Raw genomic sequence first — 228030 nt, 5'->3', positions numbered from 1 at the left:
GAATTTAGCAGTAGGAAGTCTCAAAAGGAAGGAAAGTTAGTTACCTGCCAACTTATTTGTGATCTTGGGCTGAAGGCCATTTGCTAGATCTAACATGTCCCAATGGTGTGTGATAAGATATCACTTGAATTCAGAAATTCAAGAAAGTGATGGTAGACTTCTCCATCAAAAAAATGTAATAAAAATAACTCTAAAAGATATGTGTTGCCAAAGTGAACATCCCATCAGCTATCAAGAAATTCCATTTCCATTTTGTGGATTTGGAAAGTAATTGAAGTCCTTTTGCAATGACTCATCCCAATAAGGAGGGGGGACCCTAGGTTCCTGAAGTCTATGCTAGCAAAGTTGATAAGTATAATCCTCACAAGAGATTGCTTTCCCAGAACTATACTAGCTGAGTACAGAGAGGGACACCATCCATTGGTTGGACATTTGTAAATTAGGGATAATAATAGTACCTATTTCCCAACAATGTTGTGAAGATAAAATGAAATCATAATTATAAAGTAATTATAAACCTTAAAACACTAAATGAATGCTTTCTATTGCCATTTTTCAGTCATGTCTGACTCTTTCTGACCTTATCTGGGGTTTTGTTGACAAAAATACTGGAGCATTTTGCCATTTCCTTCTCCAGCTCATTTTACAGTTGAGGAAACTGAGGCAAACAGAGTTAAGTGACTTGCCTAAGGTCACATAACTAGTCAGTTCTGCAGTCAGATTTGACCTCTTCCTGCGTCTTCCTGACTGCAGGTCCAACACTCTATTCACTGATTCACCTAGCTGCCTCCTGATTATTAGCTAGCTATTATTATCCTGTCCCAAAACAACAAAAAATAGCCTTTTGGGGGGCACTTGATTATGCTGCACTATAATGCTCATGATAAGTATTTACAAAAAAGATCACCAAGAAAATAATTGTATTTATGCTTCAGCATCTGTTTCAAAAGATGCAAAGGCAGAGAATTACACATCAATATATACTTTATATAATAACTGGCGAGTTTGATGCAAAGAAGAGCATAGGAGCAATGGTGAAAGAAATGTTGGAAAATAAGATTCCCCAGTGGATTGAGAGCCAGACCTACAGACAACCTGGCTTCAAATCTGGCCTCTGACACTGCATGACCCTGGGCAAGTCACTTAACCCCAACCTAGCCCTTACTGCTCTTCTGCCTTAGAAGCAACACATAGTATTAATTCAAAGGTGGAAGGTAAGGATATTTAAAAAAGAAAGAAAATATATAATTCCTGCATAAGAAATGAGAAGACAAAGGCTTGTAGACTAACCAGAAGTTGTTGAACATTTTCTTTGAGAAAAGTGTCAGGAAGCACTGGGCACAGCAAGCACCAAATAACGTCCCCCCCAAAACTTAATGGTCTTTTGGCAAGAAGTGACTGACCAATATCATAATAGTCGATATCAAATTGAATCTGTGTATACAGGCAAAATACCAACCAGTTAAAACAGAAATCAAAATCAATACCAAATCAGATGAATAAATAAGGGGGAAAAGATATAGCAGGCACATGAGGCAATTCCAACCTGATTTATTTGAATTTATAAAAATGAATTTTTTAGTAAGACATCAACACAAATTGCCATGATTCCTTAAGAACAATTGGATTATGTAAATCAATCACCACAATTAGGAGACCTAAAGAGCTTAGAAATCGCCTCAGACAATAAACATTTAATTTTCCCCATTTGGAGAAAGCTGGAAGTTGGAGGCAAAACTGTTTTAGAGCATAAACTCACTTACAGAATATTGCAGAGGGTGGTAGAAGATTGTGATCTTGTAATCTCATTAAATAGCAAGAAGCGGTGAAGTGAAAAATAAACTCATAAAAAACCTGGAATTCATTCAATGTCAAGAGGTTTAGAGGAATTTGAAGAAATACCCAGAATGCTTTGGGTACACTCACTTTGGAAAATTTAGATTGGGGCATAGAGAAACACCATCAAGGAACAAAACATATGAATGGATTGAAATCTACAGTATTTGAGAGAGTAGCAACATGGATGAGATCAAAGATTTAGCAAAGTAATGAAGAATTTTAGAGCTAGAGAGAACCTTCAATTTATTACTGAGGAAATGGAGTCCCAGAAAAGTTAGCAACCATTAGTTATTAACTTTTTAGTCACAGAGCTAGCTAGCAGTGTTAAGAGTTAGATTCAAGTCTGTCTAGCCTCAAGTTCAGTTTATCATGCTCATAGGGAAATAACCAAGCTAAACTATCCAGGATACAATTGTGGACAATTCCTTCCTAGAGAGGAGACTGCCTTCTATTTATTGAGGGGATAGCACTGTGTTCTTTCCACCCTTTCTTGTAATTTTATGGACTTGTTTTAGTCCTTTCTGATTGGCTCCCTCTCCTTCTCCTCCCCCATCCACATATATGGCAAGTAATCCAGTAGTGTTCTGGTAAATGTTTAACAATCAGCTGAAAGAACACCCAACACACTTTTCCATTTAATCTACATTATTGCCTTTCACTCTATCATTTTCTTAAGTCTAGACATAAACAAAGCAATAAATCAAACCCTCATTTCTAGCTTTTGATGATTTTTGCAATATAAATGCTCACACTGAAAAATTAACAATCACCTCTCACCAGCAGGTATAAATTGTCTCCTGTATACCACTGAAGTAAGAGAATCCTTAAATAAATTAGTGTGATTCCTCTCTTCAGAAACCTCCATAAAACAAGTTTTATAAAGTGAATGTTTTCCTCTATAACAAGACATTTCAAAGTGGCCCATGGACTCATGAGGGTCACTAAGACCCTTTCATTAAGATAAAAAAATTTTCAGAATAATCCTAAAGCTATTAAGATACTACCTGCCCAACCCAACAAAATAGAAAAAGAGAAATTAGTGAAATGCATTTTTAAAAATTAGAAAGTCAAGAAATAAATGAACCTAAAATAAGCACAAGAGAAAGGATATTAAAAATGAGAGGGGGAAGAAACAAACTGGATATATATGATAAGTAAAATGGAAAGTCGTTTTTTTGGGGAAAGTAATAAAATTGATCAACCTTTAGTTAGTTTGTTTAAAGAGGGCAGAAAATCAAATCAACAAAATGCTAAATGAAAAAAATGAAATCAAAACAAAACCAGAAGAAATAAAAGGAATTATCAGAACCTACTATACAGAGTTAAAGGCTAACAAAACTGAGGGAAAAAAAGAAATTGGAAAATTCTTTTAAAAATATAAGATATTCAAACTAAGAAAAGATGCAAAAGGAAATCTTAAATAATTCAGTCTCAAAAAAGGAAACAGAATTAGTTATAAAGGGACTGCCAAAGGAAAAAATTCCTAGTCCTGATGAATTCACAGGAGAATTCTACCAAATTCTGAACCAATAATTGGTACAAATACATTGCAAATTATTCTCAAAAATTGAGAAAGAAAGCACTCAATTAGATTCCTTATATTAGACAGTCCTAATACCTACACTAATTATGGGTAATTCACAAAAGGAAAAATATAGACCAATGTCATTAATGAACATTAATTCAAAATTTTTAAATAAAATTCTGTTAGACTGCATCAATAATTCACCATGATGAATTGAGATTTATACTACAGATATAAGGATAATTTTACATTAAGAAAATAACCAACATACTTAATCATATTTTTAAAAACATTCAAAATCACATGATTATTCAATAAATACAGAATAAAGCCTCAGACAAAATACAATATTCACTTTTGCCAAAAACTCTACAAATTAGAGGCACAGAAAGGCACCTTTATTTAAACTATCATAAGTATCTGTCTAAAACTGAGCTATACAGATACCAAAATAAAGTAACAGACATGTCTGATCTCTTGATTCTATAAAATCTTTTTCAGAATGTTGTTTTATATAGGCAACAAGGGTATCTTCAATGAAAACCCCCAAATCTCACAAACTATTTTGTACAGCAGACCGTATCTTTATGGTCACAAAGTAAGAGAGATGTTTAAAATATAAGAATACACTCTGACCATTACTTGTTATTAAAAACACAAATATACACTCACTCATTTGATGTGATAGCATAAAATGCAGACTTAAAGATTGTCCTTAAATAATGTATCTCCTACTTAAATTTCAAAATTATGCAAGACTATAACACATAAGGCACATTAAGGAGACTGAACTTTGTTCAGTGATCTGCTGAATATTGACTTCAAACCACATGCAAAACAAGAAAATGTATGTGTCAGCATCTTAGAATATCTTGTAGAGTAGTGGGAGGGAGAGAGTGAACATGGATTGCAAAATGTCAGAAAATGATTATTAAGAATTATATCAACATAACGTAGAAAAAAAATTTTTAAGAAGCCAATTAAGCTGAAAGCTATAAGGTTCAGGAAGATAAGAAAATTAATTAACAAGTTTGCTTTTTTTACAGGCTGAGATTAACATATAGAGTATTCTTTAAAAGCAGATTTTGAAACTTTGATAGCCTAAAACTGAAGTAAGACTTTTAGGACACTGTAAATTTTTTAAATTATACTCAATTCAAAACTATCCCAATATGACATCCATTACATAGATGGGACTGTTTACATATTATTTACTTGGAATGTGGGGATATTGTAGGGAGGGAGTGCTTTGTACCAAAATACAGACTCCCAGAAGATCACTACCATTGACAACAAAATATTTTTAGCAGCATCTTTTACAGTAACAGAGAACCAGAAATGAAGCAGAATCCACCAATTAGGGAATAAATAAGACATTATGTTAGTTAATATGATTGAATATTTCTGTATTATGAGAAATAATAAATGTGAAGATATGAGGAAGTGTTGAAGACTTGTATGAACTGATGCAAAGCAAAATAAGCAGAATGAACAAAATAATATCCCCAAGAGCTATCACAGTTTAAATGGAAAAAACAATGTCAAAAACTAAATTGAATTTTATGCAATTATTGTTGTGTAATTGAAATCAATTGTAATTGATGCTGTATAACTGGGCATTAAGCCAAGCTTGAGACAGAAGAAGAGATTACAAGAATATAATTCTCCCCCTTCTATGCAGAGGTAGAGTATTGTGGATGTGGAAAACTGCTGATAATGTTGGACTTGATTGAAGAGATGGTTTTGCTGAAATTCTTGTCTTCCTTCTCTTTTTTATTTTTTGTTATAAAGGATGGATCTCTGGGTAGGAAGAGGGATATATTTGGAAATGAAGGTGACATATAGGTAAAAGATATCCCTTTAAAAGTTTTGAAAAGGTAGAAGGGAAAAATGTTTTTTTAATTTCATCTCTGTGTGCCAACTACACTGGGTAAGATGGTTGTTTCTCCTTTCCTTATTCATTTTATGTGTTGCTATGGTCAAAATGCTAATCATCTGGTAGCTGGTTTTCTGGTGTTAAGCATCTTTCCACTTGGCTAGGCTGCCTCTAGGATGATAGACATAGAATCTATTACCAGGTCTGAACTTGAAACCTTTCCAGTTTGACAAGACTTGCAAAAGTTTGAATTCTGCTGACATAGCCCCTGAGAATCCAGAATCTCTTCTGTGCAACACTGAAACATCAGAGTGATACTTATTTTTGTTGGAGGAAAAAAGAAAAGTATTATCTTACTATTGTAAATGTCTCTCTTGGTTTTATTATAACATGCTTAGTCCTAACAGTATGGATTTCACTGTCATCCTCCAGTATCACTAGGATTTAGGACTGTTTATGTTCATTTTACAGATAAGAAAACTAAGGCTAAGAGATTATTTGAATTAACATTCTCAGCTGCATTATTAAAAGCAGAGAGTCCAGAACAGAGAAGTTTCATATTTTGCCCTAGTCAGACAATCTCTGGACTATATTGTTCCAAAAGGAAAAATACTCCAGTAAGTGTTGAATTTCTTGACTTCGGAAATTCATAAGATTTAAAATCAAAAGGAATCATTCATGCCATCTGATCTAACGCCCTTATTTTACAAATAAGAAAATGGAACCCAGAGATTTTAAGTGTCCTTAAGTTGCAAAAACAGTAAATGGCAGAATTGGGACTCAAAAGCAAATCTCCTGTATCCAGGTCTACTGCATTTACCACTTCATAATGCTTTTAATATCCTTCCCATCTCTAAGAAGTAAATCTCAATGATTGTTTGCAAGTTTCCTTAAGCCAAAGGTTCTGAAATGGTGTTGTCAAGGCTACTGAAACAGCTAACTAAGTCACTCAAATCATAAGTTAATGTATTCAAACAATCATTTCTATGTCTCTCCCAACCTTAAGATTTTGGAACCAAAGTCACTTAGCAAGTTACTAGAAGAGCTGGGACTTGGACCCAGATCGCCTGGCCAGTCCTGTTCACCCAGCCCAGGAAGAAAAGGTAAAACCAATGCCCAGTGCCTCTGGCCTTTGCCCCAAAACACCACTGTGTGCAAATATTGAGACGTACAATTCATCTGGTACACACTATTATGCCTAGAGATAGAAAACCCCCACCATCTTTTACTATTCCTCTCCCTGTATTATTTGTAACTAACTAGGAGTAAACTCTTTCTCAACCCTCCCATTCTCTCATGTCTGTCCCCTTCAACTCTACCCCAGCCACATTCAACCCCAATTCTACTCATCCCTTCCACCATATTCTCAAGAATTCCCATTTCCATAATGAACAAAGCTCCCTTCATTCTGAACCTTTTTTCTTTCATTCTCCCTCCACCTACCTTCCCTTCTTTAGACCTGACTTCCCCAGATGACCCTGAATCAATCCCTGACTATTAGCTCCAACATTAGCTATACATGTTACCCTTCCCTACAACTTACTGCTCATTTCTTGTGACATGTCTTTTGGGTGATGGGAGGGATATTTGGAAATGAAGGTGATATAAAAATAAGATTATATATATACATATATATATATTTGTTTCTTAAAGGAAGAAGGGGAAAACATCTATTAATTTCATAACAGTCTATACCCACTCCATTGAGAAGATAGCTGTTTCTCCATTCTTATTCATTTCATGAGTTGCTGTGGCCAAAATATAGCAGTCAGAGAGTGCTGTAAAAATGGAGATTTGAACCCCAGACTTCAATCCCCAGAAGTCCTTGATACTTCCCAGAATTCCCTATAATCTCACCTGAGTCGTCACCTGAGTGTGAGAACACAATTTAGTATTTAAAGGGCTCTCTGCCTCCCAAGAGCCTCTCTTCTTCGGCTTCTAAGCATATGCATCTCTCTTCCTGTACTCAGAGATTGCAAGGATGTAGTGAGTAAACTAAGTTGGGGGGGGGGGGTCTGAATTTGGCTAAATCAGCCATAGCACATGGTTAATTAATTTGTATCCTTGATTTCTAATAATCTTTAATAAACCTCATAAAAATATAATACATTTATTAGAGAAACTAATTTAATTGTTACAGTGCAGAGGACATAGAGCTAAACCTGGAATCTGGAAGATCTGAATTCAAATCTTGCCTTAGGTACTTAACTAATTGTGTGACTCTGGGTAAGTCATATAATCCTGTTTGCCTATTTTTCTGTAAAACAAAAGGAGTTGGAGAAGGAAATAGCAAACAGCAAACCACTAGAGTATCTTTGCTAAGAAAACCCCAAATGGGGTCATGAAGACTCAAACACAATGAACAACAACAAAGATAACAATGGCCAAAATATTAATCACCCGGTATGCAACTTCCTGACATTAAGCATTTTCACACTTGGCTATTATTATGACTATTTTTCGGAGCTGAAATAACTGAGTCAAAGACAGATTAAGTAAATCAACTAGCAAGTATCTGAGGCTGGATTTGAACTGAGGTCTTCCTAACTTGCACTCTCTTATGATCACCACTTCATAGACTCCTTTATGTCTTTCAAGGTATAACTCAAACTCCACTTTCAATAAGAAGGCTTTTCCTGATCTTCCCAATTGCTAATGCCTTCCTTTTCAAATTACTTTGTATTCAACTACTTTTTATTTATTTCATATTTATTCTTGATAAATAATAGCTATATGACAGATAAAATATAGATAAATAAATAGATTATATATTGATAAAGCATTTATGAAGTGCTTACTATGTACCAATGTGATAAATGGTGAAAATATATATATTAGTAAAAAGAAAAACAATCCCAGTCTTCACGGAGCTTACATTCTAATGGAGGAACACAGTATATTAAAGGAAGCTGAAAATGGTGGATTGGTAGGAGCAAGCTCCAAAAGGGAGTCTGAAGATTTGTGTGCTGTACCAGGCTGAAAGTTAAATGTGGCTGGTACAGGTGTCCCTCAAATAGTTTTAAGGATAAATTCAACAATCAAAGAAAAGACTAAAGAAATGAAGGCACTGCCAGAATGAAGAAGACCACTGGGGCCATTTTGTATACACTTATACAGGTATACTCTACCTCTCCTGACAGAAGGTAACTTCTTTTTTTGCCTTTTTTTATTAATGTTTTTTAATTAATTGTTTTCATCCAGTCTCTCCTTCCATTCCCCGAACCATAGAAGGCCTCATTGGCAAAATATATAGATATTTTTCGTGTTTCCACTTCTCAGTTCACAGAATATAACTTATTGAGGATATTGATTGTTTCACTTTTACAAATTTGTGTTTGCTAGCTCTTGCCTCGTATTAATAAAAAGCTTAATGAGTGCTTTTTGATCACACTGATTAAACTGATTTTATCCCACGTGTCTTCCATTATTCTATATCATTTCCCAGGGCTCTCCATTCCACCCACCAGATTGTCTCTTCCCCTCCTCCCTTCCACGCAAAACAGGCGTTAACAGGGAGTCACACAGTTTATTGCTTTCTTACCTTCATTACCCAAAATTTCAACATGGAAGAAGCCATTAGCCTGATGATCTTGGCCTGCGTGACAGGCATTTAACCCCATGGATTGCCCCTATTTTCTGGAAGGCTTGCTGGTTTTCTGCACCCATGCAAAAGCTCTCCCATATTTGTCAAAGCGGGGGTTATGTTTTTTTCCTATCAGCCTATTACTATAATGCCCGAGGGGCCGGCTTGGGCGAGAGCAGGGCCTAAGTCGATGGCAGGTTTCAGCAATTTCTGCCTTGCCATGTGTGTCAGGGAGCGGAGATAAAAGTCGCCCTTCCTTTTCATTTCACAGGACTCTTGATGAAGCATAAATATGCATGTTCCTTTTATCCTTCCTTCCCCCACACCTCTGCTCCTATTCCGCTGAACGCATTCAACTGTGTCTGCCTTTTTTAGGCCCGTCTTTAACATCATCTCCCGGCTTCTAATTACCTTTTATACGGAGCCTGATCCTTTCTCTCCTTTCAGCGCCGACTTCAGGTTCATCAGCCGTTTTACCTCGGCAATAATCTATTCGCATTAGTGGTTATAGCCTAAGAACTGGGGGTTAACGGCGCCTCGCAAATGCTTTCCCTAATGGATAAGGAGGGAAGGGCATGATTTTATCTACCAGACGTTCATAAGAAAGGCTTGACTAGAACCGGTCTGATCTGTCCGGGACAACTTGTCCGGGAGCTTTGATCCCTTTTTCTTGGCTCTTTCTTCCTTACTCCTGGACCGCGCTGATTATGAAATGACGTCTCTCCGTTCTGTTTAGCTCCGCGTTGGGGCCAGCAATCTCCATTTCGCTAACACCTGTCTGTTCCACCCTCACAGACGCCTGCTAGGATCCGAGGCGGTTTCCAAGAAAAAGAGACCTTCCTAAAGGAATAGGGCCAATGGGAGTGCTGGATGGTAACTAGAAAGCCATTTAAGAGGTGGAAAAGTCAGATTCTCTGAAGAAAGGAGGCTAAAGAAGGAGCCCGTCCTATTGTTTATTGATCATAGACAGAGCCAGAACTAGCTAGGGGAGGAAAGGAGGACTTTTACCCATGTGCCAAAGTGAGACGGAGCACTATTTCTTCTCCCAGCCTATGATTTAGCTATTAGCTTCAGATATAATAACAATGCTATCCAGCAATGCAATGATCCAGGACAATTCTGAGGGACTTCAGAGAAAGAATGCTATCCACATTCAGAGGAAGAACTGTGGGAGTAGAAACACAGAAGAAAAACAACTGCCTGATCACATGGGTCGATGGGGATAGGATTGGGGATAGAGACTCTAAGTGATCACCCTAGCCCAATTATTATCAATAATGTAGAAATGGGTCTTGATCAAGGACATATGTAAAACCCAGTGGAATTGTGCACCCACTATGGGAGGGAAGTAGGGAAGGGGACGGAAAGAATATGAATCTTGAAACCATGAAAAAATAAATATTAAAATTTTTTTAAAATGCTATTACCACGTTGGGTTGCAAGGATCACAAGTCAAACTCCTAGGAGGAGGGGAAGAGGAAAGGAGTCAATATCCCTCTCCTAGTGTGACTGCATTCAATCCCAAACAGTCCACAGGAAATCCTAAATGAGGCCTAGGCATTCCAGAGTTGGGGAGGACTTCTGGTACTCGAAGGAAATTCATCTACAGTCCCCACCTCACCCTCTTTTCCATTCTTCCTTCCCACCACTGTCCTCATCATCTCTTCCAGTGTCACCTCTCACCATGCCACCCTTTATGAGGCCAAGAACCAAATTCCAGGCCTTGGAACTGGTTGTTAGGCATGGAGCATTCACTAAAGTAATGAATGAAGGGAAGACCACATTTTTAAATAGAAGTCTTCAGAGAAAGAAACTGTTGTCCTGACTTTCAACTTGGAAAATGAATGTATCATTGGCCCTGTGCTTTTTAACATTTTTATCCATGACTTAGAGATATCAAAAGCATACTTGTCAAATTTGTAAAGGACAAAACTTGGAAGGATAATTAATATAAGGAATAATAGGTTCAAAAATAGATTGAAAGGTGACACATGTAAAAACCCAATGGAATTAGGCATTGGCTGCCGGGGGGGTGGGGAGGGAAGAATATGAATCTTGTAACCATGGGAAAATATTCTAAATTAATTAATTTAATTAAATTTTCCAAATTAACATATATATATATATGTATATATATATATATATATTGAAAGGTTAGATCATTTTGGTGACATTTAGTGGGAATAAATATAAAGTTGTACACTTAGGTATAAAAAAATTTAGTCACAGGCTAAAGATGGGTAAGGTGTTGCAAGCTAGATAACAATATGAAAAAGAGTAAAAATTTTAGTGACATTTAAGGTCAATATAATTCTACAGTCACAGTGCAAAATTAGATAATATAATATTAAGCTACATTAAGAGAAGTGTATTCAGGATGAGCTTTGCATAATTACATTCAAATTCTGCCTAGTCAAGAAGTTGGATAGTTCAGTACCTAGAGTCAAGAAGATTCATCTTCCTGAGTTCAAATCTGGCCTTAAACCCACACTAGCTTTGTGACTTTGGGCAAGTCACTTAACCCTGTTTGACTCAGTTTGCTCATCTGTAAAGTGAGCTAGAGAAGGGGATGCAAACCACTCCACTATTTCTGCCAAGAAAATCCCAAATAGGGTCACAAAGAGTGAGTCACTACTAAAAACATCTGAACAACAAGAAAAAAAGTCAGCCTATCTATGAATTATTTTATAAAGTTCTGATCCCACATGTTAGGAGGGAAATAAATGTACAGAGGAAGATAGCCAGGGTGCCAAAGGATCTTAAGAGTTTGAACCATATAGGGAGCATTTGGAGAAATTGAGGATATTTCACCTGAAGATCAGAACACAAAGAAGGGATGTGATCATTGTTTTATCCCAAGTAATAGAGATTAGACTTGTTTTCTTTGTTATTTTGGTTTCTTTGTTTATTTGCCCGAGAGGAAAGAACTGAGAGAAATGGATGGAAATCCCAAGGAGGAAAATTTAAACCAGATATGAGAAAAAGCTTGCTTAAAATTGGAGCTAATGGAATAGCAATAATGGAATGGCATACTTGAGGCCTTAAAAAAAATGAATGGACTTTTGTTGAGTATGTCATAGAAGAGATTTTTCTTCCAATGGTGATTGAACAAGGCATGCCCTGAGATCTCTTTCAACTCAGAGATGGGTTGATTCTAGACTTGCAAGATGCTGGCCCCCTCTTATATAATGAAAGGTACAAATCAAACAATAGCTGACAGCTGACAAGCTCTCTTTTTTTTTTAACCTAATATTCCCTCTCAACTAGGAAAATGTGATCTAGAGTAGACTGTTCTTCATTCTCAGAGGACTGTATTTTAAAACTATCATAGTTTGGCACTGTGGGGGATGCATAATAAAAGGTCGTCTCCAGGGCTCTCATCTAGAGAGAGAACAGTCGCGTTTTACATTTTCATCAGTAATCTGGACAAGGAAATAGAGAATATGACTGTGAAAGTTTTTTTGAATGACAGTGAGTGGGCAGAGGTAGCTAGAACTCTGTAAGGCAATGCCTATCAAACGTGGAATATTCAAAGACACAGTGAATATTACTTGATAATCTGTGCCTTGCTACCTCTGTGACCCTGAGGAAGGTCACTTAACTGGACCAGGATGCACCACATCAAGATGGGGATAGAGTAGATTCTCTCTAAAATCTCTACGAACTCTACCATTATATGAGTCTGTGAAAAATCATTGGGGAGAAAAAGATCCCCAAAGTCTGAGTGCAATGAGATTAGCCAGGATTAGAAAAAAACTACCTCAACAGTTACATGAAGTGATTTCAGTGTAGCATTAGCTCTTTTCAGTCATTTCCTGAACAAGTGTGTAGAAATCTTCACCAGAAATATAAGCTTCTAAGTCAACACAGACTTGTTACCTTTCCCCTCTGAAGAAGTTTTTCAGGGGAAAATATATCGCAACATGGAAGAACTTAGAAACTTAGAAAGAAAGAAGAACCATAAAGTCAGAGAGTCTTTAAGAGTGGCAACCTCATTTACCTCCTCCTGTCTCCCTACTAAGCTGTTTGATTTGGGGTGCATCACTTAATTTTCCCAGGCTTCAGTTTCCTCACCATTAAGATAACAGAATTGATCTAGAAAACCTCTGCTATCCCTTCCAGCCCCAAGTCTATGGTGTATATACTTATCATCTATTCATATGATTAATCTGACAATATATTGCCAAGTCATGACAATTCTACTTCTATATTCCTTGCATCAGTCCCCTTCTCTCAACTCACACAACCACTACTCTCATCATTTTTTTTCACTTAATTGCCTTTCCCATACTTGGCATTCCAATCAAAATGTACCATTAGGTATTTCACAGACTTAGTATCCTATCACTCATCTCTAAGGATCATAGACCAAGTCCTTTTAAAGAGCCTCAGAGACCAACATGTTTAACCACTTTATTTTACAAATGAGGATATGATGGAAAGAAAAGTTAAATGACTTGCCCAGGGTCAGCCACAGAAACAGTACATATTTGAGACAGATTCCAAACCAAGGTCTTCCTGACTGATTTCAAAATCATCTCTCTTTCTATGATGCCATGCTACCTCTCTGTTCATTCTTGAAGACTGGCCATTCCTCTGCCTGGTGTGCACTCAGTCCTTTATTCACCCAGCTATTAATGTTCTTTCACTCTTCTTTTAATTTACTCATCTATTTACATGTAGAGATATACAAGATTCACCTACTATGGGAACAATAGTAGAATGGAAGCTTTTTGAAGGCAAGAATCACTTCATTTTTGTCTTTGTATTCCTAGCACAGTTTTTTTAAACACATGATATAAATTTAATAAATATTTGTTGAACCGAACCAATTTTTAGTCAGAAAATGTCACACATTTTCTTTCACTAATACAAATCATTCAAACATCTTCCCCCTAGTAATGTAGGGAATATTATATAGTTAAAATATGATTTTATATATATATATATATGCACATTGTTTTTTCTTTCACAAATGAGAAGAGGAAAGAATTATTGAGAGTTTTTATTAATTTCTCCTTTTTCATATTGAAGAGGAAAAGGAGTAATATTTTTTTTAGAAAATACTCCCTGCTGTGTAGTTTGGCAGTTAGAAATCCCATGCTGACCCACTTGGCAGTTGGTGACAGTTAGAAGGGTGTGGCTGAGTGTGGTTTGTAAGTTGCAGATCATTGAAAAGGGATTTAGTCTCTGGGTCTCCTAAGGAGAGGTTGTACTTCTAGTAAACTCTCTGGTTGAGGACAGAGAACTGAATTAAGGCCTTAATAGCCTTGTTGATTATCAATAAATGGGGAGATAAGGTAGGTAGATAGTTGTTATATTATCAGACAGGGAGAGTAGTGAGAGTAGGTGAGGGCTTCAGCCTAGCAGAAGATACTGCCCTCCGAGGCAGATAGATATAGGGTTTTCTAGAGAAATTTAGTTAGGATTGGGATCTTGGGTATAATTATAATTTTTATTATAAGATTACTTCCACTTTCCTCTTTTTTATTTCCTAATAATAAACTAAGTGTTTTGTGTTTAAAAAACTGCGCACTGGCTTTGATTAAACTCCTGCCTCAAAAATGTTAACCCTTCACAGCTGGGAAGGAAAGAAAAGAAAAGAAAAAGATAGGCCATGTTCTATCAGGAAGTGGACTTGAAATAGAGTTCTTAGGTTACTTGAATTTTGTATTCTTTTTAAAACACTTGAAATAATAAAGATTTCCTATACTTCTTGTTTTCCCATTTCTTTGAGCCCAATTTGAAGAGTAGAATAGATCTAAAATTTATATGGCAAGTTATCCAAAGAAGAACAAAAGGACAAGACCAATGGCACAAGTCAGTTTATAGGTCTTTTCATAATCACATGTTGCTAATATCTATGCTTGTTAGCTTAGTTTGTTAGATCATAACAGCAAACAAGATTATGAGTTTCATCCTCTTATGGTCCAGTTAGCATTGATATTTCATAGCCAGAAACCAAGTTTAATGAGTTGTCCCACTTCACTCCCAATTTTCTTTTCTTTTTTTCTGTTGTTTTTTTTTTGGTTTGTTTTTTGCTGGCTACACATGAGTGGACTATTGTAAATCCATTGCCCAGTACTGGGGGTGAGTGATAAAGATCATAAAGGAGGAGTCAGTGTCATCATCTTTGTGTGTATTAGCCAGCATATTCTGACTGGTACTGGTGAATACCATCATTTTTTTTAACCCCCTTAGAATCAATACTAAGTATTGGTTGCAAGGGAGAAGAGTGGTAAGGGTTAGGTGACTTGCCCTAGGTTATATAGCTAGAAAATGTATGAGGCCACATTTGAACCCCAGACCTCCCATCTCCAGGTCTGGCTCTCTATCCACTGAGTCATCCACCTACCTTCATCATTTCTTAATAATAACTAATATTTATATATGTTTTTAAAATTTGCAAAATTCTTTTGCATGAATTTTTTTCAATCTGTATAATAACCCTGTGAGATATGTGCTATATTATCCCCATTTTACAGATGAGGAAATTGAAGTTCTAAGAGGTTCATTGGTATGCCCAGGGTCACACAATTATTAAGTGTCTAAAGCTCTCAGGTTTGCCTGACTCACAATTCAGAACATTATCTACTCTGCTACCAGTGTTCCATCAAAGACTATAATGATATCTGGCTCATAACTTTTATTTTCCATCTGTCACTTGAAGAAGTGAAGGGAGTTTTCCATTTTGAAATTTGAAGGGAATTAAAAACTAGATATCTTAATCAAGGTTTTATAAGTACTGTCTTCATTCAGAATGCTATCCTGATCAATGGTCCAAAGTGGACAATTTCACTGACTTCAACAATTCAATGCATTAAATGTTTACTAAATGTCTCCTGTGTACCAGGCAATGGGAATACAAAATCCAAAATGAAATATCACCTCCCTTCAGAGAGCTTACATTTTTATAGGATTACATAAATCTGACAAGTAAAGTAATTTCAAGAGGCTTCATGTAGAAGTTGGTATTCAAGTTGTACTTGAAGGAAGCTAGGAATAATATAGGTAATAATAGAGTCAAAGGTGAGAAGACAATGACTTCTCCCCGGACACTGGAGAGAGATAGGCAGGAGACCTTGACTTCCCTCAATTAAACAACAGTATACAGTTCTCCTGCTCAAATGGATATTTCTCTTAGACAAAAATGTAATTTGGAAATAATTCATTAGCTGTTGTTTATTCTGAACCTAAACAGAGGAGGGTGACTACCTAAGTACTCCTAATTGCTTCACATCTTCCATTAAGACTCCTGGGATATGGCATCCACAGCATAATAATCTGCTTTCAAGTGCCTAAAATTGAGCTGATACTCTATACATGTCAATGCCTAGCCCAGTTCTGCCCAACACAGGACAGGGAATACTTGATCATTCAATCAGCAATCATGTATTAAGCAAAGGAGATGATATACATACATAAAAGTATATTCATATTTTATAGGGTCCTAAAATATCTATATTGCCAGCTAAAGAAAAAAAATAAGAATTACCTTGAATTGATGGAAATTTTAAAGAAAATAATTGATATTTCCCCATCATCTGCTTCGTGCACTTCCATCTTTCCTCCTGGAAAAGGATAAGAGCAAGTTTGTTGCACATTAGTAATACCTTTGACTTTGGATATGAAATGGGGGAAGGAAAGAAAAAAAGCATTTATTAACTATATGCTAGGTGTTGCTAAGCACTTTAACAACCATTTCATTTGAGCCTCACAATAATCCTAAAAGGTGAATAACATGTCCCCTTTGTATAGCCAAGGAAACTGAGGCAGACAGAGGTTAAGAGATTTGCCTAGAGTCACACAGTCAGTCAGTATATGACTGGATTTGAATTCAGTACTCTCTGACTCCAGGCCCAGTGCTCAACCCAGTACTGCCCAACTGCCTCAGAGAGTGAACATCACTTCCTGCAAGGGACAAAACTTAGTGGGATTTTCATATTTCTTCCCATAGAGTTCCTGTCCTTTCTCTAACTCATAGGTCCTCTACAAGAGGATGGAAAGAAAAACTGCTTTTTAATTAAGTAATGAAAACAAGAACAACTCCAAAGTGCTTGTGTTTTCCCATAAAACTAAGCAAATTAGGAGGTCCTATACAAGTTGCAGTGGGATGCTAAGTCTTCCAAGATGGGTTCTAGAGTACTCTATAGGCATTTAGAAATGCAATCATTTCCCTCTTTTTAAAGAATTCATATATTCAGAATCATGAGTTCCTTTTTATTAAAAAAAATTAAACCTTTATCTTCTATATTAAAATCAATACTGGATTTTGGTTCCAAGGCAGAAGAGCAGTCAGGGCTAGGCAATGTGGGTTAAGTGACTTGTCCAGAGTCACATAATAGGTAGTGTCTGAGGCCAGTTTGAACCCAGGACCCCCATCTGGCTCTCAATCCATTGAGTCATCTAACTTCCCCCATGAATTCCTTTTTTAAAATATTTTCTTATAAAAGTTAAAAAAAAAACCATATCCAGTCTATTGAGATAAGAAATCACTATTTGGTAAAAATTACTGGGAAAACTGAAAAGTAGTTTGGCAGAAACTAGGTATAGATCAATATCTTATACCATTCCCTAAGATAAGATCAAAATGGATGCATGATCTAGACATTGAAGGAGATATTGTAAGGAAATTAGAAAAACAGGAACAAAAAAAGTGGGAGCACTAATACAGTGTTGACAGAACTGTGAACTAATCCAATCATTTTGGAGAGCAATTTGGAATTATGCCCATCAAGATATAAAACTGTGTATATGCTTAGACCCAAAAAGGAGATCAGGGAAAAAGGAAAAGAACGTATATGTTCCAAAATATTTAAAATATTTTTCTTTGTGGTGGCAAGGAAGTGGAAACTGATGGAATGTACACCAAATGGGGAATGGCTAAATAAATTGTGATATATGATTCTGATGGAATACTACTGCACTCTAAGAAAAGATGAGCAGATTAATTTTTTTAACTTGGAAAGAACTACTTGAGATGATGAAGATTGAAATGAGTAAAATCAAAAGAATAGTATACACAGCTTCTGATTTAATATCTGAAGAATAACTTGTGAATGTTCACCTCCAGAGAATAAACTGATAAGTGGAAACACAAAATAATAATTTTTATTTTTTGTTTTCTTTGGTGTGGGAAGGTGTGGAAGAGGCTAAATAAAATAATTAACTAATCAATTAATTAATTTTTAGGGCAATGAAGTACTCTTCATTCTATTTGCATTTATTTGGCCCAATATTTGGAATACTATACCTGGAGTCAGGAAGACTTGAGTCTGAGTCCTCCTTCTAACACTTATTAGCTATAGGATCCTGGGAAAGTCATTTAACCTGTCTGTCTCAGTTTCCTCAACTATAAAATGAAAAAATACCACTCACAGTTGTTGTGAGGAAAAAATAATATTTGTAAAGTGTTTTGCAAACCTTAAAGTACTATATAAATGCAAGCTATTATTATTCTTCATAACTCTTGTGGTGCCCAAGAGGCAAATGTTACTAGTAACAACTATAATATTCAACTACACAAACCTTTGTTTTCCCCTTTTAGAAAAATTTATTGATGCTGTCTCTGTTTTTACAATGGTTTTTCATTCTGTCCCTTGGTTGTTCTTAAGTGCACCAAACCTCAGGGCCTCAAGCAGAATTTTTTAAACCACAACTGACTTCCCTGACCAACAAACCTTTCTTTTCTTCCTTCTCTTTTTCCTCTTTCCTGCTTATGAGTTTGAGGGTGTGGAGAATAAAAAGAATACAAAACTGAGAGAATAACACTATATTTTCAAGAACAGGCAGAATACAAAATATCTTTGCCTACAGCTTCTATTTGTCCTGACATAAATAAAGAAAATTCTCGAAGCAAGGGAAAGATTATGAGATAAGAGTACTTTGTCTCTCCAGTCTTGAAAATCTGCTTCCTACTATTCTAGAAAGTATTCCCTCTTGCTTTCTAATCCCTTTCTTCTACAAAAGCCAAAAACAGTTTAATACCCCTATGTACACTTGGACTAAAACTCACTCCTACCAATCTACTAATTCTCCCCAACTGTTGCATTTTAAAGCCTTTTCTGTTCGGATGTGCTGATGAGGGAGTGAAGAAAATTTTGCCTCAGTTTCAAGGATTTTAAGGTTAGCAAACAGATAAGGAAAGTTTCAGGGCAAGCAGAGTGATCTTTTCCTTATCCTTTAAATCTGACTTTGCCCAACACTGTCAGTGAAGGTAAATTGCTTTAATGGGAGAATGGGGAATGGGAAAAACAAAACACTCAGCTGCATCCTCCTATCTCTTATTCTTAAAATCAAATTCCAAAATGCCTATAATGCTGTTTCCCTTCCTTTTTCAGTACCACCATCCCTGTCCCTGAAGCATCCCTGAAGCAAACCTCCCATCATTTAATTCTACAAAATGTTTTTTAAGTACCAATCATGTGCCAATCCATTTGTTAAGCCCCAGAGATGCCCACACCAAAAAAAGAAATAGTCCCTGGCCTCAGGCAGCGTATATCTTTGATAGCTGAGGAAGAGACTATAACAGGTAGCACAGATATGTAAAGACAATGTCATTTATTTGAGAAGGGAGAAAGCACAGACCACTTGAGGGATCAGCAGAGGCTGAACATTGGAGATGGCGTTGGAGCCAATCCTTAAAGGAAACTCAGAATGGCAACAGATTGCTTTTTTTGGCAAGAAGGACAAAGGCACAGAGATAAGAGGGAATGTTGAACCCAAGAAACAGTGGTAGGTCAATTTACATGGAGTACATAAAGGGGGATAAGGTGAAATAAACAGAGTAATAAGGACAGAATCACTAGGACTTTTCCTCAAAATGTCAAATCCATTGACTTCCTTCCATGGAGAGCCACTTTGCCTAATGGTCCTCTACTAGCCTGAATTTCTCTATCGTGAGCCTGTCTGAGAACATTCCTCCTTCCTATTCCCTCTGGTACAAAGGGGTATGAGTAGGACTCTCTTGGGGTTCAGCTGCCTTCTCTCCTGATACAATGGCTACCTTGACCCTTGCCAACCATAACTCCCTACAATAGTTCAATAGAAACCACCCAAGTGGGCCAGCTAGGTGGCTTAGTGGATAGAATGTCAGACTTGGAGCGAGGAGAATCTGAGTTCGCATGTGATTTCAGATACTTCCTTGCTGTGTGGCCCTGGTCACATCATTTAACACAAACTGTCTAGCTCTTACCACTTTTCTGATTCTAAGACTGAAGATAAGAGTTTGGGAAAGGAAGGAAGGAAGGAAAGAAGGAAGGAAGAAAGGAAGGAAGGAAGGAAGGAAGGAAGGAAGGAAGGAAGGAAGGAAGGAAGGAAGGAAGGAAGGAAGGAAGGAAGGAAGGAAGGAAGGAAGGAAGGAAGGAAGGAAGGAAGGAAGGAACAAGCAAACAAAGAAAAAGAAACTACCTAGGCATGAGGATTTTTAGTTAGGCTATAAAGTCCAAGCTTGGTCTGAAAGAAAAGATGGAAAATTACCTATATTTCCTTTCTTTGCAGAGATATGGGACTATGGCTAGGGGGTAGTATATAAACTCTCACAGGTTTTTTGGTTTGTTTTTTTTTTGCTTTCTGAGTAAAAGGAGGAAAGGCAAAAAGGAAAGAAAGTGGAACTTCACTTAAAAGTAAAATAAGATTTAATTTTTTTAATGATAAAGGGAAAGAACATATATGTGATCAATATTTACAACCACACCTTTTGTTACTATAGCAAAAAACTGAAAACAAAATAGATGGCCATCAACAGGGGAATGACTAAAACTGTGGTATGTAAATATAATTGTACCACAAAGAACTATGAATATGAAAGATTCAGAGAAATGAAAATGAATAAATAAATAAACATTTCCAAGAAGATTATAGGAACATTGATTTAGACCTAGAAGGGACCTTCGAAATCACCTAATCCTACTTCCTCATTTTGTGATGAAGAAACTGATCTCCAGAGGGGTTGTATAGTTTACCTAAGTCCATATATATATAAAACTACCTAAGTCCATAAAAACGAGCTGAGATTTGAACCCATATCTCTGGAGTACAAATCCAGGTTTCTTTTCTGTTAAGGTCCATAACTACCACTTCTCTTATTTCCTAGTCTGTTACTTTATTTCATCTTCTAGCACAGAACTTTGTCCTTAAATAGACCCTAGACAGATATCTATTGTATTCAATTAATTTCCTTGGCATCTTGAGTACTATGTCCTGAATTTGAGGCTATTTATATGCATTTCCCCCTGTAATATCTCCCCTCCACTTCCTCAATGCTGCATTAATCTTTTTCCCTAGATAGAACTCTTTCCTTGTGTGCTCTCCAACTGGAAGACAGTTTCTAGAATTAGGAGACAGTAAGAGCTAGTGAAAAGAGGAGTCAACTAGGCAGCATAGTAGATAGAAACAGTGGGTTTAGCAGCAGAAAGATTTGAATTCAAATTCAGTCTCTGATATTACTACCTGTGTGATCCTGAGCAAGTCACTTAGTCCTATTTGTCTCAATTTCCTCATCTGAAAAATGAGTTGAAGAAGGAAATGGCAAACTAGTATCTTTGCCAAGGAAACCCCAAAATGGGGTCACAAAGAGTCAGACATAAATAATCAACTAAACAAAAATATATAATATGGTAATATTTACTATGTCATTTAAGTATGTGTGAGAGTTTTACATAAATCTGTTTGAAAATACATTTTAGTCTCATCCCCTACCCTATGATTGGGTTAAGAATCAGGCTTGACCCACTCCTTAATTGATAAATGGTTGAGTGACATGAATAGGCAGTTTTCAGATAAAGAAACCAAAACTATCAATAAGCACATGAAAAAGTGTTCTAAAACTCTCACAGAGAAATGCAAATCAAAATACCTCTTAGATACCACCTCACATCTAGCAAACAGTAAAGAAAAGTAATGAATGTTGGAGGAGATATGGCAAAATTGGGACACTAATTCATTGCAGGTAGAGTTAAGAATTGGTCCAACCATTCTGGAGGACAATTTGGAATTATGTCCAAAGGGCTTTTTTTTTTAATTTAGTCAATTTCGAACATTATTCCTTGGTTAAAAGAATCATATACTTTCCTTCCCTTCCCTCCACCACCCTTCCTGCAGCCAACATGCAATTTCACCAGGTATCACATGTGTCCTTGATTAGAACCTATTTCCATGTTGTTGATATTTGCACTAGGATATTCACCCAGAGTCTACATCCCCAATCATATCCCCCTCAACCCATGTAATCAAGCAGTTGTTTTTCTTCAGTGTTTTTACTCCCACAGTTTTTCCTCTGAATATGGATACTGTTCTTTCTCATCCATCCCTCCCGGTTGTTCAGGGTCACTGCATTGCCATTAATGGAAAAGTCCATTAAATTCAATTATGCCAGTGTATCAGTCTTTGTGTACAATGTTCTCCTGGTTCTGCTCCTCTCACTCTGCATCAATGCCTAGAGGTCATTCAGTTCTCATGAAATTCCTTCAGTTTATTATTCCTTTGAGCACAATAGTATTACATCACCAACAGATATCTCAAGTTGTTCAGCCATTCCCCAATTGAAGGGCATCCCCTCATTTCTATTTTTTTTTTTTGCTACCACAAGGAGTGCAGCTATGAATATTCTTGTACAAGTCTTTTTTCCTTATTATCTCTTTGGGATTCAAACCCAGCAGTGCTATGGCTGGATCAAAGGGCAAACAGTCTTTTAGTGCCCTTTGGACATAGTTCCAAATTGCTCTCCAAAATGGTTGGATCAATTCACAACTCCACCAGCAATGCATTAATGTCCCAACTTTGCCACATACCCTCCAACATTCATTACTTTCCTTTGCTGTCATGTTAGTCAATCTGCTAGTTGCTTTGATTTGCATCTCTCTAATTATTAGAGATTTAGAACACTTTTTCATGTGCTTATTAATAGTTTTGATTTCTTTAACTGAAAATTGCCTATTCATATCCCTTGCCCATTTATCAATAGGAGAATGGCTTGATTTTTTGTACAATTGATTTAGCTCTTTATAAATTTGAGTAATTACACCTTTGTCAGAGGTTTTTGTTATGAAGATTATTTCCCAATTTGTTGCTTGCCTTCTAATTTTGGTTGCATTGGATTTGTTTGTACAAAAACATTTTAATTTGATGTAATCAAAATTATTTATTTTATATTTTGTGATTTTTTTCCAACTGTTGCTTGGTCTTAAAGTCTTTCCTTGCCCAAAGATCTGACATGTATACTATACTGTGTTCACCTAATTTACTTATAGTTTCCTTCTTTATATTCAAGCCATTCACCCATGCTGAGTTTATCTTGGTGCAAGGTGTGAGATGTTGATGCAAACCTAATCTCTCCCATACGGTTTTCCAATTTTCCCAGCAGTTTTTATCAAATAGTGGATTTTTGTCCCAAAATCTAGGGTCTTTGGGATTATCATAGACTGTCTTGCTGAGGTTACCTTCCCCGAGTCGTTCCACTGATCCTCCTTTCTGTCTCTTAGCCAGTACCATATTGTTTTGATGACCACTGCTTTATAGTATAGTTTGAGATCTGGGACTGCAAGGCTACCTTCCTTCACATTTTTTTTTCATGATTTCCCTGGATATCCTTGAACTTTTGTTCTTCCAAATGAACTTTGTTATGTTTTTTTTTCTAATTCAGTAAAAAACTTTTTGGTATTTCAATGGGTATGACACTAAATAAGTAAATTAATTTGGGTGGGATTGTCAATTTTTATTATGTTAGCTCGTCCTACCCATGAGCAATCAATGTTTTTCCAATTGTTTAGGTCTAGTTTTAATTATGTGGAGAGTGTTTTGTAGTTGTGTTCATATAGTTCCTGTGTTTGTCTCAGTAGATAGATTCCTAAGTATTTTATATTGTCTAGGGGTATTTTAAATGGAACTTCTCTTTCTAATTCTAGCTGCTGAGATGTGTTGGAAGTATATCAAAATACTGATGACTTATGTGGGTTAATTTTGTATCCTGCAACTTTGCTAAAGTTGTTGATTATTTCGATTAGCTTTTTAGTTGATTCTCTAGGATTCTTTAAGTAGACCATCATTGCATCTGCAAAGAGTGATAGCTTGGTCTCCTCATTGCCTATTTTAATGCCTTCAATTTCTTTTTCTTCTCTAATTGCAACTGCTAGTGTTTCTAGTACAATGTTAAATAATAGAGGTGATCATGGGCATCCTTGTTTCACTCCTGATCTTATTGGCAAGGCTTCTAGCTTATCCCCATTGCAGATGATGTTTGCTGATGGTTTTAGATATATACTGTTTATTATTTTTAGGAAAGGCCCTTCTATTCCTATGCTTTCTAGTGTTTTCAATAGGAATGTGTTGTATTTTGTCAAAGGCTTTTTCTGCATCTATTGAGATAATATGTGATTTTTGTCAGTTTGCTTGTTAATATGGTCAATTATGTGGATAGTTTTCCTAATATTGAACCATCCTTCCATTCATGGTGTAAATCCTACCTCGTCATAATGAATAACCCTCGTGTTCACTTGCTGGAGTCTTTTTGTTAGTATCCTATTTAAGATTTTTGCATCTATGTCCATTAAGGAGATTGGTCTGTAGTTTTCTTTCTCTGTTTTTGAACTGCCTGGCTTTGGAATCAGTACCATATTTGTGTCGTAAAAGGAATTTGATAGAACTACCTTCTTTGCTTAGTCTGTCAAATAGTTTGTATAATATTGGGATTATATGTTCTTTGAATGTTTGATAAAATTCATTTGTGAATTCATCTAGTCCTGGGATATTTTTCTTAGGGAGTTCTTTGATGGCTTGTTCAATTTCTTTTTCTGATATGGAGTTGTTTAGGTATTCTATTTCTTCCTCTGTTAGTCTAGGCAATTTATATTTTTGTAAATAATAATCCATGTCACCTAGATTGCCATATTTATTGCTGTATAATTGGACATAATAATTTTTAATGATTGCATTAATTTCCTCTTAATTAGAGGTGAGGTCTCCCTTTTCATCTTGGATACTGTCAATTTGGTTTTCTTCTTTCCTTTCTTTAATTAGATTGACCAGTACTTTGTCTATTTTATTTGTTTTTTTCAAAGTACCAGCTTCTAGTCTTATTTATTAAATCAATAGTTCTTTGACTTTCAATTTAATTAATTTCTCCTTCGATTTTTAGGATCTCAAATTTAGTCTTCATCTGAGGATTTTTAATTTGCTCGCTTTCTAGTTTTTTTTTCATTTGAATGCCCAATTCATTGACCTCTGCCCTCCCTAATTTGTTAATATATGAACTCAAGGATATGAATTTCTCCCTGAGTACTGCTTTGGCTGCATCCCATAGGTTTTGAAAGGATGTCTCATCATTGTCATTTTCTTCAAGGAAATTATTAATTGTTTCTATGATTTGTTCTATAACTAACAGATTTTGGAGAATTGTATTGTTAAATTTCCAATTAATTTTTTATTTGGCTCTCCATGTACCCTTAGTAATTATTATTTTCATAGCATTATGGTCTGAGAAGGTTGCATTTATTATTTCTGCTCTTCTGCACTTGTTTGCAATGTCTTTATGCCCTAATACATGGTCAATCTCTGTGAATGTACCATATGCTGCTGAAAAGAAGGTGTATTCCTTTTTGTCCCTATTTATTTTTCTCCACATATCTACTAACTCTAATTTTTCTAAGATTTCATTCACTTCTCTTACCTCTTTCTTATTTGTTTTTTGATGGTTCAGGTCTCCCACTAGTATAGTTTTTTCTATCTATTTCATCCTTGAGCTCAACTGGCTTCTCCTTTAGAAATCTGGATTCTATGCCATTTGGTGCATAAATGTTGAGTACTGATATTTCCTCATTGTCTATACTGACTTTTATCAGGATGTAATTACCTTCCCTATCTCTTTTGACTAGATCTATTTTTACTATGGTTTAGTCAGATATCATGATTGTGACTCCTGCCTTCTTTTTATCCATTGATGCCCAATAGATTTGACTTTGTCCTCTTACTTTTACCCTATGTGTGTCTGTTGTTTTCTCATATGTGCCCCCTTCTTTTCCCCCTAAAGATGTCTGCACTCTTGCTCCTCTCATTGTGTGCTGAATGGTGTGCTGGATCTGTAGATTTGGGCTTTTCTGTCAGCCTTCACCTTTGGAGCTAAACAAGGCACTCAGAGCAGTTTATGGGGAAGGGGTGTGGAAGCTTGAGCTTCCCAGCCCTCATAAGGCTTGGTGAGATTAAGCCCAGCTTAGTTGAACTTAGAAAAATTGGAAAATGATGGGGTGTCCTTCAATTGGGAAATGGCTGAACAAATTGTGGTATATGTTGGTGATGGAATACTATTGTGTCCAAAGGAATAATGAACTGGAGGAATTCCATGTTAACTGGAAAGACCTCCATGAACTGATGCAGAGTGAAAGGAACAGAACCAGGAGAACATTGTACACAGAAACTGATACACTGTGGCACAAACAAATGTAATGGACTTCTCTACTAGCAGAAATGCAAATATCCATGACAATTCTGTGGGACTAATGAGAAAGAATACTATCCAAATCCAGAGAAAGAACTGTGGGTGTAGAAACATAGAAGAAAAACATGATAAATCACATGGTTCAATGGGAATATAATTGTGGATGTTGACTTTAAATGATCCCTCTATTGCAAATATTAATAATATGGAAATAGGCTTTGAACAATGGTACATGTAAAACCCAGTAGAATTGCTTGTTAACTCTGGGAGGGGGAAATGTAGGAGGGAAGGGAAAGAACATGACTCATGTAACCATGGAAAAATATTCTAAATTAATTAATTATATTTTTAAATTTAAATAAAATAAAATAAAAAAGAATAAGCCTTGAGGCTTATCTCTAAAAGGAGCCACCTCATGGCTCCCACACTTGCCCCTTGTCCCACATGACTCCTGGAATCTAGAAAACTGGCCTCTGGCCCAGGCTGAGGTCAAGTCTGTCCAACCAGAGAGACCCAGTGAAGGGTTTCAGTTATAACAAATCATGAAGATATTAAAGATGTATTCAAAAGCTGACTCTCATGAGAAAAATATTCATGGGCCAGATTTATGGATATATTTCTAATAGTTCATATGATTGATTTCTGAATCCTCAAACTGGATGGGACTTAAATTTTGTGGAACTTAAAAAAATCTAACTTCTACTATTATCTGCAATCTGGGAGACTAGCATGCAATTTCTAGAGCCCTTTGTTATGTCAAAGAATTACATTTAACATCTGGATAACTAGGTGCCAGTTTTCTGGAGGAAGTAGATTTGATCAGTCAGGAAGTACCTTCCAAGGATCTTCTTTCCTGGCCACCCTGCTGTTGCTATCCTTCTTTTATCTTGCAATTGGTTGTCAAAATTAGGTTAATACTTCTGTTGTTTCACTTATTTGATTGACATCCCTCAAACTCCCCATCCTTGAAATCTATAATAAACAGTGCAGCTTGCTAAGCCTGCTCTCTTGGACTACATCTGATTCCAGAGTGCTGGCCTGCTCACAGCATGCTAAAGTTTTATCCCTGTGTTCCTTCTCTCTCTGCTCCTTCTATGGCTCACTCTCTCTAGTTCTTAATTTTCACCCATTACTTCCCTAGACTTCTGCTTCCCTCCACAGGTGATTCAAACCCACACAAGAAATCCATGTAAGAGCTGAACTCTGCACCCAAAAAAAGTGCCATCTCTGGGCAGCATGTTGTCTTTTTCCTAGGAAGCAGCACTCTTCTGACTAAGCAGCTCTCTCTCTCTTTCCTAATGAATGGACATATGAGGTAAGGAGTGAGCCTGGGTTAGCTAGTTAACCAGCCCTTGAGAGTATTTGCCTTTACTCTCTGCAACCTCTTTTCACTATTTAATAAATAATTATAAATTCACATACAGCCTCCAGAGAGAATATTACTCTTAACCATTGCATAAAATAAAGGGCAACCAAGTGGTATAGTAGATAAAGTACAGAGAATTCAGATTTGATCTTGGATATTTATTAGCTATATGACCCTTTTTGCCTTAATTTCTTGTGTTAAGCACTTGGCAAATATTATTTCAGCTGATTCTCACAACAACCCTGAGAGGTAGATATTATCCTCATTTTTATAGTTGAGGAAGCTGAGGCAACAGGGATTAAACATAGGATTGGCATGGGATCTTGGGTTGTCCTTGGATACCCTAAACCCTAGAAGTGTTTCAGGTCAAACATAAAGCAGGAAAATTCCTTCCCTTCCTTAAATTCTTGTAATCCTGAGGAAAATGTGACTCTGGGCATCAGAGACTCTCCATAAGGAAAGACCCCTAAGAGAAATACTCCCCTTGGATTCTTTCCTAGATTTTTGAGATGGACACAGATATGCATCTTCCAGTTATGCTCTGATATCATCGAGTTATAATCTAGGACATCTACTTGTCCCCTAAACTATGCCTGGCCACCCCCTGTATCTTAGGGACACAAAACATTACTCTAGCCCCAGTCAGGTGACAAACATCCCCCAGTTTGTCCAACTTCATTCCATTCCCTCATCTTTGGTTGCACAACCCCACTGTCAAATGGGTATAAGAAGCCCAGAATCCATCTCCTCTAGAAGGCAGTGTCCACTCTTGTGTCTGTCTCCCCAACCTTTCAACATTACTATCAAATTGATAAATTTCTCTTTTTGTTTTTAAGATAAGTTTTGGAGTTTTGCATTCTTGCAAAGGGTACCTGTCCTGAACCTGGGATTCACCTAAAGTCCTCCCCACAACAGTTAAGTGTCTGTAGCTGGATTAGAATTCATGTTTTTCTTGATACCTTTAAAAACAAAAGATGAAGTAGGAAGGACATTGGATTTTGAAACCAAAGATCCAAGTTCAAATTCTGTTTGATTCTTCTTACCTATATAATCCTGACCAAGATACAGCTACTTCAAGGATTTTTCCTCAGAATTAAAATGTAAATGTAATGGAGGTGGGAACTGATTAATGATCTCTAAGTCCCCTTCCAAATCTAGTTTCAAATTTCATAATGAGAAATGACTTGGTTTAGGTCAAAGAATGAATTATTTGAAGATAAAAGACTTAGAACCAAGGCCTCCTGACATCCAATCTAGAATTATTTTCACCGTTCCATTCTATCTAATTTGTGGTTTCTTTCAAGGACCTCTGTTTGGGGGACGAATCCAGGCTGGCCATCCTTCATTTCTATCCCAGTTCTGTTTGTGACCCACATGTGACTGCCCCTTCTGCTTTTCAGCTCTTTCATAAATTGTCTTCCTGGTGGAATGTTAGCTTCTTGAGATAGAGATTTTTTTGTGTGTGTATATATATATATATATATGTATATATATATATATACTAGTATATTGTACATGCTTACTAAACATTTGTTGTTTGCTTGCTTATCTTGAACTCAAATGATGTTCCACTAATATTTGTTTCATAAAAGAAACTTTTAGAAATATGGTAGGATTTTTTTTCTGAGTCAACATAAAAGGAAATTTTTCTACATAAAAGATGAATGAAGGACCACATCCAAAGCTCATATTTCCCTTGTACTTCCCAGGATGGGTTATCTCAAATGCTTTTCATATTTGGCAATAACTGCCACAAGGAAGGACTTGCTTATCAGTAGTAAAAAGAAAACATTGTCTCAACCACTGGGATCATGCAAACTGATTGGACGTTTTACAAAACTGAGGAGTCGCTGATGCTTTGGCACAACTTAAGAAGGCAATACTTCTGGACATTTGCCACAACAGCAAGAGATTTCAATCCCAACAAGAGACTCTTCATTTTCTTAAGTTAGGACTAGATTCATCATAGCCATAAAAATAAATTAATATTTATTATGAAGAAATGCAGTACAGTCCATTGAATCTATGGACAACTTCAGTTTGCTTTAAGTAATACCTGGCTTAGAGAGATTATCTGTGGTAGGAAATTTTGAAGAAAATAGTTGGTGAAATTGAAGCATTCAATGCAAAATGCACTCTTTTGCCCTCAAAAAGTTTAGAGCCTATTAGACAGAATAATACAGGATAATATTGATGGATAAAACTGCTATAAGACAGGAATAAACAAAAGGCTTTATTGTGTCAGACTCTTTTTGACCCCATTTGGAGTTTTCTTGGCAAAGATACTGGAGAAATTTGTCACATCCTTCTCCAACTCATTTTATAGACGAGGAACTGAGACAAAGTGTTAAGTGACTGGCCCAGGGTCACGTAGATAGTAAATGTCTGAGACTAGATTTGAACTTACAAAGATTAATCATCCTGATTCCAAGTCCTGTGAACTGTCATTCTGCCACCCATTTGCCCCTAAATAATGGACTACAGGAGAAAAAATCCTAATAATTAGGACTATTATGAAAAGGAATGGCATACTTTGGAAAGAACTGTAGTCCTTCTCTATAGTGGTCTTCAACAAAAAGATATTACCACATTTCTGGTACATCAGAGAGGAGATTCTTGTTCAGGTATGGGTTAGATTAGAAATCCTCTGAGGGCCCTTAAAACCCTGAAATTCCATGAGTGACAGAATCATAGGTTGAGAATTAGAAAGGACCTAGGTCCTAGGTCCTAGGAGGTCCTCAAGTTCAACCTCCTCATTTTAAAGATGAGGAACAGAGAACTTAAGTGACTTGAGCAGAGTCATAAACTACTAGGCATCTGTGGCAAGATTTTTAGCCAGGGCTTCCTGACCAAGCTATCTCCCAATGGTCAAGAACCTGGGCATTCCCAGATTTGAACCAGGTTCCCCTTGACCCAGAGGCTATGAAAATTAACACTAGCCTTTACCTTTTTCTTTGGTACCCCAAGATTAACTTTGGACTTTAAAAGGGGAGAGCTTTTTTATTAACTTTGAAATTACAATCTACCTCACTCTCTGATTGAATTAAGAACATACAGAAGCAAGTGATCAGAAGAGTCATTCACCGTGATCAAGTAGGATTTATACCAGGGATGCAGGGCTGGTTCAATATTAGGAAAACCATCCACATAATTGACCACATCAACAAGCAAACCAACAAAAATCACATGATTATTTCAATAGATACAGAAAAAGCCTTTGATAAAATACAACACCCATTCCTATTAAAAACACTAGAAAGCATAGGAATAGAAGGGTCATTCCTAAAAATAATAAACAGTATATATCTAAAACCATCAACTAATATCATCTGCAATGGGGATAAACTAGATGCATTCCCAATAAGATCAGGAGTGAAACAAGGATGTCCATTATCACCTCTATTATTTAACATTGTACTAGAAACACTAACAGTAGCAATTAGAGAAGAAAAAGAAATTGAAGGCATTAAAATAGGCAATGAGGAGACCAAATTATCGCTCTTTGCAGATGACATGATGGTCTACTTAAAGAATCCTAGAGAATCAACCAAAAAGCTAATTGAAATAATCAACAACTTTAGCAAAGTTGCAGGATACAAAATAAACCCACATAAGTCATCAGCATTTCTATATATTTCCAACACAGCTCAGCAGCAAGAACTAGAAAGAGAAATCCCATTCAAAATCACCTTAGACAAAATAAAATACCTAGGAATCTATCTCCCGAGACAAACACAGGAACTATATGAACACAACTTCAAAACACTCTCCACACACCTAAAACTAGACTTGAACAATTGGAAGAACATTAACTGCTCATGGGTAGGATGAGCCAAAGAACAAAAATGACCATCCTACCCAAATTCATCTATCTATTTAGTGCCATACCCATTGAACTTCCAAAAAAAATTTTTTTACTGATTTGGAAAAAACCATAACAAAGTTCATTTGGAAGAGCAAAGGATTGATCCTTGAGGATATCCAGGGAAACAATGAAAAAAAATACAAAGGACCTTGCAGTCCCAGATCTCAAGCTACTATAAAACAGTAGTCATCAAAACAATTTTGTACTGGCTAAGAGACAGAAAGGAGGATCAGTGGAATAGACTCAGGGTAAGTGACCTCAGCAGGACAGTATACGACAAACCCAGAGAACCCAGCTTTTGGGATAAAAATACACTATTTCATAAAAACTGCTGGGAAAATTGGAGGACAGTGTGAGAAAGATTAGGTTTAGATCAACACCTCACAACCTACACCAAGATCAATTCAAAATGGGTGAATGACTTGAACATAAAGAAGGAAACCATAATAAAATTAGGCGAACGTAGAATAATATACATGTCAGACCTTTGGGAAGGGAAAGATTTTAAAACCAAGCAAGACTTAGAAAGAGTCACAAAAAGCAAAATAAATAATTTGGAATACATCAAATTAAAAAGGTTTTGTACAAACAAAACCAATGTAACTAAAATCAGACGGAAAGCAATAAATTGGGAAACAATCTTCATAAAAACCTCTGACAAAGGTTTAATTACTCAAATTTACAAAGAGCTAAATCAATTGTACAAAAAATCAAGCCATTCTCCTATTGATAAATGGGCAAGGGACATGAACAGGCAGTTCTCCGCCAAAGAAATCAAAACTATTAATAAACACATAAAAAAGTGCTCTACATCTCTTATAATCAGAGAGATGCAAATCAAAGCAACTCTGAGGTATCACCTCACACCTAGCAGATTGGCTAACATGACAGCTATGGAAAGTAATGAATGCTGGAGGGGATGTGGCAAAGTAGGGACACTAATTCATTGTTGGTGGAGTTGTGAATTGATCCAACCATTCTGGAGGGCAATTTGGAACTATGCCCAAATGGTGATAAAAGACTGTCTGCCCTTTGATCCAGCCATAGCTTTGCTGGGTTTGTATCCCAAAGAGATAACAAGGAAAAAGACTTGTACAAGAATATTCATAGCTGCACTCTTTGTGGTGGCCAAAAATTGGAAAATGAGGGGATGCCCTTCAATTGGGGAATGGCTGAACAAATTGTGGTATATGTTGGTGATGGAATACTATTGTGCTAAAAGGAATAATAAAGTGGAGGAATTCCATGGAATCTGGAACAACCTTCAGAAAGTTATGCAGAGCGAAAGGAGCAGAACCAGGAAATCATTATACACAGAGACTGATACACTGTGGTACAATCAAAGGTGATGGACTTCTCCATTAGGGACAATGCAATGTCCCTGAACAATCTGCAGAGATCTAAAAAACACTATCCACAAGCAGAGGATAAACTGTGAGAGTAAAAACACCGAGGAAAAGCAATTGCTTGACTACAGGGGGGAGAAGGGGATATGACTGAGGAGAGATTCTAAATGAATACTCTTATGCAAATACCAACAACACGGAAATGGGTTCGAGTCAAGAACCCAAGAACCCAAGTGGGGGTGGGGGAAGAAAATGATTTTTTCCCCAATGAATAATGTTTGGAAATGACCAAATAAAATAATGTTTAAAAAAAGGGGAAAAAAGTGATTGGAAAATGGGGTAAATGAAGTCAGGCAGAAAGTTTTTGGAGGCAGTAATGAATAGAGTACAAGGTCTGAAGTCAGGAAGACCTGAGGTAAATTAAATCTGTTCTCAGATATTTCCTAGCTCTGTGACACTGGATAAGTCACTTAAATTCTGTTTACCTCAATTTCCCCTACTGCAAAATAAAAATAATAGCACCTACTTCCTAAGATTGTTGGGAGGATCAAATGGAAAAAAAAAGAACATACAGAGCCTATTGCTTAATTATAAACAAATGACTTAAAATAGTGGGATAAAGGAAAGATTATGGTGCATATGCACACTCTGCAGTCACCTTAAAGGTCCTGGGACTCCTGGCTTCAGAAGACCTTTGGCCCTTGCCCTAAGTGACTCCCTGGTGTCCAGAAGACCCATCCTTTGCCCAGAGTGAGGTCAGAATCTTCCAATCAGAGGAGCTTTGGAAAGGGACATCAATAAGAGCATAAATTTGAGTCCTGAGAAGAAGAAAGGGATTTTCTTAGGCTGGGAATCCAGAGGGAAAAGATTTGTATAGGCTCTAGGCTTTTTAGCCAAGCTCTGGGGGGAGTCTTGCTAAAGGAAGGGCCAGCCAAATGTGGCTAGAGACCTGTTCTTTCTCTGACTTGCTTCTTATTGTTTAGCATATAGTTATAAATTAAGATACAGTCTACATAGAATTTAATCTTAACAAGGCAAGTCTACTAGTCTACTCCTGAGCTGAGAAGGGAGATTACACATATGATTGAGAAAAGACCTCTTGAAGGAGGCTGTATAGGTAAGATTTCAGTAGACAGCTGTGAAAGGATTGTGATTAGTGAGGATGAGTAGAAGCATTTCATACTGAAAGAACAAAACAACCAAGATCATGGAGAGAAGAAACTTCTGGCATTCTCAAGGAAAAGTAAGTATTCTGTTTTGATGATGCACATGATATATGTAGAAGAGTATCAAATAAGGCTAGAAGAGTAGATTAAAGGCTGACTGTTGAGGGTCTTGAATACCAGACTGAGGACTTTCATCCTTTATTTCAAAGTCGCTAAGAAGCTGATTTTTCTTCCTTTGGTAGCTAATTTATTTCAATAAATATTTATTGAACATCTGTCATGTTCAACTAGGAGATAGAAACATGAATGACATGACCCCAGCTCTCTAAAAGCTTACATTCTAATGAGGGACATAAAAAGGTACCTAAACCCCATAAAATGTAGGAAAATTATCACCAAAAAAACCCTCAGAACTACAATTTTCACTCTCACATCTCTTCAATCACTGATGAGCTATTAAAGAATTTTGAGCTGGGGAATGATGAAAGATAAATCTGCCACCATTTATCATATGGTGAGTTGGGAAGCCCTCTCTGGATCCCAAGGGGAATGGACCATTCTACTCTCTATTGATTTTCTTGCTTTTGTTGAAGTGCTCCCCACTTCAGCTTTGATTGCTGATCCCAAGTATAGTAAGACCAAGACAGATTGATGAATGATTGCTGTTTACTCTTCAAATCTAATCTTCTTTAAAAAGTTGCCTCTCTTTGTTACTCAAAACATGTACCCAGGTCTCCAAGGGGAGGAAAAGTTGTTTGTTTCTTAAAGTTTTGGCTGTTGGCTTATTGCATGTTGTGGGATATTTATGTCTCATCTCCTTGGATGTAAGGGTACAGCCAGCAGGCCTCTAAGGGTCGAGCAAAAGTCATGCCTAGTTTCCTTGGTGGTTTGATGTTTGTGGCTGCTGAGCTAGTTTATTTATTACAACATACACAGGCTTTAGGATGCTGGGAGATTTGGTTCCCACTGTGGGATTTAATTGGGTGTGTTACCAAAAAACCCAGCTTACAAAAGGTAAAGTATATTAACGTCCCTTGGGGTAGCAGGTCCCCTGCACTCAGAGATAAATGATTATATTAGGGAACCCATCTCTCTATGTAACTCCTCATTCTCCTGCCAGAGGCAAAAAGTCAGAAAAAAATGGGAGGAGGGAGAGGAAGTCGAGGTTGACAATTAACTAGTCGGATGCCCACGAAAGGAGAGCAATTAAATTAGAAGCACATAGTTTGCCACAGCGGGTAATTTACTACCTGTACATCCCTAATGAGAGCAAGTCAGAATTTAAAGTACCACTCTGAGATAAAAGCAGGGTATCATTTGGACAAAAACAGCAGAAAGCTGTGATACAGCACAAAGTCAATATCAACACTGAAAATAATAGCCAAGATTTTTTTCTCTTCCACATATAGTAGACACAGGGCCAGCTCCTACTTTTAGGGGTATCAAAAGGACCCATGCCAAAAAGTAGCCCTTCCATAGACCTCTGACTATTCCTATAGAAATCTGGCCATATCCTCAATACCTAGCAAGGTGTCTGGCCTACAGCAGGTGCTTCATAAATGCTTCTTGATCTTAAATGAAAGCCACACTATTGAAATGCATTTATTTGGTTTTAAGCATTTTCCCCTGTTAATGCAGAACTACTCTCAGAAAAGTGAGCAATCTGAGAGAAAAGTGGTAGACCCAATGTCCCAGATTTCAGCAATTATTTTGATGAAAGCTTTGAAAATATGACTTGGATAAAATGGAAATGCGTGGTGTGGTAATATAGATGGTAGGATTATGGCTGGTTAAAAGATCATATCAAAAAGTACCAATTTATGGACTTTAGTCCACCCAGAAAGAGATCTGTAATAGGAAGCTGCAAAATTCTGTTCTTGGCCCCATCACTGTCTTGGATGAAGACGATAGATGACATGTTTATCTAATTGGAGGGTAAATGGGGCTCATTGATTGAAAAGTGAGCTTAAAAATGTGCCATAAACATTGTAAAAATTAAAATTAAATCTTAATAATATTTTAGAGTTTATTAAATGATCATTAGAAATCAAGTAATAAAAAGGATACAAAATAAAGACCACATGCCCATGGCTGATCAGCCAGTTCAAATGCCCACCTTACCACCACCAAACTCAGAAAAGGAAGTAAAGAGCTGGGACCTTCCATGTCCCCTCCTAATATCCCCTATCTACAGGAAGTATGTAATGACAGGAAGTCAGTGGGCTCCTAGGAAATAGGCTCTTTTTTAGGGTAACATATTTTCAATTATACAATATAAGGGCATGTTATTTTTCAGTAAGAAATTATAAATATGAGGAATTCAGAAACTCCTACTGCATCAGAAAATATACAATTAATACAACACTTTACCTTGACAAAAACCTGAAGTTTGTTTATAGAATTGGCATCAGAAAGGTGGCAGTTTGTGAGCTGTTATGAAGTGGTTAGGTGTTCCGAATCCTTGACGTTTCTCACAGAAGAAACTGAAATGAGCAAATTCAAAACTCAAAACTCAAATCATGTTCAAAATAATCCCTAATATATCCTATGTGTTGCAAAATATTAATGTGCTCAAAACACACATTATAGCAGGACTGACCTAACTAATAGCAGTTTGGTTCAACAAATCAATTCAATATAAAGGCAAAGCCAGCACAAAAATGAGATGATGCTATTGTTTTTCATCAATTGAAAGAACATTTTTGGAGCCTGATACATTATAGATAAGGCCCTCGTTTTATATGTATAGAGACTAAAGACCAGAAATCCAAAACAATATACTTAGGTACATCATTTCACATAGGAAGGAAGAAAATAAGCATTTACTAAGTGACTACTCTGTGCCAACCACTATGATTATCCCCATTAGACAATTGGGCAAACCAAGGCAGAGGTTAAGCAACTTACCCAGGATCACATAGCTACTACATGTCTGAATCCAGATTTGAACTCAAATCTTCCCTGACTCCAAGCCCAGTACTTTCTCCAGTGGGCCACCTAGCTTCTAGACTAGGTTCCCTATTTCTTAACTCTCTGCCCAGCACTTCTCTGTTTTACCCCTACAGAGCTTTGGAATAGGGGATGTTCTAGAAACACTACCTTAAAATCTAAAGAACTTCAGTTCAACCAATATTTCTTGAGCCTATTTACTATGATCAAACAAGACAATATGCTAAGCATTAGGAAGGAAGCTAATAACAGGAATTTCAACAGGGGGAACATTTTGGCACCTGAGGTTGACTTGGCCTAAGAAAAAGATCACATGAAGTCTGAGATCATAGGATCATAGGTTTTAAGTTGGGACTTTTCATTTTCTTTTTAATTTCCTTTCAGGATCTTACAGTGCTGGGGGGTTTTCTGTTCCCTTCCTCCCATAAACACTGTTGTGTTGACCACTAAGAAACCATTTCCTATTTCTCATTTAAAACCAACAGTGCAATTCTAACAATTTACATGGGCTGATCTCTGCTTCTTAAACTCTAAATTATTTTATTTGCTGCTCTGGCCACAGAAAAAGGAAGATTCCATAAATGATGATAATATCAGGCACTGGAGCAAGACATCAGTGTTGTTTCAGACAGACATCTCATTAAGGCTCTGAATTGACAAAATATCATAATATCCCCATAGACTTCAGTTAGAAGATTAAATAAAATGTAATGCTTTCCCCTCCTTAGAACCTCAGTTTCCTGCCTTTCCCCTGATGCAACTATCCCCTCATCCCTCTTACCTTAGCCTCTGCAGAAGAAATCTTGGAGATGCCTCTTACTTTGGGTGAATGATATGCTCCCTAACACAAAATATCACTCCCAATTCTTTATCATCCTGTCAACCAAATTTCATTTCTTTGTCTGACAATCTTCAAAAAGCCCTTCCTAAGAAGGAAAAGGTCTCACCTTAAGTTCTTATAATAGAATCACAAATTTAGAACCAGAAGGAATCTTGTTTGATATGATATCTCTTCAAACACTCTATACATTAGCCAAAACCAACTTGTGGTTGCCTAAACTAAATATTTCAGTCTCCTATCTCCATATGTGTATATCCTATACCCATTGTCTAAAAAGCAGTCCCTCCCTATTTCCCCCTTTCAGAATCTTTATTTTTATTAAAGTTTCAGCTCAGACCCAATTTTGCCTTCTCTTATTCCCCCAAGTGATAGTATTCTTTCTCCTCAAATTTATTTCATTGACTTAAATGTATTCCTGGAATTACAAAGAATGATGGATTTCAGAGTAGGAAGGGATCTCAGCAGCAATTTAATCTATCCCATACTGGACTATGGAGTATGCTTTGAAAAGGTATTAGTCACATAGACAAATGATTTAAATGACTGAGGTGAGTGGTGTGTTGTGAAGTTTCCACATAGAGTTTTCCTCCTATTTACTTTCAATGAAGACCAAATTTTCAGACATAGAGATTCCTTTGTGTTTTGTTTAAAGAATAATCCCTAATATTATGCTGAATGGATCCTATTTGTCAATTGAAAATTAGACAAAGATTTTTAAAAACTTTCTGACTCTAAGTCAGAGAGAAGCTTGGGGATATCCTTAATGAACATGAAGCTATTATTCAAAAAATAGACAAAGCCCAATAGCCCAAATGACAGACTGAATAGTATTCCAAGGGCTTGGAGCATCTGGAAGCAAGGAGAAAAGAAAATAGCTAAGAGTTCCTTCTCTACTCTCTACTTTGCTAAGTATGTGGGGGCCCTGTCTTTCAAAGAGACAGGAAACATAAACCTGTGTACTTTAAGCTAAAAGAGAGATGACAGAGCCCATTCTTCTTCTTCCTTTGGGAAAGAGGTAGTGCCTTCACTGAAGAATTCACTGAAGCCAGATACTGGAAATAGAAGTTAAACAACATCATACTGAGCAGAATCATTCATCCCTGGCATGAATCATCAGTGACCAGGGGACTAACAAAGGAGTGGCCATCAGTGGCTAGGCAAATTTAGCTAGAGGCAATGGCAATATATCACTTATGTGTACACATGCCCCCCCACACACACACACACCTGACTGATGCTATCCACTAAAAGACACCCCCACAAGACCAATGAGAAGCAGGCCTGCTGTATCTGAAGCCCCTCTACCCCTGGTCATATGTATTCTTTTTGTATGGGTCCTTTCATGCAGGATTAACATTAACATCTTCCCAATGATGGCACATATTCTTGAAAGTACATTTTGATTTATTGGTACATTTCTTACTATGCTATCTCATTAAATGTCCTTATTTTGAATTAATTGTCTTCTATGGAAGACTAATAAAAGTAAGCACATTTGGCACTTATAATACAGGCAATCCCTCATTTTATTGTGTTTTATTTGGTGTTTCAAAGTTATTGGGGTTTGGTGGATTTTTCTTTGTTTGTTTACAAATTGAAGATTTGTGGCAACCCTACTTCAAGCAAATCCATCAACCCCATTTTTCCAATAGCAGGTGCTCACATCATGTCACTGTGCCATATTTTGGTAAATCTCACAATATTTCAAACTTTTTCATTACTATTATTATATCTGTTGTAGTGATCTATGATCAGTGATCACAGATTCCCTGAGACACAACATTGAAGATCATTATGTGGTTGATAAAGCAGCTGTAGAGTTTGAAGGGATTGACTCCAATTTTGAGAAAAGTTTTACTGTATGTAAAATGCTATCAAACATGTTACAAAGATATCTAATCCCTTTCTTAGTCAAACATCTTTTAAAAATTCTCTGTTAGCTTCTTTTATTCCCTCTCCTCTTGCTTACTTTTCAGACTTCTGCAATATGACTTTCAACCTTATCACTCAACTGAAAATGCTCTCTTCAGAGTTACCAATAACTTCTTAAATGAAAAATTGAATGGTCTTTTCTTAAACCTAATTTTCCTCAACCTATCTCTTGTATTTGACACTATTATTGGTCTTGTCTTTGGATATTCTCTTGTCTTTAAATTTTCATGATACTACTCTATACTGGTTCATCTTCTTCCCCTATAACCAATCCTCAGTTTCCTCTGTTAATCCATGGTCCACATTATATTCCTAACTGTGGATATTTCCCAGAGTTATATCCCAAGTCTACTTCTATTATCCCATTATACCAGTGGCTCTTAATCTGGGGTAAACAAACTTTTTTAAAATGTCTTGTAACTACAGAGTTATTCAAAGTAATGGTTTCCTTTGTAATACTACATGTTTTATGTATTTAGAATGATTACTCTGAGAGGGTTCATACACATTACCAGATTGCCAAATGGGCACATAAACAATACAGAAGTGAAGAACCATTACCTTAGACTATCCCAGTAATTTTATCAATAACTATAAAACTATATATCTCACAAATTACTCCTAGATCTATATAGTCAATCTCAGTTTCTCCCCTGAAATTAAGTCCTGAATCATTAGTTATAAATTGGACATTTCAAAGTGGATGTCCTAGAGCAGTGATAGTGAAACTTTAAGAGACCAAATGCCCAAATTACAACCCTCATGTTGCATTGCAGTCTCCCTCCTTACCTCAGACAGGAGAGGGAGAAAGTGCTCCCATTGGGTAGGTGGGCAGAGGAGTGAGTTGTGTGAGGAATCTCCTCAGGTGTAATGAAAAGGGGTAGGAGAGCAGCCCCCTCTGGCACACTCTAGCATTTACAATATAGGTTTACCAACATGGTCCTAGAGTCATCTCAAATTCAAATATCCAAAACCAGAATTACTATCTTTTCCTGGAAATTTTACCTTCTTCCAAACTTCTGTATTCTACTAAAAAGCACCATTATATTTCCAGGGTCTTGGGTTCATAATAGAAGTACCATTCTGGACTTTTCATTCTCCTCCATCCCTGTAAAAATTAAATTAATCTCAGTAATAAAAATATTATATTTTAAGAGGTCTACTAATGATCATTAGGAATAAAAGGGATACAAAATCAAATTTAAAAAAAAACATGCCCATGGCTAATCAGTGTGTTAAAAATTCACACTCTTACAACCACCATGCCACCATGCTACCATGCACAAGACAGGACGCCCAAAGAGGGAAAAGAGGCTGAAGGCCGGAACTCCCACTGCCTAATATCTCCTGCCTACAGGAAGTACATAATGACAGGAAGTCAGTGGGCTCCCAAGAAATGTAGTTTTTAGGGTAACAGATTTTCAATTATATATTTCCTCCAGGAGATCTGTGGAATACTGGTCTCTCCAATGAATCTTGTAAACATAATCAACTTACTTTTAAATTACAATAATTTGAGAATAAAAAGGAAAAATAACAAAACCAGTGATTGCTAGGCTCATTGACAAAAAGCCAATTAGGGGGTAGTCCCCTTTGGCATGAGAGTATACATACACAAACAAATGCCTCAACACCACACAGGTCAAATCACCACATCCCAAAGTTCACTCTAGATCTCCTGGTGCAGTGTATGGTCTGGGCAGGGATCTTCATGGTGCTTTCTCCAAACAGTTCATCTTCTGGATTTGGAGAGGTAGCATGTTTCTTATCCTAAAATTACTCTCAAAACAATTTAAACTTTTCATTTTAGAATAATACATTCTCCCCTGAAGAGGTTGTTGAAAAACAAAAACAGGGATCACTTAAGGATGCATGACTGAGTTATGAGGTATATGAATCAATTGGCAGGAGAAATAAGAAACATCAAAAAAATCCAAATAAAAGAGAAAAAATAACTTCTGCATGAAATATAGACTATCAAAGCCTTGTGTGTGAAAATTCTAAGTAAAGGAAAATAAACCTATAACAAGTCCTTGAATGAGGGCCTAAATAAAGTGATTTATGCTGTTATGTACTTACCCAATCAGTAGCCAGGACTACAGGATGTTTGCATACTATGAAAGACAGAAAAGGGACTAGATTTTAGCAGCAAATGGGAGCCAGAATGGAGCCAGAGTAATGGATGTTATGTACTTGATATAGAATGTGTGTTACAAGGAAGTCCTGCATTTAACACATGTTAAACAGTGGCATACTCAAGTCTCACACATGATCAAGTCCTTACACTCTTTGCACAAAATGTCATAAATCCACGTAGGATTGGTTTGGTCTCTGACCTTGTGCTCAATTGACACTATGCAAGTAGTTTTGTGCTTCTTTGGCACTGTGCAATGGTTCTTTTTGTATTCTCTTCTCCTGGAATCAGACACAACCATTAAGCAAAGTCTCATAATTTTTAAACAATCAATGGCATCATTTTTAGAGTCTAAGGCTTTTGGGGTGTGCATTGACATTAGGGCAAATGTATATTTTAACTTATATTACTGTGCAAAATAAAAAAAGAAAGAAAGAAAATCTTCTCAGTACTGCTGACATGTGCTTCAAATACAAAAAGGAGAGAAAAAATAAAATTGAAATACTATATTGCACATGTAAGCAAAAACAATAATTAAAAAGTTTTAAAAATAAAAAATATAAAGCTTACAATCACTGGCACACTGTGTCAGCTAAGAAAATGTAGAATAGGGGCAGCTGGTTAGCTCAGTGGATTGAGATCCAGGCCTAGAGACAGGAGGTCCTAGGTTCAAATCTGGCCTCAGACACTTCCAACTGTGTGACCCTGGGCAAGTCACTTAACCCCCATTGCCTAGCCCTTACCACTCTTCTGCCTTGGAGCCAATACATAATATTGATTCTAAGACAGAAGGTAAGGGTTTGTTTTAAAAAATAATAATAAAGGTAGAAGACAAAGGTTTCTCTCCCCAAAAATGAGATCTATTTCCTTTTTAACTTGGCCATGATCCATAGTATGACTGCAAATGATTTTTACAAAGTAACAGCTTTTTATAAAGTACAATAGTACAATAGGTAATGCACATTCAAAAAGTATCAAATTCCCCAAAGTTATATCAGCCCATTTAATGACAACAGCAAACAAACCCACTATCATATTTTACGAGATGCTGTATGACATTTTAAAAAAAACTTTAGAGGCTAATGGATTCTTGTCACAAGTTTTTCCGGTATATTAATCTTTCAACCTTGGCTGAAATATTCTTAAAAACCTGCCATCATTACAAAAATGTGGCAGAGGAGTCTAGAAAAGACACAAACCTCTGTACCATTGTGTTGGGTCTAAAAAAGGTCACCAAGAATCTAGATCATTCTAGTGGAAGGGTAGAGTAAGCTGAAGAGTTACAAATGGTAGATGCTCCCTCTTTGGAGCCATCCAGGGGTACCACACAACTTCCCAGCTCCTCTTGTTTGAGACTGTGATATGTGCCAATCATTTACATTTTTACAAACGTGGAGGTGGGGATTATAATAATGCCATCACACTTCACCTCAGCTACTAAATGGACCCTTTACCTCTTGATACAAATAACTCAGAGGCAGGCAAATGATTAGTCAGAGCTGTTTATTAAAAAATCTAAAATTCAATTTGAGATGAGATTTAGCTCATTAAATTTTCCAAAAGGTGCTAACCAGATTGAATCCATCCATCATCTTGTGACAATTAACAAAGCCAAAATAGAAGAAAAAGCTGTTTATGAGCTTTTATAATATTTTGTTCAGTAGTCATAGGGGAAAGGTAACAGAATATATCTAAAAGCTAAATCCAGTAGATTAAAATGATTAAAATGTAATAGAATAGTATTGATCAGATTAATATATGAACTTAAAACAACAAAATTAAATCTTAAAGCAGATAATCAGCAAAATACAATAAGATACAGAGACTTTCATAAAACAATAGACTCTGAAAAGGTTTAAAAATTTTCACCTCCAAACACTTTAAAGTTCCTTTCTCTATCCATTCAGATTCCTTTTGTCACATTTCTGGGATGTCCTGTCCTAAGGGAGAGCAAGTCAGTCTTTATCACTCACCACAAGATCGTCTCCAAGCAAGCTCTAGTCCTCACTTCAACTCCGAATTCCAACTCACTCCAACTAACTCCAACTAATTTCAAATCCCCACTGAATTACCTGAACTGCCTTCTCCTTTTAAAGAAATTTTCTCTTATTTCACCTCCCCTAAATTTTCACAACTACCAATCATAGTAGACACTTTTTCCAAGGACTGCCCATTCTTAGTTCTCATCTTCTTTTGTTCTCACTTTCTCTGGTTAGATAAAATCTACTGAGTACTTCACACCTTTTTTGTTAAGCTTGCCTTTTGTAAGTTTCTTGACCTTTTAGGTACTAATTTAACCTTTATAGGTACTAAGCACCTTTTTGTATTAGATCTAAAAATAGACCTAGCTTAAGGTTTTAGCTTCACTATAAGTATGAGTTAGGGACTTTTCATTGTTCAATCAGAAGTTTTCAACTTTCTCTTCCCCTAAGGCATTGTCTGAGTAGGGTGGAGTAATTTTAAAAGTTCTCAATACATTCCTGACCAAGTACCTCCATTGTTACAATAGGGGAAAAACTTAACCAAATCTTCTAAGATACAGTCTGAGCAGTTTTTAAGATTCACAATCCCATAGTGAGGGAGAGCATAGTGTGGAGATTGGATGTATTATAGAGGTTGGGCAGGCCCAATGGCAAAGGGTTGTAGAGAGATGAATTTCTCCCCTGAATTTCAGACAAGATAATTGAAAGAACCAATGTACCAAGGAATGGTAGGAAGAAAAAACATCCTAAAACTGGGAGCTGTTTGAGATAAGTAATCAATGCTCTTTCATAGAGTGTGCCAAGTTTGCAATTTTACTTCCTGTTTCAAGGAGTAACCTTCCTTTCCCTTCCCCTAGAGGTAAAATTGCCACATGGACAGGGAGTTTGGAGGCTAATTGTTGCCTAAGGAAAACACAACCTGGTTTTTACCTGCTGCCCAGAGCTCCAAGGACTCCCAGTTTGTGAGTTCCAAAGATACAGTGGCAGCTACCAGCAACTCAGCAGGATCAACAACAGCAGTTGGGGCCGGTGCTGGGGCCAGGGATGGGGCCAGAGTAAGCAGTATCAGGAATACAGAAGAAGGATGCTTGGAGTTAACAGAAGGAGAGTGGGATCAGGAGTAAGAGGGATCAGGAAGATCAAGAGTGGATGGCTGGAACAATCCAGGAGATTGGATTGGCAGCAGTAACACAAGTAGCAACAAGGAATGCTACTCAAGCAGATGGGTGAGAGAAGCAGCTTATCCCTTCTCCTTCAAGTCCTTCAAACTAAAATAGTCAGGCCAATAGGGCAGGCAACCAGAAAAAAGTGGGGAGTGAAAGGGCAGAAGTAGGGCAGCAGCTCTGGAAGAGAGTTTGGAGTTCTCTCAAAGTTTATGAGGCAAGCGGGGGGCTGGGGGGGGAGCTTGGAGGGGAGGGGAAAAAGCCATGGCAGGAGAAATGTGGCTTAAAATTTTATCTAGGCTATCTTAAAAAATTGAGAACCCCTTCTCCAACTTCTGGTCACCAAATAATGTAAAAATTAAATTTAATCCCAAATAATAAAAATATTATATTTTAAGAGATTTATTAATGATCATTAGAAGTAAAGGAAAAAAAGCTAACAATTTTTTTAAAACCAACCACATGCCCATGGCTAATCAGCTTATTAAAAATCCCTGTGCTTGCCTCCACCATACTTGCCAGGAAGTCAATGAGCAAGAAAGCAGGAAAGCCCACTGAATTTATCCCCTGTCTACAGGAAGTACATAATGACAGCAAGTCAGTGGCTCCTGGGAAATGTAGGCTTTTTTAAGGTTAACAGATTATCAATTATACACCCCACAAATCCATTCACTTGCCACTTCCTGTTTCTACCATTACAAGATTTCTTATAGCCAGCCCTTCTGAATAATCATATAACCTTTGCTCATCAGCTCTTTCCTAAATTTTTGAAAAATCTTCTGATGGGTCTCCCTTCCTGAAGTCTCTTACCACTCCAATCCATTCTATACAATGAGACCAAAAAAATTTTCTATAAGTGAATATCTGACCATGTGAATGTCTGGCTCTACCAACTCCAACAATCTCCTATTGTCTCTAAGATAAAATAGAAACTCTTCCATTTACATTTTAAAATCCTGTACAATCTGGTCCCAACCTATTTTCCAGTATTATTGGATATGATTTCTTTATTTGCACTTTGGGATCCAACCAAATGGCCTCCCAGTTTCTCATTCTCAAAACTTTGCCTTCTATTTCCATTGATTTGCACTAGCCATTCTCCAGACCTGAACCAAATATCTTCCCTCCTTACTTCTGCTTTTAAGAATCTGCCTTTTCCTTTAAGATACAGCTCAGACATCATCTTCTACATGGTCCCACCTGATCCCACTCCTAGCTTCTAGTGCCTTCTACCCCAAACTATCTTGTATTTAATGTATTTTTATATATACATATATGCAAGTGTTTCTTAATTTTACATCATGTATAATTTTTTTCTCTACTTGTCACTTTCCTCATTAGATTATGAATTTATTTTAAGTAGGCTATTTCATTCTTTGGATTTCTTTCTTCATTTCCCAGTAAAGTGTCTGGAGCACTAGAGGTATTTAATAAATGCTGATTGATGATTGATACAATCTTCTTTTATCTCCCACTTTCATTTATGATAAGAATGTCATGGTTAACACAATTCAGTTCCTCTAGTAGTATGCTGATTCACAGAATAATAGAATTTTATAATTGGGAGGGAACTCAAAGGCCATCTAGCCCAATCTAAACCAACAAGCAGAGGTCCAGCTTCTGCTTGAAAATCTACAAGGAGTGAAACCCACTATATCTCAAAGTAGTCTATTTCACTTTTTGTTTTACCTCTTACTTTCTGTCTTAGAATCAATACTGTATATTGGTTCCAAGACAAAAGAGTGGTAAGGGCTAGACAATGAGGGTTAAATGACTTGCTCAGAGTCACACAGCTAAAAAATGTCTGAGGCTAGATTTGACCCCAGGACATCTTATCTCTAGGCCTGACTCTCATTCTACCTAGTTACCCCCTCCATTCCACTTTTTAACAAATTCTGGAAGACAACAATCTTATTCCCCTTGAATCTTCTTTTTTCCAGAGTTCCCAATTACTTCTATGGCAAGGACTCAGGAATTTTTACCATCTTTGTTGTTCTCCTGTGGACATTCTCAAGTTTATCATTAATTTTTGCATAATAATCTTAGATTTTTACTACAAACAGTTAATTTACTATTTATAGACAGCCTGGAACTCTGTGGTTCTTTTCAAAATCTCTTCCTTCCTGCCAAGATTACTGCAAAAGTGGAAGAAGAACTGAGGGCCATTTTATACTTTCTCTACCATCTTGTAACCAGCTTGCTGATCATGAATGTCTCCATTCTTGACTTGGTCTCTGGGTAACCTACACAATAGGTTCTTAATAAATGCTTATTCACTGGTTGATTGATTGATTAATTGAATATAAGGACCAGAGTTTTTCTGTGGTGGTAAAAAATTGCTGAAATTTGTACTTCACTGGCATACCCTTCCAGAATCCAGGGTTACCTCCACATCTTGTTGACTCATTGTAGGAAAAGACTTTAATAGGGAATGATTTTATTGATACCATTAAATTAATTTGTCCTTTATTAATCAAAACACCAAAATAAATTCTTAAAATTAACTATGGGTACAAATGAAGTGTTGATAATAGAAAACCATCAAATTAGTCTATTATTCACATTAAGAGGAATGAATTAATAAAACATTTATTAAGCTCTCAGTATTTGCAAAACATTGTGCCAATATATTAGGGATACAAATAGAAAAGCAGAGATAGATCCTGCTCTCAAGGACCTCATAATCTAATATGGGAAGATAACACATAAAAGGTTTCAATTGCAAATCAGATGGAAAGGTTCCATTATGCTCAGAATGCAATGGCAAAATAAGTGGTAACATTTCTTCTTTAATTTCATTTCCACTGATAAAATCATATCGGTTTCTTATGTTGAATCATTTAATAGTTCTTGGGACTTTGAAGACAGGAATTTTCTTTTCAAGATCTTCAAAAGCTGAGGCTGGAGCATCTCTGGAGCATTTTTGAGACTATATCTCCACAGGGATTGCTTTCCACAATGATTGCTATAGTTGCTGGAAGTCAATGCTAGCAGCATTACTTTTGCAGAGATTCTTGGGTCCAAGATCCTCAGTCATCCCCATCAGGGACAGAGGGGAGAAGCTAGTCAAAGTGAGGGTGGTAGTGCTTCAGCTTGCCTGGCAAATTCTATTTCCCATCTCTCCTTCATGGTGCCTTGTTACTTCATGAAGTTAACCATATGTGTGGATCTCACTCTAAGATGACAAGATAGATGGAAAACTCAAATAATTAAGTGCAAAATTTAAAGAGAAATGATTCATTTTGAAGAAACATCATGGTTTGATGGAGAGGGAATTGGTTTGAGCCTGAAAAACTTTGATTTAAGTCCTGCCTCTAATACATCTACCTGTAAAATCTGGGATACATTCTAGTACTCTAGTCGCCTTTCCTACAGTGTGTGTTATATAGTGTCAACTTGATAAAGGGAGTTCGTTCAACTGCATGGTTCCCTATGTCATTAAAACTGCAGGTTTAATTCCTATCTCTAGCTGTGTTCTCTTTACAAAGGGATTTGCCATCAGAAATTCTTTAGATTGTGCTTTACAAAAGAAAAGATATTGGTGTCATAACTAATAGAAGTTTATGGGCAAACTGTACATAATTTAAATTTTAAGAATGAAAAATATAAAGGCATTTATTTCATTTTGTTTAAAACTTAGAATACAGTAATATTTTTTTTATTATACCTAGGAATCTATCTCCCAAGACAAACACAGGAACTATATGAACACAACTACAAAACACTCGCCACACAACTAAAACTAGACCTGAACAATTGGAAAAACATTAACTGCTCATGGATAGGACGAGCCAATATAATAAAAATGACCATCCTACCCAAACTTATTTATCTATTTAGTGCCATACCCATTGAACTACCAAAATACTTCTTCACTGATTTAGAAAAAACCATAACAAAGTTCATTTGGAAGAACAAAAGATCAAGGATATCCAGGGAAATAATGAAAAAAAACACATATGATGGGGGCCTTGCAGTCCCAGAACTCAAACTATATTACAAAGCAGCAGTCATCAAAACAATTTGGTACTGGCTAAGAAACAGAAAGGAAGATCAGTGGAATAGACTGGGGGAAAACGACCTCAGCAAGACAGTATACGATAAACCCAAAGATCCCAGCTTTTGGGACAAAAATCCACTATTCGATAAAAACTGCTGGGAAAATTGGAAGACAGTGTGGGAGAGACTAGGAATAGATCAACACCTCACACCCTACAACAAGATAAATTCAAAATGGGTGAGTGACTTAAACATAAAGAAGGAAACCATAAGTAAATTGGGTAAACACAGAATAGTATACATGTCAGACCTTTGGGAGGGGAAAGGCTTTAAAACCAAGCAAGATATAGAAAGAATCACAAAATGTAAAATAAATAATTTTGACTACATCAAACTAAAAAGCTTTTGTACAAACAAAACCAATATAACTAAAATCAGAAGGGAAACAACAAATTGGGAAAAAATCTTCATAGAAACCTCTGACAAAGGTTTAATTACTCATATTTATAATGAGCTAAATCAATTGTACAAAAAATCAAGCCATTCTCCAATTGATAAATGGGCAAGGGAAATGGAAAGGCAGTTCTCAGATAAAGAAATCAAAACTATTAACAAGCACATGAAGAAGTGTTCTACATCTCTTATAATCAGAGAGATGCAAATCAAAACAACTCTGAGGTATCACCTCACACCTAGCAGATTGGCTAACATAACAGCAAAGGAAAGTAATGAATGCTGGAGGGGATGTGGCAAAGTAGGGACATTAATTCATTGCTGGTGGAGTTGTGAACTGATCCAACCATTCTGGAGGGCAATTTGGAACTATGCCCAAAGGGCGACAAAAGAATATCTACCCTTTGACCCAGCCATAGCACTGCTGGGTCTGTACCCCAAAGAGATAATGGACACAAAGACTTGTACAAAAATATTCATAGCTGCACTCTTTGTGGTGGCCCAAAACTGGAAAACGAGGGGATGCCCATCAATTGGGGAATGGCTGAACAAACTGTGGTATATGTTGGTGATGGAATACTATTGTGCTCAAAGGAATAATAAAGTGGAGAAGTTCCATGGAGACTGGAACAACCTCCAGGAAGTGATGCAGAGCGAGAGGAGCAGAACCAGGAGAACATTGTACACAGAGACAAACACACTGTGGTATCATCGAACGTAATGGACTTCTCCATTGGTGGTGGTGTAATGTCCCTGAACAACTTTCAGGGATCCAGGAGAAAAAAAAACACCATTCATAAGCAAAGGATAAACTATGGGAGTGGAAACACCGAGAAAAAGCAACTGCCTGAATACAGAGGTTGAGGGGACATGACAGAGGATAGACTTTAAATGAACACTCTAATGCAAATACTATCAACAAAGCAATGGGTTCAAATCAAGAAAACATCTAATGCCCAGTGGACTTACGCGTCGGCTATGGGGGGTGGGGGGGAGGAAAAGAAAATGATCTATGTCTTTAACGAATAATGCTTGGAAATGATCAAATAAAATATATTTAAAAAAATAAAAAAAAAATAAATAAATAAAAAAAATAAAAAAAAAGAATACAGTAATATTTTTTTATTTTAAACTCCTCCAGAAAATATCAGCTTTAGAAATTAGTGTAAAATAGGATTCAATTTACTGAAATGCACTTGACACAAAAATATTCAAGGACACATCTAATATGAAAAGCTAAGTACAAATCCACATAGGTCTCAGTCATCCTCATTAAGCCTCACAACTCTAAAACAAAAGGGCAGAATGTACTGAATCTTTCCAAATTGTATTGAGAGACTTTCAAAATTCCTAAATTCAGCCAAGTAGATAACTTTCATCCTTAGTTAGCTTCTGTCTTGTTCCTTAAAGTTTCTTTTTCACATTCAGGGCCATCCTTATAGCCTATTAGGGAGAGGAAAAAAAGACAAAATGATATTGTGTGCTTACCTTTCCCTTCCCTCCCCCAGTTCTCCTATTTATCCAGGTAAAATCAGGTTAAGATGAGCATCAAGGGCAGCCTTGAAGGGAAAAAGTCATAAAGAGGCAATCTGTGGGAGAGTGGAAAAGGCAGTCTCAGCTTTCTGTCTGGATGTTTGGGGGTAAGGGCATGGACTGAATATAATTCTTAGGTCTTGTTTTAAATAAGCTGACTACATCCAGCATGCCTCTTGGTCCAGAAGTGCCATAGACAAAAAGCTGCCCAAGATATAGGTTCTGTATCATAGACATGGGTCCTCTCACATGAAATAGAATTTTAAAAAGTAACTTCTATAAACATCTAAAAGGCTTTATGGCAGACTAGCCCTGTATTATACCAATGTAGCCAAAAAAAAATCATTCTATGTTCTCAGATCAGTGCTTCCATTATTCTCTGTATTGACAGTCTTCAGAAAGGCCTGAGTACTTTGTCACATAAATAAGGAACTTCTAATTCAATAATATATCTTTCAAATTCCATCCAAGATGGCTACCTGAATAGTGGCAGATTGCCCAGTTTTCACATAACTAATCCAACAAATATCTAAACTTTACACCAGGCTGAATAATGATCAAGAAATTCATTTTTTAAAAATACATCTATAATTTTTTTTTAATCCCTGAACTACAGAAAAGGTTAGTGAAAAGCTCATGAACAATAGAAAAGGGAGCTATCAGTAAAGACAGTACAAATTCAGGTAAATAAATCAGTATCCTTCCAGCACGAACAGAAATCAGCAAAATATATGTAGCCTACAGGGTTTTATGTAGACAGGGAAAATCTGAGAGTTCCCCTAAAAAAGTTCCAATGAAAACAGAAAGGCCCAAGGATGTCAAAGTGATAAAAGGAATCTTGGAAGCCCCAAGAGTGGCACAGCGCAGTTTAGGTGCCCAGGGACTCCAAGCTGAGATTACAGAAAAAAACTCTAGTATTCCAGGGTTCTGGACCCCAAAATTCCAAGGATTTTTAACCCCAAGAAGTTAATGTTAGCACTGGACCTCCAACAATCCAGAATGAGACCAAGCAGTGACCACTTCACCCAAAAGCACAGAAGGAAACAGAATCTGACCCTGCCACAAAATTCCAATTGGGACCTAAAGGAAGAAAGATGAATAAGCCAAAGAAAAAAACTTTTTTAAGATCTAGAAATACCCCAAAACCGAGCCTAACAAGAGAAAATAATTCCATAACAAATGCAGAGGCTAAAGGAAAACTATATATAATCTATAAGAACTATATGAATCCTAAAACTGTGTTGGTGAAGTGTGGCATGTATGTCCCAGAGTGCCAGAGGGGGTTGCTCCATTCCCCTTCTCCACCTCACCTGAGGACAATTTTCACATGCCCCACTCCTCTGCCCAGCAGCCTAATGGGAACATTTCCTTCATCCCCTGTCTAAGGTAATGTGTGGGACTTACAGTCAGCTTGAGGGTGCAGATTGGGCTCGTGATCTCTAAAAAGTTCACTCAGCTAGAGCAAATAAAACAAGAAGAACAAAACAAAATAAAACTCTGGAGGAAAGAATTGGAAGAAGAGTAAATAGAAAAGGAAAAGCTAGAGAGCACAGTGGATAGAGCATCAAGCATACAATTGGGAGAACGTAGGTTCTAATCTAGCATCAGACACTTCCTAGTTGTGTGACCTTGGGCAGTTCAATTGCCTAGTCCTTGCCACTCTTCTGCCTTTGTCAATTCTAAGACAAAAGGCAAGGGATTTTTTTTAAAGAATAAATAGTATAATGGAATTCTCCATTAGTGTTAATGCAATGTCCCTAAACAATCTGCAGGGATCTAGGATAAAAAATACTATCCACAAGCAAAGGACAAACTGTGGGAGTAAAAACACCGAGGAAAAGCAACTGCTTGACTACAGGGGTTGAGGGGATATGATTGAGGAGAGACTCTAAATGAACATTCTAATGTAAATACCAACAACAAGGAAATGGGTTCAGATCAAGGACACATGCGATACCCAGTGGAATCAGTGGAATCATGCATCGGCTATGGGAGAGGTGGGGGGGGGGGGGAGAAAATGATCTTTGTCTCCAATGAATAATGTTTGGAAATGACCAAATAAAATAATGTTTAAAAAAGAAGAAATAGTATAAGAAGAAAAAGTAGTAGACCTTACCCAAGAAATGGAATCCCTGAAAATCAGAGAATAGAAGAAATTCCATGAGTCAAAAAAAGGATATTGAAATGAAATTAAAGAATTGAAGAAATATAAGAAAAGAGAAAACATTCAATATCAAAAACAACAGACCTGGAAAATAGATAAAGGAAAGATAATTTAAGGATTATTTGGGTCTCCCTGCAAACCCTGACTTTTTAAAAAATAGTCTAGATGCTATATTTCAAATAATCATATAATAAAATTGCTCAGATCTCTTAGAACCAAAAACAAAGTAAAAATAGAAAGAACACCTCAATGACCTCCTGAAAGAAACACCAAGAGAAAAAGTCAAATGTCATAGCCAAAATTCAAAATACTATAAGCATCAGGAAAAAAGGAGTCCAAATACCAAGAAACTACATTCAGGATCACATAAGACCTAAAAATGAGAGGAAATTTTGTAATGCAACATTCTAAAACAAAACATATAGGTTTAAAACAAAGAATCATTTACCCTAAAAATCTGAATATAATCCTTTATGGAGAAAAATGGAACTTTAATGGAATAAAAGAACTTATAAGCATTTCTGATAACAAAAACAGAGTTGAGAAGGAAATTTAATTCAAGCCTGAGTCAATAGGAACCTAGAAATATTTTCTTTTAAATGAGTCATTGGAATGAACAACATAATGGCTTAGTATCCATATTCTAATATAGAGAGGGGGGAAAAGTATCTTTTCAAGACCTGAATATCCTCAAAGGGCATAAGAAAAACAGAGTGGTATTGTTCTGTTCTGACAGTGCTATAAAGGAAAAGAGAAAGAAGTATAAAAAGAATACATTGAAGTAGAAAGGATTAAGGAAATAGAAAATACTATTTTTCATCACACAAGTGTATGAGAAGAATACACAAACAGAAGGGAAGGGCAGGAATCAGATGAACCTCACTCTTATCTGAAACAAGGAGATAACAAACCAATACACATTCAGTTTTGTGTAGAAGTACATCAAATACAACAAGGAAACAAGCAGGGTTCAGAAGGGTAGGGTTAAGAGAAAGAAGAGTCAAAAACAAAACAAACTTCCTGATCTTGAAGGAGAGAGGATTAAAAAATAGAAAAACAAGGAAATGGAACTTAAGAATGCCTCCATCAATTTTGAGAATTGTCTGAGCAAATTGTGGCATGTGAATATAATGAAAGATTAATGTTCTATAAGATGATGGAAGAGATCATTTTAGAGAATCCTGAGTAGTATGAACTATATCCATAGTGAAGTGAGCAGAACCTCAAGAATGATTTATTCAAGGACAATATTTTAAAGAAAAATAATTTTGAAAGAATTCAACATTTTTCACTTTAATCAACAACCATGTTTCCAAAAACTTATGATAAAGCATGTTACCTGAGAGATGATAGACTCAAGTTATTGAAAAAGAAATATATTTTTGGAGATGGCCAGTGTGTGAATTTTATTTGTATGATTATATTTATTTGCCCTATCCCTGTTTCTCATTGAAAGGGTTTTCAGGAGACAAGATAGAGATTATCAATAAAATGTTTTGTTTAAAAAAAGATTACCACTGAAATATTTTTTAAATGCACAGAAGACCAGAAGGAAGTTCAGAAGGAAGCACAGATAAGCATAAAGCAGACAAAGAACAATTTTAAATGTATTTTATATTTTATCTTTTTTCTTTTCTTTTTTAAAAAATCTTTACCTTGAATTGATATCAATATACTGATATAATCCTTAGAATTGATACAAAGTATCAGTTCCAGGAACAACCTACATGAACTGATGCAGAGTGAAATAACAGAACCAGGAGAACTTTATACACAGTAACTACAATATTGTGGAATGACTAAATGTGATAGACTTTGCTACTAACAGCAATACAATGATCCAGAACAATTCTGAGGGACTTATGAAAAAGAATGCCATCCACCTCTAAAGAAAAAACTGTTGGGGTATAAATATAGATGAAAAATATGATTTATCACTTGTTTATTTAGGTATATGATTTGTGGTTTTTATTTTATAAGATTATTCACTTATAAAAATGAATAATATGGAAATAGGAAAATTAAGATAAAACTAATTTTTTTGAAAGTATCAGTTCCAAGTCAGAAGAGCAGTGAGGGTTGGGGATTAAGTGGCTTGCCCAGGGTCCCACAGCTTGGAAGTGTCTGAAGACAGATTTGAACCTAGGACCTCTCACCTACCTACTCCCAAACATCCTGTTTTACCTAAGTATTCTTGACAACTAAATGCTAAGTTCTGTTGTTTCTACAGTGCTCAAGAACTATAATAAAGTGCCCTCTAAATATGGCACCCGTAGACAAAGTTCTAGTCACTCCACCCTAGTTACAACTCTAATATCAGGATGCTTGTCAGTCTCCCATATTTTTTGTTTTCCTACATGGATCCAACTCAAATCAGCTCAATGTCTAAGACTATGGAATCTAAAGCACCAAATTGGAAGTTATTAAGTTATTGGGTACTTGAGTGGTATGTGTTATTTGGTAAGTATAGATTCTATGAACTCTCAGAAATCTCACATCCTTAGCCCTAAAGGCCTGCTAATTAGGCCTTCAGTAGGTATTCTGATACTTGAAACAGAGACTTTCAGGGAGTACAAAAGATCAGAGAGAGCAAGTCAGATCTTGAGAATAAAGCCAAGAGCTAAAAAACTAAATTTGGAATTTTGCTCTGATAGGGTCAGCTAACCCTACAGCAAAGCTTTCATCCTTTGATATGTGTGTAAATGCAGCAAGTCTTAGAGGTTTTGAAATATTTGTTTAACTTTAAACATTTAAAAGACTTCAGTATGCATTGGTAGAAGGAATTTCCTTACTATCCCAAGGAAATCACAGATCTAAAAAAATAAAGCAAATAAAACTGTCTGAACAAAGTGCTCAGCTAGAGTTTAAGACAATCCCATCATCAGGGCTGTTACAGACCAAAAGTCCACTTGTCATTAACTGCAAAGATAGTTTGCAACTGCCACCTAGGGAAAGAAGGTTGGGAGGCAGGTGGAAGAGATCTGTAATTCACAAACCTGAAGTTATGGGAGAACCATTAAATTAAAATGCACTCAGGAGGCACTCTGTATAAGATTCTGCAGCTTTAAATCAGGCCCACTTTTAAGACTACTTTAAACATATTTAGAATAGCAAACATTTAAAAAACACTAACCCTCAAAAGAAGACCTCAAAAGAAAGGAACCTGATTGAGATAAAATGACCTGACTTAGGACAGAATTATATAAATAAAGGTATCCTTCACTGAACACAGCAAATTAAATTGCTGTATAGAAGCCAAATCCTATTTTCTCACTAATTTGTTTTCCAGTTCTAACTGCATTTAAATTAGAAGTGGCTCCTGACATTTTGGTGAAGTTTTTTCATCTTAACTTCCACTAATTCCTCTCTCAGGATTATAAAATAACATAGTAACTGTCATGGTGGCCACTATTTAAAGGAAAGTTAATAATGTTTTAACTGAATCATCATTCTCAACTTCATCAGTTTTATGTGAAACTCTGGGTTCCAATCCTTCCTAACAAAAGAACATCACTACGAAGATGGAAGATTCAAGTTGATGCTAACCCAGAATTCACATTTTGGTGAATTCTGAATTCTCTGAATCTAGCTTTGGAGGCTTCTGGGGGGAAATGAAAAGAAGAGTTTATCCATCTCAAATCAGAGAGAATGGTGCTATTGGCAAACTGTATCTGATATCTAGACTTTGACTCCTTCAACATCTCCTTTCCTGCTTTCCAAGACACTGGCAAGATGTGGTAAGACAATGGCATTCAGAACTAATGACTTACCCGGGTCTCAACCTTCTTCCTGCCCAGTTAGAGAAGTGGGCTATAGTCAAAAGCTTGCTGAGATTTACAGTCTAAGGACCTTGGACAAGACCAAACTTTTCTTGGCTTCAGTTTCTCATCTATAAAATGAGGTATCTGGACTAGATGGCCTTCTAGGTCTCTTCTGGTTTTAAACCTATGATCCTTTGAGAGATAGACTTCTGGCCCATTCTACCTGCAGCCATAGTGGTCAGAGATTGCTTACTTATGTCATTTTTCTTCCAATGAGAGTGTAGAGATGTCCAGGAAGGACTGGTGCCTCTGATCTGAGGGCTCGCTGAGCCCTTTTCAGGGATGTTCATCCACCTCTGGTGTCTACCTGACACTCATCTCTCACATGTGGCTCCAAGAAGCTGTAGCATGTGCAGCAGCCACAACACACTTCAGTAAATCATCTCAACAGATGAGTTAAACTAGGTTATGGGTAACCAAGGGACCTCAGACCCATGAATGAGTTAGGTACATGCCTACCCAAAGCATATGAGGACTTCTCTGTCAGAATAGGGGTTTGAGAACAATTTTAACCTGGTTCTGGCCTCACTGGAATTTTGTAGTGGCCTATAGGTCTCAAGTTTGACTTCTCCTCTCTATAAACAAGATCACTGCTTCAACAAATGAAAAGGTACAAAGATGAAGAGTGGCCACTGATCCCATTTTGAAAACTCTCAAAATCAAGGAAGACAAATTAATATCACACCTCTTAAAAACTCAAGCTTCCAATATGGAGAAAGTTTATAAGCAAAGTCATAACTTAAATGTATGAATGAAAAATAATTTATTTAGTGCTTACTATTTGCAAAAACTGTGCTAAAGGCTAGGCATACATGTAGAAAAGCCTAGGCTTTCTAAAAGACTTTCTAAAAAACTTATATTTGAATGGGAGAAAAACCATATAGAAAGAAGTTTCACCTGCAAGTCATACAAATAGATCCTATGATCCTTAGGGTGCTGTAGCATAGTAAATGGTCTCCTTTAATGTCATTTCCACTGACAAAATCATCTCTTCCTAATATTGAATTTTTTTCATAGGACTCAAGGACTTTAATGGAGAAAACTTTCTTTTCCAAGTCTACAGTAGCTGTTGAGGTCAAAGAGGTAGGGGTTACAGCACCCTCTGAAGCAGTTGTAAGATCTTTTCTCTATTTGGGTTGCTTCCTGGGTGATGGTTTGGGGATCTGGGCTAGAAGCAGGATCAGTGGTGAGGGAAGAGGCATTGTCTCTCCCTAGACTCTCAGGCTTTTTATTATCTTCTCCTTGGTAACTGGACTTCAGTTTGTGGTGACAAGAAAGGTGGACCCCTTTCACAGTAACTGTTCCCACCAATGATGGCCACAGGGCTTGGACTGGAAGCAGGCTCAGTGGTCTGTGAGACACTATGATCCTTGGGGCTCTTGGCTTCAGAGCCCTGACCTGTCTCCACTAAAGCCTGTAAGTGTCCCTGGTGGTACTGGTGGTTGTTTTGACTCTCCTGGCAGGTGCTGCCTCCTGTGTATCCCTCAGAGTGCCCTGCTGCTTCAACTAGACTGGCTTGTCCACCCCAGAGGTGAAAGTTGGTAGGCAGTTCATGAAGGTAATTGGCCCCTTCTCCATAAGGACTGTTTCAACCAATCTGTAAGTCATTCAGCGTCTACTTTTTGAGGTTCAGATTCTTTGGCAAGTATGGCTTATACAAGATTGTTGTTGAGATCTTTTACTATAAAATTCTATGAATATGATTCTATAATAAAATGAAGTCAAGAACCGCCAGGTTGCCTTTTAAAACACAACTAAAAACTGCAAATGAACTGGCTTGAACTAGAGACTATAAAAACCTAAGTGAGACCTTGCTCTGCTAAGGGGAAAATGTCACTTCACAGACCCACCGATCTCTGAGAACATGCTGACATCCTGCTCAAAAGAGGAGATAAGCATTCTCTTTTCCTTGAGGGATTAAAGATGAAGATGACAAACTTTAATTGGAAATAGGAGTCAGTCTATGCACAGAATTCATAGGATCATAGATTTAGACCTGGAAGGGACCATAAAAATCATCCAGTCGAACTCTTTATTTTTAAATGAGGGGTGAAATAGTGAAAAGACTTCCAAAATCACATAAAGAAAAGGAAGATTCCGGAGTTGAGGCCAAGCCGGATGATTGTAAAACAAGCATACTTTCCCCTGGATCCCTGTGCCTTGCTAACCAGAGAGATATTTACAAATCATTTTTCCTACCTTAAGATCTCCCATTAAAGCCAGTCCGGAGGCAGTGAAGTTGATCCCTGGATAGAGTAGACCTGGAGGGAGAGGTCCTGATTTTGAATCTTGCCTCAGATACTTCCTAGTTGAGTGACCCTGGACAAGTCCCCAATTACCTAGACCTTACTACTCTTCTGCATTGGAACCAATACTTAGTAACAATTCTAAAAATGTAAGGGGTTTTTTTTAACCCTTATATATTAAAATATATATTATATAGGTTATATAATAGGCATATAAAACCCATACAAGGACTATTATATATATTTAAAATTCTATATATACACATATATAATCATACATAATTTATATATGTACAAATATATCCATACACATATTATATATGTGGGTATGTGTATATATACATATATTATTCACCATATCTTAGCTTATATTTCTTTTTATTTATATGTGGGTTTAGATATGGATGTGGCCTGAAGAACCTAAAAAGAGTAAGAAAGAGTCGCTATGTGCCCAGAAATGTTCAGTTACAGCAAAGTCTCATTAATTTGAGTCCCATTGACGGAATTGTTTAAACTAAGTTCTACAATTGCACCGTGATTTTTAAAAAGTTTCTTAAGCAAAGAATATGAAGATCCAAAGAATCTACTTAAAGAAGAAAAAATACTTGCAAGCAATTTAGCAGCTAGGTGGTGTAGTACATAGAGAATATTAATCTTCCTGGGTTCAAATCTAGCCTTAGACATTTACTAGCTGTGTAACTCTGGGCAAGTCATTTAACCCTATTTGCCTCCTTTTCCTCATCTGTCAAATGAGCTGGAAAAGGAAATGGAAACCACTGCAGTATCTTTGCCAAGAAAACCACAAATGGAGTCACAAAGAGTCAGACACAACTGAAACAATTGAAGAACAAGTTTTATTTATTTTTCACATTAGAGTTGGAAGGGTCTTTAAACATAATACAGTTCAATTTTATCTTTTAAATTAATTTTTATTTGTATTTATTTTACATCACTCATTTATCAATGTATCACTCTTTCCTTCTTCTAAATAGGTAGCCACCCCTTTTTTCTTTTCAAATTTTTATTTAATTAGTCAATTTAGAACATTTTTCCTTGATTACAAGAATCATGTTCTTTCCCTTCCCTTCCCCGACCCACTCCTATAGCTGATAAGCAATTCCACTGGGTTTTACATGTGTCCTTGATCAAAGCCTATTTCCATATTATTGATGTTTGCACTAGAATTCCTCCAGTTTATTATTCCTTTGAGCACAATAGTATTCCATTTCCAACATATACCACAATTTGTTCAGCCATTCCCCAATTGAAGGGCATCCCCTCATTTTCCAATTTTTGGCCACCATAAAGAGCGCAGCTATGAATATTTTTATACAAGTCTTTTTCCTTATTATCTCTTTGGGGTATAAACCCAGCAGTGCTATGGCTGGATCAAAAGGCAGACAGGCTTTTAGCTCCCTTTGGGCATAGTTCCAAATTGTCCTCCAGAATGGTTGGATCAATTCACAACTCCACCAGCAGTGCATTAATGTACCAACTTTGCCACATCCCCTCCAGCATTCATTACTTTCCTTTGCTGTCATGTTGGCCAATCTGCTAGATGTGAGGTGATACCTCAGAGTTGCTTTGATTTGCATCTCTCTGGGATTATAAGAGATTTAGAACACTTTTTCATGTGTTTATTAATAGTTTTGGTTTCTTCAACTGAAAATTGCCTATTCATGTCCCTTGCCCATTTTTCAATTGGAGAATGGCTTGATTTTTTTGTACAATTGATTAAGCTCTTTATAAATTTGAATAGTTAGACCTTTGTCAGAGGTTTTTGTTATGAAGATTGTTTCCCAATTGGTTGCTTCCCTTCCAATTTTGGTTGCATTAGGTTTTGTTTGTACAAAACCTTTTTAATTTGATGTAATCAAATTATTTATTTTACATTTTGTCATTTTTTCTAGCTCTTGCTTGATTTTAAAATATTTCCTCTCCCAAAGATCTGAAATGTATACTATTCCGTGTTCACCTAATTTACTTACAGTTTCCTTCTTCATATTCAAGTCATTCACCCATTCTGAGTTTATCTTGGTGTAGGGTGTAAGATGTTGATCCAATCTCAATCTATCTCATTCTGTCTTCCAATTTTTCCCAGAATTTTTGTCAAATAGTGGATTTTTGTCCCAAAAGCTAGGATCTTTGGGTTTATCATAGACTGTCTTGCTGAGGTCCTTTCCCCTGAGTCTATTTCACTGATCCTTCTTTCTGTCTCTTAACCAGTACCATATTGTTTTGATTACCACTGCTTTATAGTATAGTTTGGTGTCTGGTACTGCTAGGCCACCTTCCTTCACATTTTTTTCATTATTTCCCTTGATAACCTTGATCTTTTGTTCTTCCAAATGAACTTTGTTGTGTTTTTTTCTAATTCAGTAGAAAAATCTCTTGGTAATTTGATGGGTATGGCACTAAATAAGTAAATAAGTTTGGGTAGGATTATCATTTTTATTATATTAGCTCATCCTACCCATGAGCAATTAATGTTTTTCCAGTTGTTCATATCTAGTATTAATTGTGTGGAAAGTGTTTTGTAGTTGTGCTCATATAGTTCCTGTGTTTGTCTTGGCAGATAGATTCCTAAGTATTTTATATTATATATGGTGATTTTAAATTGAATTTCTCTGTCTAATTCTTGCTGCTGATATGTTTCATCTCTAATTGCTACTGCTAGTGTTACTAGTACAATGTTAAATAATAGAGGTGATAATGAGCATCCTTGTTTCACTTCTGATCACATTGGGAATGCTTCTACTTTATTCCCATTGCAGATGATGTTTGCTGATGGTTTTAGATATATACTGTTTATTATTTTTAGGAAAGGTCCTTCTATTCCTATCTTTATTGTGTTTTCCATAGGAATGAGTGTCGTATTTTGTCAAAGGCTTTTTCTGTGTCTATTGAGATAAACATGTTATATTTGTTGGTTGGCTTGTTGATGTGGTCAATTATGTGGATGGTTTTCCTAATATTGAACCATCCTTGCTTTCCTGGTATAAATCCCACCTGATCATAATGAATAACCTTTGTTATCACTTGCTGGTGTCTTTTTCCTAATATTCTATTAAAGATTTTTGCATCCATGTTCATTAGGGAGATTGGCCTATAGTTTTCTTTCTCCATTTTTGACCTGCCTGGCTTCGGAATCAGTACCATATTTGTGTCATAAAAGGAATCTGGTAGAACTCCTGCTTTGCTTATTCTGTCAGTTTGTATAGAATGTTTGATAAAATGTATTTGTGAATCCAGTTGGTCCTGGGAATTTTTTCTTAGGGAGTTCTTTGATTGATTGTTCAATTTCTTTTTCTGATATGGAGTTATTTAGGTATTCTATTTCTTCTGTTAATCTAGGCTATTTATATTTTTGTATTTATTCATCCATATCACCTAGATTGCCATATTTATTGCCATATAATTGGACATCATAGTTTTTAATGATTGACTCAATTTTCTCTTCATTAAAGGTGAGGTCTCCCTTTTCATCTTGAATACTGTCAATTTGGTTTTCTTCTTTACTTTTTTAAATTAGATTGACCAGTACTTTCTCTATTTTATTTGTTTCTTTTCAAAGTACCAGCTTCTACTCTTATTTATTAATTCAAAAGTTCTTTTACTTTTGATTTTGTTAATTTCTCCTTTGATTTTTAGGATCTCTAATTTAGTCTTCATCTGAGGATTTTTAATTTGTTCACTTTCTAGTTTTTTAATTTGCATGCCCAATTCATTGATCTCTGCCCTCCCTAATTCATGAATATATGAACTCAAGGATATAAATTTTCCCAAGTACTGCTTTGGCTGCATTCCATAGATTTTGAAAGAATGTCTAATCATTGCCGTTTTCTTCAAGGAAATTATTAATTGTATCTATAATTTGTTCTTTAACCAATTTTGGAGAAACATATTATTTAATTTTCAATTAATTTTTGATTTACCTCTCCATCTATCCTTACTAATTATTATTTTTATTGCATTATAATCTGAAAAGATTGCATTTATTATTTCTGCTCTTTTGCACTTGTTAGCCATGCTTTTATGCCCTAATACATGGTCAATCTTTGTGAATGTACCATGTCCTGCTGAAAAGGTGTATTCCTTTTTGTCCCTATTTATTTTTCTCCACATATCTACTAACTCTAATTTTTCTAAGATTTCATTCACTTCTCTTACCTCTTTCTTATTTATTTTTTTGGTTTGATTTATCTAGTTCTAATAGAGGAAGGTTCAGGTCTCCCACTAGTATAGTTTTTCCAGCTATTTCATCCTTGAGCTCCACTAGCTTCTCCTTTAGAAATTTGGATGCTATGCCATTTGGTGCATACATGTTGAGTACTGATATTTCCTCATTGTCTATACTGCCTTTTATCACCCAGCGTGTGAAGACTGCTTTGGCCAAACAGATGGAAGAAACCAATAAGAAGGTTCAACAGCTGAGAAGGCGATGCAGCAAAGCACTGTGGAGTGCTTAGGGCATGTTGGAGCACAAAAGACAACACAGCCATCCAATGCGGCTGAGGAAGTCTCCAGGTGTAACGATTTTTCGTGCCAATGGACCCAGGCTTCCAATGCTGAGAGAGTGGGACTGTCTCTGTGCATCGACTTTTCCACTTAAATCTCCTTCATGCACAAGTGTCTTTGTGCACACTCATCTACATCACAGATGAAAGCGCACAAAGACAATTGTCATCCTCAGTTACTGAGAGACTACTACTACTACTACTACTACTACTACTACTACTACTACTACTACTACTAATTTTCTTCCCTCTCTCTTTTGACTAGATCTATTTTTACTAATTCTTAATTGATGCCCAATAGATTTTGCTCCATCCACTTACCTTTACCCTGTGCATGTCTACCTTCCTCATGTGTGTTTCTTGTAGACAACATATGGTAGGATTTTGGTTTCTAATCTGCTCTGCTATTTGCTTGTGTTTTATGGGTTTCATTCATTCACATTCAGAGTTATGATTACCAGCTGTGTATTTCCCAACATGTGATTTCCACTCCTAGTCCTATCCTTTCTTCTTTCACTATTTCCTTCTACACCAGTGTTTTGTTTTTAATCAGTCCCCCTAATTCCCTTATTTTGCTTCCCTTCACCCCCTCCCTAGCCACCCCTCTTTAACTAAGAATAAAAAAAGAAGTAGGGAAAAGCACCTTAGCAAAACTAATTAGCACATCAAACAAATTCAAATCCAGTAGTTGTTCTATTCCCATGGTAACCTATCTTTGCAAAGAAGTACTTTATCAACACATTTTTATTTTCCCCCTCTCTTCTTTAGCACCAATTTTTCAGTGTTTCTCTGTATTCTTCATACTCATTATTTCTTATATTGCAATAATATTACATTGCATTCATATGCCACAACATGTTTATCCATTCCCTAATCAACATGCATCTACTTTGTCTCCAGTTCTTGACTATTACAAAGAGTATTGCTATAAATATTCTCACATATCCTGAGCCTTTCTTTCTATTTTTTAGTGTACTGCGGTCTATGCTTGGCAGCTGGATTTTTGAATCAAAAGACATGGACATTTCTGTCACTTTCTTACCATAATTCTAAATTGCTTTCCAGAATGACTAGTCCAGTTTACATCTTGACAAACAGTGCATTGGTGTGCCTTTCTCCCAAATGGATTATTCCTATCATTTGTCATCTTTGCTAAATTTTTGTTGCAAAGTGAAACTTAAAATTTGTTTTGATTTCCGTTTCTCTTATTATTAGTGATTTAAAATAAATTTTCATATGGTTGTTAGTAGTTTGGAATTCTTTTGAGAATAAATTGTTTATATTCTTTGACTCACATCCATTGAACAACCTTTTCCTCTTACAGACAATTTGTACATAAATGCCTTGTAGACTAATTAAGAACAATTCTAAACTATCCAAAGGGCAAGTTTAGAGGACTTTTCCTGGGAAGTATCTTGTTTCCTAGGTACCTGATGTACTTGAAGCAACACAGCTACATTTCTTTTTAAAAGCTAGTTTATAATTATTTCACCAATTCAGACTAGCCTTCCCTTTCAATAAGTCTGCATCAGTGAAGTTTTGTCAGAGCTGTGATTATTAGTTTTGATAGCTGGGGCAAATCATAAATTATATCATCTTAAGTAGGCGGGAAGACAAATGCAGTTGTTAGAGAGATAGAAGAGAGACCTCTGGAGGAGACTTCTACAGACCTCAAGTCATAAAAGCCTGTGGAGAAAGAAAATCCAAAACCAAGTATTATATGTAAGAAGTCATCCCTTATGGGAAGAATTCCTGGGACATTATGAAACACAGAACTTCATGGATACATAACTCTCCTGGGTTGAGGACCAATAGTAAGGGCTTATGTAGAGAAGATGTCATCTAATAGTTTCTTTATTTAACTAATTTTTCTTTCAAGTTATTCTACTAAATTGTTCATAGCTGCTGAAAGGAGGCAAGTACTGACAAAATACCTCTAAAACTTCAGAGCCCTAGGCCAAAGTCTTAGTCATCCCACCTTTCTTAAGGTGGGATATTTTTGTTTGGGAGTTTTGTTTTATTGTGATGAAGGGAATGAAATATATTTTGGTTTGTAAATATAATAGGGAATTGGAGAACCAGTTAGATATAGAAGAAAAGCCCTTTGTTATGTAACATATTTTGGCTGAGTTGGCTTGATGCACTGTCTGCTTTGTGGCACTTAAAGACTCTCACCCCTACTGGTGTTCTACCATTTTCTACTTTATTTTTGCTAGCCAGAGCATGCATCTTCTTTGACTGATGTGTATTGGTTGTGATATTCTTATGCACAAAAAAAGTAACTTAAGTAACTACAGTAGCATATACTGTCCTTCCTAATGCCTTTCTCCTTTATAAACCGTGTCAGTGGCAGCTTTATTTGCATTTATTTCATGGTGCTGGTATAGTTCCCCTTGGGATTTTTCTGTTTCTTTCCACTAACTTTCAATGTCTGTGGCTTAGTTTAAATTATGTCAGCCAATTCTTCTGAAAATCTTAATCAAGAAGTTATTGGAATCTGAAGATTAAAAGTAATGTGTGTTTGTTAAATATACTATTTGAAGTGGGAGGGTGGGGAAAGCAATTAGGAAAGGAATAATATAACTTGGTGTTGCTAGTAGGAACTGCAGTAGCCTTCCTACTCCATTTCTAATACTCAACAACCCTGACCATCCTGCACTGACAACACTACCTACCAGTTATTGATTTTAGAAGGAGAGAATTTGAGATGAAAAGATGTGGGGCAAAGGGAAAAAATGTGCCATGTATTTCTTGCATGTATCTTGTCATATGATATTGGATTTCTGAATACTTTAGGACTACTAAAGATGATTTGGTGGGATAAACTAAAGAAATATTATTAAATTTAATTTTTAAAACCAAATGGATCATAAAAACTTACCTCGATCCATTCACTTTTAAAATAAAAAAAACTAGGTTCCTGGAGAATATCATATAATTTAATTTTAATTTAATAATAATTTAGAATTTTAGAATTGGAAAGGAATTCAGTGGTCACCTATTCCAATCTCTACTCCAAAAAAATCACCCCCACCGTAAAATTCTTCAAAAGTGGCCATTTCACTGCTTTTTTGAAGATTTCCAATGAGGTGAAATCAATGAAGTAATCCATTTTACTTTTGAATAGTCTTAATTTTTAGGGAATTTTACCTGGTATCAATCCTAAATTTACCCCTTTTTCTCTTTTATTCATTGATCCTGGCTACATTCTCTGAGGTCAGATGATATTAATATAACTTCTCTTCCACATGAAAGTTCTTCAAATACTTGAATAGTTATCATATATCCACTTCCTTTCCCTGAGCCTTCTCTTCTCCAGGCTAAATATCATCAGTTCTTTCAATGAATCCTCATGTGACTTTTTAAAATTCTAATAAGCTAAACTGGGAACAATGCTCCAAAAGCAATTGCCTAGCTAGTGAGTAGCAGGGTCCATATTAGAATCCAGACCTCTTAACTCCCAGGCTATTTGCTTTCCATATCATTCCCATCACACACACAATCCAATATCTCAGATATTGGATTAGTGTTAAGTTTGACACTTCAGATCCTCATTTTCTAAATTCCTAGTTTGAAAAGATACAACCAGACAAAGAGAGGCCATCATAACCAGAAAGTATATGGAATTTGCAACCCTCATAAACCCCCTAAATATAAGAAAGCAGACAGGACCCATGTGAAAGGGGCCTGATTGAAGTGGGTAAGTGGAAAGAGAATTCCTTGTGGGAAATAGGAACCTCCAAAGATTTCCCTAAGAAAAACTTCACCCTTTCTTAGATTGCTTTTTCAGGTATCATTGACAAGTCTCTTCTATTTACTCTATTACCATTCAAAGTGACACAGGAGAGACACTGGAAACAGAATTCCCAATTATATTATGGTAAGATATCCTTGATTTTTTCTCTCCCTTCTCTTATGAAATCCAAATATCCTGATTAGTATATTTCCCACCTTGGGCTCATCTATAAAGAAAACTATACTTTGTTTTTTTTCAGTTGCTCTAGTAAGAGTGATCTACTTTGTAGAGGATCTGCATTTTTTGATTATACTTAGATTTCACCTTAATAACTTGTTCATTTTTTGGCCACTTGCCAACATTTTTACATTTCCCAAATTAATATTAAAAACTATGCATTAAGTATAAAATAAAAAGGAAATGTTTGTAGAAACACTTTTTGTAACAGAAAAGAACTAGAAACAAAGTGGACATCTGTCAATTGAAGAGTAACTAAATTTGCTTTCATACAAACATGTAATGAATTATTATTTCACCATAAGAAACAATTAACAAAGAATAGAGAGGTATGGGAAGATTTATATTAACTGATGCAAAGTGAAGTAAATAGAACCAGGAAAACACAAAGAAAATGCATAATTTATTAGTATATGTTGATACTTATGGAAGCACATTCCTCTTCATTACAATACTTTACTGAACCATTTTAATCAAAATGTATCCTATAAGGCTTCTGCCAAAATATCTGAGCAATCTAAGTCTACGTAAAAGAGTAGATACCATTTTTATATTCTTCTTTATGAAAGTCTTAATTGTAGCATTACCTTGATAGTGCCACTTACTACACAGTTCTGTAGGGTCTTTCAAAAACATTGAACTTTCCTCACAAAGTTCCAATAAACAATGCTTGTTCACAACAAGGTAGATTTTTTTCATTATCATTTAAAAATAGATTTTGGAAAAAAGCAGATTTTTGAATTGAATTTGTTATCCAAAAAATTGTGAAATGTTTTTTGAATTTGGCTTTGTGGTTTTGACTATATAAAGATATTTAAATTTAAGCTGTTAAACTTTAAGAAATAGGACAACTATGTACATCATTTTACAAAGGGCTGGACTGAAACTTTACCATGATGTTAAGATGAAAATGGATTCTTGAAAACAATCAGCTTCTTCAATGCTAGAAAAACTTCAGGTATGGTTGTGGCCACAGAATAGGTTTGTCTTCTAAGAACAAGCACAAGTATTTATACTAATCACTAAACCTCTTTAATCGACACCTCTCTCTTAACCTCTAGTCTATCATTTCCAAATGCCTCTTCAGCACCTCAAAGTGGATTTCCATTGACATCTTAAACTCAACATGACTAAAAAGTGAATTCATATTTCCCCTAATCCCACTTCTTTTGAACTTTCCTTTTACTATTGAAGGCATCATCATCTTTTCAGTTATAAAGAGTCACAACTTCAATGTCATCCTCAACTGCTCACTCTCTCTTGTTTACTCTCTATCAACACCTATATCCAATCAGTTAAGAAATCCTATCAATTCTAACATCTCCTATATGTTCTTCTCTCTCTTTTCTTCTCTGATGATGCCACCACCTTAGTTCAGGCTCTCATCACCTTATGCTTAGACTATTGCAGTATTTAATCTCTTTGCCTTAAATCACTTTTTACTCTAGTCCATCCTCCACTATGATGCCAAATCAGTTTTCCTTAAGCACAGGACCAACCATGTCACCACCAATCCCTTCAATATACTATAGGATCCCTACTATCTCCAAGGTCAAATATAAAATCCTCTGCTTAATTTTCTTTTTTAAACCCTTACCTTCCATCTTGGAATCAATATTGTGTGTAGGCAATGGGAGGTTAAATGGTTTGCCCAGGATCATACAGTTAGGAAATGTCTGAGGCCAGATTTGAACCTAGGACCTCCTGTTTCTAGACTTTGCTCTCAATCCACTGAGTCACCTAGCTTCCCTCCACCCCCTTAGCTTTTACAGACTTTTATAACTCTTCCTACCTTTCAGTCTTCTGATACTTTATTCCTCTCCACACATTCTGCTCAGTGACACTGGCTTCTTTGCTGTTCCTTACACAAGGAGTTATATCATCTGGCTCTAATTATTGTCAATAGCTATCCCCCTATAACTGAAATTCGCTCCCTCCTCATCTCCTTTTCCTGGCTGCTTTTTTTTCCCCTTCAAATCCCAGCTGTACTGATTTCCCTTAATGCTAACATTACAGCCTTCATTCTATGATTACTTCTCATTTTTCTTGTACATATCTTGTTCGCACATAGTGATTTGCATATAGCTCCTCTCCCCTGGTTAACCTATGATGAGCTCCTTGAGATCATGGACTGGCTTTTGTTTGTTTCATGCCTTTCTTTGTATTCCAAGCACTTAGTACAGGAATTACCATAATCACTTTATAAGTGCTTGTTGACACATTCATTTGCTAACAAATTCTTTCACCATGGAAACTCATGAAACAAAAGAAAATATTCATTGGACCTCAGTGTTGGGTGGTCTCCTTTTTTCCAGTGATGGTGGGAGAGTAGCAGAAAAGAATTGATAAAAGCATTAATAATCACCATTTTTAGTCCATCAATACACTCTAACTTGGAACTCAACATGTAAGAGTCATGTCCAATGATCAAGGAAAAGATATACTATTAAAGGAACTTAATTATATCAATGTTTACATTATCATTAAAAATAACAGCAGAAGAAAGAAGGGTTTTGCACATAAATGGAAGAGCAGTTCACAGGCTCTTCTGGGAGAAATAAATAAATTGGTAAATTTGCTTTAATCATGCCTTCAAAGACAACCAGAAATATCATTTCATGAAATATTTTTCCATCTCATATTGAAGTTTTCATGATAAGTGTTCGGAAAAAGACCACCCTGGTGGCAATTTAAGTTTATGCACCAATTTTTGTGGTAGCGGATTAAGAGTTAGAGGAATTCTTTGAAGAACTCTATAAGACCCCCCCCCCAAGTATATGTTGGCACTTGGTGATTTCAGTGTACAAATGGCAATATGAAAGAATGTCAAGAAATATATTGGAAAATATGGATAAGGGATTACATGAATATGGGAATAAGAGAGCAAAGACTTGTAGACTATACAGAAGCTTCCCACCTCTATATCATGAATAATTTCTTCAAGGAATTATTAGGTAAGAATTGAAAATTGAGAATAAAAGTAAAATCAATTCTATTTTTGCAAACAGGAAACAATTTCTTCCTAATATAGGAATCATTCATGAATAATCTATGTGTATACAGTCAAGTTGCTAATTCTTTAAAGATCAAAATTAGAACAAAGCTTAAAGAAAAGAATGAAAATAAGAGGGGATGGTGCTATTGAAACAATTCAATCTTGATCTGTTCAAACACATTATTAATGATGAAAAATTGGGTGTGGATAGAAGAAAGCATATAGAAAAAGACAAAAATAATTTCACATTGTTTTAATCAAAACAAATCTAGTGCCATAACAAAGAGACCAGCTGTGCCTCAAAAGCATTCTAGCCTTATTTCAATGGCTTTACAGAAATGTAGTAATGAAAGGCAATATTAGTTTAAAATACAAATGCTTTTGAAAAATCTTATAAATAAGACATGTGGAAGATTACGAGGAATATTGACTCATAAAACAAAGGAAAACAACAGAGGGTAAAAGTAGTTTAAATAAAGTTTGCCAAACAAGAAAGCTAAAAATATAAGGAAGACAACAAAAAGAAGAAATATGGAAATGATCTTCAAAGATTTATTTTATTTAAAAAATTTATCATTGTTGACAGTAGAGCCACCACACTTGGACTCTTAATGGCACTAAAGAAACAAGAAAAGGGAAAAGAACTTAAATAAGATCAAGTAGATCAGTTCTGGAAGCAACATAATTGTAAGAACTTCAAGGTATCTTCAGGTAACTTCAAGAATCACAAGATATCTTAAGGAAGAGAAGACACCAAAAGTTTAGGGAAAAAATATTAGGCCATATTAAGTCCAGAAAAGGCACTCAAGAGAATATAGATGGGGAAAAGAGACATCTCCTTTCCTTGAGAGATGTAACAGAGATGATCTTATTGATTAACCTATTTATAAACATCAAGAAGAATAACTGGCAAATGGCCCAAGTATTCCATTTTTATTTCCATGAGGTCAGGAGCAATCCAAGAAAGCCCACAGCATGTACCATTAGTCCCTTGTAATGACTTATCAGAAGATGTGAACAAGATTCACATAAGATATATGGCATGAATGAGTCTCTAGAAGAACAGACAAAACAATGAGATCATAGATGTATTTGATTTAGTATACAGATCTGGAGAGCCATTTATAATAGTATAGACAATAAACAATCAAGTCCTGAACTAGAGCAACTGAGATAGGAAAAAATATAGCAAAATGGGTGTTGGAGCTTTCAAATCTCTTCCTAAAATGGCCCCTTCTTACTCTTCCATTCTTCTTCCATCTTACTCTCCTCTACATATCCTATTATTCAATCACGGTGGCCTCCTTCCAGTTCTTCAAACAAGACATATCATCTCTTGATTCTGAGTGTTTTAAATGGCTGTCCTCCATTCCTGGAGCACTTTCCTTTATTATCTCTGCCTCTTGGCTTCCCCAGCTTCCTTTAAGTTTCAGTTAAAGTCCCATTTTCAACAAGGAACCTTTCCCAGTCCTCCCTTGTCTTAGTGTTCACCTGCTAAGATTATCTTCCATATATCTCATATATATGTTGTTTGTACATAATCATCTATGTGTTGTCTCCCTCATTAAATTCTGAATTCCTTGGTGTCAGGGATTGGTTTTTGTCTTTATTTATATCTCTAGAATTTAACCTGGCATATACCTGGTACTTAGTAAATGCTAGTTATTTGAGACTGGGAAGGATTTCTGAAATACAATCTTGTCACAGGACTTGGCTCCTGATTGAGTTTAGATGGTAAGGGAGAAGAAAAAGTTTTAAAAAATGACTTTAGGAGGAGCAGATAGGTGGCTCAGAGGATAGAGAGCCAGGTTTAGAGACAGAATTTCCTGGATTCAAAACTGACCCTGGGCAAGTCACTTAACTCCAATACCACTCTTCTTCCTTGAAACCAATACTTAGTATTAATTCTAAGATAGAAAGTAAGAGGTTTTTAAAAAAAAGATGATTCTGCAAGTTAGCGAACTTGGAGGATAACAGTACAACAAACAAGAATAGAAAATTAAATAGAAGGGAAGTGCTGATGTCTGAACCAGAATGAATTTAGCTGAACTAACCTGAAATGATGTGAAACAGAATGAGTCAATGTGAAAAAGTCTATTCAGAGCCAGTCTGAATTGGTCTGACAGTGGAAAGTGGAACCCAAGTCTTTTGTATTTGGAACCCAACTCAGCCACTAATTACCTCTGCTTTTTCAACTATAAAATGGCGGAGTAGAAGTAGAAGGACAGTAGACTGGATAACCTACAAAGTCCCTTCCATCTCTTTAACTATGATCCTATAACATCTGAGATTTGGAGAGCCAACTCAAAGGAGAAGTAGATAATTATTACTAAATAAGGATTTATTTTAAAGAGTCGCTTAAAACTCTAGTGGAGAAAGATATAACTGTTCCAAAACTGGAAAGGCCTCGTCCTCTAGAAACAGTTGTCCTCACATTCCATTTGCATGATTGCTGAAAGAAATATTCACTAGGACAGCAAGTAATGATTCAGCTGAGGTACTCAAGTTGATTTATTTTTATTGTATTTACGAGCATAATTGCTGCAATTTTTATCCCTTTTTTCAAACACAGATGCAGTGCCCACTGATGTGCTTTACATCTAACCAGTTTAAATTTTGTAATTCAAAAGTGAAGGCTTCACAGTTCTGTAATGGTGACTATAACATAAATAACCCTAAGTATTTGGGGCGATAAAACTAAACCTTGGCTTAGCCTGAAGATCAATATTTTAAGGAAACTTTTAAATCATCTCTATACTGAAGCCATATGAGATAGTGCATAAAGAGTAGTTTTCAGAGTTAAAAAGACATGGGTTCCAATCCTACCTCTGATACATGCTGATTGTGTGACCCTAGATGAATCAAGTTTTGTTTCTTCTGCCTGCCCCAAAATTATTAGTTGCAGATCTGTATTGATAGAGTGTATTTTCTGACAAGATATTTCCAACACCAGTGAAAGCACCAGTCCAGATATGACTCTCCCAAGGGAAAAAAAAATGTTTAGAAGCAGAATGGTATATAATGGATAGAGCACTGGATCTGGAGTCAGAAAGACTCAGGTTCATATCCTGCTTCTGACACTTTCCTTGATTTTTCAAGACTTTAGAAACCCAACTGTGTCATTCTTTATGGCAACAAGTCCCTTAATAAAGCTTCTTTGCAATGTCGAAAGTGACAGGCATGCATAGCATTTGACTTTTGCAAAAAAAAAAATCATACTTCAGAAGGCTGGAGCAAGGATGAAATCAAGCTGTCATCTCTTGGCAGCTAGTCCTTTATTTTGGCTTTAAAAGAAGTTTGGTTTATTGGAGTTTGATTTTTGAAGTTTGTTTTGGAAGAGTTGATCAAGGAAATGATCTCTTCCTGAACTCTAACCATAAAAGAATGACACAAAAGAATGGAAAAAAAAGAGATTCAATTTGATAAACATTTATAGATCATCTATTTAAGGCATTTATTGCAGGGAGCTGGATACCCACTTTCAAAAAACTTTGGAAGATCACAAATTTCAGTGTACATAGTCAATTTCATTCCTTATTATGCCTACTGAAATTTGTGGCAAGGAATTTCCCTAAACTAAACCTGTAATAATCCTAGAAAATATTTCTTTCAGTGATCATGCAGAAGGAATGTGAGGATGACTGTTTATGGAAGACGAAAACTTTTGGAACAGTTATATCTTTCTCCACTAGGGTTTTAAATGACTGCTGGCTCTCCAAATCTCAGATGTTACCTCATCACAGGTAAAGAGATAGATGTATAATATTGTATATAACTGTAATATGTGGCATCATATAACTTGGATCTGTGTATGATCTATGGGTTTGTATATTTATATACTACAATAATATGATGCTATAGAGTAGTAGTTCTCAGATTTTTCTTTCCAAGACAAGAACTCCTAAAAATTCCTGCAGATTCTTCCCAAGAACTTTTATTGTATGTGTTATGTCTATTGATATTTATCATATTAGGAATGAAGATGTCTTAGTACAATTATAAAAATAGTTTTGACCTCAAAGCCCCCTAAAAATGTCTGAGAATCTTGTATGGATCCTCAGACCACACTTTGAAAATTGCTGATATTGAGAGGCAGTGATATACAGTAAAGGGAGCAAAGGTTTTAGAGTCAGGACATGGGTTCATATCCTGCTCCTCTCATTGTCTCTGTGACTTTCAGTAAGTCACTTAAGCTCAAAAGGATTCAGCTTCCTCATGTGAAAAATGAGGTTGTATTAAATAACGTTTAAGAACCCTTCCAGCTATGAACTTGCATGTATCTGCACAATTTATATACACAGCATAATTTTTGTGCAGTTTTGTTCTATACAATTTGATGAGTCCAATATGATGCATACCTACAGATTAAACAGATGCACCCAAAGTTTTTGGAACAAATTTATTAACTGGAAAAAATAGGATTAGCAGGCATTGGAACCTTTCTCACTTTTTTAGATTTCCTCTTCCAGATTTGAAGGACTGGTGAGGGAGGGAGTAAGAATTAGCGGCAGAAAAATAAGTTATAACAGACATGGTACTGATTGGGGGGGGGGGGGGAAAGGCCCTTACTTTCCAAAAATACTTGTGTCCATGATAAGAATCTCTGAAAAAGAGTTGATTAGATGAAAATAAATAGGAAAAATCTTCAATTAACCATCAATTTCATAGGGAAATGAATCCCTTTTGTTAGCCCAAGATCAATAATGTCACATTTATATTGTGCTCTAAGGTTTATGAGCCTGTGTACAACGACCTGGAGGTAGATAGTACAAGTATTATCCCTTTTATATATGAAAGAAGTTAAGTAACTTGCCCAGATTCATAGAGTTGATAATGTAGGGAATGTGTTAGAACAACGCAGTTATCTCCTAACTCTAGGTTCAGCATTCTTTCCATTATACACAGGAGGTCCCAAAAGCCTTAGTGCTATTTTAAGATATAAGCTTAGGTGCACTGGATAGAGAACCAGGCCTGGAGTCAAGAGATCTTGGGTTCAAATTTGACCTCCAACACTTCATAATTGTGTGACCCTGGGCAAGTCACTTGACCCCAATTGTCTAGCCCTTGATACTCTTCTTAGAATTGATACTAAGAAAGAAGGTAAGAATTTAAAGGGGGTAAAAATATGTATATAAGCCTAAAAGTCCTTTTGGGACCCCTGTGTTAGATTGATTCTCTAAACAATCTATTAATCAGTCAACTATTGAGCAGACAGTACTATGGAGAAACAAAAGAAGTCTGGTAAGTCCCTCCTGGATGCCTATTTAGTATCTCTTAAACAAAGTGAGATTCCTTTGACAAGGTTAACAACTTTTCAAGGTTACCTCCTTGTTAATGGATGAGACTTTTTTCTGGCATTGATGATGTCTCATTGGAAAGTATGAACTTGCCTTACCCTGGTTACTCATTTGCCACTGACATCATATTAAGCATGGTTGATTGAGTCATGTCTAGAGCTTTGCCCTTGGATAAGACCTTTCAAATTAGAGCTGTAGAGCGGGAAAGAGAGGCAGATGAAGAGAATCATAACTAAGAGAAACAGAAAGTTAGTATATAACAAACAGAAATTCAATTTCCATGGAAGAAATCTTGGATCGCCACATGACCCTGTGGCCTTCCAAGGAGACATGTGCAAAGGAGAATATTCATCACTCTGGGAAAGGAAGAGCCATGTGATCCCAGAAATGTCAAAAACTGAGGCAGTGTGGAAAAACCAAAGGTTTCCCGAGACTTGGATCTATATCTCAGCGTTTCACACAGGGGCTCAATGGGGGGTTTGGGCAGGGGAGAGAGACCTCTCATAGTTCTGGCTCAGGTCCCCACTAATGTTTCTCCTAGTAAATCGGAATTTGTCATCTGACTAGGTCTCTAAAAAGGAGGGAAAAGGACATTCCTACCACATGCAAGTACTCAAGCTAATAGTACAACTATATTGGACAAGTTTTATTTAATCTGTGCAAAATCCACAAAGGCCTCATGCTATAGTCAATCAACTGTCAAGACAAATCTCCTTACATATTCAAGGAGCTTCAAGCCTAGGAAAAACAAAGAAGAGTTGAATAAATGAAAAAGATTGTATACTTCCCATGAGGAGGTACATCTCACTGGAGAAATAAGGAAAGACGCCTGGAATGTTTAATAATAATAATAATAATAATAATAATAATAATAATAATAATAGGGGGCAGCTAGGTGACTCAGTGAATTGAGAGCCAGACCTAGAGATGGGAGATCCTAGGTTCAAATCTGGCCTCAGACACTTCCTAGTTGTGTGACACTGGGAGAGTCACTTAACCCCCACTGCCTAGCCCTTACCACTCTTTTTGCCTTGGAACCAATACACAGTATTGACTCTAAGGTGGAAGGTAAGGGTTATAATAATAATAATAATAACTAACATTTATATAGAGCTCACTATGTGTCAGCAACTGATAAATGCTTTACAATTATAATCTCATTCGATCTTCCCAATAATCTTCAAGGTAGATGCTATTACCATCCTCATTTTACAGATAAGGAAATTGAGGTAAACCAAAGTTAAATGACTTGCCCAGAATCACTAAACTAGTAAATTTCTGAGGCCAGATTTGAACTCAGGAATTCGTGACTCTAGGCCCAGCACTCTACTACTCCACATGTATAAGCTTGAATATGGGTTGGATTTTTGTTGGATTAAACAAAGCCTGTCCTACATTTGATATATTGTTAGCCTAAGTGCTTGCCCTGGAGCTGAGTATTCTTTTCCATTTTTTTCTAGAAAACTAAATACAAGTCAAATAATTCCCAGGGAAAACCCCAAGTGGGATAAAACAAGGCTAATTGCGATGCTCCCAGGATAAACTTCAGGTTTCACTATACATGAAGGGGAAATAAACAGGTGATTGTTGAGAGACCCTGAAGCTGAACTCAATCTGTTTAAATTCAGAGCTAGGATTTGGGGTCAAGGATTAAAGAAGTTTTGAATGTGATTTCTCCCCTTCTTAAAGAGTTTACAAACCACTCGGGAAGCACACTATATCAAAACTAAAAGAGACTTCCTTGTATTTTATAAGCTAGCAATTCCCAATCTCCAGCAGGGAGAAGATCACAGGGTTTTGATCTCACCCCTATTCCTGATCCATAAAAATACACTAGCTTCTTTGGATTTGAAAGAGGGTTTGCCATGAGGCCATGCACAAAAGTTTAGGGATCAGGACATGAGGGTGACCCCGAAAGCTATGCTAGTGAAATACAAGCTCTAGAAGCTCCTGCCAAGAAAGTTATGAATTCAAGTTTGACAATAGATCACATGACTTGTTGTCCAAGGACTAGCCAACTAAATTATAATGGGCTAGAGAGGTCTATTACCAATTTGTCCATAAGATTACTTTCTCATCTATAGTGTCGACAAAGTCACAGATGGGTTCTGTAACAATAGTGGATGGATTTGTTGTTTGGTCATTTTCAGTTGTGTCGGGCTCTTTGTGACCCTTTTTGGGGTTTTCTGGGCAAAGATACTGGAGTGGTCTTACCATTTCCTTCTCCAGCTCATTTTACAGATGAGGAAACCGAAGCCAACAAGGTTAAGTGATTACCCATGGTTATACAAGCAGTATAAAGTGTCTAAGACCAAATTTGAACCCAGGAGAATGAGTCTTGTGTGTGTATGTGTATGTGTATGTGTGATATTTCAAATTTTCATGATTCTATGTCTGGCTCTCGGTCCACTGAACCACCTAGTTGTCCCTAGTGGATGAATATCCAAAGACAAAATCAAAGATTACTGAAATATTGAATTATTAGCAAGAAGCACATCTAAAGACTATACTGGGAGGAGTGGGAGGTTAATCTCCCTCAGTTTACAAAGTTTAAGCCTCATAGCCCTCTACTAGCTATAAGATATTTGCCTATTCTCATTACCTCTTTCGTGCCTAAACTTCTTTTCAATCTGGGTCTAGTTACACAGCCATGAAGTTGACTACCAGAGTAATCCTTAATGGCATCATGAAAAATTTTCCCCAGCTCTAAATCTGAACCTAGCATATAGGAGTCTGAGCCTTGTGAGGGTTTTCTATTGTATATCTCCTATCCTTCATAAATTAATGAAATATATATTTACTTAACCATGCATATTGTTTCCCATCCAAGCTAAATCATCTCAAGTCACTCCATCTTCACCCCACTGTACAAGACTTGGGAGAGTCTATTTTGTCCCTCAACCAGATTTGCACATTTCTTCCCTAGCTAGGATTCAAAACTATTAACCTTCGGATTTTGTCATTGCATTACATTAACATTTCCTCATGGTCTCCTTGCTTTGTAATCTGCTTACCCTTTTCCTCTCCTCCTGTACTCTGGTTCCTTGAAACTGATTCTTTAAGTCAACTAAACGCTTTGACTAGCTTAGTCCATATTGGAAAATGTTGTCAATAAGCTCAAGGGACTCATGATGAAAAAGGCTATCCACCACCATAGAAGGAACTGACAGAGTCCAAATGCAGATTAAAGCATACCTTTCTTTCCTTCTTTTCTTCCATAAATTTTTCTTTAGTGTGAACACCATGTGTCTTCTTTCACAACATGATGAACATGGAAATGTGTATCTTTTGATAACACATACATAACACATATCAGATGACATGCCATCTTGAGAAGGGGGAGGGAAAGAATCAAAATGTCAGAAAACAATTATTAAAAATGTAAAACTATTTGAATAAGATTTTTTTAAAGAAAGAAAGTAAAATGTCATCAAGTCTATTTACAAGCCCCAGGCTAAATGTCCAGCCCAATAGAGCCAGGATCTGTTCCTCTATGTCCATAATCCATTGCCTCTTGTCTCAGACTAATTTGCTCTCCCTTCTTGAAGCTATCCTTTCAAATGGTCCCTCCATCCCCTCCTATTCTGAGATAAACTGACAAACAACCTAAGCAAGAACCAGTGGAGGCTAAACTTTTTCCTTGTTCTCAATTAGTAATCAACTCATTACTCCACCTAGCTGCCATACATCATTGGCCCTACTAGCAGATTCTCTAAAAGTACTTTTTACTAGAATTACAAATTGAGAAGTCATGGACACATAGAAGCATCAGAATAATATCAGGCATCTAATAATCTGGCAAAACCATCTCACAGAGATTAAGGAGACTAACACAGATTAAAAATTAGAGAGCAATGCAAAAGTACAGGGGGAAAGGCTTGTATTATATTCTACTGAGCTATTCTGGAAAGCAATTTGGAATGATGCCCCAAAAGTTACTAAACTATGACTAACTGACCTTTTAGCCCAAAAATACTGCGAGTATCCTTATACTCCAAAGAGATCAAAGAAAAAAGAAAATCCTATATGCATAAAAATTTTGTGATGATTCTTTCTGGAGTGGCAAAGAACTATAAAACTAAGGAATTGTCTTGAACAGAGAATATCAGAATAAATTGAAGTATATGAATCTAATGGAATACTATCATGCCTGTAAGAAGTGATGAAAAAGATGGTTTCAGAAAAGCATGAGAAGACATGTATGAATTAACACAGAGTGAAATGAGTAAACCAGGAAAACAATTTATACAATATAACATTGTAAAGGAAAACCACTTTGAAATACTGTAGAATTCTGATCTATGCAATGATTAACCATGATTCCAGAGGACTAATAATAAAACATGCTACTTGCGCCTGACAGAGAAGGGATAGACCCAATGAGCAGAATGATATAGACATATAGATATAGTCATTGATATCTGACAGGTCCAATATGGGCATTTATTTTCTTTGTATGTATTTTCACAAGTGTATTGTTTTTCTTAAAGTATATAATTAAGGGCTGAATTATGTTATACATATACTAAAATTAAAAGAAGTTCAAGGAAGGGAGAAACCAAAATGGGTTATACAATTAGGAAAATCTTCAAAAAGGAGGTGAGGTGGGGCCCTTTCAGGACCCCAACAAAAAATTAAAAGGAATTGAATTTGAAGAGAAAATGGAACAGAACATTTAATGTGGGGCATACTTCATGAGTCAAGAGCCAGAAATAGAATCAAATTATTTAACTGCAAAGTCTTTTAGGGCAAAACCAATGTCACTCATTTTTGTAGTACCTAGCATAGGGTCTAGCACAGGACCTTATTCAATAAATATTTACTGAATATGCAAAACACAAAGATGTGTATCTAGGATAAAACTATAGTTCCAAGGGCAGCTGGGTAGCTCAGTGGATTGAGAGCCAGGTCTAGAGATGGGAGATCCTAGGTTCAAAACTGTCCTCAGATACTTCCTTCCTATCTGTGTGACCCTGGGCAAGCCACTTAACCTCCATTGCCTAGCCCTTACCATTCTTCTGCCTTGGAACCAATACATACTTGATTCCAAGACAGAAGATAAGGGTTTTTAAAAAAAACACTATAGTTCCAATTGGAGCAAGGGATTTGTGTTGATATATTTTAGAAATTATAATTGAATAAATAGGATAAGGATTTGAAGGTCAGACTAAGTTTAAACTTGGTGTGATACTTAATAGGGAATCCTTAGAGGTATTAAAGCAATAGGAAATTTTAAGCAATAGTAGAATGGCATTATGAAAATAGCTATCTTAAACAGTGCTGAGCAAACCAAAAAAGTTTAACATTCTTTTGTAAAAAAGACAATTATGTTGAAAGATTAGTCTAGCAGTGGTATACAGGATGGAATAGAGGGGAAAAGACTCTAAAATCATAGATCATAGTGTCTCTTAAATACCTGGAGTGAGTGCCCCAGAGAAAAGAATTAGATATACTGCATTTCATAAAGGGCATGTAGATGACACTTGTTGTTTGTCATTTGTTTTCAAACAGCACCAATAACTTCACAGGGTGGTGTCTTGACTTGTGCACTAAGTAGATTTAGGTGAGACAGATTCATACAATGTTATCAGCCTCTCCCTCTCCAGTAGCATGACAAAAGGCAAGACAGCTAAAGATGGCTCAGGATGCAGTGAATTGTTTTGGCTTCTTCCATATCTGACTAAGTTCTAAGTACTCCACAACATCTGCCTCAACTTCCTTCATTGTCACTAGAATAAATTGCTCTAGTCGATCCATTCCAATAGGGGAGATCTTCACATGTTTAGAGTAAATAGTCCCCTGCTTCACCAAAGGGTTTATGGTCCATCAGTTCTCTTCAATCTGATTTAGCCTATCTGCCAAAATGGTTTACAGGGGTGCCACAGCTCCAAGGAGTTGTAGCATGCACAGAGGCCACAACCCAATAAAACCTTCTCAGCAGATATGCTATACCATGTTAAGGAGAACAAAAAGTCCTCAAGCCCATCAATGAGCTGGGGGATACCTACCTCAACCATGTGAATATTTCACCTGGTGGAATGGGCAGACTAGAATAATTTGTTCCAAAGAGTTAAGTGCCGGATGGACAGCAAAGGCAGATGAGTTGCTCTGAGGAGGACTCAGAAAGCCTTCACACCCAAGGTGCTAGTCCTCCTTGAGCATTCATTCACCCCATTTGGAGATAATACTACAAATCCTCTTTCAGTAGGGTTAGAGATAACAGAATATTCCTGTAAGACACAATAGAGCCAAGTGGCCCATCTAAGGAAAGTTCTACATAATCATGTTATAAAATGTAGTGAATTTGAAATCTGTAAAAGTTCAGAAAAATTTAAAATCAAATCCCACCTCTGATATACTGACACATAGTTAACCTCCTCAAGTTTCAGATCATTTCACCTTCTCCCTGATGTTTTCCCTGATCCTTCAACTGCTAGTTCTCTCCCTTCCTAATTACCTTGTATTTATATTTATATCTATATTTATTTAGAATGTACTTGGGTTTATAGCAAGGTGGCATGGTGGAGAGATTGCTGGGCTTTGAATCTGGAAAACCCAAGTTTGAATCATGCCCCAGACTTCTCCTAGTTTTATGGCCTGAGAAAGTCACCTAAAACTCTCAGCTTCTGTTTCCTCATCTGTAAAATGAAGACAATAATAGCACCTATCTCCCAGGGTTATTATAAGGATCAGATGAGTTATTTGTAAAGCACCTAGCACAGTGTCAAGCACATAGTAGACACATAACAAATGCTTTATTGCCTTTTCCCTCTTGCCATCATTGTCTCTACTATTAGAATATAAGCTCCTTTTCAGTGGATAGTTCATTTATTGCATTTATAGCTTGATGGAGTCCATCACCTCTTTGTCAGGGGTGAGTAGCATGCTTTATTACCAATCCTCTGGAATAATGGTTAGTTGTTGCATCATCTCTACTATATACTATAGAGATACTTTATAGTCACTATATACTATAAATATGCTATACTTGTTGCATTTCTAGAAATAGCTACAATATTTATATTGCAATTTATAATTAGATGTAAATGTAAATATGCAGCTCCAAGAAGTTGTAGCATGCACAGAGACCACAACCCAATAAAACCTTCTCAGCAGATATGCTAAACCATGTTAGGGGGAACAAAAAGTCCTCAAGCCCAGCAAGCCCATGGGGGATACCTACCTCAAACATGTGAATATTTCATCTGGTGGAATGGGCAGACTAGAACAATTTGTTCCAAAGGCCATGAAGAAGGCTGACGTAGGCACTGTGGAATTCCTAGAGTCTGGTCTCACATTGAAGAAGGCATGGTCATCCATTGCATCCTAAACTGTTTCCAAATGTCCTGACTTTTGGAATTCAGTTACTCTGGAAGAGAAAATAAACCTAAAGAATTTGTGCATCTCTACTTCACTAAAATCTCATTCACATACAAGTCAAGACATCACCCTATAACGCCATTGGTCCTCTCTGAAAATGAAGAAAAACAATATTGTATGTGTATATAATGTGTGTGCATATATGTGTAGTATTTATATTTCTAAATCATATTTATTAAGTGTCTAGCACTTAATGGATGCTTATTGATTAATCAATTGATGAAAGCATAAAACGTCAGCCAAAAAAGCTAGGCTGTAGAGACAGATGATGGCTCTTCTATAATGGTTCCCTATCAGGTTCCTTTTGTGTTGGGAGCTGGCCGCCACATTTTAGGAAAGATGTTTATGAGCTGGAAAACGTCCTGAGGAAGAAGACAAAGATGGTGAAAGGCTTCTTCATGATGGTGGATGAATATTGGTTGAATGAACTGGAGAGGTTTAGCCTGAAGGGAAGAAGATTTAGAAGGGATTAGATAGCTGTCTTCAAGTATTTGAATGGTTGTCCTGTGGAAGAGAGATTAGATTTGTACTGCTTAAAGTTTCCAGAGGGCAGAATTAGGGGCACCAATTTGTAGTTTCAGAAAGGCAGATGTGGGCTTGCTGTAAAGGAAAACTTTCTAACACTTAAAGCTGTCCAAAAAATAGAACCAGATACTTCCAGAAGTACTGGGTTTCCCTCTCCCTGAAGAGGTCTTTAAGCAAAGACTGAATGGCCACTTGTTAAGGATATTGTAAAGGCTAGTCTTCATGTAGGGATTGGACTACATGACCTCTGAGGTTCCCTATTCTGTTAATAATGTAATCAAGACTGAAAGGGAAATAACAACCCTGCCTCCAAAAGACAAAATGTGTTTAAAAAATCAAAAAGAAAGTACCCCAAAAAGCCACATTACCTGTTTATTAAAGTAAGCTTACTAGAGAATTTTACGAGGTGTTTTCCTTTCCTACCCTATGTATATCTGGTTGGCAATAATGAACACATCTTTCTAAAAATACTGAATAATTCAAAATGTTTTCCAATTTAGACTCTCCATCCCTCTAATCTGCCTGAATACATAAGGTTTTATTAGATTTCTGTTGCTTAGGATGGGAAAATTTTGAAACATCCTCTAGAGTTTCCCTATTAGCATTAAACTTGAAAGCCCAGTATTCTGCAGACAAACTTCACATGAAAACTCCAGATTCCCAGGGAAAAAGTGGACAAGGAACAGTGAAAATCTGAATCCTCTGAGTACTACTGGTGGAGATGGGGGCGGGAGGGAGGCTGTACGGGGGAAGCCATATTCCCCAAAGTGGTAGAAGACCAAATATGCATCCCTTGAAAAAAGTCACCAGTGCCTACTTTTTACCTTTTTCAGGTCACCAATAAGTTCAGAGAGTCACAGACCTAGAGATAATTACTCACTGCCCCCAGATCAACAATTGAATTTAGGAGAAGTATTTGAGAAAATGATATTCATAAATGAACCTGTCCAGAGGCAGTATTTAACCCTTGTATTGTAAATCTTGAAATCTCTCAGACTTGTGAATGTTAAAAATTTCCCCATCGGGAAATTCTTAATTGGAACAAATTCCCTACTGAGAAACATTCCCCATTTTGACGTGAGAACTCACCAGGATCAGAAATGGGAGGACCTCTACTCCAACCGTACTTAAGACTGCTTTAGGGGAGAAAACTCCTTGCTATGGGAGGACTCCTACTCTACCCGTACTTAAGACTGCTTTAGGAGAGAAAACTCCTTGCTAAACAATGAAAGTACTTGGACCCATGCTTATAATAAGGCAAGGAGTTCTTTGAGCCAGGCCTGTTTTAGAATTGATACAATGGTACCTAAAGGTACCTTTAGGCTAGGTACCTAAAAGGGTCAGGCAAGTTTTCTCTTGATGAGATTAGTTGGCTCAGCTGTGTTTTCTCTCGTTCAGACTTACTGAGGATCTTGGTCGACACAGCAGCATTTTTTCTGATTCAGACTTACTGAGGAGATTGGTCGACTTAGCAGGAATTTAGATGGGCAGTCCTTTGGAAAGCATCTACAGTGATTGGTAGATGTAGGGACTTAGGGGAGGTGACATGGGAGAAAAACCCCTATATAAGAAAAAGCAGAATCTCTTGAGGATATATTCCTTTTGAATATACACGCTTGGGAAGAATCTCTTGAGAAAGGCTCTGGAGAAGGGAAGCTCTTGGAGGACAATCTCTAAGGAGGTCTCGCTGGAGCTCCTCTAAGGGGACTCTGTCCCTCTGGAGGCTCTGGAGAGAGGCCTTTTGGAACAGTCTCTGGCTAGAAGCTCTCTGGTGAAGTCAGCTGAGATGGAGCTGGCCTGATGTCACTAGAATCCTTGTTTAGGCAGACCTTGTGGTGAATGTTAAAAGACTGACTGACTGATTCTCTCTCTTAAGACTCAGGTCTAGGCTATATTGGCTTGAGGCTCTTCATAATTATTCCTTTCCTACTCTTTCTCTCTTTCTCTAATTCCTCATTATATTATTAATTAAAAATCTCTATAAAACCCAGTTGACTTGGGTATTTGAATAATTGGGAATATTTCCCTGGCGACCACCTTATATTTGATTTAAAAACCAAGTCACTGTAGTGAAACATTTTCTGTGGTCAAATTTACTCACCCTCTCTTATATCTATCACAATTTATATCTTCCACCATTTTAACTCACTACAGTTTATGGGCTTCAATATTTTAAATCTCACAGTATCTACTGATTCCCAGACTAGTATTAGTTCTACTACCCCAGAGAACTCTGATGAAAAAAGAGGTGGTAAATGTCATAGATGGAACTTGACCTCAGACCTTCCCAATTCTAATTCCATCCACTGTACCATGCAACCTCTTTTAAATACCAGACCTTGCACAAGGTAGGCTTTCCAGGAATCATGGATTAAATAGATCTAGTGCTGATAGGACCTCAAAAGTCATGTGGAGCTGCATTCCCTCATGAAGTAACTGAGGCCCGAAGAAATATAGGAAGACTTGCCAAAGGTCACTCAAGCAATTAGTTTCAGAGCCAGCATTCAAACTCTGGTTCTCTGATGTCAACGCATTTAATTTTTCCCCTATACTAAACTATCTCATTATCAATTATCTTCTCCTAGCATTCTTCATGGTGGATTGGATTCGTTGTAAATTACCAAGAATTCCAAACTAGCTAACCCTAATTAATGAGGCCTATTACCAAAGAAATGTGTAGTACAGTTACAACTAGACCCAAAGAACTGCTAAAATAGTCTTTACTAGGGGAATTCTTTTTGGGTGAAAGAAAGGAATGGGGTATCCTCTTTTCTCTCTGAATAATGGATGCCATTCTTCTCTCTCAGATTCATCTGACTTCTTAACAAACAAAATAATATATTTCTTTGATGCCTTCTCATCATTTAAAATAATGTTACTTCCATTAGCATAGAAATTTAAATATGGATCAAGGAAATAGTTTCATCTTTAGGCCTCCAGTAGCCTGACAATGTCTTACCAGTAGGCAGAGCTGATTTCCAATGCAGAAATCAGAGCCCCATCTTGTGGCACAAGATGAGAAGCACAGGATTCCTTGCCCTCCTCTCAGCATAGGTCATAAACTTGACCCATCTGAAAAATTTTCGGGGTAGTCGCCTTTTTTTTCTCTAATGCAGAATTTGTAATGAAAAGAAAAAGCATCAAAGAATTTGTAAATTATTCTACTGACAGAATCATGTTCTTCAGAGTAGTTTACATCTTGCTTTCCTTCTTGAATTCCAAGAACAAATTTGCAAGTAGTAAGCAGTTAATTAATGCTTTTAAAAAATCAGTGCTAAGGCAAAAGAGCAGTAAAGCTTAGGCAATTGGAGTTAAGTGATTTGCCCAGGTCACACAACTAGGAAGTATCCACCTAGATGCCCCTGGCTTTTTAAATTTATTCATAGGCTCATAGATCTAGAGCTAGAAAGAACCTCAGAGGCTACTGGTCTAACCCCCTCAATTTGAAGTAAAAGTGTAAAAGTAAAGTTTAAAAAAAGACTATCTTAAGTAAAGTGACTTGCCCAAGGGTCACAGAGGTAGTAAGCATCAGAAATGGGGTTTGAATTTATGTTGTCTGGCTCAAGAGCCAGTTTTTCTCCCTACTGTATCACACTGAAGGAAGACAGTGGCTACTTGGTCCATGCTTTTCATTTCATTTCCTCTTTCAGCCTCACTGAGTATCTCTGTGAAGGTCCTACTTTCTGAACCATAATTCAGAGAGTCCCATTGCTGCTCTAAGGAACTAAATCCCATCTGTTCCTTTCTCATTGTCCTCCTTCAGCAAAGGTTAAATCCCTTGCAGAAGCCACTCCTTTTTGAGCATTCAGCAAAGTTGTATTCAAGGGTATTTATTGGTCAGGAGCTAGGCTGTCTCTTGGCAACTCAATTACTCAGAGAATTTTTCCCAAATCTTCTCTTCATGGGGTCAAGAAAATCTAGGACAGAATATGACAAAAAAAAATTCAATTTAAATAAATCACATTTTTGTTCTTCTTGTATACAAAAACACCACTATCCATTATAAATCAGACATTTCCTTTGAGTTGTTCTTCCAAGGGAGGAAATGGGTTTCCCCTGAAGCTTCTGTCTTATCTCCCCCCCACCCATTTCCTTTGAGAAATCAATAAAGAAACACATTGTAGAATGGCTGGCCTAAAGGAGTATTTCAGTCCTTGATTTGGAAACAGGACCTCTCTGTAAAATGAACTGGTCCACACTAGGATGAATCTGAAGACCTAGGCCTTATTAGTTCCAAGACAATAAAAGAAATCCCTGTGGCATCTGACTTATGAAAATGATCCCCATCTTCCAAACTAAAACATTGTGTCAAGAGAAAAAAAGAAAGATTTGCTTCAGTGGTACAAATAGCCCTATTTAATCCAACCTCCTATTTTATGTATTCACAGATTATTAGTGTGGTAAAGTGAAAGTGGATTTGGAGGCAAGGGACTCTAGGTTCAAATCCTAGCTCTGACCTGTGTGACTTTAAACAAGTCAGTTAATACCTGTGGACCTCATCGTAATTTTCTCTCTAAAACTTGTAAAATGAAGGGATTAGACTAGATGACTGAGAAGGTCCCTTCCAGTTCTAATCTATTATTCTGTGATCCTAAAGTTAAAAAGGGACCTCATATGTGATTTTTGGGGAGGGGAGCATGGCCACTATGGAAATGTGTTTGGTTTGATTATGCATGTTAATAACAGGAGATTTTTTTTTAATTTTTCAATTAAGTTGGGGCTAAGTTAAGAGAGAGACATAAGGCAGATTTTTTTGCTAATTAAAATATTATAAATCTTTTATTTAGAATACATCATATATATATTTATTTTAAAATGTTAATTTTTTAAAAGATTAATGGCACAACAAAAAAATTGTAAACCATGAATTTCAAAATTTAAAAAAGTACCTCAGTGGTCATCTAATCCAATCTATACCTAAGTAAAATTCCCTCGTTTACAATTCATGCAGCTATAGTATTCATGCAGCTTCCCTTGGAAGACCTTCAATGAAGTAGAACACACTGTTTTCCCAGGCTGACCACTTTATTTTAGGACATCTCTAATTGTTAAATGTTTCCTCATATGGAACTGAAATGTACCTTTTTACAACTGTCATCTGTGGTCTGCTCTTCTTTGGGCTAAACATCTGTAATTTGCTCAGAGGGGGAAGTACTGGATCTGGAGTCAGACAACTGGTGGCAAAGCAGGTATAACACTGTTCTTGGAGACTGGAAGACTTGAGCTCAAGTGTGACTTCAGATGCTTACTGGCTATTTGACCACAAACAAGTCACAAATCTTTATTTGCCTTAGACTCTTTGCCTCTAAGATAGGTATAACAGTAGCCCAACCTCCCAAGGCTATTTACTAGACATAAAACCCTGGACAAGTCACTTAATCTCTATTTGCCTCGGTATCTTTAAATCTAAAATGGGGATCTTAATATTTTCTATAATATAATAGATAATATTTATCTATTGAGCAGGTAGGTGGCAAAATGGATAGAGTGCTGGGCCTAAAATCAGGAAGATTCATCTTCCTGAGTTCAAATCTGGCCTCAAACACTTGGATAAGTCACTTAACTCTGTCTCAGTTTTCATCTATAAAATGAACTGGAGAAAGGAATGGCAAATTGCTGCAGTATCTTCCCCAAGAAAACTCTAAATAAGGTAAGTGTAAAAATGGAGATTTGAACCCTGGACTTCAATCCCCAGAAGTCCTTGCTCTAGTTCCTGAGAAGCCCTCTAATCTCACTGAGATTTCCACCTGGTGGAGATCAAAATTTCTATTTAACCGGCTGTAAAAGCCTACTGAGTTCTCTTCCTACTTCCGCTTCCAAGCTGATGTGTCTCTCATGATGTAAGTGAAATTGAATGGGCCTTTCGGCCCTCCTAGGCACGTGCTTTCTTACTTGTATTTTCTTAAATTCTTAATCTTAAATAAACTTCTAAAAATATAATACTTCTAGCAGAGAAAAAACTAATTTTAACTGCTACATAAGGAAGAGTTGGACATGACTGATGGCAATATTACCTATCTCCAAGGGTTGTTAGAAGGGTCAGTTGAAAGTTTTTGCATCTTGTTGCATCTTGTTTTGCAAATCTTAAGTAGTTCTATAAATGATAGGTATTATTTTATTATTCCCACCCGGGATTATGATAATGACCTTAAACAAGTTGCATACACTCTCAAGACCTCAGTTTTCTCATTTACAAAATGAAGTTTACCTCTAAGATCTCCTCTAGCTCTGAATTTACAGACCCTGTAATTATTCCAAATTTCTCCATCTAATTTAGAGTTTTCTCATTATCTTATTCATCCTCCTCTAGACATGCTTCAGGTTGTCAAGTTGTTATTGTTCAGTCATTGCAGTGGTTCCACTCTCATTTGCAGTTTCTTGGAGAAGATATTAGAGTAGTTTGCCACTTCCTTATTCTGCTCATTTTAATGGATAAGGAATTGAGGGAAACATGGTTCAATGACTGGCCCATGGTTACTCAGCTAGTAAGTATCTGAGGCCATTATTTGAACTCTAATCTTCCTGACTTCAGGCCCAGTATTCTATCAACTTTGCCACCTAGCTACCCTCAGTGTGCCAAGTTCTTTCCTGAAATGTCCTCTCCAAGGTTGCCTACAACAATACTTCAAGCATGTTCTGACCAGGAAAAAGTAAAACAAAATTATTGCTTCTTTTACTTTAGACATATGTTTCTATTAATGTAACGTATGTATGCAATACCTATTGGCAATATTCATGGTCATAAAAGACTGAGAAATCATGAATACTCAAATAGCTACTCACTGATTCTCATCTCCTTTACTAAAACCCTCAAAAAATATTTTACCATAGCTACTGATGAATCACTATACCAGTAGAGTAATGTTAAACTTAATTTCCCAAACTTCTTCCCCACAGGAACTGGTTGGGAGATGCTATTAAGTCCAAAAACTCTTTCTGTGTCAATTCTGCCCAGAAAATCTGCCCAGAAAATGCAGGAATATTTTAAGATCAGAGATTTAGACCAGCAAGAGACCTTACAGGCTATTGTGAAGATTGGATTTGACTCTCTCCTGATTGTAACAATGAAAGTACTTAGCTTTTCCTTTATTGTGAAGATTAAGTTGTAATCCCCTGTCTATTTTTAGATTTTAATCCCCTAAGTGTAAAGCACAGTACTTAAAGTTGAGTATGAAGATTTACCCATTTTGGATTTTAACCATAAAAAGGTGTGAACACCCATTTCATACACTGAGTGGGAGGTCTGTGACCTACATGTGAAAGAGTGGGCAGTCCTAGAGTGGAGCATCGGCTGTGATTGGTAGATGTAAAAATTTAGGGGAAGTGACACAAGAGAAAATGGTCTTAAAAAGTGGAAACAGAGACACACAGAGGACAGACACTTGGACTTGGAATGAAGGCAGACCCTTGAAGAGAGACACTTGGAGTGAAGAGACACACTTGGAGTTTGAGGCTAATAGAATCTGCTGATTGAACTGACAATGTGGTAAGTGTAAAGGCTGACTTCCTTCCTTGCCCTTTCTGGAGTCATGAGCCTCCGGGAAAGGCCCATCATCTTGAAACTCCTTTCCCCTGACTAGGGCTTTTGAATTCCTATCTGGCGCTCTCTCTCTCTCTCTCTCTCTCTCTCTCTCTCTCTCTCTCTCTCTCTCTCTCTCTCTCTCTCTGTCTCTCTGTCTCTCTGTCTCTCTGTCTCTCTGTCTCTGTCTCTCTCTCTCCCCCCCCTCCTTTTCTCTCTTCCTTAATATCTTCCCTCTATTGTAAATAAACTACCATAAATTCCATTTTACTTTAGTAATTCATTTTGGGGGATTTAAAAATTAAATCCCTGGAGACAAATTAAATATTCAGTCCAACCATAAATTCAGCACCATCAAGTCCAATATCTAATTCTACAAACAAGAACCAAGGAGTATGAGTTAAGTTAAGTGACTAGCTCATCAATAGTAACATAGCTACTAAGTATTTGAGTAAGAATTTATCTTCAGGTCTTCTTGACTCCAAGTATAAGATACCATCTTCTATGTTCCTCATCTGCCCCAGAGTACACTTTTGAAAATCAAAAGCCAGTAGACTTGAAAGACTGAAACTTTAATGGTGGAATATTGGGTAGTAGATTGATATTGTAGGGCAGCTACTTTTTCTAGGTCTTCATAAGGTCCATCCTGACTCTATTCACTTTAGGAAGAAGTAACTGAAAAATCTCTGATCTACTCTGTGCTTCCTAAGACTCTTCAAATAATATAATTATATATAATATAATTCTCCTGATAGTCAGAGATGACCAAGATTTGTCTAAACCATAGTTTATAGCTCAGATAGTATGGTTTACTTTCCTGATTTGTTCCCAGACTATACCAAACAGTAAAAGATAGATTTTTGACTCAATAGGTAACCAGAGAAGATTTTTTTTAGTGTGCTTTGGTCATTCATTTTGCAGTTTAAGCTGAGTATGTCTGGATCTCCATAAGTAAGCAAATTATAAAGAATAAAGTATCACATTAAGGCTTAATATTTTGCTATGACTCTGCTGGGGAGATAGATATAACCTAGAACATTTTTTCTGGAATTGAGTATGATACAAATAGTACCTAGGCAAAAGTTGGACCAAGCCTGGGCTAAGGAGATCATTTTTCCCATGAAAGGAATTTGGGAAAATTTAAAGCGAGGAAAGGCCAAAAATAAAATCAAGCTAAAAGTAAGGAGACAGGGTAACCATGATAGGGATACAAAGACAGTTTCAGTCATAAACACTTAGAATGAGGATTAGAGATAGAATACAAATAACTTTCTCTCTGTCTCTCTGTCTCTCCCTCCCTCCTTCTTTCTCTCCCCCTTTCTCATCCCCTTTTCTTCTCTTCCTCTACTTCTTTTCCCTTTCTCCTTCTCCCTCTATATTCCTCTCCTCTTTCTCCCTCTCCTTATCCCTCCTATTCAGTGAGTCAATAAGTTTAGGATGTTTGGCCTTTAGGAAAAAACCCAGACCTGCAGGACAAAGGACTGAATAGCTTGGTAAATAGTCATGAAAACCATTGCTCATCTCTTTATAACTTTGTTTGTAGGGTTTTGATTCACACAAGTTTAGTTAGCCAAAATACTTCATTTTACTTTATATAATCAAAAATGAATTTATATATAGTTTTATCACTGCCAATCCTAGAGTAAGGATTTGGATCTCTCTTGTAGTGCTGTACCTGATGTTGTTCTTACTGATCCTCAATCAAGAAAGGTTTAGTTACTTTATTAGTCACTCCAATTTTAAGAGAGTAAGCAAGAGCCATTCTGGGTTTTTTTATGTTGCCTAATCATCTTTCAGTACAAAATACTATTATAGAAATACAGTAAAAGATCAAGGGCTATGTGAACCAGTAGTTATCTGCATTGTTGTAGAAATAGGAAGTCAGTGTTTCTGACTGGAGGATGTCTGATATCATTCATATTTTTTATGAGTAAAAACTACAAATCTGGGGACACTGGAATAATTTTTATTGTGCTCATGCTGTTTATGGACTATGCTTTGCTATTAACACAGCACTGTGAATTGCCAATGAGCCCAAAGATTAAGACCATGGACCAACTCATACCAAGGAATAGCCCAAAGTCCTTCATTGGCAATAAAGAATTGAAAACTATTACTGAATTCCATTCTCTCCAACACACTGTCCCCATGCTGCTCCATGTTACACTGCTAGGCAAGAAAATTTTATTAAGAAGGCCAGCATGCCCTTCAGGAGACCAAATGTAGTGCCAATATGGCATCAAGATATAGGCTAAGCTAGTGTTTTATGCAGCAGTGGTCTTCTCCAATCATCTAGAGGACTGCATGACCTAGACCTGCCAGAGATGTGATTTGGTCCTCCTGAGCAATTTCATCAGTCCCTAAGATTACCTTGTCATGTACAAATTGATATATATAATCAATGTTACCAAAGCAACATAAATGGCAAGACCCTGGAAAAGATACAGGATGGCGTCCCAAAATGCTTACTGTAACACAGTTCTGCTAGGCTGAAGATATGTTCAGAGCAGATAATAACAGTATGTCTCAACTGATGCCATATGCCATATGATGAGCTCTAAACAAGAGGGACTTAAAGCAAGGCAAGGATGATAAAAGTCAAAAGAAAATGGAGATGAATCATTTCAAACAGGGCCTGATGGTTCAAGGAAAAGACGAGAGAAGTGGGGTTGAACAAAGGATTCACCCAATCATTAGAACGTAACCCCGGTCCCTGAAACTCAATCAGTATGACACCACTGGGCTACTCACATTCCATTAGGAAGTACTTTTGCACTCATTTACTTCTGAACAGTAGTCTTACACATGTACACATGTGCACACCCTTATAATCTATAATCTAATCAAGATGGCATGTGGTACAATAAAAAGAGGAATGATTCTGGGGTCAAAGTATAAGTTTAAATCCCACCTAAAACAAATCACTGAATTTTATTTAATACTCACTTTCATCATCTGTAAAATTGGGAAGTTGGACTAGATGGCCTCTAAGGTTCTCTACACCTTTAGTGCTACAATATTTTAAGAGGGATATGGTTATACTTCCTGTAATTCCTGCAATTACCAAAGACCCAGATACTATGGTTAAATCAAGCAATCAAATGTGTGGAGGTGGTGGGGAGTGGCAGTGGTAAAGCTAGGTGTCTCAGTGGATTAAGTGCCAGGACTAGAGATAGGAGGTCCTGGGGTCAAATCTGGCCTCAGACACTTCCTAGCTGTGTGACCCTGGGTGAGTCACTTAACCCCCATTGCCTAGCCCTTCTATTCTTCTGCCTTGGAATCTATACACAATATCAATTCTAAGATGCAAAGTATGGGTTAATTTTTTTTTTTATAAGTGTGAAGGTGGGATTCAGATCACAGTCAGTTCGAGAGAATTACAGGTTTTTGCCATTGTCTAAAAAGCATATGACAAATTGATGCAGAATGAAAGGAGCAGAACTAAGAGAACATTATACACAGAGATGGATACACAGTGGCACAATCAAATGTAATGGACTTCTCTACTAGCAAAATGCAATGATCCAGGACAATTCTGAGGGACTTATGAGATAGAATGCTATTCACATCCAGAGAAAGAACTGTGGAAGTAGAAACACAGAAGAAAAACAACTGTTTGATCACAAGGGTTGGTGGAGATATTATTGGGGTTGTAGACTCTAAACAATTAACCTGTGCAAATATTAATAATATGGAAATAGGTCTTGATCAATGACACAAGTAAAACCCAGTGGAATTGCTCTTTAGCTAAGGAAATGTTTATTGTGAATTGTAGGAAAGGGGAAAGGAAGGTTATACACAAGAGAAGAATCACATATAAATAAAATGAATTTATTAACAGAGAAAGGAAAGGTATTTGTGAACTAACTTACTTACATATTACTTAAACTAAAATATCTACCCAAAATAACAAACAACCTACACTCAACTATCTTAAGCTACCAAATACTATCATATTCTAGGGATTTTATCAAGGAAAGGAAAAAAGGGAATTAAGTAATGAACAAGTACAAATTTCAAACACAGTTCAAACATATGCAAAAGCACAATAAGAAACATGAAAAGCGAAAGATAAACACAACTTTCATGCAAAACATTAAACTCATAAATACTACTCTTACCATCTAAAAGCCTCAGACACTTCCTAGCTGTGTGACCCTGGGTGAGTCACTTAACCCCCATTGCCTACCCCTTCTACTCTGCTGCCTTCTAACACATCTAACACAGAACATTCTACTACTATTGTAATGTATAACATCAAACTGAGAGAAAATTTTTTGAAAATTATAATAAACACCAGCATTGCATAAGTTTTACACAGAAAATTAAACCAAAACATTAAACTCACTTATGCAAACTACATGTAACAATAGATAAAATTATATATAAGTGATCTATTTATATAAATTTACATATATATACCTATAATACTTACATATAAAAATATGCACACATGCTACACATGTATACACATATACACCTCATATTTACACATGTGAATAGATATATGCATATATGCAATGCATAATTAATTTTATAATATTATTATATACACTATTTACGTAGATTTACATTTGTATTTACAATTTTGTGTGATACATGATGTTATATGTTATTTGTGTTATGTAATGTGTGTTGTGTATGTTGTAATGTATTTTTGTAATGTAAGTCGGTATCTTACCTTATCTTATCTACTTTAATTCTATCTAACTAAATCCTTATCTTCAAAATTCTCCTGTCTACCTATATCCTTATACTAAACTAAGTATCTAACTATTTTAGTAACTAATTTATAACTAAATATAACATTGTTAGTACCCCAGCTATACATTGTTTCACTCATTCAAATAGTGAAACAATGTAATCTAACCATGTTTACATATTTGTATTTATGTTTTGGTTATGTTATTTTTGCTATGTTATATAGTTTTGCTAGTGTTATGTCAGTGTTACTGTTATGTCAGTGTTATGTTATTGTTGCATGTAATACTTACCACTACTTCAGATCTTCCTTTTCTTCTCTTCTCATCTCATCTTGATTGAAGATTCCTTCCTCTCCAACTCCATGGTAGTAAATATAATTATGAATGTTTATGTGAATATATATATTATGTTATTTTGTGTTATAATACATTACCCAAAATTTTAATTCATTAGTCTATTAATTACTTGATCCTCTTCATTATAAATTCCTTTCAAAGTCATTATCTCAATATTTATAAGTCCTTCCAGTCTCTTAACAACGTCCATTAATTTCCTGGCTCCTCCTCTTCATCTGCATTGTCCTCTTCAAAATGTCCTCTTCCACTGGAATGGTCTTCTCCTTTCTGACTGATCTTTCCTACTGCAGACTCAATTTGCCTGATGATTCTCACTTTCTACAATTTATTCTTCTTCAATTTCTTCTTTAATGATTTGCACATTTTCAGTATTAATACCATGAGCTAATTTGATATGTGAATAATGATACCATGAATCTCTACCCAAAACTTTTACTGAATATAGAGAAATTAACACAATTGTGTAAGGTCCTACCCAAATCTCTTGAGTTGCTGATGTTTTAGCAAAATTTCTACCATGTACCACATCTCCTGGTTTGAAATTATGGAGAGAATAATCCAATGGACCAGCTTGGATCAATATTCCCATATCATGTAATTCTTTAAGTCATTGTTGTAAAGCACTTAAGTATGAAGCAAGTTGAAAATCTCCTCCTAAGAGAGATGCATAGACTGTTTTACAAGTCTTTGCCTGTAGCTGAGCATGTTCAAAGAGCATTTCATAGGATGATATATGTAAATCTGCTCTTGGTCTCATACGTAGGTAAAACAAAACTATGGGAAGAATATCTAGCCATTTTAGATGACTTTCAGCACAGATTTTCCCCACCATAGTCTTAAGTTCCCTATTTACATGCTCCACTTGACCTGAACTTTGTGGGTGATAAGGAACATGATATTTGAATATTGTTCCTAGATTCTCATAGACTCTTTTCAGGATATACCAGGTGAAATAAAATCCCTTATCAGAGTCTATGGTAAGTGGTACTCCAAATCTAGGAATAATTTCCTTAATCAACACTTTTACCACAAAGATAACTGTATTTGTATTTGATAGAAATGCTTCAGGCCACTTAGTTAATCTATCCACTACTATCAGACAAAATTTGTATCTTCTCTAGCTTTTGGCATGCTGATGTAATCAATTAGCAGGCTCTCAAATGAACAATATGCTAAAGATCTACCACCTAAACCTTTCTGTCTGATTCCCCTTGTTTGAATTTTTTACAAACAGAACAGCTTGTGCAGATCTTATTTGCTACAGTACTTATTCCTGGTGCTACTCATTGCCCCTTTACAGAGTCTACTACAGTTTGAGTACCAAAATGACCTTTTGTGTGGGTGGCTTGACACAAATAGGTATATAAATCTTTTGGTAACAGTGGTTTTCCAGTGTCTGCAACCCATATTCCATGTCCTTTCCTTGCTCCAAATTTCTCCTTCCACTTCTGAATTTCTGAATCTACATAAGCTTTTTCTAGATCATCAGATTCAATAGTTGACAAATTCATTACATGCACTAGAGCATTCCTGGCAACAAATTTTGCAGTTATATCAGCTCTATGATTTCCTTTAGAGACTGAATCTCTGCCATAAGTATGACTTCTACAATGGATCACCGCTAGCTGTTTAGGTTTTTGGATAGCATCCAACAACTCAATTATTCAAAAGCAATTGGTTTTCCCTATGCAGTAATAAAACCTTGTTGTTTCCAGATCTGTCCTGTAGTATGACATACAGAAAATGCATAACAAGTGTGTGTATAAATATTTTCAATTTTACCATCAGCTAGAAGATATGCTTGCTTCAAAGAAACCAACTCTGCCCTTGAGCACTAAGGTTATTAGGTAATGAGCCATACTACCATGTCTCAAATTCTGTGACAACTGCAGCACCTGTACATCTAATTCCATTACACAAATATGAAGAACCATCAGTGAATGATACCAAGTCTGGATTTTCAATTGGGGTGTCTTTTAAATCCATCCTAGGCATATCCACTAGATCTACTACTTCTACACACTCATGTAATGGTTTGCCATTCTTTGGCAAATCAGGAAGAAGTGTAGCTGGATTTAATACACTACACCTCTTCAACTGGATGTTCCCACTACCTCGGAGTATAATTTCACACTTAGATATACGTTGATCAGAATACGCTTGAGTATGAAATTTCCTCATTAGTGCTTCTATTTGATATGAATGATATACAGTCAATGGACATCCCAAAACTAAAGCTGCTGACTTCTGGACTAACACAGCTGCAGTTGCTATACCCCTTAGACAAGGAACTGTACCAGTAGCTATTTGATCAAGCTGACAACTATAATATCCAATTGGATGATAACTTTGTCCTAAAGTCTGTGTCAGTACACCAGAAGCAATACCTTTTGTTTCATTTACAAACAGTTGAAATGTTTTGTATAGTCCAAGATACCCAAAGCTGGAGCAGATAAAATGGCTTCTTTAAGTTTACTTAAGGCTTGCAGAGGTTCAGGTTTTAGTTTCAGAGGTTCTGGTTCTGTATTCCTGGTTAAGTCTGTTAGACACTTTGTTAAGTCACTATACCCAGGTATCCATTGCCTACAAAAATCAGTTGTTCCAAGATCAGCTCTGAGTTTCTTTTTGGTCTTAGGATCACTCAGTTTCTGGATGTCTGCTATTCTTTTCTGTGTGATATCTAAGAAAATCAATGGAAAACTTTTCAGAAATTCTTCTGATAGATGTAATGAAATATCACCAGTATCAGTACATTGGATTGTTGCTTGTAATTTACATAATAAAACTCTACCTAGAAGATTCATGGGACAGTCTAGCATACAAAGAAATGCATGTTCCACAGATAAAGGACCTAAAGTAATGATTTTAGATTGTAATTTTGCTACTCTCTCTGGTTTTCCAGTAGCTCCTATTACTTCAATTGCACTAACAGCTCTACAATTCTTAGGAAGACTTTGCAAAACTGATTTACTGGCTCCAGTATCAACCAAAAGATCATAAATCTAATCACCTATAGTGACAGATACAAATGGTTCTGTACTGTTTGGAGGTTGAAAACTTTCCAATACTGGTGCAAGCACAGTAAACATCAGTATAAAGGTCAGTTATTTCCTGTCCAGTCAAGTTTACATCTGCTTGAACTACATGATATTCCCAGGATTTTACATCTTTAACACCATCATCAGCTTTTTCATTCCTCCCTTTGGTCCTTATACTCTCTATCTTGGTATCATTGTTCTCATTTACAATCACAATATCATTATCTAATTTACATTGTTTACTATTTTCCATTATTTTAAATTCATTAGAATTTTCTACTCATTTTACACTACAATTAGTTTTTCCCTACAATTATTGCCACTAATCACATTATCCTTTGATTCAATCAATTCATCTATATCTTCATTAATATTATTACCATTACAATCACTTTCATTTACTCTCAATTCATTACCCTTGGATTTAATTACAGAAAAACACTGGGTAAGCCTTCATGAGGAACAAGCCCCTTTGCTCTGATCACTCTTAACAACCTTACTATATTTAGGCCTTGCTCCAGACTTAACCCAGTCCTGCATTGTGTTCAGATCTGGTGCTTGAGCTCCCTGACCACAGGCATTCTGACATAACTTTCAATTATTTCTTCTTGAGTATTTATTATTATTCTATCCGTTAATATTATTATTATAACTATTATTATTGTTCCAATTATTTTGCCTATTAAATCATCCATGTATGTTCAATTGTCTGGAAAACTGACTTCTGTATCTACATTCCTTTACAAAATGACCAATTTTATTGCAGAGGAAACAACATTGGGACCTGATCTTTTATCCTTAGGCTTATAATAATTGTTATTAGGTTTCATAGATCTTAATACAGCCACTGCCTTAACCTCTTTAATCTCACTTTCTCTAGCTTTTCCTTCCACTTCCTTTAATTTTATTTTAAGATCTTGTATCACTGTGTCTCTCTCTTCATATTTATCCTCTCTATCTGTGCACAAGTATGTAGCCTTTCTTTTAATATCTTCCAGTTCCATCTCCTCACAATCAGGATAATTGTTTTTGAAGAATAATTTTATCTCAGGTATAGCATTTTTCACAAAGATTCTTTTTATATGTGCTATTGTCCCCGCTTCAAGAACATCCATGTTCAGGTATGTCTCAGCAGCTTCAGTGATTCAGTCAAGGGATGATGTTGATGTTTCAGTGGCTTTTTGTTTTATCCCTTCCAAATTTGGACCATGCATTTGGTCTCTTAGTATATCTACCCATAACCTCTAGAATTGCCTGCCTAGTTCCCTTCATCCTGTCATACTGGACTTTGCTGTTCATGTCAGTGTCATCATAATTTTCCAGCCATGGTGTTAACAAGGGATCCTACCTAGTTTTCTCTATGAACTTATTTCTTTCCCTTTTTGTTAAAAGCTCTTTCATTAACAGGGAAAAAATCATTGTAATCAAGGTCAAATAGATCAATAGCTCTCCTCATTTCTTTAATTACCCTATTAGTTTTGTCAGCAAAGGCAGGTGTTCTCATTTTTATAGATTCCAAGTCCTCAGGTGTAAACCTCTTATGGGTTTTTACCTGGAATATCTCATCCCTTGAAACTACTGAGATATCTCTTAATGGGAATAAAGTAACAAAGTAACCATCCCTTTAGCCTCTTCCTTCTATAATTTATTTAAATTTCCAGTTGTATCATTGTTTTCTTTTTCCCCACAACCATATTCAGTATTCATATCTTTTATCTTTCATATACAATTCCATCTGGTCCAGTTGTTGCATCATGGGTGTACCCATTTGTTTAAACTCAGAATCCTTAGTTAACCAAATCATTGTAGCTTTAAACCAGTTGCCAATAACAAATAACACCACTCTACACTTATACACAACATACAGACAAATACATAGTATGGGGATATGGGACAAGACAGTCTGCCCAGTAATTGACATACACGATTTTATCCACTTATAGTCCAGAACCATATAACACACATTGGGAAAAAGAATGAATACAATATATGGGATATGCAGAACATACTCCCACAATAAAACCAAAAGATCCATTAACATGTTCCCAGACATTCTTACATTCATTGTAACAGTGTATATCCAATTGAATTTGTGTTGTTATACTCTGCTGTGATTACCTTAGTTATATACAAGTAAGGAAAAGGAAAAATTTTTTCAAAAAAAAAAATTCAAAAATAAATCCAATAAGGCCACTTAGGCCACATGGCAGAATGTTATTTAAACTTTAAATGTCTCTCCCAGTTCAGTTAGATGCTCAGAGTTCCACTGGCACCCCCTGTGGAACGTTCCACTTGCTGGGTGTTATATGGAATCTCCCAGCCTAGAACTGACTCTTGGCTCTCTTAACTATTTTTTCTATATTCCTGAGGTTTCTTAACCTAATTAACTCTGTCAAACTGTTATTATGATTTTTAGGAAAGGGGAAAGGAAGGTTATACACAAAGGAAGAATCACATATAAATAAAATGAATTTATTTACGGAGAAAGGAAAGGTAAGAAAGGATAAGGGAAAGGGTTTGCATCTGGCTTATCCCAGTTATTAAACCCACTATTTAACTACCCTAAACTAAATGCCTAAGTTTCCTAAGAGTAAGTCCAACAGGCAGGGAGCCAGATTTCTCACACACAAAGAGTCCTTGATGGGTCAGGTACAGGAATCCAGCTGAGTCCTCAGATGTCCCAGGAAAGAGAGGTTCTTCCAAGTTTCTACTCTGTCCTCCAGAGGGTATGGAGAAATTCCTCTCACCTTTATTTGATGGTATTCAAAGAGGCTGCTTGAAAAATGTCCAGGAGAGTCCAGGAGAGATCAGATCTTCACCTTTCAGACTTCACTTTCAGTTCCAGACTGACAGTTGGAAACCTGCTCCTATCAACAGCTTAGAATCCTGACCCAGTAGCTCATGGAATTGTGAATTTCAAAACTACTCCACCCTATTCAGACCATTCTTTAGAAGATCGGATTTAGCTGTTTCCTGATCAATAACAACAGAGATACTTGGAATAACAGAATCAGGTCTTAGAAACTACATTCTCCATCCTACTCAGTGTAACAAGATTAGGAAGGGCTGCACCAAACTCAAGATTTAATTATTTTAGAATATGGCCTTCAACAGACATGTGCAAAAAAAGGACAGACCTCTGGGCAGTCCTAGGTCAAGCTAGAGCCACCTTGGCACATGTGAGATGGAGGAAGTGAGGTAGAGAACAGCCTCTGGAGTTCTCGGGACTTCCTGTGAGGAGTGCTAGAGTGCAGTTCGAGGCTGGTGCTTGAGGTTGGAGGAGCCTCCGCAGACTGCTTTCCCTCAGATTGGTCACATGACTGATAAGGACTGATCCCTTTCCCTGCCTTGGCTATCCAAGGCCTTAATGCCTGCTTTGGCTCAGCCTGAACCAGAGTGGTTCTGAGTTAAACTTCTTTCCTTCTCTCCCTTTTTCCTTCTCTCTTCTCTTCTCTCTCTCTCTCTCTCTCTCTCTCTCTCTCTCTCTCTCTCTCTCTCTCTCTCTCTCTCTCTCTCTCTCTCTCTCTCTCTCTCTCTCTCTCTCTCTCTCTCTCTCTCTCTCTCTCTCTCTCTCTCCTCTCACTCTCTCTCTCTCTCTCTCTCTCTCTCTCTCTCTCTCTCTCTCTCTCTCTCTCTCTCTCTCTCCTCTCTCTCTCTCTCTCTCTCTCTCTCTCTCTCTCTCTCTCTCTCTCTCTCTCTCTCTCTCTCTCTCTCTCTCTCTCTCCTCTCTCTCTCCCCCTCTAATACTTTCTTCCTCCTGTTGTAATTAAAACACCATAAAAATTTGGCAGCTGACTTGAGTGTTTCATTTAAGAACTACATAAGTGAATTCCTTGGTGACCTTAAACTAATATATATCAGTCTTTTAAAGTGATTTCAATATCACAGAATCCAGGTCTGTCAATCATACTCTTGCTACTTTTACCTCCCTTGCTACAGAGGGAAGTGGGAGGAGGAGAGAAAAAAAACATGATCCATTTAACCATGGGAAAATACTCTTAATTAATTAAATAAACTTAAAAAAAAAGAATATGGTAGCCAAGAGGTATACCAGTCAAGTGATGAACCAGTCCATTGGTGAAAATGTTGCAGTTTAGAGGAGTCCAGTTTAAGATCTGGAAGTCCCTCAGAAGAACCCACTCTTGAGGGAAGGAAAGATTTCCTCCCTTTCCTTCTCTCATTTTTCATTCCTTTCATTGATCAAGTCATAAGATAAACTGAATCAGAAGTATTTGGCTCATCTATCTGGAACCAGAAAAAACTGCAGTAGAAAACAATACCTTCAGCCAGCAGTGATAGCCATTCAAGGAGAGGAAACTTCAAGTAGTATGTGACCTGTTGTGGTTCAAAAAGTACTCATGTGGTCACTACAAAGACACTACTGATTAAGGACACTCTTTGAGCTTGGCTGAGAGCTTTACCTACAGAATTCTATGAAGGAAGAAAAGAATTTCTAGTAAGCAGATATAAATTACCCTTTATATATTCTCTGTGCAGGTGACTCACATCTCCTGCTTATTAGAATTCATAGAGCAAACAATAATTTTTTCATCTTGCTATTATCAGTTATCAATGTCCCAACTATCATTTGTTTTCTTAAACCCTTCTCCTTCCATCTTAGAATAAATACTGTGTATTGGTTCCAAGGCAGAAGAGGGGGTTAAGTGACTTCCCAGGGTCACACAGCTAGGAAGTGTCTGAGGCCAGATTTGAACTTAGGACTTTACATCTCTAGGCCTGGCTTTCAATCCACTAAGCCACCCAGCTGCTCCCTCCCAAATGTTTTAAATAGCAGTTGTATAGATTTTTTTTAATTGTTATCCTGCCTCCAGTATTACTTTAAAAGCATACATTCATTGCTAACCTCAACTGACACTGTTGTTGTTCAGCCATTTGTCAGTCCTGCCCAATTCTCTGTGACCCTATTAGGATTTTCTTGGCAAAGATGTTGTATTAATTTTTCATCTCCTTCTCCAGCTCTTTTACAAGATGAAGAAATTGAGGCAAATAAAGTTAAGTGACCTACCCTGGGTCATACAGCTAGTAAGTATCTAAACCCAGATTTGAACCTACAAAGATGGGTCTTTCTGACTCCAGGTCCAACATTCTATGCACTACACTACCTAGCTGCCTCAACTAATGCTTTTCATCTCCAATTCATCTTACAGATCTTATTTGTACACTGTTGTTTGGATATTGTCTCTTCCATTAGACAACACACAGTGGGAACTCTTTTCCCTTTCTCTGTATCTCTCATACTTAGCACATAGTAAGTACTTAATAAACACAAAGTGACTACATGGCTGACTTTTTTCCTTTAAGACTATGTCCATTCTCTTCACCAACTCTATATATTTGTGGGAAAACACACCTTAGACTTTGAGGAGGGAATGGTATTGTGACTATTCTTTTGTTTTAATATCTAAGTAGGTATCTATCTTTGCTAAAACACTAAGTCTAGGTGATTGTAAGTGGTACTTAGTACTAAAACCCACTTTCTCTGGAATATCTCTGGAACTCTTGAGAGTAGTAGTCAATCACCTTCTAGGGAACCATCCTTCCAAGGAAAGCTGGAATTAGGAAAAATAGCCCCACAGGAGGTATTACATTATGACTGGGGACATCATTAAGCACTTCCCAAAATGGAATCAAGCCCACTGATTGGATTTCAAAAACCAAAGCTTCCATCTGATATCATAATCATTGCCAGCTTTTACATAGCACTTCAAAGTTTACAAAGTATTTGATATGTTGGCATATCTCATTTGCTCTGCACAATAATCCTGTGAAGTATTTGCTGTTATCTCCATTTTACAGATGAGGAATGGAAATTGATGAATATTAAGTGACTTGTTCTGGGTCACTTCACTAGGAAGCATCTGATATAGGTTTTGAACTCAGGTCTTCTTTTCTCCAAGTCTAGCACTCTATACATTTTATCCACTATACCAATTATTATTGGTTGATGCCCCTGATAATCTTCCACCTTATAAACTGAATATTAGAGGAAAAGGCAGACAAACCAATTTAGGATTCCTAAAACAGCTAGAAATGGAGTGACAAATTTTAGATAAGAAGGATGGATTACAAACAATGCAGAGAACAATTATCATCCCCAACTGGTAAATGTTCCTACACAGCATGAAAGGACAAGTAATCTTATAACAGCTCTCCTTTTGAGCATTTTTAGCCACACCTGCACACATCACAGCCAGAAATCACAGCTTTAAACAAAAAAGCATTTGAGTTATCTATGGATGACATTCTATAAGGAAAATGGCAAACCACTCCAGGAAAACCCCAAAATGAAGTCACAAAGAATTAGATATGACTGAAAATGACTTAACTAAGATGATAGAAGGAACAGCTTAGAGGAAAAAAATGAATAACAATACTAAAATAGTCAACCCTCGTTATATTGTGGTTCACTTATCACAGCTTCACTGTATTGCAGGGTTTTTTTTTTAGAAAATATATCTAATACTGTATTGTGGAGTTTTCACTGTATCCTAGGATTTTGTGGATGAATACCATACTGTACACAATGGAAACTCAGTACACCACTACTACTTGTGCAACTTTGCCAACATGAGATTGTACACAGCACACTATTGGCTAATGGAATGAAAGATGACCTACCACAGTTCTGTGTTCTGTTTCCTGGGCACTGATAGGCTCAGTGACTGTAGCATCAGTCTGTTTGCTTTCCCACTACTTCCTGGATTTTCCCCTATCACAGAGGTCTCTGGAACATAACTCCCATGATAGGTGAGAGATCACTGTATTTGGGAAGTAACATTGCAATCATCCTTTAAGGCTAAACCTTCTTGTTCTACATGTTGGATTAGTTTATCTAGTTGAAAATACCCAAATAAAACTTGAGTTTTCTTCCAAACAATTTCAAATAGTATTATGCTGAAAAATATGCAAAAGAGATTACATATGACTAAGAATAAGGTAAAGGCATTTTCAAGTAGTTTGGGAAGAAAAACAATTTTATCCCATAACAATATAAGATTTTACCTAAATGATAGTGTCAAATGCTATACATGCTCAGGAGAAACCAAATTTGCTGAGAAAGTAAAATTTAATGTGGGACTTGAAGGATGGATAGGACTCAAATTTATGAAGAAAGAAACAAAGTGCATATGTGGTGTATGACAGGTATATGACACAGGAACATGCAAGTCTATTGTATATATAGTAGGTAGAACAATTTCATTAGAGAAAAGGGTCCCAATCAAAGAATTTTATCAGGGACATAAACTTGAAAAGTTATATATCACACAGGACTTGGATTACCAGTCAAAGGATGTTTGTGCTATGGGGAAAACCTTAATCAGATTATAAACAAACAATAATTAGAAATTTTACTAATAATTTTTGGCATGCATTTTCCAGAATTTTGATTAATAATCATTTTTAAGTTATGACATTTAAGCACTAAATGTAATAAAACAGTATAAAAATGGGTTAAATTTGTATAAATATTCAAAACAGCAGTTTCTAATAACCAGCAATTCTACAAAATAGAAGTCTCAGTAAGTAAGCTATAATGATAAAAAGTATATTTTAAGCTATATTGACCTCTCTTTACTACAAGATGACCTAAAAGCATAATTTCACTTACAGGTAGCAGAGGTCTTATAAATAGCCCATTAAAACAGATTCGCACTTCAGAGCCTATTTTCTAGCCTACCACCTAGATTGAATTTCAGCTTTTAACATTAGTATGGTTTCTTACATAAATCATCATAATTGCTTTGTACATTCAAAAAGAGTGAGTTTTTATTTTTTTGTATGAGCCAAATATTATTCCATCAAACAGACTATTTGTAGGTTATAAATGTGCTTTAGAATCTAAGGGTAAATATTGTGCTTTAAGGTACAGCAGCCAGCCAGCAACTACTGCATAAAAGGGAAATCTATAGGAATGTGATTTTGAGGAGAACAGAAGCCAGAGAGAGGGTTTGATAAACTGAGGCAGACACACACAGATCAGATTGCAAGGAGGGAGGATGCTTCTTCCTGTTATCTTCCTTTGTAGGGCATACATTGAAGGAAGATAAAAATAACCACGAATGCGTGGAGAGTAGAATTCTGAGATAGGGTTAGGAATTAGGTGTGATTGGGAGATAAAACTCCAAGTGCAGATTGCACTGGCTGGCGGTCAGGTGAGAAGGAAGAAAAGAATAAAGAAAGAAGACTTTAGAGACCATAGCAAAGCTCCAAAGAAGGAGTAATCCATATGGCCAGCAGGCAGGTTAGAGAGAGAGGAGAAAAGAAAGGAAGAGGAGAAAGGATTGTGCCCTTCCTGACTTTTATTAAGATAATGAGGTAAGAGGTATGTAATGCATATGCAACAGCACATAGTGGATTTACATTGGCTTGGCATATCAATGACGTACAAGATAGGGACATGGGTAAAAGCCCATTCTTTTCAAACTCCCAGAACAAAGACCTCATGGCCTGCTCATAAATCATGCATTGAAATGCTGTTTGACCAGACCAGAGCTGAGCCCTCTGTGGCTCAGGCCTAGAAATTCTTCTGGCCTCTGAGCTGTCTCATTAACTGCTCTGACCAAGTATAATATCATATCAATACATCAACCATATTTTCCAGATGTATATGCCTGGAATCCTACATAAGGAAACCAAATTTAAAGATGATTAGCAAAAAATAATTTAGAAATGAAGATTTACTGAACGAACTAAAGGATATGATTGTTAGACCACTGTCAGTGATATCTGAAAGATGAAAAACACTGCAGAACTGGAAAAAAGGAAAATATGTCAAAATTCCCCCCCCAAAAAAAAAGGAGGAAGAGAATGGAAGTCACAAATATAGACCAGTGATTTTGGTTTCAGCTTTGAACAAAATTCAAGAGCCTCTCCCCATTTTATAAATGGCCAAAATATATGAACAGACAGTTTTTTTGGATCAATAAATGTTATATATAACCATATTGAAATGTTTTAAATCATTACTAATTAGAGAAATTAAAATCAAAACAATTCTGAGACAACGTTTAGCACCCTTCAGATTGGCTAAAATGGTCAAAATGATACATTTTGGAAGAGATATGGAAAATTGAGACACTAATACCCTGTGGCTCTGTAAACTGATCAAACCATTCTGGAGAACAAACTAGAATTATGCTCAGAGAATTATAAAACTGTGTATTCCCTTAGACCTGGCAATACATAGCAATTGGGTCTATTTCCCAAGGTGATCAGAAAAAAAGGAAAAAGAACCTAGAGGTACTAAAATATTTATAGCAGCTTTCTTTATAGTGGCAAAGAACTAGAAATTGAGAGAATGCCCAACAATTCGGGAACAGTTGAATAAGTTTTGGCATATTCATGTGATGGAATACAATCTTATGTGCCATAAGAAATGATGAGCAAGTTAATTTCAAAAAACATGGAAAGCATATGTGAGAGTAATGCCTTCTCTAGTGCATGGAGGGGAAGGAGGCATGGAGATATCTGGAAATTTTAATGTAAACACAAACAAATAAATTAATAAAAATAAAATTCAATAGCATAGAATCCCAACCCTACCAAAGAGGGGAGAGATTATCTGAAGCCGGGTAACAATATGTACCATGTTATCAATGCAAAAGAAGTCATGGGACTCCTGTTTGACTGAGAGTTCTCTGAATTCTCAGTACTATACTATTCAAATCAATTTAATTCAAAAAACACTTATTAAGCACCTACTATGTGCCAGGCATTGTGAAGGGCTGAGGATACAAATAAGAAAAAGAATGACAGTTCTTGCCCTTGAACGGCTTACAATCTAATAGGGGAAGACGATATTCAAAAGGAAGCTGAAAAGGGGGATGGAGGGAGATGGACGAGAGAGTGTGATGTTCCATGTTGTCCAAATCAAGCAAAGCTATTGATGTAAAAGTGGAGAGATGGGATATGTAAGGGAGACATGCCTTTGGATTCTTGAAGAAATTGTGTATGAGAAGTCCAAGAGATGTGGGGAAAAAAAGGGGTATGTGCAAACTTTTGAATGGCAGATAAGAAATCTCCCCAAGACTACAGACATATAGGAAAGGCAATCCCCAATATATCCCTTGATCTCCATAGAGAATTCTATAAGTGAGTTTCTCTTGGTAAGACTGTCCTCTCTTTCCTTGGTTCAACTGAGATCTTATCTTGCTTCCAAAGAACTCATTTACTCTTGTATATCCTAACCTCTAATCTGTATAACTTCTCCTTACTGTTTACTTTGGTAAAGAGATGTATAGCGATTTATAACATTCCTTTGTGTAACCAGTGTTTGGCAGAAAGGAACTAACCAACCTGATGACAGTAAAACTTAACTGTTGCCCTCTTGGGAAAGTGGCTTTTTTTCTGAACTCCTAGGCTCCCAGTGTCTGAGGTGTATTAGTGAAATGTCATTCCGGTCAGCAAGTGAAGGCTGGAGTATCTAGCCAGAGACTTCAGAAATCAGTCTCCCTTCAAGGTAAGGTGGGTCATGTCCCAGATCAGATATCTCTCCAGGTCACCTGGAGGCCAGAGGTGTTATATTATATAGCTCAACCACATGTACTCTACAAACATATTATTAAAGAGATTATTAATTTTAAAAAATCTAGAAAAGGAAACAGTAATGACAAAAAGCAAACTGACTTTACTAAAAATGGGCTGTGCCTGACTACTAGTCTAGTTGCTCAGGGAGTGTTGTATTTTCACAACATATTCTTTTAATTATTTCTTACTACTCTTATGGAGAAAATAGAGTAATGTGGCATAGATAGACAACAAGATGGACTATGGTTTGATATCAATTGGGAAGGAGGTATCCAATAAAGTGCCCCAGAAATCTCTGCTTGATCCTTTACTGTTTAACCTATTTATCAGTTATTTAAAAGGCAGGCATATCCTAGTTGCAGAAAACAAAATGCTAAGGGAAGTAGCTAACACATTAGATGACAGATTCAGGATTCTAAAAGATCTTGATGGGCTAGAACATTGTGCTGAATCTGATAATATTGCATATATGTGACATGTGTATGTGCATATATGTATATAAACATATTACATATATACATATATATGTAATATGTCTGGTCCTGTGACTTTTCATTAGTGTAGAGGACTCCTGATTAAGAAACTCACTCTACCAATAAAGATGAACAACTGTTTGGCAGTATAAAGTCTTAGGGTACAATGAAAGGTTAAGTAACTCACCTCAGGTCATATAGTCAGTATATGCCAAAAGTGGGACGGGAATCCAAATCTTCCTGACTCTGAAGCTCCCTCTGTAAAATTCAAATTTAATAGGGATAATATAGAATCTTACATCTGAGAAAATAATTAACTTCACAAATACAAAATGAAGGAGGTATAGTTAAAAGATCTGGGGATTGTAATGAATTATAAGTTCAATTTGAAACACGGGTGATATGACTGCAAAAAGAAAAAAGAAAGAAAAATTAATTTGATCTTAGGCTACATTAATAGAGAAATCACTTCCAGAAATAAAGAGATGGTCCCATTGAACTGTGCCCTAGTGGGAACATATCTGAGGTATTGTGTTCAGTTTTGGAAGCCCCATTTTAGGAAAGATATTATTAAGATGAAGAGCACACCCAGAGGAGGGCAACAAGACTGATGATGAGTCTCAAGTTGATGCTATATGAGAACTAGATGAAAGAATTGAGGATATTAAGCCTAGAGAACACTTGAGGGGGGAAAAGCTATCATGTGAAAGAGAAATTAAACTTGTTCTATTTGGCCCTAGAAGATAGAACCAGGAGCAAGTAATAAGGGGAAGCTGCCCAAAAAAAAGATAAATTAGGCTTGATTTAAGGAAAAACTTTCTAATAATTAGAACTATCCAAAAGCAGAATAGCAGCCTCCAGCAGTAGTGGGTCCCCCTCACTAGGAATCTTTAAGCATAGAATTTATGACCACTAATCAGATATATTGCTGTAGACATTTTCTGCTATAAATTGCAATAAATGACTGCTGAAGGCCCCTTCCAACTGTAAAATTATATAGGCTTTTGGTGTTTTGTTTTTTACCATTTCAATCCTCTGAACTGCTATAGCAGCTTTTATTGTATTTGTCTGATGTCTTGTCTTCTCTCCTTAAGTATAACAAACTCCTTGAGGTCAGGGACTCTTTATTATCTTCATGTATCTCTCGGTCCTTAACACAATACTCAACACATAGGTGTTCAGTACATCTTTGTGGAGTTCAGGTCCTCTCATTTAATTGTGGACCCCTGGAAAAGTACCCCATATTCCAGGTATACTTTGGGTCATCATCAAATCCAAAAATCAAGAACTGATGTTTCATCAGACTATCCAGAAATCCTTAGTTAAAAACAAAAGATAATTACTAAAAAGCAACCATTCCAGGTATCAATATTGCTGCCCTGTTTCTTGGAGGTAAAAAAGATCGTTGCTTTTCAAAATCTAATAGAAAGCCTGAACCAAAGGAAAGAATTTCTACAGGAGAGGACACCCCTCCATCTCCCTACCCACCACAGATAGAATTTTCTAAAAGGCTGTGTTAGCAATGGTGGGAAGAGTGGGAAAAGAACATCCTTCTCATTAACTAAATCTCCAAATCTTAGAGGAAGGAAGAAATGAAGATTTTATTAAGCACCTACTATATCTGTACTGAACACTTTACAAATACAACAACCCTCAGATATAGGTCCTATTACCCTCATTTTATAGTTGCAAAAAATAAGCAAAGAAAGGTTAAGTGATTTGCCCAGGACCAGTACAGCTAGTAAATATCAGACTGGATTTGAACTCAGGTCTTCCTGACTCCAAACCCAATGTTGTATCCATTGAGTCATCTAGCTGCATAGAGTTGTACTTATACCTTAAGGCCAACAGGAAGGAGAAGACTGATGGGCTAAGACTGTCCATTGTAACAGTTAAAATTAGTTTCTCTCTGTCAAGGAGTATTATATTTTATGAGGTTTATTAAAGGTTAAGGATTGTGAGATTTAAAATGGTTGAGGTCTTAAACTGTAGTGAGTTAAAATGGTGGAAGATATAAATTGTGATAGATATAAGAGAGGGTGAGTAAATTTGACCGCAGAAATATGTTTCACTACAGTGACTTGGTTTTTAAATCAAATATAAGGTGGTCGCCAGGGAAATATTCCCAATTATTCAAATACCCAAGTCAATTGGGTTTTATAGAGATTTTAATTAACATTACAATGAGTAATCAAAGAAAGAGAGAGAGAGAGTAAGAAAGGAATAAGTTTGAAGGGCCTCAAGCCAATATGGCCTAGACCTGAGTCTTAAGAGAGAAATCAGTCAGTTTTTTAACACTCACCACAAGGTCTGACTAAACAAGGATTCTAGTGACATCAGGCCAGCTCCATCTCAGCTGACTTCACCAGAGAGCCTTCTAGCCAGAGACTGTTCCAAAAGGCCTCTCTCCAGAGCCTCCAGAGGGACAGAGTCCCCTTAGAGGAGCTCCAGCGAGACCTCTTAGAGATTGTCCTCCAAGAGCTTCCCTTCTCCAGAGCCTCTCTCAAGAGATTCTTCCCAAGTGGTCCTCATCAGAGATCCTCCAAAAGGAATTCTCCAAAAGGAATATATCCTCAAGAGATTCTGCTTTTTCTTATATAGGGGTTTTTCTCCCATGTCACCTCCCCTAAGTCCCCACATCTACTGTAGGGACTTTAGACTCTTTCCACTGTAGACTCTTTCCAAAGAACTGCCCATCTAAATTCCTGCTAAGTCGACCAATCTCCTCAGTAAGTCTGAATCAGAAAAAATGCTGCTGTGTTGACCAAGATCCTCAGTAAGTCTGAACGAGAGAAAACACAGCTGAGTCAACTAATCTCATCAAGAGAAAACTTGCCCGACCCTTTTAGGTACCTAGCATCCCATTGTATCAATTCTACAAACAGGCCTGGCTCAAAGAACTCCTTGCCCCACCATAAGCATGGATCCAAGTACTTTCTTTGTTTAGCAAAGAGTTGTTTTTTTTCCCCTAAAGCAGTCTTAAGTACGGTTAGAGTAGAGGTTCTCCCATTTCTGATCCTGGCGAGTTCTCACATCAAAATGGGGAATGTTTCTCAGTAGGGAATTTGTTCCAATTAAGAATTCCCCGATGGGGAAATTTTTAACATTCACAAGTCTGAGAGATTTTAAGGTTTACAGGATTAAAAAAAAATACAGAATAAGAAAGCACATGTCTAGGCCCAGAAAGGCCCATTCAATTTCACTTACATCATGAGAGACGCATCTGCTAGGAAGCGGAAGTAGGAAAGAGCGTCAGTAGGCTTTTACAACCAGTTAAATAGAACTTTTGATCCCGCCCAGGTGAGGATTTGAGTGAGATTACAAAGCATTCTGGGAGCCAGAGCAAGGACTTTTGGGGTTTGGATTCCAGAGTTCATGTCTCCATTTTTACACCATTAATATATCCATGGAATCCTGTTTTAGCACTCAATTAGAAATTTCATCTTGACAGAGAGGAAACTTTCAGAAGATATCTGTACCTGCTCTAGAGTAGGAGACCCGGGGGGGTGGGGGGAGTAGAAGGAGAGGCCTTATTCATCTCTATGTTCATGTACACAAAAAGAAATGTCTACATAAATCAGATATAAAAGCTACTTTATTTATTTTTTTTTAGTTTTTAAAACATTAATTTATTTGGTCATTTTCATACATTTTTCATTAGAAACAGATCATTTTATTTTCCTCCCCCCCCCATCCCTCCCCTAGCCAACATGCGATTCGTCTGGGTATCACATGTGTCCTTGCTCTGAACCCATTTCCTTGTTGGTATTTGCATTAGGGCACTCATTTAGTGTCTCTCCTCGATCATGTCCCCTCAACCTCTGTAGTCAAGCATTTGCTTTTCCTTGGTGTTTTTACTCCCTCATTTTGTCTTCTGCTTGAGGATATTTTTTTTCCCTCATAGATCCCTGCAGATTGTTCAGGGACATTGTAAAGCCATTAATGGAGAAGTCCATTACGTTCTCTTGTACCACAGTGTGTCAGTCTCTGTGTACAATGTTCTCCTCGTTCTGTTCCTCTCACTCTGCATCACTTCCTGGAGGTCGTTCCAGTCTCCATGGAATTCCTCCACTTTATTATTCCTTTTAGCACAATAGTATTCTATCACCAACATATACCACAATTTGTTCAGCCATTCTCCAATTGAAGGGCATCCCCTCATTTTCCAATTTTTGGCCACCACAAAAAAAGCTACTTTAAAGGAAAAAAAGGAAATTTCTTCCTAGATTATCTAAATTGGGTTCTTACATTAACCAAATGTATTGCATAATCATTCATTTCCATCTATTTGACTTGTGTAGACAAGCAGAGGAAATAAATGAAACTTCCAATGAAATCAGAGCCTTTTTATGTTCCACATATTGGAGGACTATATTGGTTTTTATATCCTTTACGTGTTCCACAATATCCATCCTCTTTTCCCTTCCCAGAAAGCTATCTTATACCTCCCAAAAACCTTTTTAAGAAGAAGAACATCCAGGTGGCTCAATAGATAGAGAGCAGGGCCTAAAAATGGGAGGCCCTGGGTTTGAATCTGGTCTCAGATACTTCATGAGTGCGAGACCCTGAGCAAGTCACTTAATCCCTATGGCCTAGCCTTTATCACTTTTCTGCCTTATTGATTCTCAGACAGAAGATAAGCCATTAAAAAACAATTTTTTAAGAAGAGGAATCTGCAAAACTAATCAATACCTTAATAAACGATGTTATATGCAATGTTCCACAACTGTGGACTTCCCATTGCTACAAAAGAGTCAGGGAGGTATCTTCTCCTATCTCTTTTCAAGGGGTTGCTTATTCCTTATAATTTTACAACATTCATTTCAATAATTTATGATGGTTGTTCTATTTACACTGCTATTATCATTGCGTTTTTTTTACTTTGCTGACTTTACTCCACATGAGTTTATTTAAGTTTTTCCATGCTTCTTTATATTCAACATATTTATCATTCCTTATAACAATAAATTATCCAGCAGAGTCTAAATTGAAGAGAAATCAATAGTGAAGATTTCCAAATGCTCCTATCTGAGCATGGCATTGTACTGTTTGCATCAAGCCCTGATGTGAGTTCCATATTCTCAACAATTTGTCTGTCTACACAAGAAAAATCAAGTGGACTAAGAATGCTCATTGTCTCAAATGTGAAATTTTATATGGAGTTGAATGAACAACCCAAAGAATTGGCTTATCCTTGCAAATATCTTTGGCAGACACTGTAGAACTGAGTCCAAGGATAAAAAAGGAGAGAAGCTATAATGCCTTTAAGAAATTGTTCATTGCTTCTAAATACCCCAATAAAACAACCAAAAAAAAAACATCTCTTTAATGTCAATATTCTTCTGTTGATAGTGTATGGTTGTGAGTCATGGACTGCCACAGGCTTAAAACTGTGACTCACTCAAAACGTAATGGAAAAGCTTGTGTTGGATATGAGTAGATTATGTCATATTACTATTGAGGAACAAGACAGCATCAGAAAAGTAAACTACTAGAAAAGAATGTAAGTCAGTCATAGCAAGAACAAAGGGAAACCAACAAATAGCCAATGGGCTACATTCTTAGCTACATCGTAGCTACCTCATACACTCCACCAGTTAATCAAGAAGCATTTATTATGTCCCTGTTCTGCAGTAGATGTTATGCTAAGTGTCAGGGAAACAAAAAAAAATGAAACAATACCTGCCCTCAAAGGGTGTATAGTCTATTGGGCAAATGTATATGCAATCTATAAACAAAGTAAATGGTAGGTTGGGAGGGGAGACATTAACACTAGCAACTCGGGGAAATTAGGAAAGTTTTCAGGTGGCACTTGAGTCATACTTTGAAGAAAGGTTAGAAAAGAGAGCATTCCAGGCATGGGGCCTGTAAAAAAATAGACTTGAATACAGGACTCCAATCCCCATGAGCCTTTGCTCCACTTCCCCAGAATGCCTTGTAATCTCACCTGGGCCGAGATCGAGAAGGTATTTAAGCTGATTCAAAGGCTTTTGAGGCTCTCTGGACTCTGGGACTTCCATTTTGGGGCAGGCCTGGCTTTTTTCATAATGGAGGTGAGGTTGTGTCTAGGCCACTCTATGGCCTGAACACGTGTTTCTTATCCTGTATTTTCTTTAATCCTTAATCTTCAATAAACCTCTAAAAATATAATACTCCTTGCAGAGAGAAACTAATTTCTACCTGCCTCGGTCTCCCCATCTCCCCTAAATTTTAATCTTTACAGGCCCATGCAAAGACACAGAAACAATAAAGAGGATATTGTATGTGAGGAACAACATGAGAGTCGACTTATTTAATTAGAGGTAGTCCCCTAGCCCACTGAGATTTCCAAGAGTCACAGAGAATGAGAAGGCACAGATGGGATACTTTACAATACATCACAGATCCATCAAACTAATAAAATAATATTATTAGAGGCAGCAACCCTTTGAGCTGATTTTAAATTAAGGACTGGTTCCACCCTAGAGGTCAAAGATTCCCCACCCTAATTTATATAAGTTTGGATTACTATCAAGTGACCTAGAGATTGTTCTCTAGATTCTTTCTGAAAACACGATTAATATATCTTTACCTTTAACAAAAGCATAACAGCCTTTCTCTAAGATATTATATACAGTATATACATTATATACATAATATATATTGCTACAGAAATTCCATCTAATAAACACTAATTCAAATATTCAAAATGCATGAAAGCAGCCCCCAAAACCTTAATATCTAAGTACTAGAAGTGATCCTATAAGTCTTGTTATGGGGGGGGGGGGGAACAGTAGTTAAGTTGATCTTTGAAGCAAAAAGAATAGTGGAAGCCAGAAAATATAGCAAAAAAAATTTTAATAATCTACCCTGAGATTGAATTATTAAATCTGCTACTACAACAAATTATTTTCCCTCCTCCCTTCTCCCATCCCCTCAAAGAGTTGCAAGCATAATGATTTGCTCCTCATATCTGGGAACTTGTAAATGTTTGGTAGTATTTTACATGATTAAGAAATGATTTGAAGACTAATAATAAGTGAAGCTACTAAAACCTCATATTTAATTGTGAATTGCTCTTTACTTAAAGAGTCCATCTGAGCTTCAAGTCAAAAGATGAAGTAAAGAACTACCTCGAATACAGTATTAGTCACTCATCTGGGAGTTCTTAAGGGTTATAAATTCTTCCAGAGTCTTGGAAAATATATGGCCTTCTCCCCAAATAATATAGTAAAATAGCATATTTTTATTTTCATATACCTCAAGGTCTTCCTAGAAATATTTTAAACAGACTGAGGGTCAGAATTCTGGGAAGAAAAGGGCATAGTTTTGAGTCATTGCTTTATAAATTGCTCAGGAAAACAACAAAATAATGTAGGTAATTCATTTCTCTGGAGGTAACAGTGGTACAGTTATTTCTTATATATGGTTTCATTAAGATGCTAGGTCACTAGAAACTAGTATGCTGGAATGAAAGTTTGCTTTTTCTCTCCCTACCCTAATTCATTAACAGTAAGTCAGCTCCTTCAGCAAGAGCCTGTTTTCCACTTCTAGTTTCCACTTCCAGCTCCTTTTTCATATTAGTAGTTAACAAATTCCTGGTTTTGTTTTCAGGAAATTAATTTACATTCAGTTCTTGAGGGTACCAAAGAACTGTAAATATAAAACAAAATATAAACAATAAGAGAACCATCTAAAAAGGAAAGAAAGTGTTTGGATTGTCAAAAGGCATCTTTTCCTTTGCTTGCCTGTCATTGCCTCTCTTGAAATGTCCTTGGTGGTCAAGAAAAAGGCTTTTATGTTTATACTGTATCCCTATGAGTTTAGTGATAGGTGCAAAGTAGTAATTCAAAAAACTTTTTGGAAAAGTGAATAAATGAACAAATGAATGAATTTTAAAGCAAACACAAAAAACAGTGAGTGATCCAATTAATTTGATATTGTGTAAACAACCAAGAAAAACATCCTACTATAGTGAATATGTAGGCCCACCTCATGGTCAAGAAAACATAAATTCAAGTCTTGCCTCTAATAAATTCTTTGTTATCATGGTCAAGTCATTTACCTTGTCAACTGTCTTGAGGGCTAAATCTCTAAGTCTAAATCACCAATCTGCATTGTTGGAGGGAGTTTCTATACCAGAAGTTCTCTTCAAAGGAATCACCATTCCAGACCAAAATTAAATTCAAATTGAATAATTTTGGAACAGAATTATTCCATTGTCAAATCATTATTTTATTTTGACCTGAATGCACAGGATTTTTAGTAATCCTTTCTTCTCTCCCCCTTTTCCCCCTTTTCCAATTCCTTCTCTTTCTTCATTTCTTTATCTCTTTTTCCTTGCTTAGGAAAACAGTAAGCAGGAGCCTTGCTACATTAGTGTGACTTTTAAGTGGCCTTGGAATAAGATTTACTGTCAATAACCCAGCAAATACCAGCTGTTTGCATTCTTTATCCTTTCTTTCCTCTTGAAAGTCAAATTCTTAGCTAAAGGAAAACCTTAGTTTTCTCAGTGATTGTTTTAAAATTTCTTTTCACAATTTAGTCTCTTTACCTGCATATCATACCACTTATATCATTACTTTTGATAAGATAAACACGATAGAAATGCATAGTGAAACATTGCATAACAACTAGTTAAATCTAATTAATTTTGTCTCTATCCTATTGCACTAAATTTACATTCAGCAGTGGCTCATCAGTAATCATCTAAAGTTGACTTTGTCCTGTTTTTTAAAATAGTTACTAATCAGAATAGTATTCATCCAGTTTAATCTCCTTTTTCATAAGGGAGCACTAGACTAAAAATCAGGATTCCTGAGCAATAATCACAGCTCTGCCACTAACAAGCTATATACCTTGGGACAAGTGATTCACATATCTTCTCTGAATCTCAGTTTCCTCACCTCTAAGACACGGGAATTGTACTGGATGACCGCTAAAGTCCCTTTCAGCTGGGATTTTGTGACTGATCTTACTTGGAGGAGATTATAAGCAGTAGCATTCCAAGTCCATCTCTTCTTCTTAGAAGTACATGTCATAGATTTTTTTTTTAACACCTTTCCTCATTTGTACTTCTTCCTATGTAGAACAGCTGAAAAAATTCAGCATCCAAGATGTGCACATTTGTTACCCGGAGGTGACAGCCAAAGCACCATCACCATGAAAAAGTAGAACAAGAAAAGGAAGGCTGGAAGATATTCCTTCCACAGCATATTAGGAACTATGGGGCACAAAGTAAGCCTCATTGTTCAAGTCAATTTCAGAGACAAGCTTCCATTGGAACATTAACCACCTGCTCTGCTTTTCTTTACTCCTATTTTTTAAGCACATCTGTTTTTATTGCACCGTCTTAAAGCAAAAGCCAACACTCAAAGCACAGAACTCAATTTATTACCAGGCCAGATTAAATATTATTTTAAATGTCTCAGCTAACAGATATTTGTTCAAGGTTCTTTTAGAAGGAGATGAGAAAGTATAGGTGAACTGCCAACTAATTTGGAGTAGAATAATTCAGTTCCCATTTTGTGATATTCCTGTTAATCAAGGATTTCCCAAAGGTCAGAAAATAGCATTTCTTTTCCTCATAGGCTCTAGAATATGACCCCTGAATTCAGTTGCTCCCATTCAAATTGGAAAACCAAGGGAAGAAAAATAGAGAAAATTTCTGATCTCTTCTTATGGTCCCGCCTCTGCAAACCTGGCCTAAAACCTGAAATTTTAATATAGACTCCTTGGCTGTAGTATAATGGAAGAAGGAGGAGAGAAAGCAGGAGGTGAAGAGGAGTGTGCATTCCCCAGCATGGAGGAAAGGAGTTGGCTAAATTATTTTTATACCCAGTACAGGCACCAGACCAATAAGCAAAATGCCTGTGAAAAAAAAAGAGTATGTGATGTTCATTTTTGTTTGACCAGTATATTAACAGGAAAATTAAAGTTACAGCAACAGCACAGACTGGTTACTGTGATTACTTTTTTGGTACCAAACAAATTAATAGATTCAAATTCAGCCTCCTACTTTAAGAAACGCAAATTACACATATGCCACTGTAGAAGAGTGATATTCTGAGTCAGGATTTTAGAAATGTCTTGTAAGAGGGGAAAGAAGCCCAGTGGGAATTCACACACACACAGGCTAGAGTCAGAGCAACAGTGGAAGTGAGATTGAGAAATGTAAGAGAACTCTGAAATGCAGTTTCCTGGCACCTACAAATGGAAGAAAGTTGAGAATGGGCTCCACATTCATGTTTTCTGTGCTATTTTGCACTTCTTTTCTTATTTCATCCACTTTTCAGCTCATTCATAAACACCTCCTGCCAATTAACCAGAGAGAGAGAGTCAGGTTCAGAGCTGTGATTAGCACATGGCCCTCTTCCCTTTTCGGGCTGCCCAGCTCTCCCTGTGCCAAGGTGCCTAGTTGCTTCATAAGAGAGAATCTGAATGATTGTACCAGGCTCCTATTCTGGTTCATGGGGCTAAATGATCTCAAAGAGACAAGAAAGACGGGGAGGAATAAAATAACTCAAAAAGGGCAGCAAAAGCTATTGAGATCAAGAGCCCTTGAGAGAATAGACCATGATTAAAGTTTAGGGGGTTTTCCTGCTAAGGGAGAAAAAGCAGCCATTTCTTTTGTTATGATTATAAAGGGACGATAGATGGGGAGGAGCCAGGATGGAGGCGGTGAAGGGATAGGAGGTTTGGTGTGGAAGGGAGAGAGAAGCACTAGAGCTGAGAGAAGGTCTGTGTAGCTCTCCCGCCCCCTCACACTTTAAGCACCCCTGAGCAGATGTGGCAAGGATGAACAGGGGCCGTGTCTCAATAAGCAGCCTTCTGTGGGATTATGGTGTTGACTTTGCCTCAGGACTTGGCTGGTGCCCGAACCCCAAGAAGCCCCACAGTCTGGTCAGGCAGGCTGAGCCTCCCTGTTTGCTCTTTCCTTGTTTAGCCAAGGCTAAATGGCCAGCCGACCCAACACCCTCTTTTCCTCCTTCTAACTTAACTTCTATAAAGATTTAGATCTGACTGTGGTTTTCTTCAGAACAAGGATGGTTTCATAGTTCAAGGAACAAGGGTGGGAAGAGGTCAGTAGGAACAGGAAACCCTGCAGGATTAAGCAGTCAGGTGGTCACTTTCTTCTTCAGCAGAGCCAAATGGCTCAGGCTTTAGCGTTTCTTTTCCTCTTTCTTCTCTAAGTACTTCTCTATCCTACTCTCAACAGGTCACTAGTATTTCTTGGGAAGGCGATGGGATGGGACAGATCTTCCGGGTGACCCCCGTGAGATTCAGAGGATCAGCATCCCCTAGCAGCAGTTGTTCTTTTGGCTTTTTTTAATCAATGATCCAGAGATGTCAGGGATCTTCTATCTTCCAGGGTAAAGGGGAAATGGAGGCTAGGGTCTGGCACTACAGGTTTGAGGTCGCAAGTTCCGATCCTTACTTAGCTCCTGTCTCTCATGAGCTGACAGGGCAAAACCCCTTTCCAAGCTCTCAATTCCACAAGCCTTTTTCTGCTCCTCCAACTGCCATTCTCCCTCCTGCCAACATTCTAAAATGGTTCCTTAGTCTCAGTTTCTTTTCCACATTTTTCTGAAGTGACTCTGAGGTGTATTACAAGTTGGAAATAAAAGATAAATGGATTTTTTTCAAGTAGATGGAGAAAAAAATATTTAACAAATGTTCTCCATCCTACAAAAGGAATAATGTAATTTGAAACATGTCCTGTCTTCTGATTCTGAGAAGCATTGGATTTGGAGTTAGAAGATCTGGGCTCAAATCTTAGCTGTACCATTTACTTATTTTCTGCGTCATCCTTATAAAAAGTCACAACCTCTCAGGGCCTCAGTTTCTTCAAATATAAAATGAGGAGATTGAAAGAGAGTACTTTCCATACCTAAAAACCTATGATATATAATCTGGAATAGTTTGCTTACAGCACAGTGCTAATAAGCCAATGTCATGTAGCAGTGATAGTGAACCTTCTAGAGACAGAGTGCCAGGCCCCACCCCCAACCTGATCCCAGACTGAGTACCTGCCCATCCCCCACAAGAGATTATGTGCCATGCCCCCCTCACCAAGTGTTGGACATGCCCCCCCAACCTTTACCCCACACAGAGGAGGGAGAAAGTGCTCCCATTTGACTGCTGGGTGAGGAATGGGTGAAGTGAGGAATGTGAGGGTAGAGAGGGGAATGGGGGGTGGCCTGAATGCCCTGCTCCCCCTTCAGCTCTATCTCCTGTGAGCTGCCCACCTTCCCCACTGTGTGCTCCCACTGGACCACTGAGTAGAGGGGTTAGGGATGTGAAAAAATGTCATTAGGCACAGTGGAGAGGGGGAGGGGAGAAGCTCCACCCAAGTCCCTCTGTCTTTCTAGTAAGGAATTCTGGGGATGAGGCGTGGGGGGAGAAGGTGGCTATGTGCCCACAGAGAGTTCTCTGTGTGCCATTTTTAGCACCCATGCCACAGGTTCACTATCACTGTCATATAGAGTTGTTGCTCTTCAGTCATTTTAGTCATGTTCAACTTTTTATGGTCCCATTTGGGATTTTCTTGGCAAAGATATTGAAGTGGTTTGCTCATTTCCTTCTCTAACTCATTTTTATAGATGTGGAAATTGAGGCAAAGGTGTTAAGTGACTTGCCCAGGGTGGCACAATAAGTGTCTGAAGCCAGATTTGAGCTCAGGAAGATGAGTTTTCCTGACTTAAAGTCCAGTGTTCTATCCACTGCTACCCCTAGGGGCTGGTCATGTATAGTACTTGGTAATAATAGAAATAATAATAACAATAACAGCTAACATTTACTTAGGGATTTAAGAATTTCCAAGCATTTAATTTGTTCTTATTTAATCTTCATAACAACCCTATAAGATAGGTGCTATTATTATCCCTATTTTACAAATAAGGAAACTGAGGCTGAAAGGTTGAATGACTTGTTCAGGTTCACATGGCTAATAAATACCTATGACAAGATTCAAACTCAGGATCATCTTGACACTAAAATTAGAACTCTATCCACTATACCTCCTACGAAAGCCCAGTTAATGTTCATCTCTTCCATGGCCATAGCCTAAGTAGTCCCATTCTTGGTCAACTCTCTAGATGCTAATAATTACAGGGAGGTAGGATAAGAGAATGTAGATGGTTCCATATAACCCATTATAACTACAAAAAAGTAACTCCCTATTATTAGTAGTTTTATAGTATTAGCATTCCATTTTCTATATGGCATATGAAAAAAAGAAATTAAGAAGTATTTCTATTTAATTTTAACAAAATGGTAAACTGAGGCAGATAACTACACAATGTAGCATTTATTATGTAAAATTAAATCTCAATAATAAAAATATTTTATTTTAAGAGATGTATTAATGATTATTAGAAATCAAGGAATAAAGAAGATACAAAATAAAGACCACATGCCCATGGCTGATCAGCCATTCAAACACCCACCTTATCACCACCAAGCTCAGGACAAGAAGTAAAGAGCTGGGACCTTCCATGCCCCCACCTAATATCCCCTATCAACAGGAAGTATGTAATGACAGGAAGTCAGTGGGCTCCTGGGAAATGTAGTTCTTTTTTAGGGTAACAGATTTTCAATTATACATTCCCCCTGAGACCCGCAGAAGACTAGTTTCTCCACTGGGTTTTGTAAACATACCAACCTTTAAATTACAATAATTTGAGGATAAGAGGAAAAGAGAGCAAAACCAATAATTGCTAGGCTCATTGACAAAAAGCCAGTTAGGGGGCAGTCCCCTTTAGCATAAGAATATACATAAAAAATAAATGCATTCAACCTCACACAGTTCATATCACCACATCCCAAAGTTCACTCTGGATCTTCTGATACAGCTTGTGGTCTGTGCAGGCATCTTAATGATGCCTTCTCCAAATAGTTCACTTTCTGAATTTGGAGAGGTAGCATGTTTCTTATCCTAAAATTACTCTCAAAAAGAATTTAAACTTTGCAATTTAGAATAATAATAATGATACATTCCCTCCCTGAAGAGGGTGTTGAAAAACCCAGGGATCACTTAGGAATGCATGGCTGAATTATGAGGTATGTGAATCAAATGGCAAGAAAAATCAAAAGCATAAAAAATTTTTTAAAAGATAATTTCTAGATAAATGTGTATAAAAATTCTAAGTAAATTAAAAATAAATCTATAGCAGGTCCTTGAATCAGGGCCCAATTAAAGTGATTTAAACAATTATGCATTTACCCTATCAGTAGCCAGGACTATAGAAAGTTTGCCACACCATAAAAGACAGAAAGGGGACTAGATTATAAGAGCCACATAGGAGCCAATTTTGAGATACTTGGTAGAATGTAGGACAAGGAAGACCTGCCTTTAACCCATGTTAAACAGCCACAACCTAGAACTCTTGTCTTGATCAAGAACACATGTGATACCCAGTGGAATTGCACGTGGGCTGTGGGAGAGGTGGGGGGGGGGGGGGAGAAAATAAAAGGATCTTTGTTTCCAATGAATAATGTTTGGAAATGACCAAATAAAAATTAAAAAAAAAAAAGAACTCTTGTCTTGGCTCAAAATTTTTATCAATCCTGAAGAGTTCGTCTCTTTGACCTTGTGCTTGATTGGCACTGTGCAATTTAGCTTTGTGCTTCGTTGGCACTGTGCAATGGCTTTTTTTGTATTCTCTTGTCCTGGAATCAGACAGAATCATCAAGCCCCATAATTTTTTTTAAACAATCAGTGGCATCATTTTTATAGTCTCAAGCGTTTTGGGTATACATTGACATTATAGCAAGTATATTTAAACTTATATTATTGCAAAATTAAAACAAGTTAAAGAAAATCTCAATACTGGTGACATGTGCTTCAAATATAAAAAGGAAAGAAAAAATAAAACTGAAATAGTATATTTCAGAAGCAAGTAAATCAATAATAAGAATGTTTTAAAAATCAAAAATATATAGCTACAATCCAATCCATTGGGGAAGAGAATAGATCTGCGCCCTATAGGGGAGTAGAAGGGTAAAAAATGGACAGGTAGGGAGGGAAGCAGTACAAGGGAGGAAGAGGGTGGGGGGATTTTAAAAAGACTACAGGGGAAAATAAGGGAGGGAAGAAGAGGGGAGTGGGATAGAAAGGGAAGTAAAATAAGGGGGGGAAATAGGGAGACTGACTATAAACAAGCATTGGTATAGAAGGAAATAGTGAAAGAAAAAAAGGCAGGACCAGGAGTAGAAATCAAAATACTGGGAAATACACAGCTAGCACTCATTACTCTGAATGTGAATGGAATGAACTCACCTATAAAACGCAAGCGAATAGCAGAGTGGATTAGAATCCAAAACCCTACCATATGCTGTCTACAAGAAACACACATGAGGAAGGTAGATACGCATAGGGTGAAAGTAAGAGGATGGAGCCAAATCTATTGGGCATCAAATGATAAAAAGAAGGCAGGAGTAGCAATCATGATATCAGACAAAGCCAAAGTAAAAATAAATCTAGTTAAGAGATAAGGAAAGTAATTACATCCTGATAAAAGGCAGTATAGACAACAAGGAAATATCTGTACTCAATATGTATGTACCAAATGGCAGAGCATCCAAATTTTTAAAGGAGAAACTAGAGGAGCTCAAGGATGAAATAGAAAAACTATACTAGTGGGAGATCTGACTCTTCCCCTATCTGAACTAGATAAATCAAATCAAAAAAATTAATAAGGAAGAGATGATAGAAGCAAATGAAATCTTAGAAAAATTAGAGTTAGTAGACATATGGAGAAAAATAGGGACAAAAAGGAATACACCTTGTTTTCAGCAGCATATGGTACATTCACAAAAATTGATCATGTATTAGGGCATAAAATCATTGCAAACAAGTGCAAAAGGCAGAAATCATAAATGCAAACGTCTCAGACCACAATGTAATAAAAATAATAATTAGTAAGGGTACATGGAGAGATAATTCAAAAATTAATTGGAAATTAAACAATGATTCTCCAAAACCAGCTAGTTAAAGAACAAATCATAGAAACAATTAACTTAACTGAAGAAAATGACAATGGTGAGACATCCTTTCAAAACCTATGGGATGCAGCCAAAGCAGTACTCAGGGGAAAATTTATATCCTTGAGTTCATATATAAACAAATTAAGAAGGGCAGAGGTCAATGAATTTGGCATGCAAATTAAAAAACTAGTAAGTGAACAAATTAAAAATCCTCAGATGAAAACTAAATTAGAAATCCTAAAAATAAAAGGAGAAATTAATAAAATTGAAAGTCAAAGAACTATTGATTTAATAAATAAGACTAGAAGCTGGTACTTTGAAAAAAACAAATAAAATTGACAAAGTACTGGTCAATCTAATTAAAGAAAGGAAAGAAGAAAACCAAATTGACAGTATCCAAGATGAAAAGGGAGACCTCACCTCTAATTAAGAGGAAATTAATGCAATCATTAAAAATTATGCCCAATTATACAGCAATAAATATGGCAATCTAGGTGACATGGATTATTATTTACAAAAATATAAATTGCCTAGACTAACAGAGGAAGAAATAGAATACCTAAACAACTCCATATCAGAAAAAGAAATTGAACAAGCCATCAAAGAACTCCCTAAGAAAAATATCCCAGGACTAGATGAATTCACAAATGAATTTTATCAAACATTCAAAGAACATATAATCCCAATATTATACAAACTATTTGACAGACTAAGCAAAGAAGGTAGTTCTATCAAATTCCTTTTACAACACAAATATGGTACTGATTCCAAAGCCAGGCAGGTTAAAAACAGAGAAAGAAAACTATAGGCCAATCTCCTTAATGGACATAGATGCAAAAATCTTAAACAGGATACTAGCAAAAAGACTCCAGCAAGTGAACACGAGGGTTATTCATTATAAAGAGGTAGGATTTACACCATGAATGGAAGGATGGTTCAATATTAGGAAAACCATCCATATAATTGACCATATTAACAAGCAAACTGACAAAAATCACATATTATCTCAATAGATGCAGAAAAAACCTTTGACAAAATACAACACATTCCTATTGAAAACACTAGAAAGCATAGGAATAGAAGGGCCTTTCCTAAAAATAATAAACAGTATATATCTAAAACCATCAGCAAACATCATCTGCAATGGGGATAAGCTAAAAGCCTTGCCAATAAGATCAGGAGTGAAACAAGGATGCCCATGATCACCTCTATTATTTAACATTGTACTAGAAACACTAGCAGTAGCAATTGGAGGAGAAAAAGAAATTGAATGTATTAAAATAGGCAATGAGGAGACCAAGCTATCACTCTTTTCAGATGATATGGTGGTCTACTTAAAGAATCCTAGAGAATCAACTAAAAAGCTAATCGAAATAATCAACAACTTTAGCAAAGTTGCAGGATACAAAATTAACCCACATAAGTCATCAGTATTTTGATATATTTCCAACACATCTCAGCAGCTAGAATTAGAAAGAAAAATTCCATTTAAAATCCCCCTAGACAATATAAAATACTTAGGAATCTATCTACTGTGACAAACACAGGAACTATATGAACACAACTACAAAACACTCTCCACACAATTAAAACTAGACCTAAACAATTGGAAAAACATTGATTGCTCATGGGTAGGACGAGCTAACATAATAAAAATTGACAATCCCACCCAAATTAATTTACTTATTTAGTGTCATACCCATTGAACTACCAAAAAGTTTTTTACTGAATTAGAAAAAAAAAACATAACAAAGTTCATTTGGAAGAACAAAAGTTCAAGGATATCCAGGGAAATCATGAAAAAAAAATGTGAAGGAAGGTAGCCTTGCAGTCCCAGATCTCAAACTATACTATAAAGCAGTGGTCATCAAAACAATATGGTACTGGCTAAGAGACAGAAAGGAGGATCAGTGGAACAGACTTGGGGAAGGTGACCTCAGCAAGAAAGTCTATGATAATCCCAAAGACCCTAGTCAAATAGTCAAAGAATTATTGATTTAATAAATAAGACTAGAAGCTGGTACTTTGAAAAAAACAAATAAAATTGACAAAGTACTAGTCAGTCTAATTTAAAAAAGGAAAGAAAAAAAACAAATGGACAGTATCCAAGATGAAAAAGGAGACCTCACCTCTAATGAAGAGGAAATCAAGGCAAACATTAAAAACTACTATGCCCAATTATATGGCAAAAATATGGCAATCTAAGTGATATGGATGAATACTTACAAAAATATAAATTGCCTAGACTAAAAGAAGAAGAAATAAATTACCTAAACAACCCCATATCAGAAAAAGAAATTGAACAAGCTATCAAAGAACTCCCTAAGAAAAAATCCCCAGGACCAGATGGATTCACAAATGAATTCTATCAAACATTCAAAGGACAGCTAACCCCAATACTATACAAACTATTTGACAGAATAAGCCAAGAAGGGGTTCTACCAAATTCTTTTTACGACACAAACATGGTACTGATCCCAAAGCCAGGCAGGTTAAAAACAGAGAAAGAAAACTATAGGCCAATCTCCTTAATGAACATAGATGCAAAAATCTTAAACAGGATACTAGCAAAAAGACTCCAGCAAGTCATCACAAGGGTTATCCACTACGATCAGGTAGGATTCATACCAGGAATGCATGGATGGTTCAATATTAGGAAAACCATCCACATAATTGACCATATCAACAAGCAAACCAACAAAAATCACATGATTATCTCAATAGATGCAGAAAAAGCCTTTGACAAAATACAACACCCATTCCTGTTGAAAACACTAGAAAGCATAGGAAAAGAAGGGCCTTTCCTAAAATTAATAAACAGTATATACCTAAAACCATCAGCAAACATCATCTGCAATGGGGAAAAACTCAAAGCCTTCCCAATAAGATCAGGAGTCAAACAATGATGCCCATTATCACCTTTATTATTTAATATTGTACTAGAAACACTAGCATGAGCAATTAGAGAAGAAAAAGAAATTGAAGGTATTAAAATTGGCAATGAGGAGACCAAGCTGTCACTCTTTGCAGATGATATGATGATTTGCTTAAAGAATCCTAGGGAATAAACCAAAAAGCTAATCAAAATAATTGACAACTTTAGCAGTTGAAGAATACAAAATAAACCCACATAAGTCATCAGCATTTCTATATGTCTCAAACCCAGTTCAGCAGCAAGAATTAGAAAGAGAAATTCTATTTAAAGTCACCCAAGACAATATAAAATATTTAGGAATCTATCTGCCGAGACAAACACAACTACAAAACACTCTCCACACAATTAAAACTATATCTAAACAATTAGAAAAACATTGATTGCTCATGGGACAAGCTAACATAATAAAAATGACCATCCTACCCAAACTTATTTATCTATTTAGTGCCATACCCATTGAACTACCAAAAAAACTATTTTACTGAATTAGAGAAAACCATAACAAAGTTCATTTGGAAGAATAAAGGATCAAGGATATCCAGGGAAATAATGAAAAAAAATACAAAGGAAGGTGGCCTTGCAGTTCCAGATCTCAAACTATATTACAATGCAGCAGTCATCAAAACAATTTGGTACTGGCAAAGAGACAGAAAGGAGGATCAGTGGAATAGACTTGGGGTAAATGACCTCAGCAAGACAGTCTATGACAAACCTAAAGACCCCAGCTTTTGGGTCCAAAATCCAGTATTTGATAAAAACTGCTGGGAAAATTGGAAGACAGTGTGGGAGAGATTAGGTTTTGATCAACACCTCACACCCTACACCAAGGTAAACTCAGAATGGGTGAATGGATAATCAGAATGGGTGAAAGATAATCAGGAAATATTAATCCTGATTCAGCCCTCTATAAATTTCTAAATTGCTGGAATGATCCAAATTTGCCTAAAGAGAATTAGATGACAAAAAAAGAAGCTAGAAAGCTTTGTAAGACATGGACAGACATATCTTTTATCTGGCCAAAATATGGCTCTTTTGACTTCAAGATCTTAAAAGATTTGAAGTTAGCCATTAAAAACAAAGATTCCAAAGATTATAAATACTGGTACTTATGGGCATATCATGTTGATGAATCAACCATTCTGTCCAGTGAGGAAACCTTTCTTTCTTTGGAACCAAATCATTCTAGCATAATTCCTGCAGTCAAATCTAGCAAGAAACATGCTCTATCATCCCAACTGGCCTGTGAAGAGGTTTCTCCTCATACTGACCAAAACCAGGACTTGAACCCTTCACCTCCTCTACCTGTCAGACCTCACTCATCCCCTATGCCTCCCATCACCTTTCCTACCAATCTATCACTCTACCCAACTTTGCCCACCCATCTTCCCTATACCCACCTAGACCATCCCTACTTCAATCCTTTTCCGTATCCTCCCTCCTACCCACCTTACTGTGACCCCTCTAGAACTCACCCATCCTACTCCTCTCCAGCCTGTACCAGGTCCCACCCTCTTTCCTCTCCACCACACTCCCAACCCCTCCCCCATTCCTCTCCACCCCACCCCCAGCCCAACCACTGATCCTTTTCCTCTGCCTCCCCACCTACTGACCAGCTCCATTCCACCACCCCACCCACTTCCCCTACCAGCCTCACTACAACCCACTTCTTTAAACTCCAGAACAAAGACCAAGCAGCAGTTACCACTTTTCAATGATACAATTAGCAGGGGCATGTCACCTGTCAATAAATGAGTCAGTTACTTGCCCTTATTCATGCTGAAGTTCCAAAGCAGATGGACAGATCCCTTTTAATAGGTTTTGAAGAGTACAGAACAAAGAACAAAACAGAGTAGGTGACATCCTGGGAATGAAGGCAACATGATTAATTACAGAGCTGTGATACAGTGAACAAAGTGATTACTTGGAAGTTTGGTATTGGAAGCTACCAACCACCCCACTTCTCTCGTGTCATTGTTAGTGTTCAACTGCAAGAGAGGAACACAGACTTTTGGACACCAAACCAAACATCCTTGAAGGATAGCTTGGTAAAATCAAGATATCAGTCCCAGACTCCCACTCTTTTTCATGCATTCCCCAAGGTTAGCAAAACTATTTAAGATGAGAATAAAGCAGTAATTAGCAGAAGAGCTGGATTTCTAAACAACCCTTTACAAACTAGTTGAGTCCTAAACTAAATTAAGAGGCAAAGAAGCATCACTTAAACAGGTACAGAACAAAAGCAATTATTTGTAAATCAAATAAATAAGAAAATGATACAAGAACAATTTTAATCTTCCCAACTGGAATTCAGTGACCATATAATCCAATCCCCAAATTTGAAAAGGAATTAGTATGTGGTCATTGAGTTTTTTATTGAAGACTTCCAATGATGAGGAATCCAGTTCCACACAAAATATTCAATTCCACCTTTAGATAGCTGGTTCTAATGGTTGGGAATTTTTTACTGACACTGAGGCTTTATCTTTACTATCTCCACCCAATGATGAGTGGAATGCTCTTCCTTCTGGCACAGAATAAAACAAATCTGATTATTCTTCCACCTGACAGACTTGCCTAAAGATAGCTCTTATGTTTCTCTTGAGTCTTCTCTTCTCCAGGTTACATATCTTTAGTTCCTTAAATTGGTTATCACATGGCATGAAATCAAGACTTTTAACTATTCTGGTTGCCTACTTCTAGATATTATCCAACTTATCAATTCCTTTACTAAAATATGGTGCCCAGAATTGGCATACACCAGACATGACATGGCTAAGACTATTATTTGCTAATTCCTGTTTGATATGCTTGCCTTAAAAATGCCCAATATTGCATTACCAGTTTTTAGCTTTCATATAACAAGGATGATTCACATGGGGCTTGAAGTTCTGCCTTAGTAGAGAGCCCCCAGATCATCTTCAGAGAAATTGCTCTAACCACATCTTATATTTATGAAGTCTATTTATTGAACACAAGTGTAAGACTCTTCAGTTATAGCTCTTCAATTTTGTCTACTTAGATTCAGGTACATTTTATAACCTGTCAAAATATTTTGAGATTCTATCATATTGTATGTCAGTTATCTATCCTAAATTGTTTTGGCTTTAAAAAAAAAAAGCGAATCATTTCCCAGCAAATTGGCAAAGAAGATAAAAGTTGGGAATAGTCATTATTGGAGGGATTGAGGGTAGACTGGCACACAAGCGCTCTGTTGGTGGAAATGAAAATTAGTTCTAAAAGTTTGGTATTATAGAAAGTTACTAAAATGTCCATATTCATGATGCAGAAATCATATACTCCAAATAGATCAATGATAAAATGAAAAGCTATATATATATACCAACATTCTGTTTAATAGCAAGCAACTGAAAATAAAACAGATACCCAGAAACTGGAGGAGACTTGGATGAACTGATTAAAAGTGAAATACGCAGAACCAGGAAAGCAATATAAACAATGGCAACAACAATTGAAATGGATCAACAAAAAAATGAAAAAGTATTTCTTTGAAAGTATAATAACCAAACTTGGACCCAAGGAAGAGATGAAACTGCACTTTCCCAACTTCTTTGCAGAAGTAGAGGTCTTTTATACCTCTCTATATATATTTGTATAAGAGTGTTTATGTAATGTACTAGTGAGAAGAAAATTTGGCATGTCTGAATTTAGACCATGGAATGCTTTGAATGCTTAGCCAGTGCCATTACACTGGATATATTTATTATGTGATCAGTGGAAAACCACTGAAAGTTTTTGAGCAGGTAAATAAGATAAAAGTATTGTTTTAGGAAGTTTTGCAGTGTTCTACAGAATCTATGGAGGAAAAAGAGACTAGAGGTAAGGAGATGAGATTATTGTTGGGATGATTAAATCAAGTTTGTGTCAAATGCTTTGAAATTTTTGAAACAATATCTAAATATTCGCTGTTAGAGAGTCCCTGTTATCAGAGTTAGAAGATAGGCCTGGGTTCTAGTCTTAGCACAGATTTTACTGCTGTGAGATCCTAGTCTTGACACTTGACAACTTTGAGCCCTAATTTCCTCATTTGTTAGACTACTTCCCCCATAGAAAATTTTTGTTTTAAGGAAATGTTTTCTAACTCTTAAAGCAAAACATGAGTTACTATATCAAATGTGGTTGGATTGTTGGGAAAATACATTTTAAAACTCCCATTGACATGATTGTCATTTTAATTTTCTTAAATGAATTGGGGTGTATGGGATGCTCAGGCAGGGGTAGTATCTTTGGTATGGAGGGCTTTCCTGCCTTTCTAGGGCAGCTCTTCAGCCTCTGACCCCCACCTGACACCCAGCTCTCACTTGTGGCTCCTAGTAGCTGCTAGCATGCGGCAGCAACCACACCCCGGGCAACGGCTTTGACAGGCCGGCTAAACCTTGTGAGGGTAGCCATCGGGTCGTTGTGGACCCCTAGTGAACCAGGGCTTTGCTCACCCAGCATGTGAAGACTGCTTCGGCTGAAAAGACGGAAGAAACCAATAAGAAGGTTCAACAGCTGAGAGGGCGACGCAGCAAAGCACTGTGGAATGCTTAGGGCATGTTGGAGCACAAAGGACAACACGGCCATCCAATGCAGCTGAGGAAGTCTCCAGGTGTAATGATTTCTCATGCCACTGGACCCAGGCTTCCAATGCCAAGAGAGTGGGACTGTCTCTGTGCACCGACTTTTCCACTTAAATCTCTTTCACGCACAAGTGTCTTTGTGCACACTCGTCTATACACCATAGATGAAAACGCACAAAGACAATCGTCATCCTCAGTTACCGAGAGACTACTACTATATATATTTGGTTGAGGGTTTAGTTTTACTGAGGTCATTTTTTCCTCTTCTACTCTTATTTTTTTTATTATAATGGATGGTTCTCTGGGAAACAAGGCCAATGGGCACAATGGATAGAATGTCAGCTCTGGAGTCAGGAAGACCTGAGTTCAAATACCCCCTCAGACACTTATTATCTGTGTGACACTGGGCAAGTTACTTAATCCTATTTGCCTCAGTTTCTTGATCTGTAAAAAGAGATGGGCATCACTTTTCAGGATTTTGGCTAAAATCAAGTGTAAAAAGAGCTTGAGAAGGAATAGCAAACCATTCCAATATCCTTGCCAAGAAAACCCCAAATGCAGTCATGAAGATCCAGACCTGACTAAAAGACTAAACAACAATTCTGGGAGAAGTTTAGAGAAGGGATATAATGGAACTATTTTTTAATAACTAAAAATAAAGTCCTATTGGTACATTGTATGAATTTTTTTAATTTAATTTTTTGTTACAATAATCAATTTATTTCCCTCCCTCCCCTTCACCCACCCATAGACAACACCCAATTTCATTGGGTATTATTTGTGTCCTTGATCAGAACCTATTTCCATGTTGTTATTTGCACTAGGATGTTCATTTAGAGTCTACATCCCCAACCATATTCCTTCAATCCATGTATTCAAGCAGTTGTTTTTCTTCAGTGTTTTTACTCCCACAGTGATTCCGCTGAATGTGGAGAGTGGTTTTTCTCTTAGATTCCTCCAAGTTGTTTCAGGATCACTGCATTGCCACTAATGGATAAGTCCACTACATTCGATTGTACCACAGTGTTTCAGTCTCTGTGTACAATGTTTTCCTGGTTCTGCTCCTCTCACTCTATATCAATTCCTGGAGGTTGTTCCAGTTCCCATGGAATTCCTTCACTTTATTATTCCTTTGAGCACAATAGTATTCCATCACCAACATATACCACAATTTGTTCAGCCATTACCCCATTGAAGAGTATCCCCTCATTTTCCAATTTTTTGCAACCACAAAAAGCGCAGCTATGAATATTTTTGTACATGTCTTTTTCCTTATTATCTCCTTGGGGTTAAAAATCCAGCAGTGCTATGGCTGGATCAAAGGGCAGACAGTCTTTTAGGGCCCTTTGGGCATAGTTCCAAATTGCCCTCCAGAATACTTGGATGAATTCACAACTCTACCAGCAATGTATTAATGTCCCCATTTTGCCACACCCCCTCCAGCATTCATTTCTTTCCTTTGCTGTCATGTTAGCCAATCTGCTACATGTGGGGTGATACCTCAGAGTTGTTTTGATTTGCATTTCTCTGATTATAAGAGATTTAGAACGCTTTCTCATGTGCTTATTAATAGTTTTGATTTCTTTAACTGAAAATTGCCTATTCGTGTCCCTTGCCCATTTATCAATTGGAGAATGGCTTGATTTTTTTGTACAATTGATTTAGCTCTTTATAAATTTGAGTAATTAGACCTTTGTCAGAGGTTTTTGTAATGAAGATCGTACCCCAATTTGTTCCTTCCCTTCTAACTTTGGATGCATTAGTTTTGTTCGTAAAAAAAAAAAAAAACTTTTTAATTTGATGTAATCAAAATTATTGGTTTTACATTTTCTGATTTTTTTCTAACTCTTGCTTGGTTTTAAAGTCTTTCCATTCCCAAACATCTGACAAGTATAATACTATTCTGTGTTCGCCTAATTTGCTTATGGATTCCTTCTTTATATTCAGGTCATTCACCCATTCTGAGTTCATCTTGGTGTAGGGTGTGAGATGTTGATCTAAACCTAATATTTCTCCCACACTGTCTTCCAATTTTCCCAGCAGTTTTTATCAAATACTGGATTTTTGTCCCAAAAGCTGGGATCTTTGGGTTTATTGTATACTGTCTTGCTGAGGTCGCTTGCCCCCAGTCTATTCCACTGATCCTCCTTTCTGTCTCTTAGCCAGTACCAAATTGTTTTGATGACTGCTGCTTTGTAATATAGTTTAAGGTCTGGGACTGCAAGGCCCCCATCATTTGTGGTTTTTTTTTCATTATTTCCCTGGATATCCTGATTTTTTGTTATTCCAAATGAACTTTGTTATGGTTTTTTCTAAATCGGTAAAGAAATTTTTTGGGAGTTCCATGGGTATGGCACTAAATAGATAAATAAGTTTGGGTAGGATGGTCATTTTTATTATATTGGCTCATCCTATCCATGAGCTGTTAATGTTTTTCCAACTGTTTAGATATAGTTTTAATTGTGTGGAGAATGTTTTGTGGTAGTTTTCGTATAGTTCCTGTGTATTTTATATTGTCTCGAGTGATTTTTAAATGGAATTTCTCTTTCTAATTCTTGCTGCTGAAATGTGTTGGAGATATATAGAAATGCTGATGACTTATGAGGGTTTATTTTGTATCCTGCAACTTTGCTAAAGTTGTTGATTATTTCGACTAGCTTTTTGGTTGATTCTCTAGGATTCTTTAAGTAGACCACCATATCATCTGAAAAGAGTGATAGCTTGGTCTCCTCATTGCCTATTTTAATACATTCAATTTCTTTTTCTCCTCCAATTGCTACTGCTAGTGTTTCTAGTACAATGTTAAATAATAGAGGTGATAATGGGCATCCTTATTTCACTCCTGATCTTTTGGGAAGGCTTCTAGTTTATCCCCATTGTAGATGATGTTTGCTGATGGTTTTAGATATGTACTGTTTATTATTTTTAGGAAAGGCCCTTCTATTCCTATACTTTCTAGGGTTTTCAACAGGAATGGGTAATTGTATTTTATCAAAGGCTTTTTCTGCATCTATTGAGATAATCATGTGATTTTTGTCAGTTTGCTTGTTTATATGGTCAATTATGTGGATGGTTTTCCTAATATTGAACCATCCTTGCATTCCTGGTATGAATCCTACCTGGTCATAGTGAATAACCCTTGTGATGACTTGCTGGAATCTTTTTGCTAGTATCCTAACTAAGATTTTTGCATCTATATTCATTAGGGAGATTGTTCTATAGTTTTCTGAGTCTGTTTTTGACCTGCCTGGTTTGGAGATCAGTACCATATTTATGTTATAAAATGAATTTGGTAGAACCCCTTCTTTACTTATTCTGCCAAATAGTTTGTATAATATTGGGATTAGTTGTTCTTTGAGGACTAATAAAGTGGAGGAATAAAATTATTGTTTCTATGATTTGTTGTTTGACTAACCAGTTTTGGAGAATTGTATTGTTTAATTTCCAATTAATTTTTTATTTACCTCTCCATGTACACTTACCAATTATTATTTTCATTGCATTGTGATCTTAGAAGGTTGCATTTATTATTTCTGCTCTTTTGTACTTGTTTGCAATGTTTTTATGCCCTAGCACATGGTCAATTTTTGTGAATGTACCATGTGCTGCTGAAAAGAAGGTATATTCCTTTTTGCCCCTATTTATTTTTCTCCACATATCTACTAACTCCAATTTTTCTAAGGCTTCATTCACTTCTCTTACCTCTTTCTTATTTATTTTTTGGTTTGATTTATCTAGTTCGGATAGAGGAAGTTCGTTCAAGTCTCCCACTGGTATAGTTTTTCTATCTATTTCATCCTTGAGCTCCACTACTTTCGCCTTTAGAAATTTGGCTGCTATGCCATTTGGTGCATTCATTTTCAGTACTGATATTTCCTCATTGTCTATACTGCCTTTTATCATGATGTAATTACCTTCCCTATCTCTTTTAATGAGATTTATTTTTACTTTGGCTTTGCCAGATATCATGATTGCGACTCCTGCCTTCTTTTTATCAGTTGATGCACAATAGATTTGGCTCCATTCTCTTACTTTCACCCTCTGCATATCTACCTTCCTCGTGTGTGTGTTTCTTGTAGACAGTATATGATAGGGTTTTGGATTCTAATCCACTCTGATATTCACTTGCAATTTCATTCACATTCAGAATTATGATTACCAGCTGTGTATTTCCCAGCATTTTGATTCTACTCCTAGTCCTGCCTTTTCTTCCTTCACTATTTCCTTCTTCACCAATGTTTGTTTTTAATCAGTCCCCCTATTTTCCACCCTTATTTTACTTCCCTTTCTACCCACCCTTTTTTATTTCCCCCCTTATTTTCTTTGCAGTCTTTTTAAAACTACCCCCTCACCATCTCCCTCCCTTATATTGCTTCCCTACCCACCAGTTCATTCACCAGTTCACCAGGTCATTACCCTTCTACTCCCCTATAGGGCATTAATCTATTCTCTGCCCCAATGGATTGAATTGTTCTTCCCTCTTTGGGTCAATTCAATGCATGTAAGAGTTGAGTATTTCTATCTCCAACCTCTTTACCCTTCCAGTGTATTGATGTTCTCTCTCCTCCCATCATGAGCTTCTTTGTGATATATAAATTTTCTCCCTTTTGTTTCTTTTCCCATTTCTTTTAGTATTAACCTCTTTTTTTAGCTCTAGTTGTATATATATGTATATATACATATATGTATTTATGCATACATATATCTATATACCTATTTATGCCTTATTTCATCCTATACAGTTTGTCACTGTTCCCTCTAAGTGTAATTCTTCTAGCTGCCCATGTGATAACAACCATTTTTAAGAGTTACCAAAGGCCTCTTTTCTTATAGGGATACATATCATTTTAACTTATTGAGTCTCTTATTATAAAAGGGTTTTTTATGGGGTTTTTTTGTTTCTTTGTTTTGTTTTTCTTTTTTCCCTCTTTTTTATTACCTTTTGATGATTCTCTTGAGTTCTGTGCTTGGACATCAAATTTTCTGTTCAGGTCTGGTCTTTTCTTTACAAATTCTTGGAATTCTTCTATTTTGTTGAATGACTATACTTTCCCCTGTAAGAATATAGTCAGTTTTTCTGGGTAGTTGATTCTTGGTTGTAGACCTAGTTCCTTTGCTTCCCAGAATATCATATTCCATTTCTTTCATTCCCACAGTGTAGATGCAGCCAGATCCTATGTTATCCTCACTGTGGTTCCATGGTATCTGAATGACTTCTTCTTGGCAGCTTGTAATATTTTTTCTTTGGTCTGATAGTTCTTGAATTTGGCTATAACATTCCTGGGTGTTGTCCATTGGGGATTAAGTACAGGAGGTGATCTGTGGATTCTTTCAATCTCCACTTTTGCCTCTTGTTCTAGAATATCAGGGCAGTTTTCTTGAATAATTTCCTGTCATATTATGTCCAGGCTTTTTCTTTTGTCATGGTCTTCTGGTAGACAATGATTCTTAAATTGTCTCTCCTCGAACGATTTTCTAAATCTTATGTTTTGTGAATGAGATGCTTCATATTTTCCTCAATTTTTTCATTCTTTTGGTTTTGTTTTATAGTGTCTGGCTGCCTTGTAAGGTCACTGAATTCTAGTTGTATTCTGGTTCTTAAAGACTGAATTTCATCCATGACTTTTTGGTCATCCTTCTCCTTCTGGTCTGATTTTCTTTGGAGGTCACCTTTCATCCTCTTTACCTCATCTCTCATCTTCTTTGCCTCATCTTTCATCTCCTTTGCCTCATTTTCAAGCTGGTTGATTTTGGCTTTCAAGACACTATTTTCTGTTTCCAGATGACTTATCTTAATTTTTAAGTTCTTTTCCCAATTGTCTTAAGCCTCTCTTAATTATGTTTTGAATTGCACTTTGAATTCTTCCAAAGCCTGTATCCAATTCGCTGGGATTTCTGAGTTATTGTTTGATGAGCCCTCCTCCTCTGTTCCATTTGATCTTTGTTCATTGCCTGTATAGAAGCTGTCTATTATAATTTCTCTTCTTTTTCTGTTGTTTGCTCATATTTTCCCCTTCTTTACTCCTATTTGTCTATGCTCTTGCTCCTCTCAATTTTTGGTTTTGGGGTTTTCTGTCATTCTCCCCGCTCGGGGCTTTGACAGAAGATCTCTCTATGCAGTCTGTGGGGGAGGGGTGTTGGAGTTTGAGATTCCCTATCCTCTTGAGGCTTTTGATTGGATTAAAGTCAAACAGTCTGTAAGGGAGGAGTGTTGGAGCTTGGGCTTCCCTGACCTCTGAAGACTTTTGTTGGGATTAAGTTCAGCTGGGTTGGGCTCGATGTGTTCTGAGGCCAAAACCTCCTGGAAAGCTGGAGCAATATGGAGGGTCTCCACCTCTGTGACCAGGCTGCCCACTCTGTGCTCCCTCTCTAGCTCCTTCCCCACCACCTCTGTTCAACACTCTCAGCCTGGCACAGCCCTGCCTGCAAGGTACACTCTCCAGACAAGCCAGACTTTGCTGCCCAGAAGTTTCCACTGCCTCTGGTGGCTTAGCTCTCTAGGTTGGGGGGGGAGGGGTTCTGGGACCTTCCTTCTGACTTCCCCTAAAAACCAAGTGTTCTTGAATTCTGGATTTTGGGGGGCATACCTTTTGGATTGAGTCCAGCAGGAAGGTTCCTTGGCTCTGTCTTGTTGTTAGGTTTGATTTTCAATCCCCTAGGAGCATTTAGTTTGTAATTGGTAAGGAAGGGAATTCAGAGGTCTGAACTTTTGCTGCTTCTATGCTGCCATCTTGACTCCACCTCCCCCATTGTATGAATTTTCTAAGGATGATCTTCAGGAAATATTGACAAGAATCAAAAAGGATAAAATGATGTGGATGCACAAGTGAAGACAATACTTCTATCAATAAGATCATACATTCGTTAAATATCAAACTGTATTTTTTCATACTTTACCCACAAATAGATGCGCTCAATTAGCAGAGGGAGAAGTAGGAGTTATAAATAGCCCAGATACTTTGTGTTTTAAGGCAGAACATGTCTTTGCCTTCAGAGTTGCTACTTGTAGCTTCTCTATAAAGCTTCTTATATCCCCTCTATAGGGATGTTTTATTCAATGAACTACTACTGCCATTAATTTTTTTCTTTACCAAATTACTTCTAGGCTATTTCTTCCAAAGGAAGGTTTACAACTCTTTTGTGAGACAGATCACAGCCTACTAGACTATTTGGGGGGGGGGGTGTTTTTTTTTTTTTTTTTTGTGAAACAAGTCCACAACTGTATCTAGCCAGCTCAGCAAAGAATATCCTAGATAATCTTTCTTTTTACTTATCAATTTTAACTTCAGTGGAAATTCCTCAAGTTTTCTTGGTAAATGGGATAGGAGGAATAAATTATTTTCAATTCTCACCAGGCCATTGACTCATCACATTATAACCATGAAGATTATCCTGGCATTTTACTTAGTGATTTTGAATGAATAAGGTACAATTAGTGACTACTCTCCTACATTTCCATAGCTACCTATATATATTACTGCACTCACTACGTAATCAATCATTTAGTTGAAAATGCAAGCTAATGTTTTAAATGGCTTCACATGTATAATGGGTAATGCATTGCTTACTTTCTCAAAGCTTGAGGTAGAGGCTGTAGGGAGAGAGAAAATTTAGACCTCAAAACTTGAAAAATTAACATGAAAACACAAACTATTTCATTTCTCCATTATTTGGAGCCATTTCTTTATTTTCCTCTGCTTTCCATAATAAAATATCACCCACTGAATGGTGAGTTTGGAATAAACAAATGAGTCTATTGAAAAGGATAAATCATTGTATAAAATGGTAGACAGAGGGGGAAAAGTCCCACAGGTTGAGGAGCAAGCAAGGTGCTTATGGAAAAACAATATTTCAGGCTTTAATTTACAATAAAATACCCAGCTGAGTTTTTATGAAGTATATCAGTGGAGAAAAAAGACCAATCTTCCAACTGGTATTGTATGGTATGTGTAGCCATAACTGCAGAGATTAATGGATCCACATAGTCATAAATACTTTTCCTCCCCTTTTATGAGTCCTAGGAGGTAGTATTCTGGTTATAATTGGATGTGTTGCAATATTGCTTTTCATTTACAATTACAGCACTGAGCAAATTAAAAAGAATAGCATACTGCTTCTGTGTAGTGGGGGCTAGGAAAAAAATACCTGTCAATCCATCAACATCATGCCTACCTCTAACACAAATTCACTTCTTTATTGAAAACTAAATGGTCTCCATTGGGAAACATGTTCTGGTTTGAATGGGTTACTAGGATCCCAGAACTATATTTTTTACCCTGATCATTTACTGAAACTGAGAATGATCAGTTTACTTAATTTGGATGAATAGAGTACTGGATTTGAAGTCAATGAATCCACACTGAAATCTAAACTCAGATATTTACTGCTTGTGTGACCTGGAGGAAGTCATCTAGTCTCTCTGTTCCCATTTTCTCATCTACAAATCAGGAAATTGAACTAGATGGCATTGAAAGTCTCTTCCAGCTTGAAGTCTTTGCAGTAATTAGTACAAGGGCTATGAGGAAATGAAATAAAATCTGTAAAATCCTGTAAATGATCATGTCACAGTACCTGATCCTTGGCTATATCCCCTAGTAAAATATAGTCCAAAAATGCAACTGCAAGAAGAGTAACATAACCAGGAGAAGATAAGGAATACAAGTAGAGCCTCTATGCTTTGTGAAAACTAGCAATACATGTCTACAATCTTACCTGGCCCGTGCCCACAACTTCCCTAGCACTCTTTCTTTCCAAAATAAATAGGCTAACTTGATTAGTGATACTCCAGCTCAGTTCTTTTCATTGAACCCAGAATTGGAATTCAAATCCTAGTTTTTCCACTTATTACTCATTGTAGCCTTGGGTTAACCCCTCTTACATTCATTTCCTCATCTATAAAATCAAAGATTTCTAAGAAATTATCCCTAGAAGTAGATGTTATATTATCCCATAAAATGTCAGCTCCCTGAGGGCAGTAACTATTTCCTTTTGTGTCTTTGTATCCTCAGTGCCCAACCCAGAGACTGACACATAGAAAGTGATTAAATGTTATTGTTGTGGGACAACTAGGTGGTACAGTGGATAAAGAGACAGACCTGAAATTGGGAGGACTTGGATTCAAATCTGACCTCAAAAACTTCCTTGTTATGTGACTCTGGTCAAATAATTTAACCCCACTTGCCTAGACCTTGCACTTCTATCTTAGAGTTGTTATTAAGACAAAAGGTAAAATTTTTTTTAAATGTTTATTGCTAAATTCGTTTAGTTAGTAGTGAATGAGTTGAAAAGACTTTTTAATAAACTAAGGTTTGGGCTTTGCTCGCCCAGCATGTGAGGACTGCTTCGGCGGAACAGATGGAGGAAACCAATAGGAAGGTTCAATGGCTGGGATGGCGATGCAGCAAAGCACTGTGGAGTGCTTAGGGCATGTTGGAGCACAAAGGACAACACGGCCATCCAATGCAGCTGAGGAAGTCTCCAGGTGTAACGATTTTTCGTGCCACTGGACCCAGGCTTCCAACGCCGAGAGAGTGGGACTGTCTCTGTGCATCGACTTTTCCACTTAAATCTTCACAAAGACGTGCCTTTGTGCACAAAAATGCACAAAGACAATCATCATCCTCAGTTACCGAGAGACAATAATAATAAGGTTTGGGCAATGATAAAAGATGAATGACAGAAATGAAGAAAAACAAGATGTTCAAATCTTAGTTTCAATGAGAGCATGTAGTAATAATTCTTCATTGTGACAGTGTATTGAATCTGGTTTTTCTGTGTTAATCCTTCAGAATTTTATGATTGTCACCCCTGCCCATTTTTAGATTTAATCACCAAAAGTGTAAACACCCTACCTGCCCATTTTTAGATTTAATCTCCAAAGGTGTAAACACCCTATTCACACTTGAGTGGGGAAGGTCTATGACTCACGTGTGCAATAGTGGGTAACGAATCAGAATTAAACTGATGGCCCCTGGGCAGTCCTAAAGCAAAACTTCAACTGTGATTGGTAGACATAAAATTAGGGGAAACCACAGGAAGTGACTCAAAAGAAAATGTTTTTAAAAGGAAGTTACAACTTTCTGTGGAAACAGAATTGTCAAAGATTCATGGGAGAATCATCTGAGATCTTCAGCTGAAGAAGAATCTGCTGACTGGGCCTGAGATCCTCTTCCTGATGAGGCTGTTCTTAAATCTCTTCCTTTGGACTGACACATGGTGACTGAAAAGGCTGACTCCTTTCCTGGATTTACTGAAAAAACTAGCCTCAGGAGAGACCTACCTCTTGAGAGGGACTTCCCCAGGTCCTCGGCTTTGCCAAGGTCCTAAGGACTAACTCTCCCTGCCCGGGTTGAGCCAGGGGCCAGGAGTAAATTACTTAGTGCTTAAACTAGATATCTTACTCTATCCTCTCTCTGGTTTTCTAACTTCACTCTTTCTATATTTTGTAAATAAATTGTAAATAAATCTCTTTGGAATTAATATAAATTCCTAGAGACCCTATTTTAAATATAATCCAGTCTAACCTTTTTATAAAATAAGCCCCTTTTCCCCTTTACAAATATATCTCTTATATTGTCTTTTGTGTCATTTCTCATGTGTAAATTATCTTTGGTAATATGCTACAACTATTGTACCCCTTTCTGTTGTCCTTTGGGTCCCCTGCAATATTAACTTTCATGTTCCATTATTCCCAACCATTTAGCAACACTGAGAGAATTTTTTTTTTTGGACTGGACTTGTGATTTCATTAAATCCAAACCTGCTTACTACTTAAGGGAACAGAAAGAAATAAACATTTCTGAAACATTTGCTACATTCTGGACACCTTGTCAAGCACTTTACAAATATCATTTTATTTTATCTTTACAAGAACCTTACAAGGTATATATTGGTACTACAGATAGTTAAACTAAGGCAAATAGGGGTTAAATGATTTGCCCAGGATCATACTCATTTCTTATTGAAAATCCATAATTATAACCCATAATTAATTTCACCATTCTTCCACCCAATGTTTGCTCAGTTCTTATGTAAAATGTATATTATACATGCAGAGGCCTGGTGGTAAATGTTTAACATTCTCTGGGAAGAAAAAGATATACTCGTTGTATACTTATATATATATATATATATATATATATAAGTATATATTCATTGTATACTTATATTGTATATAAGTCTAGACAATCAACAAAACAATATTTCTAAGGTATATATTTTCACATTGAAAATTGTGAATTTCAAAACTATGCAACCCTGTTCAAACCATTCTTTAGAGGATGGGATTTGGCTATTTCCTGATCAATAACAATAGAGATACTTGGAATGACAGAATCAGGTCTTGGAAACTACAATCTCCACCCTACTCAGGGTAACAGGATTTAGGAAGGGCTGCAGAAAAGCTCAAGATTTAATTATTTGAGAATATGGCCTTCAACAGACATGTGCAAAGGGTACAGACATCTGGGCGGTCCTGGGTGAAGCTAGAGCCACCATTGGCACAGGTGAGACACAGGAAGTGAGGTAGAGGACAGCTGAAGAGTCTGGGGACTTCCTGTGTGGAGAAAAGGAGGTTGTTGGAGCCTGGGTGCTTGGACTGGAGGCCCTGAGACTGTTTCTCCATTTTGGTCACGTGAGTGATAGGGACTGATCTCTTTTCTTTGCCTCGGCTATCCAAGGCCTTGGGCCTTTGGCCCAGCTTAAGCAGAGGGGGTATTTAAGCCCTATTCCCTTCTCTCCCCTTCTCTCTCTCTCTCTCTCTCTCTCTCTCTCTCTCTCTCTCTCTCTCTCTCTCTCTCTCTCTCTCTCTCTCTCTCTCTCTCTCACCTTTCTTCCTCCTGTTAGTAATTAAAAACTCCATAAAAGGTTGACTGCTGACTTGAGTTTTCATTTAGGAATTACATAGCTGAATTCCTTGGTGACCTTAAATTAATATATATGTCTTTTAATGTGATTTCCATGTCACAAAATTTAACAATTAGCTCTCACTAGCCAATTTGAACCATCTCCAGTATGCCCCTATATAGATCTCTTTGCTACAAAATCCAAAGCATTTTCCATATTCTTTGAAATAGAATTGTTATTTAAAATAAATGAGTTATTGGGATGTATTTGGTAACCATTATTACCTAAGGATCTGAGCTGTCACATATTCATAGCAAGTTAACCAATTATATAATGTATAATGAGATTGTGCTTTTTGATTTATTATTCTGCAAATGTATTCATCAGTTCTTTCATTTATGAAAACCCTTATTCCAAACTAGACTATAAACTCTTAGAGGACAAGAATGATGTTATTTTCATATTTGTGTCCCTGATGTCTACCACAGTATCTTGAGTGGAAAGGGTGCTTGATAAATGCTTGTTGTATTGAGTTCAATTGAGCAGGATTTCTATATTTAGTATTCCTTTTTAGTGTTCAGTACTTCGTTCTGTACATAATAGGTACCTAGTAAATGTTGTTGACTAATTTCAAGATTTTCCTATTAGTGTTACATTATTATTTTACTTGTTAATGAAAAGCATAGAAGGATGGGTTTACTAAATTCAAAGAGTAGATTTTATACAAACATTTCTTCACCATCAAATTCAACTGATGGAACTATCTTGGGATGAGGCAGAAGTGTTGTTTTGGAGGCCAGATGACTGGAATTGTATAGCAATTCTCAGGTGGCATCTAGCAAAAGAAGAAAGAGTACTATTAGCTGCAAGAAAGGAAGGAAAGGTAGAAGGAAGGGAGGGAGGGAGGGATACATAATAATTATAATAGATTGTGAGCTCCTTGAAGGCAGATACTGTCTTTTGCTTCTTTTTTGTATTCCCAGTGGTTAGCACAATGTCTAGCAAGAAACTGACAATAAAAATTGCTTGATTGATGTAACATCCCTGAACATCTAATACTAAGGTAATGCCAGTGGATCTTTCACCAACTGCTGGCAATATCTCCAGATATGTATCCTTCCATGTATCATGTCTTTTTAGATAACATCTCTCCATTAATACTGGTTCTTTCCTTCAAAGTCCTCCTTTAACTTCATTTTAGCCAAGTTTCATATTTATTAAAATGCCATTTGGGGAGCCAAGTCATACAGTGTACTTTCTCCGAGGTCCAACAGTACACTAAAAATAGTTCTAATTAATTTATATCTACATATTTCATTCTCATTAAATAATGGACTTTTCTTATTAATGTAGTACATGAGCTAGACCCTGGTGACCTCAAAAATCAGAAGGACTCTCTTAGCAGACTTGTGCTAGAGCAAGCTTCTTGCAACACCAAAGTTGATTATTAAATTTTCACTGTGAGTATTTACACATTAGAAATTAGTAAATGCTACAAATCAGTACTTTATCTGTTGCTTTGTTGATTATTTATATTTAAGAAAATGATAGAGGAACTGTCAATAAATTGAGATTAAACTTAAGATCATATCAAACCTTTATGAAGAGCCAGTTATTAAATACCCCCTTTTCTTACATCTCCCTATAAACAAGGGTCTTGGGTATTGAGGAGTGCTAGACTCATTGATATTAAAACTGCAGGAAATTTTATGTCATTTAGCTATAAGTGTATGTGCTTTATTGAGTTTTTGGAATATGCTTTCCAACAATATCCTTTGTTTTCCCCTTATTCTTTTCTTTTATTGCTATGACCCAATAGATTTATAAGTTATAGAACTATTAGAATTTAAATTTAATTTGGAATTTTCCATTTGAAAATTTTATAACCATGCTTGGAAGGAGGTATATTATACATGTATTGCACTACTATTATATTGGTTGTAGCTTAAATATATTCATTCATTTGACTGCTCACTGATTGCACTATTAAATATTGTATACTGTAATGATATTTTTGTGTACCACATGTAACATTTTTAAAGACTGTAAAATACTTTTATAAATAAGTCCTCTATTTTTAATGCTTACTCAATCATGAAATATATCAATAATCTCTTTTTAAATAACTGTTCAGAAGATACTGTATAAAATAAAAAGCATGAAAAGACACCAGAACTCAGATTAATACATTGACCAGTCCTGATTCCAGAAGGTTTATGATAAAATTTCTCTCTCTCTCTCTCTCTCTCTCTCTCTCTCTCTCTCTCTCTCTCTCTCTCTCACACACACACACACACACAAAGAGGTAATGGTGCATTCTAGGTATGGAATGAGGCAAATACTGTCAGATATGGTGAATGTATCCATTTAATTTGCTCAACTTTACTTTGGCAAAAGTGAGGGTTCTGTTAGAGGGTTTATACTGGAAATTATAGCATTTAAAATAAATTTTTAAAATTTTAAATGATGACTTCAATGGCATTACTACATGTAATTCCAACTCTTTGTATCATCACAAAATGTCTCCAGAATAAGTTTTTTCTAGTCATCATGTAGATGCCTTATCTATACCATGCCAAACCAAATATACAGAAAGCTGACATCATGGAGGAAAGAAACATCCAGATGGCTAAATAAATTTTTCACTTGCTCAGAGTAAGAAATACTGGTCATGTCAAATTACCCTTGTCTAAAGGAAATAAGAATTCTTTGAGTTACAAGCATTAGTGAGGCCTGCCCATTCCCACACTAGTCAAAGGGCCTTCCAATTTGGGGGAACCTTGGAATGAAAAGTTAACTAAAACATTCCATTAAAGGAATGCAGGAACAAAGTAGAAGTAGAATAACAGAAGAAAAATAGGCAAATAGGCAAAAACAAAGTAATATCCATAAATCTGGGGTAAATTACCAGCTGCTAAAAATCCAGTTAAGAGTAACAGTGAGCAAACAAATGGAATTAAGCCTGTAGTCGGATGGAAATCCTGTGAGACAGGTGACACTTCTAAAAAAAGAGCTAGGTAGTTAGAAAGTCAGATTTTACTAATTTTATTGCAAGTTGCAAGTATAAAGTAGAATTGATTATTTGAATGATCAAGACTTCACTGAAAAATGCCAAGTATTCTTGACTTATCTGAAAATGAAGTAAGCAAGATGATTCAAAAGATAATTTACCTTCTTGTTCTTCAGTAGGAAAGGTAATTATTTCTTGATTTGCTTCATTCAAAAGCAACATTTTTCTTACTGTTAGCATTTTGATCTGGCTAGTCTCCTTTCCTCAATTTCTCTTCTTTAGTTCATCCCCAACTTAGCTTTCAGAGATCTTTCTAATACGCAAATCATGTTGCCTTCCTACTCAGTAAACTCCAGTGACTCCCTATTGCCTTTAAGATCAAATATAAAATCCTCTGGATTTTAAACTCCAAAACCTGGCACATGACAAACTTTCCTTCCAGTCATTTTTATACTTTACCCTCTTCTACATACTCTATGATTCAGTAATTTTGGTCTCCTTACTATTCCTCCCACAACACTCATCTCCCACATGACTCTAAACCTTTTCCCTGGCTGTATCCCCTATCCCTAGAGCATTCTATCTCTTCCTCACCATTTTCTGGCTTCCCTGTCTTCATTCAAGTCTCATCTCACATCTTACCTTCTCCAAAAGATCTTTCCTTGTTGCCTTCGATGACTAAACCTTCCCTATAAAAAAATTTCTAATTTACCCATATATATCTTTTTCATTCCTAGGTGTTTACAGATTGTCTCTCCTATTAGAATATGAGCTATTTGAGAGCGGGGATTGATTTTGTTTTTCTTTTTATCCCCAGTTATTAGCATAGTATCTGGCACATAGTAAAAACTTTTTACTTGTTTTACTTGTTTGCTTGTTGATTTGTTAACTATTTAGTTGCTAATCATGGAACCACAAGACAGTATTGCAAGACGCATAAGACATACATAAATTTTTGGACACAGTTGTAAGTTGGTTGCTTGAACTCTAAAAGAGGAAAAAAATTCACATTTCATCATCTCTATTTCCTTTCCCTTATATCCTGTAGTTTCAAGTAAAGTGAGGGACAAACTCCTGCTACACAAAGATTTCCTAAAAGTAATCATAACAGCATGAATATCTGCTTTCAATACTAAAAGTCAATAGGGAGTTTCAAATGCTGCATGACAATCCATGATGGAATTTGACTATCTGAGAATTTCCACTTAGATTGGGGAATGACTAGAAAAAATTGAGACATATTAACACAACAGAAAATTATTGCTCTGTAAGACACAATGAATATGAGGATTTCGATTAAATTGGGAAAGAATTGCATGAACTGACACAGAGTGAAGTAACTAGAACCAAGGGAAAAATCTGAACACTGAGTACAATAATGTAAAGGAAATGGCCAATATGTTAGTTTGTTTCATCTAACTATACATTGTTCCAAGGGAGAGCTGTAGTGGGAGAAAAGAGGTTGATTAAGAAGGAACAATGGTGCCCCCCCTCCAAAGAAATCAATAAAATTTCTATTAAAAAAAATACCTTTTAAAAAGCTATTAGAAGTCATACCAATCTTAACTCCTGATAATGGGGGAAAAAAAACGTAAAGAACTTTGGGAAGAATGAGCCATAATATTTCACTGTCACATATTACAATGTCAATTTGTTTTGCTTAGCTGTGCTAAAAGAAAGAGGTTTTCTTGGGTTAATGTAAAAATAGTATCAGGAAGTAACAATAAAGTTTTTTAAAAGGATCATCAAAACCTTTTTTTTTTTTTAAGTAGTATCTCCTTAGGAAAGAAGTAACCTATAGGAAACAAATATGTAACATTGTGTGTGCTGCACATACATGGCTACAGGATTAGAGTATCACAATCTTAGTTCATATAAATTCATGGCTTAGTTCATTAAAGCATAATTACTAAACTTCAAATTCTTCTACAATCGGTTTTTTGTTTTGTGAAGAGGGTCAATACCAGCAAACTTTTAATTAAGGTTTGATGTCAAAATAAAATGATAAAAAGTGGCTTACTTAGTCCTAAAATAAGATTTTGAAGCAAGAATATAATGACCCTTGGCTTCTGTAGACAAGGCCCTTCTCATTTCCATTTGGAAAATTTCATTGCTGGGCAGTGCAATGACTTCTATAGTCTTTAGATACCTACCCAGTCTGAGGAGCCCAGACCCCACAAGGTTAGGACATTTTTTTTGCCCTTAAATGATCAGGAAACACTCAATACAATTAGGAATATAACTACCAGGAAGCTGCATCAGGGAAAGCAGAAGCCAATCTGGTAACTGGACAGCTTCATTGCCTTTTAGGGAAATCTAATCCATGTTACCAGAGAAGGATGGGGGCTTAGAAAAATGAATCCTATCATACCATAAGCAAAAAGAGCTGATTTCAATAAAATCAGAGATAAATAAAGGATATTCATTATCACCTTTTCTATGCAATATATTTTATATATATGTATATACATAGTGCTATAAATTCTAGATATAACAATAAGATAAGAAAGGAAATTGAGGGCATAAGGAGGAAACAAAATTATTGCTTTTGCAGATATCATATGATAGTTTACTAATAGAATCCTAGAAAAATAAACTAAAAAACTATTTGAAACAACTGACAACTTTAGCAAAGTTGCAGGCTATAAAATAAACCCATCTAAATCATCAATGTTTCCAAATATTACCAACAAAGTCTTACAAGTGTGTAATTAGAATCTGTTACCCTAAAAACTATGATCCTCAGTAAAACTATAATTCCCAGAACCCCACTCACTTCCTGTCATTACATGCTAATGTAGACAGGGTATAATTTGGGTGGAGGTCAATGTGTGCAGGTAGGAAACTTAGTCATATAGTTCTGTTTTTGTAAGATAATAAACATTATTAAAATATTACTTGAAGTATTGGATAATAATTTAAATCCTAGACAAAGAAAAGGTAGGAAGATAAATATAATTTAGAATAACCACCGAATACATAAAACTCTTGGTTCTCTATCTGCCAAGACACATGGGAACTATATGAACACAGTTATAAAACACTTTTTTTAACAAATAAAAATATAAACAATTGGAGAAATATTAATTGCAAGTCTTAATGCTTTTTTCTTAGGAAGTTTATTTATGGCTGGTTCAATTTCTATTTCTAAAATAGGTTTACAAAATGTAAGATTAAAATTAATATCCAAAAACTCCAAGTATTATATTTTATAATATTTATTAATAATTACTTGAAGTAGAGGAAATAAAAAGACAAAAGTAAAGCCTGATTGAAGAGAAGTTTTTCCCAACCAGAGTAGTGGGAGAAGAGAGAAAAGGGATGGGGTTACAGAAACTTTATCTGCAAAACATAAGGACTCAATGTAAGGACAAAAGTGGGATTCTGGGAAATGGAGTCCTGGGGTACAAAATTCTAATTACACATTATATATTCATTTCTTTCATAGCCTAGGCAGTTGGGTTTTTTTTTCTAAATGTTCTATTTCTCTTTCATTGTTAATTTTTTTTCATATAGTTGAACTAAATAACTACTAATAGTTGCTTTAATTTCATCTTCATTGGTGAGATATTCACTCTTATTCTTTCATCATTACTGAAGGGTAGGCCCATACATTATAATATGATGATGCTACCTAAATTTATTTATTTATCTGGTGCCATACCTAACATATACCAAAGTATTACTTTGTAAAACTAGTTGGGAAAGTTATTTTATATGAATATGGTATAATATGATTATGCCATTAGAAATAAGGATGGTTTCTGAGAAATGTGGGAAGATTTGTATGAACTAATGGAGTGAAATGAGTAGAACCAGGAGAACAGAATATACAATAACAGTAATATTGCAAAGATAAATAATTTTGAAAGTCTTAGGAATTTTTACCAACACAATGACCAACCAAAATTCCAAAGGCTACCTTATTTCCTAATAGAGAGGTGATGGATTTAAAGCACAAGGTAAAATTTAAAAAATTTTTCTGGACAAGGCTAATGCAGGAATTTGTTTTACTTAACTATATAGAATTGTTTGAGGGAATTTTGTTTTTCTTTCTTTCCCAGTGCAGAGGGTAGAGGGTAGAGAGAGGTGGGAAGGAGAGAAGGTAGATCTTCCTTGGAGAAAAATTATTAAAAAAAAAAAAGAATTGTGAGATGTGAACTAACCATCAAGATATATGAAATAATCCACTCTCCCTTCTAGGGCCTAGAAATTTTGGTGAAATAGAAACAACTTCAAAGGTGGCTTTTGCTCACTCTGGCAAATGAGATAATATTAATAAATCACTTAGTAAAGTACCTTGCATATAGTGGTAACTGTGGAAAATCAATACTGAATTGTAATAAATTTTATATGACTCCTTTCTTAAACTTCAAGTTTTGAAGACCAGCCAACTTTCATGCTAAATTAGTTTACTTCCCAGCCCTAAAGGAATCTCAAAATGGGTTTTGTTAGAGTCAAAGTAGAGAGAGATCTACTCTTTGTCTGCAAATAAGAACTCTCTTAGGTAAGATGAAGTCAGAAAGCTCTAGCTGCCATGTTGGAAAGTATGGTGACCCAGCCACATGGTGGAGAGGAAAGGGTGTGTTCACATCCTTAAAATCCACCTCTTCCTGTGATGAAGTAACAAAGAATCCGGAGTCTTTAAGTCCACCTCCTCCATAGCTATTTACCAATCAGAGATATTTTGAGATATCCAGAGGAAAGACTGAGTGGTGAGGTCACAAGGGGTATATATTGGCCTGCAGAGGATCTATGGCTCTCTTTTTTACCTCACTCACACTCTTGGACACCCATTTGGTTTGTGGAGGGACTCTACTGTCTAGCTGATTAATAAATTAACTTAAAATTAAGAAATATTGCCTCTCAAGAATTTCAACCATTAAAACATTAAATAAATTATTCCCTTGCCTTTACTCCTGTAAATCATATTTCTATGTTCCGATTTTATGATAATTTATGTTAGTTTGAGTTTCAAGAAGCAAATAAACTCTTAAATGCATAGATTCAATGAAGAATCTCCCAAAGTGAATATTCATGGCTGTGCTCTTTGTGGTGGGGAAAAATTGGAAAATGAGGGGATGCCCTTCAATTGGGGAATGGCTGAACAAATTGTGGTACATGTTGGTGATGGAATACTATTGTGCTAAAAGGAATAATAAAGTAGAGGAGTTCCATGGAGACTGGAACAACCTCCAGGAAGTGATGCAGAGTAAGAGGAGCAGAACCAGGAGAACATTGTAACACAGAGACTGATACACTGTGGTACAATCAAACATAATGGACTTCTCCATTAGTGGCAACACAGTGATCCTGAACAATCCGCTGGGATCAAGGAGAAAATAAAAACACTGCCCTCAAGCAGAGAACAAATGAGGGGAGTAAAAACACTGAGGAAAGGCAACAGCTTGACTACAGGGGTGGAGGAGAGACTCTAAATGAACACCTTAATGAAAATACCAACAACATGGGAAAGAGTTTGGACTGAGGACGCATGTGATACCCAGAAGAATCACGTATCACCATTGGGTGGGGGGTGGGGGGTGGGGGGTGGCTGGAAGAAAATGATCTTTTGTTTCTAATGAATAATGTTTGAAAATGACCAAATAAAATAATTAAAAAAAAAAAGAATCTCCCAAAGTAAATATGAAGTTAACTGCAGAGATAGTGAATACATATTATAGAGTTTATAAACTGCAAAAGATATTTTGATACTTTTTTAAGTATTTTGAAATATAAATATGAACTATGAGCTGTGAAGATATGCCCAAAACATCTTAGGAAAAAGATAAAATGTACAAGATAGAAAGGTGATCATGATTTACAAGTTTATATTAATTATGTGGAACCTTGTCAAGACTACAAATCCATGTTATCTGGCAGTTCAGCAAGAGTTCTTATAAAGGCAAACATGGATTACTGCCAAAGTAATGGAGGGAAGAGGTACAACTCAATATGTCTGGGAAAGAGAATTTTTTGGCCAAAGAAGGCAAAGATAGGAATGACTCAAGTTCCCTGTGGTCCATTTTCCTCTATATCTACAAAAACAAAATAAAACAGAATAGCGATTATCTGTTGAACTCATTCCATGTATATGTATCCTGAGACTTTATAGCTTTTCAGACTAGAGGCCTGGAATTCAGGAAAAGTACAAAATCTTTGTGGACAAGAACTCTATCTTACCTTTTTGTTGTATCCCACCTTAGCATCACATATATATGCTCTAACTATGTTCTCACTCTAGTATGTGCTGAATAAACATTTCCTAATAAGTAAATAACTATATAAATAATGTGAAGATTTTACAATTATCTGGTTATTCATGATACATATAAATAGCCAACCCACATCATTCAATATATTTTCTGTTATAAACAATTGATTTAATTAGATGCAACTGAATAGAATATGTAAAAGAGAAATTTTATATATATATATATATATATGATAATAACCTTTAAAAAGATAAGACCTAAGGCAGTGACTGCAAACCTTTTAGAGATGGAGTGCCGGGCCCCATTCCCACCCCATCCCCACCCCACTCCTAAGACCAAGTGCTGCCACTACCATGATGTGCTATCACACACACACACACACACACACAGAGGGGAGGGAGGAAGTGCTCCCACTGAGCTGCTAGGCAGAGGGGCGGGTCATGTGAGAAATGTCCTCAGTGCAGGTGAAGAGGGAGAAAGTAGAAATCTCCACCTGTGCCTCCTAGGAGCCGCCCACCTTAACCCCCCACCCCCCACCCCCACCCCCACTCCCGTGTGCTCCCATCAGACTGCTGAGCAGAGGGGCAGGTGATATAAAAATATGTCATCAGATACAGTGGAGAGGGGGAAGAGAACTGCTCTGCCTGATTCCCTCTTCATTTCTAATAACAAACTGGGGAGGGGGGTGGCCGAGTCACCACAGGGAGTGCTCTGAGTGCTATCTTTGGTACCCATGCCATAGGTTTTCCATCACCAACCTAAGTGAAATGCAAAAAAAAAAAAAAAGCCATTTGTCCTAATGTTCTATAAATGTCTCAAATTTTTTTAAAGTTTTAAAGATGAATTTGGTAAATAATAAAGGGGATTCCATGATGTCTAATTTTTTCCTCCTAAATTATGTTTTAAGGTTCACACAATTAGGAAAAAAAATCACAGATGCTTAATGAAAACAATTTTTATAATAATATTCCAGGAATATAGCAAACATTCAAAATTATAAGAATAAGAATCATTCTCCAATTAATACATGGTCAATGTCATATGTCTAATGGTTAGTGTCAATGTTTATTTGCTTCTTGAATCCCAAACATAAATTGTCATAAAATTAGAATAGCAATGTGATATCATTACTTTAGGTATTCCTCCAATAATTCAAATCACAGCCTATCCCTATCTGTTAAACATAAGGGATTCTTAGCTATAGCCTATAATAGGTCTGTCTGAATAGGGTATCAGGGAAGAGGGAAGATTTCCAATCAAAATGCTTGGTGTTAATTTAAAAGCACACACACACAAGATATTTTTAAAGAAATAATTGTCTAAAGTAGTTTGAGAGATGAAACTCTTTGAAAAGGTACCCCAATTAGGATGCCTTGGAAAAATGAAGAAAAATATGAAGGCTGAATGAGGATTATAATAGGAAAAGGTTTACAAGTGGAGAGAATACTGCTAGTAGAATAGTTGGTAAGTGCCTACCTACAAAAATAGTTTTGCTAGGGCAATGCTGGATGAAAAAGAAGCAGAAGTGAGATTTCAATTACATTTTCCCAATTGCTACATTCTCCCTTTTTTAGATTTCATTAAGGCAGTAGAAAACTATATTGTGGGAGTGTAGATGACACTTTGGCACTAGACAGCTTTCACAAATCTGCTTTTTTTACACTAATTTTAAATTACCAACATTCATTCATGCTCAAAAGGGTCAACTTGGACATCCAAAGACATTTGGGGCAAAGGGAAGGCTGGTAGTAAAAGAAGGAACTATCAATCATAAAGGCAGTAAAGGTGCAAAGCAGTTCATCCCCCAAATTTTATTGAGACTATCACCCAGCAAAACATTAAGAAATGCTACCAGCAGAAAAACATTAGACTAAGAAAGTGCTCTGCCAAAAGGTTTCTTTCATGCATCAATCAGGAAGCAGAGCAAAAAAAGTTGTTTTGGTTTTTTTGGATGTTTGGGTTTCCTTAATCCTATTGTGTGCACATAGTCAACATGTTTCTAGAGGCAGAAAATGTTTTTCTTTTTCTCTCTAATATAAACTGTTCTTAAAGTCAATAGTATATCATTGGGCAATGAAACAACTTGGTAATGACATGTCTATCAACATAGAAGTCCAATATATGAAAATTTTATTTAGTGGAAAGAAATTGGGGTTTTGAAATTTGAGTGGCTGACAGTAAATGGGGTTTATTATATGGTATTACTTAGTAGACCTGGGTAGCAAAATCCATTCTCCTGAAGTGTATACAGAGATTTTCTGGGGGACAGTAATGGGAAGAAAGACATCCAAATTTAGGAAGTGGCTTTCAGTTGATAACTGGTTTCTTAATCCCCTGGACTAAATGAACCCAGGGGGCAAGGCTTTTGTCTTCCTCCCTCCTACGGGTTTTTTTTTTTTTCCTGACTTGTATTAAGTACCTATTGACAATAAAAGCCAAACTATTTAAATATGTGTAAATGGATTGATTTAAATTGATCCATCACATTTTTGTGGTCTGTTTTTGACCAAAATAATATATTTTAAGATGGTTGCCAGGATTAAATGTAGTGATCACATAATAGCAGGAAGTTAAGCTGGGTAGGATTATGGGAAAACATAAAGATGTAAACTGATTTAACCAGCCATGAACATCCATTGGATAAAGTTGCTTCATTCTATTCCAGGCCATCCCTTTGATCCTTCAAATTTAGAAATATGTAATTATTCTTTTCATGTCATGTAGTCTTATAAAAGTTTTAATCATCACCTATTAGTTATTGGAAAACTAGTATAGGGACTGAACCTGTGATTTTTATTGATTTAGGGAATTCCTAGATGAGGAAAATCCCCCTACCAATTCAGGTAACACATTCTCTTCAACATATGGTGTTAAAGAACTTCTTGGGGCACTAAAAGTGTAAGTAACTTGCCCAGGCTCACATAGGCAGCATATGTCAGAGGGGAGACTTGAATCGTTCTTCTTGGTTCCCAGACCACTTCTCTAACCACTATTCCAAAGCTACCTTCTGGTCTCTCTAACACAAGGGTATTTTGTGGATTTTCCCTTCCTTATTGGGCAGACAGAGCTAACTATATTTCTTCTTATTAAGCGAAAGAAATACAAAGGGACTGTCCAAAATGAAAAGCTCCAAAAGGATTGTGGAATAGAATTCATCAACACTAACATTCTCTGCCAAAAGAAGCTGTTTAAAATCAACTGTCTATTGTGCATCATAGTTTAGTCCTATTGTGGGGTATGACTTGATCCTGTTTCATCAAGAGTACCTTCACCCTGAAAATATTTAAGGAGAAAGAAGATATTTGCATATTCTGAGCCTAAAAGTGAAATAAGGCTTTGGGGGTAATATGTTGGCCAACTCATGTGAGCAGAAATTCTTTATTTGATGTATAAAGATAATATCCAAGACTTCACTTCAATAAACAGAACACCCACAGAGTGAATGCATGCTGTGGGCAGAGACTGGAGCAGGCTGGGCACATTTTTATTGCGCCAGACAACTAAGCAAAGCTGCCAGAAGGGGAATATACTAATTATCAGCCTGTCCTGGTAGAGAATATTGATGGCCACCTGGAATTTGAAGCATAGTATTTTAGTCTCCAAATAAATGCTTTTTCTTCCTTGCCACACATAATATGCATGACCTCAAAAACTATAAATTAGGCACCCCCATATATAACTCTGTAGGAATTATTGTAAACAAGTCTCATTGGGAAAGGTGCATACATCTTATGTGGCATTGCTAGAGGTTTACAAGAAATTTGCCATGCCTAGTGTATAAGTACAGATATTTGTAAACTCATAAATCCTTAGAAATAATTCTCTTAAAATTGGATGTTGTCTTAAAAAAACTACTCTTGAAAAACTTTTTTTAATGTTCTTCAACAACTTAATGCAAACTATCTCCTGCTTGCTGGAAGTCTTTCTCCCCCTTGTGGGGTCCTCATCAGGTTCCTCCTAGGTACAGTGTATCTTTCAATGGGGCTCCTAATAAGGATGTAAAGCCACCCTTCCTTATTGTGCCTAGTTTGTTCCAGATCCTGATGCAGCCATTGTTGCTCCTGAAATATTGCTAGAATGCCAGTGAAATGTCTAAATTTTTTAGTCTTCTGAAGTTCACAAAGTCATTCTCTGATCAAGGTGGAGGAGGAAACAGATCTCACCCACTCCTTCCCTCCTTATTTCCTTCCCTGGCAAGTGATTTTCTCTCAAGGGCTTAGATGGAACTGCCTTCTCTGCTACTGGAAAGTTACATTCTGAATTTGCTTAGTGTTTTTATCCAAGCCCCTCAGGGTGGGACAGACTCTTCAACCAATTCTAATACTATTCTTGTATAGTGTCATCACATTTTATCCAATGGCATTCACTTCTTCCAAAATGACTAAAGATCTTCTCCACACATAGTTTAATAGTATTGATCAATCAATGGTTTTAACAAAGGTCTTCTCATCTGATAAAGCTATCAAGATGCAGAACATATTAGATACTTTACTAGGAACAAATAGATTGATTGATTCAATTGGTATACCCACTCTTTTAAAAAAGAAGATAGTTGTCTGGCTTGCTAACTAATGTCTGCTGATAATCAATGGAAGGAATACATACACTAGTTACAATTTATTAAGTACCTACTACAGGGTCATGCACTGTACAAATTGTTTGGGCTACAAATATAAGTCTTCAAAGAGCTTATCCTCTTTCTGGGGACAAATACAATCTATACATGGATATACATATATATATACACATATATACATACACACATATGCACATGTGTATACAAATAAATATGCAAGGGCTTTGCTCACCCAGCATGTGAAGACTGTTTCGGCGGAACAGTTGGAAGAAACCAACAAGAAGGTTCAACGGCTGAGATGGCGACACAGCAAAGCACTGTGCAGTGCTCAGGGCGTGTTGGAGCACAAAGGACAACAGGCCTCCAATGCAGCTGAGGAAGTCTCCAGGTGTAACGACTTTTTATACCAATGGACCCAGGCTTCCAACGCTGAGAGAGTGGGACTATCTCTGTGCATCGACCTTTCTACTTAAATCTTCAGGCACAAGTGTCTTTGTGCACAAAAACTCACAAAGACAATCATCATCCTTGGTTACCGAGAGACTACAGAGACAAAATAAATGCAAGGCCAATTTTGGGAGGGTAAGTAGTACAGTAGCATCTGGGAATCAAAATATAGTTGCAACCTATAACATTAAAAAGAAGGCACACCCCAAAACTTCAGGGTTATCACTAGAACCCTAAAGGGAGATTTAGCCATCTGCACTTTGGGAACCTTTCCCACCATATGAGTAGGGGTTGGGAGAATGAGACCCAGAACCATTGTTATTACATACTGTGAGTAACATGGGCAATAGGTTGCCATATTTGTCATTTTTGCTCACTAAAATTTAGGCTTACTGTCTGTTCAGAATTAGTTCTCTGAAATTATTTTAAAAGGCACTTCCTTCTTAAATTTTGTTCCTAACTGGGATTTTATTGGTATAGGGAACTTCCTATAAGGAAATTCCCTCTTACTGAAAATCAACAGTTGGTCTACAATTTAGTTTTTAATGTTGCTTAAGGCATTTTGAGATTAACTGATTTACCTAAAGTCATCATCCCTTAGCTAGGCTACTGGAATAACTTCCTAATTGTTCTTTCTGACTGGTCTCTCTTTTCTCTAATCCATCCTCCATATTAAAGTGATTTTCCTAAAGTTTAGGTCACACTATGTCTCTCCCTATCCAATAAACTCCAGTGACTCCTTCTCCATTTAGCTTTTAAAATTGTTTCCAACGTGGACCCAATCTACTACTTCTGTCTTATTACATACCTTTCTCCCTTTTCTATACTCCACTGACCAACTTCTCCCTCTTTCACCTCTCTTCCTCACACATTTTCACTGGCTGGTTGTCTCTCAAGCCTGGAAGGCACTCCCACATCATCTTTTTTTTAGAATCACATTACTTTCCAAAGCTGGTTCAAGTTACATCTTCTATGGGAAGTATTTCTTGATTCCCAGCTGCTACTGCACCACCCTTCCTCCCAAAATTGACCTCAGGTTTAATCCACGTGTTTATATGTGTTACAAGAATACATACATGCATATATATATATATATGTGTGTGTGTATTTATTTATATATATATATGTTCATATATGTGTGTATATACATATAGATTATAATTTTTTCCAGAAAGAGGATGAGTGCCTTTAAGGGCAGAGACTATCTCACTTTTTTATTTGCAACCCAAACAACTTGTACAGTGCATGACACTGTAGTAGGTACTTAATAAATGCTTGGTGGTTGATGACTGTGAATGAAGAATTAATTCTTCTGTATAACTATTCTTCTGTACTAGTCTCTGTACCAACCCACTGGTTGGTCCTAGTCACTACTCTACCTTCAAGAAATCTATGTTAACAACTTATTCTCCTGCCTGGAAGCCACAGCAGAGGTTAAAAGTGATTCTTTCGTACCACAAAATGCAGTGGCTCTGTATGTCTAGGGTCCATTACAAACATCTCTATTTAGCATTTTAAACCCTTCATAACTGTTATTATGATTTTTAGGAAAGGAGGAAAGGAAGGGTATACATAAGGGAAGAATCACATATAAATAAAATTGAATTTATTAACAGATAAGGGAAAGGTTTGGGGAATGGAATAGGGAAAGGGTTTAGCATCTGACTTTTACCCACTATATTTACTTATCTAATTAAGTTTACTCTGACTAACTATCTAACTAAAGCCTAAATTCCCCAGCAAACCCAGAATCTTACACACACAGAGTCAATGGTTGGTCAGATAACAGGAATTCAATTTGTGCTGTTCTCAAATGATCTCAGGAAAGTAGAGGTCTGCTCTCTAGTAACTGTCCACCAGAAGACTGCAGATTTCCTCTCACCCACAGCCAGCTGATCCTCAAAGGTCAGTTGCTTGATGGATGGATTATCAGGAGGTCTCAGCTACACACCTTTCTCCTTCTCCTTCCAGCTCCAGAGTGTCAGTTAACAAACTGCCCCTTGGAACTCTGACTCAACCAGCTCAGGAAAGATTCTATGTCTCAAGACCTGTCAATCATTCTCTTGCTACTTTTACCTTCCTACATAACCTAGCCCCAATCTACCTTTCCAATTTTAATTTTCCAATTTTAATACTTAGTATTCTCCTTCATGTATTGTCAAGACTTTCCCAACTCCATGCCTTTCTACTGGCTATGCCTCATTCTTAGAATATACTGATCTTCACTTCTGCCTAACTTGTTTTAAGGCTCTACTCAGAAATACCTCTGCCTATCCCCTTTTCTTCATTCTCCCCAACTGCTAAGAACTTCCTATGCTAGAAGCAGTATTCTAATTGTTCTCCTACATGGAAGTTAGGTACTGTGTTTTTTGTTAATAACCCTTACCTTCTGTCTTAGGATTAGTATAGTTCCAAGGCAGAAGAACAGTAATTGCTAGGAAAATTGGGTCAAGTGACTTGCCCAGAGTCACACAGCTAGGAAGTGACTGAGGTCAAGTCCTCCCAGCTCCAAACCTGGCTCTCTATCCACTGAGCCATATAGTTGCCCCAATTTATTTTTTTCTGAAAAAGTACAGAGTCCTTTCTCCAGTCCTGATGGATCCAGGAGACTAGAGGCTCATATTCTTCATATCCCTGACTACCAAGCATAAGGCCTCTAATGCTTGTCTGGTGGGCCACAATGTGTACCTCAAGTAAGGGGGCTCGGCTTAACTGAATTTAACTTGAGGTGTCCTCAGCGTCTATCCTTGTTGAATATCCTCCCAGGTTGTGAGACTTCCTGTGTACAGGTACATCCCAATACAGCTCCCCACTAAAAATTACTTTGTATCTATACTGAAAGTTAAATGAACATGTAATTGGGGGTTGTGGGGAAAGGTGGAGGAGAGAGAAAGACAGGGAAAGGGATGGAAAAAAGAGAGAACGAAGAAGAAAGAGAAGTGGGGAGGAGAGGAGAGTGGGGGAAGAGACTGAGACAGAGACAGAAACAGAGAAAGATCTAGATGTTGAAACCGCCTCGTACATAGCAGATACTTAAATGTTTCTTGATTGGTCTGTTTTGATGTAGAAAACTTCTTGACATGGAAACTCTCTCTGGCAATGCAGATGAGCAATTTATCTGTAATTTAAAGTCTTAGAGATTTGCCTGAATGTACCAAAAGGTTATGATTTACCCTTGATCACCCAGCTATACACCAAGTTTTTCTGACTGGCCAGCCCTCTTATCTACTACCAAAAACCGTCCCCCTCCTCTCTATTTCTGTCTATCTCTTAGAATCACTCCTAATTCCCTATTCTTTACTTTTCTTTTCACTTTGTTTCTTTTCAGTTAACTTCAAGGTATGTTGATAGAAAGCTCTTTTCCAAATCCTGAGAGCAAGTAAAGACTGTCTGCATTAACACCCTGCTTGTAATGGTCATGGACTGACAATAATTAACTTTGGAAATCTATAGAGGAACTAGCCCAACAATGTAGCTCTAACCTTTAATCAGTGGCAATCTTTCCCTTATCACATAACAATTTATCATATGGATAAATAGTCATTCCCTAGGCTCCAATTGGTCATCATTCCTACTGAGATAAAGTGCTCTCCTGAGGAACATTCAGCTTTCACTTACAATGATGTGAGATAATTAAGATGCTATTAACCACCACAGCATCATTTTGGGTTTCTTTAAATCCTTTAGATTTGTCTAATGAAATTAGATGCTAACATAAATTATGCAAAGATAATTTATTTTCTTCATCAAAATAAATAAACAATTTCTCACGCTAGATAAATGATGAACTATCTATCTTCAGGGAGCTATGTTCTGTAGTTGAATAAGAAAGGATGAAAAACTGAGTAGCATCCTAAAACTGACTATATGAAGGTCCATTTATGCATCTAAAGTGAATAGCTCCCTCCTCATCATAGAGGGAGAAGGGACCAGACCTAGGATTTCATCAGGGTAGGGGAACATAGTGTGAAAACTTCCTTCTCTATTAGAATTTCCTATATTGATGCAAATCAGTCATTTGTAGCCTTAAACAGTGACCTGGAGCACTGTAAAATTAAATGATTTGCCTTTAGCCATAGTGTATCAGTCAGATTCAGGACTTAAACCCATTTTTCTCTCTATCTTACCACCAAAAATAATTATCCATACAAATGATTGTTTATGAGATAGAAACTATACTGTACTTGGGATTTCACTGGTAGACTTCCACACGAGCAAACTCCCTCCCTCAATGTATAGCAACACTTTTTTTGGCATGTATAGTCTTAGATATTTGCCAAGAATATTGATAGGTTTAGTGACTTTGGTTGGTTGGTCATATAGCCACAGTCATATCTCATAGAGAAAATCAGAACCCAGGTCTTCCTGAGCCTGAAGTCAGCTCTCTATCTCCTAAGCCCATTGGATGGTATATTCACATATACCATTCCAGGTAACATTATTTTCTAGTTGTACTAACACATGAAATTTACATTACTATGTAAAAGGTGGGGGTGATCTACATGTGATGTTCATCTTCTTTTTCTAATTCATATATATCTAACAGTTGAATTGAAAAATGTATTTGCATAATCTTTAATTCTTTCCCTTGAATTTACCATCTCAAAAAAAACCCCAAATTTCTTGAGCAATTTCCATTCATTTCATTAAGTTTTTGGTACTTTCTTCAGTCGTTTTTATTCTACTAGAGAAAGAAAAGAAAAAGGAAGGCCTTTTCTACATATATTTCCTTTGTTCTTAATAATGTGCTATCACTTTAATATATGCATCTGGTAGAAGGAAAGCAATATGTAACAAATAAAAAGATAAAGGAAGGAAGTGCTCTCTCAGAACAATGACAACTTAGTGTGAAATATGACCCACTAAGGCTGTTTCAGAATAACAAAATTACCCAGGTACTATATTTTGGTGACTCTAGTCTCCAGATTTTTCTTCTCGTCATCTGAATCAGCAATTTCCACAAAGAAATCAGTTTAGTCTACAGCTATCACAGCTGCTTGCCTTCATTTAAGAAGCTCCTTGGGGAAATAATTAAAAAGGGGTGGGGGAGAACTTCTTGTGCAAAGCTGCCTACAATTGTATTATTGTTGTTGTTCTGTCTTTTCAGTCTTGTCTGATTTTGTGACCCCATTTGGGATTTTCTTGGCAAAGATACTGGAGTGGTTTCCCATTTACTTCTCCAGCTCATTTTACTGATGAAAAAACTGAAGCAAACAGGGCAAAGTGACTTGTCTGGGTTCACACAGATAGTAAGTATCTGAGGATAGATTTTAAACTCAGGGTGATGAGTCTTCGTGATTTCATACCCAGCACTCTATTCATTGCACCAACTATCTGCCCTATAACTGCATTATGTGCAATAGCAAAAAGACTAGAAACAACCCAAAATCCCAACAATTGGAGAATGGTTAAATTGGCTGTAATGCATCCATAAAACAGAGACTAATGCCCTGTGTAAATAACAAATATGCATAAATATGGAAAGATCCACATAAAAGAATACAACATTTAAAAATAAAGAACTAGGGGTATTAACCACCCAGCTGACTCATACATTAATGCTTATATAGGTCAGATCGCAAACCAGTCACACCTTCATATTCTGTTGATTCTTGTCCAGACTATTGCATAATTCCTCCATAGCATCTGGGGTCACACAGCTATTAAGTTCTAGATTTGAATTCAGTTCCTGATATAGGCCCAGTACTCTATTCACTGAGCCATCTAGCTGCACCCTATGTAAATGTACATATTTCAGTATTGTAAAGGGCTATAATTTTGTTGGATGTGGGTATTCCTTCTACCTGTGGAGTTCTCATCTTCTCTCTGACCTAGTAGATGGTCCTCAAGTTGTAGTGACTGAAAAATTCATTTCCCTTCAGCCAACTTGGTCCATATGTATATACACATATATGCATCCATATGTAATTATTGCTACATAACCACATATAAAAAATGTGCATGCACATGAACATACAAAGTCCCAAAAGTCTTAATGCAACTTTAAGCTACTAAAGCTTAAAAACTTAAAAGCTTTTGGAACATCCTGGAAAGGAAGAAAGGAAGGGAGGAAGGAAGGAAGGAAGGAAGGAAGGAAGGAAGGAAGGAAGGAAGGAAGGAAGGAAGGAAGGAAGGAAGGAAGGAAGGAAGGAAGGAAGGAAGGAAGGAAGGAAGGAAGGAAGGAAGGAAGGAAGGAAGGAAGGAAGGAAGGAAGGAAGGAAGGAAGGAAGGAAGGAAGGGAGGAAGGGAGGAAGGAAGGGAAGGAGGGAGGGAGGGAGGGAGGAAGGAAGGAAGGAAGGGAGGGAGGGAGGGAGGGAAGGAGGGAGGGAGGAAGGAAGGAAGGAAAGAAGGGAGGGAGGGAGGGAGGGAGGGAGGGAGGGAGGGAGGGAAGAAGGAAGGAAGGAAGGAAAGAAGGGAGGGAGGGAGGGAGGAAGGAAGGAAGGAAGGAAGGAAGGAAGGAAGGAAGGAAGGAAGGAAGGAAGGAAGGAAGGAAGGAAGGAAGGAAGGAAGGAAGGAAGGAAGGAAGGAAGGAAGGAAGGAAGGAAGGAAGGAAGGAAGGAAGGAAGGAAGGAAGGAAGGAAGGAAGGAAGCAAGGAAGCAAGGAAGGAAGGAAGGAAGGGAGGGAGGGAGGGAGGGAGGGAGGGAGGGAGGGAGGGAGGGAGGGAGGGAGAAGGAGAGAGGGAGAGAAGATAGTTATGTGTTTGCACATGTCTATGTATATATGTATATTTATTTATATGTATAAATATGTGTATAGAGGTATATATAATATCTATTTTTGAACCAGATCTGTGATGTCATTGGTGTGGTTAGCTCTAGGTAAGGGACTCTCTTTACTAATGTAGATCTGCATTTATTCTATAACTTATGATCTTAAAAAATTGCTTAGGTCACTGAGAGATTGAGTGACTTACCTAGGGTCACATATGTACCAGAGGGGGAATTTAAACCCAAGTCTTCCTGATTCAAAGGACAGCTCTCTCTCTCTCTCTCTCTCTCTCTCTCTCTCTCTCTCTCTCTCTCTCTCTCTCTCTCTCTCTCTCTCTCTCTCTCTCTCTCTCTCTTTCTGCCATTCTGCCCATATAGGGACATATGTTTAATATAGTTATATCATTATGTCAACAAGCATTCATTTAACACTATTTGGGAGATACTTTACCAGTGCTAGAGATAAAGAAAAAGCTACAACAATACCTTCCCTCAAGAAGCTAATATTATAATGTTGTTGTTCTGTTATATCACTCTTTGTGACTCCATCTAGTGTTTTCTTGGCAAAGATACTCAAATGGTTTGCCATTTCTTTCTCCAGCTCATTTTGTAGATGAGGAAACTGAAGCAAACAAAGTTAAGTGACTTGCCCAGTGTCACACAGCTACTAAGTATCTGAGACCAGATTTGACTTTAGGGAAATGAGTCTTCTTGATTCCAGGCCCAGCACTCTAACCAGTGTGCAATCTAGCTGCCCATACATTCTAATTCATATATGTAAAATCATATGTATCAGAAAAGGTTAGAGTGTACAGTATTTATAAGTTGCTATTGATGTTTATATGCATGTTTCACTTTTTAATATAAAGTGAAACACAAAATCATTTTCTTAAAATATAAACAGTTCCTTGGGGGTTGGAGCAAGTTATTCAAGTTTTTAGTAATTCCCTCTCCAGCTCTACTGTAATGTATTCTCAGTATTGTTGATAAAAATGACTAATTCTCTTGGGTTTCTTTTTAACATTAAACATTAAAAGAATGAACATTTTTTTCTATATTCAGGTCTTAGATGTGGAAAAGAAAACTAAAGAAAGTTCTGGACTTTCTGCCACTGAGTTGGAACAAATAGCAGGTAGAATGTTAGAGAGAAGATATTGACAAGACTGACAGTTGGTGGGGAAAGGAGCAACTGGGAGTGGCAGTTGGTCTTGTGACTAGCACTTTCTTCCTGGCCCTGGAATGGAAGGAGCCTCTCTCCCTGTCTCTGGATAGAAGTGCCTCTATTCCTACATTTCACAACTGTGTGCTCTACCTGGATCCCTGTGGTCGTGTTCATTGGACAAAAGGACTTAAGGGAAGCAGTTTGGACTGTAAGGCTGGTCTTTTGGGGCGTAAGCCCAAAGAGACAGGCCCAACCAGCTCTGGAAGTAAGAACTTTCTTCATCTTGCTGTCTACTGCTAATGACTTTAAACTTAAGAAAACTAGAACAGATATAGCATAGACAGGAATAACAGAAACCCTCCACCAGCCTGTGAGCTCAAAAGCTGAGAGAGACTCAAACCTCATCTAGGGAATCCCTCTTCCCTCTTCCCTCTTCCCTGATACCTCCCCAATCCAAACTTGTTATTAAAATATAACAATCTGGCCAGTGGTTGTTATATAATTTTCCTTTGTGGGTTATAACTTGAGAAGAAGAAGGGAGCCTGAGGAAAATGGGTGATAAATGAAGACTCAAAGACAAGTTAATTGATATGGGGAGTGGCACTAACCCCTTATAAGGTTTTCCTTTGAAGGTTAATTAAAGGAACACCTGAGAAATAAGAAAACAGGTGGAGGTAAGAATTCCTAGACAGAAGGCATGTGGGTGACATTGTCCCTAAGAAAGATAAGGAGAGAGATTAGGAGGATGCAGGAATCAAGAGAAAGAATAGTGCCCCTCACCCCAGCATTTATTGTGGATTGAGAGGTGATCAATGAATATGTAACACAGCATAGGTCTTAACATTGGTTGAATGACCAGATCAGAGAAGGTGGAGATTAACCTGACATGCACTTTTCAAAGGAATGTGGTTTGACTAGGTGAGATCTAAGCCTTTGTGGCAGCTTAGGAATTCTCCTGCCCTTTGAACTGTCTATACATTAATACATCAACCATACTTCCCAGATGCCAACATGCCTGGTGTGCTACATAAAATTTATCTTTATTTTAATATCGCAGACAGATAAGAGGACTATCATTTCAGGGGGCATAGCTGAACCTCAGGACATCCAGTCAACAATAAATGGTCTTTATCAGACCCCTGCTGGGTGACTAAGTCTGAGGGAAGCTTGTCCCTCAGGAGGATCCATGCTTACCTGCTCTGGGATATCTGCAACATCAATCTATAGAGAAGATGTCCCCTCAGGCTATCACAAGTGGCCCATTTCTCAAGAACCTCATTTTTCAAAAATAGCCTCTTGGCAGGGGGCATCTCTCTCCTGTTACCTCACCAGCAGCCATATTCCCTTTCTCCCTTCAACTCCTCCATTCTCTGCTACAAAACCTTCCATATCCCATGTTTTTCAATCCCAACCATTTTTCCCAATAAATATTACATAGAATAGGAAATAGAAGAGAAAGATGAAGATAATTCCTTCCTTCCCTCCTTCCTTCCTTCCTTCCCTCCTTCCTTTTTTTTCTTTTGAAGACTATGATTACTTTTTAGTAAGAAGTACTTTTTTTTTCTTTTTAAGGAGGTGATTTCTTTCTAGGAAAACTTAAAACCTTCCTTTGGCCTTTTGGCATATTTGTCTGAAAGGGTTGATTCCAAAAATAAGCCATTCCACTTCCATATTTCTCCAGCTGAAATGATACCCAAACTATCATCCCACTTTCTCTTTTCTCTCACTTCAAGTTCTTTGCTTCTAACCATAATATCTACTGTAAATGTCAGTATTGCACAGCATAAACCCCTGGGGAGGAAACATTAAATATCTTAAATATCCATATCTTAATAATCCATATCTTAAATACTGTTTCCTTCTGCATGATAGCTCTCACCTTCATGAGATTATTTTTAATGATAAATAATCTTTATTCGTCCTAACATTATTGAAAAAGAAAAAAAAATAATCTAAAGATGATCCAGTATAGAAAGGATAGAGTACAGTGCTGACCAGTGGGAAATTCAAGTCAAAAATCAAATTCACTAACTCAGTCCAATAAAGAGTAAGACCCACATGTGATATTAAATTACCCAAGATACTGCTCTCTCTCTCTCTTGGTTCTTCTGCCTTACTAATATCCTTTACCAGCTCATCTTCACTTTAATCAATAGAATGTCCAACCATAACTTTCAAGGATCAGCCATGAACCATGTCATCCTCTTCTGATATAGAAATGATGAATGAAAGATGCAAAATGAGATATACTTTTTCAAATATGACCAAAATGTGGATTTGTTTCCTTGATTATGTTTCTTTGTCTCAGGGAAGTTCTGTGGGGTTTTATTGCTTTTGTTATTCTTTTAATTTGAATTTTTTTTTAATTTGGAACAAGGGATGATGTGGGATAGAAAGAAGTTGTATAACATCAAAAAGACAAAAGAGGCTCATTGAAACATTTAAAAAACATAAAGGGAAGGCAGTTAGGTGGCTCAGTATATAGATTACCAACCCTATAGTTAGAAGGACTTGGGTTCAAATCTCACCTCAGGTACTTCCTAGTTGTGTCACTTAACTTCAGTTGTCTAGCCCTTGTCCTTCTTGCTTCGAGTTATTACTAGGACAGAACATAGGGTTTAAAATAAAAACAAAATGAAGAACAGATCAAGATTTATAGGGATACATAAATGATTGGACAGCTTCAAAACAAACTCATTGAATTTATAATGTCTTTTAAAAAGCAAATTATAACAGATGTGATTTTATACACAATCCTTTTTTCTGTTTTTCCTTGAAAATAAACGTATTCACATGAATTGCTATATGTCAAATATAGAATATGTTTTTTAATTTTAAGTCTCTAAATAATTCTTTCTCTTCTTGCCTACAAAAATGTGACCATTCCCCAAGTTGCTATCCTTGGTCCTCTTCTCAACTCTTTTCCAAAACTACCTCATATACTCCAGTGACATCATTTACCATATCTTAGTGACATCCCATATTTAAAACTGACTGCCTGATATCACATCTAGGATGATTTAATGACACTTTAAAATAAAAATATCCCAAACTGAATTTGTCAAGAGTGAACACATAAAAAGTTTGCCAATTAGTCAGCCTAGGTACATATAAAAAGACATAGTACAGGTAGGCAAATCACTAACAAAAGGTTAACTGCAACTTATATAAGATGGGCACATAGCAGGCACTTAATAAATTCTTGATTGCTTGCTTACATAATTCCCTTTATGGGAACTCCCATCCATAACTTAGTAAGTAAATCCTAGGAAGTTGTCTGAAAGAGATAAAGGCTAACTGAAACACAGTCAATTTCAGAGTGGTAGGATTTAAACCCAGGTCTTCCTTTGTCTTAAAAAAAAGATAAAAGACTTCCGGTCAAGATGGCGGCTTAGAGAAAGCTAAAGTTCAGATCTCCGGAAACCCTTCCCTACCGAACTCAAACTATATGCTCCTAGGGCACTGAAATTCAAAACGATCAACAGCATAGACCCTGGGAATCCTCCTCCTGGACCTGGATCAAAAGGTATGCCCCCCCCAAAAGCCAGAACCCGAGATCACTTGGACCTAAGGGGTAGGCAGAAGGAAGGTCCCAGGACCCATCCCCCCCAACCCAGAGCGCCAAGTCCAAGGCAGCAGAGGGAACCTCAGAGCCTCAGGGCTGGCTATTCTGAAGGCCGCTTCCTGAAAACAACCTGACTCAGATGAGGGGGCACCCAACACAGACAGCAGGGAAACAAAGAGAGACGAGGGGAGCCTGTAACCCCCTGGCTGGATCCCTCCATCCAAGGCTCATGGAAGGTCCCTGCCTCAAGGCATACTCAGTTCAACCCAGCAAAAGCTAATCTTATCAGGAGCCCTCTGAGCTCCAGAAAGCCGCGGCACCTCCCCCCTCAGAGTGCTGGCTCTTCTGGACGGCTATGGCACAGAAACAAACACCCTGAGGAAAGGGCCAAGCCAGGCTCAGAGTGTGGAAGTAAGGCAATGGAGAAGCATTGGGAGGGAACCGAGGAGGACAGTAAAACGGAAACACCAGCAATTCCTGGCTTCCCCGGGAAGACAGAACAACAACTGCATAGAACGGACAATCTGCCTAGGGCTAAAACCTCTGAACACCAGACAGAGATAAGAAAAGCAAGTCCTCCACACTCAGATAGAGATGGCAAACTCCACAGAAGTACAAAAGCCTTAAAATTCCAAGAAGAACAAGAAGAAGGGGGCGACTTTGGACACATTTTATGGAGCAAAAATACAAAATACATAGGAGATAGAAGAGGAAACACAAGCAAATGCTCCGAAACCTTCCAAAGGAAATGGAAACTCTCCACAAACCCATGAAGAATTTGAATCGGAAAGGATCAAAAAGATGGAAGCCCTCTGGGAGGAAAAGTGGGAAATAATGCAAAAGAAATTCACGCATCTACAAAACCAGTTTGACCAAAGTGAAAAGGAAAACCAGGCTTTAAAAGTCAGAATCAGGCAACTCGAAAACACCGAGCAAGAATTAATAAAGCAAAGCCAAAAGACAAAGAAATTAGAAGAGAACATAAAATATCTCACTGACAAGGTGACAGACTTGGAAAATAGAGGAAGAAGAGATAATTTAAGAATAATTGGACTTCCAGAAAACCCAGAAATAAACAGCAAACTCGACATCGTAATACAAGATATAATAAAAAAAAATTGCCCAGAGATTCTAGAACACTGACAGAGCTCACAAAACACCCTCTACACTAAATCCCCAAAAGACAACTCCCAGGAATGTAATTGCCAAATTCCAAAGCTTTCAAACAAAAGGAAAAAATCCTACAAGAAGCCAGGAAAAGACAATTTAGATATAAAGGAATGCCAATCAGGATCACACAAGACCTTGCAAGTTCCAGTCTGAATGATCGTAAGGCATGGAACATGATTTTCAGAAAGGCAAGAGAGCTGGGTCTTCAACCAAGAATCAGCTATCCATCAAAACTGACTATATACTTCCAAGGGAAAGTATGGGCATTCAGCAAAATAGAAGATTTCCAAGTTTTTGCAAAGAAAAGACCAGAGCTCTGTGGAAAGTTCGATATTGAAAAAGAAATACTGGTTTTAAAGATAAAAATTTCCTTTGATTCTATATTTAATAATTACTTATCAAGATAATAAGTCTACTCTCAATTGACTCATAAAACAGCATTACTATTCTGGTGACTTCATTTTCAAAGGATCGATGTAAGTAATTGCTATCTTGGCAATTTTTTTAAAATCACCTTTCTTGAAAAGAGAAAAAAAAATGTGTATGTTAGTAATCACAAGGATAGAGCATAAAGCAGGAAGTTTAACAGTAGGTTTTTTTTAAATGATGTAAGTAAAAATTAAGTCTTAAAATTCATTTCTATACTGACTCTTGGAATGTTTCCCTCTGCAATCCTGTTTAGAGTTTGAAAAAATGCTGTTTGTAACATTTTTTCAACTGAATCTCAAATATTAATTGGTGAAAATAGCCCACAAACCAGGGCAAATCATTGTTGTAGTTCTTTGTACTCCAAGAAATGAAAATGAGTATACAAGGATCCAATATGTACATGGGTAACAAAATGGCAGCTCAAGGGAAACCACAAACAAAAGATTCTCCTCCCCCTCAATTCTGCAGCACTGCTTAGATTTTACATTTCTACTTACCCTCTCCCCCAACTACACCCCTAAACTAATTAAGGTTTTTATTCTTAAAACCATTGTAGTGGACTCCTACTGATTCTTCTGCTCCTATGTTCCCAAAATTTGCTCTTGCTATCAAAACATAGGCAGCCATTTTAACTGTGCCTATTATTTTACTATTAAGTCATTTTACAATGCTTTTCACACAGAAAGTATGTGATGAATTCAAATTGAATTCAATAACTACAGTCCAAGGGAACCTAGGAATACAAACTAGAGATACATAAAAATCAGGTATTATTAGTATACAGTCTCACATTACCCCAGGAAAGTTCTGAACAGATTCACAAATGCATGAGATTTTTTCCAGCCCATTACTAAGAGAAATGCAATTCCATTGTTGCTATGTTTAGCTGATGGATACCAGCAAACAATGGATGTCTAAAAGTGCATTAAAACTGTGCTTTTTTCTTATCTTCAGTTCCTAAGGTAATTTGTTTTTTCAAGCACTCAGATTTCATTGTTATAGGGAGCTGCTGGTGAGGAATTTCCTCTACCAAGGCAGATCAATATGCTCTGGACAATTTAAAGTCAAATATAAAGATAGTTTTATATCTGAGGAAACAATACAATGGATAGAGTAGTGGGTCTGAAATTAGGAAGACCTAAATTCAAATCCAGCTCCATACACTTACTATCTGTATGACCCTTCGTCAGCCTCAGTTTCCCCAATAGTAAACTGGGGAAAACAATAACATCTACCTCCCAAGGCTGGTGTGAGATATCTGTAAAGTGCTTTGGCAAACCTGTAAAGTGCTATATGAAGGCTAAATATTATTATAAACTTAGAGAGTTGTCTGGAATAGAGGAGTTGTGACTTACCCAGTTACAGAGCTAGAAGGTATAGGAAGGACATTCCTAACTCTAAGGCTAGTTCTCTTTCCATTATGCTATGATGCCTACTTTTGAAAACAATTTCAAAAACTTTAAAATTATTATCTTTATTTTTACTAGAATATAGTCATTGCATTGGGGTGGGTGGGGGGGTATTGGATAACTTAATGTTCATGTTACTGATATAAGAAAGTGAGATACTGAAATGTAGAACTGAGCTCCAAATCACTCATGGGTGAGGAGGGAAAAAATGTAAAGAAATTGAACCTAAAAAAAATCACTCTGACTTCACTAGACAAGAGAAAGTGATAGAATCAAGAAGATTTTAGCGTAAAGGAAGTTTAGTTTGTATATGCAAGAGCATATATGCAAAGAAAAAAGAGAAATAAGACCTGACAATTCCACCCAGAGATACCACAAAGTTTGCATGACTTCAAGGAAAATAATTTTGACCTGGGAGGTAAATCTGAAGTTCCTAAAGAAAGGACTTTGTTCTCCAGCAAAAAAAGGAAGATGAGACAAGGAACGAAAACCTAGAATTAGAAAAGGGAAATCAGGATGAATTGGGTTTTCATCTAACTCATTATGATTTGTGTGTGTGTATGTGTGTGTGTGTGTCCTTCTGTCTGTGTGTTGTGCATATATGGAAGATGCAGGTTCAGAAAGGTAGAGAATGTAGGCTTATCATAGATTCAGGGAGGGAGAAATTACTGTGTATTATTTTTTCCAGGTAATTTAAGTAGCCTGACCTCAATTCAATCCAATAAGCATTATTAAGCATCCACTCTGTATTAAAGTATTCTGCATGGTAATGGGAATAATATTTTTAAGTATACACAAATTCAAGGGCTTAAATTCTATGGAAGGAAAATAACATATTAATAAATGATAATAATGATAATTTTAAGAGCACTCATCAGATCAAAATAACTATTAATAATTTTCCATAAGGAATGGCATGTGAATTGAGCCTAAAAGGTAGTTAAGAATTATAAGAAAGGAGGCATGAATATATATTCCAGGCATGAAGGATAATCCAGGCAAAGGCATGAGGAGTGGAGATGAAAAATCAAGTTCCAGGTATAGCAAAGAAACCATTCAATAGTTCATGAGGGGAACAGATGTACAATAAGCTATCCTGGATACCCTTTAACCCACTACTGAGTCACAATAGCCCTTTCATGTCTGGAAACAAAGTAGGGACCAATCAATTGGGGAATGATTTTTAAAAATGTGTGATATATGAATCTAATAGAATATCTTTATATCATAAGAACAAGTGACTATCTGAGTATTACAGAAAAATATGAAGAGGTGTTAATAAATTGATGCAGAGTGAAATAATGCAAACTGAAAAAAATACTCATTTGATATATAACATTAAAATATAAAGAAGACCAAAAGCAAGTTAAATACTTCATATTTGTAATGACCAATCTTAGCCTCTAGGAAAAAAATATTAGAAAATACTTTTTTTTGTTGTTGGATTACTAAAGGACTTTGGGTACCGAATACATATAATGTCAGAAGGGATCATTAGAAAATTAATATTAAATTGTACCCTGTAGCCGACCCAAAAAACCTTTTAATTTTAGAGTGCAAACATTTTGATTTTAAGGCTAAAGCTCAAGCTGACTGTCTCCCAGGCTGTTGAGTCCTCCCTTCTTTTGTCTAAATCTTTTGTCCTTGTTGAATATAATGATATTATGGACAAGCAAAGTGATCACTTGACCCACTGGAAGAGATGAGATAATTAAATCAGCTAGCCAGATATCATGCTGAGAAGAGTGCACGAAGTGCTAGGCAACCACATTGTGGGGAGGAAGAGGGTGAATTGGCATCCATAAGACCGGCCACTTCCCAGGAGGAAGTCTCTTAAGTTCCAGTGACAAACCTCTTAGGATGATTCCAGGAGAGAGACTAAATGATGATGTAAGAAGGGGTATATATTGACTCATGCAATGGGAAATCTGGCTCTCTCTCTGGAAACAGAATCAGCTCCTTGAGCTATGCCTTCTCTCTAGTCCAGTCTGCCCCTGGCAGGAAAAAAGTCCATGGCTAGTTAGATTTTCTTGAGTAGAAAATAAATAAACTAATATTAAAAAAAATTTTAAATACAGCCTCCAGATAATTTCAATCATAACAATTATATCTTTTGGATTTTATAAGAGAAGAAAGCAGATTCATTATGCTGGAAAACCAGGTCGAGCCAGGGAAGGGCAGGAAGGACTGACAATTCCGTTGAAAGAACTGAGGAGCTGAGAGAATCCAAGCAGTTAACTCACTTCTCTTTGAGGAGCCCTCCAGAGAGGTTGGGCTGAGAGAACCTCTGAGTCTTGATCATCCTTCTGTGAATCCAGGCCTCTTGAATCCAGAAGAAGACAACAGGAGTGGATAGGACTTTGATAGAAAGCTATCCATCCCAGGAAGAGTTCTTCTCTCCCTCTAAACTAGTCCTTGAACTTCATATCATAATTAGGACAGTTAGAAGTCAGGAAATCTATCACAATTGACTCCAGAGGGTCAGGCAGGTGAAGTCTGACCTTGCAAGATTTGGAGAGAAGGGGTTCAACTGTTAATCCTTAGGGACTTCCTATTTCCCACTTTCCCATTACTTTATTCCACAATCTCACTTACCCTACCTTTGTATGTTCCTCAAGAATAAATAACTGTTTCTATAGATCAAGTGCCTGCTCATAATATTTAAGGAAAGAGACCTGAAGTTTTGGAGAGGAGAACTATATTTCCTCCCCAAGTGTAGTCGAGGATTACCTCCTCTTTTCTTTATTTGTATTTGCTTAAGATAAAGTTGTGGATTTGCTTGTCTTTGCTTCAGACAAAGATGAGGATTAATCTTTACCCATCCTGGGACCAAGGATGGAACAGTAAACATGAAGGAAGCAGGATAACACTTATGAAAGGCAATTTATGATTAGGTGGGCACTTATCCCCTTCTCTGCCCCTCTTCCCCTTGTTTGTATTTGTAATAAACGAAGGATATGGGTTAACCTTTGAACACCTGCCTATCCCTGGACCAAGGTTAGGGTTTCTGGAATGAAGAATCATAAATTCCTGTGGGTTTTGTCTAAGTAGTCTAAGTCTTTGCCTATAAAAGTTCTGTGTGAAGCAAATAAAATTGGCACTATTTCTCTGTTTTCATATAGTGTCCATCTCTTCTTTTGTTACTCTTCATTTTTCGTTACCCCAAACAGGATGTCACAGGACTGGCCGACCCTGTGGATGAGTCTTGTAAGCCATAGAGTCTTACACCCAAGGAAGAAGAAACATTTCAGTTCTGGATTTTACTTCAACCCAGTCTCTCAAGAAATTATAGTCTGTGAATCTGAAGATAGCCTGTGTGGGTTTACTAGGGAAAGAGAAGGGAGAAACAATGTCCCCTCTCTCCACCTTTAGCTTCATTCCATCTCTAACTCACTTTAGTCCTGAATTAAGTAGTGGGGGTCTCCATTTCTCCCCCTCCATTACAATTTCCTTTGTTACTAAGGAGAGAGGGGGTGGCAATGGAGAATATCTGAAAATTACTGTGATGTAAAAGCAAAATGCATTAATAAAACATTTTTTAAAGTAAGGTAAAACTAAAGCTAGCTTGTGAAGATTTCAATGCTAAATTGAAGAATTCACATTTTATCCTAGAGGCAATAGAGTCACCTAAGATTCTTAAGCAGGGGAGTGAAATGGTCAAAGGGGTTTTAAGAGAATTATTTTGAAGTGTATGGAGAATAGATTGGAAAGTAGAGACTAAAAACAGGTAGTTCAATTAGGAAAACATTGCAATTACAGAGAAGAAAGGTAATGAAAGCCAAAACTAAGGTGGTGGCTTTGCAGGTAGAGGAAAATGAACAGAAGTGAGAGAAGTTATAAAAGTAGAATTGACAGTCTTCAGCAGCTGAATAGATACAGGGTAAGGGAGAATGGAGGAGGATGCCAAGGTTGTGATCCTAGGTAACTGGAAGAATAAAGATGTCCTTAACAGAAATAGGCAAAATTGAAGGAGTAGAGTAGTTAAAGAAGATAATGAGTTATATTTTGAAATGTTGAATTTGATGGTAAGGGTACAGGTATTCATTAAGCAATTGCTGTGTGCCAGCCTCGGTGCTAAACACTTAACAAATATTATTTCATTTGATCCTCACAACATTCTTGAAAGGTAGATGCTTTTTATGTTCCTCATTTTATTATATATCCAACATATCTAATAGATATGGAGATATCCAACAAGTAGTTGGTAGTGAGAGAACAGATAGACAGACATCAAAGTCATCTGGATATAGAGACATCAAAGTTATCTGCATAGATATAACTGAACCCATGAGAGTTTATGAATTACCCCCAATCAAAGCTACATAGAGAGCAATGTTTGTTTCTAGGACAGAGTCTTCAGTAACACCTACAGTTAGGGAATGGGACATGGATTATGATCCAGCAAAGGAGTCTATAGAAGAAATGGCCTGAGAGTTTGTAGGAAAACCAGGAGAGAGGAAAACAATTTCATAAAATCACAGAAGAAAGTGCCCAGGAGATATTCAATGGTGTCAAATACTGCAGAAAGATCAAGAAGGGTAAGAATTATCTAGGTAATCCATACATCATATCCCATTTAGCCATTCACCAGGAAACCAGATGTGGTGCTACAGGAAAGGATATTAAAATCCCTCTTACTCTTCTATGATTTCAATTAAATTACTATGAAGCCAATTCCCAGATCTACATATCTAGACTCAGTCTCTCTTAAACTACAGTGCTTCATAAATAACTCTCTCTTGGATGTCCCTTCTTCCAAATTCTTCCAAATTCCCCTATTACTGTCCAGGGTGCCATGACCTTCCCTGTCACATCAACAACCTTGATGTTGTAATAATTAAAATAGTTGGGGGTTATAAATTGTAGTGATTACAATAGTGGAAGACTATAAATTGTGGTAGATATAAGAGTGGATGAGTAAATTGTGACCGCAGAAAATATGTTTTCACTACAGTGTCTTGTTTCAAATCAAATATATAAGGTGGTCACCAGGGAAATATTCCCAATTATGAAATATACCCAAGTCAACTGGGTTTTATAGAGATTTTAATTAATTAATACAATGAGGAATTAAAGAAAGAGAGAGAGAAAAAGGGAATAATGAGAAAGGGATAAGCCGGCCCTGGCCAGTCCTGGCCAACCCAGGCCTAAGCCCTAAGAGAAAAGATCAGTCAGTCCTTAATCACTCACCACAAGATCTGTCCAAACAAGGATTCTAGTGACACCAGGCCAGCTCCATCTCAACTGACTTCACCAGCTCAATCCTGAATCTGAATCTGAATGTGAATCCGAATGTCCCTGAGAGAGTCTAGAGAGAGAGACCCTTCAAGGCAGCCTTTCCCAGATGACTGTCCCAAGGGAGACCCGAGAGAGACAGAGTCTCCTCAGAGGGCATTCCAGCCAGAGTCCTCCTCAAAGGGAGTTCCAGCCAGTGACTGTCCCAAGAGCCTGTTTCCAGAGCTCTCTCCCAACAGCCTCCTTAGAGACTGTTTTCAAGAGACTGTCTTCTCTTTAAGAGCCTGTCATCTCCTTATATAGGGAATTTTCTCCTATGTCACCTCCCCTAAGTTCTTCCATCTACCAATCACAGTAGACGTTTTTCAAAAGACAGACCATGTCAAAAGACAGTCCACACCTAAGAAGGTGTAAATTTTTGAGTAATTCCCGCCAGGAAAGCTCTGAGTAAGTTTCTCAGCTCTTTGTTCCTTGTAAATTCACAAGATGCTTGACCTTTATAGGTACTTATTTTAAGAACTTTTTGCCTTACTATAAGTATGGGTTTAAGTCCTTTTCATTGTTCAGAAAAGAGTTTACAACTTTATCTTCCCCTAGGGCAGACTTAAGTAGGTGAAGTAGAGTTCTCACATTCCTGATCTAAGTAGAGTTCACTGCCCAAATGGGGAATGGTCTTAATCCAATCTTATGAAGTAGGGTCTGGGAATTTTTAAGGTTCACACTGTCATCTTCAACATCTGTTTCATTCTCACTCCACTATCCAATCCAATGTCAAATTTTGTCATTTCTACCCACTACATCTCTTTTGTTTCTACTCTACTAACACAACCATGACCTTCACCTCATTACCTCATACCTAGACTATTAAAATAGACTTCTGATTGGCCTCCCTGCTTCAAGATTCTCCTCACTCCAATCCATCTTTTATTCATTTGTGAAAGTGATATTTCTAAAGCACCAGTCTGACAACAATCTGACACCCTCTGCCCCACTCCCCATTTCCCCATTCAGTAATCTCCAGTGATTCCCTACTACCTATAAAATCAAATAGAAAATCCTCTGTTTACATTTAAAATCCTTTTCCACTCCTTCCTACCATGGAGGAAAAATAGGAAACACAATTATTTTGTAATGTATTAACAATGTAGAAATTCCCCCAACCATTTGGTGGCCTAGTTTAAGAATGTTCTCAGCTTCTATTCAAGGCCATGGTAAACAGGAAGGTTTCAGCCAGTGCTGTAACTATTTGCTATCCTTCAATAGCCAGACCTTGCAATTTTATCTGAAAGAATTTAAAAAAAAATTTTTTTAAGTCTTTTTTCTTGTCTCTTGGCCTTGAACAGGAAATGTTTTCTTGCTTTGGTAATAAATCTTAACAATAGCATTCCAACTACTCTCCTTTCTCCCTTGACTGATCCCTCTCTCTGTTCTCTGTCCCTCCCTCTCTTGAGAAAAGCTTTTCTTACTCTATCCTAAGTTTCTTCGAACGTTGCTGAGTGTATGTTCTAAACACAACTGAAAAGTTATAAAAAAACATGTCTATACACCAGGAATCTATCTCAATTTGCTATTACCCAGAGCAGACTCCTTAACATGAAAATAAATCTCTTTAATTTTAGTCTGGTCTCCTATCTTTGACGCATAGTCATCTATCTCTCACTAGTAAGTGTGCCTCTTCCAAGAAATCAACACTACTTTTCCATTCTTCTTATACCTCATGCCTTTCTTCCACATACTCTAGGATCTAGAAACACTGGCTTTCTTCCTCTCACATGACATTCCCTCTTCCCAACACTTTTAAGCCTATTCACTGGTTGTTATCCATGCCTGTAATGCTCTCCTTTTCACTTTGTCTCTTGGCTTCTGGAACTTCCTTCAAGTTTCAGTTAAAATTCTACTGTCTATGAAGGCCTTTCCTAATCCTGTTAATTGTTAGTGCCTTCCTTTCATGATAATCTCCATAATATGTGTGTGTTTGTATATACACACCCCATACACATTCTTATATATGCCTTTTAGGTGCATGGTTGTATGCCTGTTGTCCCCTCCATTAAAATGTGAACTTCTGGAGAACAAGAACTGTGCTTTCTTTGTATCCCCAGTACTTAGCACAGTCCCTGGCCCAAACATAGTATAAACCCTTACAAAGTGTTTATTGACTGATGGAATCTCTTAGAGCAAATTTCCCTTCCCTAGTCATTACTTCCACATATGTATTATAATTCCACAATAGAAAATAGAAGCTCCTTGAGGGCAAGAACTGCCTTCCTTTTGTATTTGTAGCCCCAGTTCCTAAAAGCTTGAAGACATTTAATAGCTAAACCAGAATTGATCATCCAGCCAGCAGTCCAGCTCCTGAAAGTTGCTTCTTGGTTTGGAATGATTGTCTCTCTATATCTGTATTAACCTGAAGAATGTGTCTCTCCTTTCTCAACTGTGCCCTCAACTCTCCTGAACAGTTGAACTCTTGAACTGCTGGATGAAATGTCCATAAATTCGATGCAAGAAGACTCATAGGTGTATGAGAGACCTAAAAGAAAAAAAATCCCCTTCTGCTCTAAGGTTTCCAACCTGGACTGACCCCTGCTGGCAGGTTCAGTCAAGTAAAGGTCTCCTAGAGTACAGCCAATTATTCCCCAACACATTTCCCACTTAGTGGCCAGGTTCCCCTTCTAAATCAGTCAAGAACTTTGTCTATTTATTTGAACTTAATAAAGGGATCATTTTTTTTTACATTGAAACCATCTAGTTAGTATATTTTAACCTGATTACCTGTTATCTGCCCTTTGCTTTCTATAAATATTTAAAGGATATGGTGAAAGGAAATACACTGATTAAAGACCAATTCACCCCATATAAAACCATACCCCAGTCTCAAATAAGGTGACCCTTCTCTATCCCAAAGTTAATTTATTTGTCACCTTGATTCCCCTCCTATTTTTTCCAGCATGTTGCCACTACAATCATAATCATTCTCTGTCTCTTCTTCTGTATCTCTATATCCTGTCTCTGTCACTCCACCACTCTTGGGCATAAATCTTTAATTTCTCCCTATCTACTAGTTCCTTCCCAGCTGCCTACAAACATACCCAGGTTTCCCCAGTTCTATTAAAAACAAAAAACTATCACTACATGCTGCTTCAAGCTTCACTTCTACATTATTCTTTCATTTCACAGCCAAAAACTCTTCGTTGATTTCACTTACTCTCCTCAAACTCACTTTTTAACACTTTGCAATCTAGTTTCTGACTTCGTTATCAACTGAAACTACCCTCTCCAAAATTACCAATGATCATTTACTTACCCAATCTGATGACCTTTTTTCTTTCATTCCTTCTCAACTCTGCATTTGATACTATTAATTACCTTTTCCCCTGCTCCTCAGGCTTTTCGAATCCTGTTTTCCCTTTGAAATTCTGTTGGTCACATCAACAGATGAAGTTCTAATCCTCACCGTCCACCAGCTCCCAGCTGCTAGTCCTCTGTTCCCTCCTAGCAATATTACAAAGTCATCTGCTTTAGGCGCTAAATATTAAATAACTTATTTTTTAACTTCCAGGGCAGGGGCAAGTTATTTAGAACTTAAAACTTTCTAAAACTCTTGAGTTCAGAGATTACTAAAGATGTCCCTCTTGTGGTAAGGATATGAGTTAACATGCGTTTGTTCATTTTTTTTTTCTTTTTAATCACTCATCTGAAGGATGGGCTGATAGAGGAGGGAAGGAAAAGAGATTCGGGACATCAACCTAAACTGTTGTTTATTAAAAATAGAAGTCAAAAAAAGAAGAAAATGGATACCAACCCATTCGGGCAGACAAACTAGAAAGCATCATTAATTCTAGAATCTTTGCATTTACAATGAGGTTTCACAACTTTGTCAATTACCGATATCCGGAGCAAGGGTAATTTACTTTTCTGCTTCAAAAAATAAACCTGATGTGGAGAGGACCAGATTTCCAAACTTATTTAAAGGCCAGGAGGGTTAATATTGATTGGCAACAAGTGGAACGAAGCAGAGCCAAGGTCCTGAGAATTCAGTGGAATTTGACAATGCTGAGCTGCAGAGAGGATTGGAGGGAAATGGGAAGGAAGCTAAGGCACAGGCAACAGTGGCATTGGCCCCGCCCACTTCACTTAGGGATGCAGAGCTTGCGCCCAGGTGCTCTTTGCCTCCGAATCCTCCGAGCTCGCCTGTACAGTTTTGTCTCGAATTTGGCAACTTTCGACTCAGACTCAGGTAGCCTGCTCTGGCGAACTTTCGGCTCAGGAAAGCTCGACTTCTTGGATACTCGGCTCTGGCTCGCCCTTGGACCCGGAAGAGTTACGTGGGGACTTCCGGTGCCGGCTGCTGGGGGCAGCCATGGCGCCGCTGCTGGAATACGAGCGCCAGCTGGTGCTGGAGCTGTTGGAAACCGATGGGCTAGTGGTGTGTGCCCGCGGGCTTGGCGCCGACCGGCTCCTCTATCATTTCATTCGGCTGCACTGCCACCCGGGGTGCCTGGTGCTGGTGCTCAACACTCAACCTGCCGAGGAGGTGCGGTTGGGCGTCGGAACCGTAGGGCTGAGAGGAGCGGGAGAACCCGAAGAGAGGTTGGGAATAGGGAAAGCCGGGAAAGGGGTGCTGTGGAGAGACTCAGGGTATCCTGGAAGGAAAGCGGGGAGGGGGAGAGCCTTGGAGACCTGAGGGAAATGGGACGACCCATGGAGTTGTGCAGACCCATAAGGATGCGAGGGGGTTGGAAAGATGTGCGTTGGGGAAACCCAGGAGATGTGATGAAAATAAAGAAATCTTTGTGGCTATGAGGTGGTGAAAAGAGGCATGGGGATATGAGGGCAATAGGGAGACTTTTGGGGGTATGAGGAAGACGGGGAGAAGTGTGAGAATATAAAGAGATAGGGAGGGAGACCCATGGAAATGTAAAGGGGACAAGGACCTTTGGTGTGTGAGGGTGGTGGAGAGACAATGAAGATGCAAACGACTGCACACACAAGATATATACAGTGTAACTAGTTGATAATGTCAGAGTGGGGCTGCTAGCTTTAAAAGAGTACTGGGAAAGGACTCCTGAAGAAGATGAAGTTTCAGGGAAGTTAGGAGTTTGAGGTGAAGACGGAGTATTCCAGACATGAAGGACAACCGGTGCAAAGACAGGAAATGGAATACCATCCTATGAAGGGAACAGCAGATAGTGTAGTTATGCTAGATTATCCCTAAGTGAAATGTGCAAAGGGAAGTAAAGCATAAGAAAGTGGAAAACTAGAAAGGGGTCAGGTTGTGAAGGATTTTAAATGCTAACCAGAGGGTTAGTTACATATTTGGTTCTGGAGTAATAGGGAACTACCAGAGCTTATTAAGTAGGAGGGTGACCTGGTCAGACTTGCACTTTAGGAAAATCACTTTTCAAGGTGATTGGGAGATGATTTGGAGTGAAAGATACTTGAAACAGAGAAACCAAACAAAAGGATAGTAGTTCAAACAGGAAATAATAAAGGCCTACACCAGAGTGGCAGCTGTGAGTGGCAAAAAAATTAAATGAGAGATGTTAGAGAAACAACAGGATTTGTCAAGGATTGGTTATGGGAAGTGAGCTCAAGTGAAGTCTAGGATGATACCAAAGAGATTAGCCTGGGACACCGAACATTAAATAGTGCATTGCAAAGTGAGAGAAGTATAGAAAAGGAGAGGAGTTGGGGAAGAAAGTATTGGTAAAATGTACAGTAGGTTTGGTGATGTGGGACTGGAGCTCAGATTGCAGACTAGGCTTAGCTAAATAGGATTTATGGATCAGTGAATCATGCAAATTCAGATATAAAAGATGACATGGGAAGGTAATAACTATGTCAAAGATTTCAAACAAGTCAAGAAGGATAAGGATTAAGGAAGGGCCATTAGATTTGACTATTGAAAGATCACTGATAACTTTGAAGAAAGCAACTTCAATAAGTTGAAAAGTTCAATGATAAGGTTGGAAGCCAGACTGAAAAAGATTTAGAAGTGGGTGAGAAGAAAGGAAGTGGAGGCACATAATATAAATGGTTTTCTTGAGAAATTTAGCTAAAGGGAGGCAGCTGGGTAGCTCAGTGGATTGAGAGCCAGGCCTAGAGATGGCGGGGTCCTAGGTTCAAATGTGACCTCAGATACTTCCCAGCTGTGTGACCCTGGACAAGTCACTTAACCCCCATTGCTTAGCCTTTACCACTCTTCTGCCTTGGAACCAATACATGATTTGAAGACAGAAGGTATGGGTTAAAAAAAAAAGAAAAGAAGAAGTTTAGCTAATCAATGAAGAGATATAGGATGATAATTGGGTCAGGTGAAATTTTTTAAGCATGTGAGGGAGAGAGACTTATTTGTAGGCAGTGTGGAAGCAACCAGTATTTGGGAAGAAATTGAAGATTAGTGAGAGTACGAGAATAATAAAGGGAGAAGACAAGATAGAATGGGATCAAAGTGGGCTTTACCTTGACAAGGAAATACTATTGAATCCATAATATGTAAAGGGGGATGAGGCAAAATGAGTTTAGAAATAAGTCTGAAAAAGTAGGCTGGAACCAGATCACAAAGGTCTTTGCTGAACAGGAATCTGCATTTTAGGCATTTAGGCAATAGGGGGTCACTGATAGGTCTTGCTTAGGAAAGTAGCTTATACAATAAAGTTTAATTACTTATCCCTACAGAAAGTGCCTTATAATTTTAATATTTATTTATATATGTATATATTATAATATTTAATATTTATATAAAATGTTCAAATTAAATAAGCTAAAATCTGATTTGGTTTAGGAATATTTTATCAATCAGCTGAAGTTAGAGGAAGTTGAACACCTTCCTCGACGAGTGACAAATGAAATTGCAAGTGGAAGTAGATATGAGGTTTATACCCAAGGTGGTGTCCTATTTGTAACAAGTCGAATTCTTGTGGTAGATTTCTTGACTGACAGAATTCCTTCAGATTTGATTACTGGTAAGTATATTTAAAATATTGGTTTTTTTCCCTAGGTTTTAAATACACAATAAATATTCAACAAACATTTGACTATTTATATTTACTTTTGTATGCTAGCCAAATTCTTAGCATTAAAACATTTTTAGCTTCAGTTGTCAAATGAAATATATGCCTCTTCTTAGGAAAATTGTTTTTCCTGGCCTAGTTAGGAATTAAACTAATTGGTTTTGAGAATAAAGGTTTATTTTTCACCGAATCACCTAGTCCTTTAATAGATTTGGAAGTGGGAGGGGGAAAGTACCTCTGTTTTATACATTGTGACTCCTTGGATGTAGGAGACATTGTTTGCTACAGGCCTTCCTGGGTGCTAAATATAAGCAAACATTTTATTGCTCTTTATGTAAAAGAAACAATAAAATTGTTGGTAACTAGACATATTAACTCATAAAATCTATCATCATTTATCCTTCTTTCCAAAGGTTTTTTCTTTTCTTTAACATTTTTTTCCTGATTTTGGGTTCAAAAATAAAATGGTGGTTTTGTTTCTTTTACCACTAGATGTCAGTGTTTTTCTGACACTGACTTTGCTTGACAGAATCAGATTTGTACTACCAATATGAATTAATGAAACTTTGGGACCATAACTACTTTGTTTTATATAGGGCCTAACTACTATAAATTGTTTGGTGGAATCCTTAAGAAGCCTGTTTAATGAATAACTCAGAATAATTTTAATTAGAATAATAAGTTTACATTATATATTGAGGCTGCTATAATATTGATTGTATTTAAAAACTCATCTGAAGTATTTTGTCTTATTTTGACTATTAATTTGACATTACCCATCACAAAGAGGCACTGTAGGCTAATGAATATAGAACTGGATTTTTTCTGTTAAGGAGACCAAGCTTCAAGTCTGACATACAGTAGCTGAGGAACTAAACAAGTCAGTGTCTCTAGGCAGCTCCCCAAGCTTATAAATTACCAGTGAGCAGACTAGTCAGTCCCCTATAAGTTCATCCCACTCACCCCTCCATGACAAAGGGACTATATAATAAAGGAAAATTTTCACCTCTATCTCTATCCAAATTTGTGAAATGCAAATTCAGTTTTTCTTAAACTTGTAAAATGAGGAAATCAGAAACATTCCAGAGTTCAAATATATTGCATGTCAGATATATTGTCTTCATAAAAAGGTGGTGTTTATTACAATTTACATATAAGCTTGATTTTAAAATGCTTTGAGAATATGGAAAATAATGAAGAGTGTCAAACTAGGATTCCCAAAACCTAGGTTCTGTTCTTAGCTCAAATTTGAGAAGTCACTTTTCCTCTCTCAGCTAGTTTCCTCAACTATAAAATAGGGATAATACCTGCTCTTTCTAGATCCCAGGGTAATTAGGAAAATCAAAATGAGATAAAAGTGTTTGGAAATGCTTTGGGAACAGTAAAATACTACATCTATTGATATTCATATCTATCTTTATCTATGTAATAGTAATCCAGTTACTAAATCTAACTATTGTTCAGTTGTGTCCAATTCTTCCTGGCTCCATTTGGGTTTTCTTCACAAAGACTTTGGAATGATTTGCCATTTTCTTCTCTAGCTCATTTTAAACAGGAATAAGTACCTTGCCCAGGGTCACACAGCTAGTGTCTTGAGACTGGATTTGAACTTTGGTCTTCCTGACTCCTCCTGCATCACCTAGCTACCCCAGAATACACAGAGCAGATGTTATTCAGATGCTAAACTGATGTAATTAAGCTCTCATTTAAAAATATCTTAATGGGGGCATCTGGTTGGCTCAATGGATTGAGAACCAAGCCCAGAGACTGGAGGACCTGGTTCAAATTGGCTTCATATACAACCTAATTGTGTGACCCTGGGCAAGTCACTTTACTCCCACTGCCTAGCCCTTTACCACTTTTCTACCTTAGAACTAATACACAGTATGGATTCTAAGATGGAAGATAAGGGTGTGTGTATGTGTGTGTGTATATATATACACATATACATATATATATATACACATTATATAATCTTAATAATTGGGTTTCTGTAATAAAGATGAAGTTAATAAAGATTTCTAAATTAAATAAATTTACTCCAATCTGTACCTTATATAGGATTCAGAGACCACTTATTTTTCTTATTTCCTTATAATGAAAGAAATTTGAAATGCATTCAGCGGGGGAAGAGAAATGAGCTTTCCAACCTCAGTTCTTTATATTGAGCTATTAAAATCTTTACTTTTTCCTGTTAGGTATTTTGGTCTACAAAGCCCACAGAATTATTGACTCGTGTCAGGAAGCCTTCATCTTGCGCCTCTTTCGTCAGAAAAATAAACATGGCTTCATTAAAGCTTTCTCAGATAATGCAATTGCCTTTGATACTGGCTTTTGTCATGTGGAAAGAGTAATGAGAAATCTTTTTGTAAGGAAGTTGTACCTGTGGCCAAGGTAAATTGATATATTCTATGGCATGTTTTTATACTTACTACTGTCTGTTATAATCAGTTGCATAATAATCATTTTACATGTTTTGCATGGTATTGGCATTGTCAGATATGCCAAATAGAACATAGAGATATGAATCTGTGGTTGATACAGTTATAATAATTTAGTAAAAGAGGGTTTGGTTGTCAGAGTCCCTTCTATTTTCCACCAAAATTATACTGTGGTGGTTTGAAAGCCTATTTTAATTTTCTTTAAAATCTTATACTGGGATTGAGCAAAGTTTTAAGCAAATAAATTATAGACTTTGGGGCAGATAGATGGCTCAGTGGATAGAGTCAGGCCTAGAGACAAGCAGTCCTGGATTCAGGCATGTCGTAACTGTGTGACCCTGGGCAAGACACTTAACTCCATTTGCCTAACCCATACCTCTCTTCTGCCTTGGAACCAATCCTTAGTATTGATTCTAAAACAGAAGGTAAGGACTCAAAGAAATATAGAAATTATAGACTCCTCTCCAAATTTAGAGGTTATTCCCTACAAAGCTTAGCAGGCAAGATGATTTTGAAATTTTTTGCTTAAAGAGCATTTGAAGGGCAAGAGAACAAGAGTTTAAATTTCAAGCACTTTTACAGTTAATCCTGATGTGTATTTTAATTGTTCAGAATGCTATTTATGGAAGATTCCTTTAACCTTTCTCTTTCCTTAGTTATGTCATATTTTACCTGTGTTCATAATCATTTTATCCATTAGTCAGCCACATAGCATTTATTAGGTAGGTGTCAACGCAGTCACTGTGCTATGCTTTTTTAAAGAATGTTCTCTTTTCTTTAGCTTTTAGAGTATCATTGAGTATTAAATCTGGAACCAGTGATATGAATGTTCTAAGCTATTAAAATGATAGTTTATACATTTTAAAATTATTACTTTCCATAGGTTTCATGTAGCAGTTAACTCATTTTTAGAACAGCACAAGCCTGAAGTAGTTGAAATACATGTTGCCATGACTCCTGCTATGCTTGCAATCCAAACAGCAATTCTGGACATTTTGAATGCATGTCTGAAGGAATTAAAGTGCTACAACCCATCTCTTGAAGTAGAAGATTTATCTTTAGAAAATGCTATTGGAAAACCTTTTGACAAGGTATTTTATTTTTACTTGTTGAATTGTCAGATTAAAGAATGCAAGATATTTTAATAATTTGAATTGTTCTATTCAGGCACATGCTGTTATCATTCCAGAATTAATTTAAAAGCTTTTTAAAATGTAGCTCTTTTGGTTTATTTGTAAACAAAACAATAAAGTAACAGCATATTGAAATCTATTTATAAGTATGCTAGTTTTAGCACTTTGCATTTTGGCAAGAATACAAATGATTTGTTTGTCCCCTAGTTTAAGTCTAATTAAAAGAAGAAATTATGGTGTTTTGTTATTTAGCTGCTTTTTAACAATGTGGCATTTTGCCTTAAAACCTGTTTAGTTTAAATATGTTCAGGACCAGTATGGAAGAATATTACATTAGAGCAACTTTATAACAATATATTCATCTGTGTTTTTCTCTTTAAGAATAAATAGTAAAATTGGTTAGTTTTTAGTATGGAGAAAAGTGAGAGGCTCTCTTTTAAAATGAATTTATGACTTGGTAAGAAATAATATTTAGTTGCAGGAATATATCTATTGGTAATCTTTTGTGACGATAATAGAAATAAATAATAATCAGATTTAATTTTTCTATTCCATTTTAATCACAGCCTAATTTTAACTAAAACATGAATTTTCAAATATTAAGTTATATAGCTGGCTTTTTTTATTTACTAGTTACTATATTTTATATGTTGGTAGGTAAAATTACTTTTAATTCCTTTATTTGAATAATCCCTTTACAATTAGAAGTAAATGCTTTGGTAATAATTTCAACTCAGTATTCCACTCTTTCAAAATATTTCAAAGAAAGTCATTTTACTGGGAAGTTTATATTACCTATGTTCTGTTTCCATATCCTTCTTTATCATTTGGTGCATGCTATTAAAAAGAACATAAGTTTGTTTTTTTTATCCAAGTTGTGGAAAATGTGGAAAAACACAATTGATATATCTCTGTTGTGGGTTGAATTGTTTTGTTTTTTTATCATCCCTCAGACTTGGAAAAACTAAAGTGCTGTTTTAGGGAGCCTTTTAGTAACCAAGTCTATATATGGCCATAACTTGTCTTTTGGAGTTCTTCAAAAGAGGCGTATAACTGAAATGTTATTCCTGCCCAGTGTTCATTTGTTTAAAAGCTAAAATAATGCTGTGTAATGACAGCAGTGGTAATGTTATGTTAAACATTTTTAGCAACCTTAAAAGAATTTTATTTTTAGAATGTAGACTTTTTTATTGTTAATGCACCAGATTATAATAACCTTAAACATTTAAGAACAGGACATAGGTAATCATTTTTATAAAGTGAATTTCTTTAAAACATTTAAAGAGAATTCCAGGAAAAATAGAGTGAGGAGTTATTTAGAAACACTTCTACTCTCTTCCACAAGATTTGTTTGTTTTTATTTATGAAAGGATGTTGCATTAGAAATTAATATCACTGAAATATAACAATAAATATGATAGGTCAGGAAAGAAATATTAGGTATTTATCTTGGTAGGGAATAGGAAAAGTTAAGCAAACAGAAGAGGTAAAGCAAGCCCAGGGAGCTTTAGAAAGGAGGGAGATAAGAGAAAGGGAGAATTAGGAGCAAGAAACAGAGAAAGCAACAAACATTTATTAAGCACCTATTATATGCCAGGCACAGTGCTTAGCACAAAGAATGCAAAGAAAGACCAAAAACAGTTCCTACTCTCAAGGACCTTACAGTCTAATGGGTGAGACAACATACAAAAAAATTATGTACAAAGATATATGATTAATTATAGATAATAATTACAGATTATCTTCCCTCTGAGGGGAAAGGACTAGCATTAAGAATAGGAAAAATATTCTTGAAGAAGTTGAAATTTTAATTGGGAACTAGGAAGACACTAGGTTCAAATTAGTATAAGCAAAACAAATGACAGAGACTAATGCTAGCTTAAAAGAGGAGGTAAATTGATGGAGTGAGTGAGTGAGTGAGTGAGTGTGTGTGTGTGTGTGTGTGTGTGTGTGTGTGTGTGTGTGTGTGTGTAAAACTCAATATTTTTTAGACCTGTGATTTCAAAAGCATAGTGAACTTCTGGTGTGGAAGTTTCTCTTCCAATAAAGATTTATTCCTTATATAGTCTTAGAGAGTTGCTTGGGGTACCAAGAAAATAAATAATTTGATTGGTGTCAAACAGCCAATATGAGTCAGGCAGGCGTTGAACCTAGGTCTTCTTAAATCCCAGGCCAACTCTATCCATTATGCCATTCCACACATATTTATATAAGTTAATGTAAGAAAAATGTAATAATTATGACATTAAACGTGATTAGGGTAAATTTCCCAAGAAATGTAAAAAAGAATAGAAGAGATAAGGGGGAAAGCAACAATTTATTTCATATAAGAGACAGTTTAAAACATACAATGAAAATGAGAGCATAGAACAAAATTACTTCTGAAGGGGAATATTAAAGACACATCTAGGTATCCTACAGAATTTTTGCAAAAACTGATCATGTTCTAGAGTATTAATTAATCATAAATCTTAAAAAGCATCTATAATAAATACATCCTTTACAAATCAAAGCACAAGCAAATGAATAACTTTTTTAAAAGGAAATATGAACAAAAGATACAGACTGAAATGGAGAGTAAATAATGATATCTTGAATGATTATATCAAAGAACTAATCAAAGAAACAATTAAAAAAAAAAGATAGTAACAGTAAAGCATACCAAAACTGTTAAGACAAAATTATAGTAGGCCTCAGGAAAATTCATGTCTCTTAAAGTCCATACTAACAGATGAGAAAATAAACAACTTTTAAACAAATATTAAAAGGATCTTTAAAATTAGAAGAAAAATAGAGAAAATTTGAAACAAAAGTTACTGTAGAGCCAATACAAAAACTGGGGTTTTTTACATTTTAATTTATTATTTTTAGCATTCTTTTCTTTTTAAATTTTGAGTTGCAAATTTTCTTCCTCCTTCCCACTCCCTTCCACACCCACTGAGAAGGCAAGCAATATGATATGTTATACAAGTGAAATCATGCAAAACATTTCCACATTACCCATTAAATAAAAGCAAGAGAAATAAAGTGAGAAAAGTACATACTTTAATTTGCAGTAAGTGTTCAACTCTGAAAAGAGAGAGCAATTTTTCTACAAGAGTCCTTTGGAATTGTCTTGGATTGTTTTATGGATTAGAGTAGCCAAGCCTTCATAGTTGATCATTATCACATTGCTGTTACTGTGCACTATGATTTCCCAATTCTTCTCACCTCACTTTGATCAAAGCATATAGTGCTTGCCACATTCTTCTGAAAACACTCCCCTCATCATTTCCCCATCACAATCATATACCACAATTTTTTTTAGCCTTTCCTCAATTGATAAGTATCCCTTTAATTTCCAATTCTTTGCCACCCCAAAAAGAAACACTATAAAAACTTTTGTACATAGAGATCATTTTCCTTTTTCTTTGATCTCTTTGGGATGCAGACCCAGTAGTGGTATTGTTGAGTCAAAGAATATGATAGTTTTCTAGCCCTTTGGACATAGTTCCAAAATTGTTCTCCAAAATGGTTGTACTAGTTTCCCTATTCCACAAACAGTTGATTGGTATACTTATTTTTCCCCCTTCCCCTCTAGCATTTATTATTTCTGATAGTTGTATGGTGGTACCTCAAGAGTTGCTTTAATTTGCATTTCTCTAATCAATTGTTATGGGTAAAATTAGTGTTGTTGACTGAATATATTATATTAGTGGTTGCCAAGGATTTAATTTCAATCCCAATAATATGTTCAAGTCAGTTGGGATTTTTATGGTGGTTTAATTACAATATTAGGAAGAAATTAAGGAGAGAGAGAGAGGAAAAGGTATAAGATTTCTCTGGCCTAGCCTAAACCAAGGGAAGTTCAGAGGCCTTAACCAAGGGGCCTTCTCAGAAGATTAAATCTAGCTTGGCTTCCAGCCACGAGACCTCCTCCAAGATGAGAGGCCTCCTAGGAGGATAGTGCTTTTCAGGAGGTCAAGGAAAGGACGAATCAGCCTTACCACTCACCAAGGTCGCTCAGGGAAGATGCCTCATCTAAACTACACTAGAGCCAAAGGCTGCCCAGAGTGAGAGAGCTCACAGGAAGTGATGCAAATTATATACGCAGTTATTTACATCACTTCCTGTGTCTCACATGTACCAATGGTAGCTTAAGCCCAGGGGGTCTGTCAGTTGTTTCTGATTTGTCACTTGGTAGCACATGCTGGTCATAGACCTTCCTCCCCAACACTTAATCCTTAAGAAGGGGTGTATACATTCCTTGGTTGCTAGAGTTCTAAAGACTAAGCAGGGTGGAGTAAATCTAAAATTCACACTAAAGTAATTTTGAGTATTTTTTCATATGATTGTAGTTTTTTTTTTCTTCATCAGAAAACTACCTGTTTTGTCCTTTGATCATTTAACAATTAGGGAATGGCTCTTATTTTTAGAAATTTGACTCAGTTGAAATCTTTATCAAAGAAAGTTCCTATAAAAATGTTTTGTATTACTTCATTATCAGTGGTACTTTTTAGCAGTAGTTTCCCTATTTATCTCTTTTAATTAGGTCTGGCTTTCTTTTGCTTTTCTAAGGTCATAATTGCTACCCCTGCCTTTTTTTAATTTCATCTTAAGCATATTAGATTCTGCTCCAGTCTTTTTTTTTTTAATTTCTGTGGGTGTCTTTCTTGTTTCAACTGTGTCCCTTGTTAAAAAACAGAGTGTTGGATTCTGGTTTCTAATCTATTCTACTATTTGCTTCAATTTTATGTGCTCATCTCATTCACAGCTATGATTACTAATTGTGTATTTTTGTACATCTCAATTTTCTTCTGTTTCTTCCTCCCTTTTTATCCTATCCTTCCTCAAAAAGCCTATTTTGCTTCTAACCACTTGTTTCCCTTAATCTTCCCTCTTTTTTCATTATCTCTTATTGCCTTCTTCTACTTTTCCTATTGAGTAAATTACATTTCTTTGCATAACTGAGTGCAAATATATATTCTTCCTGCTTTGAAACAGTTCTAGTAAGTGAGGTTCAAGCACTGTCTACCACCCCATTTTCCTTTTCATTATAAAAATTTTTCCTTATGTGCCTTCTTTATATGAGAAAATTTTCACCATTTTACCTTTCCCTTCCTCCTTCTCCCAGTGCATCCCTCTTTCTCACCTCTTCATTTTTTGAAAGGTCATTCCAACATAATCTGTTCACACCCATACTCTGTATCTATGTAAACTCCTTTTAACTGCCTAATTAATCATAAAATTCTTAGTAGTTAACATGTATCATCTTCCTGTTTAGGAATGAGAACAATTTAACTTTATTGAGTCCCATTTGATTATTCTTTCAGGTTTACTTTTTAATGCTTCTCTTGAGACTTATGTTTAAATTTAAAATTATCAGAAATGCTTGAAAATCCTCAATTTCATTAAATATCATTTTCCCTCTAATCCCCTGTAAGGATTGCAATCCTTCTTTTACTAACCTGTTAATTCTCTTACTCATTTCTTTGCATCACTCCAGTTTTTCCTCTACCACTCATTTCTTTAACTCTTCCAGGAATTCTTGTTGGGTTTGGGTATAATTAGTATTTTTCTGTGAAGCTTTGGTTTTTTGAGACTGTTTTCACATTATCATGCCCTTATGAGTTTATGTCTTGGTCTTCCTTGCCACCATAGGAGCTTTATTATGGTCATTTTTTGTTGTGGTTTCTTGCTCATTTTTCTAACCTATTTCCTGACTTTGAACTTTATGCTGAAGTTGAAAACTGCTCACCCAGGAGTGGGGACACACTGTCCCAAGCTTCAGGGGGTTTTGTGTTGTTTTCAGAGTTAGTTCTTAGAAGCCTCCAAGTTTTGGGTGCTTCCAAGGGGGTGTGGTCCTGGGAGAGGTATGGTGACTGCTCTCCTAGTCTTTGCTCTGGTCTTTACCCAGGAAAAGACCCCTGGTCCCCTGCAGCCACAAGTAGTACTGCTCTCTTTGCCTTGGAACTCAGACTAGAGCCCCTTTCAGCACTTCTCTCCAATCTGGAACTATAGCTCAGAAATGTATATGGACAGTCAAGTTGTAAATCAGCATCAGCTGTACCCAGTGCCCTCAAAGGTCCCCTATTATCTTTTTTGGACCATTTGTTTAACCTCTTGACCCACTTACCATCTTTATGCTGAGCATTCCAGAAGCTCATGCTTCTGCTGTGATGACTGTTGCTACCACTGCATGTGTAGGCTCTGGGCAAGCCTCCACTCTGGTGCCAAAGACTTCTCCTAATGACCCCTTATGTTTCCTTAGGTCAGAAAAATTATTCACATCAACTGTTTGTTGGTTCTGCTGCTCCAAAATTTGATTTGAGGTGCTATTTTAAAGTTTTTTGGAGGGGAATGTTGAGAGAATTCAGCTAGGTGACCACCTAATCCACAATCTTGGCTTGACTCCAAGCTGTCTTTTTTTTTTTTTAAGGTTAAAAAAATTAATAAACTACTAGTCTGACTAATCAAAAAAAAAAAGAGAAAAATCAAATTATCAAAATAAAAGATAGCCAAGGTGAGTGCTAGGCCTAGAGATGGGAGGTCCTTGGTTCAAATCTGGCCTCAGACACTTCCTAACTGTGTGACCCTGAGCAAGTCACTTAACCCCCATTGCCTAGCCCTTACCGCTCTTCTGCCTTGCAACCAATACATACTATTGATTCTGAAGTAGAAAGTAAGGGCTTAAAATAATAATAATGATGATGATAATAGCCAAGATGATTTCACAACAAAGATGAAAATTTAAAAATATAAGAAACTAGTAGCATAATTATATGCAAGAAAAATAGGGAAATCTAAAAAAATCAGTACTTACAAAGATGAAAACCAAACAAAACACAAAAAAGAGATCTTAATCTAATACAAGAATTAAAAATTAAGGAATCTGTAAAGGAAATGTCAAAAGGAAAAAACTCTGGGCCAAATGTTCATATGAATTAATTCTATCAAATAGGTAAAGAGCAATTAATATCTGTAGACCAAAATTTATTCTCAACTATAGAGATAGAGGTCAGTCTACCAAATTGCTTTTATGAGAAAAATATGGTCCTGATATTTAAATAAGGGAGAGAGAAATCAGGGAAAGAAATCTATGTTCTAAATTCCCTACTGAATTTTTATACAAAAAAAATTCTAGATGAAATCTTACAAGGAGACAACAGAATTATATTTAGATAATAATTTCCTATAACTAAATCATAACAAAAATGCAAGGTGTTTTAGCATTCAAAAAATAACTAGCAGAACCAATTCTCTAAAGAACAATGGTAACAAAAAGAATAATTACACAAAGAAACTCTAAAAGCATATTAATGGATAGGCCATTCTTTGATCTAATTAATTAAACACATATATATTTAAAACTAAGAGCCACCAATGTTTGCCACAAAGAAACATTTGAAGATTTCCCAAAGTGAATAGGAATAAAGCCATGGCACTCCCTTTCCCTATTATAAGTGTATCTATTTCTAGAAATACTAACCATAACAATAAAATGAGAACAAAACTAAATGTATAGGCTTCAGCAAGGACAACAAAATTATCCCTGTTTTAACTTAGAGAACATGGAAGGATCAGTGATAGAACTGGTTGAAATAATTAATAGTTAAATAAATAAATAAATAAATAAATAAATAGTTAAATAAATAAATAGTTAAATCTGAGTTAAAGAATACAAAATCCACAGAAAAGTATTTCTCTGTAATATAACTAGGGAAAATTTCAAAATAATTACAAAATTAATAAAGCATCTTAGTCAATCTATTAAGACATATACTATACTAACTTTAAAACTTATCAATCAAAATAAAGAATTTTAAATATTGAAATATTCTCAGCTATAATTAGACTTTGTCATTTAAAAAATGAAAATACTGCCTAATTTGCATATTCGGTGTTACAGCAATCAAATTACCAAGATGTTACCTTTTTGGAAGTAATTAATAAGATTCATTTTAAAAAACAAAAAGCCTAGGATCTCATCATATAAAGTCATCAAAACTATGCTAGTGAGTTTTTTTAATTAGTCATTGGAACAAATTAGATAAGAAAAAGAAACAATTACAAATAATAATCCAATATTTGATAAACCTTGGAATATGAATTACAGAAATTTGGAGGACACTCTATTTGATGGGGAAAAAAAAACTAGAAAAAATGGGAGCCCTTTGTCATCAATTGGTTTTAGACCAACATTTTATACAATATATAGTATAACATAAAAAATGACATGTCTTGCTTTAAAAAATTAGAAGAGAATAAAATCAGGTTCCTTTTAGTCAGCCAACAGGTTTTTCTTTCTTCATATATGCCAGGTACTATGCTAAGTATTAGGAACAGAACTATATGCAAAAAAAGCAGTCCTTACTCTCAAAAGATTTTACATTCTAATGAGGAAAAAAACAACACGTAAAAGGAAGCTGGAAGGGGCAGAGATGGGAGCCCAGAAAGATGGGAGTATTTAATAAGGGAATACTAGAAAAGACTGGAGTGCAGCATGTTGAGAAATCAAAGGGAAAGGCCACAAGAGCTAGCAGTACTTACACAGTAGGAATTAAAATACTGGAGTGAGTTTCCAGGAAAAGAAGGTTCTGGAGCATGATAGAGTTCAGAGTCTTTTTGAACAGAAAGTTTTGAAATGTATTTTAGAAACCATAAATCTTAAATTTATCACAAAATTATCACAAATTATAATAATTATAATTCTTAACCTCAAGTGCAAATTTATAAAGATGAAAAAGGATGGAAACATTCAGTATTAGAGAGGCTTTGAGGAAACAGGCATAGTGCACCATTGGTAACACTGTGAAATTATACAATTCTGACTTTCAATTTAGAATTATGGAAGGAAAGTAACTAAACTGTAGCTTAAAAATTTTACTCTTGGGTATATACTTTAAGGCAGTCCAAAAGAAAACAGTGATCCACTATATATCAAAATATTGGGGTGGAGCCAGAATGGCAGCTTAATAGCTACAAAAGCCGAAACCATTCTATCTTTCTAAACCAATCTTTAAAAAGCTCTTCAAAATTACATGTATCAGAATTCAATAGCAACTCAGAGAGAGGGGGGCTCTCCCGCTGAACAGAACTTGAAAGGTAGGCAGAGAAGAGTTGATTTTCACAGGTTAAGGGGGAACTGGAAGCAAAACTGCATACAGAAGAGTATTATCCAACCATCCCCCCACCCCCACCAGATTCCAAATCTGGACATAGACCAACTTTGATATCCTGGGTCCTGGGGTATATCAACAAAAGAAAAGATCCACATCCTTAAAGTCTCAGGCCCTGACCCCAACCTTCAGTGAGGTCCGGAAGTTCATAGCACTATAGGAGACAAAATTAGCATGCAGCTTACAGAATTACCCGTCCATAAGCTTCCCCCAAAAAAGGCTAGGAAAATGAGCAAACAGCAGAAAAAATACTTAACCCTCAAAAATCTCTATGGGGACAAAGAGAAGAACCTACAGGGGATCGTGAGATCTATGCAAATATAAGCAAAACTTAAAACACACACAGGAATTAATATCAAGCTCTGGAAGAACTCAAAAAAGGAATTCAAAAATCAAAGGACAGGTTGAAGAAAAATGGGAAAAAGAAATGAAAGTAATGCAAAAAGAAAATAATAGTTTACCAAGCAAAATTGGTCAACTGGAAACAACTGACCTGGAAAATAGATTTCAGATAAACAATTTAAGAATTATTGTACTACATAAAAGTCATGACTAAACTATTAATAGCACATTTTGTGCTGGCAAAGAACTGAAAATAAATTGCCCATCAGTTATGGAATGGTTAAAAATGTAATCCCATACTATTGATGATGAATGAGAGGAATTTTTGAAAAACAAGATTTCTATTAATTGATACAAAGTAATATAATCAGAACCAAAAGAAGATAGAACAAAATGAGTAGAGCAGTGTAATTGAAAAGATCACTGGAAATTATTTTCTTTTGAGTAACCGTACAAGTGAAAGGGCTAGAAAAGAGATAATCTATCCTCATGGCAGAGAAGTGGGAGATTACCATGGCAAATATTTTTCAGCCAGTCTGAAAGAAAACAAATAGGCAAAGCTCCAAGCCAGTAACAGGTTTATCGAGAGAGATTGGTGTTTCTTAGCAAAGCTGGGTCACATTAGGTTTCTTCCCACCTAAGACAATTGAATGAGTTTTCTCCCCTTTTGTACCCTAAATATTACATCATTCAAGATTCCACCACAGTAGTAAACCACCAATCCTAGGATAGTTGAAAATGAGAAATATGTCTTCAAGGCATCTTTCTATCTTTGATATCCTTCTGCCCAAATATGGTCAAGCATTCTGCTCATGGACAATGGGTGAATGAAGCCTATGACCCTGTCCATATCTGTAAAATCAGCAAGTTCTATTATATCTACTGTAAGGTCATTTCCAACTCCAAATCTATGTTCTTATTTTTCTAAAGGAGATCATTTTGAAAATAACTCTTTAGAATTTGTAGACATTAAGTTTTCTAAATTGCCCATTTCTTAGTTAATACTTTCCAGTATATGTCACCCATATTAAATAAAATAGGTATATGTTATGTGAAAATTATACATATATAAATGAAATATAAAAACTTTTAATTTTAAATAGAAATACAGTAAATACCACAGTTGTCATTATGCTCAAATAATATACCTTTTGGCCTCTGCATTTTTTTTATTTTTTTCATTGCCTAGCACAGTTCTTTATTTATTTAGAAAAATTTTCCATGGTTACATGATTCATGATTTTCCCCATCCCTCTTCCCTCCCCTCTCCCAGAGCTGACAAGCTATTCCACTGGGTTATACATGTACCATTGTTCAAAATCTACTTCCTTGTTATTCATATTTGCAATAGAGCGATCTTTTAACACCAAACCCCAGTCATATCCCCATCAAACCACATGATCGATCCTGTTTTTTTTAATTAAGTTTATTAATTAATTTCGAATATTTTTCCATGATTACATGATTCAGGTTCTTTCCTTCCCTCCACACACACACACACACGCCCCCACCCCGTAGCCAAGGAGCAATTCCACTTGGTTTTACATGTATCATTGGTCAAGACCGATTTCCATATTATTAATATTTGCACTAGAGTGATTGTTTAGAGCATATGTTTTTCTTCTGCATTTCTACTCCCACAATTCTTTTCTCTGGATCTGGATAACCTTCTTTCTTATGAGTTCCTTGGGATTGTCCTGGATTATTGCATTGCTGCTAGTAGAAAAGTCTATTACATTCGATTGTACCACAGAATATCAGTCTCTGTGTACAATGTTCTCCTGGTTCTGCTCTTTTCACTCTACATCAATTCCTGGAGATCTTTCCAAATCATATAGAAATCAAGTAGTTCATCATTCCTTTAAGCACAATAGTATTCCATCACCATCAAATAGCACAGTTTGTTCAGCCATTCCCCAATCTATGGGCACCCCCTCATTTTTCAATTCTTTGCCACCACAAAGAGTGCAGCTATGAATATTTTTGTACAAGTATTTTTCTTTATTATCTCTTTGGGGTACAAACCCAGCAGTGGTATGACTAGATCAAAGGGCAGGCAATCTTTTTTTTTTTTGAAAATTTTATTTAATTAGTCAGTTTAGAACATATTCCTTGGTTACAAGAATCATATTCTTTCCCTCCCTCCCCTCCCCCTGCCCCTTCCCATAGTCGATACGCAATTCCATTGGGTTTTACATGTGTCCTTGATCAAATCCCATTTCCATGCTGTTGATGTTTGCACTAGGATGATCATTTAGAGTCTATATCCCCAATCATATCCCCATTGACCCATGTAATCAAGCAGTTGTTTTTCTTCTGTGTTTCTGCTTCAACAGTTTTTCCTCTGAATGTGGATAGTACTCTTTCTTGTAAATCCCTCTGAGTTGTCCAGGATCATTGCATTGGCAGTAATGGAGAAGTGTCCATTACATTCAATTGTACCTCTCACTCTGCATCAATTCCTGGAGGTCATTCCAGTTCCCATGGAATTCCTCCAGTTCATTATTCCTTTGAGCACAATAGTATTCCATCACCAACATGTACCACAATTTATTCAGCCATTCCCCAATTGGAGGGCATCCCCTCATTTTCCAATTTTTTGCCACCACAAAGAGCGCAGCTATGAATATTTTTGTACAAGTCTTTTTCCTTATTTCTTTGGGGTACAGACCCAGCAGTACTATGGCTGGATCAAAGGACAGACAGTCTTTTAGCACCTTTTGGGCATAGTTCCAAATAAAGGGCAGGCAATCTTTTAAAGCCCTTTGGACATAATTCGAAATTGCCCTCCAAAATGGTTGGACCAATTCACAATTCTACCAGCAGTGTATTAGTGTTCCAATTTTGTCACATCCCCTCCAACCTTTATCACTTTTCTTTGCTGCCATATTGGCCAAGATGCTAGGTGTGACGTGGTACCTCAATGTTGTTTTGATTTGCATTTCTCTAATCAGGAGAGATTTAGAACACTTTCATGTGATTATTGATAATTTTTATTTCTTCATCTGAAAACTGCCTTTTTATTTTCCTTGACCATTTGTCAATTGGGGAATGACTTGATTTTTTGTAATTTTTACTTACTTCCTTTTATATTTGGGAAATTAAACCTTTTTCAGAGAGTTTTGTTATAAAAAAAATTTTTTCCCACTTTGTTGCTTTCCTTCTAATTTTGGTTGATTTTGTACAAAAACTTTTTAATTTGAAATAATCAAAGTTATTCATTTTATATTTTGTATTGTTCTCTATCTCTTGCTTGCTCTTCAATTCCTTTCTTTCCCACAGATCTGACAGGTATACTATTCTATGTTCACCTAATTTATTTATGATTTCACTCTATATTTGTCCTTTACCCATTTTGAATTATCTTGGTATAGGGTATAAGATGTTGATCTAAATCTGATTTTCCCATACTGTTTTTCAATTTTCCCAGCAGTTTTTATCAAACAGTGAGTTCTTGTCCCAAAAGCTGGGATCTTTGGGTTTATCAAACATTAGCTTGCTGAGGTCATTTACCCCAGTATATTCCATTGATCCACCTTTCTGTCTCTTAGCCAGTACCATATTGCTTTGATGATCACTGCTTTATAGTACAGTTTAAGATCTGGTACTGCCTAGCCCAGTTCTAAATCTTCAGTAGAATTCCCAAGCCAGGAGGGTCCATGTCCAAAGTTGTCAGTGTACAAGCATCATAAATGTTTATGTTTTGACTAATTTTTCCCTTTAGTATATTCTAAGCTTTAAAAAAAGGATATTCTAAACTAAATAATGATTTTTAGATTGTTTAATTCCTCTTCTCCCCTTCATTTGTGTATATGTTTAATAATTTACTCTCTGTGATATCACTTATTTTGATCATTAGGTAAACAACCAAGATGAATAATGTTATTTATTACTTTTGAAACAAAAAAATTCATAAAAGCTTATGAAGTAAGATGGATTTGTGCTTCCTTGGTCATAATGTTTTCTAAAAGTTATGTTGAACATACTTTAGCAACCATACAAATTTTCATTTTTATTTTTAGACAATTCGTCACTATTTAGATCCTCTGTGGCACCAACTTGGAGCAAAGACTAAATCTTTAGTGCAAGATTTGAAGATACTACGTACTTTGCTACAATATCTCTCTCAGTATGACTGTGTCACATTTCTTAATCTTCTGGAATCTTTGAGAACAACTGAGAAAGCATTTGGCCAGAATTCAGGTGGGAAATGAAAATTATTAATATTCTTTATTTTGAGAATAGAACCAAAAGATTGAGCTTTGCCTATTCAAGGAAGAGAGGGGAAAAGAAAGGAATGTTATATTGAACCCACATAATGTTCTAAGACTTTAAATTAGATTCAAAGCATAAGGATGTAGGTTTTGTTGATGGTTAATGTTTCCTCCTACTTAACTTCTGTTCTGTGCAATACTAAATATTCACGTCAGAATCTAACATTTTATTCCCAGAAAAGACTATGTAAGTATAGTACAAATAGTCCCCAACTTACAAAATGGTTTTGTTCCCAAAATTCTTTTATTTTTATAAGTAGACTTTTTATTTTTTAGCACAGTGAATTTTCAAATAGGAATAATATTTGTAAATTGTGGTTTAGATCGCATTCTAGCCCCCAGTAGTCTACTTAACAGATAAGGTAGATATGCAATAATTTTAATAATGTTGTAGAACTTAATAATATTTCTGTGGTAGTATTTTTATTGTGCTTTGTAGTTAAGATGTGTATGTATGTATTCACATATATATATATAGTTAAGAGATACATATATTATATATACATAAACATTATCTCATTTGTTCCTAAGTATTATTTATAGCATTTTTTTTAATAGGGAAAACAAAAATTCCAACCTAAGGCACCAGGAATATGTCTCTCTCTTCACTGGCTTTTGCCATGGCACCTCCACTAACTGGGAGGCAGGGACTAAAGAAAGGAAGGGGCAAAAGCTGTAGTTACCACAGATGTTGTGGAGTAAGTTTTTAGCCTATTACACTGGTATTTTGGTGAAGAGGAGGGGAAGCTCTTGCAATGATATTCTGAATATAGAAAGATACAGAACCAGCAAAATCACTGGGGCCCTAAAGCACAAAGGGCTGATCAAATATTGAAGACTGATGGCAGTAGTAGCTTCAGGATAGTGGAATGTTAGCTATTTATATGTATCTCTTCAACTTTGGGAGTTAACTATATATCATAAAACAAAAGAAAATTATGGAAGGTAAAAGTGTCTTGTAAATGTAAGATATAAATCGAAAATGTCAGGCTCTCTTTTCTCTTTAGGGTGGCTGTTCCTTGACTCTAGTACTACTATGTTTGTAAATGCTCGAGCCAGGGTTTATCACATTGCAGATACCAGAATGAATAAAAAGTGCAAAATGACTGAAAAAACAAACATAAAAGAAAACCAAGGTATTGTATATGCTTTTTTTCTTTTTGAAACCTCTAATGTCTTAGATTCAATACTAAATATCAGTTCCAAGTCAGAAAAGCAGCAAGAGCTAGGCAGTTAGGGTTAAGTAACTTGCCCAGGGTCATACATCTAGGAAATATCCATCGAGCCAATAGCTACCCCCTTTGTATATGCTTCTAAAAGTAAATTCTCTGCAGAAATCAAAAGTAGACTTTATTTACACTGTTGTTTGCTGAAAACAACTGAAATCATAAATACGAAATTTTTTTCAAGTTTCTTAGCATTTCATCTATGCTTTGCCATTTGTAAAACATTACATATATTTATATATTCTCATTTGATGCTCAAAATTCTGTGAGGTAGATGCTATTATTATCCTCATTTTCCAGCATAACCTGAGAGAGATCAAATAATTTTCCCAGGGCTACTCAACTAGTAAGTGACTGAGGCAGGATCCCCATTCATATCCTGATTCTGAGGCCAGTACTTTATCCATTCCCTTGATGCTTATATTATTACTTCAGGATTTTCAAAGTGCTTTCTTCATAAAAACCTGTGAGGCCAGGAAGTGATGCAGAGCAAGAGGAGCAGAACCAGGAGAACATTGTACACAGAGACTAATACACTGTGGTATAATCGAACGTAATGGACTTCTCCATTAGTGGCGGTGTAATGTCCCTGAACAACTTGCAGGGATCCAGGAGAAAAAAACACTATTCATAAGCAAAGGATAAACTATGGGAGTGGAAACACCAAGGAAAAGCAACTGCCTGAATACAACAGTTGAGGGGATATGACAGAGGAGAGACTCTAAATGAACACTCTAATGCAAATATTATCAACATAGCAATGGGTTCAAATCAAGAAAACATGTAATGCCCAGTGCATTTACGCGTCGGCTATGGGGGGTGGGGGAGAGGAAAAGAAAATGATCTATGTCTTTAATGAATAATGCTTGGAAATGATCAAATAAAATATAATAATAAAAAAAAAAGAAAACCTGTGAGGTAGGGAGTATAGTGATGCTATGCTTAATTTGAAACAACATACTTTACAGCACTTCTGCATGACTGACATATGTGAAACTTGTACATTGTCAAGACCTTTAAAATTCTTTTTAGCTTCATAGGAGTTTCAGAGCATGAGTATTTTAGGGGAACTGAAGAGATACTCATTTTATTTCTACAATTTACTTTCAAATATCTTAGATTAGTCATCAGTTTACCAGGATATGAAATAAGTGTAATACTTCCCCCTGCCTAATTCATAGAACCATGGTGTACCTTAAGTACTTGTAAAAAAATTTTTAAGTATTACATAATAATACATTGCCAGTTTTGATAATTTTGTCAGTTGATTTTATTCAACTGTTTGTTGAAAGGAAGGCTTCAGTAGGAGAGTGTGTATCTGGGAATGATCCTCAAAAGCAAAATCATCAACAAAAATTTTAAAGTACAAAGAAAGGTTACAAGATCAGATTTAAAGCTTAAAGGTAAGGGATCTTAAAAGCTATGTAGTCCACCTCCCTTATTTATAGGTAAGGATACTAAGGCTGAGAGGGTTGAATGACTTGCCTGGTGTCACACACCAAGTATTCTCTTGAAGCAGGATTTAAACCCGCATGTTCCTGACTCCAAATCCAGCACTGCATCCACCGTGCCATCTAGCTGCTTCACTTTAGTTGTTTGCAACAATCATTAATTAAGCATCTAATGTATGCATAGCACGGTGCTAGCCAAGTTTATGTAAAACATAGGTCCTGTCTTGATGGAGCTGGGAATCTACTCTGAAAATAGGTTATATTAAAAAAATTATAATATAAAATAATACATAAGTGTATAAGAGAGGAGCAAAACTCAACACTGTAAGACCTAAAGGATAAAGGATTCCTTTATCCTTTCCTATATCTTCATTATAATCTTTATCTCTTTGAGTTACAAAGCCTCTATAAATATCCAAAATATTTTTTTCTGTCATGACTATTCATTTAGGGAATAGATTCTAGCTATATATAAAAAAAAGCATATAGTTGAACCCATAAATTGTGAGATTTTAGCCACCTTGGGAGGTGGGCTAAACCCATCAGTGAGTTAGGGGTTGTCTACACCAAACATGTGACAACTTCCCCCAGAAGAATAGGTAGATGAGAATACTTCGTTCCAGTGGCCATGAAGATGTCTGAAGCAGGCATTGTGGAGTGCCTCCAGCTCATTCAGACAGTGAAGATGTCATGGTCATCTACTGCATTCTGGGCCATCACCAGTCCTCCTGATTTTTGCCTTGCCTCTGGACTTTGATAATGAGAAAAGATAGTGAGTCTGACAATTTTGTGCAACTATGCCTCATTTAAAAAATCTAAATCATGCATATGTCAAGACAGCAACCTATGAAATTATTGTGAAAATCCTCTTTGATAACAAGGGCAAACAACAATATCCAGGGCTGGAGGGGATGGCCAAGGATGCAATATCCCCTAGGGAAAGCCACATCTCAGTAAAGGCAAGTAGATAGATGGAACATGAAAGAAATTTCAGCTTGAAGGGAAGTTTTATTTGCTATGAAAAATGAAAGTTCCAGAGGGCAAACTGGAAAGGATATGACAGGGTCAAATGGGCTATGAATGGATTATGGTTGAGAAAGATAGGCTGAGAGAACAAGAGGATGGGGGAGGGGTGATAATGATAGTTTTCCTCCTATATATATATGTAATTAGTGATTGATTAATATAGGGATAGTGAGAAAAACAGGAGGTGGTTAGTAGAAATGGGCAGATTGCAATCTCAGAGATGTGGTTACTAGGCAAGGGCTAGGTTCTAAAGCCTTGACTACCCCACCTTCTAGCAGGCAGAGGGTACTAAGAAAGGCTTGGGTCCAGCCCTTCTCCTCCATAAGATTCTCTGGGCAGAAATGGAAGGTGAGCAAAATTATAGACCCCTGTCTTTTCTTCCCTGATGTCTTTTTATCTTCACTCTTATTCTTCAGTGCAGCCCATCTGACAAAGATCTGTCATGTCATTTCTTTACTTAGAAATCTTCAGTGGTTCTTACTGTTTACAGAATGAAGTTCAACCTCCTTTGCCTACTATTTAAAGGCCCTCCACAATCTGGTGCCACCCTGCCTTTCCTAGTCTTACTGAACAATATTTTCCTCTTGTACAGCAGACAGACTGGTGGTTTTTCAACTATGCCTTGAATTGAATACCTTCCCGTCCTTCATTTTTTGAATTTCTACCCATCTTTATAGTTCCATTCCAATGCCATCTTTTCATAAAAACTTCTGGTCACTTCTGTCAGTAACCTCAGACATCACGTAACACTTTGTTTTGCACCTATCTGATACACTCCTCATGAAATATTATGTATATATTATCTGAGTTTGTCTTATTCTTTATTAGAACTTAAGCTTCATGAAAGCAGAGACCTTGTTTCATCTACACTTCATATCTTTGCCAATGCCTGACACAGTGGTCTTTATGCAATAAATATTTAATAGATAATTTAACAATAATAACATTTAATAATTCAGTTTGTCAAATTGAACTACTGACTACATTAAGAATTTCCACATGAAGCAAAGTTATCATTTATTGCTTTGCAGAAATGAAAAGAGAACTAGTTCTAGAAAGTAATCCTAAATGGGAAGCCCTAACTGAAGTATTGAAAGAAATTGAAACAGAAAATAACAACAGTGAAGCTCTTGGTGGTCCAGGTAGGAATAAACTAAACAATATATATTTTTGAATTAAGCAGTTGTATTCTATTTTGGTAAATTGCTTAGAAATGACTCTTAATTATTCTTCTGAAAAATAAGTTAATAGGTGCCAAATGTAAGACATGAAGAACCTGCCCAATAGTAACTATTACCATAGCTTAATTATCTGTGTTTTACCTGATTTGTTGTCTGAAGGAAGGACAATTTTTTTAGAGATTTCAGGACTTTTGAACTCACTTTAAAAAAGACCTAGCCCATTTTCCAGAAGAAAAATCAAGAATTAAACTTTAGTTTATAGGTACTGTATTTATGTTCTTGATTTAAGCCTCTGATAAATAGAAATAGTCTTGTTTTGCAAATTATCAGTGATGTGCATAGAAAGTTGGTGGTAGTCCTATTTAAGTTCACATTTACGGTGTCCCTTTCTCCAATAATTCACATTATTGAATTTAAAGGAGAGTTGTTGACAAAAGAAATAATAAATACAATAAGAATGAGATACATGTAAATTTAATATATGAGCATGATAATGTAGTGTTTCACCAGATTCTCTTGTCTTTAAATGGTTTTACTCTAGTTAGTAATAGTTTCTCAATTCTGAAATTAGACAATCTTACATTCTTATGGTATCTGAAAATGAGATAATATTGCTCCAAATATAATTGTTATGATTTAAAATTCATTGTACTAAAGAAAATCTTCCATAGAAGGCCTTTTGTTTTCCTTCCCAGATACTATTTCCCAAGTTCAAATCCTTGTTTATTACACACAAGAGACTTTTTTTAAAATAATTTTTTCAGGTTAGCTTTAGCAAACTAGCTACAGGTTCTATCTGTAAGCAGTTTCTATCCTAGCATTTGTTTGTTTTCTTAAGTGTGTTTGAATTATGTGAGACAAACCTATGAATTATTGGTTTATTCAAGTGAATAAAGCACCAGATTGGAAATCACCCACTTCTTTAGCTTAGGCGTTAAGTCTATAACTGTAACCACATCATTTATGATTGTATTCCACTGAGCTTTTCCATCTGCCCAACAAGTGTATCATCTAGACTCCTGGACCTTGCCATTTGTGCTACCTCCAAACCCTGAGAACTGCTGATCCTTTTCATCTTTCCAGAAGGCAGACTGTCTTTAATGCACTCTTATGCAATTAGAATGTGAACTGTTTGAGTGCACTGACTATTTGGATTTTCTCTTTGTATCCCCAGAGCATAGTTCTTGGCACATATTAAGCACCTTATATGTACATTTTCATTCATTCGTTATCCAGAAAATAAAAATATATGTGTTATTTCATTGTAAAACCAAAAGTTTAAAATTAACTTTGTTTATAGGTAAATGACATAAAAGTATAAATTATAACTATGATTCTATCCAATATAGTAGATAAAATAATTTAAATAAGACAGTCTTTTAAATGTGGTTAAATGTATATTTTCTTTTTATTCTTTACTAAGGTAGATAAGTGATTAAAAGATTGATAATATAGGAAACAAAAGTTTCTTTTTTAAAAGTTTATTAATAAATAAAACATATATTATTTATAATATTAGTATTATTTCATAAAACACTAAAAATATCCAACTTAGACTTTTAGCCAAAAGATTTAAGATGAAAAGAATTGGCAAACTTCCAACAACAATTAAAAATCATTTATAAATTATATATTTAAAAAGCATTAATGTAGGTTTTTTATTTTCTTGATTGTGAGATGTTAAATTTTTTTTTTAATTTTCTTGGCTTTAGGGCAAGTACTTATTTGTGCAAGTGATGATCGAACATGTGCACAGCTTAGAGAATATATCACTATTGGAGCAAAGGCTTTCTTATTGAAAATATATACAAAAACCTTTGGAAAGGATAACAAAGCTGGAGAAGTGAAGGTGAAATTCAAAAAGGAAGACAATTCTAAGGGAAACCAGAAATCTAGCAAAGAATCCAAAGTCTCAAAAGCCAAGGTCAGGACTTCCAAAAGACCTCCAAAGAAGAAGCAAGAATTAACTTTAGCTCAAATGATAACAAAGATTGAGGATGAAAGTGAAGAAGTTGATTATAAAGAAACAAGCATCAACCAAGAAAGCTGCCTCAAGGAAACAGAACCTGAAGTGTTTCATATGAATTTATCATCTGATGCTGCATATGGCGTCCAGAAAGAACCCCTCACTATCATCCATCCACTTCTGGGTTGTGGTGACCCCTATGCCCTTACCAGGGTCCTACATGAAGTAGAGCCAAGATATGTCGTCTTATATGATGCAGAGCTGACATTTGTACGTCAGCTTGAAATTTATAGGGCAAGTAGGCCTGGGAAGCCTATGAGGCAAGTGTATTAAATTCTTGTGAGTATAATTACAGATTTTTTTCCATCAATTTTACTCTTCTTTGGCATCAACCCAAAGTTATTACTAGTTCTTTTTCCCCTCCTTAAATAATTATTATTATTAATTATAATTGTTACCATTCTTAAAAATTATTTGAAAATTTGTTTGCTAAACTGTATAATTTAGAAATTATGACTTTAGAAAGTTTTTATTAAAAAGACTCTAGAAGGGGCAGGTAGGTGGCTCAATGAATAGAAAGCCTGGCCTGGAGACAAGAGTCCTTGGATTCAAATCTGGCCTCAGACACTTCCTAGCCGAGTGACCCTGGGCAAGTCACTTAAGCCTAATTGCCTAGACCTTACCACTCTTCTGCCTTGGAACTGATACTCAGTATCAATTCTTAGACAGAAGGTAAGGTTTAAAAAAAAAAAATCCAAAAATCCAAAACCAAGCAAGTAGGAAGAGGAAGAAGAACCTTGGTTCAATTGTCTCATTTTATAGATGAGGAAACTGCCACTCAGTGATGGGAAGTGGCTTGCCCAAAGTCATACATATGAAATAGCAGGACCTGAAATTAAAAACCAAGTTTTCTGATTCTAAATCCAATGCCCTTTCTAGATCTCATCCTAGCAAATTACTTCTAATTATTCGATACCCCATTATCACGTATTTTTGTTGATCAGAAGATTAAGATGTAAAATCATTTGAGTAAGTCCAGTACTCTTTGCCAAAAATTATACAGCTTACATTCAGCCTCACTTTTGATGATAGTTTCAGTGTTTTAAAACTACTTTTTTTTTTTTAATTTGCACTAAGGAAGAGAAAAGTCATTATATTTGTCTTTAAGTACTTAAAGAACTGCCATGTAGGAAACTGGACTTACTCTGTATGATTCTACATAGCAGAATTTAGACAAGTGAATGGAAGCCATAGGACTATGTTGACAAAAACGTGGCACACATGCCCCAGCATGCTGGAGGGGGTGCTCTATTCCTCCTCTCCACAGCCTGTGAGGACATTGTTCACATGCCCCAACTCTCCATCCAGCAGCCCAGTGTGAGCACTTCCTTAGTCCACTGTTTGGGGCAATATAGGGGGCTCACAGGCAGCTTGAAGGTGTAGTTTGGGCATCTCCAAAAGGTTTGCAAATGCTGCTATAGGGAGACATTTTGCTTCAGTAGAAAGAGCTTTCTAATAAATTGAGTTGTCAAAAATGGAATAAGTTGTTTCTTGATGTGGTGATATTCCTGTAACCAGAGAGAGGAATGTCCAGGCAGAGGCTCGATAAGTCGCTTGTGAGTGGCATTGTAGAGGGGGTTTATTTGGTAAGGAGTTGGACTAGATGACCTCTGAGGTTATTTTCAATAGGCTCAGATTCTGTGAGCTTATGAGTATAGTATCTTGGATGCCCAATTTTGAGAGAAATAAACAGCAAAATGATTATCTTGAACTTATTCTGAACCACTGACAGAGCCAAGAGAAACCTTTCTGGCTGTATAACTAAAGCAGCCTTTCAGATAAACATATGTTGGCTTATGAGACAGGAGAAATGAATCAAAAGTAATACAGGATTAGAAGTTTGGGCAGAGAATTAGCTGAGAAAAGTAATTAGTGAGTAGTTAAACGTTTCACACTCACTTCTCATAGTGCTTAGTGATAGTATGTATACTCTGAAGATTTCTTCTGCTTGGATTAGATCAGTTAGTAACATTATGAAAAAGGTTTATAAGGAAACCCAAAAGTTGGGGGGGGAAATTTTTTTTTAAGTAGGATTAGGGGAGGAAAACATTAAGAAGTTGGGGAAAAGAAGCACAGGGCAGAAGAGATATAGTCGATTCCACCTCCCAGCAATCTCAGCTACAAACAAAATAGAAAAGAGGCAAATTGTAACTCTTTGTTACAAGGGAGTTTGGCGGATAAAGGGAGGAGAAACATTGGGAAGTAACTATGATTTGAAGAAGAAAAGCACATCAGTGAAACATTTCTAAAGGGGGGGGGGAAGAGGCAGCAAAAATAAGTAGACTTTTCTCCTCCACCGTCCCCCCAAAAGATATATGTATAATTAATTTTGTGAAAGTTGATAAGGTCCATGTGTGTCACATGTTGTATTTATATAAAACATGTGATATCTCTTCTGTTAAGACATTTACCAATAAAAAAAGACCTGAGCCTGGAGAGATAAAGATCATATAGATTTCACTTATTTATTTTCCACTAACATATGATCTTTTATAGATTAGTTTCCATAACTAAACAACTTTTTTAAAAATTTTATTTAATTGATTAAGAGAATTTTCCCATGATTACATAATTCATGTTCTTTCCCTCCCCTTCTGTCACCTCCCTCCCATAGCCAACATGCAGTTCCACTAGGTTTTACATGTGTCATTGATCAAGACCTATTTCCATATTATTGATATTTGTACTAGGGTAATCATTTAGAGTCTACATCCCCAATCATATCCCCATTGACCCATGTGATCAAGCAGTTTTTTTTTTCTTCCATGTTTCTACTCCCACAGTTTTTTCTCTGGATGTGGGTAGCATTCTTTCCCATAAATCCCTCAGAAATATCTTGGATCATTGTGTTGCTGCTAGTAGAGAAGTTCTTTACATTCGATTGTGCCAGTGTATCCATCTCTATTTATAAGGTTCTCCTAGTTCTGCTCCTTTCACTCTGCATCAATTCCTGAAGGTCGTTCCGGTTCACCTGGAATTCCTCCAGTTCATTATTTCTTTTAGCACAATAGTATTCCATCACCAACAGATACCACAATTTGTTTAGCCATTCCCCAATCAAAGGGCATCCCCTCATTTTCCAATTTTTTGCCACCACAAAGAGTGTGGCTATAAATATTTTAGTACAAGTCTTTTTCCCTATTATCTCTTTGAGGGGTAAACTCAGCAGGGCAATGACTGGATCAAAGAGCAGGCAGTCTTTTAGCACCCTTTGGGCATAGTTCCAAATTGCCATCTAGAATAGTTGGATCAATTCCCAATTCCACCAACAATGCATTAATGTCCCAACTTTGCCACATCCCTTCCAACATTTATTACTTTCCTATCATGTTAGTCAATCTGCTAGATGTGAAGTGGTACCTCAGAGATGTTTTAAATTGCATTTCTCTAATTATAAGAGATTTTAGAACACTTTTTCATGTGCTTATAATCATTTTGATTTCTTTATCTGAAAATTGCCTATTCGTGTCCCTTGCCCATTTATCAACTGGGGAGTGGCTTGATTCTTTTGTACAATTGATTTAGCTCCTTATATGTTTGAGTAATTAGGCCTTTGTCACAATCTAACATTTTAATAGTTGGGGTTGGTTTTTTTTGGCAGGAATGCAAAACAAATGTGAAAAAGGTATATAATTTCTGTGAATCACTAGGGAGTAATTTTGGACTCTTATATTTTTGAGGAAATAATCATTCATCTTCTCTAATTGTATTTCACTGTGTACCCAATTTGATTTCTTTTTTTTTTTTTGGACAAAGGGAAAAATAGGTAATAAAACCATTAATAGATAGAATTTAACAGCTTAGTTTTAGTAAGTATGTTTAATGGAACCTTTTATTCTTAGCCAAATATTAATAATTTGTATACTTTGAGTTGCTAAATTTGAGAGTTAAACTCTTCCCTATTGGAATTAAGGACTGTGTTTTTATGACCTAAAGAAGTCTTCTGTCTTGACTTTCAGGGTTTATTTTCTTATATATGGAGGTTCAACTGAAGAACAGCGCTATCTTACTGCTTTACGGAAAGAAAAAGAAGCTTTTGAGAAACTCATTAGGTAATACATAGAACATTAGTGTATAATTAACAAACTAAAGAGTTCCCTTAAATGATCCAGGGTGTGTTCCCAGAAGAAAAACCTAAAATGCACATGTAATAAGGGTGAAGAAATTGTTATATTTAAACTGTTTTTTTTTCCTAAGTTTCCTGGATAATGGGGGGAGGGGGGGGAGAAAGGTAGTGGGCAAAGCTTCTGTTAAGAATATAAATCTGACATTTTTTTCCCCTAATAGTAGTTGATGCACCTGTTTCTTTTTCTCTTTCTTGTTTTACATCTCTTTTTCCCCTTTACATCTCTCCCAGAAATCAGAAGGTAAAGCCAGAATTGTGTAAAGGATAATTTTAGTGTTGTGACCTAAAATATATTAATTATTGATTGCCATGGATATCCCAAATAATTAAAAAAAATTTACCCAAGTCAGTCTGGAAATTTATGGTGATTTAATTAATATAGTGGAAAGAAATTTAAGAAAAAGGGAGAAGAAAAGTTGTAAGATTTCTCCTGCCTGGCTTGTGTCAGGAAGGAAGTTTAGAGGCTCTAGAAGGTAAAGTTTTGGAGAGTAAAAGAGGAAGGAATCAGCCTGAACTCCAAGAGGCTCAGCCAAGATGCCTGAACCTGAATTAGCTCAAGGGCAAACTCACCACCAAAACCCAGACAAATAGCTGCCACCTCGCCAAGATGTTGGAATGCTTAGCACACTGCCAGCCAGATTTGCCTCTCCGGGAAAAGAGGCCGAAGAGAGGAAGTGATGTGCCCTATATGGATGGTTTTACATCACTTTCCTGCATCTCATCTGTACCCATGTTAGCTTAGCTTGACTTAGGACAGCCCAAGGGTCTGTTCGCTGTTTCTGCACATTTCTGTTGAAGGCCATCTTCTCAGATACTTAATCCTTGAGTATGGTACAGACATTCCTGACCTTGTTAAACTAAGTAGGGTGGATCAATGTAGAGTTCCCAAGACCTGATTCTGTTAGACCAAGTATCTGCATTGTTACTAATCAGGAAATAGCTAAATCAGATCTTCTAAAGTACAGTCTGAGTAGGGTGGAGTAGTTTTAAAATTCACAATTGAAAAAGCAAATCTGAGAATACTGAGCCCAACTGAAGTAGTTTAACTTTTCAGTTTTCCAAAACACTCCTGATATACCAACTTAATCATTGACAACCTATGGCAACACACGGCTGCCAGATACAGAAAATAGATGGTTTTCAGTAGCACACTACCTTCCACTAAGGTCCTAGGCAGAAATGAAAAGTAAACAGTTCTTTTTCTAGCTCTCCCTATCCTTCACCCTTGCCTCACCAGTATATCTACCACATGTATCCTACTCTCCTTCCTCCAATGCAAAGCTATTCCCAAAACTTTTGGGGGGAGCTACACATTTATATGATATAACCCTCCATAATATTAAGGTATTCTAACCTCATTTCCCTCTCTATCAATCTTTATGTAACATAAGTTCTAAGGCAACTATCTAGACTCCCATTTGCACTGATAAATCAAGTGTCCAAAGCATGGCTACACACCTTCCTTCAGAAATTTCCATTTCCAGCTGAGGAGTGGGGGGGTTGTTTGTCTGGTACTATAGACTATGAGCCTCCACCAGTGTACTTTCCATTATGATCATAGTAGAATCCTATTAGCCATCTAGAATTAAACACATTTTAGAAAAAGAGTATATACTAAATAGAGTAAGAACAATTGATATAAGGTATCCCATCCTCTCCTCCCCCAGAAGTCTGTTTTCTTTCCCACAAATATATATAATGTCCAGAGGAAAGTAGACTCAAGCTTAAAACTTCATGAGGAAAAGGAATAGTCATTTTTTGCCTTTGAGAGGAATCTTCTGTATGCTTCCCATAGGCATGATATAACTTTCTCCTTTGATATTTGTAATACTGTTAACTTAGGTCCATTCTTTCTTTGGCCTTTGATGCAGCCATTGCTCTTAAAATACTTCTGGGATGCCGGTAGAAATATGAGAAGTCTTTAGGACCTCCAAAATTCAAAAGGGCTTCATCTGACCAAGGCAGAGGGAAGCAGAAAGGGGAACTCAAAGCACTCTCCTTCTTGCTTTCCCTTGCCCATTCAATTCCTGGTTCTCTGCCATCAGATATTCACTCAACTCTATCTCTCCTGGGCCTGAACTGGCTTGATATTTTATAGATAACATTAAAATGTGTCCAAATTTCCCCAACCAATTTGTATATTCTTCTATGTCCACTTCTAGTTCATCCAGTGATCAGAGACATCTAAATTGATTAAAATCTTTTCATACCTAATTGGAATTCCTTTGATCACTTTGACTTAGTCAAGATGTTATCCCCTTTACTTTAGGTACTAGAATGCAGCATTTTATTATTTAGTTTGTTAGGTGGAGTAATTTGATTGATTTACTCAGCTCACCACTACTTTCCATCCCTCACTATTTTCCTTCAGGACTTTGCCACACATACTCTCCCCATCTCCAGTTGTTAATTGATCTCCCACTTCATATAATCTCAGACCTATTTACCTGTGTCTTCTCAAATAATATAAGTTCATTAAGGGCAGGGAACATTTTGTTTTTTCTTTGCATGCATAGAAACCTTATACCTAGTAAGTGCTTGATAAATGTTTATTGAATTGAAATTCTCATTCTCCACACAAAAGGCCACAACTTTCCTTCTTCAAAATTATACTTAGGCTCTAAAAAAACTTAATAGTCCCCCAATAGCCTAGTTAGTTCAGCAGGTAGTAAAAATGCATTGAATTTTTACTTTGAAGCATATTAATAACCTTGAATTAGTATTACTTTGTAGAACCTACCTCACCAGCTTTTCCTTTCATTTGCAAGTAGCTTTGTACCCCACAGGGGTCAGTGATAGAATATGGATTGTCCCGACAACCAACAAATATTTGAATCTAATAATGGCAGATCTTGGCATGTAATTTTATGATTAAGTATTATATAAATTGACATATGTAGTTTTGCTTGTCACCTGACACGATAAGCATAAACCTCTCTTACAACTGATTTTCTATTTTAATTTTTAAAATCCTGCCATTTCAAGTATCATCTGTATTGTTGAGGTTTCCTTATAATATTTTTTACTCAGTTAAATTTTTGAACTTTGAGAACTATTCTTTAAAAGGCAAAATTTGTGTAAGGAATTGTATTGTGGGGATCAGTTATATTAAAAAGTATTTATACAAAAGTCAGACGTTAGAGTAGGACCTCTATCACAGCCTGTATGTGCCAAGTTCTAAGGAATGCAAATATTACTATTTAAAATATTTTAATATATAATAATATAAAACACTGAAGCTAACAGTGGAAGAAGTTTGTAGGCTTTGGAATAGGATAAAAAGACCAGTAGCTTATAAGTAAAGGAAAAATATCTTTGGCAGTAAAACTGTTAGCAGTAGGATTCTACCTATGAGGGAATAGCAGTAGTATCAATTTACATTGTTGGTCTAGTATTATTATTCATATTTTACCAATTAAGAGAATGAGACACTGATACTATAAATGTCCCATGTTACAAAGTGGATTAGTGGCAGAGCTTGGTTCAAAAACCTCTTTTTTCCCCAGGCTCCTAGACCATTCTGCCATGAATGCATCTTTGGACTTTCTAAAGTTTGAATGTGTTAAATGAAGGTGTTAAAATAAATATAATAAAACCTTATTAATAGAGAATCAGGAGTAAATGTGAATGATGACATATTTAGTGAAATTTTATTTATTTATACAGTCAACTGCACTAACCTAGTGTTGAAAGTAAAGAACCCATATTTTAAAAAGATTATATTTAGTTGTTAAGTCAAGTTAATTTAATTTGAAAGACTCACTTGAAATCAAAAGTTTAACTTTTGGGGAGAAATTGCCATTTTTATGTAAGATTTACTGTAACTATTATAATTTTTGAAGATATTAGAAATAAAGAAAATGTATAAGTATATATGGTTGCCATATTGTATTAAGAAAACCTCCATCATCCTCCAAAATAACACCCAATATTTTTAGAATGATTTGTTTATTAAGTAATTAAGAATATGTATTTTTAATTTTAAACTATTCTAGTTATAAACATTTACTTTTTGAAACAAAAATTACATGTAACTTGTTTTATCCAGGTTAGCATTAGAAGCTCACAAATTTAGTTACACAGCAAACTAAACCTTCACCTTCACCTTACTTTTTATTTTCCATAAAAAGAAAAACACACTTTTTCCATAAAAAGAAAAACACACTTTTTTTTTCCATTTCTCAGTTTGATGTTAATTAGCATAAAAGGAGACTTAAAAAACAAATTTGGGGGGCAGTTAAGTAGTACAGTGGATAGAGTGCAAGTTCTGAGTAAGGAGAACCTGGGTTCAAATCTCGCCTCAGACATTCCCTAGCTGTGTGACCCTGGGCAAGTCACTTAATCCCCCATTGCCTAGCCCTTACCACTCTTCTGCTTTGGAAACAATATTCAGTATTGATTCTAAGATGGATAGTTACGGTTATTAAAAATAGTAATAATAAAAATAGCACCTTCCATTTGTGTTACACTTCCCAATTTACAAAGAGCCTTCCATGTGCATTTCATCCAATCTTCTCTTCAATTCTGTGATAGCCTTATTTATCATATTAAGAAACTGAAGGTTAAAGGCATTATTAAGTACTTAATCAAAGACTCACAGCTAGTAAGTGATGGCTTTCTTCTTCCAAGTACCATGTAGTTTCTGATAAACACACTAGAGAATTTAGGATATTTTTCTTTCACATCTTAGAAACAGACTTCTAATTTGTAAGTGTTTTACCTTTTGCCTCAGAATGAGCTTTTTACTTTTGTTACAGTCTTTATTATCTGTTTCTATTCTAGAGTAATGATTACTGGATGCCAATGTCATAGTCAAATTTTATTCTTCATCATGGCCTTTATAATTATTGGGTATTGAAAATATTGGGAAGAAATTGGACTGAAAATAGTGTCTAGTTTATTGTGACCAACTTCTTTATCATTCTAATAATAGCTTGATTTTTTATGCATTGTTTATAAAAAGCCATATGACTAAAAACCATAATAAATATTCCAAAATTATATATTTGAGTTTTAGCCTACAACAGATTTAAACAAAAATGAAAGCTGACATGTCTAAAGTCCTCAAGGAATTAAGCGGCAAGTTTTCTGGTTTATCTGAAACCCCTTTTTGTTTCAACCCTATTTTAAAATCTTTCACAACTTTAATAGAATGGCAGACTCCTTTGACACTACAGCCTCTGTTGACTTCTCACCTTAATTACACTTTTGGGATACCAATCCTCACCTTCCTAATTGTTGTATGTTATTAATTTTACCTCTTAGATTATAAACTCCTTAAGGCCATCCATTAGTCTTCTACTCATTTCATATTCCACATAGCACAGTGCTGTGCATATTGTAGGCACTCAGATTTTTATATTTTTCTTTTCCATATTGCATATAAATATAATTTTAATAATTCCTTTCTGACATTTTGTAATCTATGTTCTCTTCCTCCCTTCCTCTCCTCCCCCCACCCCCAAGATAGTAGGTAATTTTATATAATAAATCATAAATCGTAAAATGTTTTGAGGGCACCATTATCCTTCATTCCATCCAGGTTCAAAACCAAGTCTTATTGAATCCTACCTCCATAATATATTTCACAACAGCTCCCTTTTCTTTGCCACCACTCTAGGGTATATCCTCATCGATCTCACCTGGGCTATTATAATAGTTTCCCTAAGTGAATCTACCAGTTTTTAAGATTTATTTTCTCATCTGTGTCAAATTAAAATCAGTACACATTCACGTGGCCCACATATTTAAAAACACAAGTTAACATTGTCTATGTTACATTATAGTTTTGTTTATTTTGTTAAACATTTCCCAGTGATATTTTCAGCTGGTTCATGCCACACGTGGGTTTTTTGAAGGCTGTGAATTTGACTGCTCTGCTTTAAATCTTCTAAACTAACCTTTCTAAAGCATAAGTCATTTCTCTATTTAATTGTTTCTAAGCTAAAATATATATTGTTCATTTTGGCATTTAAAGTCCTTTATACTCTGAGCTATCAGACGACTTTTCTAAACCAAGTTTACATTTCTCCCCTTCATGTATTTCCATGTCAGCTAGACTGTCTTTTCTCTTCCCCTAACTTTGCATTTCATATCCTAACAATAAGTCTTAGCTTTTAGAATTTTTAGTTTTCTTCAAACCTCAACTTACTCAGTTGGCATTTCTCATAGGAAGACTTTCATATTCCCCTTAGATCTTCATGTTCTTGCTCAAATTATGTTGTGGTTATTTATGTGTTTAGATTTTACATACTCCTTTAATAGAATGTGAGACAGTAGACCTTTTGTTATATACACTCACCTAGCACAATATTATGCACTTATGGGATATTCATTAAAGGCTTGTTGAGTTTTTGAATTGAGAAAATACAAACTGTATTGGCCCTAAGACCTAAATGTGTGCTCAATACTGCCTAACCTTGAAGATGTTTTTAACTGTTATAACTCTCTTTTGTTAGTTGTTCCTGTTGTGTGTCTTTTTCCACAAAAAGGTTCATTTATTTTTAAAATTCCAATTGAGGGATCTAGCTTATCAAAGCTGTATTTTGTTTCTCATTTTGCAAAAATATATTTTTACAAATTAATTATTTTAAATTTAATATTTGTTCAATTTTTAAAAAATATATTTATTTTTATCTGTTCCTTTTGTAATTAGCATTGCAATTATTTGGGCATAAATGTTTGTAAATACTTAGAAATAATTTATTATAACAAACATTCCCTTTGTCTTTTTTTTGTGCTATTCATTAATAAAATTTTAAATTATTAAATCTTTAAAGAACTGATAGAGTGAAAACTACACTGTCTTCTACTGGAGAGCTGCAAAGTAGTATACAGCCCATTATAGTGATCATTTGTGGTATATTTTTAGTTTTAATATATCACTTAACCATATACCAAATCCTTTAAATTGTTTTATATTTGAAAAATAAACTTAAAGTTCTCATTGTTCAGTTAAATTTTTTATATTTCATAATATTTCAGAGAAAAGGCAAGCATGGTTATCCCTGAAGAAAGAGAAGGCAGAGATGAAACAAACTTGGACCTGGTAAGGGAAGCTGCCTCTACACATGCTTCCACTGACACTCGCAAAGCAGGTAAGTTCTTACCATCTCCAAATCTGTGCTTTATACCATAAGATAAGCTTATTTGTGTGCATTTGTCATTTATAAATCCTTCATTTGTAAGTTGGGAACTATTGGTATATGATCTCTGAAGTTCTTTCCAACACCATAATTCCGGGATTCTCTCTTATAATCACTTTTGACAATCAGGCCCCATTATGTCTTTCAGCAAAACCAAGTTAGGCTGACTATGAGAGGTACACCAGTGGTATTCAATCTAGCTTCATTTCCAAAAAAAAAAACTTATGTAGGAAACTTTATAGTGCCATGCACCTAATTTGGAAACCTATAAAGTATTTTTCAGAAATTTTGTGGATGATTGTTAATAGACGTTGGTAAAAACTCTTTCCAGACATTAATCATAGTTGAACAAAAGATGGTTTTAAACTTTAAATAAACTCATAATCCTTATTCAACCATATTTCTTTCTAAATAGTTGTATTCTTTTCATAGGTGGCCAGGAAAAGATTAATTTGCAACAAAGTATAATTGTGGATATGCGAGAGTTTCGAAGTGAACTGCCATCTCTGATTCATCGACGTGGCATTGACATTGAGCCAGTTACTTTAGAAGTTGGAGATTATATCCTTACTCCTGAAATATGTGTGGAGAGGAAAAGTATCAGTGATTTGATTGGCTCTTTAAATAATGGTCGTCTCTATAGTCAGTGCATTTCCATGTCTCGATATTATAAGCGTCCAGTACTTCTGATTGAGTTTGATCCCAGTAAACCTTTCTCTCTTACTTCTCGGGGCTCTTTACATCAGGAGATTTCCAGCAATGATATTAGTTCCAAACTTACTCTTCTTACTCTTCATTTTCCAAGACTCCGTATCCTTTGGTGCCCCTCCCCACATGCAACTGCTGAGCTATTTGAGGAGTTGAAACAGAACAAGCCACAGCCAGATGCAACAACAGCCATGGCCATCACAGCAGATGCTGAAACCCTTCCTGATTCAGAAAAATACAATCCTGGACCCCAGGACTTCTTATTAAAAATGCCAGGAGTCAATGCCAAAAATTGTTGCTCCTTAATGAATCATGTTAAAAGCATTGCCGAATTAACAACTTTGTCACAGGATAATCTCTCAAGTATTCTTGGAAATGCCGCAAATGCTAAGCAGCTTTATGATTTCATTCATACTTCCTATGCAGAAGTTACAGCTCAGGGAAAAGTTAAAAAATGAAATCATAGTGTTGGTTTATTTTGATCATACTCTTTGTTGTCTTTTGTCATAATAGCAGTCATACTCTTATTTCTTTGTTTTCCTTGCAGCCAGTGGAACATAAATCTTAAAACTTCAAATCTGGAAATCATCTAGTCCAATCCCCTCAGCGTACATATAAAGATATAAGTGCCCAAAAAGGGAAAGTGACCTACCCATAGTCAAACAGATAATTAGTAGCCAGAGTTAGTCAGAGATCAAACCTCCAGACTCATAGGCCAATGTTCTTTCAATTATGCCACCTTGAGATCCTTATGACACTTCAAGGAAATCTTTTTAAAGCTGCCAGCTTTCTTCCTTTTCCCCTAAATCATTCCTTTAGTATATAACAGTTAAAAATGAAGCATGTCCCTAGTATTCAGAATATTACAGAAATGTAAATTTCTTTAACTGTTTATGGATGAAGGGATTTTTTTAATGAATTGAAATTGGTGCTTCTAAAAATTTGATGAAATACATATAGTTCATTTCCTCTGAGTTGACTGTATGAAATATACCAATGTATCACCAAAATCCACAGAGGAAAAGAAACTGCCTTTTGCCAACACTGTCTAATTTCCAAACCTCTGTGTAAATCATTGGAGGATTTACCTCAGTTGATTGAAAAGTGCAACAGGTAGGAGAATTGTTAGCCTGATGAATTTCTAATTAGGAAAAGATATATGATATACTATAATTTAGCTAATTCATTTTTGATATAAAGTGAATTGCTTATTTGCAGAATTTGTGAGAATTTATAAAACCTTGGGATTTTCATCCTTTGAACACCCCTAGTCTCTTGGCCCCCTGAGAGATCAGAGCCTTATATGCTAGTGTTTCAAAGCTTTTTAATTCTTTTATCTTCCTTCATATATCCTAAAACCACTTTCTCCATCACACCCTGAAATACTTCTTTAACTCATTTCTGAACTGTTCACTTCCACATTTTGTTCAATTCTAGTACTCGAGTGCTAATTATTTTCTTCTCAACTTCTGTTATGAGATTCTCAACAACTTCCTGTTATATAATCTGGATTATATTTAAATAAGTGGCTAACTAAACTGAAGAAGTTTTGTTTTTTGTACTTGAGTTGTTTGCAAAGAAATACTTCATAAGAATCGGTAAATAGGAAAATACTTGTATATGGTTCTAGGCTTAATACATTTTTGAAAATCATAACATTTTATAGAAAAAAGAATCAGGTTGTTGCCACTTTTGTTAATGATTTGGTTTAGCATTCTACTGAATATGTAAAAGATTTAAATTATATTATTAAATTAACTATAATAATCTGGTCATTGACAGTGAATTTTCTTATACCTGATGTGGACATGGACTGACTGAATTCTATAAAAAAACAGTCCCATCTCACAAAGTTTGCATTCTTGTCTGTGGGAGTCAGTGTATGTCACACAGCATGAAAGAAGAAAGAATTGAACATAACCATATAAATTTATTTGTAAATGCCATTTGTATATGGTGTCAATAATACTTTTGGTCTAAGTTATTGAAATGTAAATGTACACAAGGATTTTTTTAAAGACTGTACTTTTAAATTGAATTTGTTGATCATTAATTACATTAGTTGTAATTATCAAATTGAGAGGTGATTTGGAGTGGTAGGGCTAGGGATCTATGAGAAAATCACTTTTTTGATCATGTCAAAAACTTACTCATAGGAGGCAACTGGGTAGCTCAGTGGATTGAGAGCTAGGCCTAGAGACAGGAGGTCCTAGGTTCAAATGTGACCTCAGACACTTCCCAGCTGTGTGACCCTGGGCAAGTCACTTCACCCCCATTGCCTAGCCCTTATCACTCTTCTGCCTTGGAACCAATACTGTGTATTGGTTCCAATACAGAAGGTACGGGTTTTTTAAAAAATAAATAAACTTTTAAAAATTAACAAAACATACTCAAAGATTTTTCAAAAAAAAAAAAAGCGTTAACTTGGAACAGTGGGTGTTTCCTAAATTATTGTCTTACATTTACTTTTATATTCACTTTATTTTTGGAAATGAGTTCAAGATCAACTAGTAGTCATTAAAATATTATAAGTTCTTTTTAAAGATGCCAAGTTTTAAACTATCCCATATCTAGTATATCACAGATATCATTGTCAGAGTTTATTAATGCTCTTGTCTCTTGGCACTATTATTCACTATTGTACATAATAGGTATTTGAGAGCTGTAGATCTCTCTCATGGATATTTGAGGTATAAAAGATTTGTCATCATCAGTGAACCTTAAAATATTAGTTGTTCCTGACTCGTTGCCAGCCAGGTTAACTAATGTTCTCTTCCATTAAATAGAAGTGTATGTGAATATGTATTCACATGTAAATATAGCTAATAATGGTTTTCTGGAATTGCATTAGAATTCCAAGCTTGGAATCATGAAAATGTATACAATTTTAGGCTTACCGATTGAATAATCTTTTCTTATCTTTAGCTTTTTGTTTATTCAAATTTTTATGAGTTTATTCATTTTTTCCAGTACTCTTTTTAAAAATAAGCATTTATTTTTTAATTTGAAACTTTCCCCTCTATTGTAAAGTAAGAGATTGACAACCAGGCTGATGGACAGATCAGCCTGGGAAGCAGTGGAGGAGGGGCAAAGAGAATGCTGAGGGTTCTGAGACCAAGGGGGGAAGAGAACTCTGGGACCAACAGTCAAGGTCTTTCTGACTGGGAAAGCAAGAGGAAGGAGCATCTTCCTGGAGCTGGGAGAGACTGAACCAGATTTCTCCACCAATTGGGACCTGATTTTTTTCCCCCAAGACCCTCAAATACCTCCACTGAGACTCAACCATCATCTGTGTGCTTCTCAACATGGCTTTTGTCAGACTCATTCTGGCTTTGAGCCACCTGATCCATCTCCCTTGATCTCTCCCCCATATTTACCCCTTTTGAACTGAACTTGGGATTTAGTTAAGCATAAGTGTAGGAGAAAAAGCAGTTGGTGGAGAAAGAGGCCAAGGCACAGTGGCCTCTGGCCTCCAGACTTTGGGAGCCAATCTGCTTGGGAGGGGCAGACCATTAGGACTTACCTGTCTCCCACCTTCCTTTTTCCCTCATACTTTTGCCATCACCTGCCCCAATTAACCTCAATAAACCATTTGGGAATATTTAAGACTTTGGGTTTGGGTTTAAGGAGGGGGTTGATTCCAACCCCTGTGACTTTGTATCTCTGACCAAGGAATCTACCATTTTTACCTTGACTGTTGGCTCCCAGAGTTCTCTTCCCCCTTGGTCTCAGAACCTTCAGCATTCTCTCCGCCCCTCCTCTGCTGCTTCCCAGGCCGATCTGTCCATCAGCCTGGTTGTTAATCTCTCTCTCTTATTTTACACTATCTAAACCATAACTCTGGTCTAGATAAAAATAGAATAATAAATATTTCCCATTTATTTGCATAGTTATCTTTTTTCTTATTTAGTATAGAAGAAAATATCCAAGCTGTGCTATCAGGGGAAAGTAGAAGATTAAGTTGTGATGCAAAAATGGCTTCATATGTAAATATAGAATTTATGAATGGTCATAGGCATAAAAATAAAATTGATGTTCGAAAAAATTCAAAAAGCTGTAGATTGGGAATAAGGTATGTCAGAGGAGCTTGCTTTTTAGTAATAATTTAATGTTTTGGTTCAAAAATATTTTAGAGATACTGTTTTATATGCATATGTTCTTTTCAACATGAAAAACTTTTAAGATATGTGATATTTGGGGGGGAAAGAGCCCTTTCACAAATTTAAATTTCTTGAATGAACTTTAGCTGGACTTTATTAATCAATGTCATATGAAGTTGATTTATTTTTTTCATTATAGTTTACATTTACTGCCTGGTACTAAGCCTCATGAAATCTCATGTATAATATAATCATCATAGTAGGCTAGACATTAGGATAGCCTATAAAATGCTGTTGTTTTAATTTTACGCTATTTAAGCAAATAGGGAGAGAAGTGGCCGAGTATAATTGGTTTTTATCAATGCTAAGCAGAATATTTTGTATTTTGGATTAAATTTTATATTATTATTTTCCTGGGTTTACCATTGTGCAGTATAGCAACATATACAAAAGAATTTTTGTAATCTCAAAATAGAAGTACTTAGAGCAGATATAAATACATTCTAGACTTTTAAAAACATTCAACATAGAAAAACTTCTGAAAAATGCAAAACAAATGAATTGTTAAACTAAAATGTGCTTTTAACTACTATTTATTTGTATTATTTAGCTTGTTTAATAAAACCTTCCCTTCTCAAAATGCTTTCACTTTGGTCAGCTTTGTTTTCTAGTTTTCATTTTTAACCCATTTCTCTAAAATAAAAAACTCCAATCTATTCCTCTACTTAAGTCTCATTATATAATTTAGACCACACTTTATATTTTTTTATATGAATTCCAGAGGGCAAGAATTAGCCTTTTTATATTGCCAATTGTTATAATCTATTCAGCATTGTTAGTTTTTATTTACTTTTCTACAGATTAGCTTTATTTAATTGATCTGCTTTTTGCTT

General features: G+C 36.3%; 1 protein-coding gene and 1 long non-coding RNA gene across 4 annotated transcripts; one reads left to right on the top strand and one right to left on the bottom strand.

Annotated features, from left to right (window-relative positions):
- Window positions 1-42424: 42424 nt before the first annotated feature.
- LOC103092873 (uncharacterized) lies at window positions 42425-183506 on the bottom strand. Of its 3 annotated transcripts, XR_008913631.1 has the most exons (6): window positions 183092-183506; window positions 170508-170578; window positions 110724-110794; window positions 83177-83362; window positions 79189-79321; window positions 42425-48170 (listed from the first exon to the last, which is right to left on the bottom strand). It is a non-coding gene; the product is annotated as an uncharacterized LOC103092873 (long non-coding RNA). The 3 variants fall into 3 exon arrangements; XR_008913632.1 differs by lacking the exon at window positions 79189-79321 and having other exon boundaries at window positions 42426-48170; window positions 170508-183506; XR_008913633.1 differs by lacking the exons at window positions 42425-48170; window positions 79189-79321 and adding an exon at window positions 50579-50890 and having other exon boundaries at window positions 170508-183506.
- A 454-nt stretch (window positions 183507-183960) lies between these two features.
- On the top strand, window positions 183961-227778 carry ERCC4 (ERCC excision repair 4, endonuclease catalytic subunit). Its single transcript, XM_007498622.3, has 11 exons — window positions 183961-184321; window positions 186572-186752; window positions 188999-189194; window positions 190125-190332; window positions 203897-204077; window positions 205156-205284; window positions 208883-208993; window positions 210745-211318; window positions 215018-215110; window positions 222169-222281; window positions 222762-227778. The coding sequence occupies exons 1-11, from the start codon at window positions 184148-184150 to the stop codon at window positions 223493-223495; spliced, it is 2694 nt and encodes an 897-aa protein (XP_007498684.2). The 5' UTR covers window positions 183961-184147; the 3' UTR covers window positions 223496-227778.
- The last annotated feature ends 252 nt before the right edge of the window (window positions 227779-228030 follow it).

This window comes from Monodelphis domestica, chromosome 7, assembly GCF_027887165.1.
Source record: "Monodelphis domestica isolate mMonDom1 chromosome 7, mMonDom1.pri, whole genome shotgun sequence".
In the NCBI taxonomy this organism is placed as follows: Eukaryota; Metazoa; Chordata; class Mammalia; order Didelphimorphia; family Didelphidae; genus Monodelphis; species Monodelphis domestica.
Note: the sequence above shows the minus strand (reverse complement) of the source record. Positions and strands in the feature narration are given on the sequence as shown.

Bases quoted from the DNA above. Each gene is read 5' to 3' on its own strand.
- ERCC4 (XM_007498622.3), top strand. From the start codon at position 184,148: ATGGCGCCGCTGCTGGAATACGAGCGCCAGCTGGTGCTGGAGCTGTTG. The intron at 184,322-186,571 runs GTGCGGTTGGGC...GATTTGGTTTAG, and splicing joins ACACTCAACCTGCCGAGGAG to GAATATTTTATCAATCAGCT. The intron at 186,753-188,998 runs GTAAGTATATTT...TTTTCCTGTTAG, and splicing joins TCCTTCAGATTTGATTACTG to GTATTTTGGTCTACAAAGCC.